Source organism: Triturus cristatus, chromosome 11 (genome assembly GCF_964204655.1).
Source record: "Triturus cristatus chromosome 11, aTriCri1.1, whole genome shotgun sequence".
In the NCBI taxonomy this organism is placed as follows: Eukaryota; Metazoa; Chordata; class Amphibia; order Caudata; family Salamandridae; genus Triturus; species Triturus cristatus.
The window spans coordinates 1,083,521,536-1,083,760,180 of record NC_140594.1 but is presented as its reverse complement, the minus strand read 5'-3'; the positions used below and the strand labels follow the sequence as shown (position 1 = coordinate 1,083,760,180).

General features: G+C 45.5%; 1 protein-coding gene across 1 annotated transcript; it reads right to left on the bottom strand.

The window, feature by feature from the left end:
- Positions 1-108,029: 108,029 nt before the first annotated feature.
- TNFSF10 (TNF superfamily member 10) lies at positions 108,030-230,128 on the bottom strand. The gene is made up of 5 exons (XM_085635432.1): positions 229,875-230,128; positions 187,000-187,158; positions 174,231-174,276; positions 172,515-172,634; positions 108,030-109,166 (listed from the first exon to the last, which is right to left on the bottom strand). The coding sequence occupies exons 1-5, from the start codon at positions 229,995-229,997 to the stop codon at positions 108,730-108,732; spliced, it is 885 nt and encodes a 294-aa protein (XP_085491558.1). The 5' UTR covers positions 229,998-230,128; the 3' UTR covers positions 108,030-108,729.
- Between the last annotated feature and the right edge of the window lie 8,517 nt (positions 230,129-238,645).

Genomic DNA, 238,645 nt, shown 5'->3' with positions numbered 1-238,645 from the left:
CCCGTAAAAATCGTTGCTTAGAATGCCGGTATGGGATATGGAATTTAACGTGTGACGAATCAATGTGAAATAGTCCCTCTCACATTGCAATGCAAGCACTCCATGGGAGGAATGATACACTTAACAACCAATAGCATAAGTTGCGAACGATATACTGTTCTTAGTAGAGCCAAAGCCCCCTCTATCTATATTTTAAAGAATTGCTAACAAAACAAACTAGGAGACTTCTCCGCTGTCAAGCCAGACCTAAAGAAAAGGAAGACGCAGGTGAAATCTAGGAAAAAGAAATGCCCAGCAGGTTTGTCATCTGGATCCATGTGATGTTATCATGGTCACTACAGGCCAGTCCAGGCTTTTTAGCCAATAACATGAAGGATTATGGGACTTGTAGTGTCCGTGGGTAAAGTGCTGATTGGTTAAAACAATAAATACAAGGCTTGCTGAAGTTGATCCTGGTTACAGTAGGGTCAGCGGGCAACACTAGAGAATAGTCATTGCTGTTGAGACAAAGACTACTAAGGGCCCGCTTGGAAGGGCTACGGACCACATCCGTTAAGAGCGAGCCCGACTCGCTGCCCCATTTTCCGAATGACTTGTACCGCTGTACGAGTGAGCAAGTACGATGCGTATATAGCCTTGCGCTCCGAACGACTCATACCTGTCAGCGATGCCTTCCGGATGACTTTAACATGGCTGACTCCCGCTGCGCAATGGGAGCCGATTTCCGAGTAAGTACGATGTCTGTCAGTTAGATAGACTCGCTCCTGACGAGACGTAGAGGTTTCTGTATATGTACTTTGGGGGCCCGTAGCGGGCCCCCCTTCACCCGTAGGCCTACGAATCAGTCACTGGGGGGACCCACATTCATGCACGTTGCAGGGGTCACTGAGACGTTCCTGCCACAGGGGGCGCCCTTTTCCATGACCTACCTTTTTTCTCTATGGGAGCCTATGCACGCGATGTACAACAGGCTCCCATAGACTTCAATGGGACTCCGAGCGACTCGAGTCTGTCAGCGCGCAATTGCATCATACTGGGAGCCCCGGAGCCCAAGTTGTTCGGAAAGGTCTACGGGCCAGAGTCAGCCGTAGGGCTTTCCCAGGGAGATCGTAATCGGGCCCTAAGTGTTCAAGCTCATCCTTCATAGAGGTATTTGGTATGTGCAAAACAGGTCACTTGGGAAAAACACTCCTTTGCATTGTGTCACGCCACTGCCTGGTTGCGTGACACAATGCAAAGCTGTGCTTTCCCGATTAATCTATTTACCTCTACGGGACTGTCTAAGGAATGAGCGGCACGTTTTGCATTGTTGGGTTTGTCTAGGAATACTATTGTATGTGTAGGTGTGATCACTGTTCCCACACAATATAAAGGTGTGATTCTCTTGAGCAATTTGTTTACCCCACCAAAACTGTTTGATTAACAGACCTACCCAGTATACATTGTAGATTAAATTTTGAAGTATTATTGCACATATTGTGTACAGGATTATTGGAGGACCCAAGATTCCACGTGTTCTAGAGAACTTTAGTCATTCGACTTTTGTCCTGAAGAGATCTAAAAGTAACTATGGGTGGAAACATTGACATCCCCTCCATAAGTTGCTTTCAAAACATGTTATGATTCGTCAGGAGATACCATATATGAACAGACAGGATCTCCGCTTATGTTTGCGTGATATAAAATCCTATTCTGAAGGAAAAAGGGTCTCTACAACCGACAGTCACGCATTCAATGAGTCAAAAACTTTCAGCATGACACAATGTCTATGAAAGCAAGTAAAACCACATTTATTAATAGTAGGCGAAGTTATGGGAGACAGAAAACATAAAATTCACATAAAGAAATCCAGGCAGATATATGTGACGAAACGCAGAAGTATATTTTTCATTACAATGAGCATATAGTAACAAATCAGCCAGATACAGGGTGATATATACAGTGAAGGGTCAGTGCGCCAAAGTCGGCAATGTTTCGATCCTATTGTAATCCAATGATCATCATCAGGACATTACAATATGATGTCTGAGAGAATGCTAAATACTCAATAACAATATTAAATGTTACCCCTCCGCTATCCAACACTTTCCCTACTGTTGCACTCACTGGAGTGGGAAATTTAAGATTAAAGATTTTTTAATAGTTTAATGTTTTAATTTATGATATAATGTTTATTTCAAATAGATTTTATGTTATATTTATATGTATATATATGTGCATCCCCGGTGCTGGAAACGGCACATGGGGAGAGAGGAGGCAGAATCTGACTGCCTGACAAGGGGGACGTAAGAGGACTTTGTTACCAGTTTACGAACTGCAGCGGCTGTGGAACGCCGACCAACGGTAGTTGGAAGCATCACTTGGTGTTCAGTGGGTCCCTTCACTGCATGGGTCCCTGTGGCGAACTACGATGTCCAACATGCAGTGGGTGAGCAGGCACAGCACAAGGAGCTTCGCACCTGTGAGGCAGAGGAGGGGCGTGATCACGTGACTGAGAGTGGTCACAGCTGTTAAAACACCACAGCAAAGGACCCCTTACAAGGAAACAACTGAAACGGGCACTGAGGAATCCATTTGAAGGAAGAAACGCGTCTGCCGAGCATTTCAGGGACCCTTTCTATGCTTGTGCACTGTCAACAAATAAAGCCGCTTTTAAGTCCCCCGGAGCATGGTCACACTCTTTTCCAGAAGGTGGGAGAGAGACTGGTAGCTATATATGTGTATATATATATATATATTTATTTGTTACATTTTTATGTAATTCTAAAATTACAAAATACATTAAAATTATTAGTTTAATAATTGTTTTAAAGTAAATATATATATATATTAATTATTATATACGTGTGTTTAACTTTTTAAAATTACGTTTATTTGTCACTCCGCACGGCTAATATTTTACGGCAGCCAAAAACTCCCGGGAAATTGAGGACGACGCGAAGAAGGAGAACCGGTACGCGACGGACAGCCATGGACCCCATCCTACGTGTCATCCCGGCCCTCCTAGCCTACGACCTGGTGCACCGAAACCGCCGCGCACGCCGCAGAAGGTCAGAACAACACCCAGGGGCAAAGGGGGGGGGGGCGAGGGGCAGGAAACATAACCCCTTCCCAATTTTAAAAAACTATATTCTGTACATACATTACCTCCAGGCTCTGGTCACTTCGGGGGGCGTGTCCACCAATCGCTGCGTACCGCCACAACGGAAGTGGACGTCTACACGTACCCGTCACCACTACAATGGTGGGACGGACCGTACTCACGGCCTCAGAGCGTGGGTACGGTCTGTACCACGCGTACCCCTACATCACCACTACAATGGTGGTACGGACCGTACCCATGCCCTCAGAGCATGGGTACGGTCCGTACCACGCGTACCCCTACATCACCACTACAATGGTGGGATGGACTGTACCCACGGCCTCAGAGCGTGGGTACGGTCCGTACCACGCGTACCCCTACATCACCACTACAATGGTGGTACGGACCGTACCCACGCTCTGAGGCCATGGGTACGGTCCGTACCACCATTGTAGTGGTGATGTAGGGGTACGCGTGGTATGGACCGTACCCACGCCCTCAGAGCGTGGGTACGGTCCGTACCACCATTGCAGTGGTGATGTAGGGGTACGCATGGTACGGACCGTACCCACGCCCTCAGGACATGGATATGGTCCGTACCACCATTGCAGTGGTGATGTAGGGGTACGCGTGGTACGGACCATACCCACGCCCTCAGAGTGTGGGTACGGGTACGTACCACGCGTACCCCTACATCACCACTACAATGGTGGTACGGACCGTACCCACGCTCTGAGGCCGTGGGTATGGTCCGTACCACCTTTGTAGACGTGATGTAGGGGTACGCGTGGTACGGACCATACCCACGCCCTCAGAGCGTGGGTACGGTCCATACCAACATTGCAGTGGTGATGTAGGGGTACGTGTGGTACGGACCATACCCAACCGATGAATGCGGGGGTACGGACCGCATCACCCGAACCCCTAGGGCACCAGAACATTTGTGAGACAAGGCATACACACGCCACAAATGTTGGTTTAGGGCCTGGTGCAGCGTATAACAGAACATTGGGGGGGTGTATGGCCAGGACAGCAGTGTACTGCACCAAGGGTGCGGGTGGGTGGGTGGCTGCCTAGGATTGAGACAGAGACATGGGGGTGGGTGCCTATCACTCCCAGCAGTGGACAGAGACATGTGAGGGGTGGGTGCAGAGGACTCCCAGCAGTGGACAGAGACATGTGAGGTGTGGGTGCAGAGGAATACCAGAAGTGGACAGAGACATGGGGGTAGATGCAGAGGACTCCCAGCAGTGGACAGAGACATGTGAGGGGTGGGTGCCTATCACTCCCAGCAGTGGACAGAGACATGGGACGGGTGGGTGCAGAGGACTCCCAGCAGTGGACAGAGACATGGGGGTAGGTGCAGAGAACTCCCAGCAGTGGACAGAGACATGGAGGTGGATGCAGAGTACTCCCATCAGTGGACAGAGACATGTGAGGGGTGGGTGCCTATCACTCCCAGCAGTGGACAGAGACATGTAAGGGGTGAGTGCAGAGGACTCCCAGCAGTGGACAGAGACATGGGGGTGGATGCAGAGTACTCCCATCAGTGGACAGAGACATGTGAGGGGTGGGTGCCTATCACTCCCAGCAGTGGACAGAGACATGTGAGGGGTGGGTGCAGAGGACTCCCAGCAGTGGACAGAGACATGGGGGTGGGTGCAGAGGACTCCCAGCAGTGGACAACAGAGACATTGGGGTGGATGCAGAGTACTCCCATCAGTGGACAGAGACATGTGAGGGGTGGGTGCCTATCACTCCCAGCAGTGGATAGAGACATGTGAGGGGTGGGCGCAGAGGACTCCCAGCAGTGGATAGAGACACGGGGGTGGGTGCAGAGGAATCCCAGCAGTGGACAGAGACATGGGGTGGATGCAGAGGACTCCCAGCAGTGGACAGAGACATGTGAGGGGTGGGTGCCTATTCCTCCCAGCAGTGGACAGAGACATGTGAGGTGCGGGTGCAGAGGAATACCAGCAGTGGACAGAGCCATGGGGGTGGGTGCAGAGGACTCCCAGCAGTGGACAGAGACATGGGGGTGGATGCAGAGTACTCCCATCAGTGGACAGAGACATGTGAGGGGTGGGTGCCTATCACTCCCAGCAGTGGACAGAGACATGGAGGTGGATGCAGAGTACTCCCATCAGTGGACAGAGACATGTGAGGGGTGGGTGCCTATCACTCCCAGCAGTGGACAGAGACATGTAAGGGGTGGGTGCAGAGGACTCTCAGCAGTGGACAGAGACATGGGGGTGGGTGCAGAGGACTCCCAGCAGTGGACATAGACATGGGGGTGGATGCAGAGTACTCCCATCAGTGGACAGAGACATGTGAGGGGTGGGTGCCTATCACTCCCAGCAGTGGACAGAGACATGTGAGGGGTGGGTGCAGAGGACTCCCAGCAGTGGACAGAGACATGGGGGTGGGTGCAGAGGACTCCCAGCAGTGGACAACAGAGACATTGGGGTGGATGCAGAGTACTCCCATCAGTGGACAGAGACATGTGAGGGGTGGGTGCCTATCACTCCCAGCAGTGGATAGAGACATGTGAGGGGTGGGCGCAGAGGACTCCCAGCAGTGGATAGAGACACGGGGGTGGGTGCAGAGGAATCCCAGCAGTGGACAGAGACATGGGGTGGATGCAGAGGACTCCCAGCAGTGGACAGAGACATGTACAGAGACATGTGAGGGGTGGGTGCCTATCCCTCCCAGCAGTGGACAGAGACATGTGAGGTGCGGGTGCAGAGGAATACCAGCAGTGGACAGAGCCATGGGGGTGGGTGCAGAGGACTCCCAGCAGTGGACAGAGACATGGGGGTGGATGCAGAGTACTCCCATCAGTGGACAGAGACATGTGAGGGGTGGGTGCCTATCACTCCCAGCAGTGGACAGAGACATGGAGGTGGATGCAGAGTACTCCCATCAGTGGACAGAGACATGTGAGGGGTGGGTGCCTATCACTCCCAGCAGTGGACAGAGACATGTGAGGGGTGGGTGCAGAGGACTCCCAGCAGTGGACAGAGACATGGGGGTGGGTGCAGAGGACTCCCAGCAGTGGACAACAGAGACATTGGGGTGGATGCAGAGTACTCCCATCAGTGGACAGAGACATGTGAGGGGTGGGTGCCTATCACTCCCAGCAGTGGATAGAGACATGTGAGGGGTGGGCGCAGAGGACTCCCAGCAGTGGATAGAGACACGGGGGTGGGTGCAGAGGAATCCCAGCAGTAGACAGAGACATGGGGTGGATGCAGAGGACTCCCAGCAGTGGACAGAGACATGTGAGGGGTGGGTGCCTATCCCTCCCAGCAGTGGACAGAGACATGTGAGGTGCGGGTGCAGAGGAATACCAGCAGTGGACAGAGCCATGGGGGTGGGTGCAGAGGACTCCCAGCAGTGGACAGAGACATGGGGGTGGATGCAGAGTACTCCCATCAGTGGACAGAGACATGTGAGGGGTGGGTGCCTATCACTCCCAGCAGTGGACAGAGACATGTAAGGGGTGAGTGCAGAGGACTCTCAGCAGTGGACAGAGACATGGGGGTGGGTGCAGAGGACTCCCAGCAGTGGACATAGACATGGGGGTGGATGCAGAGTACTCCCATCAGTGGACAGAGACATGTGAGGGGTGGGTGCCTATCACTCCCAGCAGTGGACAGAGACATGTGAGGGGTGGGTGCAGAGGACTCCCAGCAGTGGACAGAGACATGGGGGTGGGTGCAGAGGACTCCCAGCAGTGGACAACAGAGACATTGGGGTGGATGCAGAGTACTCCCATCAGTGGACAGAGACATGTGAGGGGTGGGTGCCTATCACTCCCAGCAGTGGATAGAGACATGTGAGGGGTGGGCGCAGAGGACTCCCAGCAGTGGATAGAGACACGGGGGTGGGTGCAGAGGAATCCCAGCAGTGGACAGAGACATGGGGTGGATGCAGAGGACTCCCAGCAGTGGACAGAGACATGTACAGAGACATGTGAGGGGTGGGTGCCTATCCCTCCCAGCAGTGGACAGAGACATGTGAGGTGCGGGTGCAGAGGAATACCAGCAGTGGACAGAGCCATGGGGGTGGGTGCAGAGGACTCCCAGCAGTGGACAGAGACATGGGGGTGGATGCAGAGTACTCCCATCAGTGGACAGAGACATGTGAGGGGTGGGTGCCTATCACTCCCAGCAGTGGACAGAGACATGGAGGTGGATGCAGAGTACTCCCATCAGTGGACAGAGACATGTGAGGGGTGGGTGCCTATCACTCCCAGCAGTGGACAGAGACATGTAAGGGGTGAGTGCAGAGGACTCCCAGCAGCGAACAGAGACATGGGGGTGGGTGCAGAGGACTCCCAGCAGTGGACAGAGACATGGGGGTGGATGCAGAGTACTCCCATCAGTGGACAGAGACATGTGAGGGGTGGGTGCCTATCACTCCCAGCAGTGGACAGAGACATGTGAGGGGTGGGTGCAGAGGACTCCCAGCAGTGGACAGAGACATGGGGGTGGGTGCAGAGGACTCCCAGCAGTGGACAACAGAGACATTGGGGTGGATGCAGAGTACTCCCATCAGTGGACAGAGACATGTGAGGGGTGGGTGCCTATCACTCCCAGCAGTGGATAGAGACATGTGAGGGGTGGGCGCAGAGGACTCCCAGCAGTGGATAGAGACACGGGGGTGGGTGCAGAGGAATCCCAGCAGTGGACAGAGACATGGGGTGGATGCAGAGGACTCCCAGCAGTGGACAGAGACATGTGAGGGGTGGGTGCCTATCCCTCCCAGCAGTGGACAGAGACATGTGAGGTGCGGGTGCAGAGGAATACCAGCAGTGGACAGAGCCATGGGGGTGGGTGCAGAGGACTCCCATCAGTGGACAGAGACATGTGAGGGGTGGGTGCCTATCACTCCCAGCAGTGGACAGAGACATGTGAGGGGTGGGTGCAGAGGACTCCCAGCAGTGGACAGAGACATGGGGGTGGGTGCAGAGGACTTCCAGCAGTGGACAGAGACATGGGGGTGGATGCAGAGGACTCCCAGCAGTGGACAGAGACATGTGAGGGGTGGATGCCTATCACTCCCAACAGTGGACAGAGACATGTGAGGGGTGGGTGCAGAGGACTCCCAGCAGTGGACAGAGACATGTGAGGGGTGGGTGCAGAGGACTCCCAGCAGTGGACAGAGACATGTGAGGGGTGGGTGCCTATCACTCCCAGCAGTGGACAGAGACATGTGAGGTGTGGGTGCAGAGGAATACCAGCAGTGGACAGAGACATGGGGGTGGGTGCAGAGGACTCCCGGCAGTGGACAGAGACATGGGGGTGGATGCAGAGTACTCCCATCAGTGGACAGAGACATGTGAGGGGTGGGTGCCTATCACTCCCAGCAGTGGACAGAGACATGTGAGGTGTGGGTGCAGATAAATACCAGCAGTGGATAGAGACATGGGGGTGGGTGCAGAGGACTCCCAGCAGTGGACAGAGACATGGGGGTGGATGCAGAGTACTCCCATCAGTGGACAGAGACATGTGAGGGGTGGGTGCCTATCACTCCCAGCAGGGGACAGAGACATGTGAGGGGTGGGTGCAGAGGACTCCCAGCAGTGGTCAGAGACATGGGGGTGGGTGCAGAGGACTCCCAGCAGTGGACAGAGACATATGGTTGGATGCAGAGTACTCCCATCAGTGGACAGAGACATGTGAGGGGTGGGTGCCTATCACTCCCAGAAGTGGACAGAGACATGTGAGGTGTGGGTGCAGAGGAATACCAGCAGTGGATAGAGACATGGGGGTGGGTGCAGAGGACTCCCAGCAGTGGACAGAGACATGGGGGTGGATGCAGAGTACTCCCATCAGTGGACAGAGACATGTGAGGGGTGGGTGCCTATCACTCCCAGCAGTGGACAGAGACATGTGAGGGGTGAGTGCAGAGGACTCTCAGCAGTGGACAGAGACATGGGGGTGGGTGCAGAGGACTCCCAGCAGTGGACATAGACATGGGGGTGGATGCAGAGTACTCCCATCAGTGGACAGAGACATGTGAGGGGTGGGTGCCTATCACTCCCAGCAGTGGACAGAGACATGTGAGGGGTGGGTGCAGAGGACTCCCAGCAGTGGACAGAGACATGGGGGTGGGTGCAGAGGACTCCCAGCAGTGGACAACAGAGACATTGGGGTGGATGCAGAGTACTCCCATCAGTGGACAGAGACATGTGAGGGGTGGGTGCCTATCACTCCCAGCAGTGGATAGAGACATGTGAGGGGTGGGCGCAGAGGACTCCCAGCAGTGGATAGAGACACGGGGGTGGGTGCAGAGGAATCCCAGCAGTGGACAGAGACATGGGGTGGATGCAGAGGACTCCCAGCAGTGGACAGAGACATGTACAGAGACATGTGAGGGGTGGGTGCCTATCCCTCCCAGCAGTGGACAGAGACATGTGAGGTGCGGGTGCAGAGGAATACCAGCAGTGGACAGAGCCATGGGGGTGGGTGCAGAGGACTCCCAGCAGTGGACAGAGACATGGGGGTGGATGCAGAGTACTCCCATCAGTGGACAGAGACATGTGAGGGGTGGGTGCCTATCACTCCCAGCAGTGGACAGAGACATGGAGGTGGATGCAGAGTACTCCCATCAGTGGACAGAGACATGTGAGGGGTGGGTGCCTATCACTCCCAGCAGTGGACAGAGACATGTAAGGGGTGAGTGCAGAGGACTCCCAGCAGTGAACAGAGACATGGGGGTGGGTGCAGAGGACTCCCAGCAGTGGACAGAGACATGGGGGTGGATGCAGAGTACTCCCATCAGTGGACAGAGACATGTGAGGGGTGGGTGCCTATCACTCCCAGCAGTGGACAGAGACATGTGAGGGGTGGGTGCAGAGGACTCCCAGCAGTGGACAGAGACATGGGGGTGGGTGCAGAGGACTCCCAGCAGTGGACAACAGAGACATTGGGGTGGATGCAGAGTACTCCCATCAGTGGACAGAGACATGTGAGGGGTGGGTGCCTATCACTCCCAGCAGTGGATAGAGACATGTGAGGGGTGGGCGCAGAGGACTCCCAGCAGTGGATAGAGACACGGGGGTGGGTGCAGAGGAATCCCAGCAGTGGACAGAGACATGGGGTGGATGCAGAGGACTCCCAGCAGTGGACAGAGACATGTGAGGGGTGGGTGCCTATCCCTCCCAGCAGTGGACAGAGACATGTGAGGTGCGGGTGCAGAGGAATACCAGCAGTGGACAGAGCCATGGGGGTGGGTGCAGAGGACTCCCAGCAGTGGACAGAGACATGGGGGTGGATGCAGAGTACTCCCATCAGTGGACAGAGACATGTGAGGGGTGGGTGCCTATCACTCCCAGCAGTGGACAGAGACATGTGAGGGGTGGGTGCAGAGGACTCCCAGCAGTGGACAGAGACATGGGGGTGGGTGCAGAGGACTTCCAGCAGTGGACAGAGACATGGGGGTGGATGCAGAGGACTCCCAGCAGTGGACAGAGACATGTGAGGGGTGGATGCCTATCACTCCCAACAGTGGACAGAGACATGTGAGGGGTGGGTGCAGAGGACTCCCAGCAGTGGACAGGGACATGTGAGGGGTGGGTGCAGAGGACTCCCAGCAGTGGACAGAGACATGTGAGGGGTGGGTGCCTATCACTCCCAGCAGTGGACAGAGACATGTGAGGTGTGGGTGCAGAGGAATACCAGCAGTGGACAGAGACATGGGGGTGGGTGCAGAGGACTCCCGGCAGTGGACAGAGACATGGGGGTGGATGCAGAGTACTCCCATCAGTGGACAGAGACATGTGAGGGGTGGGCGCCTATCACTCCCAGCAGTGGACAGAGACATGTGAGGTGTGGGTGCAGATAAATACCAGCAGTGGATAGAGACATGGGGGTGGGTGCAGAGGACTCCCAGCAGTGGACAGAGACATGGGGGTGGATGCAGAGTACTCCCATCAGTGGACAGAGACATGTGAGGGGTGGGTGCCTATCACTCCCAGCAGGGGACAGAGACATGTGAGGGGTGGGTGCAGAGGACTCCCAGCAGTGGTCAGAGACATGGGGGTGGGTGCAGAGGACTCCCAGCAGTGGACAGAGACATATGGTTGGATGCAGAGTACTCCCATCAGTGGACAGAGACATGTGAGGGGTGGGTGCCTATCACTCCCAGAAGTGGACAGAGACATGTGAGGTGTGGGTGCAGAGGAATACCAGCAGTGGATAGAGACATGGGGGTGGGTGCAGAGGACTCCCAGCAGTGGACAGAGACATGGGGGTGGATGCAGAATACTCCCATCAGTGGACAGAGACATGTGAGGGGTGGGTGCCTATCACTCCCAGCAGTGGACAGAGACATGTGAGGGGTGGGTGCAGAGGACTCCCAGCAGTGGACAGAGACATGGGGGTGGGTGCAGAGGACTCCCAGCAGTGGACAGAGACATGGGGGTGGTGGGTGCCTACCACTCCCAGCAGTGGACAGAGACATGTGAGGTGTGGGTGCAGAGGACTCCCTGCAGTGGACAGAGACATGTGAGGGGTGGGTGCAGATGAATACCAGCAGTGGACAGAGACATGGGGGTGGGTGCAGAGGACTCCCAGCAGTGGACAGAGACATGGGGGTGGATGCAGAGTACTCCCAGCAGTGGACAGAGACATGGGGGTGGATGCAGAGTACTCCCATCAGTGGATAGAGACATGTGAGAGGTGGGTGCCTATCACTCCCAGCAGTGGACAGAGACATGTGAGGTGCGGGTGCAGAGGAATACCAGCAGTGGACAGAGCCATGGGGGTGGGTGCAGAGGACTCCCAGCAGTGGACAGAGACATGGGGGTGGATGCAGAGTACTCCCATCAGTGGATAGAGACATGTGAGAGGTGGGTGCCTATCACTCCCAGCAGTGGACAGAGACATGTGAGGGGTGGGTGCAGAGGACTCCCAGCAGTGGACAGAGACATGGGGGTGGGTGCAGAGGACTTCCAGCAGTGGACAGAGACATGGGGGTGGATGCAGAGGACTCCCAGCAGTGGACAGAGACATGTGAGGGGTGGATGCCTATCACTCCCAGCAGTGGACAGAGACATGTGAGGGGTGGGTGCAGAGGACTCCCAGCAGTGGACAGAGACATGTGAGGGGTGGGTGCAGAGGACTCCCAGCAGTGGACAGAGACATGTGAGGGGTGGGTGCCTATCACTCCCAGCAGTGGACAGAGACATGTGAGGTGTGGGTGCAGATGAACACCAGCAGTGGACAGAGACATGGGGGTGGGTGCAGAGGACTCCCAGCAGTGGACAGAGACATGGGGTGGATGCAGAGTACTCCCATCAGTGGACAGAGACATGTGAGGGGTGGGTGCCTATCACTCCCAGCAGTGGACAGAGACATGTGAGGGGTGGGTGCAGAGGACTCCCAGCAGTGGACAGAGACATGGGGGTGGGTGCAGAGGACTCCCAGCAGTGGACAGAGACATGGGGGTGGATGCAGAGTACTCCCATCAGTGGACAGAGACATGTGAGGGGTGGGTGCCTATCACTCCCAGCAGTGGACAGAGACATGTGAGGTGTGGGTGCAGAGGAATACCAGCAGTGGATAGAGACATGGGGGTGGGTGCAGAGGACTCCCAGCAGTGGACAGAGACATGGGGGTGGATGCAGAGTACTCCCATCAGTGGACAGAGACATGTGAGGGGTGGGTGCCTATCACTCCCAGCAGTGGACAGAGACATGTGAGGGGTGGGTGCAGAGGACTCCCAGCAGTGGGCAGAGACATGGGGGTGGGTGCAGAGGACTCCCAGCAGTGGACAGAGACATGGGGGTGGTGGGTGCCTATCACTCCCAGCAGTGGACAGAGGCATGTGAGGTGTGGGTGCAGAGGACTCCCAGCAGTGGACAGAGACATGTGAGGGGTGGGTGCCTATCACTCCCAGCAGTGGACAGAGACATGTGAGGTGTGGGTGCAGATGAATACCAGCAGTGGACAGAGACATGGGGGTGGGTGCAGAGGACTCCCAGCAGTGGACAGAGACATGGGGGTGGATGCAGAGTACTCCCATCAGTGGACAGAGACATTTGAGGGGTGGGTGCCTATCACTCCCAGCAGTGGACAGAGACATGTGAGGTGTGGGTGCAGATGAACACCAGCAGTGGACAGAGACATGGGGGTGGGTGCAGAGGACTCCCATCAGTGGACAGAGACATGGGGGTGGATGCAGAGTACTCCCATCAGTGGACAGAGACATGTGAGGGGTGGGTGCCTATCACTCCCAGCAGTGGACAGAGACATGTGAGGGGTGGGTGCAGAGGACTCCCAGCAGTGGACAGAGACATGGGGGTGGGTGCAGAGGACTCCCAGCAGTGGACAGAGACATGGGGGTGGATGCAGAGTACTCCCATCAGTGGACAGAGACATGTGAGGGGTGGGTGCCTATCACTCCCAGCAGTGGACAGAGACATGTGAGGTGTGGGTGCAGAGGAATACCAGCAGTGGATAGAGACATGGGGGTGGGTGCAGAGGACTCCCAGCAGTGGACAGAGACATGGGGGTGGATGCAGAGTACTCCCATCAGTGGACAGAGACATGTGAGGGGTGGGTGCCTATCACTCCCAGCAGTGGACAGAGACATGTGAGGGGTGGGTGCAGAGGACTCCCAGCAGTGGACAGAGACATGGGGGTGGGTGCAGAGGACTCCCAGCAGTGGACAGAGACATGGGGGTGGATGCCTATCACTCCCAGCAGTGGACAGAGACATGTGAGGGGTGGGTGCAGAGGACTCCCAGCAGTGGACAGAGACATGTGAGGTGTGGGTGCAGAAGAATACCAGCAGTGGACAGAGACACGGGGGTGGATGCAGAGGACTCCCAGCAGTGGACAAAAACATGTGAGGGGTGGGTGCAGAGGACTCCCAGCAGTGGACAGAGACATGTGAGGTGTGGGTGCAGAAGAATACCAGCAGTGGACAGAGACATGGGGGTGGGTGCAGAGGACTCCCAGCAGTGGACAGAGACATTTGAGGGGTGGGTGCCTATCACTCCCAGCAGTGGACAGAGACATGGGGTGTGTACATCATTATCAGATGACCACAACTCCATGGGTGAATGTACGCATCCCTAATTTGCGACTATGTCGAAAGTGCCATAACAACACATCACTGACAGCAGTGTCCCACTCCCATGAGGATGGATGTCTTTCCCCCACTGCATGATACACCACATGTGGGTGTGAGGACAAATGACACATGCATACCCACCCCTGGCGGATGCAGCACAATACACACACAGAGATCATGCCACAAGACTGTATAGTCATGTCAATGCCTACTAAACTAAGAGAGCCAAAGGGAACACACACTGTCACGCACATCCCATGACTGATAGGAATGTACAGGTGCTGGGACAGCCACCAAGATGTTGTCTCTCATGGAAGGAATAGGGTGGAGTTCCCATAGATACAATGGCCACAATTGTCAGTCAGGTGCCCAAATACCCTGCAGAACAAGTACCATATGTGTGCTAGGCTGGGATTACACACATGCATAGTGTGGAAAAGGGAGAATTACTCCGTGAAGGCATGGCAACATACTCAATACACAAGTACAGCGACTAGCAAGGATGGCACAGACGATGCAGCCGGAGACATTGCTGAGCAGGCATGGCCATAGTTGAAGGGATCCCTCACCAACAAAGGGAATGTATACACAGGTCAGTACAACAATTCTGCAACTCCCTGCAGGGAAGATGTCAGGTGCCACGGAGGAAGGGACACACCTTGGTACAATGTCTCAAAAACACAAATAACACACACAACCAAAGATCCTTTGCAGAGACCTTATGATGGTACGCAGATCCCATGGCCCACCTCCTGACCATCAGACTTGAACCTTTGCCCGAAACATAACACATTACCACAACCCCAACTCCTGGAGCATCAGCACCAACATCAATACCTGAAATGCAATACTGTGCAAAGTCAAAAGAAAATGCTTTAATCAGCATAAGATAAAAATTGTATCAACAACACTATATACAAAGGCCAATGGCCAGTCCAGAATAGAAGTCCTTGGGGGGACACATGGGCACGTGTCTCCCCTAGCTTGCCTGCACATTAGAACCCTCAGGTTCGTCGACTGAGGGGGGGCATCATGTGGGGAAGGACCAGGCACCGCAGGGACAGGAGGTGGAAGGGTAGGTGTGGTGGGTGCAGGGCTGGACGCCTCCACCACAGGGGGTGGGGCAGCGCCAAAGGTGGAGGTGAGCTCGGCACTGCACACTTCTGCCAGGTCATCCAGAGTATCCCCTGCACCGGAAGAAACCACAGGCACAAAGGAGGGGGTGGGGTTGGAGGGATGGGGTGCAGCGCTACTGGGGGAGGGGGTGGACAGGGGGGGGATCAACTCCCCTAACCGGGGAGCGCCTTGCCCGTTTGCGGGCTGGTGAGCCAGTGGGGCTGAGGCCCAGCACAGCCAAGTAGCTCTCCTTGTCTGACTGTGTGGCAGGGGAGCCAACGGGAGTGTCTTTGGAGGGACTGGGTAGTGAGGCATGCGGGCTCAGACAGTGGCTGCGTGTATGCCTGTGTGCCCCAGACCCAGTGGGTGTGCCTTTATCCCCCTGAGTGTGCGTGCCAGGAGGTGTGTGCTTGCCCTTACATGTTTGTGTGCTGCCTGTGTCTGGTGGGGTGCGTGCTTGGGAATGTCTGGGTGTGCATGGGACAGGCATGGGAGTGGGAAGTGTGGATGGTGCAGGGGTAGGGGGGACAAAGCTCTGCAGGAGACTCACTGCTGCCATCAGTGAAGAGTCCATGGACCTCAGCAACATCCGTTGGTCAGACATCGCAGCTGACATGCCCTCCATGAATGACACCATCTGTGTCAGCAGTCTGGTGTGGCCATGGAGGACATTCAGCATCGATGTCTGGCCAACCTGCAACTGCTGCTGAATGTCCACAGACTCTGCAGTGAGGGCAGCAGGGGGGACAGGGGCAGGGGGTGCGGTGCCTGGCACAAAGGAGACACGGTGGTGTCCTGCACGGACAGAAGGGACCGGAGCAACTGGGAGGGTGGTGATGGGAATGGAGGAGGCGGTGACAGATGTTGTGCTGCTGCCAGGTGTTGTAGCAGCCTCCGCCCCCTCGAGGAGTTCAGCCTCAGACCCGTCAGCATCATAGTCAGTGTCGCCACCAGACAGGTCCTCCGCCTGACTCCCCTCGCCCTCCGTGTCACTTGCTCCCGCAGACTCCCCAGCAGTGGTGGCACCGGTGCTGGATCCCTCCTCAAGGTCCATGCAGGTGTCTCCCTCGGTGTCCTCCGATGATGCTGTGGGCAAGGTGAAGATACAGAAAATAATCAGTCACCTGTATACATCTGACACATGAGAAAATAGGTCACAGTGCATATCAGGAAAAGCATCATGAGTAACATCTACATTACTCCGCACACATGGAAGCCCTGCACTCCCCAGTTGGTTGACCCACCATGCCACTTGGAAACAAGGAAAATTAGGACACAACAGCAAACGACTTGATATCGAATTATACTGAGAAGCTAGTGTCTGAGAACAGTTGAGCACAGCAATACTATGAAGGCATGCCACCTCTTGTTTACTGTGAACGAAACAGTATTGGTGCACCCAAGGCTAAATAACAGACCGCAATGATGAAGGTGTCCCCACAATCAGAGACCTGTGAGTACTTTGGAAACCCAAACGAAATACATTGTGATCCCTTGGGTATTACAATGCTTCACACAATCTACATGTTTAGAATGTGTGAATGTGCCACTTTGTGAACAGAACACACATGTGCCTGTATAAAAGAAGTCACACAAGGAGGCGCACACTAAACTACATCTACACAGTCATTGTATGAGCTGCCAGCCTTATTCAAACAAGCCACTGTTAGAAAGAAATGGGGTTTCAGTAAGTACATATACATGGCCCCACGGCGGTCTGGATGACTTGACACTCGTAAGTTTGTATCAGCAACAACCAAGGACTTACCCAAATGCCACCACACTGTGGGAACATGGATGTGTATTCCCTTAAAAAAGTGTTATTCTAACTGTGCCTTTCTTTAATATGTGCCAGCGTGTCCCCTGAAAGTGTAAAGGAGGTTTCTTGTGCACTTCCGTGGGAGGCATCTGTCATGCAGGCACATTATTGTCCTACACAACAAAACATCAAAGTCAAGCATTGAAAACATGAAGACATGTTGACAAGTGTAGTGAGTGCCAAGGTACAAGACTTCTTGACTAACAACTTGAATCATGCCACCTGTCACATGGCCATCCGTACCATGATGACACAGTTGCCAACACATCTGACCCACTGTCTGTCATGTGGAGTGGCACACATGTCCAAACACAGGACAATGCATAAGATAATGGGCCTGCAATTGTGTCGGAATAAGGAGCACCTGCAGTGAGGAGACACACTCATGGCAAGCAAGAATGTCCACACAGATGTAACCACACAAAGAACAAACTACGTAGCATCTGGACCACACACTGGTGCCAAAAATGGATGAGCAGGAATCATGTATTTTAACTTTTGACACATGCAGCAAAGCACTAAAATTAAACCCTGCACAACATGACTGGGTCACTGCATGTTGAGTGTCTGTCCAGACAATTATCACACACAGGTCAGACCTGGCAAGGAGCCATAAGGTTTGGACATGTAGGCCTTGCCCGCACAAACCCCCCATACCTGACACAATGTGATTGAGACAGATCAAGAAGTTACACCTCTTAATCTGGCTTTACTCAAATGTGCATCAAGAAATCCCAAATGTACTCCACATCACCTCGTGAGACTGCCAACACATATTTGTGACAAACAACCATCAACAGATAGTTGTACATAGACACACAGGCACTGCCCAGTGTGAGGATGCACAAGCCAAATGGGGTCACCCTGTCCAGTGGACATATGTAGCACACTTTACATTAATACAAATGAGGCCAGGGAACAATGCCACAGAGGCCAACCTATGCTGAACACACAGAGAATGGGCACAGTGTTGGATGACACACATGAATCAGAGGCAAGGGTGTCTCAGGGGACTGTAGTGGTCCCACTGCTCCATGGTCCTTGAATAATCTGACTGTAACATGAGCAAACGTCCCGGCACTATGCATATCTCCCACTCATGCACATCATGTCTGAGGCCACAACATCGGTCCTGCATGCTGCAAGTCTGTTAATTTGAATCCTCACACTCCTATGTTGAGACTCAGCATCAGTGCCAACAAATATGGACCACCAAATGACTGAACAGGACAGGGCACAGGCAAGGTACCAACACATGTCACAGACCACCCCCACACTTGATGCAGAAAGCAATGTGCACGTGGATTAACTGGCAGCCTAGATGACCATGTGCAATAGTGTTTACACACAGACCAGGGAACACATGTCAAGGAGGGGAAGAGAGGAAGAACAGCCCCGGTTGACTTGGGGGAAAAGGATATGCACTGCACATATAAACCCTGGCAGTGTATCCAGGCAACTGAGCACTTCGAAAAGCTGGTGACACACAACACACACACATGTACCTACCCCCTTGCTGCTGCTGCTGTTTCTCCTGTAACCGCCTATCCATCTCAGGAAAGACCACCGCCAGGACACGCTTCATCTGGTGGGTCAGGCGTCGGCGCCCGCCAATGCGGCGTGGAGGTGAGTCCTCCAGCATGACCCGGGCGATCCTCCGGGTCCAGCACCGGATGTCCTGCCACCGTTTTCTCACTTGTGCTAGGTGCCGACTGCGACCCTCCATAGATCTCACGGCCCTGACGGCCTGCTTCCAGATCTCCCCCTTGACGTAGGCAGTTACCTGTGTGGATGACAAAGTGAGACAACATCACTACACCTGCTCAATGTCAGAGAGACACACATTTGAACATCTTTGAAATGTTGAACAGGGCATGGGATGCTGCCAAGGAATTGCATCTTAGTCATATGGACATTGGCCTCTGTGGAAGCCCCAATGCACTACATTGTATGTAAAGTACACACGTGGCATGAGGGGTGCGACACTCTCCATGAACATGGCACACACGGTGCATCACAAGAGACACCAGGCTGATGGACAGCACCTCCAAGCAGTTACATGCCCCAGGCCACTGATGCAACCTCAGCAGGCACAGATCAATCACATGCCATTGGCAACAGCGGATACAAACCTCACTCTGCACATGTGCCACTTGCCTGTGGGGTGTCACAGGTGTGGGGCTAGCTCAGCAAGTCAGACACACAGCACGGCTTACTTCTCACATCAGATGGGTAGAGCTGTTGCCTCCTCCATGCAGCTATGGTGCAACACTTCACATAGACACTCACCAACATGACAAGGAACATTCACACACATCAATGTCCAGGGGGCGTACACATCACTTGGACACTCTCACCACAGCTCCACTCAACTGACACACATCTGTGGGAACAGTCACCTGTCACACCAGGAGGACCACTGAATCACCTCAGGACAATTAACAAAAAATGCCACAAAGGATTAGCCAGGCTGAATGTGTCATGCACTATGCAGTGAATGTCACAGTAAGCACAATGCAAGTGAGGAGTGCACACATGAACTACATCATGCTCTGCATGGGAGACATACGCCATTCCCCCCCACGGGACCCACTCTAAACAACATTGCATGTCTGTCACACCTGGACACAATGCCAGAAGTGACAGTCACAAAAAAGGTGCTCAGTCAAAGCTAGTGGAGTCAGCACTCACCTGCTCCCCTGGTATCCCATACAGGCTGGGGTACTGTGGGAGGATGACATCCAGAAATGCCTCATTCTCCTCCTGGGTGAATGGCTGGGCCCTCTCCACAGACCTTGACATGGTGCCAGAGGAAGCACGGACAGCAGCAGTGTTGTCGACAGGAAACTTGTGCAGGCATGTGCCCTCTCATGGGTTCTGGCTGACTTATATCTGTCTTGCTGAGGGGCATTCATTTGGAGGAGTACATAGTGATTGGTCAGATTCATTCGCATCTTACGTTTACTCCAATCCCATTCCACATACACCAGTGACAGCATTTGCATCGTTCAAAATTTCTGAATCATGTCAAGTCAACAACCACTTTGAAACATTGTATTTTGTGGCCAACTGACTTTTCCAGGCCACCTGATTGAAAATTTGAACAGAAAACTCTGTATCCATGACAACCAGCATGCATTTAGTGCCTAATACTTGTCCCTTATGTGTCCCCTATGTAATTTTCAAATCCACACACAGGTACGGTGCGTTTCACACGTACCCCTACGGCACCAGTTGCACAGTGCCTTTGACACGTACGTGTAGGCACTGGTAGTACACGTACGTGTAGGCACTGGTAGTACACGTACCCGTACATGTACTACCAGTGACCGTACGTGTACTCACAGTGCCTACACGTACGTGTCTGCAATGGTAGTACACGTACCCGTACGTGTACTCACAGTGCCTACACGTACGTGTCCGCAATGGTAGTACACATACCCGTACGTGTACTACCAGTGCCTACACGTACATGTCCACAATGGTAGTACACGTACCCGTACGTGTACTCACAGTGCCTACACGTACGTGTCCGCAATGGTAGTACACGTACCCGTACGTGTACTACCAGTGCCTACACGTACGTGTCCGCAATGGTAGTACACGTACCCGTACGTGTACTACCAGTGCCTACCCATACGTGTACTCACAGTGCCTACACGTACGGGTCCGCAATGGTAGTACACGTACCCGTACATGTACTACCAGTGCCTACCCGTACGTGTCCGCAATGGTAGTACACGTACCCGTATGTGTACTCACAGTGCCTACACGTACATGTCCGCAATGGTAGTACACGTACCCGTACCCGTACGTGTACTACCAGTGCCTACACGTACGTGTCCGCAATGGTAGTACACGTACCCGTACGTGTACTACCAGTGCCTACCCGTACGTGTACTCACAGTGCCTACACGTACGTGTCCGCAATGGTAGTACACGTACCCGTATGTGTACTACCAGTGCCTACCCGTAGTGCCTACACGTACGTATCCGCAATGGTAGTACACGTACCCATACGTGTACTCACAGTGCCTACACGTACGTGTCCGCAATGGTAGTACACGTACCCGTACGTGTACTCACAGTGCCTACACATATGTGTAGGCACTGTGAGTACACGTACGGGTACGTGTACTACCATTGCGGACACGTGCGTGTAGGCACTGTGAGTACACGTACATGTAGGCACTGTGAGTACACGTACAGGTACGTGTACTACCATTGCGGGTACGGGTAGGCACTGTGAGTACACGTATGGGTAGGCACTGGTAGTACACGTACGTGTGTACGGTCCGTACCACGAGTGCTCCTACGGGCACACAACTCTAGTGATACGGACCGTACACACACCCTCAGAGCATGTGTACGGTGCGTTTCACACACCTACACTGTTGATAGGATGCCCACACGAAAGGAATGGAGGTCTCAGACCCGCAGAAGGATGTACATCAAGTCATTGTCATTGCTGTCCTACATGTGCAGGGCCTAGGTGTGTCAGGCAGTGATATTGCACATGTCTCCTCATGTATTTGCACAGTTGATGTGTGATGACCTGTGTACACATGTCATGTGTGATGGGGCACTATGTGGCACACTTCCCCTTCACACTTTGCACATGTGTGCATGTAGTACAAACGTGTCACGCACAGCATCACTGGTATGGCACAGTCACCACCACCCGCAACTGTCCCCTGATGCCAGGGACAGGGACACTGACAACTTACATTTAACAACCAGCGTGCACCGATGTGACTATGTCATGTGTGTGTCATGTGTTCCCATGAGCTTGCTGTTGGTGTTCCGTCCACTTCATCTGCTGTTCCTGCATCCAACATGTGTCTGTGTCTAGATGGGCATGGCATACATCTACGCACACCATGCCACATGTGGATTTCCACATAACGTGTGTCTGTATGCATTTCACTTGATATTTTGACATGAGGACATATCTGCGTCGTCTCAATGTCTATGTTTTCTGTTTTCACGTGTACCCCTTCATCGCAATGTGTGTGATCTGTACATTTGACCTTTCATGTGATCTGTGCGTCTAGCTTGCCGTCAGCTGTCTGTATGAGATGACATCCTTAAAATGCTGATACGTGGATGTATGTCACTCTTGTGATTTCTCTGGCTATTCACTGACACTGGCCCAAAGCTCGTTTCAGGGCATGTCATGTACACTTACCAATCAACGGGTGTAGCTGGCTTTTCGTAGGAGTATCACCTGGCTGACATACGTGTCCTGGATGTATTGCACAGATATTTAGCAGATGTGTATTAGCAGTTGAGCATGTGCTCAGTTCATTGACATTGATGTTGTTATGTTCTCACTCTTCGTTATTTATTCACAATTTCTGCAGGGCACCGCCTGTCCCCAGACCAATGCCAGACTTAGGTGCCATGAGGGAACGTGACTGCATACGCCATTACAGATTCACCCAACAGTTGATTGAAGACCTGACAAACAGGCTGGCACCACACCTCCAACCGCGACAGTTATCCTACTGCGCTGACCCCCAAGATGAAGGTGATGGCAGCCCTACATTTTTTTGCCACAGGTATGTTTCAATTCACCATAGCTGATGTTGGTGGCATGTCCCAGACGATGTTCAGCCGTGTCCTGCATGATGTTTTGGCAGCTATGTTGGAGCACCTGGATGAATTCATCCATTTTCCGACTCCTGAGGAGTTGACAGGTGTCAAGGGAGATTTCTATGCCCTGTGAGGGATGCCCCATGTCATTGGGTCCATTGATGGGACACATGTGGCTTTTGTACCACCACAGGCACAGGAGGTCGCCTATCGCAACCGTAAACATTACCACTCTATAAATGCCCTTGTGGTGTGTCTTGCCAACATGCTGATTTCCCATGTCTGTGCACGTTTTCCAGGGTCAGCACACGAAGCCTACATCATGAGGCGTAGCAGGGTGCCAGAAATGATGCTGCGGCTGCACAACGAACGAGCATGTCTTGTTGGTGGGTATACTCTGTTTGTCCTGTGTTTTGCGGTATCTTTGTATCTTACGGCATCTCCTGACCCACTTTTTTACATGATGTTTCCATGTAGGTGACTCTGGCTTTCCCAACATGCCATGGCTGATGACGCCTCTCCGCAACCCCAAAACAGCTGCTGATCACCGTTACAACGATGCACACGGGCAGACCAGGCGAGTGATTGAGAGGACGTTTGGCCTCCTGAAGAGACGATTCCGGTGCCTTCACAAGACAGGCGGGTCCCTCCCATATGCACCGGTGAAGGTCTGCAAAATCTTCCTCGTGTGCTGCATGCTGCACAACATGGCAGTGGAGAAGGCAGTGCCACTCATCCTGGAGCAGCATGAGCAGGAACATCCACCCGTGGAGGATGAAGGGCTTGGTCACGAGGCAAGTGAGGAGGAGGAGGAGGATATCCGGAGTCAGCTCATACGCAACTTCTTCTCATAATTGTGAGTCACTGGGTCTGAGTGTGCACGCTTGGAGCCTTGTGTGGCATGTGTTGCAATGTGTGTGTCCAGCTGACTGTATGCTAAGTGACTTAGATGTGTGTTCTGATGTGTCACTCGAGTGCTGATTTCATTCCAATCATTTTAGCTGTGACCCTAATTTTTATATTCGCATGGTGACAACATTATTCCTGTAGAGTAAATGACCATGTATGCGGATAACAATCTTTTAGCTGACTGCTTGTGTGTCTGTCATCCACAGGTTCTTGCGCATGTTGTCTGGTTGTGTCATCATTGGCCTCCTGCTATTCCTCATGAGTATTGCAACGTGTGCTGAATCAGAGTTCCATGCACGGACATGTGGAAAAGTCATTTTGGGTGAGGATTGCAGCAAGACATTTTGGGGTTGTTAGGTGTTTGGAATGTGTGGGGACTGCTCCTGTGCATGTTGGGTTACCATGCATACATGTCGACTCACCATGGGGCACATGACATGTAGCATGACTCCCATGAATTGATAGTCTACCTTCGTGACAGTCATCTCTAATGGTTAGTGGATTCTGATGAAGGCATCAATGTGTGTATAACTTCCCTCAGAAACATACGGGATGCTACGGGTGGACATGTTGTGGGACATCCCCATAACAGCCTCAATGGGGAATTGCAGCCTCTCCGTGTGCAGAAGGGTTTTTTTGGCTCATCCCCTTAACTTGTGTGCTAGGCCATTAGGATTTACTACATCTGTGTTGTGAAGGGGGTGTCCAGTGTAGGTCTCACATGTTCAGCAAAATGACCTGTGTGTCTGTTCATATTGATGCTTTTCCCTTAGTGTGAGCCTGAGTAATAAAGGGGTTCCTCACCCTCCAAGGTGCCTCATCTCTGTCAATGCAGGTCTCTTGCCACTTTGCATGCGGCATCTCTGGCATAGTTGTCAAAGATTGTGCATTTGAGTCTATGTGTAGTTTGGCTACATGCATGCAGGTCTTCATGGGTCAGAATCTCTATTGTGCATGAAGTCCTTGGTTGTGTATGTATTTGGGCATGATGGTCCCCACGACGGGCCGTCAACGCCTGCTGAGGGTGTGTCTCCTGTGCGCGGCTCGGCCTTCTGTTTCCTGATCCTGTGTCAGTCATCTTTGGTGATTGTGCATCCATTTTCTCTGGGTGTTCCATGGGTAACCGGACACTCCTTCCTTTACTTACGCCTGTTGCATTTGTCCTTTCTGACATCCTTGTCTTTGTGTGCTACTTTTGGCATAGTTTCAAGGACTTACCACCTGCTGCTGCGGCCCCTGCAGCAAGGGCCCACAAAGTGGCGGGATTCCGCAACACACATGCCTCAAAGATGCTCCTCTCTGCCTACATCCAGCCATTCATTTGGCTGTCATCACCTTGTCTGTGCCACTGTTGGGTACACGCGGTGCCAAAGGCAGGACCGTCAGCACATGCAACGTGCACATTGCACGACCCTCATGTCCTTGCATGACCCACATCACACTACAGTCTGAGGTTGTAGCCACCCTCCAAGCAATGTCTATCCGAAACTCAACCGCCTGCTCTCAGCCATACCCTAAGCACACACATGACACCTTTGCATGCTGAGTGTGCAACACCAACTGCCTACACAGCACTGCCTCTCCTTCCAGGCCCTGTCACACCAACCAGATCATGTCCCTCCTGCTCCACACCGGCTCCTTACACCAGCAAGGCCATGGGAGTGGGACTCAGGCCTTCAGCATGTGGTATAGTGGCGTCATCTGGCACATGGCCCAGGGCTCATCTCTCAGCGTGTCAATCTTCAATGTGTCCAGGACCCTCCTCTCCACCATCACATGCGCACACAACCTCATCATCATGTCGTATACCATTGACACCCAGGTGCTCCTCACCCTCACCAAAGACCCAGCCATTGCCAGTTCCAACGTTCAAGAAGGCATGAGGTCCGTGGATGAATGGCTGAACATCAGCCACCTGAGGCTGAACTTGTACAGGACTGAGGTAAGCATCGGAGGATTGTCCCCTTACAGCTGGCTCAACTCCTTGTGTCCCACCCGCAGGGGCCCTACACAAGCACCCAGTGGCCACGCACACAAGATGTTGTGCATCATGTATTTGTCACTCACATTTGGCATGCAAATCACCATCATCTGTACCTCATGCTGCAGCACCCTCTGCATGATGCACCTGATCCTCTGATAGATCCACTCCAAGGAAACACAGACCATCCCCCAGGTCCACGACACCAGCCGTGTCAACTACTGTCCCGCCCTCTACGGAGCAAGTACATCCTAACTCACGGGAAAATTGTCCACATCCAGGGTGCATCTGCACAACTCAGCTTCAACATCCCGCGGCCCATCAACATCACCGTCCACCTGAGATAGCTGCAAGGGATCACTGTGTGCTGCAGGATGACCTTCACACTCCTCACACACACTCAGGAGGCAGTCAACAACCCCAGAGCCCAATACCAACCTTGTACGTCTGTCATCCAAGACCCCGTTGGCCCAACTTAATGCATCCAAACTTGGCCTGGCCACCATTCTTCACATCCACAACACTCCAGCATGAAGGAGATGGGTCTCCCACCTTGCCAAACATACCTGGGACTCACTCCCCGGGAACCTCCACATGAGCCATGACCTGTAGGCCTTCATTATCGTCTTCCTGATTGGTGTGTGCGCACAGTACTTCAAGCCCCCCCTCAGCAGCTTGAGGCCATCACGGGTGAGTAATGGGCTCCCAGGCTGTATTGGATGATACATTGTGACCCATGTGTGTCCTGTACCAGACTCAGATCCCAGGGTATGGATGGCTGGAGTTGGTTCCACACTGAGGCATAGTTTGACCTTAACACACACGTATGTTGTGGACTAATGCAAAATGACGGCAACATCTCATGACAAAAAAATAGTTTTATTCTCGGTGGGGTGCGTCTTTTGGTAGATGACATAAGGTGCTCTAACGGGTGCATAGAATCCAAAGTTCACAGGGGGAAGATGCTATACTTGGCATTTGAAGGCATCAGAGTCAAGACCACAGTGTTGGTCATCATTGGTCAGACTGTGACCAGCAAGTCCATGTGGCAGAGGATGTCAGTGAATTATGTTCTGCTGTTGCGCATGAAGGCCAGGTGCCAGTCCAGGTGACCTGGGAGATGTGGATGGTTCGCTGCCTCTCACGGTCTTTTCCGTGGACGACCCACCTTCCTCCGGGGACCCTCAGATACAGGCCTTGACGATGTTTGGGACGCTCCGTCGGACGAATTCTCCTCCTCCTCCTCCCTCCCTGTGGCTGGTGCTGGTCTGCGCCTGGTGTCACAGGGAGGGTTGCCCATGTTGTCGGCGATCCGACTGAGTGAATGGCTTATGTCCCTTTGCACCGCCACGAGCTCAGCCAGTCTTGCCTCCATCCGTTCTTGGTGTTGTTGTTGACTGGCGTGTTGCTCGGCCTGCTGATTCTTAATGTCTGTCTGTGAGGGTTGCCACTACCTGACTGATGACCCTGGTGTCACGCCGGTATGCCTCGATGATGTTGCGGACGTGTGACATACCGGTCCCTTCAGCTGGCTGGTCAGGTTCTCGCCTCTGCCTGCCTCCACTCCCACCACCCCTGCCCACACGGGCCTGGCCTGTCGTTGTGGGCACATCGGGTCTACGGGACCCCTGAGGGATGGCAGTGTCGGTGTTGTCTGCCTCCTCCTGGGTGCCCGGCGAACCTTGTCCCTCCAGGTCAGACTGGCTCAGTTGTTCAGTGTGGGCAGGGCTCCTGGGTGTCTCCTGGGATGTGGCAGGAATGGTGGTGGTGGTTGGCACAGATGTACCTGAAGCAGGTGCTGCAGGGGCTTGGACACCAGAGGGGCCAGGTGGGTTGGGGTCATCCGCGGAGTGTTGTGAGGTGTCGCTGCCGGTGGGATCAGGTTCCTCCCGAGCCTGGGACTGTGGTTCTTCTCCCCCATTGTTGGGGGGATATCCATGACATTGCCCTGTGTGTGAGAGAGAGACAATGTTAATGCTGTTTAATGCGACATCCATGTTTCACACATATTCTATTTGCCACAGTTCCTCAAGGTAGTTGTATGTGCCTAGCATTCACATCAATGTTACTTGTGGATGGGTATGTTGCAGGGGACTGATTGAAATGTTCTCCACGGTGTTTGACATGTCGAATTTGGCCTTGGATGCATTTTGGCTGTGGCTTGATCTTGTTGTGTCACATGTCCATTGTGAAAGTGGGTAACTCCATTGGCTGCCCCGGGGGTGTGTGCTTGTGTAAGGGGTGAGTGATCATCCCTCAGCCCGATGCTGTTCAACATCCACATGGTCCCCCTCACACAAGTGGCCCGCCCCCACCACCTCAAAACCATCTCCTACGCCGACGACACCCAGCTCATCCTCTCCCTCACCAAGGACCCTCACACCGCCCAAAAATACATCCACAAGGGCTGAGCTCCATCGCCGGCTGGATGCGGAGCGGCCATCTGAAACCGAACTCGGACAAGACGGAGGTCCTCATCCTGGGACCCACATCCTCAGCCTGGGATGACTCCTGGTGGCCGATCACTCTGGGGACAGCACCAACACCCACCCACCACGCACGCAACCTAGGATTGATCCTCACATCCTCCCTCTCCATGTCCAAGCATGTCAATGCCGTCTCCTCCTCCTGCTATGACACCCTACGCACGCTCTGCCGGATCGACTGGTGGATCCCGACCGAAACAAGTAGAACAGTGACACAGGCCCTCCTCAGCAGCTGACTGGACTATGGCAATGCACTCTACGCAGGACTCCCATCCAAACACCAACGGCGGATACAATGCTTCCAAAAAGCCTCCGCACGACTGATCGACAATGCCCCCTGCCACAGCCACATAACCCCCCTCCTGAGTGACCTGCACTGGCTCCACATCGACAAGAGGATCACCTTCAAGCTCCTCACCCACTCACGCAAGGCACTCCACAACGCCGGACAAGCCTACCTGAACATCAGACTCAGCTTCTACAACCCCACCCGCCAGCTCCGCTCCGGCAGCCTCGCAGCTATCCCCCACATCCAAGGTACGACCGCCTGCGGAAGATCCTTCTCCTACCTCGCCGCCAAGACCTGGAACACCCTCCCAACCCATCTACGACTGACCCAAGACCTACTTGCCTTCAGATGACTCCTCAAGACCTTGCTCTTCGAGCAGTAGTGGAACCCCCTCGCCCCCCTTAGCACCTTGAGACCCTCACAGGTAAGTAGCACGCCTTACAAGTACCCTGATTGATTGTTGATTGATTGACGGTGCCTGCTGGTGGGTGTAGTGTGATTTGGCAGTGGGTCTCCCAGGTGATGTATTTGTCCCCCCATGGAGCATGCTGCCATGTCAGTGAGTGTGAGTTCCTGTCCTAGATATCTGAGCTGGTTGTGTTTGTGTTAGATTTTGCAGTTGTCACAGGAGGGCCTTGTGCTGGCTACAGCAGGGCCAAGTGTCAGCTACCTTGTCAGTACTTTGCCAGTCCCTGTGCATTGCGCATGGTGCATGGGTATGTACCTGGGCCATATGGGCTGAGGGCAATGGTGTCTGTTTCTGAGTTGTACAATATGTTTAGTGATCCCCACCCTCCCAGCATCCCAGACATCCAGTCTTGGGTTTGTGGTTTGTTTAGGCTGGGACATGGCATAGCCTTGCTTTGTGAATGGGGCATACACATGTTAGTGGCATGAGCGTTGTTTTTGACTGTGGTTGTGTCCGGTGAGGGCTTGGGGGTAGGTGTGTGCATTTGGTGTAGTTGGGGTGTGGATGCCATTAGCCCCATGTTACGTAAGTTGTTTGTGTACTCACCAGGCTCGGCAACTCCTTTGACTCCGTGTACTCCCACCGGCGGAATCAGGGCCATCACCTTCTCCTCCAAGGGATGGTAATGTACCGGTCTGCGGGGCAGCCCACCTCCTGTGATGTTACTCTGGGCGTAGTCCTCGTTCATTTTGCGCTTGACTGCCCTGCGCAGATCGTACCACCCGGCTTGGCATTCATTCCTGGTCCTTCTGATGGGCGCAACAGCATTCACCCGATCGCCGATCCTCTGCCACAGGCGTGATGTTTCAGTTATGCTGGTCTGTCTGACCAATGTTCCAAAGAGCTGTGGCTCGACTCTGATGACTCCGTTGACAAGGATGTCCAGCTCCTCCCTTGTGAACTTTGGATTCTTGTCTGTGGGCATGGTGTGGGGTGTGGGTGTGGATGGTTGTGGGTGTGTGGGTGTGAATGTATAGGTGTGTGTGTGAATGTGTAGAGGGGGTATGTGTGAAGGAGGATGTGTGATGGTGTGTAAGTTAAGGTGTATGGGTGCAGTTGTTTGTGTGTGGTGTCTGTCAGCAGTGAGTCTGTTGCAAAGGCTCATGGTTTGTGAGTGTGGGCCCTTTTTATTGGTCCATTTGTGGGTGTGGCTGGGTTTGAAATTTTGGTGGGATTGTTATAAGAGGTGGTTGTGAGTTTGGGCCTCTGTTTGCCTGTTTGGATGTGCCAGGTCAGTCTTTTAGATGTTTTTAGTACTGTAGATGTGTTTTGTGGTGTTGTGCGATTCGAATTGACCCTCCTTGTGCTGTTTTGCAATGTCCTCGTTCTGTACGAGTCGTTTTAGCGTATGTAACGTGCGTACATACGCGATGTTGTTGTACAGTGCTCACATATGCAATGTTGTTGTACGGTTCGTACATACGGGATGCTGGGGTACGGTGGTGGGGTACGGTGCGTCCAAGTACGCGGCTGGGGTAGGGTGGTGGGGTACGGTGGTGGGGTACGGTGCATCCAAGTACGCGGCTGGGGTACGGTGGTGGGGTACAGTGCGTACAAGTATGGGGCTGGGGGACGGTGTTGGGGTACGGTGCGTACAAGTAAGGGGCTGGGGTAGGGTGGTGGGGTACGGTGCGTACATGTACGGGGCTGGGGTACGGTAGTGGGGTACGGTGGTGGGGTACGGTGCCTCCAAGTATGCGGCTGGGGTACGGTGGTGGGGTACGGTGCGTACAAGTAAGGGGCTGGGGGGCGGTGGTGGGGTACGGTGCGTACAAGTTAGGGGCAGGGGTAGGGTGGTGGGGTACGGTGCGTACATGCCAATCACATGGCCCCATAAAGACAAGAAACCTTTTAGCAGGCGAAGCCGTCCAAGTGGGACGGCAGAAAAAGGCGACGAAAACGTCATGGCGAGCGCTTGCTATTTTCTTACTGTCACGCGCTATGTCACTGTAAGCCGTGATTTATCTGCAGGGAGTCCTTCTATGCCACACATAAGCACCTTCATGGCATTTTGTGCCACAGCAGTCGTTCCTAAACATCTCTAGCTTCCTTGCGTGGAGACAGTACAAGCAATTTCCGGGCGTGTAAGATCCGCAGAGCCGTGTTTTTTTGTCTCGCAGTTTTATATAGCTCGAATTCAACCTGGAGGTATCAGGGCGCTTTACAGGAGCACCAGCGGTTCCAGACGGGCACATCCATGTCTTGTTAGGTGCGAGCAGATTAAGTGATTGTCCAGAATCACAAGAGGTTGAGCCGCAGAGACTCGAACCTGGTTACCCAGCTTCGAGGTCATATGCTCTAACCGTTAGGCCACATCTTAATGAGTCCAGCCTGCAGGGACAGGGGCCCCTGTACTTACACTCCAGAGTGTGTCACTCCTGGGCGTGTCACTCTTAAGTTTGTCAGTCCTGTGTGTCTCTCCTGAGGTTATCACTCCTGGATGTATCACTACTGGGTGTCATTACTGAGGGTGTCACTCCTGAGTGTGTCACTAGGGCGTGGGGGAGAGCAAACAACCCCGTACTGGTCACCATGTTCTCTTTGTATGCCGATGCTTGTTCTTTTAGGTGATTATTCGTAGGAGCAGCACAGGAGAGACGAGGTGGCAGGGGTGGATTACGCTCACTTAAGAAAAAAAAAGTAAAAACTCAGCAGTGACAGACAGCGAATTAGTACAGGGTTTTATTCAGATCCCAATTAGATGGCCACTGCTTCAACCCAATGCAAATAATTTTGTTAGCGTCAGATAATTTCGACTCCTAGCGAACCAGGAAGAGGTACATCTTGGGCCCAGACTGTGCCTTCTTAGACGCTGACAGGAGATTCAGTCATGTATCGATAGGTTGCCTACTGTGAAACTGTTTCGAAAATACACTATAACATAAGGCGGTGTCATGTGTACACTAAAGCAAACAATACATTCGATTGCTCAGCATCCCTACAAATATCCACTAGATGGCCTTCATTGGCAAAGAAAGAAATTACAAATGCTTGATGAGAGTGGGGTCCTGGCCCACGGCCATTACCTGAAGCCCCGAAGGGGGTCTGCCTAATAAATAACGCTGGCACCCCCTGATTGTGTGTTATATTTCCCATTGACCTCTATTCATACACGTTAAAATCACTAAGAACAAGTAGATCACTAGGCACCAGCTTGGAGGCGCCTCGAAGCGATCCAGTTCATGTTGTAATGCTATACATAGCTCATTTCATTGGAGTGGCACAAGTGGCGATTATGTTTGTTATCCGATGGCGAAAGTTCAGGTCAACAGAGGAGGATAGGGGCATGGGTTAGCTGGCACGAAAGACTGAGTGCTCCTGTGAGAGGCGATACAACCAGTCAGTTATGGAAGGTGAAGGGGGAGCCTGGTTCCACTGTATCATCGTTTGATGCCTGAAGCTGTGCGCTATAAAGCCAGAGGCCTGCTCCCAGGTATTTCAACTACTGCAGACATATTTCTTATTCTATGGTATTTGACACAACTGAAACTCACTGTTTGCCCCTCAAACTCACTTTCTCTGTCTCATGCACAGTCCCTTTAAACCCCGCGTCCTTCCCTCCACGACAAAACTATGGCTGTCTCTGTTCTTTAAACTCTTTCTCCCTCACATGCATGCTCCCCCGCCTATTCTCCCACCCAAAACTCTGTCCGCTCTCTTTCTTTTAGTTTCTCCTCTCCTTCACGCCTAACTCTGTGTTTATCTCTTTTAAACTGACTGCTATCCTCCAAACTCTCTGTTGGTCTCTATCTATGCTATCCCATTGTCCCCCCTCCGTCCTTTTGCAGAACTCTCTCCTCTGCTTCTGTCACACTGCCCCAAACACTGTTCTTAAAGTCTACCCAAACTGTGTTAGCTTTTTATTCAACACAGCCGGTCTTTCCATTTCATGCCCCTACCCTAAATGTGTTGAATCACTAAATAAGTATAAGGTCCCAAAGGCGAGACAGATTGCATTGCAAATGCTTGTTAAATAAAGCAATATATTTGTTTTGTATGCAGCCCGTTTTCCTTAAAGAACAATGGGCTGTTATAAAAATTAAGTAGGCAGTGGTCTGCTCTTAAAAATGTTTTTACCCACATTCACAAAGGCAGTCTGCGAATGGATTACCGCCTCATCTACAGAGCCAGTAAATTATGAATGTTTTGTGACCGTATTCTGGTTGCGAAACATTTATACATACCAGTGCTATTCAGTATTAGTAAGGAACGTCCTTAACACACCCCTTCCTAATACCAAAGTGCAAAAACAAAATGCGATTCAGTAACAAGTTACTAAGAGTCGCATTTTGCCTTTTGTACACAGCAAAATGCATTTTACCAGTCGACCAGTAAAATGCTTTGAACATCTGGACCAATGCCACCAACAAACATCATTATCTTCCATCAGAAGAGTCTGCAGCCTGGCATTCAGCATACCTACCACTTATAAAGATTAGAGCAGGAGCTGTAAGGAAGCACGTTTTCACTAGTAGGTTTTAAAGTTTCTTCAATTGTTGCTCCAATAGGAACCAAGATTCAAGGATTACAATGCAGCTTTACTGCCTTTTCAGAAGCTCATACAATGTACCGCAATTATGAAGCTTTCACAAGAGCCTAGTGGTATCGACCCGATCAAAATCAGTAGTAAGGCCTATAAATGAACAACATACATTTTGGTACTTAGACTGTACATATCAATACATGCTCATTGCAAAAGCATTGTCAGTTGTGCTAATGGGTTCGATTAGATTTGGGGTGTCTAGCCAATTTTGTTCATATTACAAGAGTAATTTAGAGCCAGAGGGATCCATTAAGGTGATCAGATGACAAATTACACCGATTTTCCTACATCCCTATTAATATATTTGGATAAAGAGAATGACACACTATGAGGTTGAGATTTTTAAGTTAGAAACAAGTAGTATGTGACACTGAAAATACCCGTGCATAATTAAAATAGAGCCTTGGTTTTAAAAACTTAATAATGGAGTTAATTGTGCTCCCATGAGGGTGAATTGAAAGTAAATGAGACAGAAAAGGGGTCTGCTCGGATTGTTGCCTGATGAATGTTGCTAAGTTAATGTGTGTACGTTTTCTACAATTCAGCTAAATGAGCACTCAATTGAATTTCAGACATAGGAATTGACTTCTTAAAAATCCCTTTTCCAGTTTCATGAGCCACAGTTTGCCAAAATAATCTCACATTAACTTAATACCTTAAAAGCACCTGCCCTGCTGCAGAGTCCATTGTGTGTTCAGCAGTTTTCAGGCAACAATTAAAATGTCAGGATAATTCTGGTGATTAATGTTCCTGCTGGAGAGAGAATGCGGATTGTCAAATGGCAGTTTTGACTCATCCTATAGTAGCGCAAAGGGTTAATATGCCTACTTTAAAGAAGGTGCACCATGCAGATCATAGAACTGTATTTAGGTTGATAGCTCAGCGGGTTCCTGCTTTTGTCACAGAGATCATTTTGTTACTTGCAGTTAATATGTTACAATTCTAATATAGCATATTCATTGTCTCTGCATAAAGTGTGTGATGTAAAGTACTATGACATGCTACATGGGAAACATCCTTTACTGTGAAACTCAAACCACGAAATGCCTTTACCATGAAGTGATTACCACGTATGCTAATGAAATTCAGCGAAGAACACTCCATCCTCGACCCCTCCAAATTAGGATTCCGCAGCAACCACAGCACGGAGACCACTCTACTTACCACCACAGACGACAACCGTACCCTCCTAGACCAAGGACACACCGCAGCCCTGATCCTACTCGACCTCTCTGTAGCCTTCGACAACGTCTCCCATAGCACACTCAACCCCAGACTCCACGAAGCCGGCATCCAGGGAACCGCCCTTGACTGGCTCCGCTCCTTCCTCGCAGGCAGAACCCAAAGAATCAGACTTCCACCCTTCCTCTCCGAACCCACGAAAATCAACTGCAAAGTACCCCAAGGATCGTCGCTCAGCCCCATGCTCTCCAACATCTACATGGCTCCCCTCGTCGCCATCGTCAGACAAAGTGGACTCAGCATAGTATCCTACACCGACGACACCCAGCTCATCCTCTCCCTCACCACGGACCCCATAACCCCCAGACTCAACTTCCAGGAAGGACTGAAATACGTCACATCCTGGATGAGCAGCAGCTGCTTGAAGCTCAAATTGGAGAAGACAGAGGTCTTCGTCGTCGGACCCTCCCCTTCTGCATGGGACAACTCCTGGTGGCTTACCATCCTCGGCAGCCCCCCACCCCCACAGCCTGAAACCTCGGCATCGTAGTCGACTCCTCCCTCTCCATGACCCGACAGGTCAACACCATTGCCTCCACCTGCTTCAACACCCTCTGCATCCTCCGAAAAACCTTCAAATGGATCCCCCTCGAATCAAAGAAGACCGTCACCCACGCACTCATAACCAGCAGACTGGACTAAGGAAATGCCCCCTACACCGGGATCAACCAGTCTCTGCTCCGCAAACTCCGCAAACTCCAGACTATACACTGGTTAGCCAGTCGCACTTCCCCCTCCTGAGGCGACAAGCCGGGAGGTCCTCCCTTGCACTCTTGCCTTGTGTATTTTAACTTTCATTGCTCGACTTGCTTGACTTAACAAGCTTTTATTTTGCTGTCTTAAATGTGCCTTGGTATTAGTAGTTGTGCTTTGTGGTTATAATTTCCCCCAGAGACTGTAATTTGCCTTTCTCACCTTCCAAGGTGCTTCCTCGGCCAGTCGCTGCTCGGGCCGCTCTCAGCTGAGTATTGACGCTGAGAGTTTGGTCCCGGGGAGGCGAACCTGGTTTTGGCGGCCATATTGGGGGTATTGTAGCGCGCGGACGCGCTCTAGTCCTCTACTTAAGGGGATGACGTCTCCTCCGCGCAGCGGACGCGCATTACGGACGGGCCGGACTCAGGCCGGAGTCATGCCAGAGTCCTGCCCGTTTGCGCCCGTCAGCGCTAAGGAGGCACAAGGGGCCAAGGTTGGTGCCTGCTGTTTATGCTCTCCTGTTACCCGGCTCTACTCAATGAGCACCCTCAAATCTCTTAGACCCCCCCTGTTAAAATGCCATCACAAATTCTCTCCTGGGCAACTGCGCCGTAGTCTGGACTGCAGCTGTCTGAGGGAGTCTGGGACAGCACTTCCGGTATCTGTTACTAACTCCTGCTTGAAATTAGGGACACAAGAGCCCCCACCCCTCCTGAAAGTATTAGGCTTTCTCATCAATGCTCGTTCCCTGGTCAAGAATAATTTTGCCTTCAGAGACTTTGTATCTCAAAGGAAACCCTCCTGGGTCTTCGTAACAGAAACGTGGGGCTCGGACTCAGCAGGCCCTGATTTGCTCAACGCTCTTCCTGACGGCTATACTATGATAAGACAGGATAGAGATAGCCGAAAAGGGGGTGGAATTGGTATAATATACAAGAACGCTTTTACCTGTCGTATGGAGGTTCTTCCTTCCCCCCATAATTCTTTTCAGGCCATGTTTTTCTCTCTTAGTTCCTCTCCTACAGAAAATTTCTCCGGTATTCTTATTTACAGACCCCCTGGCCCCAGATCCTCGTTTGGTCTCGACCTTCTGGAAGTTATAGAGCCCTTCCTAAATAGGCCCTCCCTTACTATTCTCGGGGATTTTTATTTCCACTTGGAAAATAGCAATTCTAATGACACGCTATCCCTCGTGGATCTGTTGGCCTCCCTCAATCTATCCCAAAAGGTTTTATTTCCCACCCACACTGCTGGTCATACACTAGATGGAGTTGTGGAAAGGACGCTACAAGTACCCCGTTACCACGATGTCCGGGCGCGGGGATCCTCTCCCCCGCGCCCGGTCGATTAACGTCCCGGTCACACAGGACACCCTCTCTTTCTCGTTCCCTGCAGGTACCGCCTCCTGGACTGGGTGAACCGGAAACACTCGCCAGTCATTCCGGACGCAGAAACTGGACGACCTCGATCGACCCGGAAGCACCCGACCCTGACCCCGGAAGGGACCCGCCAGACAACAACCCGGAAGGTAGAAAAGGCCCCGAGAACGATGGAGAGGCGTTCGGAGCAACCGACTCGTGGCAGGAGACAACGGAGAGCGACGAACCCCCGACTGAGAGCGGCATAGCCCGGCTGGTCCGAAGCAAGGAAGAGGACGAGGACGTCTGGACGGAAGACTGGTGGCATCCTCAGGAGGAGGCTGGAGAGCGGCCGCAACTCGGATGAGAGTTGCGGCGGGGCACGTGAGTACACGTCACCTTTCTCCGTGGCCCTCTTGTAAATATAGAACTGTACATAGCATAGGAGACACGCGCACTAAGACACTGTATACTTATCCCCCTTTTCACGAGCACTGTATAAATTCCGATCACTACCCAACACCTTGCACCTCTATCCCCTCCCCTCTCTTACTTACCTCTTCCCTCGCCCCTGTCCGTCCCGCCCTCACTACCCCCCTTCGTAAACCCTCACTCTCGGGTGTCGGTGGAAGTATTCTGACGGTGTCGCTCGGATTAAAAGCCCTTACGCTTCTCTCCCTTTTCAAGCCTCCGTGGAGCTCCAGTACCATTCCGAGGAGACCGTAGGAGAAAAAGGAGAAGCAAGAATCAACCTCGGCTCCACCACGCCGACCCGGGTCACCAGCCAAGTCAACCGTCCCTTCCTCCATTCTGACGTTGTATATCTGTTCAGCTGTTGATTAAAGCATAGACATTGCTCACTATATTCGGCCTCCCTGCCTGTTATTCCGGTCCGCCCTACCCACAAGTCCACAGGAGTCTTCACGAATGACCCCAGGTTGGAGCTGGGCTCACCCGTTCCCCTTTCCTGGTCCGATCATCACGCAGTCTCCATGGAATTTACCCCCACTGCCCCTCTCGTCCTTAGAAAAGATATAAACTGTTGGGTGCAGAAGAGGAATTTCCGGGGCCTGACTGACCATTCCCTAGGTCCCCTTATTGCCAATTTCAAGCCTCTTCCCTCACAGGATATCGACTTTTCAGCACGGGAGCTTGCGAGCACTATCGCAAAGGCAGTGGACACCCTGGCCCCCCTTAAATCTTTATATAGTGCCAGGAAACGCCCCTCAGCACCCTGGTACTCTGACGCCCTTAGAATTCAGAGGCAGGCATGCAGGAGGCAGGAAAGGCTCTGGAGAACTCAGCCTGATGTGGAAGGCCGAACCAAGCACAGAAATCTCCTTAAGAACTACAAAGCGGCGGTGCTGGTTGAAAAGCAATCCTATTTCTCTAACCTCACTTCCTCTCTTACTTCCTCTGGAGACCTGTTTAAAATTGTAGACACCTTATCCCTTATTCATCACCCTGATCCCATAGTCCCTTCACAAGTACTTTGTGATCAGATTTCTTCTTTTTTTCACACCAAAATTTTAAACATTTACACAGCCCTTCAGGCGGATAATCTTACTCGGCCTTCCTCTTCTGACTCGGGGAATACTACTCTCCCTATTGAAACCTACCCCAGTTTCCCTCTTCTTACGACCAAGGACCTCGAGAGACTTTTGGATTCCCTTAGGTCAGGCTCTCCGCTTGACCCCTGTCCGCTCAAAGTCCTAAAAAAACTGCAGGGCTACTTTAATCCCTCCCCTGTTGGTAGTTATGAACAGTGCAATATCCAGTGGGGTCTTCCCAGCCTCCTGGAAAACAGCTATTGTAAAGCCCATCCTAAAAAAGGCAACTTTGGACCCTGGGAATTTAAAGAACTTCCGTCCCATCTCCCTTCTTCCTGCCCCGGCCAAGATGTTGGAGGCTCATCTGAATTTCCATCTCAGCGCCTTTCTTGATAAATCCCGCCTGCTTGATCCATCTCAGCATGGTTTCAGAAAGGCGCATAGTACTGAGTCAGCCCTTACAGTAGTGGTCAATAACATCCACGCTAAGGTCGACAGGGGTCAGACCACGCTCCTGATCCTGCTCGACCTTACAGCCGCATTTGACACCCTATCCCCTACTATCTTGGCCTCTCGTCTCGGTGAGATGGGAGTGGAGGGTTTGGCCCTCAGCCTCCTTACTTCCTTCCTTAACAACAGGGAGCAAAGGGTTAAATTGGGTGACTTCCTCTCCACCGCCAAGCCTTTGCAGTGTGGGGTCCCTCAGGGCTCTTCTCTGAGCCCTACTCTTTTCAACGTTTATGTGGCCCCTCTCGCTAGGCTTGTCAGGTCTTTTGGATTGGAAGTGCTCTCGTATGCCAATGACACCCAAGTCATGGTCTCCCTGTCACAATCTGTCGGGTCCACGGCCTCAAACTTTAGGAATTGTATGGAGGCCGTGGCAGGTTGGATGACGTCAAACTTCCTAAAGCTGAATGGGGAGAAGACGGAGATACTTGTGTTTGGGGGAAACAAGGAGGTTTGGTCAGCCGATTGGTGGCCATCGATCCTGGGAGTATGCCCCCAGCCATCCCCCGTTGCCCGTAATCTGAGAGTCCTTTTCGACACCTCACTTGCCTTTGATAAGCAAGTGAACAGGACCGTCTCCACCTGCTGTGGGGTTCTAAGGGTGCTGAGAAAGCTCACCCATTACCTCACCCCTGATGCCCGGAAACAAGTCTCGGTTGCCCTTCTATCTTCACGCTTGGACTATTGTAACGCTCTCTATCTTGGGATGAGCAATAAATTGGTTCACCGGCTGCAAGTGGTCCAGAACGCGGCAGCAAGGTTTGTTGTTAATGCCCCTAGACGCTCCTCTGGAACAGCGATCAGGAAACATCTTCACTGGCTCCCGGTGTATGCCAGGATAAAATTCAAAACCCTGATTATTCTCCACCGGGCTCTTCATGATGCAGGGGCCGAGGGCATTAGGTCTCTGGTGTCGTACTACACCCCAGGTGGGGCCCTGCGATCCGCCAGTCAGAAGTTGTTAGCCGTTCCACGCGTTGCGAAAGCAAAGTGGGGAGGCAAGGCTTTCTTTGCCCTTGCACCCAGACTTTGGAACGAGCATCCCCCTGATCTTAAGAATCAAGAATCTCTTACTTTGTTCCGTAGAGCCCTGAAAACTTTGCTCTTCTCTGAAGCTTACCCTTAATGTTCCTTTTCTTTCTTTCTTGGATTGGGCTGATTGTTTTCCATCGGTTGCGCCTTGACGCCTTCGGGCAAAGTAGCGCATTATAAATTCCCTATCAATCAATCAGAACACTGCAGCCAGGCTCGTCCTCGGCATCCTGAGACACAAACACATCACCCAGCACCTGCCCAACCTACACTGGCTCCCCGTCGAGAAAAGAATAACCTTCAAGATACTCACCCACGCCTACAAATGCCTCCACAACACTGGACCCCAATATCTCAATGACAAAATCTCCTTCCACGTACCCAAGATGAACCTCTGATCCGCTGACCTTGCCGAACCCCCGCGCATCCACAAGCAAGAACGGGTGGAAGAACCTTCTCCTACATCGAGGCCAAGACTTGGACTGAGCTACCAATCAACATCAGGCCTGCCCTCACCCAGAAAATCTTCAAGAAGACCTTCAAGACCTTGCTCCTTGACTAACCAGAGCTTTTTCCCCAGTGCTTAATTTGAGCCGGTGCTCAGCACTGGCGCTTAATTGGTGTCCGGTGCTTGGCACCAGCACGCAATTGTCAACACCATACTTAGAACAGTCCACCACATGGTGGTGCTGCTCATCTAATTTAGAGATGAGAAGAACAACAGTAGTATAGGACTACAATATACACCAAAATTGCTAACACCTATCCACCCAATCATTCCTTCAGCTTTGGGGACCTGGAATAATCTGAGCCGTCACATTTACACGCGAGAGAGATGGTTAGTAGTTGTTTTGGCAGCGATGACAAGGGCGATGGGCGGTGCAAGCTACAGTGGCCTCCTGGCCAGAGCCCTGACAATTAATATTTTACAAATTAAGCACTGTGTTTCCCCTCCTCCCCCAGCGCCTTGAGTAGCGTGCTTATAATTTCCCTGATTGATTGATTGATTAATGTATGTGACTTTTCCTCACTAGCCATTATCAAGCATAAGCCTTAACCACGAATGTCATTACCATGCATTATATGTGTGAGTAGAAAGGTACGCATATTGTTAAGTATATGGTGTAGATATGATTAAATATAAATTGTTTAACTAATTAATAGAGTAGGGGTGCAAGGGGTTTAGGAGTATTTTACATTTTATGTTTAATATTTCTTCATTTTAATATATTAATATAAATTATTATAATATGGTTATTTAAATGTAACATTAACTTTTAGGCATGGGTTACAGGGGATATAGGGGTGCTTTGTGGAAAGTGCATTAATGCTCAGGTATTAATTTTAATACCTGGCATTCATATTTATACATTTTATTATATTATTATATGTTTTATAATATGTTTACTTAATTGTCCCATTAACATTTAGGCACTGGATGCAAGAGATTTCGGACGAGGAGGTGTATTGATACTCAGCTATTAATTTTAATACCAGAGTATTAATATTTATACATTTTAATATATTAATACAAATCATTGAAAATGTTGATTTAATTGTAATATTAACTTTTAGGCACTAGAGGTAAGGGTTAGAGGGGTATTGTGTGGAGAAGTGTATTAGTACTCCCTTTTTTAATTTTGATACATTTGTATTATTATCTATACATTTTAATAGATTATCATAAATAATTATATAATATGGTTATTTACATTAACTTTTAGGCATCGGATGCAAGGGATATAGGAATGTTCGGTGGAGAAGTGTATTAATACTTAGGTATTCATTTTAATACTTGAGCATTAATATGTATACCTTTTATTATATTAATATACATTTTTATATTATGGTTATTTATTTGTAAAATTAACATTTAGGCATGGGATGCAAGGGATATAGGGGTACTGAGATAAAAACCACCACATGTTTTTTATAAAAATATTTATTAAAACATCTGAAAGAAATCTGAAAAAAATACAATAAATACTTTAAAATATCATTTAATATAAAAAGAAACAAAATGCTACAAATTTTATAACAAATTTTAAACAATTTTTTAAAGTTTTCCCACCCTTTTCAATTGACATCAATGGGTGAAATTGTCCTTTTTAGGTCTCGCTGAGTCAGCGTGCATGCACTGTGCTCGGAGAGACATGTAGTAGATGAGTTTTCAAAGTGCTGCTGGCTGGCCTAGCGCTTGCGTTCACGTGATTGTGCACGCACGCAGACGGCCACCATCTGTCCTTCACCCTCGCGATCGCTATCACTTTCGCAAAAGTAAAGAAATTGAAAAAAACATCAATTTCTTTACTTTTGCTATAATCGCGGCACCCGAGCTTTACTTTTAATGTTCAAAGTAAAGCACCGGTGCCGCAATGCTTGTTGCGTGAAGCTAGAGGTTAAAAGCGGCGATGGCTGGCATGCCATACATACTACTAATATGTTATATTTTTGCAGAGCGCTTACTTCTGTTCAGTAACACTTTAAATAGTAAATAATAAAATATAAATACTTCCATTTGTAAGCCTCTTGATTGGCTAGAACGGTCTCAGCTTTGCACAGAGATTGCTAACACGTGTCATTATCCAGCTCAACTTATGACAACCTTACGAAGATGAATGGCTGAGTCGGTTCACCCGGATGCAAGGATGTGACATGAAAGATGCCCACAGATCCATCTCCATCTCAGGGACTTCAAAACCTAGTAGGTTTTGAAGTCCCTTCAATTGTTGCTCCAATAGGATTCAAGGATTACAATGCAGCTTTACTGCCTTTTCAGAAGCTCATACAATGTACCGCAATTATGAAGCTTTCACAAGAGCCTAGTGGTATCGACCCGATCAAAATCAGTAGTAAGGCCTATAAATGAACAACATACATTTTGGTACTTAGACTGTACATATCAATACATGCTCATTGCAAAAGCATTGTCAGTTGTGCTAATGGGTTCGATTAGATTTGGGGTGTCTAGCCAATTTTGTTCATATTACAAGAGTAATTTAGAGCCAGAGGGATCCATTAAGGTGATCAGATGACAAATTACACCGATTTTCCTACATCCCTATTAATATATTTGGATAAAGAGAATGACACACTATGAGGTTGAGATTTTTAAGTTAGAAACAAGTAGTATGTGACACTGAAAATACCCGTGCATAATTAAAATAGAGCCTTGGTTTTAAAAACTTAATAATGGAGTTAATTGTGCTCCCATGAGGGTGAATTGAAAGTAAATGAGACAGAAAAGGGGTCTGCTCGGCTTGTTGCCAGATGAATGTTGCTAAGTTAATGTGTGTACGTTTTCTACAATTCAGCTAAATGAGCACTCAATTGAATTTCAGACATAGGAATTGACTTTTTAAAAATCCCTTTTCCAGTTTCATGAGCCACAGTTTGCCAAAATAATCTCACATTAACTTAATACCTTAAAAGCACCTGTCCTGCTGCAGAGTCCATTGTGTGTTCAGCAGTTTTCAGGCAACAATTAAAATGTCAGGATAATTCTGGTGATTAATGTTCCTGCTGGAGAGAGAATGCGGATTGTAAAATGGCAGTTTTGACTCATCCTATAGTAGCGCAAAGGGTTAATATGCTTACTTTAAAGAAGGTGCACCATGCAGATCATAGAACTGTATTTAGGTTGATAGCTCAGCGGGTTCCTGCTTTTGTCACAGAGATCATTTTGTTACTTGCAGTTAATATGTTACAATTCTAATATAGCATATTCATTGTCTCTGCATAAAGTGTGTGATGTAAAGTACTATGACATCCTACATGGGAAACATCCTTTACTGTGAAACTCAAACCACGAAATGCCTTTACCATGAAGTGATTACCACGTATGCTAATGAAATTCAGCGAAGAACACTCCATCCTCGACCCCTCCAAATTTGGATTCCGCAGCAACCACAGCACGGAGACCACTCTACTTACCACCACAGACGACAACCGTACCCTCCTAGACCAAGGACACACCGCAGCCCTGATCCTACTCGACCTCTCTGTAGCCTTCGACAACGTCTCCCATAGCACACTCAACGCCAGACTCCACGAAGCCGGCATCCAGGGAACCGCCCTTGACTGGCTCCGCTCCTTCCTCGCAGGCAGAACCCAAAGAATCAGACTTCCACCCTTCCTCTCCGAACCCACGAAAATCAACTGCAAAGTACCCCAAGGATCGTCGCTCAGCCCCATGCTCTCCAACATCTACATGGCTCACCTCGTCGCCATCGTCAGACAAAGTGGACTCAGCATAGTATCCTACGCCGACGACACCCAGCTCATCCTCTCCCTCACCACGGACCCCATAACCCCCAGACTCAACTTCCAGGAAGGACTGAAATACGTCACATCCTGGATAAGCAGCAGCTGCTTGAAGCTCAACTTGGAGAAGACAGAGGTCCTCGTCGTCGGACCCTCCCCTTCTGCATGGGACAAATCCTGGTGGCTTACCATCCTCGGCAGCCCCCCACCCCCACAGCCTGAAACCTCGGCATCGTAGTCGACTCCTCCCTCTCCATGACCCGACAGGTCAACACCATTGCCTCCACCTGCTTCAACACCCTCTGCATCCTCCGAAAAACCTTCAAATGGATCCCCCTCGAATCAAAGAAGACCGTCACCCACGCACTCATAACCAGCAGACTGGACTAAGGAAATGCCCCCTACACCGGAATCAACCAGTCTCTGCTCCGCAAACTCCGCAAACTCCAGACTATACACTGGTTAGCCAGTCGCACTTCCCCCTCCTGAGGCGACAAGCCGGGAGGTCCTCCCTTGCACTCTTGCCTTGTGTATTTTAACTTTCATTGCTCGACTTGCTTGACTTAACAAGCTTTTATTTTGCTGTCTTAAATGTGCCTTGGTATTAGTATTTGTGCTTTGTGGTTATAATTTCCCCCAGAGACTGTAATTTGCCTTTCTCACCTTCCAAGGTGCTTCCTCGGCCAGTCGCTGCTCGGGCCGCTCTCAGCTGAGTATTGACGCTGACAGTTTGGTCCCGGGGAGGCGAACCTGGTTTTGGCGGCCATATTGGGGGTATTGTAGCGCGCGGACGCGCTCTAGTCCTCTACTTAAGGGGATGACGTCTCCTCCGCGCAGCGGACGCGCATTACGGACGGGCCGGACTCAGGCCGGAGTCATGCCAGAGTCCTGCCCGTTTGCGCCCGTCAGCGCTAAGGAGGCGCAAGGGGCCAAGGTTGGTGCCTGCTGTTTATGCTCTCCTGTTACCCGGCTCTACTCAATGAGCACCCTCAAATCTCTTAGACCCCCCCTGTTAAAATGCCATCACAAATTCTCTCCTGGGCAACTGCGCCGTAGTCTGGACTGCAGCTGTCTGAGGGAGTCTGGGACAGCACTTCCGGTATCTGTTACTAACTCCTGCTTGAAATTAGGGACACAAGAGCCCCCACCCCTCCTGAAAGTATTAGGCTTTCTCATCAATGCTCGTTCCCTGGTCAAGAATAATTTTGCCTTCAGAGACTTTGTATCTCAAAGGAAACCCTCCTGGGTCTTCGTAACAGAAACGTGGGGCTCGGACTCAGCAGGCCCTGATTTGCTCAACGCTCTTCCTAACGGCTATACTATGATAAGACAGGATAGAGATAGCCGAAAAGGAGGTGGAATTGGTATAATATACAAGAACGCTTTTACCTGTCGTATGGAGGTTCTTCCTTCCCCCCATAATTCTTTTCAGGCCATGTTTTTCTCTCTTAGTTCCTCTCCTACAGAAAATTTCTCCGGTATTCTTATTTACAGACCCCCTGGCCCCAGATCCTCGTTTGGTCTCGACCTTCTGGAAGTTATAGAGCCCTTCCTAAATAGGCCCTCCCTTACTATTCTCGGGGATTTTTATTTCCACTTGGAAAATAGCAATTCTAATGACACGCTATCCCTCGTGGATCTGTTGGCCTCCCTCAATCTATCCCAAAAGGTTTTATTTCCCACCCACGCTGCTGGTCATACACTAGATGGAGTCTTCACGAATGACCCCAGGTTGGAGCTGGGCTCACCCGTTCCCCTTTCCTGGTCCGATCATCACGCAGTCTCCATGGAATTTACCCCCACTGCCCCTCTCGTCCTTAGAAAAGATATAAACTGTTGGGTGCAGAAGAGGAATTTCCGGGGCCTGACTGACCATTCCCTAGGTCCCCTTATTGCCAATTTCAAGCCTCTTCCCTCACAGGATATCGACTTTTCAGCACGGGAACTTGCGAGCACTATCGCAAAGGCAGTGGACACCCTGGCCCCCCTTAAATCTTTATATAGTGCCAGGAAACGCCCCTCAGCACCCTGGTACTCTGACGCCCTTAGAATTCAGAGGCAGGCATGCAGGAGGCAGGAAAGGCTCTGGAGAACTCAGCCTGATGTGGAAGGCCGAACCAAGCACAGAAATCTCCTTAAGAACTACAAAGCGGCGGTGCTGGTTGAAAAGCAATCCTATTTCTCTAACCTCACTTCCTCTCTTACTTCCTCTGGAGACCTGTTTAAAATTGTAGACACCTTATCCCTTTTTCATCACCCTGATCCCATAGTCCCTTCACAAGTACTTTGTGATCAGATTTCTTCTTTTTTTCACACCAAAATTTTAAACATTTACACAGCCCTTCAGGCGGATAATCTTACTCGGCCTTCCTCTTCTGACTCGGGGAATACTACTCTCCCTATTGAAACCTACCCCAGTTTCCCTCTTCTTACGACCAAGGACCTCGAGAGACTTTTGGATTCCCTTAGGTCAGGCTCTCCGCTTGACCCCTGTCCGCTCAAAGTCCTAAAAAAACTGCAGGGCTACTTTAATCCCTTCCCTGTTGGTAGTTATGAACAGTGCAATATCCAGTGGGGTCTTCCCAGCCTCCTGGAAAACAGCTATTGTAAAGCCCATCCTAAAAAAGGCAACTTTGGACCCTGGGAATTTAAAGAACTTCCGTCCCATCTCCCTTCTTCCTGCCCCGGCCAAGATGTTGGAGGCTCATCTGAATTTCCATCTCAGCGCCTTTCTTGATAAATCCCGCCTGCTTGATCCATCTCAGCATGGTTTCAGAAAGGCGCATAGTACTGAGTCAGCCCTTACAGTAGTGGTCAATAACATCCGCGCTAAGGTCGACAGGGGTCAGACCACGCTCCTGATCCTGCTCGACCTTACAGCCGCATTTGACACCCTATCCCCTACTATCTTGGCCTCTCGTCTCGGTGAGATGGGAGTGGAGGGTTTGGCCCTCAGCCTCCTTACTTCCTTCCTTAACAACAGGGAGCAAAGGGTTAAATTGGGTGACTTCCTCTCCACCGCCAAGCCTTTGCAGTGTGGGGTCCCTCAGGGCTCTTCTCTGAGCCCTACTCTTTTCAACGTTTATGTGGCCCCTCTCGCTAGGCTTGTCAGGTCTTTTGGATTGGAAGTGCTCTCGTATGCCGATGACACCCAAGTCATGGTCTCCCTGTCACAATCTGTCGGGTCCACGGCCTCAAACTTTAGGAATTGTATGGAGGCCGTGGCAGGTTGGATGACGTCAAACTTCCTAAAGCTGAATGGGGAGAAGACGGAGATACTTGTGTTTGGGGGAAACAAGGCGGTTTGGTCAGCCGATTGGTGGCCATCGATCCTGGGAGTATGCCCCCAGCCATCCCCCGTTGCCCGTAATCTGAGAGTCCTTTTCGACACCTCACTTGCCTTTGATAAGCAAGTGAACAGGACCGTCTCCACCTGCTGTGGGGTTCTAAGGGTGCTGAGAAAGCTCACCCATTACCTCACCCCTGATGCCCGGAAACAAGTCTCGGTTGCCCTTCTATCTTCACGCTTGGACTATTGTAACGCTCTCTATCTTGGGATGAGCAATAAATTGGTTCACCGGCTGCAAGTGGTCCATAACGCGGCAGCAAGGTTTGTTGTTAATGCCCCTAGACGCTCCTCTGGAACAGCGATCAGGAAACATCTTCACTGGCTCCCGGTGTATGCCAGGATAAAATTCAAAACCCTGAGTATTCTCCACCGGGCTCTTCATGATGCAGGGGCCGAGGGCATTAGGTCTCTGGTGTCGTACTACACCCCAGGTGGGGCCCTGCGATCCGCCAGTCAGAAGTTGTTAGCCGTTCCACGCGTTGCGAAAGCAAAGTGGGGAGGCAAGGCTTTCTTTGCCCTTGCACCCAGACTTTGGAACGAGCATCCCCCTGATCTTAAGAATCAAGAATCTCTTACTTTGTTCCGTAGAGCCCTGAAAACTTTGCTCTTCTCTGAAGCTTACCCTTAATGTTCCTTTTCTTTCTTTCTTGGATTGGGCTGATTGTTTTCCATCGGTTGCGCCTTGACGCCTTCGGGCAAAGTAGCGCATTATAAATTCCCTATCAATCAATCAGAACACTGCAGCCAGGCTCGTCCTCGGCATCCTGAGACACAAACACATCACCCAGCACCTGCCCAACCTACACTGGCTCCCCGTCGAGAAAAGAATAACCTTCAAGATACTCACCCACGCCTACAAATGCCTCCACAACACTGGACCCCAATATCTCAATGACAAAATCTCCTTCCACGTACCCAAGATGAACCTCTGATCCGCTGACCTTGCCGAACCCCCGCGCATCCACAAGCAAGAACGGGTGGAAGAACCTTCTCCTACATCGAGGCCAAGACTTGGACTGAGCTACCAATCAACATCAGGCCTGCCCTCACCCAGAAAATCTTCAAGAAGACCCTCAAGACCTTGCTCCTTGACTAACCAGAGCTTTTTCCCCAGTGCTTAATTTGAGCCGGTGCTCAGCACTGGCATTTAATTGGTGTCCGGTGCTTGGCACCAGCACGCAATTGTCAACACCATACTTAGAACAGTCCACCACATGGTGGTGCTGCTCATCTAATTTAGAGATGAGAAGAACAACAGTAGTATAGGACTACAATATACACCAAAATTGCTAACATCTATCCACCCAATCATTCCTTCAGCTTTGGGGACCTGGAATAATCTGAGCCGTCACATTTACACGCGAGAGAGATGGTTAGTAGTTGTTTTGGCAGCGATGACAAGGGCGATGGGCGGTGCAAGCTACAGTGGCCTCCTGGCCAGAGCCCTGACAATTAATATTTTACAAATTAAGCACTGTGTTTCCCCTCCTCCCCCAGCGCCTTGAGTAGCGTGCTTATAATTTCCCTGATTGATTGATTGATTAATGTATGTGACTTTTCCTCACTAGCCATTATCAAGCATAAGCCTTAACCACGAATGTCATTACCATGCATTATATGTGTGAGTAGAAAAGTACGCATATTGTTAAGTATATGGTGTAGATATGATTAAATATAAATTGTTTAACTAATTAATAGAGTAGGGGTGCAAGGGGTTTAGGAGTATTTTACATTTTATGTTTAATATTTCTTCATTTTAATATATTAATATAAATTATTATAATATGGTTATTTAAATGTAACATTAACTTTTAGGCATGGGTTACAGGGGATATAGGGGTGCTTTGTGGAAAGTGCATTAATGCTCAGGTATTAATTTTAATACCTGGCATTCATATTTATACATTTTATTATATTATTATATGTTTTATAATATGGTTACTTAATTGTCCTATTAACATTTAGGCACTGGATGCAAGAGATTTCGGACGAGGAGGTGTATTGATACTCAGCTATTAATTTTAATACCAGAGTATTAATATTTATACATTTTAATATATTAATACAAATCATTGAAAATGTTGATTTAATTGTAATATTAACTTTTAGGCACTAGAGGTAAGGGTTAGAGGGGTATTGTGTGGAGAAGTGTATTAGTACTCCCTTTTTTAATTTTGATACATTTGTATTATTATCTATACATTTTAATAGATTATCATAAATAATTATATAATATGGTTATTTACATTAACTTTTAGGCATCGGATGCAAGGGATAGAGGAATGTTCGGTGGAGAAGTGTATTAATACTTAGGTATTCATTTTAATACTTGAGCATTAATATGTATACCTTTTATTATATTAATATACATTTTTATATTATGGTTATTTATTTGTAACATTAACATTTAGGCATGGGATGCAAGGGATATAGGGGTACTGAGATAAAAACCACCACATGTTTTTTATAAAAATATTTATTAAAACATCTGAAAGAAATCTGAAAAAAATACAATAAATACTTTAAAATATCATTTAATATAAAAAGAAACAAAATGCTACAAATTCTATAACAAATTTTAAACAATTTTTTAAAGTTTTCCCACCCTTTTCAATTGACATCAATGGGTGAAATTGTCCTTTTTAGGTCTCGCTGAGTCAGCGTGCATGCTCTGTGCTCGGAGAGACATGTAGTAGATGAGTTTTCAAAGTGCTGCTGGCTGGCCTAGCGCTTGCGTTCACGTGATTGTGCACGCACGCAGACGGCCACCATCTGTCCTTCACCCTCGCGATCGCTATCACTTTCGCAAAAGTAAAGAAATTGAAAAAAACATCAATTTCTTTACTTTTGCTATAATCGCGGCACCCGCGCTTTACTTTTAATGTTCAAAGTAAAGCACCGGTGCCGCGATGCTTGTTGCGTGAAGCTAGAGGTTAAAAGCGGCGATGGCTGGCATGCCATACATACTACTAATATGTTATATTTTTGCAGAGCGCTTACTTCTGTTCAGTAACACTTTAAATAGTAAATAATAAAATATAAATACTTCCATTTGTAAGCCTCTTGATTGGCTAGAACGGTCTCAGCTTTGCACAGAGATTGCTAACACGTGTTATTATCCAGCTCAACTTATGACAACCTTACGAAGATGAATGGCTGAGTCGGTTCACCCGGATGCAAGGATGTGACATGAAAGATGCCCACAGATCCATCTCAGCTGTAAGCTTCGGGCCTACCGAGCTACCTTACCCTTTGATACCAGCATGCTAAGCCTTTTCCAGAAGCATCCTTACTTTCTTGTGAGGAAGCCATGGAACCACTCTGGCAAGGCGCCGTTGTGCAGCAGAAGGGGGGCCTGCGTCTCCGAGAACCACTTGAGTGTCAGCTGTTTCAGCATGGCCAAGGACTGGATTTCTTCTTCCGTGTACGTTTCCATTGCTGGCAGCCCACCCGGCGGGGCCTTTCCGTTGTCAACAGTGACGTGAGAGTTGATGTGCTACCTCAGAACAGACATGGGGTGCTTTGATAGCAGGAAAACTGCGTGCTGACTACATCCTAGACTTTGTATGCTCATTTGCGTATGTCACACGTTATCACTTTTGGTAAACAAGGACTCAATGCTATTGTTCCAGAAGCTTCTGTCATTTCCATTCAGCTTCAGCTTTGAACTGTTGCCCAGGTGAGGTGGGGACGTCACTTTCGAAGCCCACAGCATCACCAGCGCGCGCGATCGTTACATCAGCACAGACTGACCTCATTGGGGCAAATAAAAATGTTAGGTTAAACGCGTACTTGGTTACGTTTCGCATGAACATCAGGGCCGGACTGGGAACCAAAACCGGCCCAGGCAAAGTGCTCGGTGCCGCCGAGCTCTTTGCCAGGGCCGGTTTTCGGCCGATTTTGTAACAGGGCCGATTTTGCAGCTATGCTGCAAAACGGCCCCCAGGGGCCCAAAACCGGCCCCCACACGTGCGGCGCACCGGGGGATTTCCCGGTGCCCGCTACGGCCAGTCCTGCCCTGATGAACATGGACTCACCAAAATACCTGGGGGAGCAGAAGTGAGACCACGCACAACCCGTGACCTTAATGGCATCACAGTAAGTGGCATCATACCATTTTGACCCTGAATCTATCCCAGGAAGTGTTGTGACATAACCCAGGTTCTAATGACATGGAATTAACATCGCTGAAGTTTAAAATAACTGTATGATTATTATTAAAAAAATTCCACTAAACAAATGCGGTTTTTTATCTGTCTAAAAGTATGGTGCTGACATGATTTTTTAAAGTGATGGGGAATACTTACCCTGAATGGTAGCGAGTGAGCAAAATGAGTGAGTCTGACTTCTTGTAACTCCGTTTGAGGGCAGTTCTCCCTCGAGAAGATTTAGAAAAAAATTGTCAAATAGTCCATTTAATAGGAAAGTTTTCACATAAATTTGCTCAAAGACCATAGACTCTATAGAGGCAATAATTACATTTTCAAGCTCTTTGTGGTGTGCCAAGCCAATGAAATAAGATGCTCTCTGCAAGAGTTGACCTTGCTTTTGTTTTTTTTCAAAATGTGCTATTGGTAACCCGTTATGTCATGACCATTCATTTTGCTAGGGTTGTCCCGCCACATGCCACAATTGTCCTCCCTTATGCACAGAATCATCTCCAATGTGCTAGCGTCAGCATTTTGCCATGGGTGCCCCATGCCAAGATTTTCCTCAACTATGCCAGCGCCAGCATTTTTCAAGGGTGCATCATATGCCCAAAATTACACTCACACTTACTTGCACTTATTCATATTCTCAATTCCTCATTTTCATATTTCACTCAGTAATTCCCACTCATTCATTTGCACTTGCTCACTTTCAGTCACCTTCAGTTTTACTCATTCATACTTTCTCACTCACTTCCTCTCACAGTTACTCATTCTCACCTATTCTCACTCAATCTGACTCACGCTTTCTCACTCACATATACTCTCACTGTCCCGCACTCTCACTCATTCTCACTCACACCCCGTAACACTCATCTCACTCATTCTTACTCATTCATTTTTAAACACCAAGGGCCTTATGTAGGTGGGCTTGCATTTACCACTTCATAAATACCGAATCATACCGATTCGGTATTTATGAAGTGGTAAATGCTATGTAGGTAATTGGTCGGTAAATATTACCGATTCGGAATAATTCGGTAATTACCGAATCGGTATTTACCGAATCGGTAATGGGGCTTACCTTCCCATTGATGGGAAGGTATGCCTCATTACCGAATCGGTAAATACCGATTCGGTAATGGGGGAGCACATGCAAGGTTGGCAGGGTGTCACATTGACACCCTGTTGCACCCCTGATTCGGCCGTGTGTGCACATGTGGCACACATACATGCCCTGAGGGCATGTGTGTCTGCCACATTGCACACATCTACGGGCAAAATAATGCATTTACACACATATTCGTCATTTACCACCAACTATTAGTTGGTGGTAAATAACGAATCCCCACACACACCACACAGTCCCCCTACATCTGATTTCTGTATTCGGAATTTACCGAAGCGGTAAAATTACCGATTCGGTAATGTTACCGATTTGGTAATTTTACCGATTCGGTAAATTCCGAATACAGAAATTCTCCCCCTACATACCAAAAGCCAAAATACCGGTCGGTAACGGTATAATTACCGAAAATCGTCCGTTACCGACCGGTATTTGGCTACCTACATGAGGCCCCAAGTCCCTCCGTTTCAGTCCCTTTTACTCTCTCTCACTCGCTCTGATTCATTTTGACTCACTGACAATCAAGGCAACTCGTAATGAAGGTGTCTCCAATGAGTAGCTCGTGAGCTACTGGTAGTACTCCAGCTGCCTGTGAGTAGCTCTCCTGCATACAGTTCATACTGAGAAGCTTTTGCATCTAACAGTGACACTGGCAACTGCAACCCCTAGCGCGAGGGAGATGATCAGGGCTGCACTTCAATAATGCAAAAGCTCCCACATCTACATTTAAAACAAGCATTGGCATAGCCAATAGGTCTCGCCTTTGGGACCTTATAAGTGTTTAGCTATGCAACAGTTGCAACAGTTGTTGCACCAAGGATATTGTGCTGCATAACTAAAAAGGCGAGACCTATTGGCTATGCCAATGCTTGTTTTCTTTTTACTTTCAGCCATGACTTTCACAGTTGTGTGTCTGTTCTACATTCAATGGAGCGTTGCAGTCAAGATCGGAAGCAGGGAAGAGTGGCGGTCAGGTAAGAACAATTCTGTTACATTGAGAAGTAAATAGGTAGCTAACTTTATTGTAAGGAGAGAGGGGGAGGTAGTTAGATGTTAGTGAGTAAAGTATTGCATATTTTTCTTGTTATTATCAATTTACATTCCTATGCAGGTTGTGTTAAATGCCCCCATCCGGATGGTTGATTTTTTTCAACATCGGTTCAAGAAAGTTTATGAAGAAATGGCGAATACTTTTTTTCAGTGACATCACGTAATTGGAGGAAAAAGACGGAAATTCATGGATGGATGACAATTGGAGTTTTTCAGGAAATTAAATTTTTTTGAAAGGGACATTTTTTGGTATTTGGGCACTGCAGTACACATTGTTTTTTTTTTTTTTACAGGGGATCTACGGTTTCAAACAAGGATGGAGCAAACTTTAGGGCTTATTAGGATTACAGCGGTCCTGAGTCTGCTGTACGCACGGAGGAGGACCGACCACCACCACTCTGGTGGTCCGACCACCATATTCCAATGGTAGAGGTGGGACCGCCACAAGACCACTGCAACCGCCAGGATCCAGGAACCCACTGCAGTGGTGGTGCGAAAAGTAGGTCGGATTTGCTGCAGTGCCGATGTCGGCACTGCTGAGTGAATTTTGACCTGCCTTTCCACCAAGCATTTCATGGCGGTGACAATGAAAAGAAATGCTTGATGGAAAGATACGGGAAGGTGCCTCCAACAGGGCCCTCGGGCAAATATGCACATGGGAGTGGGTACAGGGGGCACAAACAGAGACCAAAACAAATCTGTTGTCCATGGTGGTCATGGGGTCCATAGGATCAATGATGTCGATACTCTCCCTCTCTAAGGAGGTGCTAATGACAGGAAAAGGTTGCAGGGGGGCCAAGCACTTACACCGTGACTTGACACTCTCCTGGCAGGTAGGACAGGACCAAGAGAATGCAGGACAGGACCTACAGAATGCATCTGAGGCCTTTCTCATTTGAGGCCAATAAAAGTGGGTGACAAGCCTGTCAAAGGTCTTGTCTTGCCCCAAATGACCTGCCAGTAGTACATCATGAGCCAGCCCCCGTAGTAAGACAATATAACACTGGGGGAACACCAACACATGGGTTTCATCAGGTTCAGGAGCCTTAGGATCACTATACAGGAGACCATTCTTACAGTAGGTTAGGTGTTTGCCAGAAGTGTCACCAGCTGCCTGGGTCTCAGCCTGCTGACGAAGATCCACAAGAGTAGGGCATTCCTTCTGCACCTTGAAGAACACCTCCCAGGTTGGACACATTCCTGCAGCCAGTTGGATAGCTCAGGCAGGTTCTCCTGTTCAACCACATCCACCCGTGTAAGTTATGAGGCATCCTCCTCAGGTTCAGCCTCCTCCCGGATCAGGGGAGTTTTAGGAGAGGGTTTCACGTGCCCCTTGTCCTTCCTCTTGTTGACAGGCACATTCTTCCAGGCCCTCTTGTCTACCCTCTCAGGCTGCATTGGACTGTGTGCTTAGGCACTCCCACTCAGGTAACCCTAATATCTCCAAGTGGGACCTGAGCGCAACCTCCTTCCAAGTGATATGCTCTAGGTCATTGCCAATCAGACAATCCACAGGCATGGATGGACTCACAGCTACCATCCAGGACCCTGAGACCCCCCCGCCCCCATTCAAAGGGAACCAGAGTCCCTGGGTAGTGACTCTCATGGTTGTCAGCTGCAATATCTTGTTGGAACGCATTAGGCACTACCTGCTCTGGGGACGCCAAATGACACCTGATGGTTGTCATGCTGTCTCCAGTGTCTCTCAGAACCTCCACACTCTGCCCATTAATGGTGTCCCACTGCTTGTACTTCCTAATATTGCAAGGCATGTGGGTTCTCTTCACCATCTCCTCATCACACAGGGACACTAGTGTAAGCTCTACTCTGTCCCCCAAACTATCTGGGACAATCTCCTCACAAAGTACTACACTAACAAGCCCCAGTGACTCCCCATGAGTAGGGGACTGTGCCTGCTTGGGACACTTGACATCTCCCTTCAAGTGCCCTTCCTCTCTGCACTCAAAGCACTTAAGGGGTGCCTTCCTTGCAGACCTACTTTCGAGGAACCATTTCTTTTTCTTCTCAGTATAGGAATAGGAGTCTTGACCTGAAGAACTATTTTAGGGCCCTTTAGAGAACTCCTTGCTTTTGTTTTTTATACCTTCCCCTTCTTCTGGTGAGGACCCCCCCTACCCTTGAGGTGCTCCCCCAGATACTTTCCTGTGGACCCTGGTGCTGACCCAGCGGTCTGCCTCCTTAGCTAGCTCCCTGGGGTCAGAGAGCCTACCGTCAAAAAGTGTTGGCACAGAACTGAAAAACAAAGACTGAAAATGTGCTCTTTTGCAATCAAGTTATACAGCTCATGATACTCTTTTACTTACCTGCCCTTCTCGCAACCATCCAGTGCCTTGCAAAATAATCGACAAAATCCACCCAGGTCTGTTGGAATAGCTTCTTACTGTCCCTGAACTTCTGCCTATACTTCTCTGGGGTCCAACCAAACATCCTGATCAGGGCTTCTTTCTTTGGTGGATACCCCATCTCTGTCACCCACATCTAGGAACAGTACAGTGCCCCTCCCTTTACTAGGAATTTGCCTCCACAGCCTGGCCCCCAGTCCTTCTCAGGGATCTTTTGCATCTACAGGGCAATCTCATAACCCTAGAACCATCTGGATATGTCTTCTTCCACCACAACATCATGCACCAGGTTCTTGGGAATGCAGAACCTCTTGTCTCCAGATGGCACTGAGGAATTGCTGCTACCACTGAACTCCACTTCCATAGCTCTGTTGTCCAGCTCCTCTAATGAGCGAAATGCTCCAAAGCAGTTCCCTTGTCCATGGCCAGTTTCTTTTGCTCTATCTCCATGGCCAGCCTTTTCTTCTCTAAGCCTCCTCTCTCCTTCTTCAATTTTAACTTGGGCAGCTAAAATTTAAATTTTCTCTCCTCTCTCCTCCTCTTGGGACAGGACTTTTGATAACACTCTGCTCCCTGGCTGGGTGGAATCACTAATCCTGGTAGGATTTTGCCCTCCTCCTCCACAGGTAGCAGTCCAGACTGGACTGTGACTATTGGGCCACTTCTTCCTTCTCATCCAACTCCTCATCCTCCTCTGCGGTTGAATCTAAAGCAGCATGAACCTCTGCCCAGGCCCTCAGCACCTTTTACAGCTCCACCTTCTAGGTGGAGCTTTTTGCAGCAAACCAAATTCCCCTGCAGAAATCCTTGAGCTGCACCACAGTGTAACTCTCCAGATTGGTGAGCTCAAAGTCCATTTTTGCAAATGCAGGTGCAGATGTAGAATCTCCAGTCAGAGGCATGATTTTAGGAAAAAATCTAAAATGCCAACCAGTGCGATTTGAAAAGAGTTTGAATTGGTCTTTGTGATAGATTTGTAGTGTACACCCAGTTACTGCATGGCACTGCACAAACACAGGAACTATCCCATAACTACCACCAATGTACAAAATTGTTTTTCTGGTTGGAAGAGGTATGCCCCCTGAACAAGTAGGAACCGCAATCCTATCAGGGTAAGTCAGATACATACCTAAAATTAACCTGTGCTTACCCTCCTGTTGCTTGGCACAGAACAGCCAGGCTTAATTTAAGAGGCAATATGTAAAGTATTTGTACAACACTTCAAACAGTAAAACAGTGAAAACACTACATGAAAAGATACCACTCCTGGTTAGAATGATAGTGCTTAACTTAATGAACAAGATAATACCAAAACCACAATAATCCAATAACTAGAACTGCAGTTATGAAGTTTTAAAGAATAAACTAAGATGTAATGCTTAAAAGTTCCAAGCAGGGCTATGTGGTCGCACTAGACTGGGCCAAATCCAAAAGTTCAGGCCGACCGCAACGAAGCGCATGTCGGATACAGGGACAAGCCTTGGCCTGCTGAAACTTCGTGGTTGCATCGATGTCGAGGATGAGTTGTGAGGAGCAAAGGAGGCAATGTCTCTGTGTCGATCCTTGAGATGGAGGCAATGCGTCGACTCTGAGCCGTGCAGAGTCAAAGATGTGTTAGCCATGTCCCTGATCCTCTCAGCAGTGGTAATGCATTGTTGTTGATGGAGAGTCACCAGTTCTGAGCAGTACAACAGTGTTGATGCATGGATTTTTGCTGGAGCAGCATCTTACACGGGCCCACGACTTGATTGGCACCACTTGGCAGGGCAGGACTCACAGATGACAGTGTCTAAGTGCTGTAGCAGGGTGGTTGGAAATTTTTAATGTCCCTGAGACTTCAGAACAGGGGACAAGCAGACAAGCCCTTTGAGTCACTTTGGTTCTGGGTTAGAGAGATGCAGGTCCAGTCCTTCTCATTTACAGGCAAGAGGGCAAAAGGCAGCAGGTGGGAACAGCAAAGCAGGAGTCCAGCAGAGTAGCCCTTCAGCAGAGTGGCAATCCTTGTAACAGCACAACAGTCCTTCTTCCTGGCACAGTATCCACAGGTTCAGAAGTGTACTAAAATGGTGGTGTCTGAGGTCCAGTACATATACCCATTTGTGCCAATGAGTGAGGGAGACTTCAAAGAGAGGCCTTTGAAGTGCACAGAGTCTCTGCCCTTTGTGCCGTGGCTCCAGACTCACTACAGGTGGGTAAGCAGCCCTTGGTGTGGGGACATGTCGCAGCCTATTCAGGGTTAAGTGTCAGCTCCTTTTTCACATCCTGCCCAGGATAGCCCATCAGATTGTGAATGGCCTATCAGTCATATCTCAGCTCTCATTGTGTGTGGCTCTCTAGAGGGAATGCACAAAGCCCAGCTGTTACCCACCCCAGACGTGTATTAGGAGACTGGCAGAAGGCATCAAATAGTTACATTTTCAGAATTACAATTTAAAATCTAAATCCACCATAAGTTGGGATTTTAAAGTGTGATTCCAGAGACATCATCTTGGTGGTCCCAGATCTTCCCATTTAGAAATTAAATTTATAATAATGTATTAAGGTAATCTCAATATTAAATCATGGGAGAGATAGGCTTTGCAGTAGTGATAATGAATGTAAGAGTTTTTAACTACTTGGGCCTGCAAAGTACATGTCCTTCTTTTTAAATACACTGCACCCTTCCCTTGGGCTCTCCAGGGCCTACCTTAGGAGGGACTTCTATGTATTAAAAAGGAAGGTTTAGGCCTGGCAAGAGGGTTGACTTGCCAGGTCGACATGGCAGTATAAAACTGCACACATAGGCTCAGCAATGGCAGGCCTGAGACATGTTTAAAGTGCTGCTGCTGAAGTGGGTGGCACAATCAGTGCTGCAGGCCCACTTGTAGCATTTAATGTACAGGCCCTGTTTGTATGTAGTGCACTTTACTAGGGACTTCAATGTTACCATGTTTAAAGCAGAGGGCACATGGACTTTAGCATTGTGTAGCAAAAACGAAGTCAGCAAAATAGTAAACCACACCAAGGATGCCAGGTCTAACACTAACATATCCTGAAGTCGGATTTTAAATTACAGTATTGAAAATACCACTGTTAGAGAGTTGCAATTTTCCTGCCTTTTTGTGCCAGTAGCCTGTGTTGGCTCACATGACTGGATGTAAATGACAGTTAGACTTTATGAATTCCTCCCAGACAGTCACCCAATAGAGGGATTAGGTGGGCGTTGATGGGACATCTGCTGTCAAAATGGGGTATGTCCTGACAACAGCCACAATTACAACTGAATAGCATGTGCTCTGCCTTCACACAAGGAGCCCATTGACCCTGCATTGTTACTGCAACCAGCTTGGAGCATGAGCAGGGAATTTGATGCACTTCGAAGCCACTGTCTAGAACCTTCTCCCACCTTCCAGAACCAGGGCACCACGGTATAAAAGGATGACCCCGGACACGAACTCCCCATTAGACTTCTGGACCTGTGGATACTCTGTCAGGGAGAAGGACTGATGTGTTGCTACAGGTACTGACTCTCTGCTGGACTGCTGCTCCACAGGAACTTCTGCCCTGCTGTGCTGCCTGCTGTCATCTTCCCAAGGGAAGAAGAACTGGAACTGCAACTTCATTTTGAACCCAGGGCTCCAGAGGGACTTCAAAGGCTAGTCTGTTGGCCTCCTGAACTAAACCTCAAGGTCAGGAAAGGCTCCCCAACCAGCTCCTGGACCCAGCTGCAGAGAGTTCCTGACCTTTCAGGCACTGGACCCTTTGTGTTGCTCACAGGCTCTTTAAACCAAGCTTCTGGGCTCTTCGTGACCACAAGCGAGCCTGTTCGCACCAAAAAATTAGCGCGAGCCACCACCACCCGGTCTCTTTGCACAGCAATGATTGATAGTCGCAAGGGACCGCCAATGCGAAGCACTAGTCCGTCTATCTGCAATACCTGGCCTGTTCTTCGAGCCATGCTAGCCACCACCCATGATGCTCTCCTTGCTCGACACAGCCCTCTCCAATGCGAACTAGACTCCTGGTACCAAAGTTGGGAAGGAAATCATTCCACAGGATTAACCTGGGACAGTATCCAACCCGCGCTCCATCACAGGCCGCCTGAAATTTTGACTTTGAACCTGTCCAGCTCAACTAGATATCCCTAGTTGGAACTTTATGCTCTTAGGTGCTATTTTTTACTTTATTCTTTAAAAATTCATAACTCTGGTTCTACTGATTGGATTTTCATAGTTTTGGTCTTGTTTTATTTCTAAGAGTTTTTATGAGTTATAAAACACAGCTCTATTTTTCTAACCTGTTGTGACATCTTTAGTTTGGTATGTGCACTGTTTTACTAGTTGAAGTTTCGCACAAATACTGTATACATTGCCTCTAAGTTAAGCCTGACTGCTCACTGCCCAAGCTACCAAAGGGTTAAGAACAGGTTAATATAGGGTTTGCTTGTGTCTTACCCTGATAGAGATTGTGGTTGCTACTTGACCAGGACTAACACCCCATTCAACCAGTAAACCAATTTCAAACACTCTACCACCCCATTCGCCATGTGCATGCCCCTACTTTCTACTAAAAAATCAACACCGGGTTTTGGCTCAACAAAACTCAGCTGAACTGAGCCCAATTAACTTGAAAAACAGAACAAATAGTCCAAGCCAAGACTAACTAAGCCTTATACTTTTCCAACTCCTAAAATGAAATGAAACATGAGAGGAGGGTTTTATAGATTTCCTTATTAGTCAATGGAAATGATTTTAATTTATTTCACATTTCAAAACAATTTTGCGCTGGAACATGAATGTCTGAAGAGTGTATGTGTGTTTGTTTTATTCATTTAGGGGATCATGAGTATCATGTTGATGTATTAAATGTAATGTAATATATTGTTTTGTACAAAAGATGAATGCGCAATGAAGTAATGTTCTGCCTGGAACATAGTGTGAGACTTCTGCGGATATAATGGGCCCCCATGCCATGAAGAGCCTTGAAAGCCAGGACTAATGCTTTGAAGAGAATTCTGCATCGGACCGGCAGCCAATGCAGGTTCTTCAGATGGTGAGAGATCCGGTCTCTAAGCCCGAGTCTAAGGACTGCCCTGGCGCCCGCGTTCTGCATGACTTGAAGTCTATTCAGTAAGAGCTCTGGCAGGCCCAGATAGAGGACATTCACATAGTCTAATCTGGAGGTGATAAGGGCCTGAACGACCGTCTTTCTATAAGAGGTCGGCAGCAGATAGATAAATCTTCTGAGCATTTGGAGAAGACTAAAACACGTGCCTGCCACTGACTGGACTTGAGATTTCATGGATAAGGCATCGTCCATTTTTCACTCCCAAGCTCTTGACAGTATTAACCGCTGACTGGGGAGGGGACATGTCAGCTGGCCACCATTGTTTCCAAACGTCCAGCGGAGGGGAGCCAAAGAAGATAATCTCAGACTTTTCCGGGTTGCATTTGAGGTGGTTATGTCTGAACCAGGAGAGAACTTCTGTAAGACATTTATTTATCTTGTCCCCGTTGAACTCCTCCCCTTTCTTACATGTGAACAACAACTGAGTGTCGTCAGCGTAGGATACAATCTTTGCCTCACCAGCTTCCTACAGTGTAGCCAGGGGAGCCATTTACAGATTAAAGAGTACTGGGCTCAGAATGGAACCCTGCGGAACGCCTACTTTCAAGGGCGGAATACTAGCTGCAAAAGGGGGGGACCAGACTTCTTGTTTTCTGTCCTCAAAAAGGAGGAAAACCACTTCAACACCGTGCCACCCTGAGCGCACTTCCGCAATCTCTGCAGGAGGCGGCAGTGGGGCACATTGTCGAAAGCCGCAGAGAGGTCTAAGAGGATAAGAACCGCTTTGCCTCCTTTATCAAGGGTTTCTTTGATGGATTCGGAGACCTCAAGCAAGGCCGTCTCTGTGCTAAAGTTCTGTCTAAATCCGGACTGGCTCGAGTGAAGGAGGTTATTGGCTTCAACAAAACCACTAATCATCGAAAGAACATATTTCTCTATTGTCTTTGCAAAAAAAGACAACAATGAAATAGGCCTGTAATTTGAAAGTTCCGTTGAATAAGCCGCTGGTTTTTTCAGTAATGGGATGATTTTGGCGCTCTTCCAGCTTAAAGGAACCTGGCCATTTTGAAGAGACACTTTCAAAATGCTATTAACTGTAGGATTGAGAATCTCAGCGACTGAGGCCAGAAATTTAGAAGGGCAAGGGTCCGAAGGGGAGCCAGACTTAAGGCCCTTCATTATTGCCAGGGAAGTTTCTAAGGACAGGGAAGGAGAATGGGAGAGGGAGGCACTACCCGCCTGGCACTGGGGGTATATCGGCGGGGAGGCCTGCACCTTTTCCCCACACAAAGCATCAAAAGAGAGTTGGATGGTTGTGATCTTCGTATGGAAGAAATTTGCTAACTGTCCAATCCAATCAGCTGAAAGGATGGAATGTCTGGTCACAGCACTGGGCGAAGAGAAACGTTATACAATACTAAAATTTTCTCTACTTTTATTCCCTGCAGACTCGATTTTAGATGCAAAGAAGCTCTTCTTAACTTCCTGAATCCTTTTGTGGTAGGCTCTAAAGGCCTTTTTGTAAATTCCTTTATTTTCTTCACTAAAATCATTCCTCCACATTCTTTCCTGATGTTTACAATCCCTTTTGCACTGTCTCAAGCTATCATTGATCTGGAAAACAAGAGAGGGACCCCTTTGTGAACCAAAGGAAATAGGGTACTCGTGTACGAATATAGACTGAAGTTTTCCTTGGTAATTAAGCACCCCAATATACACCAGTACTCAACAGGGGCGCAACTGTGCATGAACTTGCCTTTTGATTGTAATTGTAACAATATTGATTTGATGTATTATGTTTTTATACTTTTGTTTTTATGAAAATACACCTTTTCAATTGTATGAAAATGACTTTTTAATAAATATATATCTTTTGCATCAACTTCTACCTTTGATATTTTCCGTTTTAGTTTATTGTTTGGGATTTTTTCTTTTCTCAAATTCTCTTATTATTGGTTCTATATGTATTAGACCTTCATCCTGTGGAGTAAGTGTTATTGTGTATATTGGTGTGCTTAGTTACCAAGGAAAACTTCAGTCTATATTCAAGCTATCATTGAACCAGGGAGCTGAGCGTCTAACCACATTAGGCGAGCGAGAAATCATGGGGGCAAGAGCCCAGGTACCTTGCTTGACCCACCTTTCCAGGGCCTCGGCATCCCACTCTATATTGCCACTTGGCGTGAGAGGGTGTTGGGCTAGTTCATGTTTGAGGGCAGCCGGGGTAATTCTTCGGAAAGGCCTGGATGAAAAAGGCAGCAGCTTAGCCTGGATCAGCAGGCATTTCATTAATTTCTGTAGCCTAAAGCCTACTAGGTAATGATCTGACCATAGTAAAGGTAGAGGAGCATCTATCTGGATTTTAATGATGGAGAATATTTGGTCGAGGGTGTGGCCCTTGTCATGCGTAGGAGAAAAGACATATGGTGCAAGATTAAGTGCATCCATAGATTCCAACAGAGAGACGATATCTGGGATATCCTGATTATCCATGTGGACATTAAAATCCCCCTTTCAAATGACAATGGGGCCATGGTACCCCAAAACATTCAGTAATCAGTTTAGTCACATAATCATACCTGAGGTACCACATAATAAAGGAAATGCCTGTGGTGTACCTTAAGGTATTTTTAATATAAATTAATTCCTATACTATCCAGGAAAATATTATATCTTAAGACCTCCCCTATTAATTGGGGTTGAGTCTGTCCTTGTAGTTCCATCCCAGGGTGGGATGAGATGGCCAATGATGAAGCATGCCACATTATGTGGGTGAGACCACCTCAACCAAAATCTTTTTTTGACCCATAAGGGAGCCTGTCATCTGGGGACAAGGAGTTAGGAATAGGAATTGCCCGGTCTCCCTGTACAATCACCACACTTGTGATTTATTCAAGGAGGCGCAGACAGCCCAAGTACTGGCGGCTTTCTGTGATCTGACGCAAATTCAATCAATTTCTTTAGTCCGCCATCAAAGCTAATTTTGCCTGTTTTTAAAAATTGTATTTTGCCCCACAGGTGCATAAAAATTAAATGCTTGTGCGTCACAAGTTTCACTTTTCACTGAAACATTCTACCACTATAAAGGAGTACTTGTGAAAAAAAACCTTCAAGTGATAAAGACTCCATGCTTACTTACACACCTAACAGCCCTGTGTGAAATTTGTATATGTCTTGTAGAGTCATTGTAATGTATACAAGTATACACTATATATATATATATATTCACTGAAAAAACCATAGGTTTCACACATGTTATAGTTAGCGGAAATTTTACTGATAAAAAACCAATGAAATTGCCCCGTTATAGTTAGTGCTGGCAACTATAACTCACGCGACCGCAATCCTCTGCTGATGCTAATACTGTATTTAGACACTTATTTGCCCATGTCTTCTTCCATACATTTTTAGCTATACATATATTACAAATATTTTTTTTTATAAAGACACATATGTCATCAGCAGAAGATTGCGGTCGCGTGAGTTATAGTTGCCAGCACTAACTATAACGGGGCAATTTCATTGGTTTTTTATCAGTAAAATTTCCGCTAACTATAACATGTGTGAAACCTATGGTTTTTTCAGTGAATTTGCAAGGTTTTTTAAATGCTAATTCCTAACTATAACGTGTGTGAAACCTATGGTTTTTTCAGTGAATTTGTACGGTTTTTTAAATGCTAAGTTACTTTACGCCATTCGAGGCGTGCGCGCCCACTTAACGCAGTGCGTTCCGTGCACGGTTTTTATCAACTTTAATAAGCCCTGTACATTTGGTGGCCTTCGGCCACCAAAAGCACAGGAGGTGGGGTCAATGTGGATGGTGTTTTTTTTATTTCGATTTTATAATTTCATGTTGCCAAAATATAGTTTTTTTACTGATGTAATAAGCCCTGGACATTTGGTAGCCTACGGCCACCAAAAGCACAGGGGGTGGGGTAAGTGTGGATAGTGTTTTTTTTATTTCTATTTTTTACCGTAGGCTTACGGTAAGCGTACGGTAAGCGTACTCGGCGAAATTGCCGAAAAAAAAATAAAACCGTTTTTGCTCTTGGGGGATGTTTGGGGACTCCCTCAACATGACTATGTGGGAGGGAGTTGTCAAAACAGCCCCGTAACATGTTTTTGGGCATCATGTTTGATAAATAACACTCAGTGCGAGAGACAAAATGGCGGACGCCGCTTCCTGGTTTCGGCCGATTCGAATGTTTACTAAGATCTAAGAGCCAATCAGAATCGCGCTCGCGCACGCCACCGTACGCATACGGTAAGCGTACGGTAAGCGTACCGTAAGCGGGCTCAGATATATATATTGATTTAAAGGCTATTTTCTCAGAATCTACTGAACAGATTTACACCAAACCTACAAAAGGCACTTCCTTGACATAGGGACTACCTCTCTGCCAAATTTCTAGTAATTCTGTTCAGCCGTTCGGGCTGTAGCTCTGTCTAAAGGTCCTATGGAAAAATGCATGGGAAAAACGCGTTTTGGGACCCCCCTTTTATCTCAGCCCCCGCTTGACGAATCCCCCCGAGACTTTCAGGGTAGGAGCGGAGCGTAGCGCCCCACCTATTTTGAGAAATTCGCGAGGATTCATCGACCGGCGCCAAAGTTATTCAAAATAGAATGTTGCGGATTTCCTATGGAAAAGGGGTCCTAACTATAACTACCTACTGGCGACCGCCAGTAGGTAATATATATATATATATATATATATAAATTCACTGAAAAAACCATAGGTTTCAGGCACGTTATAGTTAGGAATTAGCATTTAAAAAACCTTAGAAATTTACTGAAAAAACCATAGGTTTCAGGGGCGTTATAGTTAGCTGGACTTTTCACTCGTACAAAACCATTGAAATTCCCCTGTTATAGTTAGTTCAGCTAACTATAACTCGCGCGCCCGCAATGCACTGCTGATGACGTCACATATTACATCACTCATGACATGGTCAGTGACATCACTCATGACATCACTGATGACATCTCAAATGACATCACTGATGACATCATCCAGTGAATGTGTGTTTTTCTGAAAATTACAAATGTTTTATATATGTATATCTCAAGGTCGATGGAAGAATAAATGGGTATATAAGTGTCTAAATGGATGATTTGTTTTTGAAAAATTGATTGTATAACTGACTGATTAAGTGTATCTTAGTGAATACATGGCTTAGTGAGTAATGTTTAAAGGTGTAAATATCTGTATCAGTCTCTCACTTTGTGTATTAGTGGATGCATGGGTTGGTGAGTAGCTACATGAGTGTCTATATAGGTTATTAGTTGGTTTTTTGAGTATCAGTATGAGTGTCTGAGTGTCTGTATGGCTCGGTGGGGGGTATTACATAGTGCATAGGTGCATGAATGAGTGACTCACTCTTTGTATGTGTTGAAGACAGCATGTGTGCAGGACTGTATGGGTGTATGAGTGTGTGCATGGGTGTGTTAGTGAGTGATAGACTGTCTCAATAGTGTCTTTATGAATAACTACATATGTTTTAAACTAGTATATGTGACTATTGGTGTATATAAGTGAGTATATGTGAGAGTGAGAGATTGAAAGAGTTCCTGTATGAATAAGTATGTGTTTCTATAAGTGATTGTTTAAAAGACTAAGTATGTGTAAGTTTCTGTAGAAGTAAGTGTGGTGATGTGTGTATAACTGTATATGCAAGTAAATGGATGTTTGATTCTTTATTAGCATGAGTGACTATGTGTGTGAGTAACTCTATGGATGAGTGGCGTTGTGTAACAGGATGTATAGGTGTGTGAGTACATATGATGAGTGAGTACATGTATGAGTGACTGTATAGGACTGTTGGTGAATGAGTGGATGTGTATGTGGATCTCAGAATTACTGAATAGGTTGTTGTAACTGGTATTGGTATGTCAATTGTTTTGAACATTGTAGTTTCTATTTTTGAATGTGTGTATCAAAGGTTATATTAGGGGAAGAGGAGGTCTGCCACTCTATCACAAGGATGATGTCATCAGTGATGTCATTAGTGATGTCATTTGAGATGTCATCAGTGATGTCATGAGTGATGTCACTGACCATGTCATGAGTGATGTAATATGTGACGTCATCAGCAGTGCATTGCGGGCGCGCAAGTTATAGTTAGCTGAACTAACTATAACGGGGGAATTTCAATGGTTTTGTACGAGTGAAAAGTCCAGCTAACTATAACGCCCCTGAAACCTATGGTTTTTTCAGTGAATTTCTAAGGTTTTTTAAATGCTAATTCCTAACTATAACGTGCCTGAAACCTATGGTTTTTTCAGTGAATTTCAAAGGTTTCTTAAATGCTAATTTCTAACTATGCCTACAAAGATAGGACATGTGAAGAAAGAAGAAAAAACGAACAGAAAGAAAAAAAAGAAATGCAGAAAGAAGCAACAGAAGTCCTCAAAGACGAAGAAAAGTGCAGGAAGAAGGATAACGTGCAGAAAGAACAAACAGAAGAGCAGAAAGAAGCCTTGTTGCAAAATCATCCTGTACCCTCAACTTTTTCAGACGGATACTGGTGGTAACTGAGTCTGACTAACCAGCCCTAGAGCCAGTGCTATGTTAAAAGACACTCAGAATACAGTGAAAACACCTACATACACTAGGGAACACTATGCGTTGGGTCCCCCTGTGATCAGCATGACCTCCTCTATAAGCCCCTAGTATATAATAGGGCAGGGGATTAAAACTATCTCTTAAAACGCGCCACAGGGCGTGTTTGCACACGTCACCTCAGGCACCGTCCCCTCACTTCCCCACTGTGTAAACACGCCCTGTGGCCGTTTTAAGTTGGGAGATTAAGTCCCCTTGAATCCTGAGGGTCCCTAGGGTCCAACTAGACCAGTAGGTACCTCCAGTAAGCGCCACAGAGCTGCGTTGCAGAGAGATGTAAAAAAAGGGGAACGGCCTAGACAACCTCTCTGCAACGCAGTGGAGTGGTGCTTACTGGAAGCACCTGGTGGGCTAGTTGGCCCCCAGGGTCCCTAAGGATTGAAGGGGAATTATTTCCCCAACTTAAAACGCGCCACAGGGCTTGTTTGCACACGGTAACTCAGGCCCCATTCCCTCCCTTCACCACTGTGTAAACACGCCCTGTGGCCGTTTTTAGTTGGGAGATTAAGTTCATTTGAATCCTGAGGGTCCCTAGGGTCCAACTAGCCCACTAGGTACCTCCAGTATGCGCAACAGAGCTGCGTTGCAGAGAGGTGTAAAAAGTGGCACGGCCTGGACCACCTCTCTGCAACGCAGCTCAGTGGCGCTTACTGGAAGCACCTGGTGGGCTAGTGTGACGGGACTGCGAGCACTGACCAGGGGGCTACTGGAGACAATGTGTGGTGGACCCCGGTGACACAGGTCTCTAACCTTCTCCCCTGTCCGCAGGATGAGTGGGATTCGGCAGCAGAGGATCAGCTTTTCCTGACGGGTGCCGGGCCCTTTAACTGGGAGTTCCCGGAAAAACACGGCCCGCCCAGCGAGGACGTCACGACGCGAGGACCTACAAACGTGGGTGGAACCAGGAAGTCGGCGGACGGCGAGCCCAGGAGGAGTATTGGAGTCAAACAGAGCGAGGACAACGGCGAGAAAGAGAACGAGGAGCAGCGGAGCCAACCTGAGTACAGCGGAAGGACGGAGGTGGAAAGGACCGCAGGATACGGATCCGGCGAAGCGCCCTGCCACGTTCCCGGGGGAGGAGCGTGGCTAGGACAGGTACGGGACCGGGTAGCGGGCTGGATAGGGAGGCGGGACCGTCCACGGTAATCGGCGACCGCAGGGTTTCTCCCTAGACCTTATTTACGTTTACCCCCCCTCACGTTTGCTATCACTCGAGTTTTGTGACACGCACAAGGAGGTTCCTCACTCCCCTGGCCCTGGTGTTAGGTGCAAACCTCTAGTACGCATAATCTAATCAGCCCCTTCTCTTTCCTTCTGGGGACCGGTGGGAGCGGACGTTGGGAGAAGAGAAGACCGAACCCCTCCGTGGAGAAGACGGCTCCAAGACCTCGACCCTCCTCTCATCACAGATCCCACCCGTTTTGCCCGAGAAAGACTGACAAGTCGAACCAAACGAAAACTGATAGCAATAAAACCTAAACTACCTCGACCCCGTGTTGCGTCCCTTCTTGGTGCCCCGTTACAGCTAGTTAGCCCCCAGGGGCCCTCAGAATTGAAGGGGAATTATTTCCCCAACTTAAAACGCGCCACAGGGCTTGTTTGCACACGTTAACTCAGGCCCCGTCCCCTCCCTTCACCACTGTGTAAACACGCCCTGTGGCCGTTTTTAATTGGGAGATTAAGTTAATTTGAATCCTGAGGGTCCCTAGGGTCCAACTAGCCCACTAGGTACCTCCAGTATGCGCCACAGAGCTGCGTTGCAGAGAGGTGTAAAAAGTGGCACGGCCTGGACCACCTCTCTGCAACGCAGCTCAGTGGCGCTTATTGGAAGCACCTGGTGGGCTAGTTAGCCCCCAGGGGCCCTCAGGATTGAAGGGGAATTATTTCCCCAACTTAAAACGCGCCATAGGGCATGTTTGCACACGTCACCTCAGGCCCCGTCCCCTTCCTTCCCCACTGTGTAAACATGCCCTGTGTCCGTTTTTTAAGTTGGGAGATTAAGTCCCCTTGAATCCTGAGGATCCCTAGGGGCAAAATAGCCCACTAGGTATGTCCAGTAAGCGCCATTGCAGAGAGGTGTAAAAAGGGGCACGGCCTGCACCACCTCTCTGCAACGCAGAGCAGTGGCACTTACTGGAAGCACCTGGTGGGCTAGTTGGCCCCCAGGGTCCCTCAGGATTGAAAGGGAATTATTTCCCCAACTTAAAACGTGCCACAGGGCGTGTTTGCACACGTCACCTCAGGCCCCGTCCCCTCCCTTCACCACTGTGTAAACGCGCCCTGTGGCCGTTCTAAGTTGAGAGATTAAGTCCCCTTGAATCCTAAGGGTCCCTAGGGTCAAACTAGCCCACTAGGTACCTCCAGTAAGCGCCACAGAGCTGCGTTGCATAGAGGTGTAAAAAGGGGCGTGGCCTCAGAACACCTGTCTGCAACACAGCTCCCTGGTGCACACTGGAGATACCTGTTGGGCTAGTTGGCCCTCAGGGACCCTCAGTATTGAAGGGGAATTAATTCCCCAACTTACAACTGGCCAGGGGGCGCGTTTGCAGAGTGCTGCAAGGAGGGGGCGTGGCCTCCAGCGCGATGCCGGTCTTTTATTTATTTTATTTGTTTCAGAAGGAGGGCTGTGTGGCCCCCCTTCTTTTTCTAATTTACTGGCCCTGGGGACCCCATCCCCCAGGGCCTGCACCCTCATTTTTTTTTGTTGAAAAAAATAAATTTGGCCCTCCCAAGGCCTTAATCGGCCCCGGGGACCCCAACCCCCGGGTCATGGCCTTTTTTTAATTTAAATTCTTTGGGAGGGGGCTGCGTTGCCCCCCTCCTCAGGCCACTTATGGCTCCGGGGACCCCATCCTCCGGGGCCGGCCTTTGTTTTTTATTATTTTAAAAATATATATATTCATAGAAACACCTAGGACATGCTGGACAAACCGTATGTACCTATCACCATGACGATTTGCGTGATATTCATTAAAAGGCGACTATGCATAGAATGAATCCACATGGAATGTATTTACACTGCTAGTGAAGCTCTGACGTGTCTGACGCCCTACCGTGCCTAATCCCGGCGCCCCCGCCGGTGGGTACTCTCCAAGTAGACACCCTTGTCATTTATTTATACAAACATGGGTAGCTATTGACGGGCACATTTAATATACACGCACACCAATCCATTCAAAGGGGATTCGACAAAAATTAGACCAAACTATGCAAGAAACCCCCCTCACGGTTAATAAAAAACACATCCACCGCCGGATGTGTAATACTTTTTATTTTACTCTCTGGAAAGGAGACGAACCTCACTTGAGAGTCACAGCGTGCTCCTGGCTGAGCCCAATGCTGTGTTACACCCACCAGTGCCCACCGATTGCCTCACACCTCTGTGTTGTATTCCACCAGCTAGTGCGTATGCTATGACACTCTCTAGCCCATGTGCACTGTAACACCACCCCGTGAATATGTCATGCCACATTTGCCTTCGCACAGGTTATATTGCCCCATCTAACGTGCCTTCCTCGATGTGTATGTTATAACGCACAGCGCTATGCCATACATATTACAATCTGGGATCCATATCTTTGTCACAGTGCATATGCAACGTTACACTCCCCAGCACATATTTTATATTACAACTTTAGAGACTAGTTATGTTACACAACACTGCCCTGTGCATATTACACTCCAAGGCGCATATCGCATAGCACGCGCTAGTGCCTGTGCTATCTCGCGCTCTCCAATGAATCTGTCATTGCGCACAATGTATTGCATATTATATTTCACGCCCCGGTTCATCTTATATCACACTTTTTGGTGCATAGTTTATACCATATACTACATCTAGTTTTCATTTTCAATCGTGCTCTCAGGACTATGTTCTATATAACACTGCGTCCACCTACCCTTTTCACGGGCATTACATTTGGCGATGGGGGTGGAGGGTCAGTGGGTGTTTCTGCCAAGTGAGCCCGGAGTCACAGTCACAAACGTCCTCTTCTTCCTGAATAAAAGTGAGATTATGCTGCATACTTGTTCATATTTAAAGTAGTTCGCACAGACACACATTTTAAAAACAATAAAGTTCCTAATACCCACCTTCTCTGAACAGTTAGCTTGCTGCCCCATCCACCTCCTCCCTATCCTCTGTTGTCTGAATCCATGGACTAGCCTCCTCCCTCCTGCCATGCATGGTCTGATGTGCTGCCACTGCCCTCCATTTAGCATGATGTACCAGTCCACTCCTCCTGCCCTCCATTGCCCAATTCTATGGCCCATCATTGACCTTCTGCTTAGCCTCTGTGCTTAGCTTGCTGACTCTATTCTCCTTCCCCCTGCCCTCCGATGTCTTTGTGCATGCCCCTGCTCCATCCTTTTTGCCCACTATGTTCCATGGACCTGCCACTCCTATCTACTCTGAGTGTTCTGTTGAGCTGCCACTCCCCTCCCACCTGCCTAGCATTGTCAGATGACTGTAACCTGTCCCTGCCACCTCCACCCTGCCTGTCCACATGCCATGCCCCTATCCCCTTCCTCCTGTCCACCATGGTCCATTTTACTGCCACACCCTTCTGCCCTCCCTGATCTGTTGTGCTGCAACTGCTCCTCCTGCCTGCCCCACGCGGTCTGTTGTGAGGACCCTTCCCCTGAACTCTCTTGTCTGTGCCCAGGTCCTGACCCTCCCTTCTATCCTTCATGGTCCTTTGTGCATGCCCCTGCACCCTCCTTCTTCCCATCATAGCCATTGTGCTGCCACTAACCCTCCCGCTTGCCATGCATGGTCTTCTGTGCTGCCATTGCCCCTCCCACCTTCCCTGTGTGGTCAGCTAGCTGCCCCAGACCCCCTCCCACCTTCCCTCCATGATCTGTGTGTATGCCACCATAGTCTCATTGTTGCTCTCCATGGTGTGTCTTGTTTCTAGTGCCCATCCTGCCTGACCTCCATGGTCATCCTGCTGCTCCTGCCCTGCCACCTTGCCCCCAGCCCTCTGTTTCCATGTGCAGACCCCCTATTCCCTCCCTCCTGGCTTGTCTGTTCCATTGTAATGCCCCTGATCCGTCCCTCCTGCCCTTTATGGTCTGTTATGCTGCAGCTTTCTCTCCTGTCTGTCCGTTATGGTCAGCTAGCTACCATTGCCTCTTTCCCATCTGTTCTCTGTTGTCCATGTGCATGGTCCTGTTCCCTCCCTATTGCTTTCTATGGATTGTTGTGCTGCACTCCCGTCCCGCATGCGCTGTGTGGTGTATTGTGCTGCTGCAAACCCTGATGCCTGCCCTGCAGGGTCAGTTTGTTGCACCTCTCCATGTCCCTCCTGTCCTCTGTTATCGGAGTCCATGTCCCTACCCCAATTCCTCCTGCCTACCATGATCCAATGTACCATACTTGCGAACATTTTGAACTTGGTAAGAGGGAGATTTTGGAAAAAAACGGGGATATTGATTTTCCCCTTTGAGTTACATTGAAAAAGAGGAGATTGTAGATAGGAGACAGATCAAATGAAGCCCATTTGAGCTTAAAAACATTGGACGTTTCCTGGCTGAAACGTGTCTGTTGGCATGTATGGTTGTACTACCACTGCCTCTTCCTTCTGCCCACAATGGTCTATTATATTGCCACAGCCTCTTTTGCCAGTCCTGTATTGTTGGTTTGTTGCCCCTGCCCCCTTTTCCACTGCCCTCCATAGTCTGTTGTGCTGCCACTGCCCTTCCTGTCTGCCCAGTGTGGTCACATTGTTGCCTCTGCACTCTCCGACCTGCCTTCAATTTTCAGAGTCCGTGCCCCTGGCCTCTGCCTCTCAACAGTATCCCAATGAACAACTAGATTGCTAAGATTCTATATTTATTACAAAAGTGTGGAACGCCTGACGTCATCTTGATGTAATCAAAACTGTAATACCTAGAGTATTTCCTTTAGAAATTACATATATGAAAGGGTCTTATTTGCATCAAAATTATGGTTAGTGCTCTAAAAATCTAAAATGAGGACATATTTTCTGAGTTTTCAAATAGCGACAAAGAACTTTTAAATTATTTGTAATCTTTATGTTTTTTTATCCAGTTGACCACTTGATTAAATGTTGCACCTTGGCGAGAGGATGTGGTGTTACTTCCAGAGCTGCAGACTTTGCATTCTGTGATTGTGGTCAAATCACTTAACCTCCCCATGTCTACAACCAAAATGAATTTGATCTTGTGTGATGTAACCAATGCTCATGTAAAGCATTCCAATACCTGACAAGTCTGCACTATATAAAACTGCAAATACACAAAAAATAAGTGTTTTGCACACTTCTGTCCTTGGGCTACATGTGGGCTACATCTGGGTGATATTTGTGCTGCATTTGGGCTCTTTTGTCTCTGGTGGCCATCTTGGGAGATTTATTTGTTATGAAGTTTCCTAATTTCCTCATTTACTGCAGTCTCCTCAGTAGCAAATACTTTCAGTTTTTTACTTGGTTCCATCAAGAAGGCATTCAGATGTGTCACACGTTTGCCATAAATTCTGAATGTTAGCACTCTAGTTGCTCATTAGATCACTGTAGTAAAGCTACTGCTCACCAGGGAAGTCTGCTGCTGGTATTCAAAGTGCATGTTTCAGTCTGCATGTCAGAATTATTTTATGACATAGAAGAGGATTTGAGAAGTCAAAATGTGCCCTAATTTTTCTTTCTGCAGCACTCATCATAATTTCTATGGCAAAATGAACCCCCTCATTGTGTTCCTTTGTAAATTAAATGTTTTAAGTGTTACCACTTTATTCCTTTCAAGATGGCTTCAGGTGTGCCATACTTTTGTCATAAGTAAGACTGCTAGCGCTCTAGTTGTTCGTTAGAACACTCTGGGACATTCTGCCATTGGGCTATACTCGCGATGGGGGCCAGTTTTGCTCCGGACCTGGCGATCCTGTATATGGACGACTTCGAGCAGACCTTTGTGAACAACATCACAAATCCATTTAATAGGCAAGTTGCGTACTGGAAACGTTACATCGATGATGTCCTCATGATTTGGACAGGCAGTGATTCGGAACTCAACAATTTTTTTCAAATGGCTTAATGAGAGAACAGGTGATATCCAGTTTACTATTATATACACGACCCTTTACCGAAAGCCTACTGAGAGAAACACGCTACTCAGGTATGGGAGTCACCATCCACGAGGCCTACGTGATAATCTGCCTTTTGGCCAGTTCCTCAGGATTAGGAGAAATTGCACACGGAAGGAGGACTTTTTTAATGAATCTGATGATCTGATTGCTAGACTAATTGAGCGTGGCTACCCCAGACGTTTGGTTAAGAGGGCCCGTAAGAGAGCATGGTTCAATCACAGGGATACGCTCCTAACTCCAAAGAACCGCGATGAGGACCTCAACAGGTTAATATGCGTTACCACCTTCAACACCAGGAGCAATGAAATCCGGCACATCATAAACAAACACTGGCATCTGGTATCATCGGAACTACATCTCCCGGAACCACCAATGCACTCCTTTAAGAAGGGCAGAAATGTTCGTGATCAAGTGGTAAAGTCCTTTCTGGACACACCTCCTAAGTCAACAATAGAATCAATGTGGCAACTTCCGGCACCAGTGGGCCATGTCAAATGTGGACAATGTAAAGCATGCAATCTCACCATTGAAACTAAAGTGTTTCAATATAGTAATTGCACGGTGCCCCTAAAATCATTGACAAACTGTAACACCAAGAATGTCATTTACGCGATTGTCTGTCCCTGCAACAAAATATACGTAGGTCAGACTACTCAGAGGATCAAGTGCCGCATCCTACAACATTGTAGCAGAATAAGGTGTAACACCACGGGGGCCCCCATGGTTGAACATTTTTCAGCATCCAACCATCCCCCTGAATCGATGAAATGGCTAGTTCTTGAGGCCATCACTTTGGGCATCAGGGGAGGCGACCTGGGAGCAATTCTTAATACCCGCGAATGCAAATGGATGGACAGCTTGGACTCTCTCCGTAATGGTCTTAACGAACTTGACGCTACATATGCACAATTATCCCTGCTGAATAACACCTAGCCTTTACATTCGGGGCATTCTCGTCCATGTATACCGTTTATGGATCTCTGGAGCATGGCACATATCACATTACTGACACTTTTTCCATCATTTTAGGCTCATAACTGCCCTTATTCCCCTTTTAAAATCCTAGCTAAACTCTACTTAGATGTTTACTATTAATCCGTTGAGGGCAGTCTAACACTGCATTAGAATGTAAGCTGCTTTTGCAGTCAGGCCATTACCTCTGTATATACTTCACCCTGGAAGCTTAACCATTTATGTTGTTGTATGAATTGGCTCTCACGGTTATGAATTGTTTTTCACGTTGACGTATATCGGACAAAGTGTTTTCTATCCATATCTTTGCATTTACGTACATTACTGTGAATATCATGCCTCAATGTTTACAAGCAAGATATTTAGATTGTAAGCTGGTTGACAGCAGTCTTTATCGGCACAATTGAGTGCCCCTCGTGCGGTGTTGAACCCTGTCTGCCGCCCGTGTGAAAACACTTTCAGTTTTGCCTCTTCCGAGTGTTCAGCTGTGCTGACACACACACACCCCCTGCCCTTGTCCAATGAGCGCTTCACGCGCTAATCCTTGACGTACCTGCTTTCGTCAGCTACTTAAAGGGTCATGTGACACCTCCCAGGGTTAGCTGTCAGACGATGTTGACGCTGCCCTGGAGGTATGTCAGACCGCGATGCATGCGCGCTTTTTCTTCTTTCTGGAGATTGTCTCCCTTCATGCTGCTCACCTGCCTTTGCCCCACTAAGAGACTGGGTGTTGCTCCTCCTCACCTCTCCATTTGCGAATCTCCCGTTGCGAGACACTTCGCCTTGTTGGGTTTTAGATGTAAAAGCCGCAATAAGAGCTTTGGATTTTAGATGTAAAAGCCGCAATAAGAGCTTTGGCTAGCCACACATTAATTGACTGTAGTCCGGGCTTCTAGAGCCGCCAGGCGGGTTACATGTTAATTCCGTAACACGCTTTGAGATACATTGCCCTTGTTGGGTTTTAGATGTAAAGGCCTCCATCTGGGCTTTTGCCAGCCACATATCTATTGACTGAATTCCGGGCCCTTAGAGCCGTCAGGCGGGTCACATGTTAATTCTGTAACACGCTGGGTGTTCGCTTATTATAGATTGTTTAAACTCGAAAGACCCCGCTGCGCTGTTTATGTTCTAAGGCTCCCGTACCCCCGTTGCCTCACGGTGACTATTTGCCGTTATTCTGTTTTTAAACTTTTTCTTTTATTTTTGTGGGTCCCATGATGTTTATACCATAATAATTTAGGTATACTACCATTCCTGGCTTTGAGGTTTGTAATTCGTGTTCTTGCCCCCCCCAGCTCTGGTTACGTTTGAACCACTTCCCAATCTGATTCTTCAGATACCGATAGGAATATCCTCATCAATAGCACCGGTTTTTCAACATTGAATGGTGAGTAGTACACCATCTTGGTTTGATCATTAGGCCTTAATTGAGACCCCATCCAGATGTGCATTCTCCTCTTGTTCCGTCTTTTTGTTTTAGGAGCCGTCCAGGCCCAATCTACAAATAGTCCAGCATGAGTCATCCCTGCTGTTGTTGGTAAATAATATCTTAATTCTACCTTTTGACATTTAATGACCCCATAGACACACCGTACTAATACTACTCATTATCCCTAGGTGTAAGTCCATCTTCTCTACCCCCCACTGGTCCTGAAGAAGACCCCGCTTCCAAGATTTCCTAATTGCTGGCTCGATTAGGGGTCGAAACGTCGACGACTTTCTTTCCCTTTGTTCAATACATGAGACTGACAGTGATTTTATAACTGCTTTTCCTGTTCATGTTATTGCATTTGTGTTATTGCCATTCGAGTGGCAGGTTAGGTCTTCAAATTGATTTTGGATGTTCTTAAACACACGACCTTCCCCCTCACATTGTCTGCACTTACCCTGATTTATGTTGCACCTTTCACTTCACTTACACCCTTATTAATTGAAAATGATGATTTTGACATACGTTTGTCTGTCGAATAGGTTGATATGTTGACCTTTTTCTATGTTCAAACAATTAAATGCAGTCATTTGTGTATCTCAATAAGGTGTTGTCATAATTCTATTTAAGTTTACATTATAAACTTGCGTTCTAATTGAGTCAAATTGTTCCACTGTGACTGTCTTCTCACATACCAATATATACACCCGAGTCCAGTGGTCTATCGGGTTACCCCATTGATACATAACTCATCCTAGTGCAGGTTCTTCCTGCGAGGGTATGTGCTTTTAGCCTATTTAATTTGCATTTTCACATTATGACGGCAAATGAAACTTTATCATATACTGAGGAGTACATCGCCAATCTCATTCAGGACCCAACTAATCTTTTCATAACCTCCAATACTCCCAACATAGATGTGTCTCTCAACGAAAAGATAAACAAACTGGAAAGACTGGAGAAAAAGCTAATCCGTACAAGATTACACGGACACGTCCTGACCAAATACCTACAGGCTAATGTCATCCCGGTAGGATTACAAGTCAAGAACGAGCCTGCGATCTTTGTGGACCAACCCAAGTTCAAGGAGGGCTTCAGTTTTGTTGCCAACAACTGTTCACGGCACTGGATGGTGCTTGGGGTAGAAACAGCCCTTGAACAGGTCGAGAAACTTATGAAAGAAATCGCAGATCTCAAACGCGATATCTCCACTGACAGCGCTTTGACGAACGCCAAAGAAGCCTTGGAGCGTCTTGAGAAAACAATCAAAGAATTCGACATTAATACTCAAGCGAAGAAGCTTGACAAACTCTCCAAAGACGTACGTGTCTATGACAAGAAGTTGACCTACCCATATTTACACGACGACTATTACAAACAGGATCAGCAGGGTCGTTTTTTCAATAGAGGAAGGGGTGGTTTCAGAGGTACCCGGAGATTCACAACTTTCTCCGACTCAACAGGATCCACTGGTAGCGACAGCGAACAAGCAGGGATCAGTCTCAACTACCAAGACCAGGACACTGCATATTATCCACCTTCTGGACCTTCTTTTTTAGAGGACAGACAATGGCGACCACCAAGAGGAAGGAATACAAATTGGAACTGGAACAGAGGCCGGGGACGCGGCCACCTTCAACAAGGATGGGGTCGAGGCCAACCGCAGGGCATGACCCCTGCCCAGAAGCAAGTGCATTTCCCCCAGGAACAGCACGGGGAAATTCAAACGAGACGCCGGGTCTATCGCTGGTGACCACCATCAAGGACCCTATCATGAATTTGTCCAATCATGTATTGACCAATGATGAACATAAGGTTCTCAGTAAAGGATTATCGTACGTCCCCACCACATATCCTAACAAATTTAATCTGCAAACTGAACTACACCGTTTCTTTCGTAAGATGAGGTTACGCTACTTTTTCCGTCAGTCCCCAATTCACTCTACGACATCCTATACTGGACTCCGGACTCCATCCTCTTTTACTCCAACCTCACAAATGGTTTCACATCGGCTGTTAACCTATGAGAGCACTGTGCTCAAGGAGGCCCTCAACATGTGTTCCATTAAGAAATATGTAACACACAACGTTACCAGTGGTGAAAGGAAAGCCCTTGAGAACCTCAAAAACAATCGCTCAATAGTCATAAAACCTGCTGATAAGGGTGGTGCCATCGTGCTTCAGAATGTGGAGGACTATAAGGCCGAGATTTACTCCCAACTGAATGATGGTGTTAGTTACACCAGATTAAATCACAATCCCTCCAAGAAAATCAGTAGCATGATTTTGCGAACAACTCAGGATGGCCTTGCTCAAGGTTTCCTTTCAAATTTGGAATTTGCCTACCTGAACCAGACTCATCCACGCATTCCAACGATTTACACCCTACCTAAAGTCCATAAGAATCAACAACGACCACCTGGGCGCCCTATAGTCTCCGGATGTGGGTCAATCCTTGAACCCTTGTGTAAATACGTGGATTTCTTCCTAAAACCTTTGGCTGAGCAAACCGGATCATATGTACGAGACACGATGCAGGTCATCAACTTAATTGATGGTATGTCTTTCAATCCTGATACTCAGATCCTTGTCACGCTGGATATTGTGTCACTATATACTAGCATCCCACAACAACATGCTCTAGACGTGATGTCAAAATATTTGGACACAAGAACACAACCTACATATGTCCCATCTGAGTTCATAATACAATTACTCACTATAGCGATGACACAAAATTTCTTTCTCTTCCAAAATGAGTACTTCATGCAGACTAAAGGCGTCGCGATGGGGGCCAGCTTTGCTCCGGACCTGGCGATCCTGTATATGGACGACTTCGAGCAGACCTTTGTGAACAACATCACAAATCCATTTAATAGGCAAGTTGCGTACTGGAAACGTTACATCGATGATGTCCTCATGATTTGGACAGGCAGTGATTCGGAACTCAACAATTTTTTCAAATGGCTTAATGAGAGAACAGGTGATATCCAGTTTACTATTCACAAAGACAAGTCCACCATTGACTTTTTGGATATCTCTATCAAAACTGCGGATGAGTGCTTATACACGACCCTTTACCGAAAGCCTACTGAGAGAAACACGCTACTCAGGTATGGGAGTCACCATCCACGAGGCCTACGTGATAATCTGCCTTTTGGCCAGTTCCTCAGGATTAGGAGAAATTGCACACGGAAGGAGGACTTTTTTAATGAATCTGATGATCTGATTGCTAGACTAATTGAGCGTGGCTACCCCAGACGTTTGGTTAAGAGGGCCCGTAAGAGAGCATGGTTCAATCACAGGGATACGCTCCTAACTCCAAAGAACCGCGATGAGGACCTCAACAGGTTAATATGCGTTACCACCTTCAACACCAGGAGCAATGAAATCCGGCACATCATAAACAAACACTGGCATCTGGTATCATCGGAACTACATCTCCCGGAACCACCAATGCACTCCTTTAAGAAGGGCAGAAATGTTCGTGATCAAGTGGTAAAGTCCTTTCTGGACACACCTCCTAAGTCAACAATAGAATCAATGTGGCAACTTCCGGCACCAGTGGGCCATGTCAAATGTGGACAATGTAAAGCATGCAATCTCACCATTGAAACTAAAGTGTTTCAATATAGTAATTGCACGGTGCCCCTAAAATCATTGACAAACTGTAACACCAAGAATGTCATTTACGCGATTGTCTGTCCCTGCAACAAAATATACGTAGGTCAGACTACTCAGAGGATCAAGTGCCGCATCCTACAACATTGTAGCAGAATAAGGTGTAACACCACGGGGGCCCCCATGGTTGAACATTTTTCAGCATCCAATCATCCCCCTGAATCGATGAAATGGCTAGTTCTTGAGGCCATCACTTTGGGCATCAGGGGAGGCGACCTGGGAGCAATTCTTAATACCCGCGAATGCAAATGGATGGACAGGTTGGACTCTGTCCGTAATGGTCTTAACGAACTTGACGCTACATATGCACAATTATCCCTGCTGAATAACACCTAGCCTTTACATTCGGGGCATTCTCGTCCATGTATACCGTTTATGGATCTCTGGAGCATGGCACATATCACATTACTGACACTTTTTCCATCATTTTAGGCTCATAACTGCCCTTATTCCCCTTTTAAAATCCTAGCTAAACTCTACTTAGATGTTTACTATTAATCCGTTGAGGGCAGTCTAACACTGCATTAGAATGTAAGCTGCTTTTGCAGTCAGGCCATTACCTCTGTATATACTTCACCCTGGAAGCTTAACCATTTATGTTGTTGTATGAATTGGCTCTCACGGTTATGAATTGTTTTTCACGTTGACGTATATCGGACAAAGTGTTTTCTATCCATATCTTTGCATTTACGTACATTACTGTGAATATCATGCCTCAATGTTTACAAGCAAGATATTTAGATTGTAAGCTGGTTGACAGCAGTCTTTATCGGCACAATTGAGTGCCCCTCGTGCGGTGTTGAACCCTGTCTGCCGCCCGTGTGAAAACACTTTCAGTTTTGCCTCTTCCGAGTGTTCAGCTGTGCTGACACACACACACCCCCTGCCCTTGTCCAATGAGCGCTTCACGCGCTAATCCTTGACGTACCTGCTTTCGTCAGCTACTTAAAGGGTCATGTGACACCTCCCAGGGTTAGCTGTCAGACGATGTTGACGCTGCCCTGGAGGTATGTCAGACCGCGATGCATGCGCGCTTTTTCTTCTTTCTGGAGATTGTCTCCCTTCATGCTGCTCACCTGCCTTTGCCCCACTAAGAGACTGGGTGTTGCTCCTCCTCACCTCTCCATTTGCGAATCTCCCGTTGCGAGACACTTCGCCTTGTTGGGTTTTAGATGTAAAAGCCGCAATAAGAGCTTTGGATTTTAGATGTAAAAGCCGCAATAAGAGCTTTGGCTAGCCACACATTAATTGACTGTAGTCCGGGCTTCTAGAGCCGCCAGGCGGGTTACATGTTAATTCCGTAACACGATTTGAGATACATTGCCCTTGTTGGGTTTTAGATGTAAAGGCCTCCATCTGGGCTTTTGCCAGCCACATATCTATTGACTGAATTCCGGGCCCTTAGAGCCGTCAGGCGGGTCACATGTTAATTCTGTAACACGCTGGGTGTTCGCTTATTATAGATTGTTTAAACTCGAAAGACCCCGCTGCGCTGTTTATGTTCTAAGGCTCCCGTACCCCCGTTGCCTCACGGTGACTATTTGCCGTTATTCTGTTTTTAAACTTTTTCTTTTATTTTTGTGGGTCCCATGATGTTTATACCATAATAATTTAGGTATACTACCATTCCTGGCTTTGAGGTTTGTAATTCGTGTTCTTGCCCCCCCCAGCTCTGGTTACGTTTGAACCACTTCCCAATCTGATTCTTCAGATACCGATAGGAATATCCTCATCAATAGCACCGGTTTTTCAACATTGAATGGTGAGTAGTACACCATCTTGGTTTGATCATTAGGCCTTAATTGAGACCCCATCCAGATGTGCATTCTCCTCTTGTTCCGTCTTTTTGTTTTAGGAGCCGTCCAGGCCCAATCTACAAATAGTCCAGCATGAGTCATCCCTGCTGTTGTTGGTAAATAATATCTTAATTCTACCTTTTGACATTTAATGACCCCATAGACACACCGTACTAATACTACTCATTATCCCTAGGTGTAAGTCCATCTTCTCTACCCCCCACTGGTCCTGAAGAAGACCCCGCTTCCAAGATTTCCTAATTGCTGGCTCGATTAGGGGTCGAAACGTCGACGACTTTCTTTCCCTTTGTTCAATACATGAGACTGACAGTGATTTTATAACTGCTTTTTCTGTTCATGTTATTGCATTTGTGTTATTGCCATTCGAGTGGCAGGTTAGGTCTTCAAATTGATTTTGGATGTTCTTAAACACACGACCTTCCCCCTCACATTGTCTGCACTTACCCTGATTTATGTTGCACCTTTCACTTCACTTACACCCTTATTAATTGAAAATGATGATTTTGACATACGTTTGTCTGTCGAATAGGTTGATATGTTGACCTTTTTCTATGTTCAAACAATTAAATGCAGTCATTTGTGTATCTCAATAAGGTGTTGTCATAATTCTATTTAAGTTTACATTATAAACTTGCGTTCTAATTGAGTCAAATTGTTCCACTGTGACTGTCTTCTCACATACCAATATATACACCCGAGTCCAGTGGTCTATCGGGTTACCCCATTGATACATAACTCATCCTAGTGCAGGTTCTTCCTGCGAGGGTATGTGCTTTTAGCCTATTTAATTTGCATTTTCACATTATGACGGCAAATGAAACTTTATCATATACTGAGGAGTACATCGCCAATCTCATTCAGGACCCAACTAATCTTTTCATAACCTCCAATACTCCCAACATAGATGTGTCTCTCAACGAAAAGATAAACAAACTGGAAAGACTGGAGAAAAAGCTAATCCGTACAAGATTACACGGACACGTCCTGACCAAATACCTACAGGCTAATGTCATCCCGGTAGGATTACAAGTCAAGAACGAGCCTGCGATCTTTGTGGACCAACCCAAGTTCAAGAAGGGCTTCAGTTTTGTTGCCAACAACTGTTCACGGCACTGGATGGTGCTTGGGGTAGAAACAGCCCTTGAACAGGTCGAGAAACTTATGAAAGAAATCGCAGATCTCAAACGCGATATCTCCACTGACAGCGCTTTGACGAACGCCAAAGAAGCCTTGGAGCGTCTTGAGAAAACAATCAAAGAATTCGACATTAATACTCAAGCGAAGAAGCTTGACAAACTCTCCAAAGACGTACGTGTCTATGACAAGAAGTTGACCTACCCATATTTACACGACGACTATTACAAACAGGATCAGCAGGGTCGTTTTTTCAATAGAGGAAGGGGTGGTTTCAGAGGTACCCGGAGATTCACAACTTTCTCCGACTCAACAGGATCCACTGGTAGCGACAGCGAACAAGCAGGGATCAGTCTCAACTACCAAGACCAGGACACTGCATATTATCCACCTTCTGGACTTTCTTTTTTAGAGGACAGACAATGGCGACCACCAAGAGGAAGGAATACGAATTGGAACTGGAACAGAGGCCGGGGACGCGGCCACCTTCAACAAGGATGGGGTCGAGGCCAACCGCAGGGCATGACCCCTGCCCAGAAGCAAGTGCATTTCCCCCAGGAACAGCACGGGGAAATTCAAACGAGACGCCGGGTCTATCGCTGGTGACCACCATCAAGGACCCTATCATGAATTTGTCCAATCATGTATTGACCAATGATGAACATAAGGTTCTCAGTAAAGGATTATCGTACGTCCCCACCACATATCCTAACAAATTTAATCTGCAAACTGAACTACACCGTTTCTTTCGTAAGATGAGGTTACGCTACTTTTTCCGTCAGTCCCCAATTCACTCTACGACATCCTATACTGGACTCCGGACTCCATCCTCTTTTACTCCAACCTCACAAATGGTTTCACATCGGCTGTTAACCTATGAGAGCACTGTGCTCAAGGAGGCCCTCAACATGTGTTCCATTAAGAAATATGTAACACACAACGTTACCAGTGGTGAAAGGAAAGCCCTTGAGAACCTCAAAAACAATCGCTCAATAGTCATAAAACCTGCTGATAAGGGTGGTGCCATCGTGCTTCAGAATGTGGAGGACTATAAGGCCGAGATTTACTCCCAACTGAATGATGGTGTTAGTTACACCAGATTAAATCACAATCCCTCCAAGAAAATCAGTAGCATGATTTTGCGAACAACTCAGGATGGCCTTGCTCAAGGTTTCCTTTCAAATTTGGAATTTGCCTACCTGAACCAGACTCATCCACGCATTCCAACGATTTACACCCTACCTAAAGTCCATAAGAATCAACAACGACCACCTGGGCGCCCTATAGTCTCCGGATGTGGGTCAATCCTTGAACCCTTGTGTAAATACGTGGATTTCTTCCTAAAACCTTTGGCTGAGCAAACCGGATCATATGTACGAGACACGATGCAGGTCATCAACTTAATTGATGGTATGTCTTTCAATCCTGATACTCAGATCCTTGTCACGCTGGATATTGTGTCACTATATACTAGCATCCCACAACAACATGCTCTAGACGTGATGTCAAAATATTTGGACACAAGAACACAACCTACATATGTCCCATCTGAGTTCATAATACAATTACTCACTATAGCGATGACACAAAATTTCTTTCTCTTCCAAAATGAGTACTTCATGCAGACTAAAGGCGTCGCGATGGGGGCCAGCTTTGCTCCGGACCTGGCGATCCTGTATATGGACGACTTCGAGCAGACCTTTGTGAACAACATCACAAATCCATTTAATAGGCAAGTTGCGTACTGGAAACGTTACATCGATGATGTCCTCATGATTTGGACAGGCAGTGATTCGGAACTCAACAATTTTTTCAAATGGCTTAATGAGAGAACAGGTGATATCCAGTTTACTATTCACAAAGACAAGTCCACCATTGACTTTTTGGATATCTCTATCAAAACTGCGGATGAGTGCTTATACACGACCCTTTACCGAAAGCCTACTGAGAGAAACACGCTACTCAGGTATGGGAGTCACCATCCACGAGGCCTACGTGATAATCTGCCTTTTGGCCAGTTCCTCAGGATTAGGAGAAATTGCACACGGAAGGAGGACTTTTTTAATGAATCTGATGATCTGATTGCTAGACTAATTGAGCGTGGCTACCCCAGACGTTTGGTTAAGAGGGCCCGTAAGAGAGCATGGTTCAATCACAGGGATACGCTCCTAACTCCAAAGAACCGCGATGAGGACCTCAACAGGTTAATATGCGTTACCACCTTCAACACCAGGAGCAATGAAATCCGGCACATCATAAACAAACACTGGCATCTGGTATCATCGGAACTACATCTCCCGGAACCACCAATGCACTCCTTTAAGAAGGGCAGAAATGTTCGTGATCAAGTGGTAAAGTCCTTTCTGGACACACCTCCTAAGTCAACAATAGAATCAATGTGGCAACTTCCGGCACCAGTGGGCCATGTCAAATGTGGACAATGTAAAGCATGCAATCTCACCATTGAAACTAAAGTGTTTCAATATAGTAATTGCACGGTGCCCCTAAAATCATTGACAAACTGTAACACCAAGAATGTCATTTATGCGATTGTCTGTCCCTGCAACAAAATATACGTAGGTCAGACTACTCAGAGGATCAAGTGCCGCATCCTACAACATTGTAGCAGAATAAGGTGTAACACCACGGGGGCCCCCATGGTTGAACATTTTTCAGCATCCAACCATCCCCCTGAATCGATGAAATGGCTAGTTCTTGAGGCCATCACTTTGGGCATCAGGGGAGGCGACCTGGGAGCAATTCTTAATACCCGCGAATGCAAATGGATGGACAGGTTGGACTCTGTCCGTAATGGTCTTAACGAACTTGACGCTACATATGCACAATTATCCCTGCTGAATAACACCTAGCCTTTACATTCGGGGCATTCTCGTCCATGTATACCGTTTATGGATCTCTGGAGCATGGCACATATCACATTACTGACACTTTTTCCATCATTTTAGGCTCATAACTGCCCTTATTCCCCTTTTAAAATCCTAGCTAAACTCTACTTAGATGTTTACTATTAATCCGTTGAGGGCAGTCTAACACTGCATTAGAATGTAAGCTGCTTTTGCAGTCAGGCCATTACCTCTGTATATACTTCACCCTGGAAGCTTAACCATTTATGTTGTTGTATGAATTGGCTCTCACGGTTATGAATTGTTTTTCACGTTGACGTATATCGGACAAAGTGTTTTCTATCCATATCTTTGCATTTACGTACATTACTGTGAATATCATGCCTCAATGTTTACAAGCAAGATATTTAGATTGTAAGCTGGTTGACAGCAGTCTTTATCGGCACAATTGAGTGCCCCTCGTGCGGTGTTGAACCCTGTCTGCCGCCCGTGTGAAAACACTTTCAGTTTTGCCTCTTCCGAGTGTTCAGCTGTGCTGACACACACACACCCCCTGCCCTTGTCCAATGAGCGCTTCACGCGCTAATCCTTGACGTACCTGCTTTCGTCAGCTACTTAAAGGGTCATGTGACACCTCCCAGGGTTAGCTGTCAGACGATGTTGACGCTGCCCTGGAGGTATGTCAGACCGCGATGCATGCGCGCTTTTTCTTCTTTCTGGAGATTGTCTCCCTTCATGCTGCTCACCTGCCTTTGCCCCACTAAGAGACTGGGTGTTGCTCCTCCTCACCTCTCCATTTGCGAATCTCCCGTTGCGAGACACTTCGCCTTGTTGGGTTTTAGATGTAAAAGCCGCAATAAGAGCTTTGGATTTTAGATGTAAAAGCCGCAATAAGAGCTTTGGCTAGCCACACATTAATTGACTGTAGTCCGGGCTTCTAGAGCCGCCAGGCGGGTTACATGTTAATTCCGTAACACGCTTTGAGATACATTGCCCTTGTTGGGTTTTAGATGTAAAGGCCTCCATCTGGGCTTTTCCCAGCCACATATCTATTGACTGAATTCCGGGCCCTTAGAGCCGTCAGGCGGGTCACATGTTAATTCTGTAACACGCTGGGTGTTCGCTTATTATAGATTGTTTAAACTCGAAAGACCCCGCTGCGCTGTTTATGTTCTAAGGCTCCCGTACCCCCGTTGCCTCACGGTGACTATTTGCCGTTATTCTGTTTTTAAACTTTTTCTTTTATTTTTGTGGGTCCCATGATGTTTATACCATAATAATTTAGGTATACTACCATTCCTGGCTTTGAGGTTTGTAATTCGTGTTCTTGCCCCCCCAGCTCTGGTTACGTTTGAACCACTTCCCAATCTGATACTTCAGATACCGATAGGAATATCCTCATCAATAGCACCGGTTTTTCAACATTGAATGGTGAGTAGTACACCATCTTGGTTTGATCATTAGGCCTTAATTGAGACCCCATCCAGATGTGCATTCTCCTCTTGTTCCGTCTTTTTGTTTTAGGAGCCGTCCAGGCCCAATCTACAAATAGTCCAGCATGAGTCATCCCTGCTGTTGTTGGTAAATAATATCTTAATTCTACCTTTTGACATTTAATGACCCCATAGACACACCGTACTAATACTACTCATTATCCCTAGGTGTAAGTCCATCTTCTCTACCCCCCACTGGTCCTGAAGAAGACCCCGCTTCCAAGATTTCCTAATTGCTGGCTCGATTAGGGGTCGAAACGTCGACGACTTTCTTTCCCTTTGTTCAATACATGAGACTGACAGTGATTTTATAACTGCTTTTCCTGTTCATGTTATTGCATTTGTGTTATTGCCATTCGAGTGGCAGGTTAGGTCTTCAAATTGATTTTGGATGTTCTTAAACACACGACCTTCCCCCTCACATTGTCTGCACTTACCCTGATTTATGTTGCACCTTTCACTTCACTTACACCCTTATTAATTGAAAATGATGATTTTGACATACGTTTGTCTGTCGAATAGGTTGATATGTTGACCTTTTTCTATGTTCAAACAATTAAATGCAGTCATTTGTGTATCTCAATAAGGTGTTGTCATAATTCTATTTAAGTTTACATTATAAACTTGCGTTCTAATTGAGTCAAATTGTTCCACTGTGACTGTCTTCTCACATACCAATATATACACCCGAGTCCAGTGGTCTATCGGGTTACCCCATTGATACATAACTCATTGGGCTATACTTGGGCTACAACTGGGTGATATTTGGGCTACATTTGGGCTCTTTTGTCTCTGGTGGCCATTTTGGGAGACTTATTTGTTATGATGTTTCCTAATTTCCTCATTTACTACAGTCTCCTCAGTAGGAAATACTTTCAGTTTTTTACTTTGATTCCATCAAGAAGGCATTCAGATGTGTCACAAATTTGCCATAAATTCAGAATGTTAGCACTCTAGTTGCTTATTAGATCACTGTAGTAAAGCTACTGCTCACCAGGGAAGTCTGCTGCTGGTATTTAAAGTGCATGTTTCAGTCTGCATGTCAGAATGTTTTAATGAAATAGAAGCGGATTTGAGAAGTCCCTCAAAATGTGCCCTAATTTTTCTTTCTGCAGCACTAATCATACTTTCTATGGCAAAATGACCCCCTCATTTTGTTCCTTTTTAAATTACATGTTTTAAGAATTACCACTTTATTCCAACCAAGATGGCTTCAGGTGTGCCATACGTTTGTCATAAGTAGGACTGTTAGCGCTCTAGTTGTTCTTTAGAACACTCTGGGAAGCTGCAGTAGAACACAAAGGAATCAACTGACAGTCTCTGCCCTTGTTGGATGTACATGTTTTACTGAGAATGTCTGACTTCATTCTCACATGACTGAGAAAGATAATGTGAATTTACAGAAAATATGCTCTCAGCTAGCTTATAGATCACCTTCCAAACCTCTGTGGGAAAAGCATGAGAAAATAGTTTTCTCTCAAACATGATTCATGATATCACAGCAGAAGGCTTTTTCACATGGTAAAATCACCTTAGAACACACCACAATTCCTAAAATGAGTATGGTACCATCAACAAATGATTTATAATGTAACTAAAGTCTTAAAACCTTCTATTAACTGCAATGCTTTTTAATGAGGTGCTATCATGTATATTGGTCCCAAGATGGCTGCCAACACTTCTTGGATGAAGTGCTGACAGCCAATCAGATCTCACGATGAGATATTGTGGTTAGGCTCCGCCCAGATATATATGTGATTTTACTTTTGATTTTCTCAGGAACTACTGAACGGATTTACACCATTTAAGCAAAAGGCACATGCCTGACCTGAGGACTACCTCTTTGCCAAATTTCAAGTAATTCTGCTCAGCCGTTCGACTAAAGGTCCTATGGGAAAATGCATGGGGAAAATGCGTTTTGGGACCCCCCTTTTTTCTCAGCCCCCGCTTGACGAATCACCTCTCAGACTTTTAGGGTAGGAGCTGAGCGGAGCCCCCATTAGTTTTGAAAATTTCACGAAGATAAGTCAACCGGCGCCAAAGTTATTCAAAATAGAATATTCAGATTTCCTATGGGAACTCGGTCCTAACTATAACTATCTACTGGCGACCGCCAGTAGATAATATATATATATATATGTGTGCACCTCACGTGCAGTGTTCAAAGTCTGTTGCTTCTCATTCAAGGCATTACAATTGGAAACCCTCCAGTATCTGGAAAAACTATCTGAAGCTCCCTGTGGGACTTTGCACTACCTGCAGAGGCAATGCAACATCACATCAAATCACTGACTAAAAACGCTCAATTCCACCTCAGTTATCTCAGAAAAATGAAACCTTTTCTCGAGAATTCAACCTCAAATCCGCAGTCCAGTCCTTAGTTATTTCAAGGCTTGAATACGGATGCACCACCCTCGCTGGACTTCCCAAAATCTCAACCGCACCGCTAAAAGCCTGTCTCAATGCCGCAGCAAGACTTATAACAGGGTCTAGGAAATTTGACCACATATCACCACATTTGAAACCTCTCAAATGGTTACCCTACGAAGCCCGAATCCACCTAAAAATGGTTTGCATCACACACAAGGCGTTACACCACAACACCCCACAGTACCTAGCCCAAAAACTCACCGGGGGAAACAGACATTTAAGGAGTTCAAACAATCTACTTCTGAAACCCTCTTGTTTCAAAAAGTCGAAAACTTCCAACAGATCTTTCTCCGGGGCTGCGCCAAGGATATAGAACTCTCTTCCAGCTTATATCAGAAAAATCTCCGTCACACCTCTCTTCAAAATGGAAGCAAAATTATACCTGATGAGCAAATTCCTACTCTAAATCTGCACAACCATCGACCCTTAACCTCAACCACTAACTACCTCTTCTGTGAGTTCCCTGACCGTAACTGATGACTGTCATGAGCTTGAACTGTATTGCAAGACTCAGAGCATTTCTCCCCAATGCTGATACGTGAAGTGTATACCGACACGAACTTTGAATGTTTTCACTACCTAGACCTAGTCATTACTTTGCTGTTACGCCATGTTATTTTCGGATTATGTCTTTGTATATGCATTGTTATCCATTGGAATTGTGTTCACCATATTACTTCTGTAAAGCGCTCTGATACCCTATCCTGGGTCTGGTTCGCACTCTATAAAACTTTAAAAATAAAATAAAATAAATAAATGTCGGGAGTTGGAAATAATAGGCAGGAAGGGGAAGATGACACGTCTACTCCTAATATACTTCAAGGACCTAGACCCTCATCGACTCCTGAACTGACAAGCTGCCTCCATCCTTCCCATCCAGAATCTCCCAACAATGAAGAATAACCTCTTCACAGTCCCCTCATTCATACATTTGTATCCTTCCTTGATACTTCTAGAATTACCTATGTACCTTGCATGCCTTTACCTATGTTAGTTAATAAACACTAACTTGAGCCCACCTACTATATACGCGCTACCCAACATCACCACGTTCATCCCTGGCCTCTTATTATTGTCAAAATGTCAATCTTACTTTTACATGCAGGAACTTCTGAATATTAATTAATTACGATTGTCAATTTTTGCTGAGGCTTGTTTGTAATTCTTATGTATTTACTCATGTTTTAAGTACAAATTATTTGTAAATATTATTTATACTAGTAACCCAAGGTGTTCATACAAGTGAAATACAGCAGAAAAAAACTGTGAGAAATCATTCCATTCCACCAGGTGCCAAGTTGTATGGCTGAAATCCACAATAATAACTTTTCCATTTGTTGACATGAGAGAAGCAAAAATAAATAGAAGCTGATACATTTTGTGGAAACATTTATGTAGATGGATGGCTGAGCCATACCAAGAAATGAGAATCAACATGATATAGTTCCTTTCAGGTTATTTTAGCAGACTCTGCAGTTTGGGGCATATTCAAAGAGTATGTACAAAGAGTACTCCTTTAATACTACTTCCTGTGCTCAAAATGATTTTCTGAATCAGTCTGTTTATAATTATCACATTGTAAACTGAAGTCACTCTAGGCACTGGATAGGATTTTGTAAGGTAAATTGTTGCAGGAATTTTTCAATATTTAGCTTTAATAAACTCCAAAGCATCTGCAGAAACTAAGAAATAGTATACCTACAACGAATAAGAGTGGTACAGTTAATTGAGGTTTCTCAAATAAAGAGATGGACAATTCAATTCCTGTTCTGAAGATGTGCTGCTTTCAATAGTGTGTTTTCATTCTGTGTCTTGTAGAGCACTTACAAGGTAAAGAACTCTACAAAGCATGGCTATCAATCTCAGCTCAGAGTAGATATTGGGGTCCTGCTTCATTGCTTGGGAAGGCACTGAGGAAGTTTGGGCATGGGGAACACTGACAGCTGTTAGTTCACTAAGGGCCAGATGCAGGTAAAATCAAATCTGCAATTCCTTAATAGCGAATTTTACCGATTCGCTATTAAGGACTCGCAAAATTGAATGTAGGTAGGAATCGCTAAAATATTAGCGATTCCTTAATATTCCTTAATAACGAATCGCAAATTGAGATTAGCTAATGAGGAATACCTACCTATTCATTCCTATGGGCTAGGAGGGCCATAGGAATGAATGGGAAGATATTCAGTATTTGCGATTCGCTATTAAAGAATGGCAAATAGCGGGCGCTATTTCAAAGGTGCCAAAAGGACACCCTGTTGCACTCCTGAAATGTTCATGTGTGCACATGTGCCGCACATAAATGCCCTAAGGGCATGAATGTGTGCCACATGGCACTTAAAAAAAAGAAAAAAAAGTGCTTTTTTAAAGGAAATCGCTAATTACCACCAACTTGAAGGCTAAAGTGCACTTTCTTTTGTGCTACTTACATTGCATTTAAGGAATCGCAATTTCAGATTCCTTAAATGCAAGAGCAAAATAAGGAATCGCAATTTTGCAATTCCTTATTTTGCTAGTAGGTTTAAACTCACCTACATTGCTCGCAGCCAAATAGCGATCGCAAACGCTGAAATTCGGCTAATTTCAGCGTTAGCGCTCGCTATTCGACCACCTACATCTGGCCCTAAGATGTTGACCACAGTAAATTCTTTCAATCATACAACACATTTTTTTTAGTTTTATATAGCGCAAACTGGACCCGAAGATATCAGAGCCCCTTGATATGAGCACCAGTTGCATTAAAGATGGACTAATTTATTTTAGGCATGGGAGATTAAGTGATTTGCCCAGAATCACCAGATCAGTCCCCAGACTCGAAACTGGCTCTTCAGCTTCAAAGTCAGTCGCTTTAGCCATCAAGCCACATCCTCTCCCCTTTATTAGGCCTGGCTTAACGGCAGAGCTGACTTCCACATATATTACTACCAGTTCTTTCAAATATAACTACTGTTCGCTTTGGCTTTACCCAGAAGAGTAGTACCATCTCACCTCATGCTTCTGGATATTTGGGGTATCCTTTCGCCATCCAGGAAGTACTTCCTATATAATGAATGAAGGACTATTTTACATCTCAAAATTACGGTCAATGATCAAACAGTTTTTCACATTTAGTTCTTTATCACTTTTATGCATTCCTTCCATACAGTATCCTTTTTAGAAATTGCTCCCATACCAGGCAAAGCCACTAGGGAAGGCTTTAATTTAATGAAACAGCTTTTGTGCATGCAACACATGTAAATAGCATTTGTTAATACCTGTGTTTACATGCATTGGCAAATTAAAGCCAGACCTATTGACTTTTGAGAATTCTTGCCACTTTTACTTCGGCAACTTTCACATCAAGATCATAGGCAGTGTGAACCTGCGAAAAAATCGTGTAGCACCTTGCTGAGAGAGCAGAATTCTGCAACAGCAGTATCCTGACGAAGCAGGGCCATAGCAAGCAGGCACTCTTAAAAACTGTCAATCAACTGAGCCTTGGAGTGAGGTGCCACAGGGATCCATTTTAAATGGAATCGCGCCTCTTTCCAAGTGTTATCTTTCTATCTGAAGTAAGTGTGATTTGTTCATCTCAGCTGGCTTAGGCAGTGAGGTGCAGATACTTTTACACCAATGTTGGCAAAAGTTAGAACTTTATTCAGAAAGCGTACTTTTTGTTTTTTGGTGTTAATCCTGTCTGCTGATTTGTGAAATTCTCTTTTAATGAGGTGCTTACGGTGTGATGAAGGGATTAAAATTGGGGTATATCTAGACGGTCAAACAGGAGTTACGCGGGTAGTAATTGAAAAAATTGGGGCTTTCTTATTGGAACATGGAACTTTTTTTCTCTTGGCCCATTTTGGTATCGCGGGACCATGACAGGACCTGCAGATCCAAGTGACCTGATTGGCTGCCACAGCTCATCACAGAATGTTGTGGCAGCCATTGCAGGACTCCGGGACTTTGTCCTGAATTGTGTTTGTAAACCGAACACAAGGAGACAAATTGGGCACTTCTTGCCTGCCCAGGGCCACGTGGGGGTCCCAAAAGGTCCTCAGCCCTTCTGTCTGTTTAAAAAGGCAAACACATTTAGAGGAGGGGAATACCACAGCTCCAAACAGTGAGTACCATGGTACCTAGTGATGTCAGATCCCATTATCTGGTTTGGGTAGCAGGGGGGTTTGCCTTTCCCTAAGGTGCAGCAGTACTCAGCCATGTCTACCAAAACAATGGACAGACACATTTTTAAGAAAAAGCTCTAAAGATGGTGAGCCAGTGAAATTGTCAAATGCTTCCATAAACAATGATTGCATTTATTGGCCTTTAGAGCCCTTTGCTTTGCAGCCTTTTGCATGTTTTGTTTGAGCTACTTGGAATGCCTGAAAAAAAAAAAAAAGAGGACATCTGCATTATGCAATTTGAAATTAATCTAGGTTTCCACCATTAAATAATGGTGAACAGGATTGACATAGTGGATGGAGCACACTTTCTAGCTGTTGTAGGTAAAAAAAAAACTTGGACCAGTGATCCAAGTGACAAAACTCAGTTTGAAATTCCAAACAATTTCCAGACTATGTGCTTTTTCACTAGAAGGTGATATGTCCTTACCAATTGGTGGGTGAAGGATTATTTTCAGCAGAATCCAATCACTTGAAAGGGCCAGGTAAGAGGCTCCCTGTTTCTGTGCAATTTACTTTTAGTCCTTGAGGCCTCATCAACAAGGCCAGCTCTTTCATCCCCTCAGACATTCTGGAGAAACCATTCTGTAGACTACTGAGAAGCAAATAAACCAGAGCCATCTGCCTGGGAATGAAACTGAACTTTGTGTCCTCCAGTCACATTGAATAACGTTTTAATGAAGACATTAATGAAGGTTCTGGGCAGTCGGGAACCTTACGTGACCCTGCACTCAACAACAAAAATTTGGCGTTAAAGATCCCCAAATTAACAAACAGCTTTGTGCCAATCAGAATTATGGTAACCAGTATCAGATCAGAATCCGCGGCGTTGAGTACTGCAGGCGGATCGCATAAACTATGGAGGTATAACTTGCCTTTGTCAGCTGTTGCAGGGACCTTGTCTCTCAAGGAAACCAGAGCAGCTGTCTCCGTTTGGTCTTGGAGCTGAAAACTTGCCTGATATCCACCAAGGAAGCTGTGAAGTTCTACAATGCTCATCAGGGTTTGCACCCTGACCGGGACCAATCAATTATCGTTAGCCATACGGGTCCAGAGATTGGATGATGGTTGTTTTAATTTATTGAGATATAAGGTTAGCTTCTTCATTAATCAGAGGAGTATTGGACTGTAAATGTATTTGTATCCCTTAATTCTGTCATGGAGGCTATATCCTTTCAAAAAACAGCTTTACCAACAATACTCTATGTAGACATTATGGCTCTTTAGGATCAAATATAAAATGTGGGAGCAAAATCATCATGTAGGTCTCTAGAATGACCTTTTCAGGCACATGCAATTATGTGAAATTGTTCTTGAAAGACCCTTCTCCTCTCCATTCTGTTGTAGCTCAATGTTATGCCCCTTGAGACCCTATTTACCAGCCTGACATCCGCTTTGCTTGTACCGTCACTTCAGTGTGTACCGCTACCGTAAACATTAAGGCACAACGCCATCTCATTTTCAGGTAATGTCCCTGGCTCACCCCTTTCTAAATAAAATTGGCTGCCATTATCTGCATTATTAACAAGGGAAATGTATTAGGCAACCAAAAGCTGAGGGTGCTTCATAGCCCCCCCTCAAGGGGCAGAGTAGGTTAGCATTCAGAGCTGGAACATTACAGAAATGTAATGTAGAGATGTTATTCATTTGCAGCATTGGCAATAAAGTGCCTCTTTGATGCACCTGCATTATGTTTGGACAAAAAACTATATTTCAATTACTAAAAAAAGAGAAAGTTGTGCTTCAAAATTTGAGTACATGACAGGTTCTTCTTCTTATGTGTTCCATTGTAAGGTATGTGGACATTTCTCCTCTGATTCTACCGTGTAAGAAAGTGGTTCTTTTTGGTGTCTCATAATATTTCCATGACAACCCTTCTCATGTCAGGATTCAAGGAGAAAACACACACAGACACAGAAACAATGGACTATTTTGGTTTTGCTTCTGTTAAATTAGGGCCATTGAGAGCATCTTTTGTTGTGGTGAGGGTGAGGTAATCAGGCACAGCAGGCCTTGTGGATAAACAGGCTCAATTAAAAAAAAATCTAGTTTATTTATAATTACTTTTGACACAGATTGTGCCGCTGGTAGGTAAGTCCTAGCAGGACAAAGCGGGGGGAGGAGGGTGGAGCAGGAGCGGGAAGGTGGGAGGAACATGGGGGACGCGAGCAGCACAAGATAAAAGAAAAAACATACCTTTACCTTCAACAGGAAGCACACCCAGGCTCCCACTCAGCCAATCACGATGATGCCTCAGCAGCATTGTGATTGGTCTGAGCACCTTGTTTCGGCACTCAGACACTGACTGGAAGCCTGGGCATGTTCGCAGCCTGCATGGAGAACATGTGAAGTGTGCAAGACTGTTTTGTGTGGCCCAAGCAGCCACTGCACACTTTGGAGAGTGCTACCTCTCCTCCCCTCCCCCCCCCACACAAAGCCACAGAGGTAGGAGAAAATAAAATAATATGAACGTGAGTTATTATCATTTTGTTTTCTCTTTATTTCACTGCTAAAAAAGCAGTGACGTGAGCTGCCACTGGTAATAACATGAAGATTGCCCTAGGAGCAGATCTACTCTGAAGACTGGAGAGCGGGAACCACAAATCTACTTCTTTGGTCTTCACAAACTTTTGTGTTGGCCTATTCCCACTCTGAAGATAGTTTAAGGTATACAGAGATTTAACTCCTCTCAAAACAAGAGTTAAAGCCTTTCCAGTCTATAAATAATTCCACGAACACACTAAAACTATGGGAAGTTGAGCACCAGGAGTTTTTACATAGGAAAATAAAATGTTTTATCAGTGGAGAAAAAAAAGAAAAAAACCTGATTGAGTGCATGCCAATGACTTCTTGCATGTATAGTTGACCCCTATGTACAATTGTGCCTGCTGAAGAGGATTGCATGAACTCAAGCAGGGATTCACAATAGTTCCAGCAGAATTACTGGAACACTTTGACCGCTGCAGGTTTCCAGGAGCAGCTCTTTAAAACCTCTCTGAATTCCTAAAATTCAGAAATCTGCACCAGTGAAAGGTGTAAACCTACAAGTGCAGACTGCATATTTGTTTTACAAATCTGGCTCAGTGGGTGCTGGCCCAATGTCTGGAAATGTACGTATTGCGGTTAGCCCTAAAGTTACATAATCTAAAATTCGGCTGGACAATCTGCTGCTTTGGGGCAGGGTTCTCCAAAGTCGGTCCTGGAGGGCTGGATCCATGCCAGTTTTTTGTAGATAACTACATTTATCTAAATGGGGTTATGCTAACATTTAGGTATCGATCTGACCCTCTAGGACTGACTCTGGAGAACCCTGCTTTAGGGGGGCAGGGTGCTTTTTAAACCTAATCAGTGGGCATCTCCAGTGAAGCATTCAGCCCCTTCATTTCATTGTTTTCTCTAAAGCCTTTTGGGGGTTCATATATGGACCAACTGTACATTGTATGTACCTGAACTTGTCATAGGCTGCATGTAGGCAAACATATATGTAAGGGTGGGTTGGTGGAGTTTTCATTTTGATTGCAAATGTGCATCATGCATCTAACAGTGTTGGCATTGTGGCATGCATGGCATTTCACAACTACGAATAGAACCTCTGGATGGTTCACATATTCCCATCACGCAACAGCCTTCTTTGATCTCTCATGATCCCTGACTCTATCCCTCCATGTCTAGCAGCCATCTTGTTTTATATGTAACCTTTTGTGGAATGCTTTGTATGTTGTACTCTGAGCCGTCCCTTCTAACTTCAGGGCTACTATGTGCATACCACTGGGCTTCCTGTTCCAATGTTAATCAATCTGCATGTTAATTAACACTAAAGAGTCGCTAATGCAATGTGCCTATGGTATTATAACAAGCATTTGCAATGCAATAGGCCTCGCATTTGTGAGAGTTAGAGTTATTGGCGTTGTAAATGGCAATGTGCTTTTCTTTTGCGGTTTGGTGTGGAGTTGATGTATGTGTGTGTAGTGGAATTATTTGGGTTGGATTGGAATGGTTAGTTGTGGAATTGTGTGCAGTGCAACTATCCTAATGAAAACAAAACAAGCAAGACTGGGGGTGGGGGGTGGGGGTGAAGCGGACAGCAACATGGAAAGTGATGGTTGGGAAAGGAAAACAGCAACACGTGTAAAATAAATAGCACTTAAATTAAATAGCACTTTAATGAAGGCGCAAGCGAATGGGCACCAATGAAATGTAATGAATGGGAGTGACGCATGGGATCTGGTGGCCAGTTAGGATGCAGTAAAGCAGAATGACAGAGATTCCAACAAATGGCTAAGCAAAGGCTGGGTTGCCAGCCCTAAATTATATACAATAGAGGTAAGCCCTCATCTTCTGATAAGTTAGTTATTAATATGGGCCACACTCCCAGAGCTGCTGACTTTGGAACTGAGAATCAGATTGATTCCCAGCATCTGCTGAATATCCTGTTATTGTGGGCAAATCACTACATCTCCTTGGGCTCACTCAGATTATTATCCTCCTTACGGTGATAAATCCACTACAGTTGAGAGTAGTAATAATAACATGTCGTATACCGAGTACCGAAATAGCTTTTAGTGAGCCACTATTTACAAGAATATAAAATATCCCTGATCTTGAAGAAGTATTTTGCTGTAAATGTGTGCACTAAGTAAACACGTTTAAAGCCTAAACATTACCCGCAAATCTACCTTTTTGAATATAAAAGTGAAGGATTAGCGCATTATTTCGTCTATCAGCATGGCGCCCAGTGCCAGTATATTAAATGGGGAAGTTAGTTCTCTGGTTTGGTATGTTGCCCTGTGCAATGCCCCAAAAATGAATAGAGGTAGGGACTGAAGCCGGGGAGAGGTTTGTAACGCAAACTAAAAGCTGCACAAACTAAGCTGCCAGACACGCGTGAGAGTGGCCCACGCATCCGCCGAACGTCCACCGGCGGCAGATCTTTCTCCCACCTCACCGCCAAGACGTGGAACACCCTCCCTGCCCACCTACGGCAGACCCAGGACCTGCTGACCTTCAGGAGACTCCCCAAGTTCTGGCTGTTCTGTCAGTAGCTGCTCCCCGTCCGCCCTAGTGCCTTAAGACCCTCATGGGTGAGTAGCGTGCTCTACAAATGTCTTGATTGATTGATTGAGTAGCTGGCGCACTTTTTGAATTTTGTAGAGGAGTGCTGTCTTGGCCTAATTGTGGTGTGCAGAGTGTTTGGAATCATGGCTAACGACCTGGGCGAGCAGTGGTGGCAGGAGGAGCAGGAGCCACTGGCTAGGAAGCATAAGGTATTGGAAAAATGTGGTGCGAGATATGTGCAGCCGAGCATTTTCTGCAAAAGTCAGGCTTGTTTCCCTGAAGGTATTAGTCTGGAGATTGCGTTGAGGGATTCCTGATCTAGAGAGAGAAGTGCAGGAGACTTGGACTTAAATATCTATTAATTGATTTTGTTGAACTAAGGCGGCCCCGAAAAACACAGGTCTTGGGACATTATATCCAGTCTGGCCACCCCGTATGATGACCCTTTTAATAAAAGTAAGTAAATTAAATTAGTAAACATGCAAACCAAACAAATAATACAACAAGCACTGCAAGGGCCTTTCTTATCGTTGAACTCACTACCACACGCGGTACTACTGTGTTTTGCATGTAGAAGAAGTGCAAGAAAAGGCAGATAATGAATCTGTCAGTGGCATAATCACTGCACAATGATTGTAGTGAAAGTGACATCTTGTGAAACAAGCATGGATTAAACCCAGATCGGTTGACTGGGGATGAGTGCTTGCAATGTTCAACACTCTGTCCATCATCCCCTTTGGTTTTGCTTTGTTCGCCCTAAATTGGCAGGGTATGCCCAGACGTGCCACTGGATTCAAGCTAGCCTGGCTGATGACGGTTGATTAGCCAGAAACTGGTCCCAGGATGCTTGTTTCTGGTCCAGGGAAGACGTGGCCTGGCAGTTCGGGCTGGACTGTTCCCATGAGGCACAGGGTCAGACTGATTTGCATATGGCCATGTCTGAACTGGGGTGGCGGAGTGAGCTAAAGAAGGATAATGGATTAAAACCAGACCAGTTGACTGGGGGTGAGTGCTTGCACTGTTCAACACTCCGTCCATCATCCCCTTTGGTTTTGCTTTGAAAAGAATGAGTGTCATATAGAGGAACACCAAAAGGCATTGGTATGAGGACAGAGAAGGGTTATTCAGTTATCATGATTGCAGAACAATTAGTTCGATATGATCTGAACCATTTAAGTACTAGCCTATCAGTATGCTTCCAATTGTGAAAGATGTCACAGCAAGTTGAAATCCACAGTACTAGACACTGTAGTAACATCTGGGAGGATAAGGAGAACGTTTTTTTACCGTAACATCACAGGATATCCTCTATTGTCATTAGGAAAGTGTTTTGGCAAACACTGAAACTAATTGGAGGGTTCAGGTAAGATTGATTTCTGGAATGTGATTTTTATGCTGGGATACTAAGTATTTGTCTATATTTTGCCTACAAAAGGTAGATCTAAAAATGTAACATCTGGATAACTTAAGTCTCTATCTATCTATCTATCTATCTATCTATCTATCTATCTATCTATCTATCTATCTATCTATCTATATCTATATCTATATCTATATCTATATATATATATTGCAAACAGAGAGGCAATGCAAGCTATGTGGTTTTGAAAATGTTACTCTCTGCAGGAATGAAATGACGAATTGTACATTTTGACAACATTCAGAGTAGAAAGGGGTCTCATGGATCCTATGACATTCCTCTGCAGGCGAGTACAGTCAATCACTGCACCTGCCTGTAGGGGGCCCCCTGTCTACCTAGAAAGGCAGAATGTTTTGCTACTTGCACTGTGACAAACAGACCTGGTGATTGAAACAGCAAGTTCACCTTTCACTAATGTGTTGCCCCAGAACAGGCACAAGTTGGCAGCTGTGATTGTTGCTCTGCATGGAGTCAGATTTACTAAGAAGTCATGCAACACAGCACAGCAACTAGAGTTACTGCACTGTGTTGCATGCAATGGAAAGAGCAGAACAGTGACATATCTACTAAGATGTGGCACTGGTCTCTCTTCCTGTGCTGCCTCACTTTTGACAGCCACGAGGCAGCACAGACTCCCTTGCTCCACAGTGCATGGGTGTCTGGATTCTTGAAAGGATAGGTTTTAGATAGAAAGTGGTCGGTTTTAGTACAAAACTATATTTCAAGACTTATCCACTTTGCATGTGTGCTGTACAATGCAGCACACATGCAAAGTTTGATAAATGAGGAAAAATAAAAATTTCTCTGCATTGTGCCTGCCTCAAGAAGGCATAGGATTTTGGTACAATGTCTATGTCAGGTGGTAATGCAGGGCAATACATTGGTCAACTGTGCATTACTTTGGAATACTATCCAACACAAATCCATATTTGCACTGGATAGTAAATCCCACCTTAATATTTTGCATCGGTTTTACCATTTTGTAGTCCCTTGAAACAGACCCCTCATTTACATGATTTACATTATATTTTCTATGTCATTTTCCCACAAAAATCAGTTTAAACAAGCTTACCTGAAGGTATGGAGAGAATAAGAACATGATGGAAAATCAGAAAATAAAGCAGTTAGGATCCTATAAAAATTAGAATATGAGAAGAGAACTGGATTTGTCAATTAATGGCTGTTGTGGTGGTCAAATTGGCATTCAATTCAGATTATTTTTGGAAGCTTTGGTTTCTGAAAAAGTCCTGACGTTTTGTATGTCGGATTTCCATTCTTATGCAAGCATAATAAATTTCTATGTAAAAAGTATTCAAGCACTCAATCAACTTTATTCAGAAATAAATCCAATAAATTGCACCATATTATGTACAACTACACAATTGCAAAATACTGTCATAAAAAACAAAGATTAGATCAGGTAAAAAGCCATACAAATATATTTTCAGTATATACATAAAATTAATGTTGATGGGGTGTAAAATCAAAGTGCAAAAAGTGTCATACTCTCGATTGAGATTTCTTTGAACATTGAGCCCCTGCAAGAAAATAAAGAAACCTGTATATTTATTTTGATCATGAGGTACTTAGACCTTTTGTGTGTTCCACAATTTGTGGCACCCCTGCAAACCCTTAAAATATATTAACCGGGCATTGTTGACCCATTAAATAGCAAACTCCAGGCAGGTGTTCAGGAAACGACCCATGAATATGGAAAAGTTCGATATACTGAATTTCAAAGTAGATTACTTGCACTTGTTTTGATCTTTCTGAAATCTTAACGGCTGTTTACTATTCACTGGGTCGACAAGCATGACTCTATTTAACCCCTTCCCTGCGGGGGTAATTCTGCCACGGTGCGGGGAGGGGGGGCGTGGGGGGCGGAGCCGCTGTGCTCGTGACGAGCTCAGCTCGTCATGACTCACAGTGGAGCTGTGCTCATGACGAGCTGAGCTCGTCACGACCCCGCCCACTGATTAATTCTCCTGCACAGACGGGGAATTTATCGCGCGTGAGCCGATATGACGAGCTCAGCTCGTCATGAGCACAGCTCCACTGTGACTCATGACGAGCTGATCTCGTCATGAGCATGGAAGGGGTTAATTTAAGAATCGTAAAGATTAGAAATAAGAGTTCTGTTGAGGTTTTACTGATCATACTAACTGGCAGACCAGTCATGTCTCTGTTTGAAATATATTGCAAAGTCCCCACTCTTTTCCGTGGTAAGGTGGTCATGGCATATATGTGTTTAGTGTAGTTTTAATGAGAAGCATGTGATGTATGACGTCCAATATGTTGTGCAGGACCCCAGAACACACAAATAGCAGTATACTGACAATAATAGTCTGGGTGGTCGTCTCACCAACTGTTAACAGACAAAGAGCAGTATATGGGGAGGTTCGAAGCTGCATTACTCTTACAACACCATGTTTATGTTGGTGATGTCTACATGTACTTAATGTAATGGATAATGCACAGAAAGCTGCACATTACAAGGGTATTGCAAGTCACTGCTGGGTCATCTGACCACATAAAAGTGCAAATCTGCAGGCACAGTGCTTTAAAAAAGTCAAGGCTGTCTTAGATCTAGTAACTAGCCATATGAAGAAATAGAGCGATTTGGTGATGCTATACTTCATATTAAAACTTGCCGCCCCCCAACAATATATGTTATACAGTGTCCAAGATTCCAACACACGTATGAGTGTGATCTGGTGTCCTGCTACAAATCTTAAACAGTTTATTCAAATGCAAAGGAATAAAAGGGTAAGCAAACTAGGGGCCCAATGTACAAAGGGCCAAAAATTGTGGACCGATGTTTTGCAGCCTTTCTCTGATTTTGGCATGAGACCTATGTACAAATAGGTGGTGTCACAAAATAACCAGAAGCCAGACAAAATGACCTACTTAATGAATGTTCAGTAGCAGGGAGCTATTTGTGACCCTCTGTGATTGGCTACAAGGAAATTCAGACCACAAAGATCTGGGACCTGCTGCATGACTATGCCTTTGACTTACTATTTCTCACGCAAACATGGCTGAGCCCTGCATTGGCACCTGACTATGCCACATTCATCCCCACTAGCTACAAGATTGCCAGGCAAGACAGACTTCACAAGCACAGGGGTGGAATCATCATCATCCACAAGAACACCATCAGCTGCACCACATCCATGGACACGTCATCCACCAACATGGAACACCTGTCATTCAAGCTCCACAGCACAGCGAACTTCACCCTAAGGGGTACTCTCATTTACAGACCACCGGGACCGCACACCAACTTCCTTGACACCACCAAGGACTTTGTCATACCACTCAAACTCAATGCTAGCAATTACAACTGGAAGACCACTCTGACACCAACTCAAGAGCAATCATTGAAGACCTCGGAATCCTGGGACTCACCCAATGAGAAACGTGACCTACCCACATCACTGGATACCTCCTGGACCCTATTTTCACGAACTTTGGCAGCATCTGAGTCGACAAGCGCAAATCAGTTCCCTGGACAGACCTAGCTCTAGTCAAATTCAGCATCCCCATCCAAGTCTGAAGTGCATGCACAATCCCCGGACAGGCCAATAAAACTGGAACAGCATCACTGACAAGGACTGCAACACTGCTCTCAACACCCACCGACCGGAACACAGCAACAGCCTCCGCAAAGCAATCAAGAATTTCAACAACTGGATTGCCCCCTGCTCCGACTCCATGACCCTCCTCCAGCACAACAATACAACAAGATCCAGATCCCAGGCCAATTGGTACATGGAGGATCTCAGACTGATGAAACGCCACTGCAAACAACTGGAGCGTAAATAGAAAAGGAGTCAGGACAAAGCAGACATGAGCACGTTCAAATCTGCCTTTGACGGTACCACCGAATAATCCAGACGACCAAATCTGCTGCTCTTGTGGACTGCACTGATGCAGGCACCAATGGAAGTAAAGAAATATTTGCCATTGTGAAAGATTTAACCTCAACATCGGCCTCCTCCAGCTTGATCACTCCTTACCAGGACTTTTGCAACAATCTCTCTCAATTCTTCAGCAACAAAATCACAAATGTTTAAAGCAACCTCAGCCTGCAACCAGACCAGAAAGACTGTGCCAAACGCCTCCCAATCTTATCCAAAGAGCCAATGCTAACTACATGGCCTGTTTTCACCCCAGAAGAAACCACTGTCACCATGAAGTCCATCCACTCAGATTCTCCATCGGACCATTGTCCCCACTACGTCTACTCAGTAGGACTGCAACCCATCACAGCTATGCTTTCACCCATTATGAATGCCTCCAACTATTCCGTGATATTCTCAAATGCTGGATACATGCAACTGTCCTCCCATTGCTGAAGTTACCCCCTGCGGACCTTACAAAGCTAGCAAACTACAGACCGATCTCCCTGCTACCATTCCCGGTCAAAGTCTTAGAGAAAATTATTAAAGGTGCTTTTTGAATACCTACCTAACATTTAGAATTTCTTAGTGTTTGATATCCAGGAGTTGGTATTTGAAGGTCTCCTAAAAACCAAAGCCATAGCATGATATTTGAAATTTCAAGTATATATTTACAACACGATTCACAGCTGTTGTCTTACCTGCACTTTTGGGGACTCTCCAGTTTCAGACTGTCTGGTTTCATTCGCCTTGTTTCAGGTTGTTTTTTGTCATCATTTACAACAAAGAAATTTGAAACAAATAAATGCAAATGGGCACTGAGTGCTTAGTGCAACCCATGGCAAATTTTGTTAAAAGCTATTACCTCCTCGTTCATCTCTCTAGTCTCGGTCCTCACCTAGTGAGGCGTTGTCCTCAGGCAAAGACATGATTTATCAGACCACAACCACAAACATTCATCCTTTGAACAGACTCTCCCATCTAACTTCTCCCCTCCTGTTCACATGCAAATCCATGCCCTATGGTTCTATATCCTATTTGTTCTTCGGTCTTATGTCTACAATAATTGCTTGTAATCTCAGCCACTGCCAATTACTTGAGGGTGCAAAATAACAATGGAATGGGATGCAGCCAGATTAATTACCAGTGGATGAGATGCATTCTAGCATTCCATACATCACTTTTTTTTATATATTTCATTGTGTCACCCTAAGTGGTCCTGTGCACACTGTCCCACTGGAACCAAGCTATACTTGGCTGATGAGCTAACATAAGAGTAAAACCAATACTGGGTTGCTTGTTTTCTGGTTCAGGGAAAACCTGGCCTGGCAGTTCAGGCTGAACTGTTCCCATAAGAGTAGGTTTGAGACCGGTTTACATATGGCTGATTCCAAACTGAGGTGGCATGGTGTGCAAAGTAATAATGTACATAGCCCTGAGTAATTGCCAGAGACTTAGACTAATTCAAGCATTCCATCCATCACTTTTTTTGTGTACTTTAAAGTTATGAAATAAGCACACATGTTTTAAGCACAGTGTGAGCCAGCTGAGGTTTTTTGAAAGCGATACCTGTTTTGACTCTATGGTGAAGTTACTTCTGCCACTTTATATTACTATTTGTGATAATGAGAAGCAACTACCAAATGTTTTATCACAGTAATTGTCATTTATATGGATTGATAACCAGGTGGTTAAACATTATAATATTGGCAAAGAACACATACACTTTAAGCATTAAGAAAAGTTTTTTTATATTTAATACATGGTACGGATCATTATCATTGTAGAAAACAGATTAGCAGATTAATTGAAATTATGTTTTTTTTTCCACGGACATGTGGCACGGCTCAGACTTTTTCAAAGCTCTTGAGGGAATACATCCCATTTTTTGAGCTATGTTTATCCATAACATGTATGAAATTTACAACAACTTTCTCTTAATTCTTACAGTGTATGTGTTCTTTCCCAAAAGTATAATGTTCACCTAAATGAAATATCTATACGTTTGGTAGTTGCTTCTCATTATCACTAATATATTAACGAACTAGGATTAGTACGAGATGCACCCAAAGGGAATTATTTATCAAAAAATCACGCAGTGCAGCAAGCCACCTTGTACACTGTGTGACAGGGAAAGGACAGGAATGCACTATATTTAACACAGTACGACTTATTCCTGTCTTTTCCCAGCGTTGGCGTACAATGTGCTGACTAGTGCCAATGCAGGCACAATTGCACCAGGGTGCCTGCATTATAAGGATTGTTTTAGTGCAGGAAGGAGCACAAAAACAATCCCCTGAGACATTTTTCTCTTTCTATGTCTGCTGCAGAATGCAGCAGACATAGAAAGAGGAAAAAACAAGGAGAAAGAAAGATATTTCTTCTGCTTAGACCTCCCCTGAGGATGCATAGCAATGCATGGTAAATCTGGGAATGTTCCAAAATCCATTGGTGTTGCGTGGGAACACCCAAACTCCACCCATGGAACGCCTCCCTGGGGCAGCATAATGCAATGCAGCAGTTTGCGCTGCGTTGCATTACTCTAAATTTATGAAGCCACTTGGGGCTATGCAAGGTTGCTTTGAATGGCTTGATAAATGTAACTCAAGAGCTGCGTTGCTCTTGCGCCCTGTTGCGTGGCACAAGGGCGACGCAACAATTTGAAAAATATGCCCCAAACTATGATAACATAAACATTAGTATTAGAACCAAATATGGATAATATTTGGTCAAGCAGGGGTTGTAAGCTCTAAACCTATGTACACTTATATTTCACATTACTAGTCCTGTCGCAGTGTTCGGCAAACTATTGTTCATTGATTCCTTTTATAGTGAGTTTGAAGTAGTCACGTGGCTTCTTCAGACACTTAAGTTTGAAAGTTTATTCACACAATTTTGATGGAAGTTTGGCTTGTTTTGATCTTGGTGATTTCATTCCTTGAAGGACATGTGCTTCCTGATCTTTCAGCCTACTCCATACTTTGTGCTGTTCAGGGCAAGAAAAGTTGCTCTTCAATGTGCCAGGTGGCTTGGAAACTCTAACTTTAATTGGAGCTGGACCTTTCAGACACATAACTGGCAAGTAATTGAAAAACCTGTCCTCAATTAAAAACACTGCCTGAAGCAAGTTATTGCCAGACAGTAACTATGTAATTTTCTTTATGTTGAATATTTGTTGTGAATCAACTAGCCTGCTTTAAGGTACTTCTGTGCCACTACCACTCCTGTGTCATTCTCGTGAGTAATTGTGGTTTACAACAGAATATCTGTAAAAAAAAATGTTATAGACCTCCCAAATGGCCCATAGATACAAAGATACATCCATATATGCACCTATCTACAAAAATTGGGCAAATATACATCTTTCAGAAGTCCCAAAAGACACTTGTCGAACTGTCTCAGACCTGTACACACATTTTTGATTTGTTCATGAAACGTCGCCACCAGTAGCCCGCGACATCAGTAGGTTCTTGCACAACACTCTATCCTTCAGGATACATTGAGCAATAGAAGGAATGTATCACAAGTTTAACAAAAGTTGAGTTTCCAATTTCTTCAACCAATCAAAAACGCTCCAAAGAAGCTTGCTTCTTTATCCATATCTATAAGGTTTCTATCACTCACAGAAACGAAAATTCTGTCCCTCTGTTTTAGTTCGAATACTCCTCCCTGATGAATGGAATGGAGTCCAAATTCTGCAGTTTTGGACCAGCAAGTTGTTTTTGCACTTTTCATCAGAAGTATTGGCTCTGGATAACTTGTCATTTTGTATATGTACTGGACCATTTGCTTCACCCTTTTGGTTCCAAATGAATGGGCAGATGGTTCTGGTTCTTGGTACCGGAAGTAAGTTTGGGAGTATATATAATAAAACCCAGTTTTCCGAATGATCAGCTCCCCATTTTGGAGGTCAACATTGTTCAAAAATGATTGTCCTCTTTCAGACTCCCAGGTTTGCAATTTATGGCCCAGAGCATTTCTTGGTACAGATTCTGTTGGCAGAGGAAAAACAAATATGTTATTAAAAGAGTGCATTATAATAATCACTGGGTCTGTTGTCTTACAGGGTTGACTGGTTGGTAGATCAGCAAAGTCACTGACTGAGACATACCTCGGTATAAAACGGAAAAACATTAACAGGACACATTTACAATTATTTCATGCAACGCAGGGCAGCAAGGGAACTTGCTGTGTTGTGTTTCGTGAATGATAGAGAATAGAAATGCTCCATATTTATAAAGATATTGAGCATTTTTGCTCTCAACTTGCATGTGTGTTTCTTTTGCAGGAAAACAACCCAAAGAGAATGTTTCCTTTTTCTGCATCACATGGAGAAAGAGGAAATACTGAGAAGAAACAAAGATTGTTCTCTTCTACGCCATCCTCTGGAAGGCATACAGATTTGACCCAATCCCAGGTTTACAAACCTTTGTGTTAAATCAATGGGAAGGTGCACGAAACGCTCATTTGCCGCCCATGGAACATCTCTCAGCTTGAACTGTAACGTAACACAGTGCTTACTCGCCCTAAGTGCGCCAGGTATGCCCCGACGTGGGTCCCTTGTTCCCTGTGCCACTCGATTCAAGCTAGCCTGGATGATGAAGGATGACATACCCTGAAACCGGTCCCATGATGCTTGTTCCCGGTCCAGGGAGGACCTAGTTCGGCAGTTCGGTATGGACTGTTCCCATGATGAGCAGGGTCAAGACTGAATTGCATATGGCTGGGTCCAAACTGGGGTGGCGTAGTGGGCAAAAGAATGATGGATGTAACTCAGATTTCTTGACTGGGGGAGAATGTTTGAATCATTCAGCAGTCTGTCCATCATGTGTTGCAGTTACGTAACAAAGAGCAATCAGCTGCATTGTGTTACATAGATGAATGAAGGAATTGCGCTGTCTTGTGTCACCTTGTAGCACCTTGGACAGCATACTATCGCTGGCCCTACATGTTTTTGACTGTAGAGGACAAACATATAGTCCAGGTTGTTGTAAAATTATATCGTAAATTATCAGTGCAGAAGCAATCCAATAATTATCATTACATCAATGGTAAAATCTATATGTAATACTGAAGATGCTATGGATATATAATAATGGTCTCATTCAAATAAAAAAAATTAACTTTAGGAGACATAGGCAACTATGCCTTTAATAAATAATATAATTATTTGTGTAAAACAAATGAATACAAAATAGAATTATTCATAACATTAAATACTAGACTAATCAGAAAAGCATGAAGGTTAATATAGTTAATCTCCTACAGTACCAAGAAAATAGTGTTAACTCAGCTGTGCCCCAAACAATAGTTTTAGTTTTGATCCAGAAAACAAACAATGAGGGTTCAAGTCTCAATGAAACTGGTAAAGTATTCCACACCTGTGCCTCTGTGTGAGATACTGAGTGATTTTTTTGTCCTTGATAACTTGAACCCAGTAATGTCATACCTCTAAATACTGCTAACGCCCATGCCCCGAGACCCACCAGAGATTTTCTGTTTTTCACTTAAATAGATTGGGGTCCCCATCCCAATGGTAATACAATGTAATGTTTTATAAAACACTATATGCCACCTACGACATTTTGGAGCATTGAAGCATAAAGGAAAACATAACAGTGAGAAGATCAAAGTGTTTGGGAACTAGACTGTAGCCGATACACAGGGTGAACCTAGACGTGGTATCCTTCGGTCTCACCCATGTGGACTTTGGATGTACCTGAAAGTTCTGTAGGATTGGCATAATACGGTTACATCTACTATCCCCAGCAATCTGTCTGGCTATGGCAATTAGCAATAACTTCAAGTTAGCAAGAAAGGACTTTGCAAGGCTGGTCAGCAAAGCATTGTCAAAATCCAGCTCTGAGAAGACCTTCACCTGACTGACACCCTAAGAGCTACATTGAGATTGATTGTAAACTGTCCGCAGAATAAATAGCTGGAAATTAGTTGACTTCACTTACGACTTAACATGAAGATCAAATTTAAATGAGGATACAAAGTGAAGACAACCTGTCTTCCAAACTAATCATCTATGAGTGGCCAAGAAGAGGCACACCCCACTATGGCGAGACAATACTCACTGTTGACTGGATTCTGCTTTAGGCAGTGCTGCACCGGGCCAAACTGGGAACCCAAAGCAGCTCTGGCAATCTTTTGAGATCAGCCAGTGTGAAGCACTGCTTTTTTTGTTTCTGGGAGTCAATATTGTAGTCCAAAGTAACAACATTTGCCTCTACCACTGCAAAACCTGTCCCCACTCTTACAGCCTCCAGGGGAAGTCCTTGATGCCAGCTATGGCCAGTCCAGCCATTTTGCTGTACCATCTATCTAGCTAACAAAACATCTGATGCAGTGGCTCAGATAGGCGATACCACAACCAGTCACATGCAAATTTAGCTAAGTATAATCAGTGAAGCGATGAACAGAGTTGTCCAATTCATTGACCAGCACTCTCAGAATCTCCATGTGGGCCAAGTTGTAGTACATCAATGAGAATGGTAAAATGACTGATTTGGCCTATGCCACCTTGCTCACTGAATCTAAACTCATCTGGTCCCTCAAGGAGTACTTCGCATTTCTCAAATGGATTAAACTCTGCTGTCAGTTCAGGAGGAAAAACAGGCAAGCATCAATCAGTAACAATCATGTGCAATGTATACTATGGTACTTGGAGAGTACGAATGGCAACCTTTTGCCACAAGAAGCATATTACCTGGGCTGTGAAGGCCTCAGCAGGGTCTTATCAACCTTACGCTCAACATCATGTTGACATCTTAAAATACTTACCTAATTTTTACCTCAAACTCCAGTGTGGCATTTTCTGATATTATATGCATTTTGCTCTAACATACCAGGTTTCAGTTGAAATAAATACAATTATTTCCCCAAACAAAAGGTTGTCTTTGTCTGCAAATAAAGTTTTTGTTTTGTTTTCAATACCAGGTTACATGTGCTGGTTTGGGATTCAGATAGTAGCTTGCCATTTTTAACAATGTCTCACTATAACTCCTGTCCAGAATATGTCTCACATGCTCAAGTAGTCATCACATGTTAAGAATGATCACAATATGACAGCAGTAGCCATTAACACGTGTTGGGCCTTATGCCAAGAAGGCATGTGACAGGCCAAGGATGGCCACTATTTCTTTGGGGTGGCTACAGCCATGCTAGGTTAATCAATGGTTTAAGGATATGGTCACAATGTATGGTCACAATTATGCCAAAAATATTTGCAATATTCTGAGGATCTGTGCCTTATTTTAGGGTCACTGTTATGTCTGGGGTAACCTCCACTTAGCCTATGTTGGTCAACATTATGCCATGGATGCTCCCATTGTGATGTCAAGACCACCATCATACCAGGGACAGCTGCAATTAGCCAAAGTTAATCATCACTAGGCTTAGGATGGGGATCATTATATCAGAGATGGTCACAATAAGGTCAAGTATACCCATAACTTAGAACAGATATCCATAATGCACCAGGGCCAATATTATACCAGATGTGGTAACTTTAATGTGCAGCACAGTGGAGAATATACTGGAACCACTCTCATGCCAGTGGTGGACACCATGTTGATAGTGGCCACCATGATGCCTAGAAAGCACACATTGTAGCAGGACCAGTATCAATGCCCCCCTTCAGACAGATACCCGTGAATCTACTTTCATACAGAGACCAATGAATTCTCACACAAACACACTTAGAGCCTCATTATGAGTCTGACGGCGCTGACGGTCCAGCCACTGCTGCACTGGCGGTTTGACCACCATATCACAACTTTGGTAGTCAGATCACCATTGCACCACCGCAGCCACCAGGGAACCACTGTTTGCTGGTGGCAGCGTGGCAGCTAGGACCTCAGTAATATGCTGGTGGTGCAGCTACAGCGCCGCCATGCATATCACGAGCTTCAGGACCGCAAGCAGTGTAAATGGAAGTCTTTCCTCCAAGAAAAGGCTGGCTGTCCTGAAACTAAGGGTACCCTACAGGGCCTCCTGTTGCCCATTTGCATTGGGATGCATGCAGGGGGGCACAACATGTGCCATCTTGTGTGCATGCACCCCAGTTCCTGCATGGCGTGGACTTTACAGTCCATGCAGTGCAATAACTTTTTAGGCCGTACCTATTGTGGTGCCTCTTTTCAGAGGCACCACCATGGGATCACCAAAGAGAACCCGCAAGACACAAGGAAACTCGTAATCAGGTGGGCGTGGGCACAAGGGTTTGGCAGTGCAGGAGCAGGCCGCCAGCATTGCGGTACACTCCCGCACCGCCAAACTCGTAATCAGGCCCTTAATGTGAGCAGACACATATTGAACTTATGGAGGCACCCTTTAGCCCATTGATTATTAACCTTTTGCCTTCTGTGGACCTCCACTTAATCATTACTGGAGCTCGGGGACCCCCACTGAATCATCATTGGAATATAGGAACCCCCACTGAGTAATTATGGATGTGAGGGACCCCGCCCTAAGCATTTTCAATCATTTGAACTGCAAAACAATACAGAAAAAATACATAAACAACCATTCATCAAACAAATATACAAATGATTAAATATTTTATTTAATTCACAAACAAATAGAAAGAAACCTACTTTTTAATGGGAAGGTTGGAGCCTTTATAAATGTGTAAATGCCACTCATCAACCACACTATATTGTGTTTGATGAACTTGCGTTTGTTACCTGAATCAATTGCAGATGCTAACTTAATTCCTTCACATTTACGAAATGTTTCAACATTTTCAACAGTGCATTTTGTTTCTTTATTATTTACACTGTATTAATCTGTTCATATTATTTCATTTTCTCAGCTGTTGTGGACCCCCTGAACAGGCTTTGCAGACTCACAGGCTAAGAACCACTGATTTAGACTATACATATACAGTCACTGAGTAAAACATATGCTACATTTAGTCCCATAAATTACTTTCCAGTGTACACTTTATTTTCATCAGTGAGGGTGTGTTAATTCATGAGCTCTTGTACCATCTTCACATGGTGTAAAGCACCGTTAAACCACAGCAAACATGTGTTTTACAGTGTGAAACTGCTCTTTCCAAGCAAACCCACTCACATAGTGGCATGCCACAAAAGTTGACAGACCTACCTCACTTTCCAGCTCTTTCTTGTACATTATTCTGTAAAATTGCGGCTGCTGACTATCTACCTTACATGTCATGTGGTTAAAAGTACTATTTTGTGCAGGGCATTGAAAACAATGCAAAACTACATTGCATTTCATATTAACCTGAAATCAATATTTTGCTAATTTAACATTTACTGTTTACTGTCAATATGGTCTTTCAGACTATCAACAGCTATGCCAAGATACAACAGGGAGAAGCAAGGTAGCCCGCTGTATCCACCTGTATATATAGAAATTCACTGTACTAATGTCTTAATGGGACTTCATGGCAGAAACGTTTGGATCAGAAACAATTGCAAGGCTTTTAGGAGAAATGTGAAATGTCGGGTTATCATTCACAAAGGGATTTTCTAAGAAAGGTTAATGTGCGGGGGAATTGTATGGACTTTCCCATCAGCATGAGTATCACTCTTGCCCAGGTTGTGTGACATTTTGTGTTTTATCGAAAATGTCAAGATGTCACAGAACATTAAATGGAGATGGCAACAAATTGCATTAATACCAGTATCCATAAAGATTAAATTAGGAGCGTGGGCCTGTTGCAATAATAACATCACAGATAAATTCACAGGAAACCAACTATTACCTTACTTTTTTTATTTAGAAAATTACAAGACGTGGGGGCCATAACCCTATCTACACAGGAGGGCTCCTAGACCTTTGCAAATGCGAATGTTAGTATAAAAGGGGGGAGACACATTTGCAGTGGTGATTCTTGAGCCGGAATGTCTGCTGGGGCAGCCTGGAGTGTGGTACAGCATTGCCTTTCAGCTTTGAGACTTTTTAGATGCTTTACAGGCAGCGGCGGCTCCTCCGCTATGGCGGAGGGGCGTCACCCCACTGCCCGCAGATGCAAATGAACAAATAAAATGATCTAAATGCAGATCATTTTATTTTTTGTCCTGTGGCTGAGTCTTGGGGATCTCCTCCCTGCTCTTCTGTTGCATATATTCTACCTAGTCTTCATTCCTTTCATCTCCATGTCAACATGTGTGTGGCTAAGAACACAGTAAAAAGAGCAGAACTGATACCACAATACTGATGACGAATCCACCTTCAGATGGGATTTCAATGAGGATGGCAGTAGTTTAGATTGTCTGTAGGTAATCTTGCCAGCCTTTTCCACCCACCTGTCCTATTTACTATCCAAACATATGCACTCTACATCCTAAGCCCTCAAGCGCTGAGCCCGTGACTAGGCAGGGTAGCCATGAATGAATTCACCCACTGAGCCCAGAAACCTGTTCCCTTGGATAACCAATATCTTAAGAGCCAATATCTCTAGATCTGTGAGGAGCTGCCACATGACCAGTCAATAGATGCAGAAAGCATCCTATATATCCCTGAAGACCAATCTTAGGATAAGGAAAGTAGGATCATATCTTTATAGGCCTATAGTGATGAATTCTAGAGTTGAACCTCCCCTTAATAAATAAGTGAATATGCAATGCCCATCCACTCCATGGCAATTTCTTGCCATTTTTTGGTGTCCCGGTGCCTACTTGAGATATCCACATCTTTAATTTATGTTGAGGGCTGTGGAGGGACCCCGCGGCCCCACTGGCTCCCTGCAAGCAGCCCCATTGGGCACACATGATCCAGCAACAGGTTTAAAAAACAATTTAATAAATAACGTGGAATGCCCCGGAGCCTACCCGTACCCCACAGCATTGTTTTTGTTGCTGGGTGAGGGGGGATCCCCATGGCCACTGAGGACCCTATAAGGTCCCGTGGCAGGAGTTGGCCTCTATAATTATTGGAGGGTGTCCCAATGCCCACCGGGCCACCCACAATGAGTCCATCATTTGGAACTGCAGGAGAGCCCCAGGGCCACGTAGCCCCAGCCAGCCCCCAGCCCATCACTATAATGGGTGCTGGCAGGCACCGGCTCCATTACTTTGCTCCCTCCTGGCAGAGCAGATATTTTCACTGCTCCCGCACCAGAGGGCACAAAGCTCTGTTTCCTGCTGGGAGAATGCAGGCTGGGTTAGACTGCACTCTCCCAGAAAGGGAATTACAGTGTCCTGGGAAATGGGGTCCTGGGACTCTGCAACATATCGGGCCCTCTGGGAGGGTGTTCCCAAGAGCGATCAACAGGTGTGGAGTTGCACGCCCCCTTTCCGTAGTATTTATGTTTGACCCCAGAGGATGGGGTCCCTAGGACCTCTTAGAGGCTTGGAAAGGGGGACTGTCCCTTACTCAATATGAAATTACCAGCCCTAGGATAAAGTCCATGAAGGCTCAGTGAGGGGGGTGCAATGCCCCTCCCCAAAAATAAAAAATGTGCTTCCAAACTGGGCCCTGGTCCACCTTGGTGTGTTTACAAAAAAAGGTGGAAACAGACAACTTTTTTTTGTGTTTAAGTAGCTCCATTGATATGCGGTGCAGATTAAAAAGATATGTAGGTGGGGGTTCCCTCTGAGACCCCATCCACCAGGCCTAGGGGTCTGGGTATCCCTACCCTACACCCCTATATGTTTTTATTGTGTTTGTTAATTTTTGTATGACAGGGGATTGAGTGCCTCTGTCCTAAAATGGTGCTCTTTATCTTTTTGGAGTGCTGGCAGCCAATCAGTTCTTATTTCAAAATCTGTTGGCTCTGTGGAACCTTAATTGTTCAAAAGCTACTGAAAGGATTTATGTCACATATTACATGACATGGTCAGTGACATCACTGATGACATCATCCACATAATCTCTGTTACATCTACTCACACCCCAATATAACCTTTCATACACCCACTCCTAATTTCAGACTACCATTTTTGAAACACACCCACTCACTCACCCATACAGCCACTCATACATCCAGTCACTCACCAATACAGCCACTGATATATCCACTCATACACCCATACAGATACTCACACACTGTCAGTCACCCATAAAGCTACTCACACACCTAGTCACTCACCCAAAGAGTCAAACACACTGCCACTTACTCACCTATACAGTTATACACACACCACCTCACTTTTCATACACATACTAACACATACTTGCTCTCTATATACAGTCACTGACACAAGCACAAACTCACCCATACAGCCACTCTCACAATCACTCACTCATACAGACAGTCACTTATATACTCAAACACTCACATATACTGCCTTTCACATATGCAGTTACTCACCCATTTACCACTGAGACATCGATTCACTCACCGACACAGCCATACGCATACTCACTCACCCATACAGCCCCTTGCAGATGCACTGATGAACCCATACACCCAGGGATTCACCCACTCACACATCCATGCAGGGAGTCACACACACCCTCACCCACCCACACAGACACTCAGGCACCCATACAGTGCAACTAATCAAATACCCATATAGACATTCAGGTACCTACTAACCAACCCATGCAGTCACTTACTAACTGACAGATTGATGTAGATATTCACACAGATTAGTCACTCACCCATACATTCACTAAGACCTGTATAATCGCTCTTATACAGCAAGTCACACAAGCACCCACTAAATCATTCTTACAGACACGCATACACCCACTGATTCATCAATACACATTGGTGTGTATGTATATATATATATATATATTCACTGAAAAAACCATAGGTTTCACACATGTTATAGTTAGTGGAAATTTTACTGATAAAAAACCAATGAAATTGCCCCGTTATAGTTAGCGCAGGCAACTATAACTCACGCGACCGCAATCCTCTGCTGATGCTAATACTATATTTAGACACTTATTTGCCCATGTCTTCTTCCATACATTTTTAGCTATACATATATTACAAATATTTTTTTTTCATAAAGACACATATGTCATTAGCAGAGGATTGCGGTCGCGTGAGTTATAGTTGCCTGCGCTAACTATAACGGGGCAATTTCATTGGTTTTTTATCAGTAAAATTTCCACTAACTATAACATGTGTGAAACCTATGGTTTTTTCAGTGAATTTGCAAGGTTTTTTAAATGCTAATTCCTAACTATAACGTGTGTGAAACCTATGGTTTTTTCAGTGAATTAGTACGGTTTTTTAAATGCTAAGTTTTTTTCCCTTATATTAAGCCCTGTACATTTGGTGGCCTACGGCCACCAAAAGCACAGGGGGTGGGGTAAGTGTGGATAGTGTTTTTTTCCATTGTAATAAGCCCAGCACATTTGGTGGCCTTCGGCCACCAAAAGCACAGGGGGTGGGGTAAGTGTGGATAGTGGTTTTTTTATTTTTATTTTTTTACCGTACGCTTACCGTAAGCGTACGGTAAGCGTACCCCGCGAAATTGCCGAAAAAAAATAAAACCGTTTTTGCACTTGGGGGATGTTTGGGGACTCCCTCCACATGACTATGTGGGAGGGAGTTGTCAAAACAGCCCCTTTACATGTTTTTGGGCTTCCGATTTTAAAAATCTCTCTCAGTGCGAGAGACAAAATGGCGGCCGCCGCTTCCTGGTTTCGGCCGATTCGAATGTTTACTAAGATCTAAGAGCCAATCAGAATCGCGCTCGCGCACGCCACCGTACGCTTACCGTAAGCGTACGGTAAGCGTACCGTAAGCTGGCTCAGATATATATATTGATTTAAAGGCTATTTTCTCAGAATCTACTGAACAGATTTACACCAAACCTACAAAAGGCACTTCCTTGACCTAGGGACTACCTCTCTGCCAAATTTTGAGTAATTCTGTTCAGCCATTCGGGCTGTAGCTCGTTCTAAAGGTCCTATGGAAAAATGCATGGGAAAAACGCGTTTTGGGACCCCCCTTTTATCTCAGCCCCCGCTTGACGAATCCCCCCGAGACTTTCAGGGTAGGAGCGGAGCGTAGCGCCCCACCTATTTTGAGAAATTCGCGAGGATTCGTCGACCGGCGCCAAAGTTATTCAAAATAGAATGTTGAGGTTTTCCTATGGAAACGTGGTCCTAACTATAACTACCTACTGGCTATCGCCAGTAGGTAATATATATATATATATATATATATATATATATATATATATATATTCACTTAAAAACCATAGGTTTCACACACGTTATAGTTAGGAATTAGCATTTAAAAAACCTTGCAAATTCACTTAAAAAACCATAGGTTTCACACATGTTATAGTTAGGTGGACATTTCACTCGTAAAAAACCAATGAAATTCCCCAATGAATATATAGTTCAGATAACTATAACTCGCGCGCCCGCAATCCACTGCTGATGACTTCACATATTGCATCACTCATAACATGGTCAGTGTCATCACTCATGACATCACTGATGACATCATCCTTGTGATAGAGTGGCGGTCGTGCGAGTTATAGTTATCCGAACTAACTATAACGGGGGAATTTCATTGGTTTTTTACAAGTGAAATGTCCACCTAACTATAACATGTGTGAAACCTATGTTTTTTTAAGTGAATTTGCAAGGTTTTTTAAATGCTAATTCCTAACTATAACATGTGTGAAACCTATGGTTTTTTAAGTGAATTTGTACGGTTTTTTAAATGCTAAGTTATGTATGTATTGTTATATTTTTTTTTAAGGTTTTTCACCATGCGCACACCGTGCGCGCACCATGCGCACACCCCGCGATTTAAAAAAAAAAAAATTTAAATGTTTTTTTCACCCTTCGTGGTCCTTCAGGGACCCCCTGACAAAGGCTAGGGGGTCAGGAACTCTCTACCCTGCCCCCTTTTCACGTTCGCCACCTCTCTTTTTCAGTGTCGCACCCAAAGCAAACAAAATGGTGGCCGACACTTCCTGATTTCGACCGATTCGAACGTTGACTGACATGTAACCACCAATCAGAATTACGCTCGCGCACGTAAGGGTGCGCGCACGGTGCGCGCTTATAGATATTTATGTACTTTTAACTGCAATTTTCTCAGGAACTACTGAACAGATTGACTCCATATATGCACAAGGCACATGCCTGACCTGAGGACTACCTCTCTGCCAAATTTCAAGTAATTCTGTTCAGCCGTTCGGGCTGTACCTTTGACTAAAGGTCCTATGGGAAAATGCATGGGGAAAACGCATTTTGGGACCCCCCTTTTTTCTCGGCCCCCGCTTGGCGAATCCTCCCGAGACTTTCAGGGTAGGAGCTGAGCGGAGCGCCCCATTAGTTTTGAAAATTTCGCGAGGATTCGTCAACCGGCGCCAAAGTTATTCAAAATAGAATTTTGAGATTTCCTATGGAAACACGGTCCTAACTATAACTATCTACTGGCGACCGCCAGTAGATAATATATATATATATATATATATATATATATAAAATATTCTTAAACATTTTGGAAACACTCACAGTAACTAGATGATGTCTTCAGTGATGTCATTTGAGATGTCATCAGTGATGTCACTGACCATGTCATGAGTAATATAATATTTGACGTCATCGGCAGTGCATTGCCGGTGCACGAGTTATAGTTAGCTATAATGGCTGAATTTTTCTGGTTTTGTATGAGTAAAATCTGACCCTAAATATATCGTCTTTGTAACCTTTGTTTTTTTTCAGTGAATTTCTAAGGTTTTTAAATTCTATCTGCTAACTATAACTTCATTCTAACCTTTGTTTTTTTTAGTGAATTTCTAAGGTTTTTTTATTTTATTTGCTAACTAAAATGTCTCTATAACCTTAGTTTTGTTGTTTGAATTTCTAAGGTTTTTAAATTTTATTTGCTAACTATAACGTCCCTGTAACCTTTGTTTTTTAAGTGAATTTCTAGGGTTTTTTAACTAGCACTCACATTTGCAGAGTGGTGGAGAAAGGGGGCTGTGCCTCCAACCAGCTCTCAGGAATTCCACTGCATTGGACTTACAGGAGGTACCAGGAGCGCTTCTTGGCATCCAAGGTCCCTCTGGAGCCAAGGGGACTTTATCCCTCAACTAGTACTGCATCGGAAAGCGCATTTGCAGAGTGGTGGAGAAAGGGGCACGGCCCCTGACAATTTCCCATCAATCCTGCTGTGTGGGACCTACTGGAGGTAACAGGAGGGGTAAGTTGGCCCCAAGGACATCCTTGGGGCCCAACTACCCCTCCTATTACCTCCAGTAAGTCCCACACAGCAGGATTGCTGAGTTCTGATAGCAGACTACGCACCCTTTCTCAACCACTCTGCAAACGCGCCTCCCGACATGCTCTTGGTTGGGGGATAAAGTCTCCTTCACTGCTGAGGCTCCTTAGGGTCCAACTCGCCCACCTGTTACCTCCAGTAAGCCCCACACGGTGTGATTGCTGAGAGGTGTTCGCAGGCCGCACCCCTTTCTCCACCACTCTGCAGACGCACCTCCTCGCACACCACTATTTGAGGGATGAAGACCCCTTGCCTCTTGAGGATCCCTTGGGGCCAACTAGCCCTCCTGTTACCTCCAGTAAGCCCCACACAGCTGGATTGCTGAGAGGTGGTCAGAGGCCACGCTATCTTTCTCCACCAATCTGCAAACGCGCATCCTGGTGCACTGCTGCTTGGAGGATGAAGTCCTCAGAACACAAGGGGACCTGATCGCCCACCAGCAGTGCACCAAGAGGCACGTTTATAGAGTGGTGTAAAAAGGGGGGTGGCCCAATCACCTCTCAGCAATCCCACCGTGTGGGGCTTATTGGAGGTGACAAGTGGACTAGTTGGCCCCTAAGTTCCCTCAGCATCGAAGGGGTCTTCATCCCTCAACCAAGAGCACACCGGGAGACGTGTTTGTAGAGTAGTGGAGAAAGGGGGCAGGGCGTCCGGTGAGTTGCAGGCTTTGTTAAAAAGGGAGGGGGGCTACGCGGCCCATCCACCAGAGCCCGGTTTCGGCCCTGGGGGACTCCATCCCCTAAGGCCCGGCCAATTTGTTTTAACAAATTATTTTTTTAAGGGAGGGAGGCCGAGCGGCCCCTCTCCCCCAGGTTATTTTCAGCCCCGGGGAGCCCATCCCTCTGGGCTTGGCCATTTTTATTTTTAATTTCACTTAATTTTAAGGGAGAACGATTTTAACATTTTGGTTTACGGTAACACAAACTAGATAATTCACAGAAAAAACTTGAAGATTTTTTGTTTTATATAGCGCAAACTAGACCCAAGACATCGGGTATCAGAGCGCTTTACATGAGCACCAGTTTCGTTACAGAAGAACACATTCATTTTTGTTAGGCACAGGGAGATTAAGTGATTTGCCCAGAAACACAGGTTGTTGAGCGTCGCTGCTGAGACTCGAACACGGTTCCCCAGCTTTGAGGTCGACCGCTCTAGCTGTAAGGCTACATCCTCTCCCGGTTAAAGCGACAATATAGTTAGGTGTTAAACTAATACAAAAAAATCACTGAAATTCACCATTTATAGTTTAGTGAGCTAACTATGACTTGCGCTGCGCCATGCACTGCTTATGACATCACATATTACATCACTCATGATGTTACGTGACATAATTAAGACATCTCAAATTACGTTGTTGACTCTTACTCACACCCAGGATTTTTGCCAGGACAACATGATCTATTAACATATGGAAAACGTTTGTTCCATTCACATGCTGTAGGGAAAACTGTCATCTGGAAGCAGCACACTGTTGGTGTCTTCTTGGGTTCTTTTGTTCCCTCTTTATACAAGGCAGCAACACCCACTCTCTGGGATTCCAGCACAGTGTTGCAGCGTCAGGTCATCCATAATTTTGAGGTTACTGAATGTGTAATACACAAAGTTATTAGCACCAGTTTGAAAATAGACCATTTACTGCAAACTGAAAAATATTATTTTTATCCAGCTGTTTATTCAAAATCTGGAAAAACATTCCTATCCAAATTAGGCATTATTGCCTTTTTTCTGTGTATTAGAATCAGCGCCACTGCTGATAATGTGAACTACTCTTTACTGAACTATCTAAAGGCCATGGTTCATAATGAAGAGAAAGGGCAATTATTAGTTCTTAATGCCCCGATACCATCTGGGTAATAAGTCTCGAAGCACTGGCCATCTTCAGATCTAATCAAGCACAAATATAGATAAATGCATCCACTTCCACACCTGCTTCTTGTTCCTATTTCTCACATGTATTAAATATAAATGGGGGCACTCAACAGTAGTTAATGCCCACATCCTAAACATTTTGCTCATTAGAGACATTCTCATCACTTCCTACATGATGCTCATGCTGAACGTTTGTTCAAGGGTGAAGAAGGAAAAGCACTAAAATAATGCATCATCTCAAATATGTCTATCTCTCAACTAGAAATAAAGAAAGGACACGTACTTCTTTGCTCATATTCTGAAAGGTGCAGTGATGGAGTAGACACTTCAAGAATGGTCTGGCATTTCTGGAGTCCAGCAGGGCCAGGCACGGTGAATTCTACTAGTCATTCAAAATATTTCCCTTTCAGTGTGTGAAATACCTGTTTGCATTCAATCAGCTGCCATCTTCCTCAAAATGCAGATATTGGCCTGACGTCAGAAAAAGAAACCCAACACTGTATTTCAGCACAATCCACCTTTTCTTCAAAAAAGTACCTCGAATCAGGTCCATGAACAGTGACAGGAAAATATGACATATTTCATGTAATTAGCATGTGTATTTCCTCTGGGCATCTTCCTTCCCACTCTCTCACTATAGATTCAGCATCAGTGTGAAATTGAACGTGAAAGAAAGCTATGTGCCCTTGGCTGGTATCTAATTGAGAATCAATTTCAGTTTATTGAAGATTTTTAATGGTTTGTCATTTGCCAAGGGCGCATGCAAAATTTGCGAAAATAAGAATTATTAGAAAATATACAATAATTGTTCTGACTTCCCCGCTGCCTCCCCCCCCCCCCTGATCATCTCTATTGTCCTCCTGATTCTCTACCTGGTGTGGTGGGATCCCCCCCATCGGCGCTCGGCACTGTCTAGACTGTTTCTCGCCTTGAGTTTTGTTTTATTTTTTTTTCTCTGTTAAAATTTAAAATATTTGTATCCTGCCTAGCTTCTGAGTTGCCGAGAATATCTCCTGTAACCCTGCTGAGCCTCTGGGGAGCAGTCGCTGCTTCGTGATTTTACGTAATTTACATGTATAAACTAGCGGCCGGCCCTGGTGGTTGTAGGCCCATATTTGTAATGATGCTATTTTGCGCAATAAAGTTTTCCAAAAAAAAGAAAAGATACAAGGAGTTTGAAAGTGTGTACAATTTATTTATAACACAAAAGCATTTGGAGTGACAGGCATAGATATTGAAATTGATTTTTGGCATTTGTATAGCAATATTTGTATGTTAAACATTAATATTAAGTGAGTTTAGCTATAGAACAATATGAAAAAGATACAGCATTAACAATTTTGTTTAAATTTAAACACATGTTGGACTTGGTCCTTTCTGCAGGGTCATCCCTAAACTTATTGCCTTCACTCTCCTGGGTTCTGAACCCATTTTTGTTGGCTTTTAGGACTCTGCGCACTTTGCCACTGCTAACTTGTGCTAGACTGTTTGTGTTCTCTCCTTAAAACATGGTGATATTGGCTTACACCCAATTGGCACATTTACTTGTAATTCCCTAGTAAAGTGGTACTGACCTTTACCCGGGGCCTGTAAGTTAAATGCTTCTAGTGGGCCTGCAGCACTGTTTGTGCCCACCACTTAAGTAGCCCTTTAAAACATGTCTCAGGCCTGCTATTGCAGCCTGTGTTTACAGTTTTAAACTGCCATTTGGACCTGGGAAAAGAAACATTTTGCCTGGCCTAAACCTTCCTTTTAAATACGTATGTCATCCTTATGTTAGGCCCTGAACATCCCAGAGGGCAAGGTGGTGTGTATTTAAAAACTAGGCCATGTAAGTTGCAGCCCAGAGCGTGGGGTGCTTTGTATTTAAAATGTAGGACATGTAAGTGTTGCATGTCCTGGTAGTGAAAAAATCCTAAAGTCATTTTTCACTACTGCAAGGCCTTCCTCTCCCATAGGATAACATTGGACTTACCTTACCACATTTAATAAGCTGTAACGTCCAATTGGGAGCAGGGAGACAATTTGAGTTTGGTGTCTACAGAATTTAAATTAAAAGCCCTCTTTAATGGTAAAATCGGATTTTTAATCACAGTTTTGAAAATGCCACTTTTGGAAAGTTGGCATTTTCTTGTCCGAACCATTTGGTGCCTACAGCCTGATCCTGGGTCACATGAACAGATGTAGGTGCCAGTTGATATTTGTGTATTGCTCCCAAAAAAGTGAGACAAAGGGAAGATAGGTGTTGGGAAGATGGGCCACTCGGAGTTAACGAGGGGGAGCAGCTGCTACTTGCCAAACTTTCACATCATGAAGGCTCTTCCAGAGCAGTCTCACAAAGGGTTTGACACTGGTCTATTGTGACCCAGATAAGCTGTGGGCAGGACAGGGAGGAAAGGGATGCCTGACACCTTAGGGGGGGTGCAAACCTCTAGAAGCTTCCTCCACTTCAACGCGGGCACCAGGTATAAATGCTGGACCTCAGACAACAATTCATCAATACACTTCTGGACCTGTAGACTCTGCCAGGAAGAAGGACTGCTGTGCAGCTGAAAGGACTGCCAGTCTGCTGGACTGCTGCTTGAAGGACTGCTGCCCTGCTGTGCTGACCTGCTGCCCTCTTGCCTGGTTGAGAAGGACTGGACCTGCGTTGGTTGAACCTAGGACCCCAAAGCGACTCCTAGGGCTAGTTAGCTGACCTCCTGGCTAGACCTCCAGGGACAGCAGGCTCCAACAACCTTGAACCCAGCACCAGGACTCTGTCTTCCATGAATCCTACCATGCCAAGTGGTCCCACTCCAGTTAAATTCTCTTGGAAGTGGGTATGAAGGTGCTCTGTCTGCCCATCTGTGGATCCAACAGGACCGGCGCATCTCCTCTGCTACGTGTTACAACCCCGAGCAAAACTGATGCATTGCCTCTACTGAGTGGACTTTCCTGGCACAAGGACTTGGCATCACTTTCGCAGCTCGCAGACTCATCAGAACCACCACTGCGCAACACCCCCCGACACAGGTGCTTACATCCCAAGCTTTTCATCGATGGCAGACTCAACGTCGATGCAGGACTCCACATTGCAAACCCCAGAGATTCTCCAGAACCAGCTGGTGCGTGACGCTTCCAACAGGACTGCACATCATAAACCCTTTGTCGACAGCCTTCTTAACGATAATGCCGGACTTCTCATCTCATCTTCATAACTCCTTGGATCCGATGCTGTGCGACACATCTTTGACGCACAACTTACATTGCTTCGGCTGTGCCGACACATCCTCGATGCGGGACCCCGCATCTCTTCACAACCAACAAGGACTTAAGGTATTCTTGTATTCCATTGTGCTAGGCCTGAACTTGTGACTTTGTCCTGGTCTAGCTCGACCAGATATCCACCGTTGGCGCTTTGTGCTTTTTGGAGCAAACTTACTCAAATCTTTAAAATTGCATATCTTCCGTGCTGATTGGAATTTTGTCGTTTTGGTCTTGTTTTATTCATTAAAAAACTATTTTTGGGTGTGAGATATTTCTTTTGTTGTGTGTTCACTTTATTACTGTTTGAAGTGCTGCATAAATAATCTACGCATTGTCTCTAAGTTAAGCTTGACGGCTCGGTGCCAAGCCACCAGAGGGTTGAGCACAGGTTGATTTAGGGTTTGCTTGTGCCTCACCCTGCCAAGGATTGTCGTCCCTGCTAAACCCCCTCAACCAGTAACCCAATTTCTTACAACATGCAATTATTTTGAATATGTCAAATTAAGAAAATATATTTTTCTGTAGTTTCAATAGAAATAAATTACCACCTTAAAAAAAATAACTAAAAGTTATGTATAAAAATAATGAAAAGTAGTTTGAATATTTTAATTATTATTAGTGTTACATTAATTTTTCAATGTAAAAAATGTAATTAATGAAATTAAAATAATAATTGAGCTTTATAGACTTTAAACATTAAAAATAATGTATTTATATTTTTAAATAGTTGAATAATTGAATTTATTTACACAGTATTTCATATGGGGTTTTATTTCAAGTCCCTACCTCCATTATTGTCTATTGGAGGGTGTTGCAGTACCAATGGTTGGCCATGTGTAGGGCTGGACTTACTCCAACTTTGAGATGGAATACATTTACTACTGTTTTGGGTACTTTTTGGTAGTAGTCACTATAGAAGGGTAGTTAATGAATAGCAATGGGATTACTTTTTTTGTGGGTGAGTGCATCTCCCTAACCCTTCTTTAACCCCTATCTACTTCTCCTAAATTTGAAGAAAGCATTCTGGATTTTCCAGTCACTTCCCTCAGTCACTACCACAGAACTAAAACATAAGCATCCAAGTGTTACCCTTGTTTCGCTCTGGAAGGGACTATCAGAGCTGCATATAAGCTCCACCAATGAGCGCTGACGTCAGTGTATTTGGTCAGCTTGTCTACACCCTCCGACGTGGAGCTCATCGGTAAATTGGAAGAACAACCCTACAGATTTCTAAATATTTTTAGAATGGAAGGAGACCATTCCACAGAATGGGTAGATGGGAGAGTGGTGAGGAATCTTTGGTAAGATAGACTATACATCAGAAAGAACATTATCAAAGGTAAGCAATTAGTTCTTCTGATTGATAGTTCTAACCACAGATTCCTCACCTTTGAATAGATACCATAGCAGCACTCCCATAATGGCAAGCTTGTGAAAATGGATCACACTAAAAAGCCTTGCAAGACCTAATGGACAAATTACTCATCCCGGCTGCCCTGACAGTCAGCGGAGCAGTGCTTGGTAATGTGTGCACTGATTCCCACAGAGCTGCCTGAGAGATATCCAGGACACACACTCCATTTGCCAATGCAGTACCCACCTTAGCTCTGGTGGAATAAGCCCTCAGACCTAATGGAGGCTGCTTCCTAGCCAATGCATAGAGGACTATTCATTGTGAGAAGGTCCACTTCTGTACTGTACCCTTCTTTGGCAGAGAGAACCCCACAAGGAGCTGATTGTCCACCTTATGTTCTTTGTCATGATCAAAGTTAAAGCTGAGCACTGTTATGGGGTCCAAACGATGGAGGCTCTCTTCCTCTTTCGAAGGATGAGGCACAACAAAGAAGGTTGGAAGAGTGAAGGCTTATATAACATGATAAGGCATCACCATCGTCAACAGGACCTTGGAACACTTCTTTACACCCTCCAGAGGATTGCCTCGAGGAGGCGCACTGACTGTGTGCTGCCTCTTTATAGCACACAATAAGTGAGACTCCTGATGGTGCCATTGGGTCTGTGCAAGCATCCATAATATGGTGCAGGGGCAAAGTGTTCTCTCATTTGCATGGAACCACGCCCGATGTGAATGACAGAATGCACTCTTAAGATCATCGCACCAACACTACCCATGCATCAGCGCTGTCAGTATTACAGAAGGCACTGTACAAGCTCTGCAGCCCTTTCTATAATAAAACAGTGCCCCGTGGTGCAGAAAGCATGGGCACATGCCCTTTGTGGCCCTGGGGCACTGTCTGTGATGCTGCCTTCAGTGCCCTGGAAGCACGTCACATGATGGAAACCTCTGATATTGGGTTCTTTAATCACAAAGAATACATTACTATAGAGTGCAAAAGTAAACATGTCCCATAGCAATGAGGAGACACTGGAGTAACCTAGCTCTGCTACAGTCTACTAGTACTGAGCTGGCACAGCTGTGGAATCTAGTGAGTTTTGTGGTAAGAAAGCTGGGGGAACTTGATTCTTCTTGGGATCGCAACAGCTCTGTAGATATGTCATTTGCAAAGTAATGACTCGAGAAATGTCTTTTGTAGAGAAAACCTGCTTTCTATGCAGTGACTCACAATGTAGTCCCTGCAAGTAGCGCTTAACCCCTTCTGTGCCCATGACGAGATGGTCTCGTCATGGAGCACAGTCGCGCTGTGCCCATGACGAGACCATCTCGTCATGAGACCTACCCTGGCGCTCCCCCGTGATTCCGCGATCTTTTTTTTTTTGCTGGGGAGGCAGGGGAAGACCTTCCCCTGCCTCCCCCCGCCCGCGTCATCACTGACGTCAGCGCGGGAGCCGCGCTGACGTCACCGGAGGCTTCCCCTTTGCTCTCCGAGGCGCTGGAAGCCATTTGCTTCCTGCGCGTCGGAGAGTAAAGGTCAGTTTTGGGGCTGGGGAGGGGGTGTTAGTGCATCTGTGGGGTAGGTAGGGTGGGGGCACAATGTTGGGGGGTTGGAAATGTTTTTGGGAACACTCTGCTTTGTTCCTGCGCTTGGATCGTCCAAGCGCAGGTGATTTTATGTGCAATTTACAACAAAAAAAAACGCTCGTTTTCGTTTCTTTGTCGTTTTCGAGCGTAGGGGTGCTGCTAGCGTGGGATGGGGGTGGGGGGCTAAATAAAGTAATTATTAGGGGTTGTAAAGTGGCCAAATTGATTGTATGTGCATTCAAATACACCAGAATTATTTTGTTTTCCAGTGTAGTGCTACATTCGTTTTCTGGGCTTCTTTTGAACAGCATTGTTTTTCCCAGGGGGCAAAATAAAGTTAGACAGAGGGATTGCAAAGTGGCCAGATTGATTTATTTTACATCTTGTGATCGGTGGGTGCTGGCAGGGGGGTGGGGGGTGAAACAAAATAGGTCAGAGGGGTTGCAAAGTGCCCTGTTTTTTTTTTTAGTATGCAAATACACCAGCATCACAGAGTTTGCCAGTGAAGTGCTACTTTAGTTTACTCGTGTAACGTTGAAGAGCATTGTTGTTCCCAGGGGGGTGAAATAAAGTGAGACAGAGGGGTTGCAAAGTGGCCAGATTGATTTTATTTGCTTCCAAGTACACCAGCATCAGAGTTTGCCAGTGAAGTGCTACTTTCGTTTACTCGTCTAACTTTGAACAGCATTGTTGTTCCCAGGGGGGGCGAAATAAAGTAAGACAGAGGGGTTGCAAAGTGGCCAGATTGATTTTATTTGCTTCCAGTACACCAGCATCAGAGTTTGCCAGTGAAGTGCTACTTTCGTTTACTCGTCTAACTTTGAACAGCATTGTTGTTCCCAGGGGGTGCGAAATAAAGTAAGACAGAGGGGTTGCAAAGTGGCCAGATTGATTTTATTTGCATCCAAGTACACCAGCATCAGAGTTTGCCAGTGCAGTGCGACTTTCGTTTTCTCGTCTTCCTTTGAACAGCATTGTTGTTCCCAGGGGGGGGGGGGGGGGGGGGAGGAGGGGAAATAAAGTAAGACAGAGGGGTTGTAAAGTGGCCAGATTGATTTTATTTGCATCCAAGTACACCAGCATCAGAGTTTGCCAGTGAAGTGCTTCTTTCGTTTTCTTGTCTTCCTTTGAACAGTATTGTTGTTCCCAGGGGGGGCGAAATAAAGTAAGACAGAGGGGTTGCAAAGTGGCCAAATTGATTTCATTTGCATCCAAGTACACCAGCATCAGAGTTTGCCAGTGAAGTTCTACTTTCGTTTTCTCGTCTTCCTTTGAACAGTATTGTTGTTCCCAGGGGGGGCGAAATAAAGTAAGACAGAGGGGTTGCTAAGTGGCCAGATTGTTTTTATTTGCATCCAGGTACACCAGCATCAGAGTTTGCCAGTGAAGTGCTTCTTACGTTTTCTCATCTAACTTTGAACAGCATTGTTGTTCCCGGGGGGGGGGGGGGGGGCGAAATAAAGTAAGACAGAGGGGTTGCAAAGTGGCCAGATTGATTTCATTTGCATCCAAGTACACCAGCATCAGAGTTTGCCAGTGTATTGCTAATTTTGTTTTCTCGTCTTCCTTTGAACAGCATTGTTGTTCCCAGGGTGGGAGAGTGTACTATTTCTGGAGGTACTGCAATACCTGGTTGATGGGTGAATTGGAAAACACAATGTGCACCATGGTTCTGTGTTTATGGATGTGGTCTACCATACTGCTTATGTTTTGTAAGGATGTAAGCAATGGACAGTGAAACGGTTCCCTTCAGGGCCCTCTAGTCATGTCCATAACTTTTCCAGTGAAACCACTCGCTGATTTCTGAATAGTTAGTGAGCGATCGTTTAGGTAACCATGTTGTTTCTGCTTACATTTCACATGCTTTGCATTCCCTAGGAGTGTTTTTTGTTTTTTTAGGCAGCGTATTACTCTTATCAAGTGCATAATTTGAATTGAGCCACATCCAAGTGTTTATAGCGGGCACAATTAGGTTATAGCTGAAGGCAGTGCGAGTTTCTCTCAGTGGGCAAGTATGGCGTTCAGTGGGGATGTGGCACTATTGCCGGAGCTGTTGAATTTGGAAATGGGGAACCGGGTTCTGCATTCATGACCAGTCTACCACACCACTGTACTGAGGGAGCACATTCCCATGCTACACCGTAGAAGGCCCCACTAGACCTTAGAAGGCTTGATGTCTTAGCACAAGCAGGTGTACTGTAGTGGTGTCAGTACAGTGACACGCAAAACACAGGAACACACTGGGTAGGCACTTCTACGGGCATGGAGAACAGAATTTCCTATAATGTAAAGACTTCCTTCACACAATAGAGAGGGTGTGAATTAAGTTTGGAAGTGTCTTTGCAGGAGGAGAACTTTGAGGTTAGTTTTGAAGGACTGGGAAGAGGGAGGGGGTGGTCCGGAGCTGAGGCTCAGTTCCACATTCTCGCCGCGTTGCTTGTAAAGGATTGGGCCATTGATCTTTCCTTTTTGAAAGTGGGAGGGTCAAGCAATACATTTTGCGCAGTACATGATGGTCTAGAGCATTATATGCATATGTTACAATAAAGTTTTTTTTCTTTTTATTCAAGTCTAAAGCTTTTCGACGGTGGCTGTTCTGCAGTTTTGTGTAGTTGCATTGTGTTGGTAAGAAATTTTTTGTTGTTGTATTTACACCAAATGAGTAATAATATAATGTCTGAATGAATTTTTTTGAAAGTGATGTCATAATGGCGGCATATTTAGTTAGTGGTTTGAGCATGAAATTCCTTGTGATGTGTTTTGCATAGTCTTATGTGTAATTGCTTTTCTCTTTCTTTTTTAGTGGGATATTGTTGATCCATACTGTGTCTGTACAGAGTTGGTGGTGGTGAGTAGTTTAGCTGCCTCTGGCAAGTGAGTGGTATTGTTTTGGAGTATATTTGAGTTTTTGATAAAGGTGCTTTTTGTTTTTTACTTATTTTACAGAGTTTGTTGTTGTTGACTTGTTTGACAAGTTACCTTTATTAGTAAGCAATATGGCCAGCCGTAGAATGACTGCTCAACAGGTGGTTGGTATGCTTCTTGAATCTTCCTCTGAGCATGATTATGAGACTGACAGTGTGTCTGAGGGAGAGGAGGGAGGGGAAGATTCTGGCAGTGAGTTTTCTCTCAACATGGAATCATCGGATGATGAAGGTACTCTCAGTGCAGATGAAGGTACTCTTGGTGTGGATGAAGCAACTCTCAGTGCGGATGAGGTGCCTGTCTTAGAGGAGGAAACTGCTGTGCCGATGGTGCAAGAGGCATCTGGATTGCAGTCTGAGGCTGCTAGGCTTCCTACTGGAAGTGCTGGACTTTGGGTTGATCCAAACATGGTGCAGCCGGTGTTGCCTGCCTTTAGCGGTGATGCAGGGTGTACAGTGAATTGTGAAAACTTTTTGCCTATACAGTTTTTTCAGTTGTTTATGGATGATGTATTTTTGGGTGAGATTGTTGAGCAGACGAATTTGTATGCTGAACAGTTTTTGAGGAACAACAGCGACAAACTTAGGCCCCAGTCTAGAGCTACCCGGTGGACTCCCACATATCTGGAAGAGATGAAGAAGTTTCTGGGTTTGACTTTATTGATGGGTGTGGTAAGGAAGCCAACCTTGGCTTCATATTGGTCTACTAGCCCCTTGTTGGCAACTGCCATATTTCCTGTAGTTATGACTCGTAATCGGTATTTACTTTTGCTACGTATGCTGCATTTTGTTGATAATTCTATGGCGTTGCCACGAGATCACCCTGACTGTGACCGTCTTTTTAAGATTCGGCCCGTTCTTGATCACTTAGTGGATCGATTTTCTGAGATCTATACTCCAGGGAAAGAAATATCTATTGATGAGTCTTTGGTCTTGTTCAAGGGCCGTTTGGTTTTTAGGCAGTACATCCCTAGCAAGAGGGCACGCTATGGGGGGAACAACCTTTACAACGCAACTTTTACAACGCACTACCATTACAACGCATTTTTTACAACGCATAATCCATTACAACGCATGACATTACAACGCATGACACTACAACGCATTTTTAAAAACTACCTTTACAACGCATTCCATTACAACGCATACTACCATTACAACGCATACCATTACAACGCATAATATTACACTATACTATCCAACACTTACCCTACTGTTGCACCCCCTGGAGTTAGAATAGTAATTTTTACCCCTACACTATCCAACACTTACCCTACTGTTGCACCCCCTGGAGTTAGAATAGTAATTTTTACCCCTACACTATCCAACACTTACCCTACTGTTGCACCCCCTGGAGTTAGAATAGTAATTTTTACCCCTACACTATCCAACACTTACCCTACTGTTGCACCCCCTGGAGTTAGAATAGTAATTTTTACCCCTATACTATCCAACACTTACCCTACTGATGCACCCCCTGGAGTTAGAATAGTAATATTTACCCCTATACTATCCAACACTTACCCTACTGATGCACCCCCTGGAGTTAGAATAGTAATTTTTACCCCTATACTATCCCACACTTACCCTACTGATGCACCCCCTGGAGTTAGAATAGTAATTTTTACCCCTATACTATCCAACACTTACCCTACTGATGCACCCCCTGGAGTTAGAATAGTAATTTTTACCCCTATACTATCCAACACTTACCCTACTGATGCACCCCCTGGAGTTAGAATAGTAATTTTTACCCCTACACTATCCAACACTTACCCTACTGTTGCACCCCCTGGAGTTAGAATAGTAATTTTTACCCCTACACTATCCAACACTTACCCTACTGTTGCACCCCCTGGAGTTAGAATAGTAATTTTTACCCCTATACTATCTAATACTTACCTTAAATGTAATTTAATATTATGCGTTGTAAAGGTATGCGTTGTAAAGGTAGTATGCGTTGTAATGGTAATGCGTTGTAAAGGTATTTTTTAAAAATGCGTTGTAGTGTCCTGCGTTGTAATGTCATGCGTTGTAATGGATTATGCGTTGTAAAAAATGCGTTGTAAGTGCATGCGTTGTAAAAGTGTGCGTTGTAACGTCATACATCCACGCTATGGAATTAAGCTGTATATGTTGTCTGAGAGTAGGACAGGATATGTTTTTAATTTTCGTGTGTACACTGGTAGAGATTCTGCTATTGACCCCCCAGGTTGTCCGTCCACTTTTGGAGTTGCAGAGAAAATTGTGTGGGATGTTGCTAGGAGACTGTTTAACAGAGGCCACCATTTGTACCTTGATAACTTCTATACTGCTGTGCAATTATTTAAGGAATTGTATAAAGTGGACACTTTTGCATGTGGCACAATCCGCTCTAACCGAAAGGCTTATCCGAAAGAGCTTGTTTGCAAAAAACTTCAGAGGGGGCAGTGCAGTTCCTTGCGTAGTGATGAACTACTAGCTGTAAAATTTGTGGACAGGAGGGATGTGTACATGCTGACTCATCCATGATGAGAGAACTTCACCTGTGACTGTTTGGGGTCAGGTTGCTGAAGTGCGCAAACCTGTGTGCATTCTAGACTACAATAAGCACATGGGTGGTGTTGACAGAGTAGATCAGAGGTTGGAACCTTACTCTGCTATTCGGAAGGCTTATGTTTGGTATAAGAAGTTGGCCATCCATTTCTTCGAATTAGCAATGTTCAATGCTTTTATTGTGTTCAAGGAGTGTTCTCCTGCGTCAAAGTTGACATTTCTTCAGTTTCAGCACTCTGTGATAGCTAGCCTTGTTGTTGTGGAACAGGCAAGTGTTCCTAGATTTGGAGTGGTGGAGGATGTGGTTCGATTGAAAGATCGCCACTTTCCTGATTTCATCCCTCCCACACCGGCAAAAGATTTTCCCACTAGGAGATGCAGAGTCTGTTGGCGAAGAGGTACGCGGAAGGAGATTCGTATGTATTGCCCCGACTGTCCATCTAAACCTGGGCTGTGTGTCCCTGCTTGTTTTAGAGCGTACCATACTCAAAAGAATTTTTGGGAGCATTCATGAGTGGTAAAGTTAACTGATTGGTTTGTAGTCTTAGAAAAATGTGATTCTGTTTCAAGGTTGCCGTTAGTGAAATGTGTTTAGTTTCTGATTTTGTGTTTGTAGATTTGTATCTATTTGTGATTTGTTTGTGTTTCTATTTTTGTCTAAAAAAATCCTAAATGTGTTGGCAGTGTGTGTGGACTGGCATGTCTTTGGCGGTGTACGTGGAGTTGTGCTTGGCTGGCGGTGTGCATGGACTGGTGCTTGGCTGGTGGTGTGCGTGGACTGGTGCTTGGCTGGCGGTGTGCGTGGACTGGTGCTTGGCTGGCGGTGTGCGTGGACTGGTGCTTGGCTGGCGGTGTGCGTGGACTGGTGCTTGGCTGGCGGTGTGCGTGGACTGGTGCTTGGCTGGCGGTGTGCGTGGACTGGTGCTTGGCTGGCGGTGTGTGTGGACTGGTGCTTGGCTGGCGGTGTTGGTTGAACTGGTGCTTGGCTGGCGGTGTGCCTGGACTGGCGCTTGGCTGGTGGTGTGCCTGGACTGGCGCTTGGCTGGTGGTGTGCCTGGACTGGCGCTTGGCTGGTGGTGTGCCTGGACTGGCGCTTGGCTAGCGGTGTGCGTGGACTGGTGTTTAGCTAGCGGTGTGCGTGGACTGGTGCTCGGCTAGCGGTGTGCGTGGACTGGCGCTCGGCTGGCTGTGTGTGAGTAGTGACTTGCTGCTGGTCACTACACACACTGCTAGCTGAGTGCCACTCCACGCAATCCATCTGCTTGTGTAGTTGCTGCGTCAGGAATGTGGGCGTGTGAAAGTGATGGGCCCTTGAATGGCGCTGTGTGCTGGTGTGAGTTTTGTTATGTGATGGGCCCGTGGCTGGCGGTGTGAATGGTTTTGTATGTCTCACGCGTATGAAAGGTGTATGAATGGGCTGTAAAGAGGTTGGTGCCTTGTCGTGGCTTTACAGCTCACGAGCTGTGAGTCAATGGTTCAGTTTCTCGCCCTTTCAATTATTAACAGTGCATTTCATTTTTGTGAAATCACTTGCTAATACAATTGTATAATCTGAACCATCACTCACCCTCGTGCCAAATCCAACCAGTATGTGTGCGTGCTTGAGGATTAGATGGCTGTGCAGTAATATTTGCCTTTCTGAAGCAGGGTGTACCTTGTCCCTTTTGTGAATTTTGTAATCTGTTGTTTTTGTGCCTGATGGTGCGAATGGTCTTGTGTGTATCACGTATGAAAGATGTGTGAATGGCCTGTAAAGCGGTTGGTGCCTTGCCGTGGCTTTACAGCTCACGAGCTGCGAGTCATTGGTTCAGTTTTTTCTCCATTGAATTATTGACAGTGCATTTCATTTTTGTGAAATCTCTTGTTAATAAAATTTAATATACTGAACCATCACTCGCCCTCGTGCCAAATCCAACCAGTATGTGTGTGCGTTTGAGGAATAGGTGGCTGTGCAGGATTCTTGGTCTTTTTAGTTTCTCTGCCAAGGTGTATGTTCCATGTATAAATAACCCACCAACTGTAGATATTGTCATAAACCCATGGGAAGTCATGGAGATGTCTCTCTTGTGCATTACAAAAAAGTTTTTTATCCTCAATGTCCTGCAAACCTCACAATATCTGTCACATTGTTCATGCAATATTGTGCCGAAATTCTCACGTTGTAGAAACAATGTCAAAACGTTCTGGTTTTGCAAGGGGGTAAACTGTCTTTTTGGCCTGTGCTCGGCGGCCATCTAGGCAAACCTACCAAACCCATACATTTCTGAAAACTAGACACCCGGGGGTTCCAGGGAGGTATGGCTTGTGTGGATCCCCCAACGTTTCCTTACCCAGAATCCCCTGCAAACCTCAATTTTAGCTGAAAAAATCACTTTTTTCACACTTTTTTGTGTGGGAAAGTTGTGGCATCACCGGGCTCACTCAAATTTCACACCTCCCAGCGTTCCCCTGGGTCTCCCAGTAAAAATGGTGCATCACTTGTGTGGGAGGCCACAGTACCCGCGACAGGCAAGGGCCCCAAACGTAGTGAGGCGACATCAACATTGCCTATCTCAAAACCACCTGGTTTTGCAAGGGGGGTCTCTTGGCTTTTTGGCCCGGGGCACGGCGGCCATCTAGGGAAACCTACCAAACCCATACATTTCTGAAAACTAGACACCCGGGGGCTTCCAGGGAGGTATGGCTTGCGCGGATCCCCCAACGTTTCCTTACCCAGAATCCCCTGCAAACCTCAATTTTAGCTGAAAAAATCACTTTTTCCACACTTTTTTGTGTTGGAAAGTTGTGGCATCACCGGGCTCGCTCAAATTTCACACCTCCCAGCGTTCCCCTGGGTCTCCTGGTAAAAATGGTGCCTCACTTGTGTGGGAGGCCCAAGTACCCGCGACAGGCAAGGGCCCAAAACGTAGTGAGGCGACATCAACATTGCCTATCTCAAAACCACCTGGTTTTGCAAGTGGGGTCTCTTGGCTTTTTGGCCCGGGGCACGGCGGCCATCTAGGGAAACCTACCAAACCCATACATTTCTGAAAACTAGACACCCGGGGGCTTCCAGGGAGGTATGGCTTGCGTGGATCCCCCAACGTTTCCTTACCCAGAATCTCCTGCAAACCTCAATTTTAGCTGAAAAAATCACTTTTTTCACACTTTTTTGTGTGGGAAAGTTGTAGCATCACCGGGCTCACTCAAATTTCACACCTCCCAGCGTTCCCCTGGGTCTCCCGGTAAAAATGGTGCCTCACTTGTGTGGGAGGCCCAAGTACCCGCGACAGGCAAGGGCCCAAAACGTAGTGAGGCGACATCAACATTGCCTATCTCAAAACCACCTGGTTTTGCAAGGGGGGTCTCTTGGCTTTTTGGCCCGGGACACGGCGGCCATCTAGGGAAACCTACCAAACCCATACATTTCTGAAAACTAGACACCCGTGGGCTTCCAGGGAGGTATGGCTTGCGTGGATCCCCCAACGTTTCCTTACCCAGAATCCCCTGCAAACCTCAATTTTAGCTGAAAAAATCACTTTTTCCACACTTTTTTGTGTTGGAAAGTTGTGGCATCACCGGGCTCGCTCAAATTTCACACCTCCCAGCGTTCCCCTGGGTCTCCTGGTAAAAATGGTGCCTCACTTGTGTGGGAGGCCCAAGTACCCACGACAGGCAAGGGCCCAAAACGTAGTGAGGCGACATCAACATTGCCTATCTCAAAACCACCTGGTTTTGCAAGGGGGGTCTCTTGGCTTTTTGGCCCGGGGCACGGCGGCCCTCTAGGGAAACCTACCAAACCCATACATTTCTGAAAACTAGACACCCGGGGGCTTCCAGGGAGGTATGGCTTGCATGGATCCCCCAACGTTTCCTTACCCAGAATCTCCTGCAAACCTCAATTTTAGCTGAAAAAATCACTTTTTTCACACTTTTTGGTGTGGGAAAGTTGTGGCATCACCGGGCTCACTCAAATTTCACACCTCCCAGCGTTCCCCTGGGTCTCCCGGTAAAAATGGTGCCTCACTTGTGTGGGAGGCCCAAGTACCCGCGACAGGCAAGGGCCCAAAACGTAGTGAGGCGACATCAACATTGCCTATCTCAAAACCACCTGGTTTTGCAAGGGGGGTCTCTTGGCTTTTTGGCCCGGGGCACGGCGGCCATCTAGGGAAACCTACCAAACCCATACATTTCTGAAAACTAGACACCCGGGGGCTTCCAGGGAGGTATGGCTTGCGTGGATCTCCCAACGTTTCCTTACCCAGAATCCCCTGCAAACCTCAATTTTAGCTGAAAAAATCACTTTTTTCACACTTTTTTGTGTGGGAAAGTTGTGGCATCACCGGGCTCAATCAAATTTCAGACCTCCCAGCGTTCCCCTGGGTCTCCCGGTAAAAATGGTGCCTCACTTGTGTGGGAGGCCCAAGTACCCACGACAGGCAAGGGCCCAAAACGTAGTGAGGCGACATCAACATTGCCTATCTCAAAACCACCTGGTTTTGCAAGGGGGGTCTCTTGGCTTTTTGGCCCGGGGCACGGCGGCCATGTAGGGAAACCTACCAAACCCATACATTTCTGAAAACTAGACACCCGGGGGCTTCCAGGGAGGTATGGCTTGCGTGGATCCCCCAACGTTTCCTTACCCAGAATCCCCTGCAAACCTCAATTTTAGCTGGAAAAATCACTTTTTTCACACTTTTTTGTGTGGGAAAGTTGTGGCATCACCGGGCTCACTCAAATTTCACACCTCCCAGCGTTCCCCTGGGTCTCCCGGTAAAAATGGTGCCTCACTTGTGTGGGAGGCCCAAGTACCCGCGACAGGCAAGGGCCCAAAACGTAGTGAGGCGACATCAACATTGCCTATCTCAAAACCACCTGGTTTTGCAATGGGGGTCCCTTGGCTTTTTGGCCCGGGGCACGGCGGCCATCTAGGGAAACCTACCAAACCCATACATTTCTGAAAACTAGACACCCGGGGGCTTCCAGGGAGGTATGGCTTGCGTGGATCCCCCAACGTTTCCTTACCCAGAATCCCCTGCAAACCTCAATTTTAGCTGGAAAAATCACTTTTTTCACACTTTTTTGTGTGGTAAAGTTGTGGCATCACCGGGCTCACTCAAGTTTCACACCTCCCAGCGTTCCCCTGGGTCTCTCGGTAAAAATGGTGCCTCACTTGTGTGGGAGGCCCAAGTACCCGCGACAGGCAAGGGCCCAAAACGTAGTGAGGCGACATCAACATTGCCTATCTCAAAACCACCTGGTTTTGCAAGGGCGGTCTCTTGGCTTTTTGGCCCGGGGCACGGCGGCCATCTAGGGAAACCTACCAAACCCATACATTTCTGAAAACTAGACACCCGGGGGCTTCCAGGGAGGTATGGCTTGCGTGGATCCCCCAACGTTTCCTTACCCAGAATCCCCTGCAAACCTCAATTTTAGCTGGAAAAATCACTTTTTTCACACTTTTTTGTGTGGGAAAGTTGTGGCATCACCGGGCTCACTCAAATTTCACACCTCCCAGCGTTCCCCTGGGTCTCCCGGTAAAAATGGTGCCTCACTTGTGTGGGAGGCCCAAGTACCCGCGACAGGCAAGGGCCCAAAACGTAGTGAGGCGACATCAACATTGCCTATCTCAAAACCACCTGGTTTTGCAAGGGGGGTCTCTTGGCTTTTTGGCCCGGGGCACGGCGGCCATCTAGGGAAACCTACCAAACCCATACATTTCTGAAAACTAGACACCCGGGGGCTTCCAGGGAGGTATGGCTTGCGTGGATCCCCCAACGTTTCCTTACCCAGAATCCCCTGCAAACCTCAATTTTAGCTGGAAAAATCACTTTTTTCACACTTTTTTGTGTGGGAAAGTTGTGGCATCACCGGGCTCACTCAAATTTCACACCTCCCAGCGTTTCCCTGGGTCTCCCGGTAAAAATGGTGCCTCACTTGTGTGGGAGGCCCAAGTACCCGCGACAGGCAAGGGCCCTGTGAATAAAGTGATTTTTCCCGCTAAAATGGAGGTTTGCAGGGGATTCTGGGTAAGGAAACGTTGGGGGATCCACGCAAGCCATACCTCCCTGGAAGCCCCCGGGTATCTAGTTTTCAGAAATGTATGGGTTTGGTAGGTTTCCCTAGATGGCCGCCGTGCCCCGGGCCAAAAAGCCAAGAGACCCCCCTTGCAAAACCAGGTGGTTTTGAGATAGGCAATGTTGATGTCGCCTCACTACGTTTTGGGCCCTTGCCTGTCGCGGGTACTTGAGCCTCCCACACAAGTGAGGCACCATTTTTACCGGGAGACCCAGGGGAACGCTGGGAGGTGTGAAATTTGAGTGAGCCCGGTGATGCCACAACTTTCCCACACAAAAAAGTGTGAAAAAAGTGATTTTTTCAGCTAAAATTTAGGTTTGCAGGAGATTCTGGGTAAGGAAACGTTGGGGGATCCACGCAAGCCATACCTCCCTGGAAGCCCCCGGGTGTCTAGTTTTCAGAAATGTATGGGTTTGGTAGGTTTCCCTAGATGGCCGCCGTGCACCGGGCCAAAAACCCAAGAGACCCCCCTTGCAAAACCAGGTGGTTTGGAGAATGGCAATTTTGATGTCGCCTCACTACGTTTTGGGCCCTTGCCTGTCGCGGGTACTTGGGCCTCCCACACAAGTGAGGCACCATTTTTACCGGGAGACCCAGGGGAACGCTGGGAGGTGTGAAATTTGAGTGAGCCCGGTGATGCCACAACTTTCCCACACAAAAAAGTGTGAAAAAAGTGATTTTTCCAGCTAAAATTGAGGTTTGCAGGGGATTCTGGGTAAGGAAACGTTGGGGGATCCACGCAAGCCATACCTCCCTGGAAGCCCCCGGGTGTCTAGTTTTCAGAAATGTATGGGTTTGGTAGGTTTCCCTAGATGGCCGCCGTGCCCCGGGCCAAAAAGCCAAGAGACCCCCCTTGAAAAACCAGGTGGTTTTGAGATAGGCAATGTTGATGTCGCCTCACTACGTTTGGGGCCCTTGCCTGTCGCGGGTACTGTGGCCTCCCACACAAGTGAGGCACCATTTTTACCGGGAGACCCAGGGGAATGCTGGGAGGTGTGAAATTTGAGCGAGCCCGGTGATGCCACAACTTTCCAACACAAAAAAGTATGGAAAAAGTGATTTTTTCAGCTAAGATTGAGGTTTGCGGGGGATTCTGGGTAAGGAAACGTTAGGGGATCCGCGCAAGCCATACCTCCCTGGAAGCCCCCGGGTGTCTAGTTTTCAGAAATGTATGGGTTTGGTAGGTTTCCCTAGATGGCCGCCGTGCCCCGGGCCAAAAAGCCAAGGGACCCCCATTGCAAAACCAGGTGGTTTTGAGATAGGCAATGTTGATGTCGCATCACTACGTTTGGGGTCCTTGCCTGTCGCGGGTACTTGGGCCTCCCACACAAGTGAGGCACCATTTTTACCGGGAGACCCAGGGGAACGCTGGGAGGTGTGAAATTTGAGTGAGCCCGGTGATGCCACAACTTTCCCACACAAAAAAGTGTGAAAAAAGTAATTTTTTCAGCTAAAATTGAGGTTTGCAGGGGATTCTGGGTAAGGAAACGTTGGGGGATACACGCAAGCCATACCTCCCTGGAAGCCCCCGCGTGTCTAGTTTTCAGAAATGTATGGGTTTGGTAGGTTTCCCTAGATGGCCGCCGTGCACCGGGCCAAAAACCCAAGAGACCCCCCTTGCAAAACCAGGTGGTTTGGAGATAGGCAATTTTGATGTCACCTCACTATGTTTTGCGCCGTTTCCTGTCGCGGGCACTAGGCCGACCCACACAAGTGAGGTACCGTTTTTCTCGGAAGACTTTGGGGAACGCGGGGTGGGTGGAAAATTGTGGATCCACGCAGATTCCAGAAATTCCATCACAGAAATGTGGGGAAAATGTGTTTTTTTTGTCAATTTTGTACGTTTGCAAGGGATTCTGGGTAACAGACCATGGTGGGAGGCAGTCAAATCACCCCATCCTGGATTCCCCTGGGTGTCTACTTTTCAAAAATGTATAGGTTTGCTAGGTTTCCCAAGGTGCCCGCAGAGCTAGGGTTCAAAAACTACAGCTAGTCATTTTTCCAAAAAAGGGTCTTTTTTCACTGCGAAATTGAGGTGTGACCAGGTTGCGTTTTGCGCCGTTTCCTGTCGCGGGCACTAGGCCGACCCACACAAGTGAGGTACCATTTTTCTCGAAAGACTTTGGGGAACGCGGGGTGGGTGGAAATTTGTGGATCCACGCAGATTCCGGAACTTTCCACGACAGAAATGTGGGGAAAATGTGTTTTTTTTGACAATTTTTTAGGTTTGCAAGGGATTCTGGGTAACAGACCCTGGTGGGAGGCAGTCAAGTCACCCCATCCTGGATTGCCCTGCGTGTCTAGTTTTAAAAAATATATAGGTTTTCTAGGTTTCCCAAGGTGCCCGCAGAGCTAGGGTTCAAAAACTACAGCTAGTCATTTTTCCAAAAAGGGTCATTTTTCACTGCGAAATTGAGGTGTGACCAGGTTGCGTTTTGCGCCGTTTCCTGTCGCGGGCACTAGGCCGATCCACACAAGTGAAATACCGTTTTTCTCGTAAGACTTTGGGGAGCGCGGGGTGGGTGGAAATTTGTGGATCCACGCAGATTCCGGAACTTTCCACGACAGAAATGTGGGGAAAATGTGGTTTTTTTGACAATTTCTTAGGTTTGCAAGGGATTCTGGGTAACAGACCCTGGTGGGAGGCAGTCAAGTCACCCCATCCTGGATTCCCCTGGGTGTCTAGTTTTCAAAAATGTATAGGTTTGCTAGGTTTCCTGTTAGAAATGGGATTTCTGGTTGGCTAAGGCTTGCGCCAAAGTCAGACAGAAACCACCACTCTAGTCAGGGCTGGGGAGTTACACGCCAAAGATAACCCCTGCTCACCCCCTTGGTAGCTTGGCACGAGCAGACAGGCTTATCCCTGAGGCGATGTGTAAAGCGTTTGGGCGCGCACCCAGCAACAACACCCAAGGCCCACCACAAAGAAAACTCCACACAAGGTATTCTATAAAAATAGCCTTTGTATTATACACAACACATTAGATAAAAACACACACTCTACAATGTGCCAACAGGCACGGGCAGAATTTACAAGGGATTATATGTACAGGGGACAGGGCCACATGGACCGCTGTCCGGAATTAGCACTCTTAGAACATAGCACATAGAACATAGGAAATAAAATTACAGTTGCGCAAACTTACACCTAGCACACAACCCGTCACTACTGGTATCAGGTAAGTACCACCTACGCAACCCTAACCACCTTAGGAAAATATTGCGCAGGGAATCAGGACCTCACTGGCACTACCTGTACTAGGGAGAAAACAACCACCTAAGTATCACAATACCTGTAGGGGTAAAACGCACATTACACATGATGCATCACATTCAGAGGTGTAAAACAAAGCACATGACGCATAAACACATTCAGAGGTGCAGAAAAGGTACAATGGCGCCAAAACTCCCATTAGCCACTATCTGTGGCAGTCCCTGGGCCAACTGGCCTAGTAGGGGCAAGGACGCCCTGCGTCCAGAAAAGTCAGGGCGCGCCGGCGCAGGCTGCGCAAGCCAGAACACCGAGGCCACAACCTAAACGTTGCAGTTGCCCACTAAGTGCTGGGCAACTGGAGAGATGCTGTGGCACCACTGTGCCTTGTTAAACAAATATGGCGGGGGGGTTGGAGCCTCTCCTGGGCTCTAATATGTCACACTTGTGGCCCCCTGAGCCTCGCAGGCTCTAAACAACTTTGAGGGGCAAGGTGGGAGTGGCCCGCTGCCACCTGGGGCCACTCAATCCCAAGAGAAATGCCCCCAACGTTGGAGCGCTCTGAGCGCTCTGCGCAACCACTGCTGGCCTCGTTGGAGCCTCGTGGGCTCGGAACCACTGTCAGCACGTTGGAGCGTCTCACGGTCAGAAACAAAGAACAATGCCCCCTCCAGGTATTGGAGTCCCTACGGACTCTAAATAACAATGGGCCCCGCTTTGGAGCGACCTCGCGCTCCCAACAACGCTCTGCCCGCGTTGGAGCCTTCACGGCTCTGAACAAACGATGCCCCCCAACGTTGGAGCCTCACTGGGCTCGAGAAGCAATGTGACACTGTTGGAGCCTCACGGGGCTCGTGAGCACGGCTGCCCGCACCCCCAGCACATGCGCGGAGTCTCCCCAGCCCTCTAGACACTCACCGGCTGCTTGGGGGACTCCTGCGTCGTCTCCGTTCTGCTCGTTCTGGTGCCGGCGGACTCTGGGGCTGCTTCTCGACACGGAGGGGGCAGGCACCGACAATGTGCCTCGCGCCCCCCTCCGCTCCCGCTCCGGCCGTCCTCGTGACTCTCCTCAGTACCCCGGGGCGCAGGGTAGGCTCCTGCCGGCTCCGGGGCTTGCAACAAAAACACGAGTCCTCGGTGGGAGGCGGGGTAGGCTCCCGCCCTCCTACTTCCGGTCCTGGGTGTCCCGGAGGCCCGCCCTCGGCCGCCTGACTTCCTGTGAGCCCGGCCGCGGCGGTGATTTCCAAACTTGGCAATAAGAGGGGTAGGCTCCCTCGCGATGTGAAATATACGGCGGGGTGGGCACCCGCCGCGAAATTACGACAAATAAGCGGGGTGGGCACCCGCCAACGACCCCGGCAATGTCCCTGGCAGGGTGGGCACCTGCCAGAGGAATTCAGAAGCTGTATAGACGGGGCAAACGCCGGGTGGGCACCGGCTGTTAGAAATAAAGCGCTCCTGAGCGGTAAAGGAAAATAAAAGCGCTTCCAAGCGCCTAGGGACACAGATAGAGCATTCCCAGCGCTCCAGCCCAAAAAGCACCACAAAGTCCAACAAAGTTCTTCCCTGCATGCAGCAGGGCAGAGGTGGGGGCAAGGCTGGACCCAGAGCCAGCTCACTGGGCCTCCAGGCAGGGAGGTAGTCCAGGTGGCGGTCCTCTGGTCCAGCAGCAGCAGCAGCCCCCCCTCAGGTAAGATCCTGGCAGAGAACAGTTTCTGTGGGGACACAGCCCCATTTTTATACAGGCAAACCCTTTGTTCTGGGTTCAGGGTGAGGGGGAAAACCAGACGCAGCTGGTTGGGGAGCACCCTTGATGTGCTCAGCCCCTCACTCTATTCACTGGCAGGGCTAGGGTCGTCAGTCGCACCACAGGGGGCGGGGCCAGCATTGTGTGTGGAAAACCCTGTCCTATTCAGGACCCAGGTGTACTCCTCCCACCCATCTAGCTGCTGATCTCCACATTCACCACTGGGTGACTCATCCTGACTCTGGGGAATCCCTAGCCCGTCACATGACATGACCAGCCAATCACGCGACAGACACACTGCACACAGAAGTGCCCACTTCTAGAAGTGGCACTTCCACACTAGGTACATGCACGCCGCACACATCATCGCGCAGCATTCACTCCCACGAGTCCGCACATACCAAACTCGGGCCTGCACACCCCACGCATCAGGAACTACCAGGGACACATACATTCCCCATGCATTCCTATGGGAGGGCAGGCCTATCTCACCACATGCACTCAGAGCATGCACGCACTTTACCCTGGGAAACAGGGAAAGTTCGCAGAGACCAAACAATCACCACACCAAGTCACCAATAAAAAGCCAAAAAGTCCAGGGGTGAACCTGCCAGAAGGGCCAAGTCCAACACAACCCCCTTCCAGCCAAAACGCAGGGCAGACCAATCACCACCGTGATGGACTTCCCTGCTTGGGGCGATAGAACACGGACGCGGGCCCGCAACTGCAGGGACACCCTCCGGTTCTACGCCACGGTGAACCCATGGAATTCTTTCTAACACCACTGTCTGGACCAACTGGGCTACCCCACTGGTACTCCCAAGCTGTCCGCGGCCAAGACCAGGCCCTAGGCCACCCAGGTGCCACTGGTCTTTGCCTAACCACAGAGTGGGGGGTAGTAACCCCTGGCACATAGCGGCCATTCTCCACTCTTCCTCTCTGAAAGACAGGACTAGACTGCCACTGGTTCTCCAGCCTAGGGTCTACACCCTCAGGCGGACCAGGAGTCTCAGGGAAGGCTCTCCTCCCCCTACCTCTTCTCCTAGGGTTCCTCCTCCTCTGGCGAGGGGTACACCTAGAACGCCATTCCAACCCAGGGTATAACCCCTCAGGTTGTACCGGGGGCAGAGGTGGGCTCTCCCACCCTCTGCACCCCCTTCCAGAGCCCTGCTCCCTACCAACTGGGGCGGTACCTCTGGAAGAAGAACTGGTCGGGACGCTGGTTACAGACGTCCCACCCTTCAGGTCAGGCTGATCCTGAACCTGGCCTCCCAACCTCCGGCCTAGAACCTTTGGTGGAATAATTGCCTGGCACTCCAGGACTTCTGGGGATTTCCACTCCATCCCCCTGAGGCTATCAAAGGACACATATGCCGAGCGACTGTCTGTCTGGCGCTGATCTCCCGTCCCCTGTCCACCTGACAGTGCGCGGAGATCCCCCAGAACAGAAGTGGTGCCACCCTGGTCACTACACGGGATCCTAGCCCAACTGGGTAGTCCCTGACCCACAGGCTCTTCCACTGGGAAACTCATCCCCCAATCACTCCTCACACTGGACTCCTGTACCCTCCCTACCGGAGCGGTACTGCCAGACTCTAGAACCACAGGAGCCCTGGTTACAGGTGCTCCAGGTCCTCTACTCACCAGGAGATCTTCCTCAAATGGGCTAACAGGACAGCCTAGGTCCCCAACTTGGTGTTCCCTCATGGAACCATCCAAGTCCTGAGGCAGGGTTTCGTACGTCCGGGGACCCTCGGTCACCCTCTCACTCCTGCTCCACTGAGCCAGGCAGTGAGCCCCTACACCCTCCTCGCTATCCTGGGACCTAGCTGGGCTACACTGAGCCTCTTCCACCACGCTGGGCTGGAAGATACCTGACCCACTACTTTTGGAGTCACTCCCTAATGACTCTAGAGAACCTCTAGCCCTTTCCCAGCGCTCTGCTTCCTCCGCCAGGTCAAATGGCTCAGACAATCCACACCCCAACAGGTGTTGGCGCAGCCCCGGCACACAACAACTGAGCAGGTGTTCTTTGAGAACCAGATTACACAGTATATCAAAATAACTTGCTGTGGAAATCTAATCAAACATTGCATCCTCACATCCATCCACAAACTCCTCCCAAGTCTGGTGAGACAGTTTCCTACTGCCCCTGAATTTCAACCTTAACTCCTCCTCCTGGGGAACAGGTACCAGACTGGGGGAACTGGGACTGGGATTTCCTACACTGGAATCTACATCGCTACTACCACTGGACTCAACCCTCCCTGGGGAGCCCAGAAAATTAAAACTGCGCGCAGGGGATAGTCTACCCTCCAGAGCTACTTTGCCTCTGGTGGAGGCCTTCTCAGCCTCCTCTACCCTCTCCCGCGCCAAGACCCACTCAGTCTCTCGCTGTTGCTTCCTGGCCTCCAGCTGCGCCATAGCCTGAGCATGCTCTAACCTGAGCTTCTCTAACGCCAGCTGGTGCTCCCTTTCTTTCCTCCTATCTTCCCACTCCTCTGGGGACAGGGAAAGGGATGAGGCGCTGCCTCCTACGCTGGACCCAGTAAGGGACGCCCTACCTATGGGGTCCTCACTCTCTACTGGCGTCCAGGTATTGTCATCCTCTACCTCCTCTTCTGACTCTTCCTCTGTACAGTACCTTTCTAACTCCTGCCTCTGGCGCCAAGCTAGCTCATAGGGATCACAAGCAGGCTCCATTCTGGCGGACGTTATGGTAACAATTATACAGGGAACCTAGGGGTCTGAGTTTCACACAGGAGCACACAATTCACAAAAAGATTCAGCAAGCTCTCTAACCCAGAGAACTCACACTCACTTGCCTAGTGCCACTCACCACTCATCCACACCCAACCCTCCCCTCGGACTGGTAAGGCAGTTTCTACCACCCCTGATTCCTCAACCTGACCACCACGTGACACAGGTACCAACTCTGGGCGCAGGGCGGGGGACAAATGTACAGGACACTATTACGCTGCCACCACTGGATCCCACCCTCTGGTGAATCCAGAAACACAATGCACTAAGGGGGATGATCTACCCTCCCGAGCTAGGGACACCTAACTCACAGTGCACAAGGAACACATTTCCACAGAAATGACATTTAAAAACAATAATCCCTATACCATGTGATTTATCTAAATGCAGAGTTTTGTAGTGCGGCCAGTTGCTGCTGCGGTACAGCGCAAACGCAAGTCCAAATCCCACCGCTGCCACCAATGTTAGAAATGGGATTTCTGGTTGGCTAAGGCTTGCGCCAAAGTCAGACAGAAACCACCACTCTAGTCAGGGCTGGGGAGTTACACGCCAAAGATAACCCCTGCTCACCCTCTTGGTAGCTTGGCACGAGCAGACAGGCTTATCCCTGAGGCGATGTGTAAAGCGTTTGCGCGCGCACCCAGCAACAACACCCAAGGCCCACCACAAAGGAAACTCCACACAAGGTATTCTATAAAAATAGCCTTTGTATTATACACAACACATTAGATAAAAACACACACTCTACAATGTGCCAACAGGCACGGGCAGAATTTACAAGGGATTATATGTACAGGGGACAGGGCCACATGGACCGCTGTCCGGAATTAGCACTCTTAGAACATAGCACATAGAACATAGGAAATAAAATTACAGTTGCGCAAACTTACACCTAGCACACAACCCGTCACTACTGGTATCAGGTAAGTACCACCTACGCAACCCTAACCACCTTAGGAAAATATTGCGCAGGGAATCAGGACCTCACTGGCACTACCTGTACTAGGGAGAAAACAACCACCTAAGTATCACAATACCTGTAGGGGTAAAACGCACATTACACATGATGCATCACATTCAGAGGTGTAAAACAAAGCACATGACGCATAAACACATTCAGAGGTGCAGAAAAGGTACAATGGCGCCAAAACTCCCATTAGCCACTATCTGTGGCAGTCCCTGGGCCAACTGGCCTAGTAGGGGCAAGGACGCCCTGCGTCCAGAAAAGTCAGGGCGCGCCGGCGCAGGCTGCGCGAGCCAGAACACCGAGGCCACAACCTAAACGTTGCAGTTGCCCACTAAGTGCTGGGCAACTGGAGAGATGCTGTGGCACCACTGTGCCTTGTTAAACAAATATGGCGGGGGGGTTGGAGCCTCTCCTGGGCTCTAATATGTCACACTTGTGGCCCCCTGAGCCTCGCAGGCTCTAAACAACTTTGAGGGGCAAGGTGGGAGTGGCCCGCTGCCACCTGGGGCCACTCAATCCCAAGAGAAATGCCCCCAACGTTGGAGCGCTCTGAGCGCTCTGCGCAACCACTGCTGGTCTCGTTGGAGCCTCGTGGGCTCGGAACCACTGTCAGCACGTTGGAGCGTCTCACGCTCAGAAACAAAGAACAATGCCCCCTCCAGGTATTGGAGTCCCTACGGACTCTAAATAACAATGGGCCCCGCTTTGGAGCGACCTCGCGCTCCCAACAACGCTCTGCCCGCGTTGGAGCCTTCACGGCTCTGAACAAACGATGCCCCCCAACGTTGGAGCCTCACTGGGCTCGAGAAGCAATGTGACACTGTTGGAGCCTCACGGGGCTCGTGAGCACGGCTGCCCGCACCCCCAGCACATGCGCGGAGTCCCCCCAGCCCTCTAGACACTCACCGGCTGCTTGGGGGACTCCTGCGTCATCTCCGTTCTGCTCGTTCTGGTGCCGGCGGACTCTGGGGCTGCTTCTCGACACGGAGGGAGCAGGCACCGACAATGTGCCTCGCGCCCCCCTCCGCTCCCGCTCCGGCCGTCCTCGTGACTCTCCTCAGTACCCCGGGGCACAGGGTAGGCTCCTGCCGGCTCCGGGGCTTGCAACAAAAACGCGAGTCCTCGGTGGGAGGCGGGGTAGGCTCCCGCCCTCCTACTTCCGGTCCTGGGTGTCCCGGAGGCCCGCCCTCGGCCGCCTGACTTCCTGTGAGCCCGGCCGCGGCGGTGATTTCCAAACTTGGCAATAAGAGGGGTAGGCTCCCTCGCGATGTGAAATATACGGCGGGGTGGGCACCCGCCGCGAAATTACGACAAATAAGCGGGGTGGGCACCCGCCAACGACCCCGGCAATGTCCCTGGCAGGGTGGGCACCTGCCAGAGGAATTCAGAAGCTGTATAGACGGGGCAAACGCCGGGTGGGCACCGGCTGTTAGAAATAAAGCGCTCCTGAGCGCTAAAGGAAAATAAAAGCGCTTCCAAGCGCCTAGGGACACAGATAGAGCATTCCCAGCGCTCCAGCCCAAAAAGCACCACAAAGTCCAACAAAGTTCTTCCCTGCATGCAGCAGGGCAGGGGTGGGGGCAAGGCTGGACCCAGAGCCAGCTCACTGGGCCTCCAGGCAGGGAGGTAGTCCAGGTGGCGGTCCTCTGGTCCAGCAGCAGCAGCAGCCCCCCCTCAGGTAAGATCCTGGCAGAGAACAGTTTCTGTGGGGACACAGCCCCATTTTTATACAGGCAAACCCTTTGTTCTGGGTTCAGGGTGAGGGGGAAAACCAGACGCAGCTGGTTGGGGAGCACCCTTGATGTGCTCAGCCCCTCACTCTATTCACTGGCAGGGCTAGGGTCGTCAGTCGCACCACAGGGGGCGGGGCCAGCATTGTGTGTGGAAAACCCTGTCCTATTCAGGACCCAGGTGTACTCCTCCCACCCATCTAGCTGCTGATCTCCCCATTCACCACTGGGTGACTCATCCTGACTCTGGGGAATCCCTAGCCCGTCACATGACATGACCAGCCAATCACGCGACAGACACACTGCACACAGAAGTGCCCACTTCTAGAAGTGGCACTTCCACACTAGGTACATGCACGCCGCACACATCATCGCGCAGCATTCACTCCCACGAGTCCGCACATACCAAACTCGGGCCTGCACACCCCACGCATCAGGAACTACTAGGGACACATACATTCCCCATGCATTCCTATGGGAGGGCAGGCCTATCTCACCACATGCACTCAGAGCATGCACGCACTTTACCCTGGGACACAGGGAAAGTGCGCAGAGACCAAACAATCACCACACCAAGTCACCAATAAAAAGCCAAAAAGTCCAGGGGTGAACCTGCCAGAAGGGTCAAGTCCAACATTTCCCAAGGTGCCCGCAGAGCTAGGGTTCAAAAACTACAGCTAGTCATTTTTCCAAAAAAGGGTCATTTTTCACTGCGAAATTGAGGTGTGACCAGGTTGCGTTTTGCGCCGTTTCCTGACGCGGGCACTAGGCCGATCCACACAAGTGAGGTACCATTTTTCTCGTAAGACTTTGGGGAACGCGGGGTGGGTGGAAATTGGTGGATCCACGCAGATTCCGGAACTTTCCACGACAGAAATGTGGGGAAAATGTGTTTTTTTTGCCAATTTTTTAGGTTTGCAAGGGATTCTGGGTAACAGACCCTGGTGGGAGGCAGTCAAGTCACCCCATTCTGGATTCCCCTGGGTGTCTAGTTTTCAAAAATGTATAGGTTTGCTAGGTTTCCCAAGGTGCCCGCAGAGCTAGGGTTCAAAAACTACAGCTAGTCATTTTTCCAAAAAAGGGTCATTTTTCACTGCGAAATTGAGGTGTGACCAGGTTGCGTTTTGCGCCGTTTCCTGTCGCGGGCACTAGGCCGACCCACACAAGTGAGGTACCGTTTTTCTTGTAAGACTTTGGGGAACACGGGGTGGGTGGAAATTTGTGGATCCACGCAGATTCCGGAACTTTCCACGACAGAAATGTGTGGAAAATGTGTTTTTTTTGCCAATTTTTTAGATTTGCAAGGGATTCTGGGTAACAGACCCTGGTGGGAGGCAGTCAAGTCACCCCATCCTGGATTCCCCTGGGTGTCTAGTTTTCAAAAATGTATAGGTTTGCTAGGTTTCCCAAGGTGCCCGCAGAGCTAGGGTTCAAAAACTACAGCTAGTCATTTTTCCCTGCGAAATTGAGGTGTGACCAGGTTGCGTTTTGCGCCGTTTCCTGTCGCGGGCACTAGGCCGATCCACACAAGTGAGGTACCGTTTTTCTCGTAAGACTTTGGGGAACGCGTGGTGGGTGGAAATTTGTGGATCCACGCAGATTCCGGAACTTTCCACGACAGAAATGTGGGGAAAATGTGTTTTTTTTGACAATTTTTTAGGTTTGCAAGGGATTCTGGGTAACAGACCCTGGTGGGAGGCAGTCAAGTCACCCCAGCCTGGATTCCCCTGGGTGTCTAGTTTTCAAAAATGTATAGGTTTGCTAGGCTTCCCAAGGTGCCCGCAGAGCTAGGGTTCAAAAACTACAGCTAGTCATTTTTCCAAAAAAGGGTAATTTTTCACTGCGAAATTGAGGTATGACCAGGTTGCGTTTTGCGCCGTTTCCTGTCGCGGGCACTAGGCCGATCCACACAAGTGAGGTACCGTTTTTCTCGTAAGACTTTGGGGAACGCGGGGTGGGTGGAAATTTGTGGATCCACGCAGATTCTGGACCTTTCCACGACAGAAATGTGGGGAAAATGTGATTTTTTTGCCAATTTTTTAGGTTTGCAAGGGATTCTGGGTAACAGACCCTGGTGGGAGGCAGTCAAGTCACCCCATCCTGGATTCCCCTGGGTGTCTAGTTTTAAAAAATGTATAGGTTTGCTAGGTTTCCCAAGGTGCCCGCAGAGCTAGGGTTCAAAAACTACAGCTAGTCAGTTTTCCAAAAAAGGGTCATTTTTCACTGCGAAATTGAGGTGTGACCAGGTTGCGTTTTGCGCCGTTTCCTGTCGCGGGCACTAGGCCGACCCACACAAGTGAGGTACCATTTTTCTCGAAAGACTTTGGGGAACGCGGGGTGGGTGGAAATTTGTGGATCCACGCAGATTCCGGAACTTTCCACAACAGAAATGTGTGGAAAATGTGGTTTTTTTGCCAATTTTTTAGGTTTGCAAGGGATTCTGGGTAACAGACCCTGGTGGGAGGCAGTCAAGTCACCCCATCCTGAATTCCCCTGGGTGTCTAGTTTTCAAAAATGTATAGGTTTGCTAGGTTTCCCAAGGTGTCCGCAGAGCTAGGGTTCAAAAACTACAGCTAGTCATTTTTCCAAAAAAGGGTCATTTTTCACTGCGAAATTGAGGTGTGACCAGGTTGCGTTTTGCGCCGTTTCCTGTCGCGGGCACTAGGCCGACCCACACAAGTGAGGTACCGTTTTTCTCGTAAGACTTTGGGGAACACGGGGTGGGTGGAAATTTGTGGATCCATGCAGATTCCGGAACTTTCCACGACAGAAATGTGTGGAAAATGTGTTTTTTTTGCCAATTTTTTAGGTTTGCAAGGGATTCTGGGTAACAGACCCTGGTGGGAGGCAGTCAAGTCACCCCATCCTGGATTCCCCTGCGTGTCTAGTTTTCAAAAATGTATAGGTTTGCTAGGTTTCCCAAGGTGCCCGCAGAGCTAGGGTTCAAAAACTACAGCTAGTCATTTTTCCAAAAAAGGGTCATTTTTCACTGCGAAATTGAGGTGTGACCAGGTTGCGTTTTGCGCCGTTTCCTGTCGCGGGCACTAGGCCGATCCACACAAGTGAGGTACCGTTTTTCTCGTAAGACTTTGGGGAACGCGGGGTGGGTGGAAATTTGTGGATCCACGCAGATTCCGGAACTTTCCACGACAGAAATGTGTGGAAAATGTGTTTTTTTTGCCAATTTTTTAGGTTTGCAAGGGATTCTGGGTAACAGACCCTGGTGGGAGGCAGTCAAGTCACCCCATCCTGGATTCCCCTGGGTGTCTACTTTTCAAAAATGTATAGGTTTGCTAGGTTTCCCAAGGTGCCCGCGGAGCTAGGGTTCAAAAACTACAGCTAGTAATTTTTCCAAAAAAGGGTCATTTTTCACTGTGAAATTGAGGTGTGAGCAGGTTGCGTTTTGCGCCGTTTCCTGTGGCGGGCACTAGGCCGACCCACACAAGTGAGGTACCGTTTTTCTTGTAAGACTTTGGGGAACACGGGGTGGGTGGAAATTTGTGGATCCACGCAGATTCCGGAACTTTCCACGACAGAAATGTGGGGAAAATGTGTTTTTTTTGACAATTTTTTAGGTTTGCAAGGGATTCTGGGTACCAGACCCTGGTGGGAGGCAGTCAAGTCACCCCATCCTGGATTGCCCTGCGTGTCTAGTTTTCAAAAATGTATAGGTTTGCTAGGTTTCCCAAGGTGCCCGCAGAGCTAGGGTTCAAAAACTACAGCTAGTCATTTTTCCAAAAAGGGTCATTTTTCACTGCGAAATTGAGGTGTGACCAGGTTGCGTTTTGCGCCGTTTCCTGTCGCGGGCACTAGGCCGATCCACACAAGTGAGGTACCGTTTTTCTCGTAAGACTTTGGGGAACGCGGGGTGGGTGGAAATTTGTGGATCCACGCAGATTCTGGACCTTTCCACGACAGAAATGTGGGGAAAATGTGATTTTTTTGCCAATTTTTTAGGTTTGCAAGGGATTCTGGGTAACAGACCCTGGTGGGAGGCAGTCAAGTCACCCCATCCTGGATTCCCCTGGGTGTCTAGTTTTAAAAAATGTATAGGTTTGCTAGGTTTCCCAAGGTGCCCGCAGAGCTAGGGTTCAAAAACTACAGCTAGTCAGTTTTCCAAAAAAGGGTCATTTTTCACTGCGAAATTGAGGTGTGACCAGGTTGCGTTTTGCGCCGTTTCCTGTCGCGGGCACTAGGCCGACCCACACAAGTGAGGTACCATTTTTCTCGAAAGACTTTGGGGAACGCGGGGTGGGTGGAAATTTGTGGATCCACGCAGATTCCGGAACTTTCCACGACAGAAATGTGTGGAAAATGTGTTTTTTTTGCCAATTTTTTAGGTTTGCAAGGGATTCTGGGTAACAGACCCTGGTGGGAGGCAGTCAAGTCACCCCATCCTGAATTCCCCTGGGTGTCTAGTTTTCAAAAATGTAAAGGTTTGCTAGGTTTCCCAAGGTGTCCGCAGAGCTAGGGTTCAAAAACTACAGCTAGTCATTTTTCCAAAAAAGGGTCATTTTTCACTGCGAAATTGAGGTGTGACCAGGTTGCGTTTTGCGCCGTTTCCTGTCGCGGGCACTAGGCCGACCCACACAAGTGAGGTACCGTTTTTCTCGTAAGACTTTGGGGAACACGGGGTGGGTGGAAATTTGTGGATCCATGCAGATTCCGGAACTTTCCACGACAGAAATGTGTGGAAAATGTGTTTTTTTTGCCAATTGTTAGGTTTGCAAGGGATTCTGGGTAACAGACCCTGGTGGGAGGCAGTCAAGTCACCCCATCCTGGATTCCCCTGCGTGTCTAGTTTTCAAAAATGTATAGGTTTGCTAGGTTTCCCAAGGTGCCCGCAGAGCTAGGGTTCAAAAACTACAGCTAGTCATTTTTCCAAAAAAGGGTCATTTTTCACTGCGAAATTGAGGTGTGACCAGGTTGCGTTTTGCGCCGTTTCCTGTCGCGGGCACTAGGCCGACCCACACAAGTGAGGTACCATTTTTCTCGAAAGACTTTGGGGAACGCGGGGTGGGTGGAAATTTGTGGATCCACACAGATTCCGGAACTTTCCACAACAGAAATGTGTGGAAAATGTGGTTTTTTTGCCAATTTTTTAGGTTTGCAAGGGATTCTGGGTAACAGACCCTGGTGGGAGGCAGTCAAGTCACCCCATCCTGAATTCCCCTGGGTGTCTAGTTTTCAAAAATGTATAGGTTTGCTAGGTTTCCCAAGGTGTCCGCAGAGCTAGGGTTCAAAAACTACAGCTAGTCATTTTTCCAAAAAAGGGTCATTTTTCACTGCGAAATTGAGGTGTGACCAGGTTGCGTTTTGCGCCGTTTCCTGTCGCGGGCACTAGGCCGACCCACACAAGTGAGGTACCGTTTTTCTCGTAAGACTTTGGGGAACACGGGGTGGGTGGAAATTTGTGGATCCATGCAGATTCCGGAACTTTCCACGACAGAAATGTGTGGAAAATGTGTTTTTTTTGCCAATTTTTTAGGTTTGCAAGGGATTCTGGGTAACAGACCCTGGTGGGAGGCAGTCAAGTCACCCCATCCTGGATTCCCCTGCGTGTCTAGTTTTCAAAAATGTATAGGTTTGCTAGGTTTCCCAAGGTGCCCGCAGAGCTAGGGTTCAAAAACTACAGCTAGTCATTTTTCCAAAAAAGGGTCATTTTTCACTGCGAAATTGAGGTGTGACCAGGTTGCGTTTTGCGCCGTTTCCTGTCGCGGGCACTAGGCCGATCCACACAAGTGAGGTACCGTTTTTCTCGTAAGACTTTGGGGAACGCGGGGTGGGTGGAAATTTGTGGATCCACGCAGATTCCGGAACTTTCCACGACAGAAATGTGTGGAAAATGTGTTTTTTTTGCCAATTTTTTAGGTTTGCAAGGGATTCTGGGTAACAGACCCTGGTGGGAGGCAGTCAAGTCACCCCATCCTGGATTCCCCTGGGTGTCTACTTTTCAAAAATGTATAGGTTTGCTAGGTTTCCCAAGGTGCCCGCGGAGCTAGGGTTCAAAAACTACAGCTAGTAATTTTTCCAAAAAAGGGTCATTTTTCACTGTGAAATTGAGGTGTGAGCAGGTTGCGTTTTGCGCCGTTTCCTGTGGCGGGCACTAGGCCGACCCACACAAGTGAGGTACCGTTTTTCTTGTAAGACTTTGGGGAACACGGGGTGGGTGGAAATTTGTGGATCCACGCAGATTCCGGAACTTTCCACGACAGAAATGTGGGGAAAATGTGTTTTTTTTGACAATTTTTTAGGTTTGCAAGGGATTCTGGGTACCAGACCCTGGTGGGAGGCAGTCAAGTCACCCCATCCTGGATTGCCCTGCGTGTCTAGTTTTCAAAAATGTATAGGTTTGCTAGGTTTCCCAAGGTGCCCGCAGAGCTAGGGTTCAAAAACTACAGCTAGTCATTTTTCCAAAAAGGGTCATTTTTCACTGCGAAATTGAGGTGTGACCAGGTTGCGTTTTGCGCCGTTTCCTGTCGCGGGCACTAGGCCGATCCACACAAGTGAGGTACCGTTTTTCTCGTAAGACTTTGGGGAACGCGGGGTGGGTGGAAATTTGTGGATCCACGCAGATTCTGGACCTTTCCACGACAGAAATGTGGGGAAAATGTGATTTTTTTGCCAATTTTTTAGGTTTGCAAGGGATTCTGGGTAACAGACCCTGGTGGGAGGCAGTCAAGTCACCCCATCCTGGATTCCCCTGGGTGTCTAGTTTTAAAAAATGTATAGGTTTGCTAGGTTTCCCAAGGTGCCCGCAGAGCTAGGGTTCAAAAACTACAGCTAGTCAGTTTTCCAAAAAAGGGTCATTTTTCACTGCGAAATTGAGGTGTGACCAGGTTGCGTTTTGCGCCGTTTCCTGTCGCGGGCACTAGGCCGACCCACACAAGTGAGGTACCATTTTTCTCGAAAGACTTTGGGGAACGCGGGGTGGGTGGAAATTTGTGGATCCACGCAGATTCCGGAACTTTCCACGATAGAAATGTGTGGAAAATGTGTTTTTTTTGCCAATTTTTTAGGTTTGCAAGGGATTCTGGGTAACAGACCCTGGTGGGAGGCAGTCAAGTCACCCCATCCTGAATTCCCCTGGGTGTCTAGTTTTCAAAAATGTAAAGGTTTGCTAGGTTTCCCAAGGTGTCCGCAGAGCTAGGGTTCAAAAACTACAGCTAGTCATTTTTCCAAAAAAGGGTCATTTTTCACTGCGAAATTGAGGTGTGACCAGGTTGCGTTTTGCGCCGTTTCCTGTCGCGGGCACTAGGCCGACCCACACAAGTGAGGTACCGTTTTTCTCGTAAGACTTTGGGGAACACGGGGTGGGTGTAAATTTGTGGATCCATGCAGATTCCGGAACTTTCCACGACAGAAATGTGTGGAAAATGTGTTTTTTTTGCCAATTGTTAGGTTTGCAAGGGATTCTGGGTAACAGACCCTGGTGGGAGGCAGTCAAGTCACCCCATCCTGGATTCCCCTGCGTGTCTAGTTTTCAAAAATGTATAGGTTTGCTAGGTTTCCCAAGGTGCCCGCAGAGCTAGGGTTCAAAAACTACAGCTAGTCATTTTTCCAAAAAAGGGTCATTTTTCACTGCGAAATTGAGGTGTGACCAGGTTGCGTTTTGCGCCGTTTCCTGTCGCGGGCACTAGGCCGATCCACACAAGTGAGGTACCGTTTTTCTCGTAAGACTTTGGGGAACGCGGGGTGCGTGGAAAATTGTGGATCCACGCAGATTCCGGAACTTTCCACGACAGAAATGTGTGGAAAATGTGTTTTTTTTGCCAATTTTTTAGGTTTGCAAGGGATTCTGGGTAACAGACCCTGGTGGGAGGCAGTCAAGTCACCCCATCCTGGATTCCCCTGGGTGTCTAGTTTTCAAAAATGTATAGGTTTGCTAGGTTTCCTAAGGTGCCCACAGAGCTAGGGTTCAAAAACTACAGCTAGTAATTTTTCCAAAAAAGGGTCATTTTTCACTGCGAAATTGAGGTATGACCAGGTTGCGTTTTGCGCCGTTTCCTGTCGCGGGCACTAGGACGATCCACACAAGTGAGGTACCGTTTTTCTCTTAAGACTTTGGGGAACGCGGGGTGGGTGTAAATTTGTGGATCCACGCAGATTCCGGAACTTTCCACGACAGAAATGTGTGGAAAATGTGTTTTTTTGCCAATTTTTTAGGTTTGCAAGGGATTCTGGGTAACAGACCCTGGTGGGAGGCAGTCAAGTCACCCCATCCTGAATTCCCCTGGGTGTCTACTTTTCAAAAATGTATAGGTTTGCTAGGTTTCCCAAGGTGCCCGCAGAGCTAGGGTTCAAAAACTACAGCTAGTAATTTTTCCAAAAAAGGGTCATTTTTCACTGTGAAATTGAGGTGTGACCAGGTTGCGCTTTGCGCCGTTTCCTGTGGCGGGCACTAGCCCGACCCACACAAGTGAGGTACCGTTTTTCTCTTAAGACTTTGGGGAACACGGGGTGGGTGGAAATTTGTGGATCCACGCAGGTTCCAGAACTTTCCACGACAGAAATGTGTGGAAAATGTGGTTGTTTTGCCAATTTTTTAGGTTTGCAAGGGATTCTGGGTAACAGACCCTGGTGGGAGGCAATCAAGTCACCCCATCCTGGATTCCCCTGGGTGTCTACTTTTCAAAAATGTATAGGTTGGCTAGGTTTCCCAAGGTGCCCGCAGAGCTAGGGTTCAAAAACTACAGCTAGGCACTTTGCAAAAAAAGGGTAATTTTGCATTGTGAAAATGTGGTGTGACCACGTTGCGTTTTGCGCCGTTTCCTGTCGTGGGCACTATGCCGACCCACACAAGTGAGGTACCATTTTTATCGGGAGACTTAGGGTAATTCAGATTTGTAAAGGAACTGTTATTATCTATTGACTTTCCATGCATTTCTGCTTTCCAAATGAAAGATATTGTGTAAAAAAGAAGTCATTCTAAAAAATGACTGATAATTCTCATGCTAGTATGAGTATTCCCAATTTCAGAAATGTGCAAATATCTACTGTTTCTAAACTCTATATTTTGTTCCCATTTCAGAAATACATAGGTGTCTTTCATACCGATTTTTCCATGTACACTTTTTTACAGAATAATTACTATATACCCGGTACATAATAAAAAACCATTGCAAGTTACTACTCAGTTTTTGGCTCTGGGTTCGTCGGGTTCTTGGTGAACCTACAAGTCCTATATATCCCCACAACCAGTAATGTCCAGCGGATGCAACGGTATATTGCTTTCAAAGAGCTGTCATAATTAGAAGAAGTTACAGGTGAAAACGTTGACACAAAAGGCTGTTTTTTTCAACTAAATTTCAATTTATCCTACATTTAACTGTTTGTTTCTATAAAAAAACCTTGATGGATCTACACAAATGACCCCTTGCTGAATTCAGAATGTTGTCTTCTTTTCGAAAATGTATAGCTTTCCAGGATCCACTATTGCTTTTGTACCCATTTCAGACACTAACTGGAAGGAGGTCAAAAGCACAAAAAATTGCAAAAATAGCCTATGTCCCAGAAAAATGCCAAAACTGTGTAAAAAATGTTGGGTTTTTGTCCAAAGTCAAGTATCCCCGAAAAGCTGGGAAAATGGTGATTTCAACCCCACAAACCCTTTTTTGATAAAATTTGCAGGGAAAAACCCAGATGCTTTCATTTGCAGCCCGTTTTTCCCATTTTTCCAAAAAAAAACAAAATTTTGCTGTATTTTGGCTCTTTTCTTTGACCCCTCCAGGGGAATCCACAAACCCTGAGTACCTTTAGAATCCCCATGATGTTGGAAGAAAAGGACGCAAATGTGGCGTGGCTACCTAATGCGGTCAAAAAGTTACAGGGGCCTAAGCGCGCACTACCCCAAATAGCCAAAAAAAGGCCTGGCACAGGAGGGGGAAAAGGCCTGGCAGCGAAGGGGTTAATTTGTAAAACAATAAGTGCCTGGGTACTCATAGGGAGGCTACCAAAGCTCGCACTACCCATGCTGCCAACGACAGTACCAACACAACTACTAACCATCACACTGCCACAGGTGTGACATTTCAGAATATTCCAGGACCACAAAGGTGTAAGAATGGCTTGTGCAGCGGTTATTAGTCGTTTTTAATGTATTTTGAATTAATAAACAAGTGTTGTTGTGCTGTTCTCTAAATCAGACAAACAGTGCCACCCTGTGGCAGACTGCCAGAAGTCCCTCTGTTGACAATTGTGTGTCTGTCACCGGAAACCACCGGCATAAATTAAGCACTGCTACAAAGTAGTGACTCACACATTTTGGAGTTGAGGTAGCAAGGAGGGGGTCCCGAACACCAACCAAGAACAAAATTCTGTGGAATTAAATTTAATTCAATAAGCCCTTTTGAATCCAGAATGAAGTCATCATTTTTCAGCCTCTTGCACTTGAACATCCCTGTTCCTTCCAGGAGGGCAAGTGAGTTCTTTTGTATCCGTACTGTTGTATTTAAAATCACAGAACTAAAACGCTGTTCATCTACAGCCTCTGGCACATTTCTCACTAACACCACTAGAGATGTCTTTAGTCCACATAAAGGACTTATTTGTCCAGCTTATGATTAACTTTGCATGCCATGTCTTGATTTCTGCAACTATTTCTGTTGTTGTAAACAGCTCTATTTTTTTCTTGTAAACATAGTTATCTTACCCACACAATAATAATCTAGTTATGTTGTTAGATGTACTTATTGAACACAATTGCACACAGAGGAAGGGAGAGACCGAAAGCCTGAATCGTGGAGAGTGAAGCTAGCTGGAAAACAGGAAGCTGTTTTCTAAGTAGGAAATCAGAGGAAATTAATGTTAGGGCGGGAGGCCAACTGAGCTATAAAGTTGAACCACGAAGGAAAAGGATTTTCCGCTAAAGATGATGATTTCTTGAAGTCCTGCAAGTTTTATTATGAACCTTTCATGTTTACCAACAGGGGGTGCACAGCTTCTCTTTGCATCAGGAAAAAAAATCACGAGACTGTCAATTCTCATTGTGGGTAAAATGACCACCTACACAAATTCCTACCTAGAGAATAATTGTTTGGCATTTCCTACCTTTATCCAAGTTGTTTTTATGCAGATACATTTACACCATTTACATTAGGTCTGTAGAACAGATTTTACACGCTCATCATGCGACTGAAGGGATATTTAAACCCAATGCTCTGAAAATCTATTTCTTGGATGTTCTATGGAAGCTTAAAGAAAGCTGCTTGTTTTAATAGGACACTTGAAACTGAAACATCAGCAATATTTCTAATGTATCTATTACTAGTGAAGTAACCCGCCTTTCACAGCACATGCTACTAGCAAATAGATACAAATATTAAACATTAGGCATGGGCGAAATTTAAATTAAGCCAGCGCAATTCTCCTAATTTGGGAAATTTTCCATTATTCTATTTACATAAAATTTCTGAAATTATGCCATTTTGTGTAATTATGCGCCATTCGCTGTAAAACGTTTCCACATAATGCAGGTGGTCCTTTTTTGCAAAGCTTTGCCTAAATGCATCCTCATGTCAAAGGACGCAGTTCACACTAACATATAGTGCAAAATGGCATATTTACATTTCATGTAATTCAACATAAATGCACATAAATTTGCTGAGATTGCGCATATTTATGCATAAGCAAATTACGCAAATTTTGCACCCTTTAAAAAACATATGCCTCATTCATTGTTTGGCGGATTTAGGGCCCCATTAGGATGGTCCGCCCGCCACCCTAGCGGTGCTGGGACCGGCCGCCAGCGGTGTGGTGGTCCCACACCACCAATTAGGATGCGACCGCCACCATGGCAATCGCATTCCGCATCTTTGACGTTGCCAAAGATGCATGTTGAGCATTGCCATGCACAACGTGGCAGGCACCTCGCGGTGCCTGCAACCTTGTGCATGACAATCCCCAAGTGCAGCCCCCACCCCCCCGGGGGCCCGCAACGGGCCCCCAAAGCAATTTCAGCCACCTCTCTACATGGCGGCTTCGCCACTATGGAAAGGCCTTCTGAACCAGGCATCATAATATGGATGGCGGTGCCTTCTAGGCACCGCCACCATCTAATGCCCCAGGTCCGCCCGGCCAGCAATCGGAACAATTGCTGAGGAAGAGCGGTGGACGGACTTTACGTCCGCCGCGGTACCTCGCCATGGTAATATGGCGGGGGGTATATGTGGTTGTGATGGTGATCCGCCCCGCCATCATAATCACCCCCTTAGTGTTGTCCATTAGGGTTGCTGAGGACATTACCTTTACCACACTGATGGATTTCCGTCTACCAAATTAAGAAGTGATCACCGTCCCAGACGTAATATCTGTACAATCAGAGGAACAGCTATCACTGTGGCTCCATTCCAGATTCCAACATTTTGGTTGACAGCTGCTGTCCGGTTTCCAAAGCTTTTGTGTTTCAGAAACAAATACTCAAAGAAAGAGTATGTTTCTGAAAAACCTACTGACCCTCCACACCCTATGAGTCTTCAGCGAGGGTGTTGGGGTCATAATTTGTCTTCTGTCCATCACCACTTGGTTTACACGGCAGTGTTAACAAAAAAAAGGCATTATATAGTCCACATAGGGCGGGAGGTGTAATTCCCTTCCTCTGATGGCCTCTATTCCATCAGGGATTCAGAGGAAGCTTTCTGTTGCTAGAGCCATCAGGGGCTTCATTGACAGGAAATTGAGGGTCCACCTACTATTTCAATGAGGCTTTCAAATCAAGGGTTTGTCGGACTGGGTACCCTGTTGCCTTTGTGATGGAGTACCCTGTCTGCCAAACCTAAATCAGGCAACAATTAAGGGCAACTCTATATCCCTCTAGCTAAGAAAGGATCCAGTCTTAAACTTAACTGGTAAGGGGATTTTCTAGACTTTACTAATGTACAAGACGTACAACTATTTATTTCACAGTGGATAGGTCCATAAAAATGACCCAAGGGAGTAATGAGTAGGGGTAACTTGAAAATGGAGTAAATAGTAGGGCTACATCTATTAAAGAAGTGAGAGGGATGTGACCAACCACTGGGTAGGCAGGACCTTGGAGTGTGGAGATGAGGAAGGAGGGGTGAAGAGGGCATCAGATAAGGAGGAAAGGAAGCAAAAGGGGAAAAATACTCAAAAATGTATAGAAACAGCATGTGAAGAGGAACAGTAGTTTAGTAAGCAAAGTCACTTTTTAGGATAGTGGCCTTAAATGTCAAGGGGCTAAAAATCAGGGCCAAACAGAAACGGATCAAGCAAAAAGCAAATAGTTTAAAACTTAATTTAGCCAGCTCACCAGAGACAAGTGTAGCTAGGACGATTGACCGTTTTATGGGAGGTTAGGAGTGAAGACATTTTTGGATAGCTCCTCAGAGGATGCCATTAAAGGGACAGCAATATTAATGTATAACACCAATTACAAGATTTTCTATAATTGTGCAAGCAATGTGTAATATCAGGAGAAAAAATAGGACACAACATTATAAATGAATGCAGTATGTGTGGCCCTAATGAAAATGATCCAATGATTTATGGATGTCAGAAAGATTTTCAAATCAATAAATGGATATTAGCAGGAGACTTCAATTACACTTTAAGTTTATTCAAAGATACCACAAATAATTCAGGATGTGCCCCGAGGCCAAAAGTTACTAAAGATATCTTCTTATTAAATAACAGTCTGGACTAGGTGGAGGTCTAGAAATGGTATCTGATATCTGGATAGAAGGGATTACGTCATATTCTTTCCTGTACACATGAAGTATTCTAGAATTGACTATATATTGGTGAGTCAGATTTTAGTACAGGGCTCTAGTGCTGATTTTCACCACATTTGTGTTTTGAATCATGTACCCCTCAAAGTAATTTCAGAAATTGCAGTCATTCTGCCATGAAATTATAACTAATGTTACCAAATATGTGCTGCAGGAAAAAGATTTTAAGGCAGGAATTAAGATATTTGTGAAGGAATTCACTGGCAATACCTGTGGTCCAGATAGTATCCGTATAGTGTGCGGCACGCTGAAGGCCACCATAAGAGGATATCAAGTCACTACTGAGGTAGAGATAGCTGCTGAATTTCCAAAATATTAAAGCCACCCATATGCTTCACCTCTGGGAGAATATAATCCAGATGAGGGCTGTACTATTGATAGATTTTTAAGACAAAGAACATTGCTCAAACTTGCCCTTGACAAGATGAAATTACTCAACGTATCTCATTATATGAATATATAACTACTATTAAGAAGGCTCCCTTTGGGGAAATCTAACTGGATGTATTTCCTACCTTGTGTGATATACAAAGAGTTAGGGGCATATTATCAAGAAACCGCGTTAAAACTATTGCCGCTTTAGTGGCAGTTGATAATGGGCTTGATCATATGCCGCAGAGAATTCCCATAGAAGCCCATGTTCTGGTGTCAACATGGGCTTCTATTGGAATTCTCTGTGGCATATTATCAAGCCCATTATCGCCGCTTTAGCGGCAGTTTTCTACCGCTAAAGAGGCGATAATTTTAACGCCCTGCTTGATAATATACCCCTTAATCCCTGACATTACACCACCTTTCCTCCAATTGATCAGAGAAAGCACGGGCCGGGGCTCCTTACCTGAGTCTTGGAAAGATTCATGTTTTATAGCATTCTGTAAAAATGATAGGACCACGTTATGTATAGAATCTTATAGATTCATATATTTTTTATGAGCAGATTATAAAATGTATAGAAGAGTGTTAGCACCCAATATCAACCTTGCATTCAATGGTGTGGCGTCCTCCATCGCAATATGGATTCATCCCTGGTAGAGACAACACAGATCATCGTAACCTTGCTGCAATAATAATAGTTTGGGCAGGATCAATACAATATCCCCTGTTAATTGCTTTAACTGCACAGAATACAATTGATCGGGTGGGATGGGTATTTCTTTGAAAGGTTATGCAGCAATTTGGGGTTGCTAAGGTAGTCGTCAAAATGATTCATGCCATCTATTGAAACCCAGTGGGATGGCATCCATCAACAGTGTTCCCTCTAATAAATTTCCAATCCCGAGAGGTACCAGACAAGGATGCCAATTGCCACCTTGTTTATTGTGTTAAATACATTTATATTGTGTGAGGTCAGTCAAGGGATTCTTGGCACACAATAAAGAACACTAGCAACTTATTTTTTGCTTTTTATATAAAAGTTAGTTATAGTTGCACAGGCAGTTTGTTCCAGAGCTGAGGTGCACAGACTGAGAAAGAAGACAGTCATTTCCAAGCTTCAGGGAATTTGGGAACTGTTTAAAAATGTCCTTTGTAGGACTGTAAATGTCACCCTGGTAGGTACCTAATCATTCGCTTGGAAATGAAATATGGGGTAGTTCGGTACACATTATAATGTATGATGCCACTAACCTTAAATCTGGCATGTTGTTTGAGTGAAAAGTCACGGAAGGTCTTTTTGAATAGAAGCAATTTGACTAAACCTTGAAGTACCCACCACCAGTCTAGGAGAATGATTTGCATGATCTTGTATGGACTGCAGACAATGGGGAAGAGATGTTTACATGTTAAGGTACAGGCTGTTGCAATAGTCCAATCCTGATCCCTGTATAGTGGAAATATCCATCGTTCTACTATCAGTTGGAAGATAAAGCAGAATGGATTAAAGTTGGTAGAGATGGATGGTGCAGGCTGATACTACATGTAGTAGTCAATATGCAAAGCTGCAACACTTTTAATTACTGGACTCTTCACTACTTTAGAAGATGGAGGACAAATGTCCCACATGTCTGGCCAGTAAGTAGGCTGCCATTCCATGGTGTTAGCACCAGACACAGTATCTCGGTTTTGCCCATTTTGCTCCTGAGCCAGTCCTGGCTCATCTAGCCAGAGGGAGCGGTAAGGCAATTCTGAACATGAAAGCAGTCCTTGGCACTAGAACTAAAGGGCATATTTACAAGGCCCCTGTGCCACCGGAACATCACTTTTTTTTATGCTCTGGTGGCGCACAAGGCTGAGCCATATTTACAAGGCCACGCAAAGCCACCCAGCTTGGCTTTTTATGGCTTTGTAAATATGGCCCCCTTTCATGCATTCTGCAGCACACATAGAAGGAAGAAAACACCATCAATGATTCTTTTTATGTAGGAAGGTGTCCCTTACTGCACCAAAATATTCATCCCTGCAATGCAGGCATCCTTGCACAATGGTGCAAGAGTGCATGTCTTGGCGCTAGGCAGCCAATTGAGCACCAGCGCAGAGGAAAGCACAGGGATGTGTCGTTTTGCTGTAAATAATATGCATCTCTGCACTTTCTTAATGACACAACTCGGCGCAGCAAGATGGCTTTCAGCGCCTCTGCCATTTTCTAGTAAATATGCCCCTACGCTTGAATAGAAATTGAGTAACCAGCGATATATTTATAAAGAATAAGGTGCCAGGACTGGACTATGGAAGCTAGAGCCAGCATGTAGATGTTAAACAGATGCAGTAATGTAGAGGAACCCCAAAGGATAGATGTTTCAAAGATAGGCAGCCTTTGAGAAAAGATGAGAACCAGTTGTGTATGGATCCACCAATACATATTGACTGAACTTGTTTTATCAGAAAGGCATGGTAGATGGTGTCAAATGTAGTGGAGATGTCTAGAAGGATTAGAACAAAAGGTGTGATATCATCTGCTGCCAGACAAAGGTCAGGTCATATACCCTAACTAAAATAGTTAGTTCTGTGCTTTGAAAGGGTGACAACCTTCCATGAATCTATCAAGAATGCTATTAAATTCCAAAAACTGGCTTTTTTGTTTAGTTACCTGTGACTCCAATACTTTTGTAGCAGAAGGGAGCAGATTGCCAGGGTGAAAGAGGGTGAGCGAGGATCCAGATTTTATATTTTATAATAATAGCATTACAATGCCTTTTTTAAGGATTCAGTAACAAACTCAGATGTTTAGGACCCATTAACAATGTCCTGAAGAGCTGTAGGAACAAAGACATCTAGATTAGATATATGTTTCACCAGATGTAGGTGTACAGTGGTTTAATGAGCACAATATGCCCACTGAATCTGTAGGCACAAATTCAGTCCATTTAACTTCCTGTGAGATAGAATTAGTTGATATCCAAACTTGCATAGTAGACAATGTGGAGGTCTCATCGTGAGTAAAGATTGAAGAATCAAGCACGCTTCTGATTTGTTTTTAATGTTGCAGATAAAACATAAGCTCTTCACCAAATATTCAAGATTAACAGTTGTGAGAGGAGATTGTAAATGATTCTTTTAAGATAGAAAAGGCTTCCTTTGGATAGCCAGGGCCTTAGCAATTCTATTTGAAAAGTAGTCTTTCTTAGCAGCTTTTATTGCATTGTTATAGGTGCTAAGTTTCTCTTTGCATTGTTTTAAATTAATGGGATCATACGAATTCCTCCAGGCTCTATCACTTTTCTTAAAGCGTGTCTTCATTGAAGGTAGCTTATTGTGAAACCAAGGCATAAATATGTTTTAGACCACTTATGGGTAGATTTTAATGGTTGTAGATTATCGAGGGTATTACTGATAGCACAGCAGTAAAAGGTATGTTTCTCAAAAGGATTATGTATATTTTCCAATTTTTATGTCAGACGTTAGTAAGGAAGCTAAAGATTCTGAATTTAGGCGTGACCAGCTTCGTGTCAGTTGAACCGAATGCAAGGGAGGTGTACAATTCGCTATAGTTTCAAATTTTCCTATTAATAGGTAAAGATCTAATTGTGTCTTCAAGATGGTCTGGAAGTTGGCAATACATATTTCAGGGTCAGATAATCAGGTATACCTATGGCCTGCAAAGTCTTTAGTTCCTTCAACATGTTGTTGCATTGAGCATAAAGTAAGCAACAAATTCAGCAGCGCCGGACCAGGTTCACCCAATTCATCCATATGAAAATTAAAGTGGTCTACATTCATAGGTTAATAGTGAGCAGTAGTGTATACATTTAGGTCAGTGAATTCATATGGCAAATCCTACATAGGTTCAGGAGTTAAAGAAATACACATCAGTGTTACAGGAGTATTTGATTTGGAATGTAGTTTAATAAAAAAAAATCAAAATCTTTAAGGCAGAGTTAAGGGAAAATAAAGAAAGACAATTTATTTGAGACACACGTAGCTACCCCAGAACCTCTTTTATCGCCTTCTCTGTCAATATCAACATTACATACTGATGTAAGGGCGGAGTGGCCTCTTTAATTATGCTTCCAAGTGAGGATCCAGCCATGCTTGTGTGCCAAACAGCATATCTAAACCTTAATCACTAATCAAATGTATGTTTAGGGATGGCATTAATGAGTTCAATATTAGGAGTAGTTAGGTAGGTCTGAAATAGCTAAAGAAGAAAATACCTAATAGCCATAAAAAAATGCACATGGAATAACTCATACCAGAATTATATTGTAGTGCAACAGACCTTTATAAGAGTATTTGATTATTTTATTAGCAAAAGTATTTGTGATCTGATTGATTCTGCAGGTGTCATTCATTTTTCTGAAAACTAATAGATTATAAAATATTTTCATCTGATATACTCATTTGAGCAGGAGAGGCCTGATATTGATTAGCTACTGCTGGTGTTAAGGATTATAGGCCTTAATACTGCCATTTTTTTTGAGGATACATTTAGACAGGGGATTATGCAACAATATGAGCGTGTAAATGATATTGTTATTACTGCAGTTAAGAGAGGACCTGGCTTGGGGGTCCGGGCTGGACTGTCCTACTGGAGCAGGATCAAGGCTGATTTGCATATGGCTGGTTCTAATCTGAAATGGCATAGTGGGCAAAAGAAAGATGGACTAGGATGTGGCCCTAAGTAATTATCGGTGGCTAGGATTAATTCAAGCATCCCACCCATCACTTCTTTCTATACCTCAAGGGTCAATTAAATGAAGGTGCTCACTCCGCCACCCCAGTTCAGACATGGCCATATGCAAATCAGTCTGACCCTGTGCCTCATGGGAACAGTCCAGCCCGAACTGCCAAACCATGTCTTCCCTGGACCGGAAACAAGCACCCTGGTTTCGGGTTTATGACTCTCATCAGCTAGGCTATCTTGAATCCAGTGGCAAAGTGAGCAAGGGACCCACGTCTGGGCATATCCTGCCAACTTAGGGCGAACAAAGCGATACCAAAGGGGATGATGGACTGTTCCCATGAGGCACAGGGTCAGACTGATTTGCATATGGCCATGTCTGAACTGGGGTGGCGGAGTGAGCTAAAGAATGATGATGGATTAAACCCAGATCATTCGACTGGGGGCGAGTGCTTGCAATGTTCAACACTCCGTCCATCATCCCCTTTGGTATTGCAATGTTATGACCTATGCAGACGATGTGTTCATTATCACACCAAATCCTATCACAGAAGTACCCGGAAATGAGGAGGCAACTGGGCAGTTTGGAACTGTATCCAGATAAAAGTTAAATCAAGATGAAAGTGAAATATTGAATATAAGAACATATAGGACGCCGATGTGCATGCGGTCCCCAGTTTCAACTATTTGGGTATTAGACGTACACCTAATTATTGAGCCTTAAGCGGTGCAAATTGTAAGATAATTTTTAGAGAAACCTCCCTGTTACTTAACAAATGGGAGGGACTGCCTATATGGATTATGGGAAGAGTTAATATGATTGAACCCAGTTACCTACCCAAATTAATGTGTCATTTTAGGGCAATGCTTATCTATTTCCAACCGTCCTTTAAGCACATTGATGCTGTGATTTCTTCTTTAAATGGCCACATCAGAACCCCAGATGATCTCTGAGGTTTTTACAACTGCCAGTAGCTAAACGAGGGTCCCTAACATCACATTTTATTGTTAGACTGCATTATGTAAGAGACCCACAACATTGATTAATGAGCAGGATAATTCCCTAGTGTTTATTGAAGCAATTTTGGACAATCCACTCTAATTAGTTCTTTTACACTACTCTTACCCCAAAGACCGCTTCAATCATAATAAATATACAACAATTACACCAGGCACAGTGCCTTGTTTGTACACTGTATAAATCAGTAGAATGATGGTGATTGCAGCTAGCTGGAATAGGTCACCTGATGTGCCTGGTGTAATTGTTGTATCAGCTAGTTGTGTATGGCAGGCTGTTAAATAGTGAATACGCAAATAATTTGTGCCGCCATTATTCCTTTGTCAAATTTAGGACTGGTCTACTTCCTTGTTCAATAATTTTTGTAATATTTTGTTCTTGTAGTCATTTATGTGTTGAATAACATATGTGCTGTAATTATTTTTTAATGTAGTGTTGAATGTTACCACAAATGTATTGTCTTTCTTTATGATATGACTTAAATGGTCAATGTATCAAATAATCGAATGAAAAATAGAAAGGTGAAATAAATACACCCAACCACTTCAGTTGTCAAAGTGGTTTGTTGAATGCAATAACCCTCAACACACGGCCAAACAACCTTTTGTTGAAAACGATGATTGTGGCCTAGTTTGGGTGTCAGTACAGGGCCAACCCCCGTATTATTAAAAAATATTGTATTCAGCATCACCGAAATGTATTCGATTTTTAAATTTCACTAGCCAAGATCACAAACTTTTCTACTAACAAACTAACCCTCTGGCCCAGATGGTCTGCCTCTGATCAAGAGGCAGACCAGGTATATGTTTACCACATGTCCAGAAATGTGGCCTCTTTGTCATGCGGTGTTTAATATAATACCATTTAAAGTGTGCTTTTCAATTGGTTTTGATGCTGTATTGATTATGATAGGATTCAATAAGGGTATCAAAAGTAACTTTAATTTTCTGGTTATTCTGATTGCACCCTTATATTTAGGTATGCAATGGAAGACTATTATGCAACCAGATACTATTATGTGGTAGGCGGGAGAGTTAGATATCTGTACTTTTGAGAAACAGGTAGATAAACCTGAAGTATGAAGTAGAGGCCATAGGAAACCACAGAACTTCAGTAAGTTTATACATTTCAAGTATATTTATCAAGAGTGTAATGATTGTAATGAACCACATCTTGTATTCTATACTGAATTAGAAAAATAATCGCATTCCCCATTATCAGGGACATGTAACCGGCTTCTGATGAGTGGTTTTGTATTTACTAATCAATAGTATAAATTCAGACATGCTTTTTTATGTGTTAACTGTTTCCTACTGTGAAATACGTGTACATTTCTTACTGTTTTCTGATGAGAAAGCGTTTCCATTATTTCCAGTCACGTGTGCAGCTGTTCTGAGCACTGGAAAATTGGAGCCATATTTTTCATCAATTAAACGTGGAAGCCGCTGAGAGATTTCACCTGCGAAGTTTGTTAAGAAGATTAGTTTAGGGTACAAAAAGAGAGAAACTACTTTGCCTTTGTTGATAATAATTTGTTTGGTCAAACATATTGAAGCAATCTTCATATTTCCTATGCAACCGACATGGGATCATTCACGTGGGCACCTACAGGTCCCAGAAGATCCCTATGACCTGTGGAGTCCACATCGGTTCCATCTTGTCCTCCATCATCTTCAGCCTTATAAGGAACCCATTTTGCTCACTTACCGATGATCACATTGTAATTCACCAATATGCTGATGATAAGCAACTCTGCGTTACAGTCTCTTCTGCTTCAGACATCCAACGCCTCACACAATGCCGTCACCGCATCCACCAGACATGGATGTTCAGGACCAACTGGTAGCTCATCCCACCACACAGTATTCCAGTCAACTAGTCCAAACTTGTCTCAATGACTTCAAGTATGAATCTTCGAACCCCAACTTTCTCCCAAAGGGTAGTCACTTTTTGACCTGGATACAAATATCACCCTCAAGGAAAACGATGAAGACAAAACAAACACAGCCTGGTGCCGTCTCGCTTTACTCAATAAAGTAAAACCATTCCTCTCAGAAAGTAACTTCAGAACTGCGGTTTAAGCCCTGCATTTTTATGATAGCAATGCCTTGCTACATGCAGTGCTTAATATGTTAAAAAAGAAAGTGCCAGGGCTGTTGTCAGGAGGCCACTGCAGCTTGCACGACACATTGCCCTTGCTAGCGCCGCCAATGATAGTAACAACACAACTACTAACCATCACACTCCGACAAGTGTGACAATTTCGACCATTCCACCCCAAAGCTATAAGAATGGCTTTGGCGGCAGGGCATAGTCATTTTTAATGTATATTGAATTAACAATTAACTGTTGTTGTGGTGGTCATCTCTAACTTGGTCATACAGCTTCACCTTGAGGTAGACTGTCACAAGCGCCGGTGTTGATTATTAAGTGCTGGTGCCGAGCTTCAGAACCACCGGCTCAAATTAAGCACTGGTTATATGGCCTCCAAGGTTCAACACTGAGCCCCCTGGTGAGCATCATAGACAGCGCTGCATGTTATTGTATATATTTACTATTAATTTACACACTAGCACCAGCATTTTTAGCTCTAATGTTAAGTAAGTCAATTGGGTGAGAAAACCATTGGAAAATATTTGTCATTTACCAAAAGGTTATCACTGTGCTCGTATTAACCACATTTGTAAAGGCCACCCTCTTCTCCATGTCTGGCAATACCCATGTTCCCAACGTAAATGTATTTTAAAGCAGAAAATTGGGCGGTCTAGTTAATTTTCCCTGGTTGTAAGATTTGTTACGTTTTTGCACTTGTGCGTGTACCTTATTCCCATAAAAGCCTTTCCCCATGAGGCCACAGAAATTGTAATCCACGGGTTACTCTAAATATTGAAACCACGCTAAAATTGTTTCATTTTCATACTTTAGCAGGTGTCTCTACATTCCTACAGAGAAACTAAAAAGACAAGTCTTTGTATCTTTTAATGGCAGTGAACACTGTTTGCATTTTGTGAGATTCATTCTGAATATACCCTCAAAGTTAATGAAATAGCTGTACCTCTCACTGCAGACGTTATGTCAGTCCGGTAGTTCTTCAATAATATCTGTGAACATAATAGAAAGAGGGCATCAGTACTTGGATGGGGAATGCAATCAGGTATTACAGATATTGTTCAAATTATGATTACTGCAATTTTCATTCTTTTCCTACAAAGCAATGCAATGTTTTCTGGTGCTTTAGAAATGTGTTTTCAGCTCACAACATATGTATGTAAATTACTCACCCACTGGTAACTAAAATGAATTTGCCACTTAGTATTGTTGATTCCCGGCCTTTTGCAGTAAACATTACAGATTGTTCAGTACATCGGAGAAAGCCTTATACAAGCACACACAAAGAGAGTTCTCAGTGACTTCATTACTGAATTCCTTGGAAGTGAGCTGACTCACTCACCCATTGCTCGCCTGTGTTCCCACAGATCATGTATTCTTGTCCATACCAACATTATCCAATTTAAATTAGCTCCTCAGCTCCTTCCAACATTCTGTGAACCTAAAATTCACTGGAAAAGGAGATTAGAGAAGAGGACACTTCTGCCACATCACCATCCACCATGATGCAGTAGAATGTGAAAAGGTAAATTGACCACCTCCCACTCCAGTTCCATGAGATAAAATCAATTGTCAAAACACTTTTTGCTAAAATCACTTTTCTAAAATATTGTTTACTCTAAAATTGTTTTTCTTTGTAGCCTATTAGTTTGATCAAATCATTTTTTTAGAAATGATGACATACCTTAACATTTTTTATTTTATTTAGTTTTTTCAACATTCATTTTTGTTAGGAATGGGCTCTCTAGAGGTCAGGGGTTTGCACCCTGTCCAAGTAGAGACGCTCACTCTAGGCAGGGTAAGGGAGTCACACAGTTAAGATTACCCCGGGTCACCCCCTTGGTAGCTTGGCAGGAGCAGTCAGGCTTATCTCAGAGGCAATGTGTACAGTATTTGTGCATACACACCCAATAACACAGTGAAGGCACTACAAAATGAGTCTAGACCAGTTTAGAAAAATAGCAAATACTTATCTGAATCAAACAAGACCAAAACGACAATAATCCAAAATGCACAAGTAAAGATATCACTTTTCAAAGGTTAAATAAGGTCAGCCCATGGAAATCTATGAATGTGTTTCTATTAGCACCAAGTACCTTGGATATGTCAAATTTTTCAAGATGAAACAGGAGCAGGGGAGTAGAGACCGGAAAAGCAAAACGATGCATTGGTTCCTTATTCCCACGGCAGGTGATGCTCTTGTTCCTTTCTGCCTGGGGAGGTGATGCGTTGGTTCCTTACTGCTACGCAGGGGAGGTGGTACATTGGTTCCTTAGTGTCAGGGGAGGTGATGTGTTGGTTCCTTACTGGAAGGGGAGATGATGCGTCAATCTCCGCCTTGGTTCCTTAGTGCTGGGCAACCTCGATGAAGAAATTGTCACCCAGGGACGATGCGTCGAAAATCAAGATGCGCTGCATCAATTCCACAGCGATGAAGTAGGCACTGCATTGGAGTTGGAGCAGTACATCATGGACTTCGGTGATGCAGTGCTCGAAGCTCACGCTGTGGCGGTTCTTCTAACGTGCTGCAACGGAAAGCTGGGGCCTGTGGTTAAAGCCGTGGTCGATGCGCTGATCGGGAACAAAAATACACACAAGCCCTTGGAGAATCTTGGAAGCAGGATACAGAAAGCAAAGTCCAGTCCTTTCACTCCCAGTACAGAAGCAGCAAGCAGCAGGCCAGCACAACAAAGCAACAGGCAGATTGGCAGTCTTTCCTACAGCATCCAGCTCCAGTACTTATCCCCCTTTCTGCCTTTGAAGTAGGAAACCTTCAATGGAAAGTCCTGTAGCACACAGAACCCTGCCTTCCCCTGACCTGGCTGCAGACACACTACGGGGGGTCAGCTTTGTGTGAGGATGAGCACAGTCCTATTAAGATGCCAGTGACAACTACTCCCACCACTCTAGCTCAGGAAAGTCAATTTTTCTAAACTTAAAAACCAACTTCACCAAAAGATGTATTTTTAAATTGTGAAATCAGATACCCTAAACACCCAATGGGAAATTATACGTAAAAGGTATTTCAAGGCAATCCCCATGTTACCCTATAGGAGAAATAGTCCTTGCAATAGTGAAAATCTAAATTAACAGTATTCACTATTAGGACATATAAAACACACAAGTACATGTCCTACCTTTTAAATACACTGCACCCTGCCCATGGGGCTGCCTTAGGCCTAACTTAGGGGTGACATACATGTAGTAAAAGAGAAGATTTGGGCCTGCCAGGTCACCATGGCAGTTTAAAACCTCACACACAGACACTGCAGTGGCAGGTCTGAGACATGTTGCTCGAGTGGGTGGCACAATTAATGCTGCAGGCCCAATAGTAGGATTTGATTTACAGGCCCTGGGTACCTCTGGTGCAATTTATTAGGGACTTACCAGTGAATCAAATATGCCAATCATGGAGAAACCAATCACCAATACAATTTACACAGGGAGCACTTGCACTTTTGCATTGGTCTGCAGTGGTAAAGTGACTAGGGCCCTAAAACCAGCAAAAACATGTCAGAAAAATAGAAGCTAGAAGGCAAAATGTTTAGGGATAACCCTACAAAAAGGGCCTGGTCCAACAGTTTTCATGAATTTTTCATTATATACACACGCACACTTACAACTACATACATGAACATGCACACACACACACTCAAAAACACACACACAGATACACACATACAAAATGACTGACTGCTAGCTTACATTTATATACACTAAAAAAAGAAGGTTAAAGTGACATTATAATTAGGCATTGAAATGAAATTAAAACTAATGTTTAAAAAAAATTGAAATTCACCAGTTATAGTTTACTGAGCTAACTATAACTTGCAGTGCTTAAGCTGCAAGCAGCAGGCCAGCACAACAAAGCAACAGGCAGATTCAAAGTCCTTCCTACAGCATCCAGCTCCTCTTCCCAGAAGAATGTCCTCAGTCCATATGAAATCACTTATGATATATTGAAAGATATAATTGATGACATCACTGGTGACATCTCAAATGGTATCATTGATGACACCACTGATAACACCATAGTCATATACAGCACAGTGTTACCATCTGTATGTATGTGGGTTCATAGCATGGAAACAGTGGAAGCCCCCACCATGCACAGTGTTCTTATCAATGATGTAATTTCAAATGTTGCTGTGATGTTATCAATGATGTCAAAGAACATCTCATCAGTGATGTAATGCCTGAGGTATTTAGCAGTTCATGGCGAGAGTGTGTGTTATACTGACTTATAGAGCATGTGGTAAAATTACTTGAGATAATTATAACTGGTAAATTTCAGCGCTTTTGTTAGTTTAAAATGGCATGTTTTAACTGACATTTTCTTCTAATTATAACATCCCTTTAAACTTTGCTGTTTTCCGTGTTGTTTTCATAAGCTTTTTTTAATATAAAGTAAAATACTATTACAATTTCTAACTATAAAGTCAATTTAACCTATAAAGTCACTTTTTTAACATAATGTTTGGGCCTGGTGTGCGCCCAAACCCCTCTCCCCCAAAAATAAAATGGCCCAGTTGGATGGGGTCCCCGGGGCTTCTCTCAGGCATGGGGAGAAGTCCGCACCCCCACCTTAATTACTGTTTTGGCCCCACGGCATGGGGGCACCAGGGTCTTACACAGGCTCGGTGACGCGGGCCTCAGCCCCCCTCCTCAAATTGTAATATCGGATGTGAGGAGATGGGCTTGGGGAGATGCGCAGCAGACCCCACTCTCGATAAAGTAACTTGTTGGCCCCAGGGCATGGGGTCACAGGGTCTCTAGGAGGGTAAGAGAGAGGGGCATCACGCCCCTCACCCAATAAGCAAGGCCTAGGGGTGGGCAGGGTATTCCTGCTACTGTATATTTTTGTAACCTTGCAGTACAGGAGACTGAGTCCCTGATGTAATGGCAACCAACCACATCATATCTTTTGATCTGTTAGATCCGCGAGTCCTCCGCAGCATGATATATACATAAATGTTACCCTTAATTTCTCAAAAACCACTGAACATATTTACACCAAATCACATATTCTAGACCTGGATCTAGAATTCTGCCAAATTTGGTGTATTTTCATTCAGCCGTTTAGGCTGTAGCTATATCTAATGTCCTATGGAAATTGCATGGGGAAAATTAGTTTTGGGACCCCTTCCCTTTTTCCCGTCCCCTGCTTGACGGATCACCTCGGAAACTTCAAGGAAGCAGCTGAGGTGGATTGCATTTTACCATGTGAACAAACCGGTGTCTGTTGTGATCTGGAGAGGCCATCATACATCAGTTGGGTAAAGAGCTGTTTCAGCGATGCAGTTAGGGCTCAAACCAAACAAGGAGTGATTTAGTAGGTGGCTGTTGAGAAACTAATACTGTAATTGGATGGTCACTTCTTTTTAAGTGTTTTCCAAAAGAATGGAAGGGAAAATGAAATGTGTGGCTTTGTGTAGGAGACTGCACCCCCTCCTGCCCGCCTCCATCCCCCTTCCTTGCTACACCACTGAAGGGAGGGAGAGGAAGGAAGGCCTCTAAATCCTTCTCTGCAGTCTTTGGCCTACCTGTAAATGGCATGTATGCCAGTCTGTGGTGGAGTGAAGCAGGTCTTGGACTCTCTAAGATCTATGTACCACTCCAGTCTTTATCACTATTTGACATGATATAATGAGTATGTTATAACTGGCCTATATCGTTGGTGACTCCATATCCAGAGTATGTCGTAATATTTTTATAGGGTTTAAAAAGTGTGTAGAAAGGCAAATTATCATCCAAGGCAATCAATATGGATTTTGAGTGAATAAAGAAATTTCAAAATATTCCATCAGTCTTATGTTGTTTATAATCAGATACACTCTAGTTAAACCATATGCAATGTACAAGGTATTGTTTCCATCCCAAAGGTACTTAATACTATTTGGAGGGTCAATATGTGAAAGAACCTGGCATGTATCAGTTAAGCTTTATTAGACCAGATAAACTGCCTTTATATTGCAAATGTGGCAAGGATAGCATTTATGGAAAGATGTTTGAAACTGTGGTCAGTCCTACAAAGGCATGTGTGTCAATTTTATTTTATTTGGTTTTAGTGTAGGTGATTTAAGACATTTCTAACTCCAAAGAAAATCAGGATGCATTACAGAGAATTGTCCATTGATGTGCATTTGCTCCTGCATAATTCTGCTTATATATAAATGCTATAGCTTATTTTATTTTATAAACCTTTTTATCCAAAATGTTAGTCCAAAAAATATAACAGAGAAACTGTAGGAAAATCAATATACATGGATGCTGCAACATAAAGAAAATAAAAGAGCTCACCAAATAAATGTATTTAACCAGGAAGGTTAAGACTTTATTTTCATTACAAAGAAAGTGAAAGACAAACAACATAATGCAACTAATTTCTAAGCTTAGTAATGTGCAATGAGAAGTATCTAAAGAAGGAGGTATGGGACGACTAGGACAGTTGAAAAGGCTATGACCATCCAAGTGAAGATCATGTACTGTGTCATGTGGAACAAGTACAGATAATTAGGGACGAGAGGCTTTGTGCATTGAAAATGATGCATAAGTTATGGAATTGAAAATGATTTGAGAAGGGGGAAAGGCGTGAACCAAATAGGTAAGGCATAATATGAGCTAAATGAAGTCCAAATTAAATGTGAAAGGAAGCCAAAAGAATAAATTGAAGTGGAAGAAGAGGTTATCGCAGAAGATAAGCATAAAAAGAACTGCAATTAATTAATATCATGAAAAAAGAAAATGATACCGGCATATGATACCCAGAATATTCTTTTCTACGTCAAACAAGAGGTATACTTTTAATGAGTATTCAATTAGGTAGGCTGATGATATAATTTATGAGTGCAATATTAATCATTAGCTCATGCAAAGAAATGTAAAATGGTGCTCATTGGAAAACAAATCTGAAATCTGATACCAAAAATCTATAAAACATTCTCAAAACGTTTCTAAATTTGGCCTCATAATTGTTACCTTTCTTGACTTAGATTCTGAATTCAAATATAAATTGGAATGTTGCTTGCATGAAATGTCATGCAACATATTAAAATGTTAAATCAAGCCAAAATAGATGCAAGTATTGACTGGGCTTTGTGATGTAATCCCTAATTTGAATATGTAGGAACAATTTGCAGATATCAATCAAGTGTGAAATGGCAGACAAAAAAAGGTAATGTTATCATGTTAGAAAAGATTCTAACTCAAATGACAAATCCCCCCAATGGAGGATCTGCCACTGCTGAGATCTGTTTGGACCCATGTTGGAAAAGGGCCCTCTCTGAAGGGTCACTCCAAACGTTTTGCCTTCCTCCTCCTCTTTTTGCTGAATTATTTTTGTTGACTTTAGGACTCTGAGCACTTTACCACTTCTGACTAGTGCTAAAGTACACGTGCTTCTCCCCTAAACATTTTAACATTGGTGTATACCCAATTGACACATTTTGTTTATTTGTAAGTCCGAAGTAAAGTGGTATACCATATACAAAGGGCTTGTAACCTAAATGCTATTAGTGGGCCTGCAGCACTGATTTGTGCCACCCACACAAGTAGCCTTTCAGACCTGTCTCAGGCCTGCCATTGAAGGGCGTGTGTGCAGTTTACTGGCATTTTGAGTTGGTATTTAAAACTACTTTCCAATCCTTAACTCCCCTTTTATTCCTCATAGATCACCCCTAAGGTAGGCACTAGGTAGCTCAAAGGTCAGGGTGCTGTGTAAGGTAGAACATGTACTGTTACGTTTTGCATAACCTAGTAGTAACAATCACCCAAATTTTCTTTTCACTACTGTGAGGCCTACTCCTCTCAAAGGCAGCTTGGGGAATTCCTTAAAACACTTTTAAGGTGTAAGTCCTGATCAGTAAGGAGTAGCTGCATCATGTTTTATATATTTGGAATAGTAATGATGAATACTTCTTTCTGGTGAAGTTGGATTTAACATTACTGTTTAAGAAATGCCACTTCTATAAAGGGACCATTTCTCTACACTTACCACTCTGTGTGCGTTGCAGTCTGTCCAATACACGTCTGGGGTGGGTGACAGCTACATTTTGTGCATTCCCTCTAGACAGCCACAAACACAGAAAGGCTAGGTGTGTCTTAGTGCTCATCTACATACCTCTGCATACTGATGGCCCTGCCTGGGCAGGATGGAAGGGAGGGGCTAACATTTCACTGAATAGGTAAAAAAGGGCTGATTTGCCTCCCATAGATAGTCTGACAGACAGGACTGAATTGAAAAGATACTTGTGCACTTCAAAGAAAACTCTTTAAAGTCACCCCCACTTCAAAGGCACATTTGGGTATAAGTACTGGGTCGCTGACCTTCTAAAATCAGCCACTATTGGACTTACTTGTAACTGAATCTCTTCCAGAGGAACTGCTGTGCTGTTTAAAGGACTCAACTGGACTGCTGACCTGGAAGGCCTGCTTTTCTGTTTGTTGCCCTGCTGCCTTCTGCTCTCTGACTTTGCTGAAGGAGAATTGGACTCTGCCTTTTCTCCAAGTGTGATCCTTGTTGGCTTGATTCTCAGGGATAGCAAAGTCTCTATACCTGCTCCTGTACCTGGTTCACTGGAAGTGGACCCAGATACTTGCAACATGGACGTCGACGCATCTCTTTAGTCAGCGTGTAGCAGAATCAGCGCATCTACCCGGTTGAGGGAGTAAAATCTGCACTTTGCTCTTGGAACCAATGTAGCCCCTCGAGAGCCTGACTCATTGGAACTGTGCATCGCCATCGCAGCAGCTTGGAGAGATCGACACATCCCTCAACTGCGTGCAGAAACCCAGCACATCAATCTACAGAACCAACAAATCTCGGCCCAGCATCTCGCCGTTGGATCCGACGCAGCGCCATCCCTATATCGAGAAGAATCAGCTTGTTTTCAGCCTGCGGGATAAACATCAACGCATACCCCAATGCATCTCGCAGTTGCGACCAGGAAAGGTATTTTGTTCACCAAGGCCTGCATGGGTCCTGTAGCCGGCCAGTGCTCCATCACGGTCAGCTTGAACTTTGATTCTGCCCCGGTCCACCGCAACCTCAAGTAACCCATAAAGCTCTATTTGCTTTTTAAGTGCTTTTTTCCACTTATTCTTTTGAAATTCAATATCTCAACTTCTATACAGTGGATTTTTGTCATTTTGGTCTCTATTATTCTAAGCCTGCGTTGACTCTTTTTATGGTGTATTCATTGTGTTATTGTGTGTGTGTGTATTGTACAAATCCTTTACTCACTGCCTCTTTCAATAAGCCTTACTGCTCTGTGCCAAGCTACCAGAAGGTGAGCACAAGCTATCTTTTAGTGGTACTTACCTTACCCTTCCTTGAGTGGTAGTACCTGCCTGGCCTGGGTGCATACCTCAGCCAACCAGGAATCCCAGTTTTAACAACCCAGTTAACAGCCCATAGTTAACACTATAATTAAACTTACAAACCAGAGGTGGGAACTAGGGGACCCTTTTGCAGGCCACCACTGTAATTGTCACCGTTAAGGCTCAGTTATCTCTATGGCACATGATGAATCAATGCACCCATGCACAGCCCCAAGCTTCATTGTACCATGAAGGTTCCTCTGCTGTTGCATCAAAAACAATTAAGTCCTCCTGTGTCTAAAAATCAAAAACACATTCTACCTGATCTTTTTAGTAGTGTTCCATATGATCATATAATGTGTAGTTACCTTGACATACTATTGCCACTTTAGGCAACTAAAAAAAAAACTCCAGCATCTGCCTTTCATGTTGACTTCTGTGTACGTAGATTGATGTTTCAGTCTGTCTTCTGCATCTGTGTTATTTGCAGCACCTATATGTCTAAAGATCATGCATAACTGGTTGAAAATAAAATATGTCTGAGCCACGGTTTCAAAAATCCTTAAGATACTTCTACCAATGGCATAGGAATTCTCTCATGGAGTTTGGAAGATTTTACATCAATTATTGCTGAATTTATTACAAGACAGGAGACTCTATTCTGCAGTCTCTCTTCTTGGTGCCTATTTAAATAGTAAATTCAAAGCCCATACTCCTACTTACATGGGCAGGAAGTAAACAACATAGACAAAGATCTCCATATAGGTGTAGTCTTTCTTTTCTTTCTACTACATGAGTTAAGTGCATGTTTGGAATGTAAGCGTGTTTTGATATGTGTTGTATATTTAAGGGTAAGAGCTGTAGGCACCTTGCAGATCATTTAGATTTAAGTTGCTGAAGGTATTTAGATATTGGTTTGCTTGTTATGGACTCGTAAGATGAAGCCAGGTTGTCCTGGCAGGTTTTTTGCTCCTGAGGAGTGTTTACAATCAATCACAATCAAGGGCTGTGTGGGAACAAGCACAGCAGCTTTTTATTGATTTCTTTCTTCCTTCCCTTAAGCCCTTTCAAGCAGAGTTTGTTTACTTTGTTAACTAATCCATGTCTGGTTGTCCTGATGGAGGTTCAGCTTCAGTATTCACCTCAATTTATGTTTTTGGTTTTGACTAGGGATACACTGAATTTTAGTGCTGGAAGGAGTGCCTGGTTCATATTGCTCTAATTGTTTATTTGAAGATCTTTTTAAAGCTGTGCAATTTTCACATTGTCTGTGGGTTCAATTTACTAAATTACATTTATAAATGCTATTATGCACTCATGGATCACCTGGTTGAGATTTCTTGAGAGCCAATGATGCACCATAAATGATTTGCCTCCAAAACAATAATTAAGATTTCAGATGCAAGATGTTTATGACGGTGGCAACGAATGCCGGTGCCAATTGAAGTGCCTAATTCTTTCAAAGCTTAAGTGCAGCTCCCAAATTCTTTTCTTAGGAGGCTGCCGCATATCTAGCAAGCTATTCCTCCCCTCCACTGAAACCCCTCTAAGGCTCAGGTGAGTGATGTGAGTACAGTTACAAGACGTAAAGCCTGTCTGCTCCTCGCCATAGCTACTAGGGGTTTGAGTTTAGGTTAATTTAATGACTTTGGAGTTCACCCTGGAACGCTGGTGTGATTATTCCATGAGGGGGGTGGATTTTTCTCATTGAGGCTTTTACTCATTTCAGGCACGCTTCAGTGGCAAAATATGTCAACAGAAAACCCCCCACTGGCGTCTTATTACCCAGTATCTTGCAATACTGAATCAGGAATACCTGGATAACCGTGAGGAAGGCATTGGTAATTTACGTGCATTCTAAAGGTCATAAATTGGTGACTTTAATTTCCCACAAAAGGATGCCTTATGTATTCACATTATAGGGTGTGGGTTTGGGTGAAACAATGGCTGATGCTGCATGAACATGCATGATCTATGGTTTATGAGTTGCTGCAAAAAGGACCTACTTCAAAGTTCACTATTTGGATGTAACTAAAAGGCTAGAGCCAAGAATGACTACTCTTTCTTCGTGGGCTCCCGCACAACACTCAGCAGCACTTCACGAAGCCATGCCGCTTGAAATGTAGGGTCAATCCGCTTTCTGGCACTAATATATCTTAGTATCAGAATTTGCCACAAGTGCAGTATAAAGAATGCTTTGCACCGCTGAGTGCCAACAACCTGTTGATATATGCCAAGGAGTGTAACATTGAAAGTAACAGAGCAAAAATGTGATATTTGATACCAAGCAAAATATACTAAACTGGCATAACCCAGCATGGTCTTAAATGAAACCAAGGGCAAGCAAGGGCAAGCAGAATATTGTGGGATAGTCCCCAGCGTGACCTATAATTTCCCAATAATTAAACACTTTGAAAATCTTAGCCTTGGGCACTGGTCCTCCTGCTGAAATGTTTACTGTAGGGGTATCTTGAGTCGAAGTCTTATGCTAGACACTGCTTGCTGACACTTGTGCCCTAGCACACTGCTGAGCCTCTCATCAAAGAGACTTTTTGCACAGCCCATAACATCATTGGTATGTTACTCCAAGGGGCAGACCTATCAATACCACAAAGTGGGGCAACGTGTTGATAACATACTTACTTTCCAACGCAAAACTTTTTTGTGCAAGACACACAAAAGTAAAGTAACACAAATAGTGCTTTGCACTTCTTTGAACCATGGGCGTTCTTACACTTCCACCAATTATTTTTTGACCCAAAGCCGCATCTACTAAAATTGTTTGAAAAGGCTATGCGCTAAAAAATGCCTTCCGCCTTGAGACAGGTGCGAATGAGAAGACATTGTTTCATTTCTCCAACCTTTGACACATTGCATGTTGCTGCAGTGTACAGCACATATGTAATCTGTGAAAAATGTCAAGGTCTGTCTAGGCACAGTATTTTGTAACGTAAGTGTATCCTTCCAGTACAAAGTCTATGCTAGATACAATGCCCACACACTGTTGTAAAGGTGCATGTGTGTGGTGCTAGGCAGCATATTTGTGCACCAGCACTGCGGAAGAGAGCACCAGTGCAATATATTAATATCCCAAGCAAGCGCAGCGCAACAACTTTAGGTGCTATGCTGTGTTGCACTACTGTTTAGTAAACATAAATATGAACAAATACAGCACTTTTTAAATCGTGACATAATAGATTTGCGTGTTACTAAAACATTACTTGGCGGTGCAGCTGTGATATTTTACCACCCCCTCCCGACCATGCCTGTAACCCTTCACTTCCGGCGGTTATAAGTTTGATTGGGTATGTCTGATATTGCATGACATTGAAAATATAAGTGCTTTATTCCATACTCCCCAACGTGTCTTTGCAGTCCCACGTCTGCGTAGTAAGGCTCTCACCGACACTGGAAGTACAAACCCACTTGTTGACATCCTGTTCATAAGCCATAGGAATTTCGTCCAGGTAGTGCCGTTTTTCAGCCAACACAACAAACAAGTTTAATGTTGTTGAGTAAACAAAGACAACATTGCCTGCAGGTCATGCTCATAATAGTGGACAAGCTGACAGCTATGATTTCGTAGAGCAGCACTCTGGGGCATATTTTCAAGCCCCTATCACCACAGGAATGTCACTTTTCACGACGTTGTGGTGGCGATAGGGGCTTCGCCTTATTTACAAGGCAGCGTTAAGCCACTTAGGGCCAGATGTATCAAAGGGTTTTACCCATTCTGTGTCTATGGGAAAATGTGTTAGTACATAAGGCCCTTGGAGTGGCTTTTTGTAAATAAGGTACCCTTTCATGCTATACTTAGCGTGAAAGGGGAGGGCATTGGCTGTTGTGGTGGGCGTTTCACCGCAACGCTTATTGATTTGGATGCTGCCCCATATTTACAAGGGTGGCGTAAATATGGGGCAGGGCCAAAATTAAGACCAGGGAAAACCTGGTGCAATGAAGAGAAATGCTTAATTTCTCCTCGTTTTTGCTGTTGTCATGTGTGATGCGTTGTGCAGCACACATGGAAACAGCAAAACGCCATTGATTGTTTATGTGAGGGAAGGTGTCCTTTCTTGTACATAAACAATCATTTAAAAGAAATATGACATTTTGCATTTCTATGTGCGCTGCATTAAGCAGCACACGTAGAAGTTTCAAAACGCCATTTAGAGATTGTTTATGTGCAGGAAGGGACTTATGGGGCGCCACCTGGCAGGAATAGATCTATTTAAAGGCCATTTCAGGAACACATCTGCACGTGAAAGGCGTTTAATTTATTGAGGTAACATAGCCTATAGAAACAGCTAGCACTACTTCTAAAGGCATTAGTTATTTCACAAAAATTAATCATGTTTTACGTTAAGATACAAAAATCATTTGCAATCAGGTACAGATACCTTCTTGATTAATATAGGCAAGTGGTGCTTGATTTGCCAGCAGGGGTCATGACCATCAGACCTCTCTTTGTCGTCCCTTGATTCAAGAGTTCTTGGAAACCCTCCGAGGTCCTCCCCCAACAGACACGCCACATGGCTTTTCGAATATGCCTCTCGCAGCTGTGGAAAAAAAACAGGACATCAGAGAAGCTCTTTTCATGAATGGTAATTTCTCTAGAGTGGACAACATTACTCAGACTTTTTTTTTCAAGGAAACATCATACAAGATATTCCAGGAAACCGTAAATAGTTATGATAATATATACTATTGATGTGATGCATTCTGTTTTTACAGATAAATATTGACCAAATCACTTACAATTCAAATATGTAAATTTTTCGTTTAATAAAACATCCTGGTTTTCACATCACTAACATTAGTAGAGTTTTTCTTCACTTGGTTGGCAATAAAATGGCCACATGGTTCACTGTCTTCTCAGTATCAGTAGCGAATGAAAAAAAAGGCTATTTTAGAGAATTTACAGTTTTATTTATTCATCTGGAATTTTTCCAGGTTTTTTAGTTTCAATTGTAGGACACATTTTTAACTGCAGGCATATGAGCCGTCTCCTTCAGGGTTAGACAGATTGATTGATCGATTGATTAATTGATTGATTGATTGATTAATTTGAGCCGGTGGTTGCAGGTGAGGCCCGCTGGTAGTCATTTTTGGTGATCAGACCTTGACCCAGAGCAAGACAGAGAAAAACAACAAGGAGGAAAGAAGAAGGAAGAGAAAAAGAACCTGTAAGAGTGAGATAAAGGGGAGGACGTATCTAGAGGAGAATGAAAGAGGCTTAAGATAAAATCACGACTAGGAAGCCTTGATACTTGGCGACTTGGACATTTGAGATTGGCCGCTGGCTTCTGAGCAAACTTTTGGGCCTTGGCATTTATTCTTTCACAATTTAAGCCCCGGGGTTAGCTGACTTTTATTTTATTTTATTTGCCCTTACACCTGCCAGAAAAAACTATGATTTTTGCTTCCATGTGGCCACATGCCATGTGTAGGAACTTCAGCTGTCTTAGCTTTTTAGCAAAAAAGCAACTTGCATGCCGGGACTTAGTTTCAAGCCTATGATAACAATATTAAAAGGTAAACTACAAGTCCTAGAATGCAATATGCTAATGGATAAAAAGCAAGTATTATATGATAGTTTCACAAGCAGAAGATATGTATAGCTTTATCCTGGACGTAGCCATCAATGACTACCATCTTGTACTCAGATTTTTCATTTAGGGAGTGAGGGTGGACAGAGTGATAGGAAAAGTAGGTATGTAATTTCATAATATGGCTGGTTGGGAGCAATTAGGAGTGTTTTGATCCACGGAATAGACTTGGTTGGCGAATGAAACATTATACAACTCATAAAACTCAAAATATACATTTAATTGACAACTTCTTTTTGGTTTGTTGTAAATTGTGATTGTAAATAGATATCTTATAATAAATTCAATATCATAGCTGTAGTGGAGAATACAATCAGGCAGCTAATGCCTATACATTGATACAAAAAGCATACTCCATTCAGTCTGGTTTTGTAACATTTCTATATTCAATATTATAATAAGGAACACATAAATTAACCTTATTGTAAAAGGAATAGGAGCCCAGGGTAAGTGGTGATCTCACAGTGAGGAAAGAAAGAGAAAATATATCACTTGCATATAATCTTGTGTATATCAAAGAGATGGCGCCCAAGAAAGTATTTGACATTGGGTTGTGGGAAAAAGTTTGAAAATAAAACCTACACTAGTTATAACATCTCTGGGTTAGGTCACCAGAGCCGCCAATAGCATTTCGGGCCTTTTATAAATGTTGGGTCATCATCACGACAAAGAAAGGGCCATCACATTCAAGGACTCAATCTCGAGATGCGAAGAACAGACAACGCTATAGTCGTCAGGAAACAAGATTTTTATTTTTATGAAATAGGCCTGGACTGGAGTAGCTCATCATGCATGCACCTGGGAAACTTGTCAGCTATGGGTGCCCAAGATCCATCTAGATGTATAGGTGACCTGAATGATTACTGTATGGGTGGCACACATCATGTACCAATTTCTGCTGGGTCTTTTCATTATTAGGGCCCCAATACCTGCTACCCTCCATGTAGCATGGCATGAACACAGGCCCGTCAAGATCTTCAATGGATTGAGTGCTTGTAGATATATCCCAAAGCCTCTCTTAGGGGTCCCCCGCCTTGCTCAGCAAAGGCACAGCACCTGGTTGGTGTTTGCCAGATCCAGAAGATGGATTGCATGCTAGTCAGAACTAAAAGCTTGATTGGATGCTAGCCAGATCGAGAAGCTGGATTGCATGCTAGCTAGATCCATAAAAGTGAATTGCCTGCTAGCCAGTTGCAGAAACTGGATTGCATGCTAGGCAGATCCAGAAGCTGGACTGCACGCTAGCCAGATCCAGAAGCTGGACTGCACGCTAGCCAGATCCAGAAGCTGAATTGCACGCTAGTCAGATCTAGAAGCTGGACTGCATGCTAGCCAGATCCAGAAGCTGGATTACACACTAGACAGATCCAGAAGTTGGACTGCTCGCTAGCCAGATTCAGAAGCTGAATTGCACGCTAGCCAGATTCAGAAACTGGATTGCAAGCTATCAAAATGCAGAAGTTGGATTGCAGGCTAGCCAGATCCAGAAGCTGGGTTGCACGCTAGCCAGATCCAAAAGCTGAATTGCATGCTAGCCAGATCCAGAAGCTGGATTGCATGCTAGACAGATTCAGAAGCTGAGTTGCATTCTAGACAGATTCAGAAGCTGAGTTGCATGCTAGCCAGATCTAGAAGCTGGACTGCACAATAGCTAGCTCTAGAAGCTGTGTTGAACGCTAGCCAGATTCAGAAGCTGGATTGCATGGCAGCCAGATCCAGAAGCTGGAAAAGCTACTGCTTAGTCCTTGATCTGTCTACCTGGAAATTGAACCATTGAACTAGGGTCACTAGCACTTCCTGTTCGTGAGCTATTCAAGTACCAAAGTAGCAACTAACAATATCCCTAAACCAGGAGACAAAAACTTTTACTCCACCAATAACATTTCAAGGCAAACAGTGAGATACTGGATTGTAACCGGAGCGGGATCTTGTTTGCGTTCAGGTTGACAATTTGTCTCTGTGGCTTTGCTGTTATTTTCCTAGTTGCATATTCGGGAGCATTGTTTGTGGGCAGCGCCATCATCCATGATCCAAAAATAGCTGTAAACAGCACAGTGTTTGTGAACACTTATTGATCACTAACACCCTGCATTGTGTGTGAAGTGGGTGCGGACTGTCAACTATCTTTCTTGTGTGAGATTGCATTGTTTTAGTGATTGCATCATTTCCATTGTCTGAATATAGCATGTCACAACGCATGCTATTACATCACGTGCTTTTACAACGCGGTCGGTACAACTACTGCGTTGTTAGTATGCGATACCTTTACATCGCAAGTCATTGGATCGACTTGCTGTAGGGGGCGCGCTGGACTCAGGAATAGTATTATTTACTATTCCTACTCCAATTTGGGCAACGGTAGGGAAGGTGTTGGAATTAATTTCCAATACCCTAGCGCCCCCTACAACGAATCGATCTAATGACTTGCGAAGTAAAGGTATCGCGTACTAACAACTAATAGCATTGCGTTGTGATGACAGCGTTGTAAAAGCTGTTTCCCGTAAAGTCTTATTAAAGATTTGTTCTTTTTGTACAAAGTAGCAAGCCTACTTAGACAGTCTATCTTTATTACACCTTTGATACCTGGTATATTGTTTCTAGTCCCAACCTTCACAGCAACCATTTTAAGTTCAGCCTTGACTCCACCGAACTGCATCGAGCGGTACAAGAAGCTTGGCAGAGCTATTTTACATCGCTCTGCACCCAGTGTCCTGTTGTCTCTTCACTGACAATTTAGAGAATAAGATTGTTAAAAAATATCTGAGATTTACACTAGATCACCACATTAGATGCTGCTACGTTTAGGGGTCTTACTACTAAAAGCTTACTCTAAACACTGGAATGACACAAGTGACAAGTCAGGATCTTGTGAATTATGTAAGGGAGGCGTTCAAGATATTGTACATGTTTTATATGTCGGTCCCAGTAAAGTCTTGTTAGAAGCTCGGAACCGCTTTATAAACCCCATATGTTTCAAATATGATTTATTCAGAATTAATGATCTGATCAGTTTAATTAGATCACTACCTAATGAATTTGTGTGTCATAAACTGTAGACATTTTTTAAAACTTTTTTACCATTGTTTTAATGGACGCTTTGTATTAAGTCTGTTAAATGTTCAATTTTACACTGGATCTGAATGTTTTATATTATCTAAATCAACAAAAACGGATATTTGTGATCAGCGTCCTGTTGCTAGAAGCAACAAAAGACATTTCATAATTAAAAAAATTGTCTTTTTATTTTCCATCTATCTGCCCGTATTTTTATGTGCCAAGTGGTGCAAGTCTTGTATGACCCCGTCCCCGGTTCTGACTTTAAAATCAAAGAATGTCGTATTCTGAAATGTATACCATTAAACTATTACCATGACATTACCAGTTGCACTGCCATGGACATTTCCATTACCATATGTGTGCCATTAAAGTTTAAGCATTCCACTTTCTTCTTCCTCAAAACTCAGGATTAGCTGCTAGTTGTATGTCACACATGACATGGGGATCTGGCAGATAGGCAGCTGTGCGTTTGTGTCTGTGTACTGGTTGTACATATATGTATCGGTGCACCTTTTAATAACTAGCAGTTTCAATTTACATTGGTGCCTGCCCAAAAGAGGCTGTTTTGCTCTCGCTATAGACAGCCTCAGCTGCCTGCAGCGAGGCCTCATGTTACTGATACTTTACAAAAAGTATATATAAAGAGGTGTCTGGAGAGAGAGGGCTTGTGGGTCCACCCCCTTATTCATTGGTAGTTGGGTGATTTTGATGCGTTGGTATTGGAAGGATGAAGTGTCTGTCGACCACTGGACACACAAGCAGTCCAGTGCTGGAGCTATGAAGACCATTTAAAGAAATGGGGTAACCCTGTGTCCCTCAGAACCTGGGTATGTATGATAGATAACCGATTCTTTATATATCGGAGCTATGGAGACAGCTACGCCATAGGCCTTCTCCCAGAGACTCTACTGCACAAGGGCTGTGCTGGTGAGCACCACCACCAGCACTCATGCTTTCTGGGGCACCGAAGCACTTTGTGTTGAGAGGTGCTGCACAGTATGCCCCCTCCTGTTCCTCTGGTCATGCAAATCCATTTCCTTCACATCCTTTCTGAAGTCCCACTGGAGAGGTACTGAAGTTTTACTGTTCAGCTGCTGCACACCTGCTTGACCCTTTCATGTGTTCTGAATGTTTTCAAGTATGGACACTCACAGCTTCCAAGTGGCCCATGCCACGTATGACACATCCAGACAGCAGAGCAAATTTACAAGTCCCAGAATGCAACTCGTGTTAACCAAAATGCCTGGAATGAATGGAGGTGAAATTATTCGTCAGAAATCTACAGAACTGAGATATTCAGCAATACACCTTCAAAAGTGTTATTTTTCATATACTACTGAAAACAATATCAGCTTCTTAAGAGATTCTATTCAGATGTACCTCAAAATACAAATTTCCATATTTTTTGTATACAAATAAAAATTTAATTATTGTAAAGACAATCGCTGCGTGGCAGATTTTTTTCCCGTTTGATGATCGGGAACGGTAAGTTTTGCAACTGCGAGCAAGATTTGCCATCCCCTAGTGCAATTTCCAGTTGCTAGGAGGACGTCCCATGAGGTTTTTCTAATGCGGGCATTCACGAGCGTTCACGTTCAAAAGGCTCCCGCTCAAACAAAATTCTACTCGAGCAGCAGCAAAATCAACTTGAGTAGCTGTACCTTCTGGTGCATCATGTGGTGACGTCCTTGCGGATATTTCGGCATGACTATTTCCGCTCATTGGTGGAACTCTGCCTTAAGTAGTTTTGATGTAACTCTGTGGGATTCCACTAAAACAATTCTGTGAGTTTCAGCCACCCTTACCCTCACCGCTCCTCCTCCTCATCTATAAATTCACCTTCTGATACACCCTCAGTCTAGCAGTCTCACATTACTGATAGCATCATCACAGCCTGTTAGACCAGCAGTCACACACTACAGACGGCCCTCTCACACTCCGACAGTACTCTTTCACACCTTACATGATAATTTCACATTACATACAGCCCTCCCACATTCCTCACAGAGTAGCAGTCTTACACTAACACCAACACGCTCATAATGTTTACAGACAAGGAGTCACACACTATTGACTGCACATTCACACTCCTCAGAGACAACCATTCACACACTACCAACAGCACCCGAGAACACCTCAATGAGTAGCAGTCACACAACTGATCTTCATTTGAACATCCCACACACATTAGAAGTGACACAATGCCAAATATAATATGAAACTCCCATGGAGAGTGGCAGGCGCGTATTACAGAGCACACTCAAACCACAAAAATATTAGCAGCAAACATAGTAGGACTAGCTTATAACTGAAAGTTTGAAGTGATCTGTGTGGTATTGTGGGTGGGCAGCAGGTGAATACAAGAATAAGGTAACGTGTGGATGAATAGATGCATGAGTGTAAGGATTAATGTGTACACCCTGTAGCTCACAATATGAACAGTAGCAGGTGCTAAAATGGCAGCAGCATTGGGACCTCTTGTATCAGTTTTAGATACTGAAGCCTGCTAGAGAAAAGACTTGTACTTCATTCAAGAGAAAGTTTAAGGCACTGTGGCCTGAATGAGGAAAGTGCAGATTTGAGCTTTTGAAGGACATGTGAATACCATTGCTTTTTTCGAAGTAGCAAGACCTATTCACTTTTCAAAGGTGTGTTTTAATATGGTATAGAACCAGGAACAGCTTTGTGTCTGCATACAAATTACTTGTAGGTAAAAAAGGTCAAAAATATATTTCTTATTTTTCTAAAAAGTCAGACTATCAGGTCCCAAAATGTTTTAATTGGTTTCTATTACATGCATTTTAATTGGAAATTAATGCAAATCCTAGAATGCAGACAAACACCTCAACTTCCTACTCCAAACAGACAGCAAAACCACCAGCAGGGGGACTCCCACCTTCCGTTCTCCAGGTCCATGTCCAGCCTTCTGCAACTTCATTGCTGACTTCATCGCCTCCCTTGCCATAGACTCCAACAACTACATTTTCCTCAGCGATCTCAACTTCCATCTCAACAATGACAATAACATAAACACTGTCAATTTCCTCGACTGCATGAACAACATCAGACTCATCCAACTTGTCCACGACCCCACTCATTATGCAGGCCACATGCTAGACCCCATCTTCACCTCCAGCGACTGCATCCAGTACAGCCTCACCATGGAACTAACCTGCACCGACAACTCCATCATGCACATCAACATCACCAGCTCACAGACCTCCATACCCAGTCTGCTCAACGCTCCCCATCGCAACTGGAGCAAAGTCTCAAAGAAGACATAGATCCAGCGGCGTAGGAAGAGGGGTGCGGTGGGTGCGGGCTACCCCGGGTGTCATCACTGAGGAGGTGACAAAATGGTGGAGAGCGTATGGATGAGGAAGAGGAGGGGGTATTTATTTCTGACAAAGTCTGTCTCTGCAGTTTGTACTCCGGGGGGAGGGTGACAAGAAATATTCCGCACCGGGTACCACCTGACCTTGCTACGCCACTGCATAGATCAATGCCCTCAAGACCACCCACCCCATCTCTTCCAACAACCTAGACCAGACTGCAGCTCTGATCCTCCTAGACCTCTCTGCATCCTTCAATGTGGGCTCCTACCACACACTCATCACATGACTGCACAACATAGGTATCCAAGGAGCCACTCCCACGTGGATTACCTCTTGCCTCACTGGAAGAACGCAAAAAGCCCGCCTTCCCCCCCTTCACCTCTGAACCCAAGGAAATCATCTGTGGAATCTTCAACACTTAAATGACACCTCTGGCCAGCATCGCCAAAACCGGCAGGCTCAACATCATATCCTATGCCAACATCAAACAACTCATCCTTTCCCTCTCTGAAGACACAACCAAGACCAACGTCCACAACTACATAACAGACGTTGCCAACTGGATGAAGGACAACTGCCTGAAGCTCAACACAGACAAGACAGAGGTACTGATTTTTGGAAACAAAAGCTCCCCATGGGATGCACTCTGGTGGCCCTCAGAACTTGAACCTACTCCTGCCCCCACTGACCCACCATCATCTGAACAACAAGCTAACCATGATGACTCAAGTCAACTCTGTCTCCTTCTCCTGCTTCTTCCTCCGCCGCTTGCTTCGTAAGATATTCAAATGGCTCCTCCAAAGCTCAAGATGCACTATCACCCAGGCCCTCATCTCCCGCTGACTGGACTATGGCAGTGCTCTCTAAGCAGGATCACAGCTCACCTCCTCCTTCAACGACACAGAACACCTCATCCAGACACGTCCTGGATCTCCCTAGATGAACCCACATCCCTCCCTACCTAAGGGAACTCCACTGGCTCCCTGCACAGAAAAGATGCCAGTTCAAGCTTCTGACCCATGCATACAAGGCCCTACACAACCGCAGACCCGCCTACTTTAACCACCACCTGAACTTCCACCAGTCCACCAGACACCTCCATTCTGCATTCCTTTCTCTAACCCTCACCCTCTGGATCCAACGTAGCAGATTTGGAGGTGGCTCCTTCTCCTACCTAGCAGCAAAGACATGGAACGGGCTACCCTTTTATCTATGGACCGCCCATCTCTTCCAGAGTTCTGAAAGTCCCTGAAGACCTGGCTATTTGACTAATCAGCTGGACCCTGTAGTGCTCTACTAATCTACTGATTGATTGATTGATTGATTGATTGATTGATTGATTGATTGATTGATTGATTGATTGATTGAACTGGATAAGCTAGTAATATCTGCCCACCTATTCCACAAGAAAGTGTGTCTCTTATTGTTCGTCACACTCTGCATCATAATACAAACAGCCCATGAACTGCACCGAGAGCACAATACCCAGTAGCGCATCTCCTAGTGCACACCTGAGGAGCCTCCCTTGAGGTCCATCACACATCTCTCCCCTGATGTGCATCATCCAGTGCTCCACTGCAGTGCATCACCCAGTGCTCGCCTGAAGTGCATCAAGCACAACTCCCAATAGATGAATCACCACTTTCTCCCCTGTGACACATCACCCAGTACACCCCTTAAGCACAGAATACAGTAATCCTCAGTCTTTTGCAGTACTTCACCCATTTCTGCTCTATGGTTTGTCCGTCCGAGCTCCCCTGAGGTACAATACACGGAGCTCCCATGAAGTGCATCACCCAGTGCTCCCCACAAGCACACCACCAAGTGAATATCTGAGGCCCAACACTCCAAACAACTATCCCTCATGCTACTCTAGTGCACATCACTGTGTAATCCTCTGTTTTACACCTCCTTCTGCCCCCCCCCGAAGCACATCAGCCAATGCCTCCTTCTGCTGAAGTCATCTATCGCTGTATGCAGAAAAGGCTTTCTGGTTTATTGTTCAGTGTGCATGGGTGGCTATATGTCTTTCCGACCGAGTGTAAATGCGTGTCTGAAGGAGCGTAGGCCTATATGCACATTCTATATGTGCATGAATGTCTGCTTATGGGCATGCACAATACAAATGCCAGATTGATTGGTTTTGCCAATGCCTGTTTTAAGTAACTGCATTATGGTGTTTGTTACTTTTATTATGATGTAAAATCTACACTGGAGCTGCCTTTAGTGAAAATGCCACACAGCAGCCCCCCTAGCGGTTAATAATGACAACTTTCATTGCATTGCACTATTTCATAGTGCTGTACGCAATGTGGTGCTACTATCAAAGAAATGGTATACTGTTTCTCGACCTTGGAAGGTAAAAGGACTGATGGCCCTATTTAGATCTGGGCGGAGAGAGAAGATCTCTCCCTGCCAAGACTATGATCCACCCATCCAAATTAAATGCAGGCAGACCATAGTTTGATGATGGCGGAGACTACTCTGTCTTCTTCATGATCACAGTACTGCGACGGCCTAACAGAGTAAGGGGCTGTCAGAGATTTGGCTATAAGTTCGCCCACCTAATTTATATGAGCAAACATATAGCCGTTTTCCAATGCCCGTCAACACCAAGAAAAACCTGGCGGTAGGGGCACTGAAAAGAACTCAATGTCTCCCTCGCCATGGGAGGAAACTCTCATGGCAAGGTGGATATTGTTTTTTTATTTAACACAAAGAAAATCCTGCTTTTGGATTTTCTTTTTGAAAATAAAAAAAAATGTAACTTTGATGTATATCTCCATCATATTTGACTGAGCCGTCTGGCAAAATTACAATGCATTGGCAGGAATCACCTTGATGGCTGTTTCTATCAATGCTTGAAATGTACGGCCGGGCCAGCGGACATTTCAAAATTTGACAGTCGGCACCTCTGCCAAGCCAATTGGGTTATTTATTCCATAGCCCTGGCGGAGGACGGGACAGCTGCCATAATAATTAAAATGATGCCCAAAGTCGGCCATGCCATGATTCAATTCTGCAGCCTATAACTCAAGCACTCACAAGCATATGTCAGCAAAAAACACTTAGCTCACTGAGCTATCTGAGCCCACTAGGCTGGTATACCATGTCTTAGTGCCAAAGAGCAGAGGAACTGGCCTTCTTCCTTTTTTTCTGCAGGCAATCATGGGTTAAACTTCCCAGTGGGTGAGAGCCAGAGGCCAGAGATACCCTTTCAGACATATGAGAGCATATCACTGCTAATGGACAAATATTAACACCTCATTGGGAAACCAGCATTAATCACTAGAACAATGTGAATAGCAGTCGCTAAACATGTCTAGAGATACAGAGAAAGGAAAAATAATGCCCTGTCCCCCCTCTTACCGTGCATGTCCTCAGCCTCGAAGCTGGTGCAATGTAGGTGGAGGGCTTATAACCCTACTGGAGGAAGAGGTGTGGCGCCGCGGCCAGGGCAACTGACTCCAGAATCTGGGGATCACAGTTCGATCCCCGGCACCGGCGGCAGATTAGCCCAGCACCATGTGACTCTCTGCAATAGCTTGCTTAATCTTCCCGACAGCCCCCAGCGCCTAGAGACCCTTACGGGTGATTGTTCGCACTTTACAAATGTGGATTATTTTATACTGTAATCAACCCTCGTCAAGTAGTGCAGCACCTTTGCGGGGCCATCTTCCTGGTGTGGCTGTGGTCTGTATGTCCATTCTTCTGCATCAGTTCGCATTCTTCACACACAGCAGTTATTATTGATGGATCTAACATCAGCAAGGAGCCACCCTGGGCTCAGAGTAAACTTAAGGTTCTTTGTGGCTCTAGGTAATACATATTTTGTCACTCCCTTTTCTTTTTTTTGCAGAATTATATAGCGCAAACTCGACCGGAGGTATTGGAACACTATACATGAGCACCGATTACGTTACACAAGGACACATTCATTTTTTTGGTAGGCATCCGAAGATTAAGTGATTTGCCCAGAATCCTCGGATGTGGACATGACCCTGAGGCTCGAACCTTGGTTTCCCAGCTCCAAAGTCGGCAGTCCAGCCGTCAGACCACATCCTAACAGCTTTGACGTGTATTCAGGGGCGTAGTTTGGTCAGTAAGACTGAGGGGGGGGTTGGTTCAGATGTTATGACAATAAGGCTGGCACATAATGTTTCAATACATTATACGACAAGCAGGGTGCATGAGAAGGGCTTCAGGGGAAGTGGAAAGGGAGCGGAATGTGGATTGATAAGAGAACTAAGAGAGAAAACACAATATTTCGTAAAATACCCAATATTTTGGGGACTTTCAAAATAGTGTGTGTGCATATTTGTCTGTGTGTATGTAAACTTTCCTGGTGAAATCCGACTGACATCTCTCAATACCCAACTGAAAGCATGTGTACCCAGCTATTTATCAGAAAATAATTTTTTTACGGGGGTTTAACGCCCCAAGCCCCCACCCCGAACCTATGCCCCTAAGTGTATTACACATTAGCTGCTAACTCAAGCCTCCACAATGCTAGACAATACTCAGCTTTCAGAAAGGGGGTCACACAGCTGAGATATGTCTTGCTCAGTGCCCTACAATCCTTGAGAAGACACTGGGTACAGAGGGACAGAGTGAGAGGTGAGATTGGTTGAGATAAAGAAATAGACAGAGGTAAAATAAAGAGAATTAGAAAATTGGAGTGTTGGAAGCTCCATTGAAAACAATGGAGTGCTCCGGGCTTATAATGGCTGGCATCAGCCCGGAGCTCCAACATTCCAATGCTTCTTTGTTCACAGCTCTGGCTGTGAACAAAGGCTTCAGGGAGCCTGAGGGGATTTCAATCCCCTCGCACTCCCTGAAGGTTTTCTTTTATTTGTTAGAACATTCTGCCCTCTAGTGGCAGAATATTCTAATAGCCTTATAGCCCTTCGTAGCTGGACTATACCAGCTATTAAAGTCCCGCTGCCTTGTTAAAGTCCCTCGCCTTCGGCTCGGGCCTCTAACGATGCAGCAGGCATTTAATAGCCGGTATAGCCCGCTACGGCAGGCTATAATGTCACTTTTCCCGGGGCCCCCTCCGCAGCTGAGGGCTCTGGGTAATTGCCCAATTTACCAATGCTTTAAAATGTCTCTGCTTGGCGTTATTATACATTGTTTGATTAGGCCTAATCCAACACTTTGGAAACAGAAAGAACTCTTGGAAAGAAAATTATAATTTGGAGTAAGAAAGCCACCGTTAGAACCATAGTATTCAGTGCTTAATTTGAGCCAGTGGTTTCCGGTGTTAGGCACTGGGACTTAATTGTCGACACTGGCGCTTGTGGCACTCTACCACAAGGTGGCACTGACTGGCGTTGACCACAGCAACCGGAAATTATTAATTCAATATACATAAAAAAATACTATTACCTGTTGCCCACGACATTCTTACTGCTTTGGCGGTCTCAAATAGAATTGTCACACTTGTAGGAGTATGATGGTTAGTAGTTGTGTTGTTCATATCATTGGCAGCATGGCAGGGGCAATGTGTGGTGCAAGCTGCAGTGGCCTCCTGGTGGGGGCCCTGGTACTTATTTTTACAAATTGGGCACTGATAGTACTATGTTCAATGCAAGTACTACATTTGCAATATATTTTTATATTTTTCTGCTCATATAGCGCTTATGCTACAGAAGCTACTTTCAAGTGCCACATTTGAGTGCAGTCAGGTTTAAAAGAATAAATATTAAGTGTAGCTATATAGTGCGTTCTGCCACAGTTTTGCCGTTTCTAAGCGCTGCGATTAACAAGTGTCACTATTAGCCAATTTAATTCTTCTCAGTTTTCGACCTGGGAAGGATGGAATGCACTACACAGCACTGCAGTTATCAGGTAGAGGTACTATATATGTGACTAGTTTAGGAAAATGGTCTTGTGGACGTGCAGTTTCGTGTCCGGATTTTGTGTTTGATGTTTGTTTGGAATAAAGTATCTTTGTTCTGATTGGCTCTGACACTCGGTTACGTTGGAGCGAAGTGATGACGCATCTATTCGGTAGTATTAGGAAGACAGTATGAAATAAGACGGCTCGACAGCCTTGCATTATCTTATATTCTATGTCTTTGAAACTGACCTTCCTTTCTGGAGTGTCCTGTCCTCGGTACACATGCCAAGCCGCCACCTAGGTCGCCAAACTCCAGTTTAATCTATATACTATTACAGCAGACACTGATGTGCCCTTGAATCTAAGGGCAAATCCTGCAACTCTTCCTTGGACTGCCCTTGTTTGGAAGAGAGAGTCGGAACAGTTGTGAGAGGATGCTCTTATTTACAAAACATACACGACTCTGAAATATTAGAGATGTTATGTCTTTAATAAAACAGTGAAAATGAAATTGGAGAATTGCAATGTGTAGGAAATTGCACTTTTTAATGGGGCGATTTAATAGAATTCGGATAATGTTTGCAGGGTTTGTTTATTTACACCATTCATAAAGGTCAAATTAAACCCACATTAAACTAAGACAAACAAATAAGCAGCTTAGAATGTGTTTTTCCTTTCTTAATCACGTTTGTCTGTTGCAAGGCGTAATACAGCGAATGGGATGACTGGTTCCTATTGTGAAACACTGGCTGTGATTAGAAACATGAATCAGCTTTAACATAAAATGTGACTGTTGTCCTTGGTTGACTCCTGCCCTTTTCTTCCCTTTCATTCATTCTTGCTTAAATGTTTACATAGGTATGATGACTTGTCATGGGACATGTGAATTATGGAGGTCTATTGGAAGCATAATATTTATTGCATGTCCCCGCCTGACACGGTTCTGGGGGGATATCAAGGATGAACTTACCGAGATACTGGGGTGGGAGGTTCCTCACAACCCGAAACACACAATCCTGGGTATTACTGACAGGTTGGATGGGTCTCGGAACGAGAAGTTGTTTTTCACTACAGCAATGGTGGTAGTAGCCAAAAGGGACATAGCGGCCTCCTGGAAATGCCCCAAACCCCCGAGTGTTGAACGATGGCGGACTGGTGTGCCACGCAAGAAAACAATCATGTATGAGGCACGCGGGTGTCCCAAGAAATATCGCAGGGTCTGGGGGAAATGGTTGGGAGGCATGGTTTAGTCCCAGGGGAATGTCCAGGTCCATGTTGCTTTGTATTTATTAATGTCTGCATACTGGGTGGCACAAAATATCGTATGTACTCCTGGACTTTTATGGTGTCATGATGACTGGCTGGTGTCTTTTGTTAAATCATTAAAATCAATAAAATATTTGTCGATAAAAAAAAAAAATATTCATTGCAATGCAATTGGGCTTCTTCGGCACAATGTATGATGTTACATGCTAACAGAATCCCAGAATGCAATGCGCAAAAGTGCAAAGGTAGTTTGTCACACAGCTTTCTTTCTGTGATCGCCAATAAGAGAAAATGTCCAATGCCAAAATGTAGGCCAAAAAGAGACCCAAACACTATAAGGGAAAAGTTGAAATGTATACACGGTTATGGGGCTTGTTGACACTAGTATTGGGGTACTACTCACAGAACTTCCCCTTTATTTCAGGAGTTTTGGATTCCAGCAATAAAGTCCTTATCGCTGATGGACTAGGCGCACCCACCACGCTTTGTACTTCTCTTAACATGAAACAACTACCAACTCATTTTTAGGGCATAGTATTTTAGGATGTTCCCCATCAGGGAAGTAATTGATTTAAAAAAATAACACCGATCCTCATTCACAAGTTTCTTTAAAGGAGATGAGAGGCAATTACTTTTACCAATGGCTGTCATCTCTTACAACCCTGCTGGCTTCCTAGCAAGAAACATTGTGCTTTCATGTTGCTGGAAGCCCCACAGGTGACCTTATAGAACTTTACCATGGTGAGCATGCCATGCCTCGCTCGATCTTAATCAATATGCAGGTTGGAGGCCTCTGTGAGAGACATAAACATCCAATTAAAAAGAGAAACCCCTTCTGGAGGTGAACAATTTATGTTTCAATCTTTCAAAAATATTGTGGGACACAAATATTGTGTCAAAATATTATGATGTCAAAAATATCATGGGACAGAATAGAGAAGGTGAGAATATAATTTTATTAAGTCTTTTATTTAATTTTGGTGAACATAGTAGTACATAACGTCACTCTTTAATTCTTTATTAGAGTTTTATTAGTTCATTTGTTATAATGTGTTTTGTTTATGTTAGGAATGTTTAATTACATTTTAGAGTGAGCTTGTTGCTTTAATTTGGTAATGTATTTTAAGATTTTTTTTAATTTTATGTAAGTTGTTTGTTGGGTTTGTAGAGGAATAGGGTGAGAAGCTTTTTTAAATAGGTTATCATTTTGTATATACATTTTAATTTGTTGAGTTGCTAATTTTTTTTTTGCTATTTACTAGATAATTTTTAAAATGTGGCATTTTGTTCATTGGTTAGCTAGACAATCAATGTGGTAGTCATTTACTGGTCTTTAATATTTTGTATAATTATTTATATTATTTTAAAGCAATTTTGATCTTATAAATATTTTTATTTTACAATGATGTTATTTTTGCTTAAAATGAATTGTTATTTTTTCTTTTTAATTTATTTTTGTTTTGTAGTTTGGGGGATTTTAGAGTAATAGGGTGGGAAGAATGTTTTGTATCTTTTTTTAACATTTAATTGATATATTTGTTAAATATAATTGTATGTATAATTATATATGTTAATTTAATGTTTTTCGTTTTGAATTTGTTATATGTTTATAAAATGTTACAAATATTTTATATGTTTATGGAACTATACTATTATTTTTATTTATGTCATATATATGTAATTTATGTGCATTAATTTAGAAAAGGGAAAATTTAAGCTGAACTTTAAAGTTTAACATTTTCCCTAATGTTGGTTAGACTGGAGTGGGAATAGTAAATCTGACCCCTCCAATGTCCAACACTTTCTCTACTGGTGCTAATGTTGGGGTAGAAATAATAAAAGACTCCTCCAAAGTCCAACACATCCTACTGTTGCATATAGTGGAGTGCGATTAGTAAATCTAAGACATCCAAATGTCACCACTTTTGCTTATGTAAGAGTGAGAATAGTAAATCTGACCTCTCCAAGTCTAATTTTTTAATCAGATTTTTTTTTTAATTGAATATATTTTGTGGCTTAATTTAAAAGTTATTTTAATGTGTTTTTTATTTTTTCTAGTAATATTTTTGAAGTATTTTTATTTTAATATTGTTATTGCATTCAGTTTTCAATACAATTAGTATATTTTTTTCTTTATGTCTAAATAATATTGTTTTGAATATTATGTTTATTCGCTTTTTGCAGTTATTTTAAAATATATATTTTTATTTTATGTAATGTAATGTAGAGCGCTGCTTGTCACTCATGAGGGTATCCAGGCACTGGGTGGGTAAGTGTAGACGTGTGTTGTGGCTGGTCCTGAATTTAGGCAGTTTCAATGGTACTTAAAAAAGACTAATTAAGTAGCCAGATGTTCAGCTTTTTGTGCAATTCAAGAAGTGAGGAGGAGGCCCTGATGTATTGGGGAGGTCATTTCAAGATGTTGCAGTTAGTAGGAGAGTGATTGTCCTCCCATTGTGCTTCTGTGGATGCCGGGTGTGTGAGGGAGTGAGAGTGATGCTGAGTGAAATTAAAACTCTGACTGAGGTATGCGGGCTGTGTAGTGACGAATGTGTGTATGAGAAGTTTGAATTGACAGCACTTCTGGATGGGGAGCCAGTGTAGCTCTTTGAGGAGTGGTGTGGTATGGATTCAAAGCAGGAGGTCGGAGTTTGTAAGTTATACATTTTTTAATATATTTGCTCAAATGTAAAACAAATGTAAAGTTGATATGTTGTACAATAGTTAAAATTTGATATACTTACCTATTTTATGATGAAATTACGGTCTTCTGTTGTTGTCGATGTTTTGATTCACACACATGTTTGGATGCACCAGAAACTTCAAAACTATTTGAAAAGCCAATAATGTGGCAATCACCGTATTTAGCACTTAGTACCCCTGATGAGTCATTGAAGCGCTTTATGGTGGATAAACTAAGCTAGTGGGTAATCCAGTGGTTGTTAGGAATTGTTGGTTACTGTTGGTTATTGGGATAATTTATGCACTCTCATGAAACTATTACATGCATTTGCCCCAATTTATTTTTTGCGTAGATGAAGGTAATATGAGTTAGTGTGATCTTTAGTGAGAATTAAAATTAAAATAAAAGGAAAGTGGGTTTAGGAGACAGGGTAGAGGAGGGTACATACTGTTCGGTTGCAACGAACGGTTACACAGAAGCATATTTTGTAATTTATGAGAAGTATGGGAAGTTTGCAGACAGTCATGCAACAGAAGTGGCAACACCATGCAGAAGTTGAAGGTTAAGTAGAGGTTCATATGATAGGAAGGAAGAGGAGAGGAAGGAATTGTCCTGATTTGTTCCAGGGCCGGACTGGGAACACAAACCGGCTCTGGCAATAGAGTCTGACCATCCCCGCATGGGGTGGTTGCGCGAGGAAAACACTGCAGCTGCTTTTGTTACAGGGGGCCGATACAACCAGCCCCTAGTAACAAAAACAGCCCCCCCACCCAGGGGTCCAAACCCGGCTCCCACCCTGGCGGCCCAACGGCAAATACTCTCAGTGCCCGCTTCTTCCAGTCTGGCCCTGGTTCCCAATAATCTTAGAGAGTCATCTTAGAGGGTCCACAGGGGCATCTGTCAGTAGACAAAGAGACCAGAATTAGATACGTCCTTGTTTTTGTGAACAAGGTCATCTAGTGTCTCTGATAGATCACATTGGGAACAACTAGGTCTTAACCACTGTTTTGCACTCTCAATGATTCTCAATGGCTCTAATCTTAAAGTAGGGACTTCCATAGTTTGGCAGCTTGAACGGAGAAAGCAGTGCCACCAATATTTCCCTTCCCATAACCAGTAATTCTTAAATTTGGTGCCAGCCTCGGACGTAAGTTCCTCAGCGGGGGCATTTGGTGATTTTTGATTAAAGTAATTTTGTGTGTACCTCAACACTAGAAATTGAAAGTAAATAAGTTGTCATTTCTGTTCCTTATACCCAGTTTGTAGCTGTTTTAGCTGTTACAATTCACCATCCCTTACCTGCATTTTTGACATTGAGAAAAACTGAGAAAAGTCCTTGTACCTGTTGACATTGGAGTTTCAGAACATGCCTGTGATAAGTAACAGCATATAATGCTTTTTTTTGTATTAATGACTGCCTCGGTGATTAGAAGTAGCTTGTAATAGGAACATGTGCAGGATTTCTCAATTGGATCCCTATGTAGCATTTATCAAGTACAGTGCTTCAAAGTTGACAGACTCTGGCAATCATCAGTATTTAAAAGTAGTTTCTAGCTAGTCTTCGAATAGTTCCTGTGAAAAAGTTGGGAAACTCTGTATCATATCTTTCCTTTAGCGATGTACCAGAGATAGCATACTTTTACGAGCTTCTCAAATCGTCTTCAGCTGTGAGCATTGCAATCTATGCAAATCATTGATTGTCTACAAGGTGCAAAGTGCAGAATCAGCAGGAGTAAGAACGGCAAGTAGGCATTTTTCTTCTTATTATTTTTTCTCCACTTCCGTAATAATAACCATGTGTCAAACTTTTGTACCCCTAAAATCCCAGAAAATATGGTGGTGCTAAGGAAATATTTCTGTGCCCTTTTGGAAATTCTGATGCAAAACAAAACATTGCAGATGGTTCTTTTTTTCCATTTTTTAAAATGATCTTCATTAAGTTTTATAAACACCCTCCAGCCCAAGCAGACAATTCATGTTACAATTAATTGAGATCTAGCAGAGCATAAAAAGATACAATTCCAATTGTTACAAAACTAGAATAGTTCACATAAGAGAGACAGTACACATTAGACAATTCATCAGTTAGAAGTCCAAATAATTTAAGCCAGCCGACAGCCTATTCCCAAGTTCTTCCCCATCCTATGCCTCTAACAGCATTGACATCCATTCATTGAAGGGTGCGCACACCCTTATCCCTTTTTTCCTAGCGGATTTCCCTTTCTGTGCATACACTGCCATTTCGTTATGATACATGGTTAAGAATCGGGATAACCATTGTTGAAAAGAAAGAGGGGGAGTGATCCAACCAGACCGTCGCTAAACACAATCTTAAAACTGTCATTGCAATAAACATAAATACCTGTGCATGGCTTGGAACTACTTCATTATGAACCCCTAGTAATATGATTGGGGAGTCATCACAATATTTAGGCTCAGCTTTTTCTCCAGAAAATCAGTTATTTCCCCTTTCAACCCTCCCAAAACGGGGCATCCTGCAAACATATGTATCAAATCGGCACCATAGAGTTGACATCAGGGCAGTGCGAACCCGTACACCGGACCCACTTCATGATTCTTCCAGGGATATAGTATAGTTTAAAACTTGTTTTACAATGCTGGACTCGCAAGTTCGCCGAGACTAATATAGACTGGGCAAGATCCAGAGATTCAGAGAACACGTCCTTTCCTGCCCGCGACTTCTTTTGTTCACCATCTACTATGCTTGTCAATATCGTCCGACATTAAGCTGTTCAATACCCGATATAATGACCCAATAGAAGTCTTCATTCCCATCATCATTTCCACAAGCTCTACCCCACCCCATTCTTCCGTAGGAAATCCCAGACCTGAAAATACTTTAAAAAATCATTATGTTCCAGATTAAAATTAAGCCGAAGGGTCTCAAACGTAATTAATTCGTACATCTAGAAAAAATCTCTCAGCCTAAAAGGACCTTGCTCTTTCCAACATCTCACATGAGAATCCCAGAATATATCTGGTAAAATAGGACTTTTTTTGTCAAGCGGTATAAAAATTAAACCGACTAATACCTACTTTTCTCTGGACCGTTGACCAAATTTTATATACACATAGAAGAGTCTTAAATCGGACTCTTTTAAAATACCCAAATTCTTGCTGACGTAAAAGACCCACATGCCACTTTTCCAATCAACAACTCATAAGGGGAAGGAGAGAGATTAACGTTAACATTAACCCTGCCTCCTCTTTAATCCTAAAAAAATATCCATCTGTTGAAGTGCGGTAGCCCAATAGTAGAGTCTAAAATTAGGAACTGCCCACCCCCCTCGGTCTCTCGGAAGGGTCTGATATTTCATCGCCCTTCTGGGCTTAGTATAAGCCCATAAAAATTTTGAGATCATCCCGTCAATTGCCTTGAACCATTGATTCCCTACCTCAAAGGGGATGGCCATAAAAAAAATAAAGGATTTTAGGTAAAAAAATAATTTTCACTATATTGCTTCTCTCTGGGAAAGCCATAGATTATTAATTCTTCCGAAATCCATTTTAGTTTTCCTGATCAGAGGTTCTAAGTTAGTCTGCACAATTGTCTCTACCTCTGCTACATTGTTAACTCCAAGATAAGTTATGTTAACTCCAAGATAAGTCACCCCCTCGACCACATGCCTATACTCAAATTTCACATTATGATTAATAATAACTTGAGTTTTATCTTGATTTAACAAGTTTACAGAAAACCTGCCAAACCTGTTACCCTCTTTCTCTATTTCTCTCAGTGCCATCACTGGATCCAGGGTAACGACTGCTAAATCATCGGAACATGGCAAGATTTTGGTTTCCCATCCCTGAGATCTTAATGGTAAAATTAATTTATTAATCCCTATCCTCCTTATCAACGGATCAATTCAGGGGGCGAATAATAATGGGGAGCATGGGCATATCTGTCTTGTGACCCGTTGTATCATTACTAAGTGTGAGCAGTGAACTCCGTTTCGCCGGCGGAGTTCACAGAGTTTTTGTCACTCCACCTATGTTGCATAGCGGAGTTTACTGGGACTATGAATGGATTGCAAGTGAAACCATAGGAATGTCACAGCTTGCCAGCCCACTGAGACCCCAGAAATCTATATCCAATGAGCACCCAAATAAAAAACTAAAATGCTGCTCCTTTTGCGCTCAGGGAATGCAGGAAAAACTACAATGTACACTCAATGTGTCGTCACTCAGTTGTACATAGCATGTAGTGGTCTGAACCAATATGAGCTGTGCATTAGGCGGTTGACTATTATTTGATTGGCAGAGACTGCGTTAGGACTCTGTGATTGGTTTCAAATCCTGATGGGGCATATGAGAGGCTCTACTGTCAGGGCACTGTTGTCGGGGAAGCTGTGTTCTCTCTGAAATGTGATTGGGAGGTGAGTGAGGGCAAGATAACTGGCAAACGGCTTAGATGGCATGCTTGGCTCCTCCTGTGAGCAAAAGGCGAGGCTTGGCAGGCACAATCATAGCGGCCTTGCTTCCAGATCCAGACAGGAGCTACGGCTAGTCTCTGCCTGCTTCGCGGCCGCAGACGCGGGAGGGAGACACTTGACTTTACCCTGGAGTGTTGCATTAAGTTAAACACAGAGTTCACGGTGCACCCTCGAGAGAGACGGAGGTAAGTAGCACCCGCACATGTTGAACTTGTAAATGTCACCAGGATCTAAAATGCTTGCACTGCTCCTATGTACAACCATGCTAGGATATATTCACACATGTGATCAAGAGCGGCGCTCTGTATTCATTTTACTGAAGTCCTCCTCCCTCTGCTATGGCAAACCAGGCCCAGAGGGAGGCACACCATGTGAACCAGGGCTCCAGTCCCAGCAGTCCCAACCCCCGGGCAAAGCCTGCATCTCAATCCGGCTGCTCCTATACACTTCTTCTACAGAAATGTGTTCATAAACTTGTCAACTCTGCCTCGCATAGCAGCCTCATGAATTTTGGCAAACTAGAGCTGCTCTCTTATTGCGATCGCTTTCACGAGCCACTGGATGTATTTGTTTTTGTTTGCTCAGTCCGCCAGTCATTTGCAGCCTTGGATCATTCCATGTTTACCCTCTCACTTTGGGTGGCCCCTGTCCCCAAGGCTGCTGCCACCATCTGAAGCAGTCCAGTCGGTTGCGGGGGGCGAGTCCACAGTGCGACCCACCTCGAGAGGCCACAACAGCAGTCACAGGCAGCCCCGCTCCGTCAGTGGATCCCCACCACCACACCGTACAACTCCTTCCTATGTTGGGTAGGAACACCCCGAGGCCAGAAGGAAGACTCGCCTCATCCCGCAAGATCTGGCCTCTATTCTAGTAACCTCCGTCAGGTACCCAGGGAGTGGCAGCTGGCTCAGCGTACACCCTGCTGGATCTCCAGCCATCAGCGCACTGTTGTGTAGGGTTGACTCATGTGATCTGGTTCTCAAAAAAAGGGGGAATTAGAGATTAATGGTTAGGTTCACCCTCCACTAGTACATGTATCAAAACAACAACCTGAGCAAGTCAAGTCAAAAGAACCTAACCTGGGTGAATAGGCGGTGTCAGAAATCAACTTGATCCTGAAGAACACCAATTTGAAAGAAAGGGAAAGATTATCTCTTTCTTGAGTCCCCTCACTCACCAGGGTTTCCCCACGGTGACATGCTTCATCATTGGGGTCCTCCCAGTCCTCTACGGACTGAGGCGTGCTACAACTTACGAGTTACGAAGGAGCACTAGAAATCAGAATATGTGTAGTGCAAGTGAAATGGTGGAGTGGGATAAGGAAAATTAAAATAATCAGCTAGTGGGCCAAATAGACTTTATTAATGCTCTAAGCTGATAAGTTAAAACGGGGTGATATGCTAGAAAACCCTTACTATAATGGAAAGGTGTGCCTAGCATATGGTCTGGTCAACTAGTTTCGAGCTTTCCCAGCTCTTCTTCAGGACTCCACTGGGACCAGCCCAGTGTGAAAAATGCCACTCCTAGTTAACCTGAATCAGGTGCAATAAGTGAGACGCTGCAACTATAAGGCATGCGTTTAGAAATACATACGTAATGTACGTCAGCAAATATCTGTAGGATATAAAACAAAGATTAAAGGAAAAAATATATGATCATAAGTACTATTGTCAAGGTTAGTCGTGAGCACACTACACCCAAGTGTTCGTACACTTTCCTTTCTGATGTGCTTCTATGTGATTTAAAACTGAAGAGAAATTATTAATTATTTTCTCCATGCCGGCGTTGGGCTGAAACAGTGGATCGAAATTCATAATACTAACATGTCTGACACAACATATAACACACATACAATTAACAAAGAAAAAGACATTACATACTTAATAAAAAGCAACAATGTGCCTCATGTTCAACGGAGGGGGTGCGGTGATCTCGTACATCTAGGAAAGAATTGTAAATGTAAATGAGATCGTTAGGACTGTGGCGTGCTCCGTAGTGAAGGTTCGCCCTTCGGGTAAGAAAAAACGGGAAAACTGATCTCCTCGTGGCGTGTAGGTATGAAGATCCTGCCCTTCAAAAGTCACTTACTTGTATGTAATGTCTTTTTTCTTTGTTAATTGTATGTGTGTTATATGTTGTGTCAGACATGTTAGTATTATGAATTTCGATCCACTGTTTCAGCACAACGCCGGCATGGAGAAAATAATTAATAATTTCTCTTCAGTTTTAAATCACATAGAAGTACATCAGAAAGGAAAGTGTACGAACACTTGGGTGTAGTGTGCTCACGACTAACATTGACAATAGTACTTATGATCATATATTTTTTCCTTTAATCTTTGTTTTATATCCTACAGATATTTGCTGACGTACCTTACGTATGTATTTCTAAACGCATGCCTTATAGTTGCAGCGTCTCACTTATTGCACCTGATTCAGGTTAACTAGGAGTGGCATTTTTCACACTGGGCTGGTCCCAGTGGAGTCCTGAAGAAGAGCTGGGGAAGCTCGAAACTAGTTGACCAGACCATATGCTAGGCACACCTTTCCATTATAGTAAGGGTTTTCTAGCATATCACCCCGTTTTAACTTATCAGCTTAGAGCATTAATAAAGTCTATTTGGCCCACTAGCTGATTATTTTAATTTTCCTTATCCCACTCCACCATTTCACTTGCACTACACATATTCTGATTTCTAGTGCTCCTTCGTAACTCGTAAGTTGTAGCACGCCTCAGTCCGTAGAGGACTGGGAGGACCCCAATGATGAAGCATGTCACCGTGGGGAAACCCTGGTGAGTGAGGGGACTCAAGAAAGAGATAATCTTTCCCTTTCTTTCAAATTGGTGTTCTTCAGGATCAAGTTGATTTCTGACACCGCCTATTCACCCAGGTTAGGTTCTTTTGACTTGACTTGCTCAGGTTCATGTGATCTGGTCACAGTGCAGGTTGCCAACTCCATGCACCCAAGGAGCGGCACCTCGCTCGGGGAACTCCCCGCTGGACTTCCAGCCATGTGCCCCGCTATCAGCAGGGCCTTCAATGACCCGCTGTGCAGGCAGCAGCGCTTGAGACCCAAACGTTCCACAGGGCCTGAGAGATTATTTTGGACACCCACATGGGGGTCCTTGTTGGCTGTAAGAGTCAGAGGCACCCTCCAATAGAGGCTATGTTAGCGTAGAATTGTAGGAGGAAGTAGGATGCAATTCTAGGAGTGGGGGAGTAGAGCAACTCTGCCTGCTTGCGGAGCTCGGCGGAATTCCACGGAGTTTGTACCACGAGCTCCGCCCACCCTTAATCATTACCGACTCCCACTACCCCCCCATCAATGAGATCTTATCTCTCGGTTTCAGATACAAAACCTTTATAGCCAAAACAAACCCTATCCCTATGCCCATTTTTTCCATCACCACCTAAAGATATGGCCAGGAGACCCTATTAAATGCTTTTTCTGCATCCAAAAGTATTAAGGCCATAGGGTCTACGGTTACTGCAGCCGCATCAGAAAGGCTAATGACTCTGGATGTGATCCCTTCTTCCCTGCCCTGGAATAATTCCATGCTGCTCGGAGGAGACGATCTTACTATTCAATAAAGCGATAGGCCAATAAGAACCAGGGGGCATATGTATGAAAGGAAAAATTAGTCGCAAGCGCTGCGAATCGCAAAAAACAGCGTTTGCGACTGATTTTTCGCTATTTCATATGTATGACACACCTCCACACCGAAAAATAAGAAATCGCTAAATTAGCGATTTCTTAGGCTGCGAAACATGAAAACAGCGAATTTCCATGCGAATACTTAATTTGCGATTTCTTAGCTTAGCGAAAATCGCTAACAAGAAATCGCAAGCTAAGCAATCGCAAACACATGTATGAAAATTTCGCAAATTGCGATTTTACTATTTTCGCAATTTAAGAAATCGCTATTAACACCAATTGCTTGCAGGTGGTAAACTGGTGCCAGGTACATAAACCAGCCCACAATGCAACAAACACACCCACAATGGCTGCTATATACGTGATAGCCAGGAGTCTGCGTATTCGGGCCCTTGCTCACAGGAGAATGAGACAGGAACGTATATTCAGGCTGCGCATCTCCCTGTTCCAGAACACTGAAGAGGACATCTATGACAAGTACAGACTGCACCCACAGACCATAATGGACCTGATTGAGGAGCTGAAACCCCACTTGGAGCACCCCACACGCAGGACACAAACAATTCCCACACATGTGCAGGTCCTGTGCTCCCTGCACCTCCTGGCGTCAGGGAGTTTTCAACGGGTCATAGCGGAGGTTGGTGGGGTGTGTCAGAGTGCACTTTCGCGCTTCTTCCATGCCTTCCTAGATGCAATGCTACAGAGGCTCTCACATCACATTTACTTCCCCACCACCCAACAGGCATTACAGCAAACGATACAGGACTTCTACCAGATTGCACGTTTCCCTCACGTCATTGGCTGCATTGACGGGACCCATGTGGCCATCACACCCCCAGCAGAAACTGAATATGTCTACAGGAATCGGAAATGCTACCATTCCCTCAACATACAGATTGTGTGCAACGCTAAGTATCACATCACAGACATCGTAGCCAAATACCCCGGCAGTACACATGACTCCTTCATCTTCAGACACAGTGGAATACACAGACATCTGAGTGCTGGAGACTTTGGGGAGGGGTACCTGCTTGGTAAATACATTGCACACATCAATACATCCACTACATCACTTGAGGGGGGGGGACATTGATTCACCTATTGTGTTTTTTTCCATGCAGGTGACAGTGCCTATGCAGTGCGCGACTTCATCCTGACCCCATACCTGGATCCTGCAAATGCAAGTGAGAGGAGCTACAACAGGGCACACAGATCTACACGCTGTGTCATTGAGCGAACCTCCGGAATCCTGAAGAGCCGCTTCAGGTGCCTGCATAAAAGTGGAGGCGCACTGCAATACAGCCCTGAGACCTGCTGTAAAATCGTGGCAAGCTGTGCAATGCTACATAACATGGCAATGAGGAAAGGCACCACAATTGATGTGACCGATACAGACACATCGGATGACGAGCGCCCTGCTCCCCCTGCCAGACCTGCAGCAGGAGTTGGGGCAGCTGCTGGACGCCAGAGACGGACTGAGATCACACAAAACTACTTTTAGGTGAGTATGGATGTAATGAGACAACAAAGCCTGATGATGTGTCAAGTGTTTAATCACACTTAACATGCAAGAAATAGTAATTGTACCCAGCACATGTTGTACACACAGTGCAGAGAAGGCACAAGTAATAGGGCAAACAGCCTTTTTGGGTTAATGCACCCGTGTTGCAGGCAGTGTCCCCGCAGATGATCACCTCCGTCGGTGCCGTCCAGGGTGAGTGCCCCCCATGGTGCTCCCTTGGCCTGCTACCTGTCTGCCACTGCGGCGTCTTTCACCTGGCAAGGTTGGAGTGATGCTGCTGCGACTTGATGTGTCCTCACTCTCAGCAGAGGCCATTAGTGCGCTGCCACCAGCATTGGCTGTCTGCAGCTGTTCCACAGAAGTGGTCACCTGCGCAAGCCCTCGTGCAATGTCCTGCCAGCAATGTGCCATGTCCACCTGCATTGTTACACTTCTGCGTGTGAGTGCACTGGTGGTGGTGCAGAGGCGGTTGACTGCCTTTGTATAATTGTGTAGGCGTGCATTGGCACGTCGTCCAGCCCTGTCATTGGCAGCTTGGGTGTCCCTCAAAGTGGCACAGAGCTCATGTATTGCCGCTGCCATGTTCTTATTGTCCTGATGTATGCGGCATAGCTGGCGATTTATTGACCGCATTGCCTTGCTTTGCAGGCGCTGTTCCTGCAGCATGCACTGTTCCAAGCCGGAGAACACGGACCCTTCTCCTTCTGTTGCAGTGCTGCTCCTAGGCCTTGATCTGGATGTGGCCTGTGCCCTTTGCCTTGATGTTTGTGCGTCAGGACAGGGCATTTCTGTCACACCCTGACTCCCCTCTCTCCCGTCGGTGTCATCGCCTGTTGCTGGGAAATCCTCGTCAAATGGAGGCAGTGGGGGCACATGTGCGCGCTTCCTGCGCTGAATTGGCAGCTGCTCTGTGTCATCGCTGGAGTCCACAGGGTCTGCAGGCTCCTCTCCCTCTGCGCTGTCTTCTTGTGGCATGCCATGTGCTGTGGATGTAAAGGGGACTACATGAGTTTGTGTTACTGTCTGCATGTGGCACTCAATAAAGTTACAATTCTTTGACGGCTAACCTCTGACACATTTTCATTCAATGATCCCCAAAACACGTATGTTGCATTTAATTTTGATGGTGTCATGGACACACAGTCAGACACAGTACTACGAGTCCCATGATGCATTGCTGTGTGTGCTGTAAGACCTGGCCTGGATTGACATTTTGGGAGTTTACTATGCGCATTTGGGGGAGTGTGCAAGGGATGGGGAGGAGTGCAGGTTGATTTTGCATGCATCTTACCTTGTCTGCTGGATGAGGGGTCGGAGTTGTCTATTGCAGCCAAACCACCAATGCTTTCAGGCAGGAGGGTAGACTCCACGACCTCCTCATGGGGGGGTTGGCTGCTCTGCAGTGGATGGTCCTCCTCCAGACTGATTGGCATCCTTGAGTCTGGCTGCCACCCTCTCCTTAGACCTCTGGCGCATATTGTACCACCACTTGCGCAGCTCCTCGATGGTACGTGTGGTGACTCCAACAGCATTCACCTTGCTCTGTATTTCGAGCCAGATTTTCCTCCTCCTGGCCTCTGGGACTTTGAGTGCCTTCTTCCCAAAGAAGAGCTCATGGCTGCAGACCATCTCCTCAATGAGGACCTCCTGCTCCTTTTCAGAAAACTTGTGTTTTCGCTTTCTTTTCTCAGCATCCTTGCCCTGCTGTTGTTGTTTTGGATCCATTGCTGGTTGCTGTCTCCAGGAAAGCCTCCTCACACTCCACAAGCAGCCTCTGGGTGTGGCTCAGGTGAGCAGGTGCAGGCAATCACTCCAGTTTCCTATTTGTGATGTCATCAGCCTGGACCAGGCGTGCAGATTCCCGTTTTTGCGATTTCTTAATTTGCGAATTTCGCTATTAAGAAATCGCAATACGGGATTCTGCGATTTATTTGCGACTTTTAAGAAATCGCAAATGATTAGCGAATTATTTATTACATCCTGTTTAGCAAATCTGAATTTGCGAATCGCAAAATATCGCAAATTAGGATTCGCTAGAGGGGAGTTTGATACATATGCCCCCTAGTTCTTGCGGAGGTTTCCCTTTCTTAGGAAAAACTACTAAATTCGCACAGGCCCGAGAGCCGTACTTTCTAAAAGACATCCAACATGTAGACTTTTAGAATGGAAGAAAAAATCTTATAAATCTTCCCTGGGATAAAATCTGTTCCAACTACTTTTTCTGATGAAAGACTAGAGATAGCCTTTGTGATACTCCTGGTTCTCCTCGTCTCATTTTTTATGTAAGACCGACTCTAAATACCCTGACATATCCCCAGCCACCATTCCTCAGTGTATAGCTGCTGATAAAATCTTTGAAAGGAGGCCCACATTCCTTCCGCGTCAGACATTAATCCAATATGGGAATCCCGGATTTCCCTAACCTGACCCTGGACTACTTGCTGACTAGTACATTTAGCCAGGAGATGTCCCACCTTCTCACTATATTCGTAAAGGTTATGCTTCTGCACCATATATTTATCTGCAGCTTTTTTTTGTTGAGATATTTACTATTGCTGCTTTGGCGACCCCCACTTTAAGTTGCGCTGTCTGAATCTCCATACCCCTAGTTACTGTGTCTATCAGATTAGGCTCTGCTGCTGACAATCCATTATACAGATAATCCACCAAATGTTTCTTTCTTTTGACGAGCCCAACTAAACCGAGCTGTCTCCCCACGGACACCCGCCTCGAAAGCATCCCAGATCATCCCTACAGGGGCACTACCTGATTTTTCAGCTTGAAATCCGGGATCCATTCCTGCATATAACTAATATATTAATTGTCCATTCAAAAGACCAACTCTGACTTTGACGTGGTATGTTAGTCAATGAAACCTCCAGATTCAGCGGATTATAATCCAACATTACCCTTGGATACTTCTCAGTCAGGCTCCTCTGAAGCAAACTTTGAGATATAAAGAAATAATCCAACCTTGCATGTACCTGATGCTGTGCTGAATAGAATGTATACCCAAGATCAGAGACACATTTCTTCATCCAGAGATCCACTAACCCATGAGCCATTCTTAAATCTGCCAGAGATCTAAAATCTTTAGGCTTACGAACTTTAAACTGTTTGATGCCTGCATCAAAAGAATCCCTATTTAAATTGAGATTAAAGTCTCCACATATATTGAGTGTGAATGGCCATAAAGTCAACTTACTATTTAACCAATCAAATACTGCTGGAGCATCCAATACAGACCCATAAACCGAGCAAAGCATAAAAGCCCCATTAGGAAAGCAGCACTCCACAATAGGCTGTACTTATCTGCACTGGAGTGCGAAAAAGTGCTGCCTCCCTTCCGGGCCAAAATTGCCACCCCCCGTGTTCATGTCCATTGTGAGGTGCAACACACTACATGATACCCCAACGAGTCTGAAACATTTTGTCTTGACCCCTCAATGTGCATCTACTGCAGCCAAATTATATCAGCCTTTAAAAATTGCATATTGAGGGCAACCCTTTGTTTTTTCGACTAATTATTTAAACCACAGATGTTAACTGTTGCAATGCACAACTTACTCATTGTTTATGACCAAAGAGGCACACCAAAACATACCTGTTGTACCAGAGCCTGTCTTCCTACCCCCATCCAGCACAGAACCCTTTCTGTCCACTTGGGTTGCCCACTCCACCCATCGCCCAACCCACCCCTACCAACCCAAGACCTCCCCCTGAATCACCACTACAAATGAGCAAACAGGTAAAAAATTACCCTAATGATGCCACCCACTAACACACAGTCCCTAGCCCCCCCAGGCTCCTGCTTACCTTAAGAAAAACAAAAACGTTGCAGGGTAGATCACAGCACACAGATGCGTAGCAGGGTTGATAAGGCGGGCTGAATTATACGCCGTGGCAAGGCTGACAATTGCAGCCCACCTTATCTACCCTGCTACGCATCTGTGGGCTGTGATCTACCCTGCACCGCATCTGCGTTCCGTGACCAAATCGAGTGAGGCTGATCCGAGCGCACTCCATGGCCAACTTGCGGTAAACAGAGCTCTGCCACTGATTGACTCCAAGCCGATTGTATCCTATTATCACCATGGGGCTCCCGGAAGGGTCTCCATGTGAGTAAATACTCCTTTTATTCACTGGATTCGTGTGCACTTCCCCATTCATCTCTCACACCCTTTTCTCATATAGATCAGGTATCCCTTACCAATTGGTCCTGATAAGACCCCACATTTTTCAAGGGGTCAAAACGTCACCGACTTGTACTAAACAAACCATTATCCAAACCCTTTTACTGTAACGATGGCTCGTGCTTAACATTATCTCCCATAAACTGGCCATTTATGTGATACTGGAAACCCTTTGTGCTTTATTTTACTTTGTTTATCCACTTTATTGTCACCTCTGTGTTTTGTTGGTTCTGTTCACGTGGGACACCTTGCACTGTCTGCATTTACATGTTTGAATACATTCGTTTGCGAAAATTGTTTTTTGTCTTTTTTAGCTGGCTCTCTTTATCAGTGACCTATTTGTTTATTTGGTTGCTAAAATTGTGTTTTGTCTTTTTTAGCTGGCTCTCTTTATCAGTGACCAACTACAGTCATACTATGCTACAGTGCCTGTAATCTGTAAACTATACACATATTTGTCAATAAGAACCATTGTTTTTTTATAAATGTAAATGCCCTGGTTCTTATTGAGTAGGGTTGCCTTTGTTTTTTGTTAGAGTCAATCGAAAGTTATCACTTATTAAATGTAATAAAGTAACCCAATGTTATGCTATGTGAGAGGCAGGCCTTGCAGTAGTGAATCGCGAATTTAAGAGTTTTTCAAACAAGGGCATGTAAAAGTTAAAACTACATGTCCTAAATTTAAATACATGGCACTTAGCCCGTATGGGCTGGATAGGGCCTACCTAGGGTGACTTACATGTATTAAAAGGAAAAGTTTAGGCCTGGCAAAAGATGTATTTTGCCAGGTTGACATGGCAGTTTAAAACTGCATACACAGGCCCTGCAATGACAGGCATGCAACGTGTTTAAAGGGCTAATTAAGTGGGGGGGCACAATCAGTGCTGCAAGCCCATAGTAGCATTTAATTTACAGGTCCTGGGTACATATATCACCATTTTTCTAAGCACTTATAAGTAAATTAAATATGCTAATTGGGGTTTAATCCAAATCTACCATGTTTAAGTGAGAGATCACTTTAGCATTAATTAGCAGTGGTTACAGGCACAGAGTCTTAAAAGCAAGTAGAAATGGGTTCGGAAAAACAGGAGGGTGAAGGCAAACCGCAGAACTGCAGAAAGGGCCACGTCCCACTCCTTCCAATACAAAATACTATGCTTCAACTTAGTTTGAAATATTTCTCATTTTGTATATGTGCCGTACAGTACAGCACACATGCAAAGTTAGGAATGTTTGAAAGAACTCAAACTTTTCTCCTTCTTTGTGCCAGCCTCACAGGGTGTATTTTTTCAATCTAAAGCCCTTAAAGCTTTGCATTAAAAACAATCAGTGATTGAATGGGAACATCTACGCACTACACATTGAACACCCAATTGACATAAAGTAAAGCAAAGCAAAAATGATTAGCATTACTTTTAGACACATTTGTAGTGTACAAAATGTTTTGCTCTGGAAAGTAAATCCCAAATCAACACGGTGCACTGGTTTGCATCACCTTTTGCAAGCCTGGCATGCCCAGCCTTAACCTTCACACTCTCAGGTAGTTGTGGGCAATCAAATTGAAAAATAATCTTTCTGTGACATTTCCCTCTCCTTAAATCAGCTTGCCTATTCAACTTTAACCCTCTTTCTTAAAGTCTCTTTATCTCTATATTTCTGTGTAACTTCATCCTCTCTCCCTCTAGCTCAGCTCTCTTTACCTTCCATTTGTCTACCTCACTTCTCTCTCAATATACCCAATATACCTCACTCCACTTCATCTCTCTCGCATAACCTTGCCTTTCTCTCTATCACTCTCTTCGCCCACCTCTATATCTATCACTCTTAATCCTCTCTCTACCTCAACTCTCTCTCTCTCTACCTCACCCCTCACTCTGTATCACACTGCTTTTTTTCCATCTCAACTCCCAATATTTATTCTGCATCTACTCCATTTCTCACACAGCCTCATCTCTACCTTTACTTCACATCTGTGTGTGTCTCCATGTCTCTGCTACTTTACCTCTCTCAGACCTTTTTCTTCCACCACTCCTCTTCACTTCCCTATCATAGTTGCCTCTCTCTGCCTCACATTTCCCTCACACCCTCACATCTACCACCCCTCGCTCTCTCATTACCTACCTCTCAATTACCTGACCATTGGTCCACTACCTAACCTCACCCTGTTTTCTTTCTCGCTGTTCTTTTTACCTCTCTATATAGCTTGCTCCTTTCTGGCTACTGCAATTTCTCTACCCATACCTCTTTTTGCTCTAGCTACTCTCTCTATATCTCTCTCTATCACACACACACCTCTCTCTCTCTCTCTCTCTCTGGGCCTCTTTCTTCATATCAGCTCACACCCTCAACCTCAGCTTTCTCTCTCAACCTCTTTCTTTACAGATATCACTGCCTATTCCACTTTCTCTATCACACAACTCTGTAACTGTTATCACAATTCATCTCTTTTTTCTGTATTTAATGTGTATCTATCTCTTAAGTTTGCCTTTTCGCTTACACCACATTTCTCTTTCTATCCTCCCCTCCTCTCTCTACATTTCACTCTTCTCAACTATTCTCTTTATCTGACCTGTTTATCTACACCCATTCTCATTTTGTTCTCTCCATACCTTGCATCTCTTTGTTTTTCTTCAAATCTCACCATCCAGCTCGACCTCTCCCCGCATTTACCTCTCTTTAATACCCTTCTTTTTCTACATTGCCTCTCTTTCCATCTCAACTCTTGGAGTAATTAACTCATCTACTTCACTCTACATTTTGTTCTCTTTATCCCTAGCTCTCCGTCTGCCCCTCTACAACACTCTGAAACCTTTCATATTCCTCTAACTCACTTTCTCAACCTACATTATCCTCTTTCTACCTCTCTATATCTTTGCTTCTGCCAGCTGCACCTTTCCTTACTTACTTTACACAGGGACATTTTAAGAATATTGGGGCCCCAGGAAAACATATTTTGGAGGCCCATGTTCGGAACAGCTTTGAATTTATGATTCAGTGTCAGCTCTTTCATGCCCTCTCTGGCCAGCTCACTGACACTGCACAGGCACACTGGTCCAAATTCTAAACATGCTTCTATCAAATATTCAGGGATAGTGATGTGTATTTTCAAAAATTGTAATCTAGCAGCAGCTCACAATTATTATTGCAAATAATCTGTGCGACCCATTGCCATTTCTCATATGTGAGGGCCTGTTTTGATTAGGGATGGACGGAACCTGCAGAGTTTCACTCAGCAGAATTACACTGGTTTACATGAATACTCTGCAAGATTACGCAGAGTTACGCAAGCGGGCAGAATTGGCACGTTGTGCTGATTTTTAGCACCGGAGCTTGTTCTGCGCTGCAAAATGAACGCCACCATGCGGTGCGCCAGAAAATCTCGCTGGGTGCTGTCCTAGTTAAACTCATGCTAGGAGATACCAATTCTTACCATTGGAGAGCCGCACATGAGAAAAGACTCTGCAACACAGAAGTTGGCGGAGATTTGCCGGAACTTTGCGTTACACAAAACTCTGTCTACTCCGCCGGCTGAGTGGAATCTATAGCCCAACCCTAGTTTTGATTTAAAATTAACATTTTATGGATGGTGCATAGTGATAAAAGCCCTAAACAAAACATTTCTCTGCTAAATATCTGTTATAGACTCCCATACATCACTTGTATTAAAAATTAATTAAAGGGAAATAGTATTTAAAAAAATCTATGTTTAAAAATAATTCAACAATCAGGGGGCCCTCTGAAAGGCTGGGGTCTTGGGCCAAAGCCACTTTGCCAAAGCATTAAAATGTCTGTCTTTATATCTCTCCTTATCTTACCTTACTACATCATCTCTATTTCTACCACCTTCTTCCTCTCCTTTGCAACTCTCTTTATACCGTTCTTTTGATGTCTGTCCTTCAATAGTCATCCTTGTCCTATTTCCCTTACTCAGTAGTCTCGGGTAACTGTCTAACCAGAGTAGTGCATATAAATATATAAAGTGAAAGGTGCCGATTCACAGAACTAACTTAAGACAAAATCCTAAACTTACTACTTTTGGTATTCACAGAAGTTAGGATTTTGTCTTAAGTTTGTCTTAAGACAGACTTAAGACAGACTTAAGACAGACTTAAGACAGTCTTAAGACAGTCTTAAGACAGTCTTAAGACAGTCTTAAGACAGACATAAGACAGACATAAGACAGTCTTAAGACAGTCTTAAGACAGTCTTAAGACAGTCTTAAGACAGACATAAGACAGTCTTAAGACAGGCTTAAGACAGACTTAAGACAGACTTAAGACAGACTTAAGACAAACTTAAGACAAAATCCTAACTTAAGTCTGTCTTAAGTCTGTCTTAAGTTTGTCTTAAGTCTGTCTGAAGACTATCTTAAGTCTGTCTTAAGTCTGTCTTAAGACTGTCTTAAGTCTGTCTTAAGTCTGTCTTAAGTCTGTCTTAAGACTGTCTTAAGTCTGTCTTAAGACTGTCTTAAGTCTGTCTTAAGACTGTCTTAAGACAAACTTAAGACAAAATCCTAACTTCTGTGAATACCAAAAGTAGTAAGTTTAGGATTTTGTCTTAAGTTAGTTCTGTGAATCGGGCCCGAGAAGAGGAACAAGGCCGGGGAAGAGAATTTAGGAGAAAATTACCAGGTCGTAATAATATAGATCCAAACTCAAAAAGAAATGGCTTAATCAATGCTTGTTCAAACACTCTTTTGCTACTACTTGACTGGTGTCCACCAAGTAGTTTGAGATTTCAGTTGTTTTTTTTCCCATTGTTTCTGAACTTTTAATGAGTAATTCAGTATTGTTTGGCATCACAAGGGTTTGAATGAGCTGAAAAAGAGAAATAAATTCAAAGTTGTTCCAAAAAGGGGGACCTTAAAATATATCTTGTCCGAGGCAACACAAATCCTTCAAATTGTCACTGTCTAGGGGGCATTAGTACTTCCTTTCAGAATGGTGGTTAAAGGACGCCTGCCAGTAGCGGCCCATGGAGGGAGTGCCGCGGGGCGGTGCGGCGGAGCAGGAGAGGGGCAGGGTTGGGGGTAGAAAACTCCGGCTCACAGCCGACCAGAGTAATGTAAAGAAATAAATAAATAAAACAAATTTCATTGCGCGCGCTGAAACGCATTTGCCGTTTCAGCGCGCGCAATGAAATTCAATTTATTTCTTTACATTACTCCTGTCGGCCGTGAGCCGAAGTTTACTACCCCCCACCCTGCCTCTCCCCCGCCCCACCATCCCGCGGAACTCCCTCCATGGGCTGCTACTGACGCCTGCACTACATGGTCCTAAATTCTGCTGAAGCAGGAAGAACATACTCCTGCACCACCGCCACATACCGCATGACGGCAACACATTGTTTACTGACGAGCTCCCTATTGTGGTGTGACAGCTGCGGGCAAATTCAAGTCATGAACCTTCCAAGAAATCAACTGTTTTGCATGCAACAAATTGACTGGAGAATTGTTGTAGAAACAGGGGAACAGAGACTGTGTAAAAATAAATGCATGCCACCTGAAATGTAATAATGTGAACAAATCATCATAATAGCCCTCCTTGGAGATAGTGCACTCTACAAATCTGCATAACATAACTATAAAGGCATTGCTAGTTTACCTTAAAGTTTTATTTATTTATTGTAGTTTTCTATATATGGTCTAGGCCGCTTGGGAAGTCAGAGTGCTTCACAGGGGCTGCGCTTGGTTCATAATACATTATCATTGATTCAAATATACTATAGTGGTGATTTCTAAAGTGGCAATACCCTCATCAACATTAATATAAGATTAAGCACGACTGAAAACTGAAATCTAATGAAGGCAAACAGTAGTACAAAAATTAACATTGTGCAACAAGTTGCTTCTGGGAACATAGTGTAACACACTACACTGCTCACAATTTAAGGTATATGTAGGTGATCTGCCTGTGCTTAATGTATAAAAGGATAAGTGTCGAGCCTAAAGTTTTTCTTAGTAGGCCAATGCTGAAAGTCAGGATTGACAAATACCAAGGCAATTTAGCCTCGACTCCACCTCATGCGTCTTTGACCCACCGCCATACACTCACTGCCTCTTTACTTCAATCTTGCAGGTTCTTTTTCATCCCTAATTTCTCCCTTTTTCATTGTTTTTCTGACTTTCTCTTCCTCCTTTCCCACTTTCTGTCTTTCTCTCTCTTGTTCCAGGTCAAAGTCTGATGCTGAAAACAAGTCTAGGGGGCATATTTAAAAGCCCCTATCGCCACCGAAGCCTTACTTTTTGTGACGGTCCGGTGGCATTGTGACATTTCCTATATTTACAAGGCGGCGCTAAGCCACTTAACCTGGCTTAACACAATTTTGTAAATACACCCCTTTCCACCGAAGTTCTATGCTGCAAAGGGGCATGCTGTGGGTGTTGCAGTGGGCAATCCACCGCAACACCCATTGCCTTTTTACGCTGCCCTAGATTTGCAAGGCTGGGGCAGCGCCAAAAACTAACGCCAGGAATCCCTGATTTTAGCATGGCAATAAGAAGGAGAAATTATGAATTTCTCCTTGTTATTGCACTTTCGATGTGTGCTGCATTCTCCAGCACACTTAGAAAGACGCTTAGAAAGAGCAAATCACAATTATTGTTTGTTTAAGTGCAGGAAGGTGACCCTTCCCGCACATGAGCAATCACCCCTACAGCATGTGCACTCTTGCAAATGGCAACAGGGTACCTGCACTGCTAAGCAGCATTTTTTGCACCAGGGCTAGGGAAAACACAGGCGTGTGCTGTATTCTTGTAAATAAGGTGCATCCCTTCATTTAAAAAATGTCAGGGTGGGGCGTTGCCAAATTTGGCGTACCACAGTGTTCTGACTTTTTTTGTAAATATACCCCTTGGTCTCCAAAAATCAGTGCTGGAGGGCCCCCTGAAACCACCACCTCCAAGTTAGCACCGGGGTCCACTTAATTTGTAAATCTGGCTGATACCACCATTGTGATGTTGATTTTAATAAGTTACCAACTTGGCCAACCTTACAAAGTCGGTGAAGTTTTAAAAATAAAATTAAGTGACAAGATTACAAACAATAATAACTACATTTTAATCTAAACTCTGACACAATATTCATTCTTGGGAAACAATTCCAAAAATGTTTTTGTGGAAAATTTCACATTCAATTGAAATTTTAGAGAGTGCTTGTAGTTGCTAGGCTGGCCACCTTTACAAAATGTTTGTGGGAAATCATAAAGTCTCACTTCCCTATGTTTGACACGCTTGTGTCCTGTTGATGTTGTGTTATGCTGAGCTTTCCTTTTAACACAACAGCCTTTGCTAAACGTTTTTACACTTTAAGTCTGTTTACTTGTTTCTAATAGCTGTTCTCCACATAGAAAGGTACATTCTGGGGCTGCCATTACCATTTCCAGCTCAGACATTGTTTGATCGTGAATTCCCTTCTTCACCTTCACCAGTCTTTTTTGATATTTCTGAAGATTCAGAAGGCCGTTAGCAGTTCCTATCATGTTAGTTACATGTCTGGAAAAGCAGTTAGGGCTGGGACAAAGTCAATCGCAAGTTTGAGCGCTTGTGAAAGGCCGCTAGGTTTGGTGCAGCATGTGTAGCATGTCAGTCTTGCATCTAAAGGGCCAGTAGAGCTGGGACAGAGTATATCAAATGTGAGACTCACCTCTAAAAGGCTGGAGGAGCTACTGAGGAGTCAGTCACCCGAAAAAAAACAGTTTGCTGAGGAAGAATATGGAATTTGTCAGGTGAACCTCAACAGGCCAGTAGGGCTGGAGAAATGCCAAGCACATGCCAGGTACACTTGTTAAGTGTGACACATGTAGGTGAAAAATCACTTTTATATGCAAACTTCGATTAGGTGCAAAATCTCTATTCCTGCAACATCATCAGGAGCATGGAAACAACTGTAGGTGCAAAAACACATTTTGGTGCAAAATGAAGGTGAATAGGGATATCAAGAAATTAACAACACAATCAGGAGAAAGGGGGTCCTAGGGAACTTTTTGAGACCAAGCGTGAATATATTCCCTAAATCGATTATATACCACAGCTAAAGTATCCACGGGTCTATTCCAATACAGAACTACACCTAGCTTAGCGGAACGTGACCATGTAAAGAATGACCAGTACATGAGCCTGGGCACTCCTTTCAGGAGGACGGATTCCAATCACTCACCGAGGTGACATGCTTCATCATCTGGGTCTCCTCCTAGCGACACATTAGTGACGCCAGGGGCTACAACCCTTACAAGTTACATGGTTGTATTCGTTCCAACCTTGTTTTTAACATTTGTTCTTTCATTTATGGCACAATTTACGAAGTAGTAATATACTTAGTGTTTGGTCCTGAAGAAAGCCGAGGATTCACCTAGTCCAAGTGGCTGAAACATGTAGACCCCTTTTTTTCAACACGGACAGTTATTATGTTAAAACTGTTGTTGCACTGTTTTTAATCTGGGCACTAGGAGATACCCAATAAAACTTTTTTCTCCTTGTGTTTATTTTAAATTCATGTGCACTGCGTCCATCACTCCTTAATATAACACCTCTTCACATCTAGTGGATCTGATAAGAGCGCGCTATCGCGCAGTTAGAGCTAGTGTAAAACATCCGTGAGCTCCCCTTCTCTTTGTAATGGTTGTAGCCCTTTGCGTCACTAGTGTGTCGCTAGGAGGAGACCCAGATGATGAAGCATGTCACCTCTGGGAGTGATGGGAATCCGTCCTCCTGAAAGGAGTGCCCAGGCTCATGTATTGGTCATTCTTTACATGGTTACGTTCTGATATCAAGAAACTGCCTAAGGCCCCCAAACGTCTGTCCTTCCCGCTGCCATGACTTAAGAACCAAGGAGAAAGCATCCACAGAGAGGGACAGATGCACACGTGCACAGAGAGTAAGACAGCCCTGCACTCAGATGACACACCTACAGGTAACCACTCTTACAGATGGTACATGTGCACACATGCATCCACAACTTTATTTGTGTAGGGGAAACTTTTCAAGTGATTACCACTTGTGCTCCATAGTCGGTAATAATTTCATATTTTGCAACCCGGAAAGCAGTCGTAAAGCATTTGTGCATATGTTACGAGCCAAAAAACAGGGAGGAATGTCCATAGCTGCACCCTATCTTTCGGTGGTTCGCAAGAAGCAATTAGTTTGCGTTATGATTTACAATGGCAATTACAAATCATAATACGAATTTGTATCTTGCTAATTGGAATTTATTCACAAGACCATTTGCAATTGCTTGCAAATAAAAATGTTTTGTGCAGGAGGTTCACTTCTATTTTGACAGGTCTGTTGTTAAAGGGACCATGAGTGATGCATTAGGACTAGGGCTCCCAGTTTTCCGTTTTTGCTGACTTTTACAGATAAATACAGACAGAAAACTATTTATTTTGCAGTCTGTATTTATTTTTAAACACAGAAAAATACAGAAAATAGGCCTTCATTGGATATTTTTCTCTACTATCAATCATAAGTGCCAGGTCAGTAGGTGTACAGATTGAGAGGTGGGGGAGATGAAAAAAGAGAATAGAATTCTTAATTAAGCTTAATTAAGTGCAGATCTACAGTGATTTAAACTCTTCTACAATGCAAGTGTTTTCAGAGGACGCTATTCCACTGCATACTGCTGAAACCTTCTTGTCATTCAAACGCAAGCATACATTTATCAGTTAAATAAATGTGTAAAAATACCCATTGCAGCTTCATTTATACAGAAAACAAAAAATAAAAATGGATAAAAACAGGAAAAATGAGCAAAAAATAAATATGGATAAATACAGCCGGAAATGACGAAAAAATAAATACCATAATTCCGGAAGCCCTAATTATTACATCTGCATTGCCTTGTGCATGTCTTCTTCTTGTATTTAGGTGTGTGAGAGCGTGCGAAAGCATGTTTGCGCTTGTGTGCGATCCTTCAGCGATTATGCCTGTGCTGCAAGTGCCCTGTGTGTGTGTATACGAGAAAGGGAATGCTGCTCTGCAGGGCCCATTTGATGCATGATTTCTGATTGGAAAGGAGCATGCACAGTTACTGCCTTGCTGTACCTGTAATCTGTGTGTGTAAAGGAAGCGTGCATCACATTGCCTCCTTCCACATGCACCTTGTGTTGTCCTGGACATTTTGGACCATGTCTAGGGCCACAGGAATTATGTGGCTGGGGAGAAACACAATATGCGGCATGGATGACTAAATTAAGCGGCAAGAAAGGGCCAATTATGCAGGTAATTCGGCACATTTTTTGACAGTATTACTCCATTATTTTGTCATTTATACATATGCTAACACAGTTTGGGCAAAGGTTTCACCCCACTAGTCCCAGTTTAACACCGAAATACAGCAATAAGCAACTGAAAAGTGACCAGTCAACATTTGCGAAGGGCTTTCCACCACTCCGCAACTTATGTTGCTGCATTCTTTTTTAACTTTTGATCCGTTTGAGTTAGAAACATATTTATTTTGGTCAAATCTGTGGATTATGCAGCAGATGATGTATTATGTGGCAAACGTGGCAAATTCATAGGTGTGAGGAAAACACAGCAGCCAAAGGATCACATCTTTCCAATGGCCATGACCATACCCTACACCAGGCTTCTTTAACACACAAATAGTTACAAGGCAAATGGCAGCCCTGTATGCCCTCGCACACATCTTTCCAATATCTACCGCAACATACTCTTTCCACTTTGCATTAGCAAGGGCACTTTGCACAGACATCTGACATGATAAAGTTTATTACCATCAACATACTAAGCACTTTTTAGGCATTGAGCTAAAACGCTCACATAACAATGCTTACATATTTTAACTATGCTTCCATTTTTGCTCAACATATATGTATTTCTGCTGCCCTTTATGTTGCATTAAAGATTATCAATAAAAACACTTAGTGCATGAAGTTCTTTCGTTAAAAAAGTGTTTGTATGTCTGTCTGCTTCCCACTTCTTGAATAATGCCCTTGTATACAAACGAAAAGCCAGGCTTATTGGCTTTGTCAATGCTTACTTATACATTTACCTTGAAGCAGACGATCAATTATCGCTACTGGACATGTTCCAGGGAATGTTCTAAATGTTGATAGACAAGTCTCTAAGAAGTAGCCTCATTTTTCCAGGAAAATGGGGTGCGGGTTTGAAAAGCGTAAAGCAAACACAAAGACTTGCTCACTTTTTTGGAGTCTGGTGAAAAGTCCGCGCCACTCGCTCAAAGAGGTCCCGCAGGTAAAATGCCGATTTTCACACATTACGTCACGTTGTTTTTCATATTCGTTGTTATTTCTTTTCTTCTTTTTCAATTTTCGATATGGTATTTCACATTGTAATTTTGAACACATATTTAATTAAATAAACTATAGACATTGTGTTAGCTTGGTATTCTACTGCACCACACTGGAGTAAATGCCACAGTTTATATATTTTTTTGGCTGTTATGGTTATGTGCATTGCCTTGCCATTTGTGTCACAGGAAACTATTGGATGTGATAGTGTGGCTTCAGAAGTATCAGAAATAACTCTTAAAAAACTGCAAGAAAGGGGCTCCTGAGACAACGGCTGGATGAAAGCCAAACAAAGCCACAAACAGCAACAGGTTGCATCACCTGCATTGTGAGTCGTCGAACTAGTATCGACACCAGCCCCCTTACAGAAACGCAGGTAGAACACTCACCTTTTCGAACTCATTTGTGAAGTACAGGAACGTCACCGCTACACAAATGGTCTGCAGCAGCACGGCTGTGATGAGGACAAGTCCACACGTCTGGCCCGCGCTGGACGCTACCAAGGTGGTCATTGTTCCCAGGGGTGGCCGCGGTCGGAGCGCGCGCAGGACTCTGCTGGGGTTGTGTGACTTCAAACTGTGCGCGAGGTGTAGCTGTTTCCTGCATCGGGCAGACGCCGACCTGCCCTCTCGCAGAATTTCCCTTGGCTGGAATCCAAGGAGGCTGAAAAACAAGAGCTCTGATAAACCAGGAAGTCCAACGAACGTCAACAAACCCGAACTCAGATGGGGTTAAACATTAACAAAGGTTTGTTTTGTTTGTGGCATTCGCTCACAACTCCCGTGAAACTCCACATACCAAAAAGTTGAGTCCAAATATATTCAAAGTGTATTCTAAATTTAAGCAATTTTCAAACAATCATTCACAGACTACTATTCTTTAGAGAGGGACCTGGTGGCTCGTTTGACAAATGAATCCAGTTCCTAGAGCAGTGCTTCATCTCGGGGCCAGTAGTTCAAATCCCAGAGGGTCCACTTAGCCTTTCATCCTTCCGAGGTAGATACAATGTGTACCATTGAGTGTGGTGACAATAATCTAGCACCAAAATGTCCCAAGGGATAAATACGGGTTTCTAAAAGTGTCGGTCATACAGAGCAATGTCGCATCAGAGTGGGCCTTAAAAAATCTTGGATACAATATTGAGGCTACTGGCTATAAAAAATTGCTTGGACTTGATCTCCATATGTTTGAAACTGGTAGGTACTCCAAGAATTTTTTTTATTGTGTGTACGGGGGATCATTGTTAAAACAAGAACTTCAAACCAAAGTTTCATATTTTTTTTAGGACACAGTTTGGGATTAAAACTGTTTACTTCAAGCTAGTTTAGCACATCAACTTTTAAATGGGTTCTTAACAGGACTGGGCACACAAAAGTAATGAATTAAATCAATATTGCAATCTGAAGAGTGTACATGCAGCCAGAGGTGCAACTAGAGCCAAATTTCGCGGGCGGGGGCACTAATAACATTTTCAGTGTGGGGGCTAATTCTTCCAGCAATAGTCAGAGTGGAGATACAGGGGCTCTAAGAAGGGATGAAAAAATACAACTACGCCTCATTATCAAGTAAATGGTATTTTAAAGACCTGTGAAGTACTGGGGTGTAGATGCAATAAGACGCACGCCATAGCAGCCAGCCCACAGCAGCTCAAAAACTGTCTGTGTGTGTGCCCGGCAAGCTGTCTCAGCCCCGGCTGACACACACGACGGCGGGGGCTGAAGCCCTTTGAGCCCTATGCGCGTTGCGCGCCTGCCGGCAGCCATGTATTGTTCAAGGGCAGGGGTTAGAAGGCCCAAAGTAAAGGATGAGGACTTTAGCCAACATTCTGGACAACGCCTGCACAACAATGGTCTCTCCCACTAAAAACCATTTTTATTGAAAATGAATCAAGCCTGGAGTAGGAGCCAGGTTATAGTAGCAATCAGGACCTTCTGTCATCCGCTACAGGCTGCACCCCTTGACTAGAGGGGCGACACACATTGACTAGAGCAGGAATCTCCACTCTTTTCTGTAATGAGAACCACTTAGGATCAATAAAAATCATCCAGAGCTGCGATGATTAGTGTTGTATACCTTTACATGGGTAATACATAATAGCCGTAGGTTAAATGCCCCAGGCACCAGGGCTAAAATTAGTAATAAATCTCCTCAATGCCATATGATTTATCACTCAAACATCAGCTTGAAATATATTTTAGAAATTCAACCATCAGTTCGAAAAATACACACATTTTCATTTCAAATACTCATTTTTCAATTTTGGTATACATATAAAAATTCAGTCGAGTAAAAGCTTCGAATTTAGTAGGCTGGGCGGCACACAGGAAAGCTTTTTCTAGGTAGCTGAGAGCTACCAAAAGCTCAAAAGCTACTCGTTGGAGAAGCCTGGAGACCATAGCCACAATTTAGCACCAATCTTGGGCCTCAATTTACCAAAATGCCAGGAGTAGCAGAAGTGACATCAGACAATGTCTGATCATTCAGTGGCATCAGAGAGGTGATGCATTGCTCTGGCCATGGTCCTATAACAGCCTCCTATTTGTTGCTGTCGCATTCGAGGATGGGCTATAGACAGTATCAGTTTTAGAGCCCTGTTTACATTATGTTCCTGCTACTACCTTCATATATCCTGAGACCACGAGCAGCAAGGGCGGTGCACTGCGTAGCAAAGGGCAATTGAGGGGGATAGCTATCTTTGGCTGTGAGCATATAGTTATGCTACATTTTTTAAGTGCAATCTGTCATGGCCATTTTTGTTGGACTATTTGTCGGGAGTTCTCACTCCAAAGTTTGACAGGGTTCCTAAATTGGAACACGAAGCATAAACGTTGAATATTGCTGTGTGTATAAAAGGCTCATTTCTGTGTAGAGACATGTGAAGGCCACTTCATCAGTTTCTCTCTTTCACATAATATCATCCTTACATCTTCCTACTTGAAATATGAACCTGACAGCCATATTTAGGATCCTCTCTAGCTGGGTTCCTTTCTTGCCTAAATAAGCTCCCCTGGGGAGATTGGGGCCTAGTTTTTGTGTGATCCCTGTTTTTTAATAAAAACATTTTGCAGACTCATCCCCAGGGTAGAGTATTGAATAACATTGAATAACATTGAATAACATTGAATAATATTGAATAATTGACATCCATCAAGAGGAGAAACACAAGCTTCCACACCCAGAGGGGCTGTGCTTGATCTCTTCTGTGGGTAAGGTTATTGGCACAGATTTCTTTAATGAATAAGAGACTTCCCAACCTATCAGAAGCAGGAAGGTAGACAGATCTCCTCCCTCCTGTTCGCTCCACAGACCCTGATATGTAATGAGCAGCCCCCGTCAAACAGAAGCAGCGTTTTTGCATTGCCGGCTGACCTGGTTTGCCTGTGAACCAGCAACCTGGATGGAATACTGTGCCTGGGTGGCCCGCCAGAGGACTGAGGGGCAGATTTATGTTGGACTTGCGCCACTTTTACGCCGCCGTTGCGTCACTTTTGTGACGCAGCGGCGGCGTAAACCCTGCGCCATGTTGCGCCCCATTTACAACGTGACGCATCTAGGGAGATGCGTCACGTTGTAAAGCTTGCGCCACATGTGGGCGTACCTGCACAGGGGGGGGTTCCGGCGCAGGAACGCCTCCGAAAAGTGGCTGAGTGAAATCTACAAGATTTCACTCAGTCACTTTTCCGGCCATGCTGCGTCAAAACCCTGCGCCTGCTTGAAGCAGGTGTAAGGATTGACGCAGCATGTTAGGGATAGGGGCACCCCGTGCCTTGCTGGAGCTGCGTCGCAGTTGCGACGCAACTCCAGCAATGCGCCAACCTTACGCCGGCAGATGCGTCACACATCTGCTTGTCCTTGCGCCACGATGCACCACATTGTAAATGCGGCGCATCTGCGGTGGTGCAAGGGCGAACTTGCGTGACGCATCTTCCCTGGCGCATCCATGATGATTTGCAGGGATGCGCCAGGGAACATAAATCTGCCCCTCAGAATGCAGGTGTTAACTCGTGCCTTTACCTGCATTCTAAACCTTCACCAGTACAGTCAAAGCTCGGAGCAGGAACGTAAAGTAGACAGTGGCTGTGGACATTTGGGAGAGAATGTGACCTAACGGCTAGAGCGGTCGACCTTGAAGCTGGGGAACCGGGTTTGAGTCTCGGCAATGATGCTCAACATCCTGTGATTCTGGGCAAATCACTCAATCTCCCCGTGCCTACCCCAAATTAATGCTTCTGTCTGTAATGCAACTGGAGCTCATGTACAGCGCTCTGATACCTATGGGTCGCGTTCGTGCTATATTAAACTAAAAAAAAGAAAATTGCTGCAGTGGGGCAAGATTAGAGGAGCATATGCTAATAGATTTATTGCCTACCTGCTCCCAGACATTTACACCGGTCATTGCCCACCACCCAATTTTTCATTCTCCTCTTCAACATGGCATATAAATGCTGGATGGGAATTTAAGAGCAGTTTAAAGAATCCGCTGATAGCAATTGTGATCCTTAGCAATATCTACAGAAAACTAAGATTCGTCGGCCTACTGAGAAGGCTTAATAGGTGGGCAATAACAAGTGGTAACTGCCTCCCTGCGAATGTTTGCTGGGTTCTGTGAAGGTTGAGGGCATGGTGCACATAGAGAAGACAGAGGTCATGGGTTAGAATGGGGCTGATGCGAATAACCCTACTGGCCACTCACAAACCTCCTCAAACCTATTAATATAAACACAAACTAGTCACATTTGAGAGATAGGCAGGGCTGCTGAGATCCATGGACTAGTTTAGAGCACAAGATTAACTGAAGAGAGCAATCCCTCAAGCCAGTCAGACAGGGTTTGGAAAACAAATCACCACAAAGCAATCCTAGGAGTTATTCTTCACAACGAAGAAGTGTACATTTAATCCAAAATCAACCACGCAGTCACTTATTAAAAAGAATAACTGGCCTGTGTTCGCAATAAAAGCCACAACTTCTTCAGCATCTCAAAGATCTTGCTGAGTTTTGCACAGAGGAAGGATTTTGGGAGCTGTTTTTCTTTTGTGTTTCTTGTCCTAGAGTGTATTTATTCTCAACAAAGTTTCTGAAAGATTTAAATTCACCTGCACCTACGTTGTATCCATGATGCATTCAATGCGCATCAAAAGTTGTGTCTCGAAAATGTTGTCAGCCCCTCAGATGCTTACGGAGGTCACATTGTGTAAATGCTTATCAGGGTTGATACTGTCAGTATCAGCGACATTAGTGTCGATAGAACCTTGCCCCACTAAAATAGGCTAAACCACTGGGCATACAAAGGGCATATCTTGGAAATGAATGAGGCTTTCACTGTGTGCTCTGCTGTGTCTAGTTTAAACCCCTAACTTCAGTTCTCAGAATACCTTAGGTGATGCACACACAATACCATGACAGGAATTGAACCGCAGACCACTGGAGTGTGGATTGTCCAGGAACAGTAAACTTTTTATTTAATATCTGTTTATTGAACAAAAGCAAATAGGAAACAATACATGCCACAAGAAGCAAAGGGAAGGGGCAAGGGGATAGCAAATAATCAGCCCAAAAAGCAAGTCCCTCATATCGAAGCTCCAATACACTGCACGAGGATTAAAAAAAGCAATTTTTTAAAGATGACAACACCTATGAACTTGGGCCAAAGCAAAAGTCCAGGACTTGAAAGTCATTCATACAGAGGAGGGTTCTCCAACAAAGCATAGGGAGAGGGCATGAAATGAACCAAGGACCTAGGGGCCAGTATAGAGAGGATCGGCTATCCTGGAGGGGTCCCAGATATACATAGGGAAGCAAATAAGGACACAAAATTAACAAGGTTTGGTAAAACAGGGCCCCCGCCCAATCATATGGCCTGTAGTCTCAGTGCAGCATCACTAATATATTTTGTAGCAATCAACATATAAATAAATGTCAAACAGAGAGGAAAAGGGAAATAAGAAAGATACTAAGAGAAGACAGGAGGGGAAAAGTAAAGACCAGAGGAAAAGAAAGCCAAGAATGACAAGAAGGAGAGGGGTGAGGAGGGGTGGATGCGCCAGAATGGAGCATTGGAGGGACCAATGACAAGTCCTAAAGTGAAGGGCGGGAATTGAAGGAGTTAGGATGCACATCTAACAGGCGTCACACACTCCAGGGGATCCGGCTGTCCGCCTCTAGAATAAGGTTCCAAAGGATTGTCCAACAATTGCAGTGCCCTCAATCTAGGAGGCATTAGGCGTGAGTGTTCAATTTTAGTAAGGTGGTGTACAAGGGGACGCCATATGCGGTCAAAGCGGGTGTCAGAGTGGGCAAGACGGGCTGTAAGCAACTCGAGGGAGAGGACATCCCATAGGCGAAGAAACCATGCAGCAAGAGGCGAGGGGTGGGGCTGCTTCCAGCAGGAGGCAATGGTCTGTACGCTGCACTCAGTAAGTGAAGGATGAGATGCCAGTGGGCCGAGGTCATAGCCCTTAGTGCACTGGATCGAATGCTTAGAAGTACCAGGGATGGGGTAGCAGGGATTGGGAAACCCACAATTTCCTTAATATGGCTGGCTTCCTTCCAGAACACAGTGAGCTCCATGCAAGACCACCAGATATGTAAAAAATCCCCTCTATCAGTCTGACATCTCCAACAAATCGGGGTGGTACCCAGGAACATCTGATGGAGATGAGTAGGAGTATAATACCACCGTGTCATTAGTTTATAGGCCGATTCACGCTGCGGAATGCTACGGTATACTTTAGGAATGTCCGTCCATAAGCGGTCCCATTCCTCCAGGGAAACGTCAGTAGTCAAATCAGCGGCCCAGCAAGTTTGGTATCCGTGACTTGGTAGATGCCCAGAGTGCTGAAGAACCGAGTAGGTCTTAGAGATGAGGCCTTTTGATCCGTCGAATCCACAATAGTACACTTTTGAAAGACCATTTGCGTGAACCAGTCTTCACTTGCAAGATTTGTTCAGTCTCACACGCGTTTGTAGTCTCTTGCTCTCGGTGGATATGCATAGTCCCATGAGAGTTCATAATCTTGTGGGATTTGGGTGGCCATTTTTGTCGGTAGGCTCTCCACCACACCGTAAGTCTGTGCTCTCAAGGAAAGAAAAACAGGAAAAGAAGATCTCTCAGCAGATATCTAGCTAAAAAATTTCAAATAGGCTCCAATAAGGACTGTGGAATCCAGGAACTGTAAATCTCACACCGCAAAACCTGTGAAGAATAGAAAAACAGACAAGAGGGTTTCACTGCATATTCTTGCATGTATGTTGAGCAAAAATGGTATCCTACGTGTTAAGAGCTACGATAAACACAAGTTGTGGTTAGGCCAGAAGGACTGAGAAAGTAGATCATCTAATACACTAATCTTACAGGCATGTTAGAAGTTACCAAAAACAAGCCACAGAGAACATGCTTAACAAGGCAAAGCAAGATAGTTCTAAATTATGCCAGTAGCTGCTTAAAATAGGATGTGATGAGTGCAGGACTTGTCCAACTACAGGAGACATACTCAGTCTTCCTAATCATTCACCAAGCAGCATAGATATCTTTCCAGCTGTTTTTGGTTTGCGCATGCGTTTGAGGATAATGGGCTGTGATGGGTCCAAGTTAACACCATAAACTGCTGGGGGGGTGCAGAGATAAAGCCCTCTGCCTATCTGGCAGGCTGTTGGTCTGCCCACCAGGGTCCAAATGGCTCTGTATATGTAAATCAGCTAAAAAGCAACTTAGCCAACATAGAACCAATATCATGATAGAAGGGAGGAACATTAAATAATGGTTATCGATGATGAGCGCCTCCAGGATGCCTGCAACGAATACATAATGACAACAATCCTCCAAAGGAACATCCCTTGACTGTAATGGTATGATGACCCTCAGAATATCCTCAATAATATTTCAAAGGGACTCTGCTAGCCTACTTTTAACTAGTCAAAAGGCATTAGCTAGAGAGCTAATTCAGTAAAATGAGGAGGAACTAGGAAAGGTCTGTGACACACAGATTATTTTATTGGCACAAATACACAGTGATGGAGATTCCCAGAAAAGGTGATGCAGAAAGAAACTAATAGGTTTGATGATCACTGTTTGTGTGTATTGCCATGCAATGAACCAGGGCATGCCACTGCTGTGTTCTCTGCTGAAGGCACGGTATCTATATGTTCATTGGGAACAGAGAGGGTTAATGCTTACCTGTGCACCAAAAAATAGCAACAAGCATCCATGCATATTTTTTCTTTACTCACAACTACACCTACTATTGCAAAAAATGTCCTTGACCTTTCATAGGGATTCGTAGGGGTAATACAATAGAAGTACACCAATCATTAAATTGTACTATTCAGGTCCCCTCCACCCAAAAAATGTAATAAATTCGACATTAAATGAAATCACATAACCTTTAATCTTACTCCCTATCACGCTTTTAACAGTACTCGCGTACACATCAGCAAGTTAATGCTCACAGCATAACACCCACTTCAAACTATTCACCTTAAAACAAATGAGGACTATTGACAACTTCTCTCTAATAACTCACACTGTTTTAAACTTAGAATGCAGAGGGCATTTCTGTTTGAAGATGGGGTTCCTTCATAATCTCAATCCCATTTCAGCACTTTTGGGGACGTCCATTTTAATCCAGTTCAGAAAAATACTTTTTTTTGCTGGTGATAGTGCATGATGACAAGGCATCTTTTTTGCCTTCCAATTACTTTTCATGCAAATATCTTTGGTGCAAATGCCAAAATATAATTTTTAATATGTTCATCATAACTCACTTACATGATTGCAGGGACTCACGTGGTATTTAAGATTGTTGATCTCTCAAACACCTTAGAAAGAATTTAAAACCCATGGCTAGTAAATAAATGTAGCCGCTTTGGGTTACAATGGATTTGTTTATAATCAAGGGATCATGTTTGCACTAAACAATTCAGATGAATTTGCTTGTTCTGCCACATCTTCTTTCTTATTTTTTCAGTGATCGCAATAACTTCGTAATTCCCAAGTATTCGATTTTCATAACATGATTCTGTAGGACTGCAGATGTTTCTAGTGAGAATGCTGACCCTACCAGAGGCTCTAATGCAAGAGTAGAAAAGAGTGACAGCAGTGGGAACCCCTTTCAGGTACCTCCGTACAAAGTTATAAAGAGTGACACACAATTAGTTCTAATC

Bases quoted from the DNA above. Each gene is read 5' to 3' on its own strand.
- TNFSF10 (XM_085635432.1), bottom strand. From the start codon at position 229,997: ATGACCACCTTGGTAGCGTCCAGCGCGGGCCAGACGTGTGGACTTGTC. The intron at 174,277-186,999 runs GTATCTGTACCT...TTATGTTCACAG, and splicing joins TGCCTATATTAATCAAGAAG to ATATTATTGAAGAACTACCG. The intron at 109,167-172,514 runs GTAAGAAATGTA...CTCTGCCAACAG, and splicing joins CGCTTTCTCATCAGAAAACA to AATCTGTACCAAGAAATGCT.